General features: G+C 44.1%; 10 protein-coding genes across 21 annotated transcripts in view; 6 read left to right on the top strand and 4 right to left on the bottom strand.

Moving 5' to 3' along the window:
- LOC145348055 (uncharacterized) overlaps positions 1 to 63,331 on the top strand; it is a 75,567-nt gene extending 12,236 nt beyond the window's left edge. The window contains exons 1-4 of one of the 6 annotated variants that reach the window (XM_080196181.1): positions 38,138 to 38,236; positions 57,173 to 57,215; positions 60,567 to 60,767; positions 60,928 to 63,293. In XM_080196181.1, coding sequence (XP_080052307.1) covers positions 61,028 to 61,891 — 864 coding nt within the window. In that variant the 5' untranslated portion in view covers positions 38,138 to 38,236; positions 57,173 to 57,215; positions 60,567 to 60,767; positions 60,928 to 61,027 and the 3' untranslated portion in view covers positions 61,892 to 63,293. Of the gene's footprint in view, positions 1 to 21,919; positions 21,950 to 38,137; positions 38,237 to 57,172; positions 57,216 to 60,566 lie in introns of those variants that run through there. The other 5 variants (XM_080196182.1, XM_080196184.1, XM_080196180.1 and 2 more) reach the window with 5 other exon arrangements.
- On the bottom strand, positions 49,897 to 60,487 carry LOC145348033 (uncharacterized). Its single transcript, XM_080196153.1, has 3 exons — positions 59,000 to 60,487; positions 57,019 to 57,193; positions 49,897 to 55,423 (listed from the first exon to the last, which is right to left on the bottom strand). Exon 3 carries the CDS (start codon positions 54,953 to 54,955, stop codon positions 53,852 to 53,854), a length of 1,104 nt encoding a protein of 367 aa, XP_080052279.1. The 5' UTR covers positions 54,956 to 55,423; positions 57,019 to 57,193; positions 59,000 to 60,487; the 3' UTR covers positions 49,897 to 53,851.
- LOC145348031 (uncharacterized) lies at positions 57,279 to 87,824 on the top strand. Of its 2 annotated transcripts, none has more exons than XM_080196149.1 (2): positions 57,279 to 57,484; positions 85,513 to 87,824. In XM_080196149.1, exon 2 carries the CDS (start codon positions 85,935 to 85,937, stop codon positions 87,060 to 87,062), a length of 1,128 nt encoding a protein of 375 aa, XP_080052275.1. In that variant the 5' UTR covers positions 57,279 to 57,484; positions 85,513 to 85,934; the 3' UTR covers positions 87,063 to 87,824. The 2 variants fall into 2 exon arrangements, with proteins under 2 accessions (XP_080052275.1, XP_080052276.1); XM_080196150.1 differs by lacking the exon at positions 57,279 to 57,484 and adding an exon at positions 65,346 to 65,372.
- Positions 87,825 to 120,111: 32,287 nt separating this feature from the next.
- On the bottom strand, positions 120,112 to 126,433 carry LOC145348049 (uncharacterized). 2 transcript variants are annotated; one of them, XR_013887900.1, is made up of 3 exons: positions 126,375 to 126,433; positions 125,428 to 125,598; positions 120,112 to 120,516 (listed from the first exon to the last, which is right to left on the bottom strand). XR_013887900.1 is itself a non-coding variant. In XM_080196172.1 (2 exons), exon 2 carries the CDS (start codon positions 125,158 to 125,160, stop codon positions 124,225 to 124,227), a length of 936 nt encoding a protein of 311 aa, XP_080052298.1. In that variant the 5' UTR covers positions 125,161 to 125,598; positions 126,375 to 126,433; the 3' UTR covers positions 120,539 to 124,224. The 2 variants fall into 2 exon arrangements, 1 of the variants encoding a protein (XP_080052298.1); XM_080196172.1 differs by lacking the exon at positions 120,112 to 120,516 and having other exon boundaries at positions 120,539 to 125,598.
- A 288-nt stretch (positions 126,434 to 126,721) lies between these two features.
- Positions 126,722 to 147,853, top strand: LOC145348622 (uncharacterized). The gene is given in 6 exon segments (XM_080196793.1): positions 126,722 to 126,809; positions 132,127 to 134,007; positions 134,009 to 134,405; positions 141,058 to 141,088; positions 144,889 to 146,086; positions 146,088 to 147,853. Coding segments are annotated over 5 exon segments (3,255 nt in total). The 5' UTR covers positions 126,722 to 126,809; positions 132,127 to 132,604; the 3' UTR covers positions 146,314 to 147,853.
- LOC145348036 (uncharacterized) lies at positions 140,784 to 192,629 on the top strand. 2 transcript variants are annotated; one of them, XM_080196156.1, is made up of 2 exons: positions 140,784 to 140,823; positions 191,061 to 192,629. In XM_080196156.1, the coding sequence occupies exon 2, from the start codon at positions 191,458 to 191,460 to the stop codon at positions 192,499 to 192,501; it is 1,044 nt and encodes a 347-aa protein (XP_080052282.1). In that variant the 5' UTR covers positions 140,784 to 140,823; positions 191,061 to 191,457; the 3' UTR covers positions 192,502 to 192,629. The 2 variants fall into 2 exon arrangements, with proteins under 2 accessions (XP_080052282.1, XP_080052284.1); XM_080196158.1 differs by lacking the exon at positions 140,784 to 140,823 and adding an exon at positions 189,565 to 189,599.
- LOC145348065 (uncharacterized) lies at positions 169,135 to 172,628 on the top strand. Of its 3 annotated transcripts, none has more exons than XM_080196205.1 (2): positions 169,135 to 169,155; positions 170,281 to 172,628. In XM_080196205.1, exon 2 carries the CDS (start codon positions 170,748 to 170,750, stop codon positions 171,525 to 171,527), a length of 780 nt encoding a protein of 259 aa, XP_080052331.1. In that variant the 5' UTR covers positions 169,135 to 169,155; positions 170,281 to 170,747; the 3' UTR covers positions 171,528 to 172,628. The 3 variants fall into 3 exon arrangements, with proteins under 3 accessions (XP_080052331.1, XP_080052330.1, XP_080052329.1); XM_080196204.1 differs by lacking the exon at positions 169,135 to 169,155 and adding an exon at positions 169,552 to 169,636 and having other exon boundaries at positions 170,284 to 172,628; XM_080196203.1 differs by lacking the exon at positions 169,135 to 169,155 and adding an exon at positions 169,552 to 169,636.
- Positions 192,630 to 199,095: 6,466 nt separating the features above from the next.
- LOC145348019 (uncharacterized) lies at positions 199,096 to 201,196 on the bottom strand. Its single transcript, XM_080196127.1, has one exon. The coding sequence runs from the start codon at positions 201,194 to 201,196 to the stop codon at positions 199,835 to 199,837; it is 1,362 nt and encodes a 453-aa protein (XP_080052253.1). The 3' UTR covers positions 199,096 to 199,834.
- Positions 201,197 to 201,583: 387 nt separating this feature from the next.
- LOC145348621 (uncharacterized) lies at positions 201,584 to 270,418 on the bottom strand. Its single transcript, XM_080196792.1, has 11 exons — positions 270,292 to 270,418; positions 267,831 to 269,326; positions 265,259 to 265,415; positions 264,365 to 265,168; positions 256,352 to 256,571; positions 249,810 to 249,925; positions 237,862 to 238,135; positions 228,665 to 229,232; positions 225,461 to 225,620; positions 220,819 to 222,245; positions 201,584 to 201,651 (listed from the first exon to the last, which is right to left on the bottom strand). Exons 2-10 carry the CDS (start codon positions 268,860 to 268,862, stop codon positions 221,488 to 221,490), a joined length of 4,089 nt encoding a protein of 1,362 aa, XP_080052918.1. The 5' UTR covers positions 268,863 to 269,326; positions 270,292 to 270,418; the 3' UTR covers positions 201,584 to 201,651; positions 220,819 to 221,487.
- On the top strand, positions 244,418 to 249,183 carry LOC145348064 (uncharacterized). Of its 2 annotated transcripts, none has more exons than XM_080196200.1 (2): positions 244,418 to 244,460; positions 245,423 to 249,183. In XM_080196200.1, exon 2 carries the CDS (start codon positions 245,889 to 245,891, stop codon positions 246,672 to 246,674), a length of 786 nt encoding a protein of 261 aa, XP_080052326.1. In that variant the 5' UTR covers positions 244,418 to 244,460; positions 245,423 to 245,888; the 3' UTR covers positions 246,675 to 249,183. The 2 variants fall into 2 exon arrangements, with proteins under 2 accessions (XP_080052326.1, XP_080052327.1); XM_080196201.1 differs by lacking the exon at positions 244,418 to 244,460 and adding an exon at positions 244,680 to 244,729.
- Positions 270,419 to 288,358: the final 17,940 nt, after the last annotated feature.

Here is a 288,358-nt window from a genome sequence, read left to right as displayed (position 1 = left end):
CTGCTTCTAGGGCTATTGTTTTTCCTTCCCTTCTCCATACACCAACCTGGCCTTTCTGTCCCCCTGTTTTTCCCGCTGCTGCTTCTCCTCCTCTGATGTTTGTTCTTGTATCTGTTTCACATCGATGTCTGTACTAACTTGAAATGCTGCCACATCTTCAGTTTGTGTCCATTCCCAATTCTATTCCAACAAATCTTCACAGCACGAAGAAACAGCCCTGCTGTTTCTTCTTTGTGCTGGATTTTCAATCTTTTTATAAGCATGGACTTTTATTATACCTGCTGTTAAGGGGTTGTGGGCTGTTTGGATCAGATCTTTAATCAAATTCTCATGTTGTACATGCCCTCCGTTAGATGTTATAAAACCACATCTGTCCCAAGTTGTCATATAATCACGTATTACTCCAAAAGCATACCAGCTATCTGTATAGGTGTTAATTCAACTTACAACTCTGTTACTTGTGCTGAATTATTCCCTGGAATTTGTTCTCCTGCAATCAATGATCCCTCATCATTTACCACTGCCCATGCAGTGTGGAGTTCACTCTTAACATATTTTGTAGCTTCATCTACATATAGGTTAATTATCTCTCTCCTGCAAGTGATTCTTCTGCTAAACTCTCTCTTACTCCCTCTGTCACTTCCTGTCAAGTGCCTGTCAAGAGATTTGCTTCTCATTTTGAAGGTCTTCATCAAAAACCCCTTTTAACCTCCCAGCTTCTAAGAACTGAACGATTGTGTGACGACTGTGGAGGATTACTTTTCCCATCAGAATAAGTGGCTCAGAAACACTGCCCACATGGCATATGCTAACGCTCTAACACATCAATGCACTGAAACTGAATCTAGTTGGGCGGAGTAATATCCCATTGGTCTTAACCCATCCCTATGCTGTTGGGTTACTATAGCAGCAGGTCTGGTAATCTTTACGCAGGAGATTGTGCTGTAAATCGGAGAAAGTGTACATTTCCTCCTCTCCCCACTCTATCATTTTGTTGCAAGTCCTTCCTCCTTTAATCAAATCCGACAAAGGTTTCACAAATACTGCATAATCTTTCACAATGATTAAAAAGTCCTAGTACTTGTCTTACCCCTTCTACAGTGAGAGGCCTTTGCATACAAAGCATAGCTTTCTTTCAGTTTTGGATTTCACGTCCTCTGGCAGTTCTGCTCAGCTGAATTCCGCAACCCAGAGTCTGCGCAGTGAGGAATGCCAGTATGGAATCAGGATCCCAGCTCACAGTGCCTGACAGGAGATGTAGTTCTGCTGCGCCTAACAGCGGTTGCCACCCAGTATTCGGAAATTGGAATGTGAGGAAGCGTGAGCCCCTAGCGCCTGTCATGTCAGCGGGGCTGAAATCCGAGGTGTGCACCTGTAAATCACAGCCCCAGGAACTAGGAGCGCGGCCGGTTAAACTCCATCTCCAATCCACAATTTGGGGATAAATGGAGAGAAGTTGTTCCCACTTGTGTGGGGGATTTCAACACTAGGGGCCACAAAAATAAGACGGTCAACAATAAATGCAATGACGAATTCTGGAGAAACTGCTTTGCCACAGAATGATTAGAATGTGGAACTTGCTCCTACGAGGAATAGTTGAGACAAATAATTTTGATGTATTTGATGGGAACCAGGTAAGCAGATGACGGAGAAATGAATCGAAGGAACTGCTAATGCGGTGAGATAAAATAGGTAGAGAGAAAGCTCATGTGGAGTATATGCACTGGCAGAAAGCGGATGGGCTGAATGTCTATTTTTGTGCTTTAAAAACCAGAAACAAAAGGGAAATTGCTGGAAGTACTTAGCAGGTCAGGCAGCATCTGTGGAGAGAAACAAAGCTGTTTTAAGGTGAAACTCTCAACTTTTATTAAAGATTGCTCATCTGCCCCTACCACCCCTCCTCACAGCAGCAGACGTTCCGAAATGCTCTTGATTTTGTTTCCTCGTAATTTTTCAGCCTGCAGTCAATCTCCCAAGTCCAGAATGTGAAAAACGCCGCTCACAGTCAAACAATTTAGTCGAGTCAAGTTCGAAGGAGCAAGATATTTTAACGTTCTTGCAAGACCGGGTGTCCAAAAGATAGGCACACTTTACATCGAGTTTAAGCAAGCGTTTTATACTATTTCTACAAGCATATTAATCAATTACACAATACGTTGTTCTCCCCTAATTGGTGGTCCCTGTCCTAATAGTGTGTTGTTGTTCCCCTATTGGCTCATGGTGCCCTAACCACAGGCTGTGCTGTACGTTGGCTCCTGTCCCAAGTCCCCTCTACTCCCCTTCTAACCATATTTTCCTGTTATTGCAAGAGTGCATATTGTAGGGTTGATTCAATATGCTTACTTGATTAGTTCTCATGGGAACTTATCCGTCTTATCAAGAACTGTTAACATGTCCAGTTCAGACCGGCTGTATTCAGTCTTCTGCTAACTTAATCGCTGATGTCCCTACTATCTCAGTGACCTTCATCCCCCTGTAGTTAGAAAATATGCTCAGTTGCAGAAACAACACATCTTGCTTATCATTTGTCTCACAATCTGGACCTTATACATTCTTACAGGATGTGATGTACGTGCCTTACTGCATGCTGCACACCTGGTGTTATCCCTACACAATAGGCAGTTTCTTCACTGTTCTTGACCATAGTTCTGTTAGCATCAGTGAATTTTATATTCTGTGTTTGTGACTAAATCCACAATTGTTCCCATAATGTGGTTTGGCAATGTGCCTGACTATATCCAGTCTACCTGACTTTAGGCTATTTCTCTATGGTGTGCAGATATATGTGTTAACAGCATCTTTACCTGTTGTTCACAATTCCCCCTCCTTTTAGCTTGCTGTTAACACATCCATCGCAAATCCTTACATTTCAAATTCCTGGAGCATCTTTTCCACTGTTTTATCTACTTCGTCATCCAGTTCATTTCCCATTTCCAATAAATTCATTCTCTCCCCATGATCTACCGCGGACATTTTCTTTGTTAGTGTTGTTTCAATCAGCCGTTGGACCAGTCCCCTCACACAGGGGATTATGCAACATCCCACCTTTACCAATACTCCTGCCACTATTATTAAAGAGGTCAGTGCTGACACCACCATTCCTTTCCACTTTCCAAACCAAAACTCCAACCAATCAGTGAATACGTTGTTAACCCCAGAGTTTTCTGCTATTTCTTCTGCTAAGGTTGTTAGTCCTTGTAGGGCTCAGGTTATGGAGCCATCAGGGGCCGTGTCGTTTGGGATGAAGGTACAGCACTTCCCCCCGCAACGTTACACACACTCCTCCTTTTTCTGCTAGCATCATATCCAAGGCCATTCTATTTTCCCACGCCATTCTACTAGTGGCGTCTAGTTGTTCCGCCAACCCCTGGACAGCATCTCTGGTATAGTTAATGAATCTCTGTTGGTTATAATATATATAATTTATCCAATCCACATTCTTATTTACTGTCACCCACCAAAGCAAGGACTCAAATCCGGCTGCGATCTGATTCCTGGCTTTGAATTCATCCGGGACTCCCTGAGACACTCCTATGGGATCCGGGTATATCTTTTCATCAAAAGAAGTTCCTATCGCTGACCTCTTGTTCTTCCTGATCGTTTTGGATCCTTCAAATGCCAGGGTAAATGGTATAGCCAATTGGACAATGGCACATGTACCCTTCCACTGGGGGGGTAGAGTTGGCCTCAGTACCCTTCCTCCATAATACCACCATATATCTGCCCTGGGGATGTTCAATGATGAATAGTTCCCTCCCGTCCCGTTCTCCATAATGCTCCTGACCTCTGAGCATGATTCTAACTCCCCCATACCATGAGTTAACCCTGCCCCTTGTCTGCTCACACATGAAGTGTGATTCACAACGGTAGCGAGAAACTGAGGGGGAGACTTTAAATCCTTTGCTTCCACAGGAGGGAACATTAGGGACAGGGATGTGCAGTTTAGGTTGCCCCATGCTCTCTTCTCTTGATATAGGGTCAACATACACTCCATGCCCCCTTCGTCGCATTTCCATCCCAGAGGGAAGGGTACTATTTGGGCTACCGGCCTCCCAGATGCACAGGCGTAGCAATTGCTCTTATTTAAGCTTTTTACAGTGTATTTGACCCATTCTACCGAGGCATTGGTTTCCTCATATCCAGTCTCTATTTCAAAGGTCTGTCTCGGGTCTTTTTTTGGCCTTGGAGGGAGTGCAGAGGAGGTTTACTAGGCTGATGCCGGAGTTGAGGGGGTTGAGCTATGAGGAGGAGAGGCTGAATAAACTAGGCTTGTACTCGTTAGAGTTTAGAAGAATGAGGGGAGATCTCATTGAGACATATAAGATGATGAATGGGATGGATAGGATAGAGGTGGAGAGACTCTTCCCGCTCAGAAAGGACAGTAGGACTAGGGGGCACAGCCTCAAGATAAAGGGGGGGCGGTTTAGAACGGAGTTGAAGAAGAACTTCTTCACTCAAAGGGTGGTGAATCTCTGGAATTCTCTGCCCGTTGAAGTGGTGGAGGCTACCTCGCTAAATATTTTTAAGACGCGGGTTGATGGGTTTTTGATAAGAGAGGGGATTAAGGGTTATGGGGAGAGGGCGGGGAAGTGGAACTGAGCCAAGACAGATCAGCCATGATCTTATTGAATGGCGGGGCGGGCTCGAGGGGCCAGATGGCCTACTCCTGCTCCTATTTCTTATGTTCTTATTACTTTCACTGCCCCTGGGTCGAGGTGAGGGACCTTCTCCTTTTGGTCGGGTGATTTCAGATTTTTATCTACATATAACCGGAAACAACATTTCAGTTTGCTATCCTTTCCTCCTTCTTTTACTCTGACCCCAAATAGGGCCTGATGCAACTGTTGGTGAAGGATTTCCCCCCCCACCCCTTCCAGTACGCCAGTCTCATTTATCACATAACTTCCCAACTTTTCAGACCATTTGGTCCCTGTTATTATTATATATATGGGATTGCATTTCTTGTCTATGCATTCTGGTCCTGGCCGCATATGCTTCTGGTGGATTGATATTATGGGAGGGAGTTCACCCCGCGGATACTTGCCGTCTGCGTAAAATTGTAAGGATTCAACCAAGTATTTTCGTTGGCTCATCAGATCCCCACATACTACCAGGGAACATAGGTCAGTCTCTACCACTTGTGGTGTAGGGAGATCCAGAACCGTGACTGAGCTCATAGTGTCCCCCCTTTCCATTTCTAACTCATCTGGATCATAACCCATACTTGCAAGAACTCCTTGGGATAAGAGGAAGGAGAGCATTATCAAGATTATCCCTTTCATTCTATCCCTTTCCCGTTACCTTTCAGGGGAGAACTTAATTCAAAACAGTTCTTTTCCCGCATCCACGCCACTACTAAAAATTGATTACTTAGAGTCTTTTAAATTTCAGCTTCAAAGGTTCTCCAGCCAGCTCGACCGCCCACGCATTGGAGTTGTCAGGGGGTTTTACCGGTCCCTTGATTCCAGTGTGATGTATCCACCCCTTCTCAGCAGTCCTGATCGCTGTCTCAGTTGTTAGGAGTGCTTGATATAGTCCCTCCCATTCCGGTTGCAGCTTAGTTTCTTTCCATGACTTTACCAGGACCCAATCTCCTGGTCGGATTGTATGTACCGTGAAGTCGAAGGGTGGAGTCTGCGACAATAATCCTTGTTTCCTAAAGAAGGATTTAGAGGAGGACAGACCCAGTATATATTTCTTTACAAATTGATCATTCATTTCAGGAACTGGTAACTCCCTGGCTGCTCCCATATAAGGCAGTCCAAACATCATTTCATAGGGGGATAAACCCAAATCCTTTCGAGGAGCTGTACGAATACGCAAAAGTGCTATTGGTAAGCACTTGGTCCAAGGCAGTTTTGTTTCTATTATTAGCTTAGATAAATGCTTTTTAAGGGTCTGGTTCATTCGTTCCACCCGTCCAGAGGAGAGTGGATGCCAAGGTATCCAAGAAAATCCCATGATATTCCTAATCCTTTCATTATCCCCTGAAGCACCTTTGATGTAAAATGGCTTCCCTGATCAGAATCTACATTCTCTACCAAACCATATCTAGGCACTATTTGTTCGAGTATAACCTTTGAGACCCCTCCTGAGGTTGCTGAGGCCATTGGGTATGCCTCCACCCATCCAGTCAAGTGATCAACTAGGACCAAGATGTATTTTAACCTTCCCACCAAGGGCAGTTCGGTGAAATCTATCTGGATACTCTGGAACGGTTCCCTTCCTCCCAATGGGGGTTTTCGCAGCGCCTTCTTGTTGATTTTTTTACATATTATGCATCCCCCACAGCTCTGCGTTGCTATAGTATGGATTCCCTTACAACCATATTTTCTCAGTTCTATATCGCACATGGCCTGGGCTCCCCAGTGACTTCCCTGATGTAAGCGGGCCATGATTTCCCTCATTACTTATTTGTTTACCATTTCTCTTCCATCCGGCAGTACCCATTTTCCTTCCTCAGTTTCCCTAGCTCCCATCTCAGTCAGCTCCTCTTTTTCCTTCTCTGTAAAGATTGGATTCCCTCCAGGGGGCATTAGGGGAATAAGGGCCTGCATCCTGATTGGTTGTGGGTTTAGGGCTGCCTCTTTTGCTATTTCATCGGCTAGCCTGTCCACGGACATCTCCTTGATCCCTTGGGATATTAAATGTCCCAAATATAACACCTGTGTCTTTCCTATTTGGACCTTTTCCAGATTTGCCTTTAACCCTTGATCTTCCAAGTGCTTCAAGATCGAGTATAATGCTGTCTAAAGTGAAGTTCCACTTGAGTTTTAGAGGCTATCAAAATATTGTCTACATACTGTAAGATTGTGCTCCCTTTTGAGTTCCAACTGTTCTAGAAGTTACTCATTGTTTGGTGAAATATGGCCAGGCTATTATGGAATCTAGTCCATGTATATTGCTTATCGCCTACTGTGAAGAAAAACTTGTCCTGTCAGTTAAAGTTCAAGGGGATGGACGAGAACTCGTCAGCTATATCTAACACTGTAAATACTTTGTGGGACAATGATAATACCAAAATTTGGCATTTGAACTCCAGGGCTGGAGTTTTCCCAGTGACACTAGGATCTGATGTCTTTCCCTGGTGTGAAGGATTTAAATTGGTCAATGGATTATTTACTGTTCCTCCCCTCGTTACCGGAGCAAGGTTGCAGACCTTCTCCTCAGTATCAAAGTCGCCCCCAGGTGCTGTGAGTTTCATGGTCATACTGCCAGGGTAGGGAGGTAATGTCCCCTTGCAGTAGTCTTCTAACACTTGGTTTTGTTTCTCCAGTTCCCATACCCTGAATTCTAATTCCTTAATCTTTTTTATCCTCACTCCACTTCTTGGTGGAAGTGACTACTTGTTCAATTAGTCCAGCTAACTGATGTATTAACAATACTGCTATTTTCTTTGTTTGGTTTCTCTTTTCTAACTCTCTAATCTGTGATTCTGATGTTTTAATTCTCTCCTTGCCGTCAGCCCATTTTTTTTTTACCCAAGACTGAGATGTGTTCAATTAATCCGGTTTAAACCTGTTTAATTAATTCAAACTAAGAGAATTCCAATTTTCTTAGTTCTGTCCTTTTTTTTCCAATCATTTCCATTGTTGATCTAGCGAGTGAAATGGATCCCACCCCTCTTTCCTCCTCTGTTTAATGAATTTGTTCCTTTCCATTACATACTTGTTTATCAGGGATCCTGGGTCCCCACTGTCCTTGTCCTGCCATAACACCGATAAGTTTATACTCACCACCTGGAGTCCTCTATTCTCTCCTTTCTTACTCTCCCACTCCTAGGTCGCTCTTATCAGAGTCCGGTGATACCTGTCAGGGGTGATCAGTGCCCTTCGTACCACCGCTCACACTCGTGAGCTTACACCCTTAAGCTCACACTATGAAGCCGGCTTTTTCTTCTACTCCGGCGATCACTCAGACAGATTCTTTCTTACTCACATCTGAACATCACATCCCAGGCATCCTTCTCTGGCCTTTACACCCACTTCAAACTCCTGACCTTCGCGTAGGGGGGCTACCCCTCTTAACAACTCGTCTAAGGCTGGGTGTAAAGACAGATGCCTCCTTATCTGTACGTGTTCAGCTCAGACCTCTCACACACTCTCACACTCTTTCATCACAGATGAGCACCTACTGTACTTTGATTCACTCCCTTAAATTCGGTAATCTATTCCGGAGCTCCGGTTGTGGCCATTCAACTGGACCCGTAAACAGATCCCGGGTTTCAGCACCAATTGTTGTAGGTAAAGATACCTCTGAGACTAATTGTGAGTCAAAGTACAGCAGTTTATTTAACAAAAGCCTGATTCAGAAAATCCAAAATAAGATTTATTTTTATCACCTTTAAATATCCCCACTAAATTCAGACCCTTGCACATTCTTACAATTCTAGTACAATAAAACAAAACATTCCACAAGAGCACACAACTGAATGTTATCACTTGGAGCACAGATGCACGAAGAAATACTGAAAGTATTCTAATGTGCGATCTACATGATTAATTATTTCTACAGCTCCGCCTTTGTAACAAACACAGGCAAGTACAAAATCAAATCTACTGTGTGCCTAAATGGTTAACTCTCCTTACAACTTTAAGATGAAATGTAATGCCACCTTTCCCACTTGGCAGAACTCAAATCTCTGTCCGATCCCTATGTAATTTATTAAACTTGAAGCAATTCACTTTGGCTATACCTATTACATCACATGAGGCTCTCGATTACACAGTTACACCCTCTCTCTCTCTTTCTCTGTACCATACAGAGTCAGCCTGCTTGTCTCTTTTTAACCCTTTACTGATGGGAACTCACTGGCCTCTAATAAATTTGACCATGTTTGATTCAGGTGCCTCATGTCATGACAAATCCCTTTCTCCCTCAAACAGTCACATAGTCATGCACAATTCCAAATACATAACCGCTATTAGCGTTCTCCCCGCACCTCAGTAAAAGCCTATGTCAGGGTTACCAGTTCCGCCACTTGTGCTGACATACTTCCCTCTACTCTTCCTGCTCGGACCCATTGTAGGTCCATCCCATTCATGGTGATCCATCTATATACTTCGTGACCCATCCACAAACTCCAGTGCCTCTAGGGGCACCTCCCTTATTCTATTTTCCTCTGCTCCCTCATCTTGTACTAGGTGTTGTTGGACCTCCCCCGCAGCCCCTAAATTAACATCATTGACTGGTAGATTCTGGTTATTCACCAAGGGGCGGTAAGGTGGAGGTAAGTGGTTCAGAACGTCCCATGATGGTGGAGGGGCAGTAAGAGGATCCTTTTCTTTTTCCTTGTTTATTATATCCATGGGATATAATCGATATTCTCCTCCTCCTACCCAGCAACTTGCATAGTCAATTTCTTTCTGGGACGCCGGCTGCTCCTGTCTCACATATATGTTAAGGGTCTAGCAGACCCAATCCTCATCCGAACCGTACTTTGGCCAGAAGACAGACGGACGGACTTTGGATTGGTTCCTTTACCCAAACAAAACAACAATATTTAATCATAGTTTTCTTATGTTTATCCCTAGTACTAGTGTTATAATCTCAATCTTCCAACATCCATCCCAAAGGACTTTCTGGAGGGATGTTCCCTGGGGCTCCACCCTTCTTCCGCGGTTTCCCGGCACCTTTCCCGGGGGACTTTGTCTTACTTCCCCCACTTCCCATAGTTTACCTACCACGACCTGGTCGCCAAGGCAATACTTAAAAGTCAATTTTCTTACCTTGGTCCATGCACGGAGTTGCCCGACCACGACGGTGCCTATCGTCTCCCCCTTACTCGTTCGGAATGACCTTCCTAGGATTCTCAACAGTCCGCTGGCGGAGAGGCCCACCGACGAGTACTTGGGACCGTTCAATGAGGAACGGGACGCCAGGGATGTTAGGATTCCGGACGAGCCCCCAGTTGTGAGAAACACAGCTCACAGTCAAACAATTTAGTCGAGTCAAGTTCCGAAGGAGCAAGATATTTTATTTAACGTTCTTGCAAGACCAGGTGTCCAAAATATAGGCACACTTTACATCGAGTTTAAGCAAGTGTTTTATACTATTTCTACAAGCATATTAATCAATTACACAATACGTTGTTCTCCCCTAATTGGTGGTCCCTGTCCTAATAGTGTGATGTCATTCCCCTATTGGCTCATGGTGCCCTAGCCACAGGCTGTGCTGTACGTTGGCTCATGTCCCAAGTCCCCTCTACTCCCCTTCTAACCATATTTTCCTGTTATTGCAAGAGTGCATATTGTAGGGTTGATTCAATATCCTTACTTAATTAGTTCTCATGGGAACTCATCTGTCTTATCAAGAACTGTTAACATGTCCAGTTCAGACCGGCTGTATTCAGTCTTCTGCTAACTTAATTGTTGATGTCCCTACTATCTCAGTGACCTTCATCCCCCTGTAGTTAGAAAATATGCTCAGTTGCAGAAACAACACATCTTGCTTACCATTTGTTTCACAATCTGGACCTTATACATTCCTACAGGATGTGGTGTACGTGCCTTACTTCACACTGCACATCTGGTGTTATCCCTACACAATAGGCAGTTTCTTCACTGTCCTTGACCATAGTTCTGTTAGCATCAGCAAATTTTATATTCTGTGTTTGTGACTAAAACCACAGTTGTTCCCATAATGTGGTTTGGCAATGTGCCTGACTATATCCAGTCTACCTGACTTTAGGCTATTTCTCTATGATGTGCAGATATATGTGTTAACAGCATCTTTACCTGTTGTTCACAAGAAGAAAATGGATAATGACTCCATCAGTCAGTCCCCAAGTTACTCCCCAAACGCAGTCAATCCCAGAACACCAAGAGACAAAGTTATTCCTCAAGGGAGAGTGTCACTCCTTGATTCAGTCTCACTGTCCAAGTCAGTCATTCCCAGAATCACTCCCCAAGCACCAGCTCCATGGCGTTTCTTGCTATTTTTAATCAAATAGCTCCCATGCCCATCTCTTACATCCCTCACTCCAGTTTTCTTCTCTCCCAGACTACCCCACCCACTGCCTGTCCCACCAATGCTCCCACTTCAATATCCCTCTCTCCTGCGCATGTCACCACTGCATTGGATGCTGTGAAACTGGGTGAACAGCTGCAATAAGTGAGTTTTATTCAGATGGGACAATGACAAGTTTAAATCCCCACCTATTCTGCAAATAGGGAGAAAGCTGATGTGGAGCCTAAACACCAGTAGAAAGCAGATGGACCAAATGGTCTATTTCTGTACTTTAAAAATTAGAAAGTACTCATGATTTAATTTGAAACCTTCACTTTAAGATTGCTCCCTTCCTGGTTAACATCACTTCTGTGCCCCCTTCTCTCACTCTCTGCTCTCGGCAGCATCAGTTCCATGGTCAAAATGTCCTTAATTCTATTTCCTCAGAATTGTTTGGCCTGGAGTCAATCCCCGAGTTACTCCCCAAGCTAGGAATATAGCACTAGCACAATCATTATTTAAGTTACTCCCTGCATGCATGTTAGAGATGAATATAAAATGTGGTAAACATAAAATTATGACTGAAGAAATAGAACTAGGATCTTGTAACTATACAACAGCAAACAGACATAGTTTAAACAACACAGGATGGGGCAAGGATGAGAGGGAATGAATGTTATCTCATGAGAACAAACTAAGCAGGACAGAAACCTACGATTCGGCATATTGCCAACCCACATTATGGAAACAACTGTGGTTTTAATCACTAATACAAGGTATGAAAGTTGCTGAGGCTAGACAGAACTATAGTCAAGGACAGTGAAGAAACTGCCTATTGTGCAGGGAAAACACCAGACGTGCAGTGTGAAGTAAGACATGTACATCACATCGTGTAGGAATGTAAAATGTCCAAATTGTGAAACAAATGGTAAGCAAGATGTGTTGTTACTGCAACAGAGTATATTTTCTAACTACAGGGGGATAAAAGGTCACTGAGATAGTAGGGACATCAGCGATTAAGTTAGCAGAAGACTGGATACAGCCGGTCTGAACTGGACTTGTTAACAGTTCTCCAGGGAACATTGATAAGACGGATGAATCTCATAAGAACTAATCAAGAAAGGACATTGAAACAACCCTACAATATGCACTCTCGCAATAACAGAAAAAGATGGTTAGAGGGGGGCAGAGGGGCTTGGGACATGAGCCAACATACAGCACAACCTGTAGCTAGGGGTACCTTGAGCCAATAGGGGAATGACAACACATAAATGGGATAGGGACCACCAATTAGGGGAGAACAATGTATTGTGTAATTCATTAACATGCTTGTAGAAATAGTATAAAAAGCCTGCTTAAACTCAATGTAAGGTGTGCCTATTTTATTGGACACCTGGTCTTGCAAGAACGTTAAATAAAATATCTTGCTCCTTCGGAACTTGACTCGACTAAATTGTTTGACTGTGAGTTGCGTTTCTCACAATGCAGTCAATTGTAAAACAGAAAGACACCCCAACATTATTCTTTTAAGAGTGAGTGAGATTTCACACTTTCAGTATCACTCCCCAAGTCACTCCCCAAGCACTTGCTCCATCTCCTTTCCAGCTATCTTCAATGTATTCCCATACCCATCTCTTGCAGCCCTCACTCCGAATGCTTCTCTCCCACACACCTCTTCTTAATTCCTCATTGAATATATTATTGACCACCTTATATTTCAGGCCCTAGTTTTGGAACCCCCCCCCAAACAAGCAGAAATATCTTCTGTCCAGTTACCAATTCTGCCAATGCCCCTCTATCCTGAACTCTCTCCTGCGCTGATTCCCACCACTGCATATCATCTTTGTTTTGAATGTTGTGGGTCTTCCTGTTCTGATCTGCTGTCAAACACATCTGAGGCTACACATCCCACCCTGATGTTGTGAATTTGAAAGTCTCCAAGGAAGTCTCCCACACTAGAAATCTCTGCCAAACATTTACCAGGGGAACAGAGACAGCAGTTGCAAGGGATTTATCCAAACACCCCATTTTTGTTTACAAGTTACATAAATAGTTCATAAAGAAAATAATCACATTTGCACAAAATAATTCTTTGTTCTTTCCAGTTTGCCCTAATTTTGTCTGTCCCTACACATACATTGCACATGATATCTGTAAAGTTTTCAGATCTTCACTTCCAATGATATCTCTGCAAACACCTTGGAGCAGATAGGAATGGTTTGAGAAAGATACTTTGTAGTAGAATGTGGTCAGACTGTACCAACACTTTCTCTCTCCCAAACAGATACTGGTTGAAATGCTGACAAGGAAAGACAATATTCAGAAACTCTTTTTCAATCTGTGCATAGCATTTTCAGTTTGTGTTAATGCTCTGAAAGCAAACACAACTGGTTGTCCTTGCTGCGTGAGAGTGGCTCCAAGTCCTATTTCACTGGCATCTCACTGCAGGGCGACTTCATCATTGACATCATAATACTGGTGTTACCACAAGTCGTTTGATGTGAGTGGAAGTTGCTTCTTGTTCTGTGCCCCAGTACCACTGAATATCCTTTGCAGTCAGCTGGTGTAGAGATTCACAGTCTGACAACAGATGACAAGAACTTGGCTCAGTGGTTTGTGGGGTTCAGTAATGTTCCAGATGGTCCAACAACAGTGAAGATTGAACTCATGCCAATAGGGTTTCCACTCCTATGTGAGTGTATTGATGGATAAGGAAATATGTTGACTGTGTGAAAATCTTGTTGCGCATCTCACAACAGCATGCTTACTCTCCACTGTAGATCTGCTGGAGATTCATATCATCAGAGGATTGGGTGAAAACTTTGTCACAAGCATCACACCTCAGAACTTTCTCTTCTACATGAATACTCCCCTGCTCTAGCAGGGTCGAAGAAGGGATATTCCCCTGTGGAACCTCTAATGGAGCAGGAATTTAGATAATTGTGTGAATGAGAATCACAAGGGTCACTTCTGTTTGAATGCATTGGTGTACAAGGAGGGTTCACGACTGCAAGAATGATTTGTCACAAATCTTATATGTGAACGGTTTCTGCCCTGTGTGAATGTATTGGTGTGCACGGAGAGTCGATGACTGTGTGAATGATTTGTCACACATCTCACACATGAATGGTTTTTCCCCTGTGTGAATATGTCGCTGTTCCCGAAGGGTGGATGACTGCGAGAATGATTTGTTGCATACATCACACTTGAATGGCTTCTCCCCGGAGTGAAATCTCAGATGTGTTTGGAGATTGGAGCATTGAGTGAAAGCTGCCTCACAGACAGATTGTTTGCTGGAGCAGACGAGTGAAGGAGCAGAGAGACAGATAAGAAATTACCTGTTAAAAATCTGTTTAAATAAGTTTAAAGCACTTTTGTAGAAGAACTTACCTTGTAGAACTGTTTAAATCATTTAAAAGCATTTTTGCGGGCTTTTTGTGTTTACCACTTTAAGAATTCTAAGGGAGTGGATAGCAGGGAGTTGTGGGGGAGCAGGCTTTAAAACAGCACCAGGTTTAAAAGGAGGCCTGGTGTAGACAGCGGGCAGCGGAGTGAGAGGGAAGCAGAGTGTGCTATTAGGGCTTAGGAACAAAGGGCTTGGCAGAAAAAGGGCCAGGTAAGCTCGTGTTGAAATTTTCAATACTACTACAGTGAATAATGGAGGGGCATGTGATGTGTTGTTTCTGCATGATGTGGGAGCTGGTGGACCCCAGGGTCCTTCCCAGTGACCATGTCTGCAGTAAGTGCAGGTTGCTGGAGGAGCTCCAGCTCAAGGTAGATGAGCTGGCCTCTGAGCTATAGACACTGAGGCTCATCAGGGGGAGGGAAGGTGCCATTGTCAATGGGGTGCAAGTGACATCCACCCCCCCTAGACTGGCTAACTCTAAGGGTCAGGACCAAGAGGGGGCTGCTGAGCAGAGGAAGGAGGGTGGGGAGCGGATGCCTCAGCCTCTCAATCTGCATAACAGGTTTCAGGTTCTTGCTTCCAGTCTGGACGAGAACGAGGGAGGTGAGGCTGGTGAGCAAACTGCACACAGTACAGTGATGCAGATGCAGGACATAGGCAAAGAGAAGGCGAAAAGGAACGTAGTAGTAATTGGGGATAGTGGGGTTAGGGGTATTGACACTGTCCTTTGTCACAATGACAAAGTGCACAGAAGGGTGTGTTGTCTGCTTGGTGCTCGGGTCCGGGATGTCGCATCTGGGCTGCAGAGGAACCTGGAATGGGAGGGTGAGAATCCAGTCGTTGTGGTACATGTGGGTGCCAACGACGTAGGCAAAATGCGAACTGAGGATCTGGGGAGGGAGTATGAAAAGCTGGGAATGGAATTAAAAAGTAGAACCGACAAGGTGGTTACCTCTGGGCTACTGCCTGAACCGAGTGCAGGCGGGCGTAAGGTTGATAAGATTAAGGAAGTGAATGGGTGGCTCAGGGATTGGTGTGGGAGGAATGGGTTTGAATTTATGGGGCATTGGCATCAGTATTGGGGTAGGTGGGACCTGTTCGGGTGGGATGGGGTTGGTCTGAACCGTGCTGGGACCAGAGTCCTGGCGAATCGTGTAAATGGGACTGTAGACAGGGCTTTAAACTAATTGGGGGGGGAGGGTGCGAGGGTAGGTGACATTACGGGGGCTAAAGTTAAGGAGAGGGTACAGGTAAGGGAAGAGGCCGAGGATGTCCCAATAATAAAGGGAGTAGGGGGCATGAGTATGGTTGGTGGCGTTCTGGCAAATAGGGTCCAGGTGAAGGCTGGGATGAAGGCACTTTATCTGAATGCGCAAAGCATTCGGAATGAAGTGGATGAGCTGGTGGCGCAGATCAGCACAAATGGATATGATCTGGTGGCCATTACAGAGACGTGGCTGCAAGGTGACTGGGACTGGGAGCTGAATGTCCAGGGGTATCAAGTGTTTAGGAAGGATAGGCGGGAGGAAAAAGTGGGGGGCGTAGCTCTGCTGATTAAGGATAGCATCAGGGTGGTAGCAAGGGATGATATAGGAACCAATGAGCAGAAAGTGGAATCGTTGTGGGTGGAGATTAGGAACAGCAAAGGGAGGAAGACGCTGGTGGGTGTCGTCTATAGGCCCCCGAATAATGATCTGGAGGTGGGGCGGGCTGTTAACGCACAAATAAGTGCGGCGTGCAGGAATGGAACGGCGATAATTATGGGGGATTTCAATCTACATATTGATTGGTCGACCCATGTTGGACGCGGTGGGCTCGAGGAGGAGTTCTTGGAATGCTGCCGGGATAGTTTTCTTGAACAGTGTGTGTTGGAGCCGACGAGGGAGTGAGCTATCTTGGATCTGGTGTTATGTAATGAGGCAGGAAGAATTAGGGACCTTGTGGTGAAGGATCCTCTTGGGGAGAGTGATCATTGTATGGTGGAGTTTCTGGTGCAGATGGAGGAGGAGAAAGTGGGTTCCCAGACACGCGTCCTTTGTCTGAACAGAGGGGAGTACGGTAGGATGAGAGAAGAATTGGCGAATGTTGACTGGGGGAGTGCGTTGGAAGGTAGGTCTGCTGAGGAGCAGTGGAGGATCTTTAAGGAGATCTTTCTTGGTGCTCAGCAGAAATTTATTCTGATGGTTAAAAAGGACCGTAGGAGGAGAGGTAATAAGCCATGGAAAACTAAGGAGGTGAAGGAAAGTGTTAACTTAAAAGCGGAGGCGTTTAGAGTGGCTAAGAGTAGTGGGGAGAGGTTTAAATGTCAACAAAGATTGACAAAGAAGTTGATAAAGAAGGGTAGGAGAAACTATGAAGCTGGGCTAGCGCTTAATATAAAAAAGGATAGCAAGAGTTTTTATAAATATATAAAAAGAGGCTGGCTAGGGTGAACGTTGGTCCCTTAGAGGATAAGAGGGGGGACTTAGTGGTAGGGGATGGGGAAATGGCTGAGGTCTTGAATAACTTTTTTGTTTCGGTCTTCACGGAGGAGGACGTGAATAATTTGCCGGGTGTTAGCGATGGAAAGGTGGTAGGACTGGAGGGCCTGAATGACATTATTGTTACTAGAGAGGCGGTGCTCGACAGACTGGAGGGACTGATTGTGGACAAGTCCCCAGGACCGGATGGAATGCATCCGAGGGTTCTGAAAGAAATGGCGGAGGTGATAGTGGATGCCTTGGTGGTTATTTTCCAAACGTCGCTGGATTCCGGGGAAGTGCCGGAAGATTGGAAAACGGCTAATGTTACGCCGTTGTTTAAGAAGGGTGGCAGGCAAAAGGCGGGGAATTATAGGCCGGTTAGTTTAACGTCTGTTGTAGGTAAAATGTTAGAATCCATCATCAAGGAGGAAATAGCGAGGCATCTTGAGGGGAATTGCTTGATAGAGCAGACGCAGCACGGTTTCGTTAAGGGGAAGTCATGTCTGACAAATTTATTGGAGTTCTATGAGGATGTGTCTAGGGCAGTGGATAGAGGAGAGCCGGTGGATGTGGTCTTTCTTGATTTTCAGAAGGCGTTTGACAAGGTACCTCACAAGAGGTTATTGCAGAAGGTAAGGGGGCATGGAGTTGGGGGTAGGGTGTTAGCGTGGATAGAGGATTGGTTGTCAAATAGGAGGCAGAGAGTGGGGGTTAATGGGTGCTATTCGGATTGGCGGTTGGTGACTAGTGGAGTGCCCCAGGGGTCGGTGCTGGGGCCTCAGCTATTTACCATTTATATAGATGATCTGGAGGAGGGAACCGAGTGTATGGTGTCGAAATTTGCTGATGACACCAAGATTGGTGGAACGGCAAATTGCGCGGAGGGTGTGGAGAGTTTGCAGAAGGATCTAGATAGGCTGGGCGAATGGGCCAGGAACTGGCAAATGGAATTTAATGTTGGCAAGTGTGAGGTGGTCCACTTTGGTAGGAAGAATGGTAGGAAGGACTATTACTTACGTGGCGAAAAACTGCAGCAGGCGACGGTGCAGAGGGACCTCGGGGTCCTTGTGCATGAGTCGCAAAAACCCAGCCTGCAGGTGCAGCAGGTGGTCAGGAAGGCTAATGGGATGCTGGCCTTCATAACGAGGGGGATTGAATATAAAAGTAGGGAGGTCTTGCTGCAGCTGTATAGGGCATTGGTGAGGCCGCAGCTGGAGTACTGTGTGCAGTTTTGGTTGCCACACTTATGCAAGGATATTTTGGCCTTGGAGGGAGTGCAGAGGAGGTTTACTAGGCTGATACCGGAGTTGAGGGGGTTGAGCTATGAGCAGAGGCTGAATAAACTAGGCTTGTACTCGTTAGAGTTTAGACGAATGAGGGGAGATCTCATTGAGACGTATAAGATGATGAATGGGATGGATAGGATAGAGGTGGAGAGATTCTTCCCGCTCAGAAAGGACAGTAGGACTAGGGGGCACAGCCTCAAGATAAAGGGGGGGCAGTTTAGAATGGAGTTGAGGAGGAACTTCTTCACTCAAAGGGTGGTGAATCTCTGGAATTCTCTGCCCGTTGAAGTGGTGGAGGCTGCCTCGCTAAATATTTTTAAGACGCGGGTTGATGGGTTTTTGATAAGCGAGGGGATTAAGGGTTATGGGGAGAGGGCGGGAATGTGGAACTGAGCCACGACAGATCAGCCATGATCTTACTGAATGGCGGGGCAGGCTCGAAGGGCTAGATGGCCTACTCCTGCTCCTATTTCTTATGTTCTTATTACAACAGTATGAATCCTCTGATGTATCAGCGTCTTGAAGATGTCACAAAATCTTTATTACAAACCTCACAATTGAATTGTTTCTCTTCAACGTAGCAGTCTTGTCCGTAAGTGTCTGGAGAAGGTATGAACCCACCTCACATACCCTCACACTTAAACACTCTCTCATCTGTAGGAATAACTCAGTGGTTCATGAGGCTCAATGAGTGATTGAAGATGTCACCATACTTGGAGTCACTCACACTTGTTCCCAGCCTCACCCTGACTGGCAACCCATAGCTGAACCTTCAGAAAGATTGGTTCTGATGGAAGGTTCCACACCACTGACCAGTTTCAGATCTGATGATATGTCAAAGCTCCCATGATCCGACCAATTTCCAGGTAATGGTTTCGCTGACCAACCTTCTCTGAGTTGACCAATGTTGTGAAGGGACTAAATGTCAGCCCACAGTTGTGCAGTTGTCCCCTGGTGATGGTCAGGATCTGTCTGTAGAGCCTACCCTTTCTGTATTCTCTGGTGCAGTATGGTGCAATCCTTTCTAAAACAGGAAAAGGAAACATGATTTCCTCCATTTTCTCTCCGCTGCAGAAGGTGCGGACTCCACAGTGAGTGACAGTCTGCCATTTCTCTATGAGGGTGATCAGATACAAGTCCTTTGTTTTTTCTTACCTGACTGTCTCAAACCCCATTTCCAGCAGGGACACTGGATCGTGACCAGGAGCAGACAACATGGCTACTTTCTTCCCTCTGCCTATGTAAGAGGGAATTTAGAAAACTCCATTTGTCCTGTAGCCACCCCTGGACCACAGAATGGACTGATACTAAAACACCAAGGGAAATTCCTGATTGACAACATCCACCACGAATCCACCTGTGGCGGTGAATATAGCTGGGACCCAACTGCCAGAGTGGTGCTTTCCCCAGTTTAAGAGATTATACCTCCACTTGACTCGCAGACTGACTGGGTGGTAATTGACTGGGGTGGATTTGGCCTGCTTTTTGTATATAGGACATACTTGGGCCATTTTCCACATTGTTGGTTAGATGCCAGTGTTGTAACTGGAAGAGCTTGGCTATGGGAGTGGCAATTTCTGGAGCACAAGTCTTCAGTACTATTGCCAGAATATTATCAGGGCCCATTACCTTTGCAGTATTCAGTGCCTCCAACCATTTCTTGATACCACATGGAATGAATCAAATTGGCTGGAGATTGGCATCTGAGATGCTGGGAACCACTAGAGGATATTGAGTTGGATCATCCACTCGGCACTTCTGGCTGAAGATTGTTGGGAATACATCAGCCTTATCTTTTGCACTGATGTGCTGGGCTCTTCCATCATTGAGGAATGGGGATATTTAATGGAGCCTCCTCCTCCTCCAGCAAGTTATTTAATTGTCTACCACCATTCACGATTGGATGTGGAAGGACTGCAGAGCTTAGATCTGATCTGTTGGTTGTGAGATTACTTAGCTCTGTTTAGCTCTTGCTGTTTTTGCCATTTAGCATGCATGTAGTCCTGTTTGGTAGCTTCACCAGGTTGACACCTCATTTTTAGGTAAGCCTGATGCTGTGCCTGGCATGCCTTCCTGCACTCTCCATCGAACCAGGGTTGATCCTCTGTCTTGATGGTAATTGTTGTATATAATCAAATGTTGGATGCAATAACAGCAGAAATATGTTTGGGTGCAACAACCAGCAGCTGATATACGAAAAAAAACAAATGGCAGTTCAACTGAATGTTATCTGAGTGTCACCATAGCAGGGGATTGGTGGGGATTTTCAAATAATGGGTGCCCTGAAATTGGATGTCTGGCCAACAGCCCAGAAAAAGGATTAGAGCTCAGGCAGCGATGGCCTGGGACACTCATAGGGGGGAACTTTGCATTGTACGAAATAAGAACAGGGCCAAAGTCAACCCCAGACCCATCCCACTCCATTTGTCCTGTAGCCACCTCTGGACCACAGAATGGACTGATACTAAAACACCAAGGGAAAATCCTGATTGACAACATCCACCACGAATCCACCTGTGGCGGTGGATATAGCTGGGACCCATCTGCCAGAGTGGTGCTTTCCCCAGCTTAAGAGATTATACCTCCACTTGACTCGCAGACTGTTAGGACGGAAGATAGGAATGGATGAAAGACAGGAAAGATCCAAGAGGGAGTTAATCAATGACATGGCCACAGCATACAGTCATGATGTGGGTATGCTGGTGTTGGACTGGCGTAAACACAGTAAAAAGTCTGACAACACCAGGTTTTATTTGATAATAGACTCACAAGCTTTCGGGGTTAGCTCCTTCATGGTACATTGGGGAGACCATGCAGACGCTACGACAACGGATGAATGAACATCGCTCGACAATCACCAGGCAAGACTGTTCCCTTCCTGTTGGCGAACACTTCAGTGGTCACGGGCATTCAGCCTCTGACCTTCGGGTAAGCATTCTCCAAGGCGGCCTTCACGACACACGACAGCGCAGAGTCGCTGAACAGAGACTGATAGCCAAGTGCCGCACACATGAGGACGGTCTCAACAGGGATCTTGGGTTCATGTCGCACTATCTGTAACCCCCGTGACTTGCCTGGGTTTGCAAAACCTCACTTACTGTACTGTCTGGAGACAATACACATCTCTGTAACCTGTGATCAGTGCTCCTTCCACTCACATTGTCAGCCACTCCAGGTCTTGAACAGCAGGTTAGGTGTAAGGATTCGCATTCTAATCAGTAATCTCTAAACTGTCTGTGCTTTATATGCTCTGTCTGAGGCCAGAACTCTCCATTCACCTGACGAAGGGGCTAACCCCGAAAGCTTGTGAGTCTATTATCAAATAAATCGGTTGGACTAAAACCTGGTGTTGTCAGACTTTTTACTGTGTTTACACAGCATACAGGGCAGGGGTAGCAACCATCAACGCCCTTGATTTAGCTGACCTGAACAATAAATTTAGGATTCTGACACAAAAGGTTAATCGGATGTTAAGTTATTTCAATGAGGACAATCGGCAAGATGCTGAAGGGGAACTGACTGGGAACGCAGTCAGCAGCCACATGGTAGCTGTATTAGAAGGACACCGGGTTAAAGTCAAACAGGTTTATTTGGTAGTAAAAGCCACTAGCTTTCGGAGTGCTGCTCCTTCATCAGGTGAGTGGGATTTCAGTTCACAAACAGACACAAACTCAATTTACAAGATAATGGTTGGAATGCAAGGCTTTACAGGTAATCAAGTCTGAAGGGTACAGATAATGTGAGTGGAGAGAGGGTTCAGCCCAGGTTAAAGAGATGTGTATTGTCTCCAGCCAGGACACTTAGTGAGATTTTGCAAGTCCAGGCAAGTTGTGGGGGTTACAGATTGTGTGAAGTGAATCCAAGATCCCGGTTGAGGCCATCCTCATGTGTGCGGAACTTGGCTATCAGTCTATGCTCAGTGACTCTGCACTGTCATGTGTTGTGAAGGCCGCCTTGGAGAACGTTTACCGAAGATCAGAAGCTGAATGCCTGTGACCACTGAAGTGTTCCCCAACAGGAAGAGACACTCTTGTTTGGTGATTGTCCAGCTGTGTTCATTCATCTCTTGTTGTAGCGTCTGCATTGTCTCCCCAATGTACCATGCTTCAGGGCATCCTTTCCTGCGGCGTATCAGGTAGACAATGTTGGCCTAGTTGCAAGTGGATGTACCATGTACCTGGTGGATAGTGTTCTCATGTGAGATGATGGCATCCGTGTCGATGATCCGGCACAGGTTGCAGAGATTGCTGTGGCAGGGTTGTGGTCACTGTTCTCCTGAAGGCTCGGTAGTTTGCTGCGGACATGGTCTGTTTGAGGTTGTTTGAAGGCAAGAAATGGAGGTTTGAGGATGGCCTTGGCGAGATGTTTGTCTTCATCAATGACATGTTGAAGGCTCCGGAAGAGATGTTGTAGCTTCTCTGCTCCGGGGAATTATTGGACAACAAAGAGTACTCTGTCCGCTGTGTCCCATGTTTGTCCTCTAAGGAGGTCGGTGTGGTTTTTCGCTGTGGCGCATCAGAACTGTCAATTGATGAGTCGAGTGCAATACCCTGTTCTTATGAGGTCATCTTTCAGCATCTGAAGGTGTCTGTTGCGATCCTTCTCATCTAAGCAAATCCTGTGAATATGGAGGGCTTGTCCATAGGGGATGGCTTCTTTAATCAAACCAGCAGACAAAGGAGTGGCCATCATCATACTGAACAGAATGAATTACTGCAAAGAAGAGTACCGACAATTGAACAACGAAGAACACTGCAGACAGTTACCCGCAGATCCGACCAAAAAACACACCCGTCAACTTAACAGACTGACCTAGATATTTAATCCAGACCTTCAGAGTACTCTCTGTGCTCTCATCCCATGTACTCCCCGCGTTGGAGATCTCTACTGCCTCCCGAAGATACACAAAGCAAACACACCCGGCCTTCCCATCGTATTAGGCACCCTGTGCGAGAATCTCTCCGGCTACATCGAGGGCATCCTGAAATCCATTGTACAAAGAACCCTCCAGCTTTTGTCATGAGACTACAGACCTCCTACAAAAATTCAGCATACATGGAACAATTGAACCAGGAGCACTTCTAGTCACAATGGATGTCTCTCAGCACTCTACACCAGCATCTCCCACGACGATGGCATTGCTACAACTGCCTCAGTACTCAACACTGCCAACTGCCAATCTCCAGATGCAATTTTACAACTCATCCACTTCATCCTGGACCACAAATTCTTCACCTTCAACAACCAGTTCTTCATCCAGACACACAGAACAGCCATGGGGACCAAATTCGCACATCAGTATGCCAACATCTTCATGTACAGGTTCAAACAAGACCTCTTCACCGCAGAGAACCTTCAACCGATGCTATATACTAGGTACATTTTCTTCCTTTGGACTTCTGGTGAATAGTCGCTGAAACAACTTTATGATGACATCAACAAGTTCCATCCCACCATCAGACTCACCATGGACTATTCTCCAGAATCAGTTGCATTCTTAGAGACACGCATATCTATCAAGGACGGTCACCTCAGCACTTCATTGTACTGCAAGCCCATGGATAACCTCACGATGCTCCACTTCTCCAGCTTCCATCCTAAACATGTTAAAGAAGCCATTCCCTACAGACACACCCTCCATATACACAGGATCTGCTCAGATGAGGAGGATCGCAACAGATACCTCCAGACGCTGAAAGATGCCCTCATAAGAACAGGATATGGCGCTCAACTCATCAATCGACAGTTCCAACGCGCCACAGCGAAAAACCGTACAGACTTCCACAGAAGACAAACATGGGACACGGCAGACTGAGTACCCTTCGTCATCCAGTACTTCACCAGAGCAGAGAAGCTACGACATCTTCTCCGGAGCCTTCAACATGTCATTGTTGAAGAAGAACATCTCGCCAAGGCCATCCCCACACCTCCGCTTCTTGCCTTAATACAATGGCACAAGCTCAAACAGACCATACTCCGCAGTAAACTACCCAGCCTTCAGGAGAACAGTGATCACGATCCTACCACAGCAACTTCTGCAGGATGTGCTGGATCATCGACACAGATGCCACCATCTCATGTGAGAACAGTATCCACTAGGTACATGGTACACACACTTGCAACTTGGCTAATATTGTCTACCAGATACACTGAGGAAAGGATGTCCTGAGTCATGGTACATTGGGGAGACCATGCAGATGCTACAACAACAGATGAATGAACACCACTCGACAATCACCAGCCAAAGGTGTTCTCTTCCTGTTGGAGAACACTTCAGCAGTCACAGGCATTTGGCTTCTGATCTTCAGGTAAGTGTTCTTCAGGGCGGCCTTCATGACACACGACAGTGCAGAGTTGCTAAACGGAGACTGGTAACAAAGTTCCACACACAAGTCCTGGTAGCATCCTAGTAAATCTTTTCTGCACTCTTTCTAGTTTAATAATATCTTTTCTATGATAGGGTGACTAGAACTGTACATAGTATTCCAAGTGTGGCCTTACCAATGTCTTGTACAACTTCAACAAGACATCCCAACTCCTCTTTTCAATGTTCTGACCAATGAAACCAAGCGTGCCAAATCCCTCCTCACTACCCAGTACACCTATGACTCCACTTCAAGGAACTATGAACTTGTACCCTTAGATCTCTTTGTTCTATAACTCTCCCCAACACCCTACCATTAACTGAGTAAGTCCTGCCCTTGTTCGGTTTACCAAAATACATCACCTTGCATTTAGCTAAATTAAACTCCATTTGCCATTCATCAGCTCAATTGATCAAGATCCATTGCAATCCTAGATGACCTTCTTTACTGTCCACTTTGCCACAAATCTTGGTGTCATCTGCAAACTTACTAACCATGGCTCCTAAATTCTCATCCAAATCATTAATATAAATGACAAATAATAGTGGAGCCAACACCGATCGCCAAGGCACACTGATGGTCACAGGTTTCCCCTTTGAAAAACAACCCTATACAACCACCCTCTGTCTTCTATCGTCAAGCCAATTTTGTATCCAATTGGCTACTTCACCCTGAATCCCGTGAGATTTAACCTTATACAAAACTTACCATGTGGTACCTTGTCAAAGTCTTTGCTAAAATCCATGTAGACAACTGGTCTCATCTACCTTCTTGGTTACCCCTTCAAAAAGCTCAGTCAAATTCATGAGACATGATTTTCTACTCACAAAGCCATGCTGACTGTCCCTAATCAGTCCTTGCCTCTCTAAATGCCTGTAGATCCTGTCTCTCTGAATGCCTTCTAACAACTTACCCAATAAAGATGTTAGGCTCACTGGTTTGTAGTTCCCAAACTTTTCCCTGCAGCCATTCTTAAACAAAGGCACAGCATTTGTCACCTTCCAATCTTCAGGCATCTCACCTGGGGCTGCCGATGATTCAAATATCCCTGCTAGGAGACCCGCAATTTCCTCCCTACCTTCCACAACATCCTGGGATACACTTCATCAAGTCCTGGGGATTTTGTGTTATTTTTCAATTCCACAATCCAGTGTAAAATCAAACACTGAAATTCATAGTCCTACTGCAAAGTGTTTGTAACCACTGGCAGCTATCAATCAAGCTTTGAAATGGCAGCTACTTTACTGTGATAAAGGACGATTGTGATGTTTACCATACAACACTAATGTAGTCAATCACTGAAGTTTATGTCAATGAGTACTGGAAAAGGCCATAATTTTTGACACTCCAAACAGGTTGTACAAAGAATTAAAGGTAGGAATTTTAGATGTATTTTGAGCTTGACAGCTCCCTTTGGCACATCATTGTCATATTTCTGACAACTGTTCTTGACAATTCCATGAGATCTCCTTTCCAATAAGTTTATACACTTTCTGTGCTTATTCACACATCTTTTCAATTATCTCAAGGGCAGCTTACTTCCCACAAAGATGTTTGGGGACCAGGTCCAAAGGGATACCTTTCTTCTCCAAAAGGCTACCCTATCTTTTCAAACAAATCACAGAGTTTAGATCTATTCTATGCACCTTTTTCAGACATTTCCCACTCAAAACCATACAAGTTGAGGGAGCTGCTGATTTACATAGGCAGCTGCCTCTGTGAAATGGGAAAATTCCTGGCTCCACAAAAATAGGAGATGCTGTAGAACATAAGAACATAAGAACATAAGAAATAGGAGCAGGAGTAGGCCATCTAGCCCTTCGAGCCTGCCCCGCCATTCAATAAGATCATGGCTGATCTGTTGTGGCTCAGTTCCACATTCCCGCCCTCTCCCCATAACCCTTAATCCCCTCTCTTATCAAGAACCCATCAACCCGCTTCTTAAAAATATTTAGCGAGGCAGCCTCCACCACTTCAACGGGCAGAGAATTCCAGAGATTCACCACCCTTTGAGTGAAGAAGTTCCTCCTCAACTCCGTTCTAAACCGCCTCCCCTTTATCTTGAGGCTGTGCCCCCTAGTCCTACTGTCTTTTTTGAGCGGGAAGAGTCTCTCCACCTCTATCCTATCCATCCCATTCATCATCTTATACGTCTCAATGAGACCTCCCCTCATTCTTCTAAACTCTAACGAGTACAAGCCTAGTTTATTCAGACTCTCCTCATAGCTCAATCCCCTCAACTCCGGTATCAGCCTAGTAAACCTCCTCTGCACTCCCTCCAGGGCCAAAATATCCTTGCGCAGGTGCGGCGCCCAAAACTGCACACAGTACTCCAGCTGCGGCCTCACCAATGCCCTATACAGCTGCAGCAAGACCTCCCTACTTTTATATTCAATCCCCCTCGCTATGAAGGCCAGCATCCCATTCGCCTTCCTGACCACCTGCTGCACCTGCAAGCTGGGTTTTTGCGACTCATGCACAAGGACCCCGAGGTCCCTCTGCACCGTCGCCTGCTGCAGTTTTTCGCCACGTAAGTAATAGTCCTTCCTACCATTCTTCCTACCAAAGTGGACCACCTCACACTTGCCAACATTAAATTCCATTTGCCATTTCCTGGCCCATTCGCCCAGCCTATCTAGATCCTTCTGCAGACTCTCCACACCCTCCGCACAGTTTGCCTTTCCCCCAATCTTGGTGTCATCAGCAAATTTCGACACCCTGCACTCGGTTCCCTCCTCCAGATCATCTATATAAATGGTAAATAGTTGAGGCCCCAGCACCGACACCTGGGGCACCCCACTAGTCACCAACCGCCAATCCGAATAGCACCCATTGACCCCCACTCTCTGCCTCCTATTTGACAACCAATCCTCTATCCACGCTAACACCCTACCCCCAACTCCATGTCCCCTGACCTTCTGCAATAACCTCTTGTGAGGTACCTTGTCAAACGCCTTCTGAAAATCCAGAAAGACCACATCCACCGGCTCTCCTCTATCCACTGCCCTAGACACATCCTCATAGAACTCCAGTAAATTTGTCAGACACGACTTCCCTTTAATGAAACCGTGTTGCGTCCGCCCTATCAAGCAATTCCCTTCAAGATGCCTTGCAATTTCCTCCTTAATGACGGTTTCTAACATTTTACCTACCACAGACGTTAAACTAACCGGCCTATAATTCCCCGCCTTTTGCCTGGCACCCTTCTTAAACAACGGCGTAACATTAGCCGTTTTCCAATCTTCCGGCACTTCCCCGGAATCCAGCGACGTCTGGAAAATAACCACCAAGGCATCCACTATCACCTCCGCCATTTCTTTCAGAACCCTCGGATGCATTCCATCCGGTCCTGGGGACTTGTCCACAATCAGCCCCTCCAGTCTGTCGAGCACCACCTCTCTAGTAACAGTAATGTCATTAAGACCCTCCATTCCTACCACCTTTCCATCGCTAACACCCGGCAAATTATTCACGTCCTCCTCCGTGAAGACAGAAACAAAAAAGTTATTCAAGACCTTCGCCATATCCCCATCCCCTACCACTAGCTCCCCTTTCTCATCCTCTAAAGGACCAACGTTCACCCTAGCCAGCCTCTTCCTTTTTATATATTTATAAAAACTCTTGCTATCCTTTTTTATATTAAGTGCTAGCCCAGCCTCATAGCTTCTCCTACCCTCCTTTATCAACTTCTTTGTCAATCTCTGTTGACATTTAAACCTTTCCCAATCCTCTTCTCGCCCACTACTCTTAGCTACTCTAAATTCCTCCGCTTTTAATTTAACACTTTCCTTCACCTCCTTCGTTATCCACGGCTTATTACCTCTCTTCCTACTGTCCTTTTTAACCATCGGAATAAATTTCTGCTGAGCACCAAGAAAGATCTCCTTAAAGATCCTCCACTGCTCCTCAGCAGACCTACCTTCCAACGCACTCCCCCAGTCCACATTCGCCAATTCTTCTCTCATCCTACCATACTCCCCTCTATTCAAACAAAGGACGCGTGTCCGGGAACCCACTTTCTCCTCCTCCATCTGCACCAGAAACTCCACCATACAATGATCACTCTCTCCAAGAGGATCCTTCACCGCAAGGTCCCTAATTCTACCCGCCTCATTACATAGCACCAGATCCAAGATAGCTCGCTCCCTCGTCGGCTCCAACACACACTGTTCAAGGAAATTATCCCGGCAGCATTCCAAGAACTCCTCCTCGAGCCCACCTCGTCCAACATGGGTCGACCAATCAATATGCAGATTGAAATCTCCCATAACTACTGCCGTCCCATTCCTGCACGCCGCACTTATTTGCATGTTAACAGCCCGCCCCACCTCCAGATCATTATTCGGGGGCCTATAGACGACACCCACCAGCGTCTTCCTCCCTTTGCTGTTCCTAATCTCCACCCACAACGATTCCACGTTCTGCTCTTTGGCTCCGATATCATCCCTTGCTACCACCTTGATACTATCCTTAATCAGCAGAGCTACGCCACCCCCTCTTTCCTCCTGCCTATCCTTCCTGAACACTTGATAGCCCTGTACATTCATCTCCCAGTCCCTGTCACCTTGCAGCCACGTCTCTGTAATGGCCACCAGATCGTATCCATTTGTGTCGATCTGCGCCACCAGCTCATCCACTTTATTCCGAATGCTTCGTGCATTCAGATAAAGCGCTTTCATCCCAGCCTTCACCTGGACCCTATTTGCCGTAACGCCACCAATTGGGACATCCTCGGCCTCTTCCCTTACCTGTACCCTATTCTTAACTTTAGACCTCGTAGCGTCACCTACCCTCGCACCCTCCCCCCCCTAATTAGTTTAAAGCCCTGTCTACAGTCCTCTTTACTCGATTCGCCAACACTCTGGTCCCAGCACGATTCAGACCAACCCCATCCCGCCCGAACAAGTCCCACCTACCCCAATACTGGTGCCAATGCCCCATAAATTCGAACCCATTCCTCCCACACCAATCCCTGAGCCACCCATTCACTTCCTTTATCCTGTCAACCCTACGCCCGTCTGCACTCAGTTCAGGCAGTAGCCCAGAGACGACCACCTTGTCGGTTCTACTTTTTAATTCCATTCCCAGCTTCTCATACTCCCTCCCCAGATCCTCAGTCCGCACTTTGCCTACGTCGCCGGCACCCACATGTACTACAACGACCGGGTTCTCACCCTCCCACTCCAGGTTCCTCTGCAGCCCAGCTGCGACATCCTGTACCCGAGCACCAGGCAGACAACACACCCTTCTGTGCACTTTGTCATTGTGACAAAGGACAGTGTCAATACTCTTCACCCCACTATCTCCAATCACTACTACGTTCCTTTTCCCCTTCTCTTTGCCTATGTCCTGCTGCATCACTGTACCGTGTGCAGTTTGCTCACCAACCTCACCTGCCTCGTCCTCTTCCAGACTGGAAGCAAGAACCTCAAACCTGTTATGCAGATTAAGAGGCTGAGGCCTCCGCTCCTCACCCCCCTTCCTCCTCCTCCCAGCAGCCCCCTTTTGTCCCTGACCCTTAGATTTAGCCAGTCTAGGGGCACCCTCTCTCCCCCTGATGAGCCTCAGTGTCTGTAGCTCAGAGGCCAGCTCATCCACCTTGAGCTGGAGCTCCTCCAGCAACCTGCACTTACTGCAGACATGGTCACTGGGAAGGACCCTGGGGTCTGCCAGTTCCCACATCATACAGAAACCACACATCACATGCCCCTCCATTATTCACTGTAATTTTTTATGGGGAAAAAATTTTTTTCCTTGTTTCTTGCTGTAGTAGTTTTGAAAAATTTTTTTTCCTTGTTTTTTTAAACAAACTCACCTGGCCTTTTTTCCTCCAAGCCCTTTTTGATATTAAGCCCTATTAACTCACTCTGCTTCCCCCTCACTCCGCTGCCCGCTCAGACGCTGCCCGCTGTCTACACCAGGCCTCCTTTTAAACCTGGCGCTGATTTAAAGCAGGCTGGTCCACAACTGCCTTTTCACCACACCCTCAGAATTCTTAAAGCAGTAAATACAATAAATAAACGCTTTAAACAGTTCTACAAAGAGTAAAGTGCTTTAAACTTATTTTAAACAGGTTTTTAACAGGTAAAATCTTAGCTCTCTCTCTCTCAGCTCCAGCAAACAAGTCAGGGTTGTGCGGGGGAACACTTCCAGATTTGGGTCTCTTCTGCCACTGCCCGCACAACAACATCGTGGCAAAGATCCAGAAGGAAAAACAGAAAAATATCCCTCATAATGAATAATGGGGCTGAAGAACAAGGTAGGAGGAAGAGATGTTGGAGGAGGGACCCTAATTCCTTCCACATCTCTCCTGTCACCATATTGTGATCTCTCCTGTACCAGAGGCATATCCAACAGCAGACGTCTCTGCACTGGGCTGCTGCTGACCAGGTGCAGGCGTTACAATCTGAGACAAAATCTATCTCATTTCATTCAATGTTTCATTGCTTCTCTGCAGAAGCTGACAAAGAATCTCATTCTGCTGCTGAAGAATCTCATTGTTTCTTTGCAGATTCTGGTTTTAAATCTCATTTTGACATCTCAGAACCTTATTCTGCTGCTGAAGAATTGCATTGTTTCTTTGTAGATGCTGCTGAAGAATGTCATTGTTTCTTTGCAGATTCTAACATAAGTCTTAAATTCAGTCAGAGTTTGCTGAAGCAAGTCAGAAGTGACCTGATAACTCTCTGTGCTTTGATATAACAGCTCAAGAAGCTTCAGATCATCCTCATGATCTTTGCCAGCAGGCATGGGCCTGATGTTGTTCATGTGCTCTTGGAGGTGGCGGAGCTTCTGTTGCCAAAGCCACAGGTTGCCCACCTCCGGAAAGTTCTGAGCGCCTTTCCCCCACCACAGCAGCGGAGCTTCACAAGCCTCCTCCTTCACACAAACCACAACATTTAATTTCAACTCATCAACAATACCTGCAGACATCTTACCCTCCTAACACTCCTCTCCCTCCTCCACTCAGCTGCCATGCCACATTACTGTAAAGTATCCACCTCTGCCCCTTCCTCATCAGCTCCTGCAGGAATCTTGGACACTGCTGCCAGCTTTCCTCCATCACCATCTGATGTGTCCATAGACACCTGTGTTTCTGTCAGAGGAAAAAAAACCATAATTATTATCTTTATCTCGTAAATTAACTCTCCTCCTGATGGTCTAATCACTCAGATACTGACATCACCTTCACTCAACCCCGTATGTGATCCATTCTTGCTTATCGTTGGGTTGGAGAGGCCAAACAGCTTCCTCATTAACTCCTCCTCTTCATTCAGCTCCTTGATGTACAGAACCTGCCCTCCAGTCAACAAGCGCTCCTCTGCGTTATGGACCAGCATTACCTAAAGGAAGGAATGAAAATGAAAAATAAATTATGACTTTGCTGTGCTGTCTTGTGACACATTTTCTGAATGCTGGAGACAGTTTTCAGCCTCACACAGGGGAACTTCTGATTAAAGATCAATCTTATGACAAAGTCAGAGTCATCTCCCAGCTAACTGCATTTTACAACACCTTGTAAAGTTAGTAAAATAAAACCTTGTGATCTTTCTATATTTTCAACTCAAACAGTAGGACTTGAAGTTTTAGATATTCACATATATACGCACACATACATTTAAGTTACTTTATACCAATCCTGGCAGCATGCATCAAATCATGAAGTTTCTTCCTGCATTGATCCACCATCAACCGCCCACTGCTATTAGCACTGACCACAGTCGCTACTTCCTTCCAAGCAGCAGACTATGCTTTCTTTGGTGGTTTCACCTTTCTACATCCTAGAGTGCAGTTCTGTTTCAATTCTACCTCAGTCAGGAGAATGTTCATTTCTTCATCAGAGAACTTCTGACTTCTTTTTCTCGGCACAATCTTCTGTGCTGCTGTCTTCCATGTGGGAAACCATTTCCAGTGGCAACAAAAACGCTTTATTACTTCATATTCTTATTTTTCCACTTCTGAAATCTTGCTCTCCATCTTGTCTCCAAACTCCCCCCCCCAATTCCCTCTCCCCACCCTAGGCCTACTGCCACGTTCCTCAGGTAGTCCCCTAACAATCTGTACCTTTGTTCTGCTATTCACACATTCTGATCACTTGGATGCTTTCAGCACCTTCTTCAGCCTTTATCATCATTTCTTACATTCCCTTTGTCCAATTACAGCCACCCATCCACCTCTCCATCCTTATAGTATAAGTCTTCTCCAATTTTCCTTCTCTTCAGTTCTGATGAAGGGTCATCCAGACTCAAAATGTTGGCTCTATTATCTCTCCACAGATGCTGTCAGACTTGCTGAGTTTCTCCAGCATTTTCTGTTTCTGTTTCAGATTCCAGCATCTGCAGTATTTTGATTCAGTGGACTAAACTGAGAATTATTAAATCACAAGCAAATAAAAAATAATTATGTTGAAAATCATTAAATAAGTATAACACTAAATGTTTAACAGAAATGGAAAAAATCTGTCACGTGTGAAAGATGATGCAGAAGTTCGAATGAAGTCATCTGTTTAAAACCCAAAGCAGTTTGTTGGTTGCCCTTAAGGAACATTTGCAGTTTCTCCATGGGGGTGTTATTCTCAACATTTTTCTTGGATTTGTCTGGAAACAAAGACCATGTCAGAGGTTCCTCTGGAAGTTCTAAAACTAAGTCAAAGTTCTCTGTGACGTCTGTATCACTCGATCCATGAGGGGACTGATGTCTGCTGCACAGACCATCGACTTGTTTGATCAGTGATGAACGTTCTCCCTGCACCAAGACATCACAAAACGCAAAAGTCCAAGAGGAAGAAGATCAATGTCTCAGCCCTAAAACAGCTCAACTGAAGACAGAAATTTCAGGAGCAGCTGGGAAATCTCCACATATCCAACTCAATTTCCAAACAGTGGATCAAAATAAAGTCAGCAGTACTAAACTCCTGTATCCAAACCATTTGGTTTGAGCATAATCATCACCAGATTGGCTTGATTAATGTGCGCTCAAATATTTGACCTCCTGGAACAAAAACGATCAGCCATCATTGCCTGGCAGAACAACCCAAGGTCACAGCTCAAGAAAGCACCATTTCAACAGCTCAAGTTTGACATCCAAAGACAAATCTGGATGGTAAAGAACATGTGTTGGGAAGAGAAATCCCAAGACATCCAATAATATACTGATCACCATGACATGAAATCACCAGGGTCATCTATAGACTGAGGTCAAATGGGAAAAATCCTGTTCATCACAGAATGGTGTTTCTCTTCTTAAGGACGACAATGCCATCTATTAACACTGGAAATAACATTTTAAACAACTGCTCAACCCAGAATCCACAGTGACAGCTAATACTTCCCAGTCTATCCAACAGTGACTGTGGTAGAATCCATGGGTGAGTCACCATCGATGGGAAAGCTGGAACGAAAAATCAAACAGATGAAAACAACAAAGCCTGCAGCCCCGATGGTATTCCAGCTGAGGGTTTCAAAGCTGGTGCACTTCCGCTCACATCAAGATTTTGTGAACTCATCCTACAGAGTTGGGAGGAAAATGAAATTCAAAAATCAAAGTAACTCATACTGCAGAGTCTATGTAGATAAAGGTTCAACGCAGACAAATGTCAGCTCCCTGTGTGAGCACTGGAGGGTAAACAACACAGACAATTCTCAGTGAAACAGAAGCAGGTGACCCGACTCCAACTCTTCATGACTCTTCAGATAGTGAGGCAATTCATGTCCATATGCAGCAAGACCTGGACAATATTCAGGCTTTGGTTTATAAGTTGCAAGTAGCGTTCAAACCTATGACTATCTTAAATAAGAGAATCTAACCATCATCCCTTGACATTCAATGGCATTACCATAGCTGAATCTCCCACTATCAAAATCCTGGAGGTAACCATTTACCAGAAATTTAACTGTACCAGCTCTATAAATACTGTGACTCCAAGAGCAGGTCGAGGAATCCTGTGGTGACTAACTCACCTCCTCACTCCTAAACCTCAGGCAGTCTTAAGTCTGAAGTAGGTACATCCATGATACCTGGCCAAACATCTTCCCAGCATCTAAAGATAAAATCATGGCCTCCACTCCACTACTGTGCGCATGAATCATGATATTAAGGAGCCTGCAGAGAATGTCTTGAGTTTAGGGAGCAGATCACAAACTCCAAGGTATATTGTGAAGTTAGGCTGGACCCCAAATTTTACTTTTGATTTTGGCATTAGGGTGAGCATAAGGCGTTTTGCTGCAGGTATGATTTAATTGACCCACTAGAAAGCTTTTACCAAAACAAACTTTATTTAAGAACACGGTTAGAATATAACAAAGAATTAGCATAACTTTTATCAATTAAAATACTTAAACATGATAAAGTATAATTCTTAATAGCTATCAATCTCTATTGGTCCAATTCAGCAGTATCGCCCATAGACATAAACCCCTTCTTCAGAACCAGTTAGCACCAAAAGCAGGTATGCTTAACTAGATCTGCCTTTTAAAACATCTGGAAAAAACCCACACTGACACTGGAAGTACGTGCAAACTCCACACTGTCACCCAAGACTGGAATCGAACCGCGGTCCCTGACTCTGTGAGGCAGCAGTGCTAATCATTATGCCAACGATTCCTTCATTTTCTACAATTATGGGAATGTCAGCTCAGCCTGCACAACCTGTGTTCATAATTTAACCCTTTCAGTCCCAAGAGCATTCTGGTGAACCTACACTACACTCCCTCCAAGGCCAATGTATCATTCCTGAGGTACAGTGCACAGAACTAAATACAGTTCTCCAGATAGGGTCTAAACAGAGCTCTGACCAGCTGGAACATAACTTCCACAAGAACACGCTGGTATTGGGGAGAAGTTGTGGGTTATCTTTTCAAGATGATTCTGGAGTATTCAGCAGTATTGGCAGAGGAAAACAGGACCACTACTGTTTAATGTGGTCCAGTCAGATCTGGCAATGGATGGCTGAACTAGTTGTGTACCAGATACACTCAAATCTTCACCTCCTTGGACTTGAGTCGAGAGGTCAACCATGAAGGGAGTAAAGTTAATTTCGGGAACAAAGATGTAAAAGGTAGACATGAGGGTGTTAAACCAGATTGACAGCTACAGAAGCATTGTGGTGAATGGAGGATCGAGGAACAGAAAGTTGGAAATTAGAAAGCGCTGTTAACTAGATGGAGCTGGGGAACCTAATGGCTGCTGAGTGTTGCTCTTTTAGCCCTAACATAAATCCACCGCCATTTACTAACTAAATCACCTCAAAATATTTACTGAGTTATGTTCCAAGTATACAGAACTGTGTTTAGACCCTATCTGGAGAACTGTATTTAGTTCTGTCATTATTCCTCAGGAATGATACATTGGCCTTGGAGGGAGTGTAGTGTAGGTTCACCAGGATGCTCTTGGGACAATGATTAGCACTGCTGCCTCACAGAGTTCTCTTCCTGTTGGGGAACACTTCAGCAGTCACATCTCACACGTGGAAGGCTGTCTCTCCAGTGTGAATAGGTTGGTGGTCATGATGTGGAGATGACGGCGTTGGACTGGGGTAAAACAGAAAGAAATCCCACAACACCAGTTTAAAGTCCAAACGGGTTTATTTGTAGCAAAAGCCGTGGCATGCGGCTTTTGCTACAAATAAACCTGTTTGGACTTTTAACTGGTGTTATGGGATTTCAATATGTTGGTGTACTGACATCCATGAATGGAAGGGTTTATTTGCCCTTATTACACATCTCACTCTTAGAAGGCCTTCTTTCCAGTGTGAATATGTTGGTGTACAGAGGTCCATGAATGGGAGGATTTATTTGCACTATTACACACTTCACAGGTGAATGGTTTCTCCCCAGTTGACTGCGTTGGTGTCACACAAGCGCTGATGACTGTGAATGCTCAGTCACGCAACTCACAACTGACAGGTTCCTCCTTATGTGAACACTCTGGTCTATTAGGAACCTATAAAATGCTGAGAAAACCTTACAACAAAACTCACACTTGAAAGATTTCTCCCGTGTGGATTGTGTGATGAATCTGAATGTCCATAATTTTGTGAAAGCTTTCTCACACATGGAACAGTTTCTGCCCGTGTGAATGCGTTTGTGTCTGTGGGGCTGCCATGCCTTCAAAATTATTTGTTACAAACCTCAAGTGTAAATGATTTCTCTCAAGCATGAGTGCGTTGGTGGTTATGTAAGTTGGATGAGCGTGAGAAATATTTGTCACAGACTCACACTTCACAGTTTATCTACCATGCGACTGCCTTGATGTTACTGGTGATACAACTGAGCCTGTTAAGACCACATCACACTCAAAGAGCCTCTCACCTGTCAGAACAAATCAGTAATTCATGAGGCTCAATGAATGATTGAAGCTCTCACCACATTTGGAACTCATTCACACTTCTTCCCAGCCTCACCCTGACTGATCACTCAGAGCTGAATCTTTTGAAAGGTTGGTTGTGACCTTTTTCAGATCTGATAATATGTCAAAGCTCCCCTGAACTGATCAATTTGCTGGCGATGGTTTCACAAGCCAACCTTCTTTGTATTGAGTAATGCTGCAAAGGGACTCAAATTCTTCTCTCAATTGTTGCAGTTGTTCCTTGGCTGATACTCAGGGTCTATCTGTCTAACCTCTCTGTATTATCTGGTGTAGTATAGTGCAATCCTTCTGTAAAAAATGAAAAGGAGACATGATTTCCTCCAACTGCTGCTCCTCCGATGCTGAAAGGATTTGTGGAGTTACGCTTGACTCTTGTGTTCTGACGAAGGGTCAGCTCTCACGAAGGGTCAGTTTGATGAAGGGTCATCCAGACTCAAAACTTCTCTCTCCACAGGTACTGCCAGACCTGCTGAGATTTTCCAAGGTTTTCTGTTTTTGTTTCAGATTACAACATCTGCAGTATTTTGTTTTACTCTTGTGTAAACTGTGCTGGGGAATTCCTCTTGCTTGGGGGAGTGACTGTGATTCAGAGATTAACTCTAGCGTGACCAACTCTAACAACATAATAAGGTTCACTCTGATGGTCAGTCCTCGGACTGGTGCAGCAAGGGTGAGGAGGTAGGGCAGTGCTTCAACTGTTGAGTATTTCCAGCATTTTTTATTTTGATTCTAGTTTTAAAGCACATAAACAGATCATTCAGCCCATTTGCATTCTCCTGGTGCTTATTCTCCATGAGCTTTCTCTATCTATTCTATCTCTATTGTGTCTCTTGTCAATCCAAGAGACCCACTGGCACCCCTTGTGCATTGCAGTCTGGTCTGCATTCCGTTTAGATAACACCTGTTGTCCAGTCAATGGGACTGCTGTGACTTGTGTGACTTTAACCTCTTCAGTTGTACACAGAGAATCTCCTGCAATGGTGAATCTTCCCACCGCCATCGCTCTGGTTCCTACCAAGGGTCAGTCTCTGCTTTTCAATTCGGTTCAGCCGCTCGTGGCTCGCGCTTCCTCACATTCCAACTCCAGAGCGCTGGGAGCCAACTGCCGCTGCGCGCGACAGAACTGCAACTCCCATCGGGCACCGCGGGCTGGCTCCCCTGATTCCACATTGCCGCTCCTCACTGCGCAGTCTCCATGCAGCATGGGTAATGTAGTTCCCACCGGACTTGCAGCTGTCTTATCCGCACCTGCGCAGAACTGGGAGGCGCTGTGAGGAAAGCCCTGTGTGGGAGAGTGGGAAACCCCAGCAGTAACTGCTGCCGTTCCAGAGGAGACTGGATTGTGATGGAGAATCTGAACAAGCGGGAAAGGAAGGACTGGAAAAGCTCTGGATGATAAAACAGGTAAACTATAGGATAAAACAGGATGTCAGCTTAATAATTAAAACAATAATCAGGATGTAAAGATTGAGAATTAGTAGAGACAGGCAGCTTAAAATGTTGTGTTTGATAGACAAATACATAATTAAAAATTAGTAAGATTATGGGTGGGTGAATTAGGGACCAGAAAGGTGAACACTCTAAGACAGAGAGTGCGGTGGAGATATCAAAAGAGAACCTGTTCCTTCCTGGGGAGAAAATGCTGCTGAAATCATAATGACAGAGGAGGTAATTGAAACACTAGGGTGCTGACCGTTGATAACAAGGAGGTATTAGAAACACTGGCATACTTAATGTTGCTAATGACTAAATGGGACATGCATCTTGGACACAGGGGGAATTATGGAATGGAAATTTCAGAGGTACTAGCCATAAACTTTCAATTTTCTTTAGATATAGGGATGCCAGAGGACGAGAGAAGAGTAAAGAATTAAACAGTAGTTAATGAGTATTGTGAGAAACGCCGCTCACAGTCAAACAATTCAGTCGATGTGAGACAAATGGTAAGCAAGATGTGTTGTTTCTGCAACTGAGCATATTTTCTAACTACAGGGGGATGAAGGGCACTGAGATAGTAGGGACATCAGCAATTAGCAGAAGACTGATTACAGCCGGTCTGAACTGGACATGTTAACAGTTCTTGATAAGACGGATGAGTTCCCATGAGAACTAACCACAGGGAAATGTGGTTAGAAGGGGAGTAGAGGGGACTTGGGACATGAGCCAACGTACAGCACAGCCTGTGGTTAGGGCACCATGAGCCAATAGGGGAACAACAACACACTATTAGGATAGGGACCACCAATTAGGGGAGAACAACGTATTGTGTAATTGATTAATATGCTTGTAGAAATAGTATAAAACGCTTGCTTAAACTCGATGTAAGGTGTGCCTATCTTTTAGACACCCGGTCTTGCAAGAACGTTAAATAAAATATCTTACTCCTTCGGAACTTGACTCGACTGAATTTTTTGACTGTGAGCGGCGTTTCTCACAATTGGGGGCTCGTCCGGAATCCTAACATCCCTGGTGGGGGAATTGCCGGCGACGACTGGGAAGACGCGTCCGGTTCCTCATTGAACGGTCCCAAGTACTCGCCGGTGGGCCTCTCCGCCAGCGGACTGTTGAGAATCCTAGGAAGGTCGTTCCGAACGAGTAAAGGGGAGACGATAGGCACCGTCGTGGTCGGGCAACTCCGCGCACGGACCAAGGTAAGAAAATAGACTTTTAAGTATTGCCTTGGCGACCGGGTCGTGGTAATATAAACCATGGGAGGCGGGGGAAGTAAGACTAAGTCCCCCGGGCAAGGGAAAGGTGCCAGGAAACTGTGGAAGAAGGGTGGGGCCCCAGGGAACATCCCTCCAGAAAGTCCTTTGGGACGGATGTTGGAAGATTGGGATTATGACACTAATACTAGGGATAAAGACAGGAAAACTATGATTAAATATTGCTCTTTTGTTTGGGTAAAAGAGCCGATCTGAAGCCCGTCCGTCTTCTGGCCAAAGTAAGGATCGGACGAGGATTGGGTCTGCCAGACTCTTAATATCTATGTGAGGCAAAAACAACCAGCCTCTCAAAAGGAGATTGATTATGCAACTTGTTGAGTAGGAGGAGGTGAATATCGATTATATCCCATGGATATAATAAACAAGGAAAAAGAAAAGGATCCTCCTACTACCCCTCTGCCATCATGGGATGTTCTAAAACACTTACCCCCACCCTACGCCCCACTAATGAGTAATCCGGATCCACTGGTAAATAATGCAGATTTAGGGACCGTTGGGGGGGGCCCAACAACAACGAGAGCAGGGTAGCCAGGGCAATGGGAGACTGCCAAGGCCGGGGGGTGAGGAGGCCTTAGACGGGAACGAAAAAGACGTGGGTTCAGGTCAGGTAGTAGGACCATCGGCAACTACCTGTAAGTTAGTGAAGGAGGTAGAACAACTGAGAAAGGATGTTGAGAACCTGCCCTTCCCGGAACTGAAAACGACAACCCCCCAGTATCTCCTCCGGGAAGTCCCCATGGGACCAGGGCAGATTGGTTTTGTCAGTGCTCCCCTAACGTCAGGTGAGGTGAGGGCATTCCAGAAGGAGATGAAGGTCCTTGTAGAGGACCCCGTGGGATTGGCCGACCAAATAGACCAGTTCCTGGGACCCAATATTTATACTTGGGCTGAGTTAATGTCTGTAGTGAATATCCTCTTTACTGCGGAAGAAAGAGGTATGATACGGAGGTCAGCTATGAGGATTTGGGAAAAGGAAAACCCCCCGCGGCAGGTATTGTGCTGGCCGAAGAAAAATATCCCAATACTGACCCCCAGTGGAATAGTAATGATGAACAACACCGGAACTGAATGAAAGACCTGAGAAATTTAATAATAAAGGGAACCAGGCCTCAGACCGTTCCAGAGTATCCAGATAGATTTCACTGAACTGCCCTTGGTGGGAAGGTTAAAATACATCTTGGTCCTAGTTGATCACTTGACCGGATGAGTGGAGGCATACCCGATGACCTCAGCAACGTCAGGAGGGGTCTCAAAGGTTATACTCGAACAAATAGTGCCTAGATATGGTTTGGTAGAGAATGTAGATTCTGATCGGGGAAGCCATTTTACATCAAAGGTGCTTCAGGGGATAATGAAAGGATTAGGAACATCATGGGATTTTCTTGGATACCTTGGCATCCACTCTCCTCTGGACGAGTGGAACGAATGAACCAGACCTTTAAAAAGCATTTATCTAAGCTAATAAGAGAAACAAAACTCCCTTGGACCAAGTGCTTACCAATAGCACTTTTGCGTATTCGTACAGCTCCTCGAAAGGATTTGGGTTTATCCCCCTATGAAATGCTGTTTGGACTGCCTTATATGGGAGCAGCTGGGGAGTTACCAGTTCCTGAAATGAATGATCAATTTGTAAAGAAATATATACTGGGTCTGTCCTCCTCTATATCCTCCCTTAGGAAACAAGGATTATTGTCGCAGACTCCACCCCTCGACTTCACGGTACATACAATCCGACCAGGAGATTGGGTCCTGGTAAAGTCATGGAAAGAAACTAAGCTGCAACCGGAATGGGAGGGACCATATCAAGCACTCCTAACAACTGAGACAGCGATCAGGACTGCTGAGAAGGGGTGGACACATCACACTAGAATCAAGGGACCGGTAAAACCCCCATACAACTCCAATGCGTGGGTGGTCGAGCCAGCTGAAGTTTAAAAGACTCTAAGTAACCAATTTTTAGTAGCGGCATGAGCACGGGAAAAGAACTGTTTTAAATTAAATTCTCCCCTGAAAGGTAACGGGAAAGGGATAGAATGAAAGGGATAATCTTGATAATGCTCTCCTTCCTCTTATCCCAAGGAGTCCTTGCAAGTATGGGTTATGATCCGGATGTGTTAGAAAAGGAAAGAGGGGACACTATGCTCGACTGAATTGTTTGACTGTGAGCGGCGTTTCTCACAGTCGAGTCAAGTTCTGAAGGAGTAAGATATTTTGTTTAACGTTCTTGCAAGACCAGGTGTCTAAAAGATAGGCACACCTTACATTGAGTTTAAGCAAGCGTTTTATACTATTTCTACGAGCATATTAATCAATTACACAATACGTTGTTCTCCCCTAATTGGTGGTCCCTATCCTAATAGTGTGATGTCATTCCCCTATTGGCTCATGGTGCCCTAACCACAGCCTGTGCTGTACGTTGGCTCACGTCCCAAGTCCCCTCTACTCCCCTTCTGACCACATTTCCCTGTGATTAGTTCTCATGGGAACTCATCCGTCTTATCAAGAACTGTTAACATGTCCAGTTCAGACCGGCTGTAATCAGTCTTCTGCTAACTTAATCGCTGATGTCCCTACTATCTCAGTGACCTTCATCCCTCTGTAGTTAGAAAATATGCTCAGTTGCAGAAACAACACATCTTGCTTACCATTTGTCTCACAATCCCCCCTTTTCTTTTATATTCTACTGTTGCTTTCTGCACCTAAGAGACTTCAAACTCCTGGAGCGTTTTCTCTACTGTCTTATCTACTTCATCATCCATCTCATTTCCCATTTCCAACAAATTTATCCTTTCCCCTTGGCCTACGACCGACATTTTCTTTGTTAATGTTGTCTCTATGAGCCGCTGGACCAAACCCTGCACGCAAGGGATTATATAACATCCCACTGTCACCAGTATTCCTGCCACTATTATTAAGGAGGTTATTACAGACACCACCATCCCTTTCCCTTTTCCAAACCACGACTCCAACCAATCAGTGAATATGTTATTAACCCCAGAGTTTTCTGCTGTTTCTTCTGCTAAGGTTGTTAGTCCTTGTAGGGCTTGGGTTATGGAGCCATCAGGGGCCGTGTTGTTTGGGATGAAGGTACAGCACTTTCCTCCCAACATTACACACACACCTCCTTTTTCTGCTAGCATCATATCTAACACCATTCTACTAGTGGCGTCTAGTTGTTCCGCCAACCCCTGGACAGCATCTCTGGTATAGTTAATGAATCTCTGTTGGTTATAATAGATATAATTTATCCAATCCACATTCTTATTTACTGTCACCCACCAAAGCAAGGACTCAAATCCAGCCGCGATTTGATTCCTGGCTTTGAATTCATCCGGGACTCCCCGAGGCACTCCTATGGGATCCAGGTATATCTTTTCATCAAAAGAAGTTCCTATCGCTGACCTCTTGTTCTTCCTGATCGTTTTGGATCCTTCAAATGCCAGGGTAAATGGTATAGCCAATTGGACAATTGCACATGTACCCTTCCACTGGGGGCTTAGAGTTGGTCTCAGTACCCTTCCTTCACCATAAATCTGCCCTGGGGATGTTCAATGATGAATAGTTCCCTCCTGTCCCGTTCTCCGTAATGCTCCTGATCTCTAAGCATGATTCTAACTCCCCCATACTATGAGTTAGCCCTGCCCCTTGTCTGTTCACACATGAGGTGTGATTCACAACGGTAGCAAGAAACTGAGGGGGAGTCTTTAAGTTTTTTGCTTCCACGGGAGGGAACATTAGAGACAGGGATGTGCAGTCCAAATTGCCCCATGCTCCTTTTTCTTGATATGGGGCCAACATACGCTCCATGCCCCTTCTGTCGCGTTTCCACCCCAGAGGGAAGGGTACTATTTGGGCTACCAGCCTCCCAGATGCACAGGCATAGCAATTGCTCTTATTTAAGCTTTTTACAGTGTATTTGACCCATTCTACCCAGGCATTGGGCTCCTCATATCCAGTCTCTATTTCAAAGGTCTGTCTCAGGTCTTTTACCTCCATCACTTTTACTGCCCCTGGGTCATAGTGAGGGATGTTCTCCTTTTGGTCAGGTGATTTCAGATTTTTATTTACATAGATCCGGAAACAACATTTCAGTTTGCTATCCTCTCCTTCTTTTACTCTGACTCCAAATATGGCCTGATGCAGCTGGTGGTGAAGGATTCCCCCCACCCCCACCCCTTCCAGTACTCCGGTCTCGTTTATCACATAACTTCCTAACTTTTCGGTCCATTTGGTCCCTTTTATTGTTATATATACGGGATTACATTTCTTGTCTAGGCATTCTGGTCCTGGCCGCATATGTTTCTGATGAAGGAATATTATGGGAGGGAGTTCACCCTGAGGATACTTTCCGTCTGCATAAAATTGTAAGGATTCAACCGAGTATTGTCGTTGGCTCGTCAAATCCCCACATAGTATCAGGGAACATAGGTCAGTCTCTATCACTTGTGGTGTAGGGAGATCCGGAATCGTGACTGAGAACATAGTGTCCCCTCTTTCCTCTTCTAACTCATCCGGATCATAACCCATACTTGCAAGAACTCCTTGGGATAAGAGGAAGGAGAGCATTATCAAGATTATCCCTTTCATTCTATCCCTTTCCCGTTACCTTTCAGGGGAGAATTTAATTTAAAACAGCTCTTTTCCCGTGCTCACGCCGCTACTAAAAATTGGTTACTTAGAGTCTTTTAAACTTCAGCTTCAAAGGTTCTTCAGCCGACTCGACCACCCACGCGTTGGAGTTGTCTGGGGGGTTTTACCCGTCCCTTGATTCTAGTGTGATGTGTCTACCCCTTCTCAGCAGTCCTGACCGCTGTCTCAGTTGTTAGGAGTGCTTGATATAGTCCCTCCCATTCCGGTTGCAGCTTAGTTTCTTTCCATGACTTTACCAGGACCCAATCTCCTGGTTGGATTGTATGTACCTTGAAGTCGAAGGGTGGAGTCTGCGACAATAATCCTTGTTTCCTAAGGGAGGATATAGAGGAGGATAGACCCAGTATATATTTCTTTACAAATTGATCATTCATTTCAGGAACTGGTAACTCCCCAGCTGCTCCCATATAAGGCAGTCCAAACAGCATTTCATAGGGGGATAAACCCAAATCCTTTCGAGGAGCTGTACGAATACGCAAAAGTGCTATTGGTAAGCACTTGGTCCAAGGGAGTTTTGTTTCTCTTATTAGCTTAGATAAATGCTTTTTAAGGGTCTGGTTCATGCATTCCACTCGTCCAGAGGAGAGTGGATGCCAAGGTATCCAAGAAAATCCCATGATATTCCTAATCCTTTCATTATCCCCTGAAGCACCTTTGATGTAAAATGGCTTCCCTGATCAGAATCTACATTCTCTACCAAACCATATCTAGGCACTATTTGTTCGAGTATAACCTTTGAGACCCCTCCTGACGTTGCTGAGGTCATCGGGTATGCCTCCACCCATCCAGTCAAGTGATCAACTAGGACCAAGATGTATTTTAACCTTCCCACCAAGGGCAGTTCGGTGAAATCTATCTGGATACTCTGGAACGGTCTGAGGCCTGGTTCCCTTTCTCCCAATGGGGGTTTTTGCAGCGCCTTCTTACTAACTTTTTTTACATATTATGCATCCCCCACAGCTCTGCGTTGCTATAGTATGGATTCCCTTACAACCATATTTTCTGAGTACTATATCGCACATGGCCTGGGCTCCTCAGTGACTTCCCTGATGTAAGCGGGCCATGATTTCCCTCATTACTTGTTTGTTTACCATTTCTCTTCCATCTGGCAGTACCCATTTTCCTTCCTCAGTTTCCCTCGCTCCCATCTCAGTCAGCTCCTCTTCTACCTTCTCTGTAAAGATTGGATTCACTCCAGGGGGCATTAGGGGAATAAGGGCCTGCATCCTAATTGGTTGTGGGTTTAGGGCTGCTTCTTTTGCTATTTCATCGGCTAGCCTGTTTCCTCTGGCCTCTAAAGTCTCCCCTTTCTGGTGCCCACTGACATGCACGACCGTGATCTCTCGGGGTAGCAATAGTTTGGTTAAAACTTGTTTCACCAGTTCTTCATGCGCTAACTCCTTCCCCCTGCTGTTTATGAGACCCCTTTCCTGCCATATTTTTCCGAAGGTGTGCACTACCCCAAAGGCGTACCTGGAGTCTGTATATATAGTTCCCTCATCCTGTTCCAGCCTTTTGAGGGCCTGATTAAGGGCATACAGTTCGCAGGTCTGTGCCGACCACGTGTTGGATAGTCTGTCGGCTTCAATTACACTATTCTCCTGCCCGTCTATTACTGCATATCCATTATGTCTTTTGCCCTGGATAACTCAAGAGGAACCGTGTATAAAGAGGCAGTGTCCTGCGTGAAGTGGGACGTCCTTTAAATCACTTCGGACCTTCGTTTGATATTCTGTGATATCTAGGCAATTGTGATCTAGGGGTTGGCCCTCCATCTCACTTTTCCACAGGAAAGTTGCTGGGTTAAGGCAGGTATCAGTGGTAAGTACTAGGTCATCCCTTTCTACCAAAATCGCTTCGTACTTCAAAATTCTAGAATCGGTCAACCATCGTCCTGCTTTCTGATTCAGTATTGTCCTAACTTGGTGAGGAGTACTTACAACCAGCGCTCCCCCAAATGTTAGTTTATGACTTTCTTCCGCTAGTAAGGCGGTAGCTGCTACCGCCTGGACACATTCTGGCCATCCTCGGGATACAGGGTCCAGTAATTTAGATAGATATGCTTCCGGTTGCCGTTTGTCCCCCCACTTCTGAGTCAATACCCCTAAAGCTGTACCCTTTTCTGTCGTGGCAAATAAGTGGAAGGGTTTATCCAGAGATGGAAGGGCTAAGACTGGGGCTTGGATTAGGCTCTGTTTCAGGGTTTTTAAAAGTCCCTTCTCCTCTTCTGTCCACTCTAAAACATTTGGTTCTTCTTCTAACAGTTTTAGATAGAGTTGTCTAGTTTTCTGTGCATACCCCTCAATCCACAGTCTACAGTATCCTACCAACCCCAAGAATCTCCTGAGCTCCTTTTTAGTCCGGGGTATACTCAGATCTAGAATTCCTTGTATTCTTTCAGGATCTATTCTTCTCCTTCCCTCACTGATTAGGTGTCCAAGGTATTTAACTTCCTTTTCTACATACTGCGGCTTCTTCTTTGACACCCTGAGTCCCTGTTGTCCCAGAAAATTCAACAAGTTATTTGTGGCTTCTATTACCCTCTCCTTTCCTTCCCCTGTCACTAGTAGGTCGTCTACGTTTTGCAGCAACGTGGTTCCGTCAGGTGTTTTGAATCTTTCCAACACCTGCTCTAAGACTTGGCCGAAAAGGTTTGGGGATTCTGTGAACCCCTGTGGGAGTACTGTCCATCTGAATTGCTGTTTCCTTCCTGTGATAGGATTTTCCCACTCAAAGGCGAATAGGTCTTGACTTTCTTTCGCCAGTGGGCACGCCCAAAAGGCATCCTTTAGGTCCACTACACTGAACCATCCGTGGTCAGGAGGAATCTTGCTCAATAAAGTATAGGGATTGGGGACAACTGGATGACGCGTCCGTACTATCTGGTTCAGGGCCCTTAGGTCCTGTACCAGGCGGTATGTTCCATCAGGCTTCTTTACAGGTAATATGGGGGTATTGTAAGGGGACATGCAGGATTCTAACAGTCCATCCCTAACCAGTCCCTCAATCACTGGCTGTAATCCTTTTTGTCCCTGCAAGGGTATGGGGTATTGCCTGACGCACACCATCCCTCCTCCTTTCTTCAGGTTTATTTTCAGAGGAGGAATTTCTAATCCCCCTCGGTTACCCTCCCCTGCCCAGACTATCGGGTCTATTTGCTGCTCCTGTTCGTCAGTCAATACTGCCATAGTCACCATTAGTTGGTCATTTTCTACCCCGATCACCAAACCCAATTTAATTATCAAATCCCTCCCCAATAAATTGCTATCAATTTCTGGTATATATAGGAGTTGTCCCTCAATTTTCTCAGTCTGATATTTAAGCATAATAGGTTCAAACATGGGAACTGTAAATCCTTCCCCTTTCACCCCTGATACCATCAGTTTCTTGTCCATGAATTTTATGCCTTTTGGTACAAAATTTAGGGAGGATCTGGTGGCTCCCGTGTCCACCAGAAACACTGCATCTTCTTGTTGGGGACCCACCTGCAGATTTATCAAGGGTTCCTGGTGGATCTCCGGGGGTAGGAACCCCTGACCCCCCTAGTCTTCATCCATATTCATGAGAGGGACTACCCTCTCTTCCCTTCGTAATTCAGGGCACTCTCTTTTAAAATGTCCAACTATTCCACAGTGGTAACACCCCGACTGTTGGGTCCTTTGTATTACCCCACCACTTGGTGGCCTGCCACGTCTACCTCCTCGTCCCTTCTTTTCAACATGCTGATACCCTCGATTCTGTTCCCTAGTCATTGGTTCCACCCTCTTCCTCACAATCTCATCTACAGTTGTTACCATTATCTTTGCCTTCTTCTTCTCCGTCTCACCGTCTCTTTTCACAAATACCTTCTGCGCTTCTCTTAACAGTTTGTCCAGTGGCTTCTCACTCCACCCTTCTATTTTCTGAATTTTCTTTTGGATGTCAGGCCAGGCTTTGGTCACAAAGTGGACCTTCAGCAGCCCTTGGGCAACTGGATCGTCAGAATTCATACCCGAGTATTTTCTCATTGTATCTCTCAGTCTTCGTAAAAAGGCCGAGGGAGCCTCTTCCTTTTCCTGTCTTGCTTCAAAGGCCTTGGATAGGTTCTGGAGTTTCGGCACTGCCTCTAATTCCCTTTATTATTAAATTTCTCAGGTCTTTCATTCGGTTTCGATGTTGTTCGTTATTACTGTCCCACTGGGGGTCAGTGTTGGGATATTTTTCTTCAGCCGCCACAACATCTTGCCCCGGGGGACTTTCTCTTTCCCAAATTCGCATAGCTGACCTTCGAATCATCCCTCTTTCTTCCCCAGTAAAGAGGATATTCATTATAGACATTAACTCAGCCCACATATAAATGTTCAGTCCCAGGAACTGATCTATTTGGTCAGCCAAACCCATGGGATCCTCAATAAGGACCTTCATCTCCTTCTGGAATGCCCTCACCTCACCTGACATTAGGGGAGCACTGACAAAACCAATTTGCCCTGGTCCCACGGGGACTTCCTGGAGGGGATACTGAGGGGTTGTCGTTTTTGATTCTAGGAAGGGCATGTTCGCAACATTCTGCTGTAATGCCCGGAGTTCTCTCGGGGTGACTTCTCTCGGAGGCATGGCCGGGGTTTCCTCAACTTTCCCCTGTTCTTCCTCACTGTCCCCGGAGTCTTGTACTGGGTGTTGTTGGACCTCCCCCGCAGCCCCTAAATTAACATTATCGACTGGTGGATTCTGGTTATTCACCAAGGGGGGATAAGGTGGAGGTAAGTGGTTCAGAACGTCCCATGATGATGGAGGGGCAGTAGGAGGATCCTTTTCTTTTTCCTTGTTTATTATATCCATGGGATATAATCGATATTCTCCTCCTCCTACCCAACAACTTGCATAGTCAATTTCTTTCTGGGACGCCGGCTGCTTCTGTCTCACATATATGTTAAGGGTCTAGCAGACCCAATCCTCATCCGAACCGTACTTTGGCCAGAAGACGGACAGACTTTGGATTGGTTCCTTTACCCAAACAAAACAACAATATTTAATCATAGTCTTCTTGTTCTTATCCTTAGTACTAGTATTATAATCCCAATCTTCCAACATCCATCCCAAAGGACTTTCTGGAGGGATGTTCCCTGGGGCCCCACCCTTCTTCCACGGTTTCCCGGCACCTTTCCCTTGCCCGGGGGACTTAGTCTTTCTTCCCCCGCCTCCCATGGTTTATATTACCACGACCCGGTCGCCAAGGCAATACTTAAAAGTCCATTTTCTTACCTTGGTCCGTGCACGGAATTGCCCGACCACGACGGTACCTGTCGTCTCCCCCTTACTCGTTCGGAACGACCTTCCTAGGATTCTCAAACAGTCCGCTGGCGGAGAGGCCCACCGACGAGTACTTGGGACCGTTCAATGAGGAATGGGACGCGTCTTCCCAGTCGTCGCCGGCGACCGTCCCACCAGGGATGTTAGGATCCCGGACGAGCCCCCAGTTGTGAGAAATGCCGCTCACAGTCAAAAAATTCAGTCGAGTCAAGTTCCGAAGGAGTAAGATATTTTATTTAATGTTCTTGCAAGACCGGGTGTCTGAAAGATAGGCACACCTTACATTGAGCTTAAGCAAGCGTTTTATTCTATTTCTACAAGCATATTAATCAATTACACAATACGTTGTTCTCCCCTAATTGGTGGTCCCTACCCTAATAGTGTGTTGTCATTCCCCTATTGGCTCATGGTGCCCTAACCACAGGTTGTGCTGTACGTTGGCTCATGTCCCAAGTCCCCTCTACTCCCCTTCTAATCACATTTCCCTGTGATTAGTTCTCATGGGAACTCATCCGTCTTATCAAGAACTGTTAACATGTCCAATTCAGACTGGCTGTAATCAGTCTTCTGCTAACTTAATTGCTGATGTCCCTACTATCTCAGTGACCTTCATCCCCCTGTAGTTAGGAAATATGCTCAGTTGCAGAAACAACACATCTTGCTTACCATTTGTCTCACAAGTATGACCTCAGTGGTAGGAAAGCTTTTAGACCTGATAATTCATTACAAAATTATCAATCACTTTGCAACTGTGGAATAATTCAGGAAAGCTAGTATTTATTTTTTTAAAGGGGCAAAAAAAGGCAACATTTCCCCAAGTGTGGCATCAGGGACTATTCTCCTTCCATTTGGCTGAGCAATCCTCCAACTTTTCTTTACTACCTCACTGTACAGTTTGCTGGGGGAAACCCACTGCCTTTACACAGCTTCCAAACTGACTGCTGTCTTATTTCTGCCACAAGACTCTGTGAGGGCCACTGGATTAAAACTAGGCAAATATTTCAGCTGTTTTTCAATTGCAAAATTGCAACTGTGCTTGACCTCCACCAGCATCCCTTACATGAAAATTAAAGTTAGTTTTTCTCTGCTTCAGTGCAGGCCTCATGAGCACTAATCTCCTGATGATTCTCTTAATCCCGTGAGATGCAGCCCACATCAAAGCAAAACTGCAACTGTCTTCCATGAGCAAACACCCAGTATTCAATAAAATAAACTTTACCTGACCATTTGATTACATAGCCCATATGAATAAATAACTTACTAATGGATATGATTGTCCTCTCTCCAGACTCCCTGGATCCATGAAGAAATCCCCGTGGAAACTGTTATTTTCAGCATCTTTTCATCTGCAGACATAATTTGGCTCCATTGCAAACTTAAAAATGACCCCCTATTGTTTATTGCTTTCACACCTCTACCCCTGACCTTGTAAGATAAACACAGGTTAGCTTTTTATTATAATAAATTCCAAGCTTGTTTGAATTGATTTACATTAAAGTTATTCCAATTTCTCAAACAGATGCTCCCATTTATTTACAAGTAAAACTTTAATTCCTGAAACTCAAATGTATATTCCAGATTATGTGAATTTTGAATTAGATTTTTGCAACAGCAGCAAAATCTCACAAACAGCAATGCGATCATAACTGAATGATCTGTTTTTGTGGTCCTGGTTGATTTTGCAAATTGATCAGGACATCAGGGATAACTTTTCTCTTCTTCTACAGCAAAGTGTAATGGGATATTTTACATTCATTTCGGAGAGCAGACAGGGCCTTGCTTTAACTCATCTGAAAGATGAAACCTCTGACAGTGCAGCATTTCCTCAGTATTGCACTGGAGTGTCATCCACGTTGCTCCATCTCCTCTTCCTTCAGTCTTATCTCTCCTCTTCATTATTATGTGCTCCTCTTATTTGTTCTAGTTATAAGAGCATTTTAAATAGAAGCATTTCAAGCCTGCTCCACCATTTATCACGATCTTGGGGTTCAGCTCCACTTTCCTGCTCACAACCCTTATCTCTTAATTCCCAATCTCCCTCTAGTTCCTTATCATCATAATTTTCCTTCTCCTCATTGCCCCTTCACTTCCACTATTGTCCTCTTCCTCCTGCTTCTCACTGGGTCATAACACTGGAGGCTATTATAGAATCATAGAATCCTGACAGAACAAATGGCCTCCTTCTGCACTATCAACTCTGCATCAACCCTCTGATAATATCTTACCCACATCTTCTCCCCCACCTTTTCTGTCTGTTGTATGTGTGCTGGAACTCTGAAGGACCAATTCACCCAATGCCACCCCCCTGTATATTGTCCCTGTAGCCCTGCACATTTTTTTATTTCAGATAATGATTCACTTCCCTCTTGAATGTCTGGAATAAACCTGCATCCACCACACTTTCAGACAGTGTATTCCAGATCCCAACCACTTGCTGTGTGAATCTGCTTCCACTGCACCCTAATCTTAACCACTCACTGTGTGAAGAAATGTTTCCTCATGTTGCCATTGTTTTGTTTCCCAATTACCTTAAGTCTGTGTCCTCCAGTCCTCAATCCTTCCACCAATAGGAACAGTTTCTCCCTGTCCAGACCCCTCATGATTTTGAAAACCTCAATCAAATTTCCTCTCAACCTTCTCTTCTCTAAGGAGAACAGTCCCAACTTCTCCAATCTATCTATGTAGCTGAAGTTGCTCATTTCTGGAACCATTTGTGTGAATCTTTTCTGCATCCTTGAATCTTTCCTATAGTTTGGTGCTCAGAACTAAGCACAATATTCTATTTGGGTCTGACCACTGTTTTTTTATGGGTTTAATATAACTTCCTTGTTTTTGTACTCCATACCCTGACTGCTAAAGCCCAGGATGCCAGATGCTTTATTAACCACTTTTTCAACCTGTTCTTCCCCTTCAGTGATTTGTGTATATATACACCCAGGACCCACTGCTCCTGTGCCCACTTTAGAGTTGTTCCCTTCATTTTTATATTGTTTCTCTGCATCCTTTCTACCAAAATGAATCATTTTATACTTCACTGCATTTAAATGTCATTTCTCCACCCATCCTGTCTGTATCCTTTTTAAGTTCTTCATTCTCCTCCTTGCTTCCAAGTCTGGTATTATCTATAATCTGAAATTATGTCCTGTACAGCAAAGTCTCTATCATTAATAGACACCAGGAGGAGCATGGGTTCAAACAATTCCCAGGGACTTTCTGATGGAGTGACAATGGGGCAGCTGGGCTCTTTCCTTTCTTGAGTCACAACCTCCATGGAGACTGATAATTTCCAGTTAATAGTTGAAAGGATGACAGATCAAAATTTCATCTTTTAGCATTTTTATTGTGTCAAATGACCAGAAAATATTATTGACTAAACACTACATTCATTTGCTGGCAACTTATATATTAAAATTTAGAAATGCTTTACTTATCACACACATAGTTACATTTTTATAACAAACAGTTTACAGTTGTTCCTAGTTTCCAAAGGGATTGCTTCATTTTCCTTTCTCAGCCGAGTAACCTCTACTCCCAAAACTACCTTTCACCTTTAGGGTATGCAGTTCATTCTAGCCCCAAGCTTGGCAAATCTTCCAGCCCCTTTTAACTCCACACAAACATGCATTCTGATAGAGTCTCAGCGGTTTACAGCATAGAAACAGGCCCTTTGGCCCGACTCGTCCGTGCCGCCCTTTTTTTTAAACCGCAAAGCTATTGCAATCGCCTGCATTTGGCCCATATCCCTGTATATCCATCTTACCCATTAACTGTCTAAATGCTTTTTAAAAGACAAAATTGTACCCGCCTCTGCCACTACCTCTGGCAGTTTGTTCCAGACAGTCACCACTCTCTGTGTTTAAAAACTTGTCCCTCCGGATCCTTTTGTATCTCTCCCCTCTCACCTTAAACCTATGCCCTCTAGTTTTAGAGTCCACTACCTTTGGGAAAAGATGTTGACTATCTAACTGATCCATGCCCCTCATTATTTTATAGACCTCTATAAGATCACCCTTAAACCTTTTATGCTCCAGGGAAAATAGTCCCAGTCCATCCAGCCTCTCCTTATAACTCAAACCATCAAGTCTCTTTAGCATTCGAGTAAATCTTTTCTGCACTCTTTCTGGTTTAATAATATCCTTTCTATAATAGGATGACCAGATTGTTTTACTTTCATCATTTTCTCTTCTTATGGTACAGTGTGGCTCTGATGATGCTTTAGGAAATTGAAGGTTTTGGTGAAAGGATTGTCACAAATGTTGCATCTGAAACATTTGTCCCTTGCATGAGTTGTCTGGTGTCCCCGGAGGTTCAAAGACACGAAGAGAGGTTTATTGCAAAGCTCACAGCTAAAGCTTTACTCCCTTGCATGGATCCTTTGGTGCAGCAAGAGTTGGGATGACCATGAGAAAGACTTGTTGCATGCCTCGCACTTGAATGGTTTCCCCCCTGTATGAATGTATAGATGAGCGCGGAGAGTCGATTTGGTTGATAGTGATTTGTTGCACACTTTGCAGGTGAACAGCTTCTCCCCAGTGTGAATGCGTTGATGTGCACGGAGGTTTGATGATTGTGTGAATGCTCGGTCACATATCTCACACTTGAAGGGTTTCTCCCCCGTGTGAATTCTCTGGTGCGTCACGAGTTCGGAGCTTTGGGTGAAAGCCATCTCACAAACTTCACACCTGAATGGTTTCTCACCTGTGTGAATCCTCTGGTGTATCAGGAGACTCGAAGATGTCACAAAAGCTTTATCACAAACCTCACACTTGAAGGGTTTCTGCCCTGTGTGGATCATCTGGTGGATCAGGAGGTTCCCTAACTGTGTGAAGGCTTTGTCACACAGCTCACACTTCACTGGTTTCTCCCCAGTGTGAATGCGTTGGTGAACACGGAGGGCTGATGACTGTGCAAATGATTTGCCACATAGTTTGCATATGAATGGTTTCTCCCCAGTGTGAATGTGTCGATGTTCACGGAGACTCCATGGCTTTGTGAATGATTTATTACATGCCTCACAGGTAAACAGCTTCTCACCTGTATGAGTGCGCTGGTGTTTGCGGAGTGATGATGAGTTTGAGAACAATTTGTTACAAACATCGCATGTGAATGGTTTCTCCCCAGTGTGAATGCGTTTGTGAATGCGGAGTTGCGATGAATGCAAGAATGATTTGCCACACACTTCACATGTGAATGGTTTTTCTCCTGTGTGTGTGCGTTGGTGTACAAGGAGGTTCGATGATTGTGAGAACGATTTTCCACACACTTCGCACATAAATGGTTTCTCCCCTGTGTGACTGCGTTGGTGAATCACGAGACTCGATGATTGTGTGAACCTTTTGTTACAAACGTCACACTTGAATGGCTTTTCCCCAGTGTGGATGCGTCGATGGTTCATGAGTGTCGATGACTTAGTGAAGGCTCGGTCACACACCTCACAATTGAACTTTTTCTCTTCCATTTAGCTGTCCTTGTGTTAACAGTTGTGCAACAGATGTGTCATGCATGTTAGGAGATTGCATAAGCCTGTGGAGCCCATCTCGCACTTGACCAGCCTCTCATGGGTCAGTGATTCATGAGGCTCAATGAATGATTAAAGCTCTCGCCACATAAGGTGCCCACTCACACTTCTTCCCAGCCTCACCCTGACTGATCCCTCACGGGTAAACCTTCAGAAAGGTTGGTTATGATGAAAGGTTACATACAACTGACCAGTTTCAGATTTGATGATATGTCAAATCCCGCCCCCCACCGATCTGACTGATTTCCAGATTATGGTTTCACTGCCCAACCTTCCCTGTGAAGAGCAACTCTGTGAAGGAACTGGTGGCCTTCCTGCTGTTGTATAGTTATTCCTTAGGTGATGGTCAGGATCTATTTGCAGAGTCTATCCTCTCTGTATTCTCTGGTGTAGTACAGTGCAATCCTTCTGTAAAACAGGAAAAGGAAACATGATTTCATCCAATTCCCTTTCCTCCTTTGCTAAGGCGATGACTCCTCAGTTACAGCCTCTACCACAGTGAGTGCCAATCTGTTGTTCCCTGTGTGAAGATCAGAGACAAGTACTCTCAGCACCTCAGTAGGATGCTGGGTTTGATCATCCATTCACTATTTCTGACTGAAGACACTTCAATATTGTGTCTGGATTTGAGAGGTCTACCGAGTGTTACTCCAATATGTTGATTGTGGGACTGTTTAATTTTTTTTTAAACCTATTCCTTATGGTGTTTAACTTTCATGTAGCCTCTGTATTACTGTAGAGAAGAGAGAAGGAACAAGGAAGTGGAGGATAAACAGGCAAGAACAAAAAGAGAAAAAGATCATAAATAGGAGAAGCCTATCAAGCCTGCTCTGCCACTGTATAAGATGATGCCTTATCTCCACTTCCAGCCACCACCACCACCAACCATTGATTCCCTTGTTGATCAGAAATCAGCCTGGAATATATTGAGTGACCCCATTACTCTGTTGGGTAGAGAATTCCAGAGTGTAACAATCCCTAACTCATTCTGAAATCTTATTTTTAAACAATGCCTCCTAGTTTTATATTCACCCAAGAAGGAGTGACAGAAGTAGGAGAGAGTATATGAATGCAAGTATCAGTGGAATAGAAGGAGAATTAGACAGGAGGAGAGGGAGAGAGAGAGAGAGTAGGTAAGGGGGGAACAAAGGAAGAGATGATAGAAGGAGAGAGAGTAAATGACTCTACAGAGTAAATTATTGCATTAAATTGAATATAACACTCAGAACAGCAGTAGAGGTGACTGGACTTTTGTGGAATAGCTGCTTCCCCAAGGTACTAAGAGTGATAGATAACATGGCATTAAAGAGAAGAATTACAGAGCTCCCGGAACAGAAAATAATTGCTCCTTCACATTGTGTGTAATGACTGTCTGAGAATAGTCCATGTGAACGTCACTTACACTGGATCATCCCACAATGCTTTCATTGTCAGGAACCTGGACATCACGCCCATAGTCAGGGAAGGTGAGTGACCTGGCGGTCAGTTGATTAGGGACAAGCCCATCTGTGGCTGCTGTCACCATTTCACGTACCACACACTGAGGAGGAAATGTTATTTGTTGGTGCTCATGTCCCTGTGAGGGAATCTCTCCAAATACTTGGGCAACCTTTTCTCTCCTTCTCAGATGTCCCTTTCTTGTGTACCATGTCTCCTTTGCCCCTTTTTCCTATGTTTCCCCTCTCCCATGTCTCTGTATTTTTTGGGTCTATATCCCTCCATTCCTCCCCTCACTCAAGTGTCCCCCTCTCCTGTGCATGTGCTGATCCCACCACTGCACATCATCACTGCCTTGGATGGTGTTGATCTTCCTTTTCTGATCTGCTGTCAAACGCATCCGAGGTTACACATCCCACACTGATGTTGTCAGTTTGAAAGTCTCAGAGGACGAAAAATGCTATTCCCAAACCAGAAATCTCTGTCAAACGTTTACCAGGGGAACTGAGACAGCAGCTGCAATATATGAGGTTTTAAGTGAGATAATGACAAGTTTAAACCCCCACCTGATCTGCTGCTCAAAGTCGCCTCCGTTTCACCGGTCAGTTTCCCAAGCTTCAGGAAACTCCTGTTCCTCCAGAAACATTTGGATTGGCTGTGAGAGACGTCAATCAGAGAGCCCACCCACTCTGACCATTCTCTCCTCTTCCTCTTTCACAGCTGCTTCACTTCCTGTAAGGACTGAAAGCCGAGTCAGGAGATGGTGAGTGAAGGAGCAGAATTTATAATAATTACATTGCATCATATCTACACTAATGTTCAGCCAGTCTGACTATCCTGTGGGGAATCAGGTGTGGAAATGCCCCTTATGCTGTGTGAGAAGATCCAGCTGAGAGACCTGTTTACTCGGTGCTTTGTGCTGAGCTGTTTGATTGGAGCTGTGTGTTGGATATTGAGTGTGTTTATTGGAAGCATTTCCCTTCTGATTTACAGGCTGAGTTTTGTTGATGGGTCATTGCTGAATATGAGAAGGTGAGGTGTAATTATCTGGGAGGTGCAGAGTGATTGAGGATTCTTACTGATTTCGTATTGTTAATTATTATTGTGTGTGTGTTGGCAGCTGGTTATTATCCTTTGGACTGTGAATGGTCAGTCTGTTTGTTTGAAGGGATCTGGATGCTTCCTATATTTTGAAATCCCTCCAAGACTTCACACCACCCTATATTGAATTTTGGAGAGGATGCAGAAGAGATTTACTAGAATTGTTCCAGGATTGAGGGATTACAGTTACTAAATAGAATGGGATTATTTCCCTGAGCACAGTCTGGATTGGTGTAAATTGTGGCATTGTAAATCAGAGGCCCAGGCTAATGCTGTGGGGACCTCAGTGTGAACAGTAAACTTTGAATTCAATAAAAATTTACAGTTAATTATCTGATGATGACTATGAAAACATTGTCAATTGTGCTAGGGTACCAGATCTGAAACCCCAAGGTTTATTGTGAAGCCAGACTTGACCCCAACAATTTTCTATTTTGGCATTAATGTGAGCAGAGGATGTTTCAATCCAGGGGCAATTCTACTGACAAATTAGGGTGCTTTTATCAAAACAAACTTTATTTAATAACACAGTTTAACTATAACAAATTAGTTTAACTTTTAACAATTGAACAATACTTAAACATGGCAAGGTATAATTCTTAACTGCTAATCTATCACTATTAGTTACAATTCAAACAATAATCTATTTATAGACTTAAAACCCTCTTTAAAATTTGTTAGCAAACACAGGCATACTTGCTTTCACTTAGATTAAGACTCATGAAGCTTTCAGCCTCTAGAGAGAGAGAGACAGACAGAGACTCACCTGATAGAGGTTTATAAAATGTTGAGAGGTATAGATAGGGTGGATTCTCAGAGGCTATTTCCCAGGGCTGAAATGGTCGCTACGAGAGGACACAGATTTAAGGTGCTGGGGAGCAGGTACAGAGGAGATGCCGGGGTAAGTTTTTCACTCAGAGGGTGGTGAGTGAATGGAATCGGCTGCCGTCAGTGGTGGTGGTGGAGGCGAACTCGCTGGAGTCTTTTAAGAGACTTCTGGATGAGTACATGGGATTTAATGGGATTGAGAGCTATAGATAGGCCTGGTAGGTATGGATTGGCGCAACTTGTGGGCCGAAGGGCCTGTTTGTGCTGTAGTGTTCTATGTTCTTTTCTCCATCAAGTAGCAACTGCTCTTTGTTTAAAATGCAGATTTTTCCTGCAAGTTTAGCTCCTCTCATTAAACACATGACTCTACGTACCTTGTCTAAAATCCTAACAGCATAAGCAAAAGTCCATTAGCACATTCTGAGCTAAGATCAGCTATTATCTTGCATTCTCAGCATTTGAGCTGCAAGTTTTCCCAGACAAATCAACCCTGTAACAAAACACTGCCTTTTAATACAGCCCCACCTTAAATGTAAAATGTATCAAAATAGCACAATTGTTGTAAAAACCCATCTGGACCATGAATGTCGTTGAGGGAAGGAAATATGCTGTCCTTACCTGATCTGGCCAACATGTGACTCCAGATTCACAGCAATGTGGGCGACTGTTAGATGTCCTCTGAAATTCCCCGGCAAATCACTCAGCATAAGGGTAATTTGAGATGGGCTATAAATGCTGGCCCAGACTGCAAGCCCACATCCTATGAATGAACTTTAAAAAAGCCCAGCACCACAGCAATCTGTCTGTCGTACCTATGGACACATTTATTGAAATATCTTTTAATGTCTTTTAATTTTACCTGAGGGCGTTTTCCTTTCCCAAAAGGCTGAGCTTGGATTTGATAGTTGTGCCAGTGCTGTGGCTGAAAGCTGATATTACCAACAGGAAGGATGGAGCCGTTAATCTAAACTGTACAAATCTCTTCTTTCACCACCCATCTTAAACCGGAAGGTTTTTGGCTCCGCTTCCTCTTTTATCAGCAGCCACTGGGGCATTTCCCAGCTCCTCTGTTTTGGTGTGATCCTGTTTCATTTAATTAGTCCATAGCTAATTAAACTCAAAGGGTTAGTTGATCTGTGCACATTTAAATGTGGAAAAGGAGTCACAACATTGTCATCTTTGTAGTGATATAGTCAAAGGGGGATAGCGAAAGGAAAGTTTACAGGCAGAGGCTCAGAGAAAACAAATATTGTTTCTCATGGTTTCCAGAATCAGTCCAATTCAGTATTCTTTCAGAGGTTGGTGAGCTGAAAACCAGTGCTGGTTTCTAATGTTGTTGACTTTACATATTGAGATAGGTCTGCAGAGGTGAATCAGTCTTGTAGACAATGATACAGAATTTCCAGTAGGAGCTGTATAGATGGGGCTAAATGTCCAATCTGGTTCAGAGCTCCTTGTCTATGATGCTGCAAGTTAGGTGGTAAAATAGCAGACTGAAACTTTGCAGTTCCACAAACTAAGGGGTCATGTCATATGGCTTCCATCTCTCCACCCTAGCTTTGACAAGTGTTGTGTATCCCTCGTTTGGGACCCCAAGATGGTTTATTGTGAGGCCCTTTGTCTTAATTGATGAGTAGACTCCAATTGGACAGCCTGGGTTATGAAATGCAGGTGGCATTTGTATAGGTCTTTTTGTATGTGGTGCACGGGTGGCACAGTGGGTAGCTCTGTTGCCTCACAGCGACAGGGTCTAGGTTTGATTCCATGTGAAGTTTGCACATTCTCCCCATGTCTGCATGGGTTTCTTCTGGGTGCTCCAGTTTCCTCCCACAGTCAAAAGATGTGCAGGTTAGATGGATTAGTCATGCTAAATTGTTTATTAGTGTCCCAAGATATATATTTATATAAGTTAGGGGGAGTAACAGGGTAAAATCTGTGTGGTTATGAGATTGGACCTGGGTAAGACTTGATGGGTAGAATGACCTCCTTCTTCATTGTACGGATTCTATGAAACTGAAATGTGTGACAGTCAAGTCAGGAAAAAGAAAGGACTTGCATCTGATCCCCTGACAGGGGAATAACAGACTGGCACTCACTGTGGAACATTCTCTTAGTGGGGAATCATCACTTTCAGTAAAGAATGAGAGAATTGGAGGAAATCATGTCTCCTTTTCCTGTTTTACAGAAGGATTGCACTGTACTATACCAGAGGATAGACACTGCAGATAGATTCTGATCATCACCCCAGGGATTACTCTGCAACTGTGGACAGATATCCAGTCCCTTCCTCATTGCTCAACACAGAGAAGGTTGGACATTTTTGAAACCATCACCTGGAAATCGGTCTGGCCAGGAGAGCTTTGATGTATCATCAGATCTGAAACTGGTCAGTGGTGTGGAACCTTCTATCAGAAGCAACCTTTCTGAAGGTTTGGCTGTGGGTGATTGGTCAGGGTGAGGCTGGGAAGAAGTGTAAGGGGGCTCCAACTGTGATGAGAGCCTCAGTCATTCATCCAGTCTCATGAATCACTGATTTGTTCCTACAGGTGAGATTACTCAACTGTGAAGAGGGCTACAGAAGCTCATAGGATTTCTTGATACACAAAGTGCATCTTAAACAACCAGAGTTAAGAAAAGGGCAGCCACATGGAAGGGAAACGATTCAAGTGTGATGCTTGTGATAAAGCTTTTGTGACATCTTCGAGCCTTCTGTTACACCAAAGGATTCACACAGGTGAGAAACTTCTCAGATGTGAGGTGTGTGAGGCAGTTTTCACCAATTTTTCCAATCTCTTGAGGCACCAGAGGATTCACACAGGAGAGAGGCCATTCATGTGTGAGGTGTGTTACAAATCATTCTCTCAGTCATCCACGCTCCGCAGTCACCAACGCATTCACACTGGGGAAAAACCTTTCACGTGTGAGGTGTGTGAGAAATCATTTACATGGTCCTCAAACCTTCTCAGCCATCAACGCATTCACACTGGGGAGAAACCATACACGTGCGAGGTGTGTGACAAATCATTCTCACGGTCATCGGAGCTCCGTGTCCACCAACGCGTTCACACCGGGGAGAAACCATTCACGTGTGACGTGTGCAACAAATCATTCTCCGAGTCATCAGCCCTCCGGGAACATCAACGCATTCACACAGGTGAGAAACCGTTCACATGCCAAGTGTGTGATAAATCATTTTCACGATCATCAGACCTCCGTGTTCACCAACGCACCCACACAGGGGAGAGACCATTCACATGCGAGGTGTGTGATGAATCATTTGCTCAGTCATCCACCCTCCGTGTTCACCAGCGCACCCATACAGGGGAGAGACCGTTCAAGTGTGAGGTATGTGACAAAGCTTTCTCACGGTTATCAAAGCTCCTGATCCATCAGAGGATCCACACAGGGGAGAAACCGTTCATGTGTGACGTGTGCTACAAATCATTCTCACAGTCATCGAGTCTCCGCAGACACCAGCGCATTCACGTGATAGTAACCGTTCAAGTGTGATGAGTGTGACATAACCTTCCCAAAAGCTTCTGATTCATCAGAGATCCACATAAGGGAGTAACACTTCAAATTGGAGATTTGTGATAAGGCCTTCTTGACAACTTCAATGTGAAATATTGGTATGAATTCTGTAATGAAACCTTCATAGTTCTGAGTGAACCCACATGGGAACTACCAAACTAAGTTCTTGCCCAGTTTGTCATCAGAGTGCGAGTCTCTACACAAGCTTAGAGCAAAGGAAGTTCAGTGGTATTGGGACACAGCCAAGAAGCAGCTTTCACTCGCATCAAACAGTTAATGACAACAACGTCAGCGCTGAGTTACTGTGATGTTAATGATGAAGTCACCCTGCAGTGAGATGCCAGTGAAACAGAACTTGGAGCAACATCATGTAGCAAGTACAACCAGTTGTGCTTGTATCCAGAGCATTAACACAAACTGAATGATGCTATGCACAGATTGAGAAAGAGTTTCTGGATATTGCCTTTGTGATCATTTCAATCAGTACCTGTTTGGGAGAGAGAAAGTAGTGGTAGAGTCTGACCACAAATCATTTCAAAGCATTTTTCTTAAACCACTTCTATCTACTCCAAAGGAAGTTATTTCGTTTGCAGAGATATTGCTTGGAAGTGAACACCTGAATGTTTTAAAGATTGAGCAGGATTTTCTGGCCACACTCGCCCCAAGACTGGAAAATCTGGCCTGAGGTCAACAGATCTTTGCACGGTCTGCCCCCACCCGCTACGATTACCTTGGCAGGCGGAACAGGAAAAATTCTGCTCTAGGGTTGAGATGTTCCCTTCTTGCCAGTGGAGAGTATTGTTGCAAATGGCACAGGAAAATTTGGAGAGTGACCACAAGTCAACTTTTGACTGCTTTATAAACATTCTCGTCTCACCCACGATGATGTCTGTTGCTGGCAGGATCGGAAAATCACAATCTATGTGTGCAGTGCATCTGTTAGAACATACTAGGAAGAACACACAACTTTTTGTTCATGTATGGTCATTTGGTTTATGGATTCTGTTTCGTGTTCGAGTTTGATTGATGTATTTTTGATTGTGTTAATTGATTCTTTTGATCTTTTGTGATTGGAGTTTGAGGGCTAATTAGACAGAAGCTTCCAGAGAGAAGATTTAGTTTCTGGCAGAGACCAGTGGATGGGTATAGAATCCTGTAATTTATCAGATGTTTTCTTTAAGTAACTTAAATAAACCTCTTTAGATTTTGAACTAGTGTCATCTCTATCTACACTGTTCTGAGATGAATCATGTATCCAGGATATAAAGATATAAAACTGGTGATATGTAACACTGTATCTGGCACAACTTGCAAATGATAATATTTTAATAAAAAATAAGATCTTTAGATAAATACCTTGGTTTATTGTGATCTTGATGTGACCTAATATGACTACATAAAGAAAGGATTAAGGACATTTTATACCACGCATGGGACATTTTAAAAAATTCTGATTTTTCCAAATAGGAATAACACGAGTTTCCTGATGCTTGGGAAACTGCTCGGTAAAACAGAGGTGACTTTGAGCAGCAGATCAGGTGAGGCTTTAAACTTGTAATTGTCCCATCTGAATAAAACCTCACTTACTGCAGCTGCTGTCTCAGTTCCCCTGGTCAATGTTTGACAGAGATTTCTAATGTGGGAATAGCATTCTTCATCCTCGGAGGCTTTCAAACTGACAACATCAGAGTGGGATGTGTAGCCTCGGATGTGTTTGACAGCAGATCAGAAGAGGAAGCTCTGCCGCATCTAAGACAGTGATGATGTGCAGTGGTGAGATCAGCACATGACAGGTGGGAGGGACAAAGGATGGCGGGGAGGAATTTTCTCCAGTTCGCTTCCTCTGTCTCTGAAGGTAGTTTTTAATCTGGTTAGAATTAGATTTTAATGTAAGAAGTCAGGTTTATTAAAATAAAGGAATGAAAGGCAAGCATCTTGATTGAGTTAATTACACAAGGCCAAGGAAGCCATTTTGAGACTAATGATAGTGTCTTCTTGAGCTATTTTGTATTCTGCATTATTGTATCACAACGTTAAGATTAATTCAAAGCCTCAAATAAACCTTGATTGAGTTATATAACTATTATATTGCAAGAGAATAGGATTTAGGAGCATGGTAGGTCAATTAACCTTTTAAACCAGCTCATTTGATAAGATCAAGGCTTTTCTGTCTGTCCCCCATTCTTTATCAAAAATCTATCTAACTCAGCCTTAAATAAACTCAATGACTTGGCCAGTGTTTTCTGGGGAAGAGAATTCCACAGACTAATGACTTCTGGAGAGAAAAATATTCTTCTCCTTTGTCTTAAAGCCGAGCCATTTCATTCTGAACCTGTGCCTCCAAGTTCTAGCCTTCCCCAGAAGAGACCACATCATCCTGTGATCCACCCTATCAAGTCACCTCAGGACCTTAAATGTTTCAATATGATCACCTCTCATTCTTCTAAACTCCAGTGAGCTCAATGTTTCTTCATAAGATAAGCTCTTCATCTGAATACAATATTCAGCTCATGTCACACCCTGAATCAGTCAAAATAACAAAGCATCTGAAAATGACTCAAGATCTTTCTCAGAACATGAAATAAATCTTGTAGGAGTGGAAAGTGAACATATTACATTGCTATTATATCGAGGTATGGTGGGCTGAGGAAACTCAAGTCTGTACAGACTCACCCCCAGGCCCTCACCATACTCAGGATAGTAATCCTCCCAGATAGGAGAGTACAAACATTCCTCATGGTATCAGTCAAACATCTATCACCTGAAGAGGATCTGTGCACAATTCACATCACCAACTAAAGCAGGGTCTGATTCTATCCTATATCCACTCCTTAGAACTGGCTCACTTTATTAATACATACAGATCTAATTCCCAACTCTGTCCTTTGACTCTCCGTTCACTGCAATGCTTCTATAGCACCAATCTGATATAATCACTTCCTCAAAATCCAGCCTCTGGACACTTGTCCCCAAAATTACCTTTATTCTTTACCTTCTCGGTCAATCACCTTGTTCATCAAGTCAAAAGGGACGAAGGTCTGAGTGTTTCTGGTACACAACTAGTTTAGCTATCCATCACCAGATCAGCTAAACCTCTGCACCCTCAGAATAGACAACACTTTCTGAAATGGTGTGGGAACATAAGGTCATGTGACAAGTAGCCATTTTGAAATCTCTTACAGCTACCATGCTTAGAAGCAATGGTGGTCTGGAGATATTGCCAATGGAGAACTAAAGTCCCATCTCACTCTCTCAAATTTGCATACAAGCAGTTGGAAGAGACCTCATCCTGTGAGACACTGCCAGATTGAGAGTGTATAGGAAATTTTGGGGCACAGTAGGAATTAAGTGCGAGGTGAAAGAGTTTGCTTTTTATGTTCTTTGCTTTCTAACTTTTTAATTGTCAGAGTGGACTTGCCCTGCTGCAGGAGTAGATGTTCCCAAGGGAAAGAGCTGATTGGTAAGTAATCAGTAAGTTGTTTTTATTTTCTTGAATTTAAAGCTATATTAAGGAAAGGTAAGAGTCCTAGCTTTTTAAAAAGTAACTTAAATAATTTTGTAATTGGCATGAATTTGATTAAGAGTCTTTTAACCAAAAATGTGAATGGGGAGGTCAATCCATATTCTGCATGGCCTGAAGCTTTTGGGAATTCCTAGGCTTTCCTTGCAGTCTGGTTGACCACATTTGCAGTAAGTGCCACCAGTTTGACAAGCTTTAGAGCTGGGTATTGGAGCTTGAGCTTCGGTTGGAGAAACAGCAGTGCATCTGCAAGGCTGAAAAGTTTGTAGATAGCATGTTTTTAGACGTGGTCACCCCAAAACTTAAGTGCAATCAGAGAAAAAAGGTGATCAGTCAGAAGAAGGGGGCAGGAAAGCCTAGAGTACATCTCGAGAATAATTTTTCTGTGTTGGAAAACTTGAAGTGATGGTTCCTCTGGGTAGTGCAGCCAGAGCAAAGTTCACGAAACTGAGTGGCTTACCCGCATAAGGCGGGGAGGAACAAGAGTGGAAGAGCAATAGCAGCAGGATAGTGAGGGGTGCAGACAGACATTTCTGCACCCACAGATGTGATCCTAATATGGTGTGCTGCCTCCTTGGTATCACAGTCAAGGATGTCACTGAATGGCTGCAGGGCATTCTGAAAGGGAGGGTGAACAGTCAGAGGTCATAATTCACATTGGTGCCAAAAACCATAGGTAAAAAGAGGGATAATGTCCTATAGCAGGAATTTAGGGAGCAAGTGTGCAGATTGAAAAGCGGGACCTCAAACGTAATCTCTGGATTATTACCAGTGTCATGTCCTGGTATATATAAAAGTAGGAAGATAGAGCAGATGAATGTGTGGCTGAAGGGAAAGTGCAGAAGGCCTTCTGAATCATTGGATCTGTTGCAGGGGAAGGTGGAAACCTTCCCCTGCAACAGTCAGACAAGTTGTATCTGAAACAAAATGGGACAGATATCCTTGTGGAGAGATTTGCTAGTGCTATTAGGGATGGACGTTTAAACTAATTTGGCAGGAAGGTGAGATTCAGGGTGGAGTTACAGTAGGGGGTGATATACAGCCAGACATAGAAGAAAAACCAAGTCAGCCTGGAAAGCACTGCAAAGAGAGACATGTTAAGCACAAGAAAATATGGCAAGGCTAGGTGGCATTTATTTTAATGCAAGCAGTCTTATAGGCAGGCTGATGAACTGAGGGCATTGATTAACACATGGGAGTGTGATCCTATTGCTATTGCAGAGACATGGCTGAGGAAGGGACAGCTCATTATACTGGGATATAGAATCTTCAGGCTAGACTGGGTGGGAAGGTTGTAAAAGAGGTGGTGTTGCAATATTGATCAATGAGTTAAATTACTGCAGTGAGGAAGGATGCTATCTTAGCAGACTTTTCATTTGAGGCCATATGGGTGGAACTCAAAAACAGATCTTTGCTTGGAGTATACAACAGGCCCCCAAACAGTCAGGAAGAGACAGAGAGCAAATATGTGGGCAATTCTAAGAAGTGTGAAAATAATAGGATAGTAATAGCAGGGGATTTCAATTTCCCCAATATTAATTGGGATAGGCAAAATGTGAAATGCTTAGAGGGGGAGAATTCATGAAGCAGACCCAGAAGAGCTTTTTGAGCCAGCATGTAGAAAATCCTACAGAGACAGTGTGATATTGAACCTAATTTTAGGGAATAAAGCCAGGCAGGTGACAGAAACCAGTGGGGGAGCATTTTACTGACTGACCATAATTCAGTAAGATTGAAGGTAGTTATGGTAAAGGACAAAGATGGACCAGGTTTGTGAATTGCGGGGGAGATTGAATTTAATAGGGTAAGACAGGATCTGGTCAAAAGGGACTGGGACTTCTCAGAAAATCCACAGATCGGGGGAGTCATTCAGAAAAGAAAGATAGAGAGTACAATGCCAACATCTTCTCGTAAGGGTAAAGAATGACATCAATAAGTCAAGAGAATCCTGGATGTCAAGGGATTTACAGGATTGGATAAGGAAAAAGAGGAAGACTTATGGCAGATTCAGAGAGTTCAAACAGCAGATGCCCTAGAGAAGTATAGAAAGTCCAGGGGAGCACTTGAAAAAGAAATTAGGAGATCAAAGAGGGGTATGAAAAAACCCTGGCGGGCAAAATGGGAAAATTCCAATGTGTTTTCGCAGTATATTTAGGACAAATGGGTAACCAGATAAAGAAGAGGGCCCATTAGGGACCAAAGTGGCAACCACTGTATAAAGGCAAAAGACGTAGGTGAGGAATGAGCTGAGTATCTTGCATCTCTGTTCACCATGAAGAAGAATGATATTTGTGTAGAAAGCAGGGAGATAGACTGTAATAAATTGAACAGGTTAACATTGAAAAGGAAGAGATATTAGTAGTTCTAATAGTCTTAGAAATGGATAAATTTCCAGGCTCAGATGAAATGTATGTTAGGCTGCTATGTGGGGCAAGGGAGGAAATTGTTCTGAAACTAATTTTCAAATTCTGTTTGCCTTAAGGGAGGTGCCAGAGCATTTGGGTACCATCAGTCAGATAAGATAGTTGATGAACAGTGGCAGATATTGAAGGAGATATTCAAATCCTGCCAACCAAAATAAATTCTAGAGAGGAGAAAACGTGTAGGGGAGAGACTTACATGGCTAAGCAAAGAAGTTTTGTTTTTATATTCATTCGTAGGACATGGGCATCACTGACTGGCCAGCATTTATTGCCTATTACTAATTGCCCTTGAAAAGGTAGTAATGAGCTGCCTTCTTGAAATGCTGCAGTCCATGTGCTGTGGGTTGACCCACAATGCTGTTAGGGAGGGAATTCCAGGATTTTGACCCAGCGACTGAAGAAATGGTTATATATTTCTAAGTCAGGATGGTGAGTGAGTTGGAGGTGAACTTGCAGGTGGTGATATCCCCATGTATCTGTTGCCCTTGTCCTTCTAGATGGAAGTGGTCATGGGTTTGGAAGGTATTGTCCAAGGATTTTTGGTGAATTGCAGTGCATCTTGAAGTACACACTGCTGCTATTGAGCATCGCTGGTGGAGGGAGTGGATGTTTGTGGATGTGTTGCCAATAAAGCTGGGCTAGATTTGTCCTGGATGGTGTCAAGCTGGTTGAATGTTGTTGGAACTGCACCATCCAGGCAAGTGGGAAGTATTCCATCACACTCCTGACTTGTGCCTTGTAGACGGTGGACAGGAGGTGAGTTACTTGCCACAGTATTCCCAGCCTCTGAGCTGCTCTTGTAGTCACTGTGTTTATGTGGCAAGTACGGTTGAGTTTCTAGTCAATGGTAACCCCAAAGATTCGGTGATGGTAACACCATTGAATGTCAAGAGGCGATGGTTAGAGTGTCTCTGATCGGTGATGGTCATTGCCTGGCATTTGTGTGGCGTGAATATTACTTGCCACTTAGCACAAACCTGGATGTTGTCCAGACCTCGTTGCATTTGAACATGGACTGCTTCAGTATCTGGGGAATTATGAATGGTGTTGAACATTGTGCAATCATTGGCGAACATCTGCATTTCTAACCGTACGATGAGGAGAAGGTTATTAATGAAGCAGCTGAAGATGGTTAGGCCTTCGAAGATGAGGCTGGGGAGTTAATTGTGGGAATGCAGAAATGACTGAGACACAAATCAATATTTTGCCTCACTTTTCACAAAGGATTTGATTTGATTTTATTATTGTCACATGTATTAACATACTGGGAAAAATATTGTTTTTTGCATGCTATACAGACAAAACATACCGTTCATAGAAAAGGAAGTGAGAGATGCAGAATGTAGCTGCAGTCATAGCTAGGGTATAGAGAAAGATCAACTTTATGCAAGGTAAGTCCATTCAAAAATCTGACAGCAGCTGGGAAGAAGCTGTTCTTGAGTCGGTTGGTATGTGATCTCAGACTTTTGTATCTTTTTCCCGAAGGAAGAAGATGGAAGAGAGAATGTTCAGGGTGCATGGGATCCTTAATTACGCTGGCTGCTTTGCCAAGGCATCAGGAAGTGTAGACAGAATCAATGAATGGGAGGCTGGTTTGTGTGATGGATTGGGCTACATTCATGACCTTTTGTAGTTTCTTGCAGTCTTGGGCAGAGCAGGAGCCATACCAATCTGTGATACTACCACAAAGAATGCTTTCTATGATGTAACTGTAAAAGTTGGTGAGAGTCATAGCTGACATGAGAAATTTCCTTAGTCTTCTGAGAAAGTAGAGGTGTTGGTGGGCTTTTTTAACTATAATGTCAGCATGGAGGGACCAGGACAGGTGGTTGATGATCTGGACATCTAAAAACTTGAAGCTCTCGACCCTTTCTACTTTGTCCCCGCTGATGTAGACAGAGGCATGTTCTCCTTTATGCTTCCTGAAGTCAATGACAATCCCCTTTGTTTTGTTGACATTGAGGGAAAGATTATTGTTGCTACACCAGTTCACCAGATTCTCTCTCATTCCTGTACTCTGTCTCGTCATTGTTTGAGATCTGACCCACCACAACTTGAAAATTGAATTGGGAATTTGGCCACACAGTCATGAGTGTATAAGGACTATAGTAGGGGGCTGAGAACACTGCCTTGTGGGGCACTGGTGTTGAGGATGATCATGGAGGTATTGTTGTTGCTTATCCTTACTGATGTGGTCTGTGAATTAGGAATTCCAAGATCCAGTCGCAAAGGGAGGTGCCAAGGCCCAGGCTAAGGAGTTTGGAGATGAGTTGTAGGAATAATAGTGTTAAAGGCTGAACTGTAGTTAATAAATAGGAGTCTGACAGAGGAGAGCACAAATATTATCTCAATAATAGCAGAAAGTGCAGATGTTATAGAATGGGAGGATTTTAAAACGATCACAGTCACTAGGGATAATGTATTGGGCAAACTATTGGGATTGAAGTCTCACTCCAGAGACTTGAGCACTGAGGCTGACACTCCAGTGCAGTACTAAGGGAGTGCTGCACTATCAGAGGTTTCATCTTTCAGATGTGTTAAACCAAGGCTCTGTCTGTCCTGTCAAGTGAATGTAAAAGATTCCATGACACCACATTGCACAAGACTAGGGGAGTTATCATAGATATTCTGGTCAATGAGGATCTCAATCCATATCACAAAAACAGATTATCTGGTCATTATTTCATTGCTGTTTGTAGGAACTTGCTGTGTGCAAATTGACTGACACGTTTCCTACAATACAAAAGTAACCACACTTTATAAAGTACTTCATTGGCTGTAAAGTTCTTTTGAGCTCTGTGTTCATAAGAGTTAATAGATAAGTATTTCTTTATTAGGAAAACATTATGCTTCTTGTGAACTGTACATTATAAATCCATTGATGGAGAAAGTATACTAACCCATTGTGACACTGACCAATATATTGTGTCCATGACTCTTACTGTAGCCTCCTGACTGTTTGTGAATAGGAACACATCATGCTGACAAATCAGGTAATTTTGGTTAGGTTAAAAAAGTGAATTTATTTTAAATCTATACAGAAGGTTGCTAAAACTGCAGACAAACAACAACACAATATTCAGGTTACACCAAACTTTGATTCAGCCAAAATAACAAAATATTTGAAAGTGACTCAAGTTATTTCCCAGAACATGAAATGAATGTTGGAAGAGTGTAAGGTGAACATATCACACCATTATTACATCGAGGTATGATGAGCTGAGGGAACTCAGCTCTGTAGAGACTCATCCCCACTCCTTCACCATACTTAGGATAGTAGTCCTTCCAGACAGGAGCGTACAAACATTACCCATAGTATTAGTCAAACACAGTAAGATGTCTCACAATATCAGGTTGAAGTCTAACAGATTTATTTGGTAGTAAACGTCACTAGCTTTTCGGAGCGCTGCTCCTTCATCAGGTGAATGGAAGAACCCCCCACTTACCTGACAAAGGAGCAGCGCTCCAAAAGCTAGTAGAGTTTACTACCAAATAAACCTGTTGGACTTTAACCTGGTGTTGTGAGACTTCTTACTGTGTTTACCCCAGTCCAACGCTAGCATCTCCACATCATTAGTCAAACACCTATCACCTGAAGAAATTCATTCACATCACCAACTGAAGCAGGGTCTGATTCTACCCTATACCCACTCCTGAGAACTGGCTAACTTTGCTAACACACATTCATATCAGGGGAAACTCTCTTATAATACTACTGACAGAGGCTTCTTTAAAATTCCTGTGCTTTAGTCTGGCTCCCAATTCTGATCGTCAGAAATAACAGCGAAATTTAGTGACACAGAATACACACAAACATGTAGAGCTGAAGAGATTGAGAGGTTTACAAATCTATTGCAGAGTGGACAGTGACACTGCAGTCATGTGTACCTGTGATGATCAGTTTCGTTTTGGCATGGAAGTGTAGCCAAACGGGCCACCTAAAATGGCGTTTTGTAAAGCACTCTGGGACAATTGGACAAGAAACTAAACTGACAGGCTGCAGTTTAAAGAGAGACAAACAGGCTTCAACCCTGATGAGTGAATAAACAGGATATGGGTCATCTCCAGGATGAAAGGGACTTTACAGTCACACTGGCTTGTTTCATCTCCAGGATGAAAAAGACTTTCTGGTCACACTGGATTGTGTACCAGACATAAGGGCACCGTGATCCCTTATTTAGGAGGAAGGTATGTGACATATGTGCCTCCAACACCTACAGACATGGCCGCTGGGGACACACCCAGAGATCGGTGCGGTAGCACCTGATTGGACTCTTATCGATTGGGGTGATTAAGTCCTGACCGATTGATTGGCAATGGCCAAAAAGGGGTGTGAAACCAAATGGGGTATAAAGAGTGCTGCACAACCAGGAATCTCTCTCTCTCTGACCCCACAAACAAGCTTCAACAATGGTGACCATTGCCAGCAAGAGGAGAGCCACCACACTCGAGAAGGAAGGAAGAAGACGAGCCAGAGTACCACAGCAGACCAAAGGACCAGACTACGCAGATGACTACCGAGACCAGCGCACAGATAAAGGCCAATATCTGCTTGGGTACATGCCAGTCACGCAAAGTTAAGTCAAGGTCTTGTATTGCACTTGAATTCTAGTAGTTTCCTGTAAGATAACTTATTGTTGGTTGGGTGGGTGATTATTGATTGTGTGGGTTTAAATAAATATTGGTTGTACTAACAAGACGTCTACTCGTAGTTATTTGTGCACCGTATAAGGGTTAAAACCGAACCCTAAAACAGGACCGAGGGAAATGCATTTCTCATTGAGATGGTATTTAATATTGACACGCCAGAGAGAAGTTGCTCTTTGATGAGGTGAATAGTCACTGTCAGGTAGACTGTAAGTAGAATGTTTTCGATCTCCCACTTAAGACAGTTACAATCATATTGTCGTGAAACAATTGCAGGATTGTGACGAAGTTTCTTGGACATCCAAATCATTGGAGCACAATCCACAGAGCCTCGTGATTTACTGAGTCAAATGCTTTGGTCAAAGTGATGATTGTAATGAAGTATTCCTGATGTTGTTCTCAACATTTTTCTTGGATTGGTCTGGAAACAAATACCATTTTGGAGGCTCCTCTGAAAGGTCTAAAGACAAGTCAAGATTCTAAGTGATACCTGTGTCACTTGATCCATGTGGGGGACTGATGGACAGATCATGACCTTATTCAATTGGTGATGAACATCCTCCCAGCACCAAGATATCACAAGACTCAAAAGTCCGAGAGAAAGAAGATCAGCGTCTCAGCCCAAAAACAGCCTGATCAAAGAAAAGAATTCCAGGAGCAGCTCATGACCAATCTGAGAAATCTACATACATTCAACTCAATTTCCAAACAATGGCATCAAAAATAAATCTGGGAAGAGAAAGCATGAGAGATCTAACAATATGATGATCATCATGAAATGTGAATCATTATTGAAGTCACCAAGGTCATCTATAGACAGAGATGAGATGGGCAAACTCTCCCCCCTCCCTTGTTCACTGGATGGTATTTCTCTTCTTAAGGATAATAATGCCATGTATTCATTTTGAACAATTCAACCATGAATCCACAATGACAGATGATACCCTCCAGCCTATCCACCCAAGTTCCTGTGATGGAATCCATCGATGGGAGCATTGAAACAAACAATTGAGAAACCACAACGCCTGCAAACTAAATGGTATTTGGTCTTGCTGATGTTCTAGGAGATCTGACAACTGCTTTATTACTGAACTCAAACCAGTAGGATTTCTCCTTTGCGTGAGCACACGATGGACTTGGAGCTACACTAACTGTGTGAAAGTCTTGTCATACATAAACACCTGAACGGTTTCTCACAAGTGTGGATTTGCTGGTGTACCAAGAGTTTCAAAGTAGTCAGAAAAACTTTGTAGTAAATCTCACACTTAACGAGTTACCCCTGTGTGAATCCTCTGGTGTGGAGGTGCTGGTGTTGGACTGGGGTAAGAAGTCTCACAGTACCAGGTTAAAGTCTAACAGTCGAGTATAAAAGTTGGAGTGTTATGGTGAGGTTATATGAGGCATTGGTGAGGCCAGATTTAGAGTACTGTGTACAGTTTTGGTCACCTAGTTACAGGAAAGATGTAAATAAGGTTGAAAGAGTGCAGAGGAGGTTCACAAGGATGTTGCCGGGACTTGAGAAGCTGAGTTACAGAGAGAGATTGAATAGGTTAGGACTTTATTCCCTGGAGCGTTGAAGAATGAGGGGAGATTTGATAGAGGTGTATAAGATTTTGATGGGTATAGATAGAGTGAATGCAAGTAGGCTTTTTCCACTGAGGCCAGGGAAGAAAAAAATCAGAGGGCACGGGTTAAGGGTGAAAGAAAAGTTTAAAGGGAATATTAGGGGGGGCTTCTTCACACAGAGTGGTGGGAGTGTGGAATGAGCTGCCGGATAAAGTGGTAAATGCAGGGTCACTTTTAACACTTAAGAAAAACTTGGACGGGTTCATGGATGAGAAGGGTGTGGAGGGATATGGTTCAAGTGCAGGTCAGTGGGACTAGGCAAAAATGGTTCAGCACAGACAAGAAGGGCCAAAAGGCCTGTTTCTGAGCTATAATTTTTTATGGTTCTATGGTTCTAGGTTTATTTGGCAGCACAAGCTTTCAGAGCTCAGCCCCTTCATCAGGTAAGTGGGAGTTGTGTTCACAAACAGGACATGTATAGAAACAAACTCAAATTACAAGGTAATGGTTGGAATGCAAGTCTTTATAGGTAATCAAGTCTTAAAAGGTACAGACAATGTGAGTGGAGAGAGGGCGAAGCACAGGTTAAAGAGATGTGTATTGTCTCCAGCCTGGATAGTTAATGAGATTTTGCAAGCCCAAACAAGCCGTGGGGATTACAGATAGTATGACATGAACCCAATATCCCAGTTGAGGCCATCCTCATGCATACAGAACTTGGCTATCAGTTTCTGCTCAGCGATTCTGCGTTGTCGTGTGTCACGAAGGACGCTTTGGAGAATGCCTACCCAAAGATTAGAGGCTGAATGACCATAACTGCTGAAGTGTTCCCCGACTGGAAGAGAACACTCCTGCCTGGTGATTGTCGAGCAGTGTTCATTCATCCATGTCGTAGTATCTGCATGGTCTCCCCAATATACTATGCCTTTGGATATCCTTTCCTGCAGCATATCAGGTAGACAACATTGGCCGAGTTGCAAGAGTATGTACCGTGTATCTGATGGATGGTGTTCTCACGTGAGATGATAGCATTTGTGTCAATGATAATATTGCTGGAGACAATATATACCTCTTTAACCTGTGCTTGGCCCTCTCTCCACTCACATTGTCTATACCCTTAAGACTTGTGTTATTGGACAACAAATTTTATGAAATTGGGCACACAAAATGGAAGCAGACTAAAGTTACACTCAGAGTCTCTCCACTAAAAATCTCAGACACCGATCAGTAGGCAAGAGCATGCTTTTAGAATGCAAATGAGGGCTAGCACATAAGGGAAGCTGGACAGGATGGCACCTACAGGAACTAAATCTCCACACCATCAAAATCAGCACTTTTAAAACAGTTAAACAACCCATGGAGCCACCTAAAATTAGCATAGTTAAGGAAACATTCCTGGCCCCTCAAAACCTCTTTTGAGATCAATGGCACACCTATGGTTCAAATCCTGGAGATTCTAGACTATTAATAACCAATCAGACAAAACAATTAACACACACTTAAAACAATTTCCTCAACACTTGGAAACATTGAGACAGGATGGCTAAGATCGAATACTGTAAATAAAGTATTAGCATTTGAATCGCATACTGCACCGAAGTTCAGGTGTAACTATAGCCTGCTGCAAGAGACGGGCAGCGCGCTTTCGGGACAGTCCGATTGTATGTCCTAACTGCGCTTCTCCATCGACGTAAAAGAAAATAAAGCTGTGCCGTTATTGAACTTCACCCTGAGTCCGCAGTGGTCGTTTCGCCCATTCGCGCCAACACTTGATTACCTATAAAGACTTGCATTCCAACCATTATCCTGTAAATTGAGTTTGTGTTCACAAATAGGGCATATATAGATACAACTCCCACTTGCCTGATGAAGGGGGAGTGCTCTGAAAGCTTGTGCTACCAAATAAACTTGTTGGACTTTAACCTGGTGTTGTGAGACTTCTTACTGTGAATCCTCTGATGCAGCTTCAACAAATTTGTGTCACTTTTGTCACACACTACATTTGAATGTCTTTTTCCCTGTGTGTATGTGTTGGTGTATGTGGAGAGTTGATGAGTATGAGAATAGTTTGTCTCATTTGTCAAATGTGTATGGTTTCACCCCTTGTGAATGTGTTGGTGTACACAAAAGTGAGATGAGCGTGAGAATGATTTGTCACACAGGTACAGCTTCTTCCCCATGTGAACACGTCAGCGTTGGTAGAGTCGATGACCAGGAGAATGACTTGTTGCACATCTTGCACCTGAATGATTTCTTCCCTCTATGGATACACCAGTGATTCACTAGGCCTGATGATGGTGCAAAGCCTTCATTACACACCTCACATGTGAACGGTTTCTGTCCAGCGTGGATGGGTTGGTGATTCACAACTGTTGATGAATTTGTGAAGGCTCTAACGTGCAGATGTTTCTTCCTCTGGTGTCTCAGGAGATCAGAGGAGTGTCTGAAAATCTTCCACAAACCTCCCCTGTGTAAGTGCCTTGTTGCATCAGGAGTGTCGATGAATTTGTGAAGGTTTTACCACACGCTTCATATCTGAATGCTGTCTCCCAGAATGAATATGTTGGTGTAGGTGAAATTGAGATGTGAGGGAGGATTTGTCACACACCACTTGTGTGGATGTAAATGGAGAGATGTTAAGCATGAGAATGATTTGGTGCACACCTCGCGTGTAAATAGTTTCTAACTGGTGTGAATGTAACGATGATCCACCAGAGCTGATGATTGTGTAAAGTTCTTGTTACAACACCTCACATTGGAATGGTCTCTCCCCATTGTGAATGCGATGGTGTTGCACAAGGTTCTATAACCATGTGAAGGCTTGGCCTCATATCCTGCATCTGAATGGTTTTCCCCACTGTGTGTAACCTCTTGTCCCTCAGATGATCAGAGGAGTGGGTGAAAAGTTTCTCACAAACCTCATATTTGAAGGGTATCTCCCCTGTTTAGATTCTTTGATGGACCAGGAGGTTTGATGGATTTGTGAAGGATTTGTTACAAACCTCTCATATGAACGGTTTCTCTCCTATGTGAGTGCATCGGTGTTTTCTGAGCTTCGATGACTCTGCGAAAGTTTGATCGCAGACCTCACACCTGAATGGTTTCTCTTCCGTGAAGTTGCCCTTGTGTTACAGGTGATAAAACAGATCTACTTGGAGTCCACCCACACTTCTTCCCAGCCTCACCCTGACTGATCATCCACAGCCAAACCTTCAGTAGTGTTGGTTCTGGGTGTTCTGGTTTCCTCCCACAGTCCAAAAGATGTGCTGGTTAGGTACGTTGGCCATGCTAAGTTCTCCCTCAGTGTACCTGAATAGGTGTTTGAGTGTGGCGACTAGGGGATTTTCACAGTAACTCCATTGCAGCGTTAATGTAAGCCTATTTGTGACACTAATAAATAAACTTTAATGTAAATACAAACACATTTTCTGGGAAGCTCTCTAACAACTGACATATTCTCTGGAAAACAAAACCTAAGTTCCAATTCATTTTATGGGAGATAACTCAAAAATGCTGGGTTTTTTCCTGAAATATGCTGAAGATTGTCTCCAAACCTAACATCCCCCCATGGGACACTTACAAGGCTCTCATAATGGTTGGAAACAACTGTCCTAGTTTGCCATAATAAGGTCCTGGCTCCTGGGGAGTAGCTCTTTCCCAGGGAGTGCTCTGGCCCCAAGGTCCAGCAACAAATTTACTTATGGGGCACTTGGAGAATGGGCTCCTCGTTTGCTGTTGAATTCTTTGACCATGATGTGGAGATGCCAGCATTGACTGGGATAAGCACAGTAAAAGGGCTCACAACACCAGGTTAACGTCCAACAAGTTTATTTGGTAGCACAAGCTTTCAGAGTGTCATTCCTTCTTCAGGTGAGTCTGAAGAAGGAGTGACACTCCGAAAGCTTGTGCTACCAAATAAACCTGAAGGACTTTAACCTGGAGTTCTTTAACCACCAGACTATGGTGTTCTACCTGTGTGGGTTCATGTGGCAAACTATTTACCAAGGGGATGCTGACAGCCTACAATGGACCATGTGGGACATGCAGCACTCACTCTTCCGCTTCTTCGTCTTGAGGCTTTACTTAGCAGAATTTAGTAATTTTGTTTTTTTTTAAAACACAACATCCATCTAAATGACTGTTTTAGATTTCAACGTAAATAACACAACTCTTACTGAAAATCACCATGGAAAGTATTTGTCCCAAAGTCACCCCAGCAACTTTAAATCAGCATGTTCCTCCTCTAAGCGGATGTGTCCAATCAGAGCCTGATGTTGCTCTGCATTGCCTGCTGATAGGCTTTGGCTTATCAGCAAATTGGTGCCCCACAGACACTGGCCAGCAGGAAAACTGCCCTGTGCCTAGTCACGGTGTGTTTCATTGCAAGTCCATCTTTGGTCAAACACATGACCAAAGAGAGAGAGAGAGAGAGGGGCTCAGAGTGAGAACAGGTAAGTCTGTTTTTGTTTCTTTTGTGTGAGCTGGAAGGGCTTTGACTCACAGGGCCGATTCAAAAAAGGTGAGGCAAGGTAAGTTCTGTATTTCTAAAAAGGGCAAGTATGAGTGTGAGGCCAGTATGTTGATGCCAGTGCAATATGTGGGAGGTCCTGGAGGCTCCTGGTCTCCCAGACATCCATATCTGTGCTCGGTGTGTGGAGCTGCAGTCCCTAAGGGACCGGGTTAAGGAACTGGAACTGCAGCTCAAGGACCTTCGTCTCATTAGAGAGAATGAGGAGGTAATTGACAGGAGCTACCGGCAAGTGGTTACACCGGGGCAACGGGAAGAAGGCAAGTGGGTAACGGTTAGGAAGGGGAAAGCTCACATGAAGGAGAGCATGCCGGTGGATGTCCCCCTTCAAAATAAGTACTCCTGTCTGAGTACTGTTGGGGGGAGGGGGGGGACAGCTCACCTGGGGGAGGAAGCAGTGGCTAGGTCTCTGGAGCTGAGCCTGTGAACAACATGTAAAGATGCTGTTAACACATATATCTGCACACCATAGAGAAATAGCCTAAAGTCAGGTAGACTGGATATAGTCAGGCACATTGCCAAACCACATTATGGGAACAACTGTGGTTTTAGTTACAAACACAGAATATAAAATTTGCTGATGCTATAGAACTATGGTCAAGGACAGTGAAGAAACTGCCTATTGTGTAGGGATAACACCAGATGGGCAGCATGCAGTAAGGTACGTACACCACTAGGAATGTATAAGGTTAGATTGTAAGACAAATGGTAAGCAAGATGTGTTGTTTCTGCAGCTGAGCATATTTTCTAACTACAGGGGGATGAAGGTCACTGAGATAGTAGGGACATCAACAATTAAGTTAGCAGAAGACTGATTACAGCCGGTCTGAACTGGACATGTTAACAGTTCTTGATAAGACGGATAAGTTCCCATGAGAACTAATCAAGTAAGGATATTGAAACAACACTCATATATGCACTTTTGCAATAACAAGAAAATGTGGTTAGAAGGGGGGTAGAGGGGCTTGGGACATGAGCCAACGTACAGCACAGCCTGTGGCTAGGGCACCTTGAGCCAACAGGAGAATGACAACACATAAATAGGATAGGGACCACCAATTAGGGGAGAACAACGTATTGTGTAATTGATCAATATGCTTGTAAAAATAGTATAAAACCCTTGTTTAAACTTGATGTGAGGTGTGCCTATTTTTTGGACACCCGGTCTTGCAAGAACGTTAAATAAAATATCTTGCTCCTTCGGAACTTGGCTCGACTAAATTGTTTGACTGTGAGCTGTGTTTCTCACAAGCCTGACTCAGTACTTCAAAAAAGTAAGAAAAAGAGCAGCAAGGCAGTGTTAATAGGGGACTCCATAGTGAGGGGATCAGACAGGCGTTTTTGCGAACGCAGACAGGAGTCGCGGATGGTGATTTGCCTCCCTGGAGCTGGGATCCGGGATGTCTCTGGACGCGTCTCAGACATCCTGAAAGGGGAGGGTGAGGAGCCGGAGCTTGTGGTTCATATAGGTACCGCTGACATAGGCAGGAAGAGGGAAGGGGTCATGAAAAGGGATTATAGGGAATTAGGTAGACAGCTGAGAAAGACGAACGCGAAGGTAGTAATCTCAGGATTGCTGCCTGCGCCGCGGGAGAGTGACAGCAGAAATAGAATGAGGTGGAGGGTGAATGCGTGGCTGAGGGACTGGAGCAGAGGGCAGGGATTCTGGTTCCTGGATTATTGGGACCTCTTTAGGGGCAGGTGTGACCTGTTCAGTAAAGACGGGTGGCACTTGAATCTCAGGGGAACCAATATCTTGGCGGGAAGATTGGCTAGGGCTACTGGGGGGGCTTTAAACTAGGAAGGTTGGGGTGAGGGAATAGAGATGAGGAGACTGAGAGCGAGGAGGTTAGCTCCCAGGTAGAGAAGGACTGTAGACAGTATGAGAGGGAGGTTAGACGGGTAATGGAGAAGGGAAGTGCCCAGACCAAGGGTCTGAGGTGTGTCTATTTTAATGCCAGGAGTGTAGTGAACAAAGTAGATGAGCTTAGGGCGTGGATTGCTGCTTGGGAATGTGATGTGGTGGCCATTACAGAGACTTGGATGTCTCAGGGACAGGACTGGGTACTTCAGGTGCCGGGAGTCAGATGCTTCAGGAAGGATAGGGAGGGGGGCAAAAGAGGTGGTGGTGTGGCACTGTTAATCAGGGACAGTATCATGGCTGCAGAGAAGGTGGATGCCATGGAGGGACTGTCTACGGAGTCTCTGTGGATGGAAGTTAGGAACAGCAAAGGGTCGATAACTTTGCTGGGTGTTTTCTAGAGGCCGCCCAATAGTGACAGGGAAGTTGAGGTGCAGATAGGGAAACAGATCCTAGAGAGATATAGTAATAACAGAGTTGTCGTGATGGGAGACTTTAATTTCCCAAACATCGACTGGAATATCCCTAGGGTAAGGGGTTTGGATGGGGAGGAGTTTGTTAGGTGTGTTCAGGAGGATTTCCTGACACAGCATGTGGATAAGCCTACAAGAGGAGAGGCTGTACTTGAGCTGGTGCTGGCTAATGAACCAGGACAGGTGATGGATCTCTCGGTGGGAGAGCATCTCGGGGATGGACATCATAATTCTATCTCCTTCACGACAGCATTGGAAAGAGATAGGATCAGGCAGGCTAGGAATTTGTTTGTCTGGAGTAAGGGGAAATATGATGACATCAGGCAGACAATTGGACGTGTAAACTGGAAGGAGGTGTTCTTGGGGAAAAGTACTGAAGGAAGGTAGCGGATTTTCAAGGAATGTTTGACTGGAGCTCTGCACGACAACATTCCAATGAGACAAGGAGGTTTTGGTGGGTCGCGGGAGCCGTGGTGCATGAAGGTTGTGGTGAACCTGGTCAGGAAGAAAAGAAAGGCGTATAAAAGGTTCAGAGAGCTAAGAGATGTTAAGGATCTAGAGGAGTATAAGGCTTGTAGAAAGGAGCTTAAAAAGGAAATTAGGAGAGCCAGAAAGGGACACGAGAAGGCCTTGGCGGGTAAAATTAAGGAGAATCCCAAGGCGTTCTACAAATATGTGAAGAGTAAAAGGATGAGAAAAGACGGGATAGGACCTATAAAAGGTGAAGGGGGAAAAGTCTGTGTGGAACTGGAAGAAATGACAGAGGTGCTTAATGAGTACTTTGTCTCGGTATTCACGGTGGAAAGTGATCTGGGAGGTTGTACTACAGGTTTGCGGCAGACTGAAAAGATTGAGTATGTGGATATTAAGAAAGAGGATGTGTTGGAACTTTTAAATTCTATCAAGATAGAATGTCACCGGGACCAGATGGGATGTACCCCAGGTTACTGTGGGAGGTGAGGGAAGTAATTGCAGAGCCCCTGGCGATGATCTTTGCATCGTCAATGGAGACGGGAGAGGTTCCGGAGGATAGTGGAGGTGGTTCCTATTTTCAAGAAAGGGAACAGAGATAGCCTGGGAAATTACTGACCGGTGAGTCTGACCTCAGTGGTTGGTAAGTTGATGGAGAGGATTCTGAGGGACAAGATTTATGAGCATTTAGAATGATCAGGGATAGTCAACACGGCTTTGACAAGGGCAGGTCGTGCCTTATGAGCCTAGTTGAGTTCTTTGAAAATGTGACTGAACACATTGATGAAGGAAGAGCAGTGGACATGGACTTCAGCAAGGCGTTTGATAAGGTCCCCCATGCAAGACTTCTTGAGAAGGTGAGAGGGCATGGGATCCAACAGGCTTTGGCCTTGTGGATCCAGAACTGGTTTGCCTGCAGAAGGCAGAGAGTGGTTGTGGATGGGTCTTTTTCTGCATGGAGGTCAGTCACCAGTGGAGTGTCCCAGGGATCTGTTCTAGGACCCTTGCTGTTTGTCATTTTCATAAATGACCTGGATGAGGAAGTGGAAGGATGGGTTAGTAAGTTCGCCGATGATACGAAGGTTGGTAGTGTTGTGGATAGTCTTGAGGGATGTCAGAAGTTGCAGCGTGACATTGATAGGATGCAAGGCTGGGCGGAGAAGTGGCAGATGGACTTCAATGCGGATAAATGTGTAGTGGTCCATTTTGGCAGGACGAATGGGATGCAGGAGTACAATATCAAGGGTAGGAGTCTTAGCTGGGTTGAAGAGCAGAAGGATCTTGGGGTCTGGGTCCATAGGACTCTTAAATCGGTCTCGCGGGTGGAGGATGTGGTCAAAAAGGCATATGGTGTATTGGCCTTCATTAATTGAGGGATTGAGTTTAGGAGTCGGGAGGTAATGCTGCAACTTTATAGGACCCTTGTCAGACCCCACTTGGAGTACTGTGCGCAGTTCTGGTCGCCCACTACAGGAAGCATGTGGAAGCTATTGAGAGGATGCAGAGGAGATTTACAAGGATGTTGCCTGGATTGGGAGGCATGCCTTATGAGGATAGGTTGAGGGAGCTAGGTCTCTTCTCCCTGGAGGGATGAAGGTTGAGAGGCGACCTGATAGAGGTTTATAAAATGTTGAGAGAAATAGATAGGGTGGATTCTCGGAGGCTATTTCCCAGGGCTGCAGTGGTCGCTACGAGAGGACACAGGTATAAGGTGCTGGGAAGCAAGTACAGAGGAGATGTTAGGGGAAAGTTTTTCACTCAGAGGGTGGTGAGTGAGTGGAATCGGCTGCCGTCGGTGGTGGTAGAGGCGAACTCGCTGGGGTCTTTTAAAAGACTTCTGGATGAGTATATGGGATCTAATGGCATTGGAAGTTACAGATAGTTCTATGGCTTAGTAGGTAAAGATGTGATCGGCGCAACTTGTGGGCCGAAGGGCCTGTATGTGCTGTAGTGTTCTATGTTCTACATCCGAGGCTACACATCCCACCCTGATGTTGTCAGTTTGAAAGCCTCCGAGAATGAAGAATGTTATTCCCACAGTAGAAATCTCTGTCAAATATTTACCAGGGGAACTGAGACAGCAGCTGCAATAAGTGAGGTTTTATTCAGATGGGACAATGACAAGTTTAAATCCCACCTGATCTGCTGCTCAAAGTCGCCTCCGTTTCCCTGGTCAGTTTCCCAAGCTTCAGGAAACTCCTGTTACTCCAGAAATATTTGGATTGGCTGTGAGAGACGTCAATCAGAGAGCCCACCCACTCTGCCCATTCTCTCCTCTTCCTCTTTCACAGCTGCTTCACTTCCTGTAGGGACTGAAAACCAAGTCAGGAGATGGTGAGTGAAGGAGCAGAATTTATAATAATTACATTGCATCATATCCACACTAATGTTCAGGCAGTCTGACTATCCTGTGGGGAATCAGGTGTGGAAATGCCCCTTATGCTGTGTGAGAAGATCCAGCTGAGAGACCTGTTTACTCGGTGCTTTGTGCTGAGCTGTTTGATTGGAGCTGTGTGTTGGATATTGAGTGTGTTTATTGGAAGCATTTCCCTTCTGATTTACAGGCTGAGTTTTGTTGTTGGGTCATTACTGCATATGAGAAGATGAGGTGTAATTATCTAAGAGGGCAGAGTGTCTGAGGATTCTTGCTGATTTCCTATTGTTGAGTTGTGTGTACGTGTCTTGGGAGTTTGTTATTATCCTGTGGACTGAATGGTCTGTTCTGTCTCTGTTTTGGGATATAGATGTTTTCCGTCTTTTCAAATTCCTCCAAGAACTTCCACTGCACTCTGAATTTTGGAGAGAGTACAGAAGAGATTTATTTGAATGGTTCCAAGATTGAGAAATTACAGTTACTTTGATAAACCCAAGAAACTGGGATTGTTTCCTATAGGGCAGAGAAGGCTCAGAGGAGATTTGTTAGAGATATTTAAAATCATGACAAGTTTAGATAGAGTAAATAAAGAGAGACTATTCCCATTGGTAGAGATTTGATAACTATGTGTTACAGATAAAAGGTGATTGGCAAAATAATGAGTGGCAACTTGATGAAAAATGTTTTTACGCAATGTGTGGTTAGGATTTGGAATGGACTGTCTGATACAGCGGTGGAGGCAGATTAAGTAATAACCTTCACTAGGTTCAAACCTGGACTCTAGAGTTTACCCAGTGCTGCTCCTGACATTATCCACTGGTTTGATGATGATCATGGAATGAAGGCTGTGCCAGGCTGTGAGATTGTGGTTAATGCAATCCTGCTGCTGCTGATGGCTCACTGCACCTCATGGATAACCCGTTTTGGGATCTGTCCTTGGTCTACGTCTCCAATGATGATTAACGTGGTGAAGTAATCACTCATTAGCTGGGATGAGAGTGGTAGTTTTCCTTGAATGTGTTTGACCTGAAGCCACGAGACTCTGTGGATTCAATATTGAGAATTTCCCCATTTACCAGTGGGATGGGATATTCACAGGGATGGTTAGGGAGGGACCTGGGATGATCCCAAATTGATAAATTCTGTGACATGACTCTGTACTGAAGTAAGAGTCTGTTTTTTTCTCTGCTTTTTCCATTGCCTCATAGTGCCTGGGAAGATTGGAGTCTGGGTGGAGGAAAGAGAGTAGCCACGTTGTCTGCTCCTGGTCACTATCCAGTGGCTCTGATAGAAACAGAGGGTGTGTGACAGTTATAACTCAGGAGTCAGCTATAAAGGAACAGTGCTTTATTACACTAAATAAAATAAAGCTAAACCACAAGCTTGTGGTGAACACAAACAGATCTCAAGTGGAACAATACTACAATGGACCCAGTTGGGGACTTGCTTTATACAGGGTTTGGTATAAGAGTTGGACCTGGTGAGTTAATTATTAATCCCCAGGAAGCTCATTTTCAAGGAGTCCTACTGGGAGGCCAATCAATGATTTCCCCATGCAAGTCCGGAGGGTTATCACAACTGTCAAGTTAAGAAAAAGAAAGGACTTGCATCTGATTCCCCTCAGAGTGGAATAGCAAATTGGCACTCAATGTGGAACAGTATCTAACTGGGGAGTCAGCTCCTTCAGAAAAGGAGAGGGAGTTGTAAGAAATTATGTTTCCTTTTCCTGTTTTACAGAAGGACTGCACTGTTCCACATCAGAGAATATAGAGAGGATAGACACCGCAGATAGATCCTGACCATCATCCAAGGACAACTGTGGGAAGACATCCAGACCCTTCACAGCATTGCACAACACAGAGAAGGTTGGGCAGTGAAACCATCATCTGGAAATTGGTCCTGTCAGGGCAGCTTTGACATATAATCAGATCTGAAACTGAGGAAGCTTCCATCAGAACCAACCTTTCTGAAAGTTCAGTGTGGGTGAAAGGTCAGCGTGAGGTTGGGAACAATTGTGAGTAAACTCCAAGTGTGGTGAGAGCTTCAGTCATTCATCGAGCCTCATGAACCACTTATTCATTACTTTAGGGAGACGCTACTTGTGTATGGGGTGGGCTCAACAGGATCAGTTGTATCACCTGTAACATAAAGACAACCACATGGAAGAGAAACTGTTGAAGTGTGAATTGTGTGACAAAAACTTTTCATGCTCATCTCAGTTTCGTATCCACCAACGCACACATAGTGGAGAGAAACCATTTACATGTGAGGTTTGCAACAAATCATTCTCGAAGTCATGGCAGCTCCATACACACAAACGCATTCACACAGGGGAGAAGCCGTTCCGCTGTGACACGTGTGAGAAAGCTTTCACACAGTTATCAAAATTACAGGTCCATCAAACTATCCACACAGGGGAGAAACCTTTCAAATGTGAGTTTTGTGATAAAGCTTTCCCAACATCTACTAAGTTCCTGATACACCGGAATATTCACACAGGGGAGAAACCCTTCAGTTGTGAGTTGTGTGACCGAGCCTTTTCACAGTCATCATCACTAGTGCAACACCGACGTGTTCACACAGGGGAGAAACCATTCAAATGTGAAGTGTGTGACAAATCATTCTCTCGTTCATCTTACTTTCGTGATCACCAACGCATTCACACTGAGGAAAAGCCATTCACTTGTGAAGTATGTGAGAAATCATTCTCCCATTCGTCGACTCTCCGAGAACATCAACGCATTCACACTGGGGAGAAACCATTCACCTGCGGAGTGTGCAATGAATCATTCTCCCATTCATCCACACTCCGTGAACATCGACGTAGGCACACTGGGGAGAAACCAGTCACCTGTGAGTTGTGCAATAAATCATTCTCTAGCTCATCTTATTTTCATGCACACCAACGCACTCACACTGGAGAGAAACCATTCACCTGTGAAGTATGTAATAAATCATTCACGCAGTCATCGACTCTCCGTGAACATCAACGTATTCACAGTGGGGAGAAACCATTCACCTGTGAAGTGTGTAAGAAATCATTTTCCCGGCTATCGAATCTCCATAAACACCAACGCACTCACACTGGGGAGAAGCCATTCAAGTGTGAGGTGTGCAATAAGGACTTTACAAGGTTATCAGGCCTGGTGAAGCACTGGCGTATTCACACAGTGGAGAAGAAAACATTCACATGTGATGTGTGTAATGAGGAGTTTGAACAATTATGGGGGATGTTGGATCATCGTCGTATCCACACAGTGGGGAAGCCAAGTGAGGCCTGTGATTGAGTCTTGCACAGTCAGCGACCCTCATGAAACGCTGAGACATCCACACAGGAAAGGATATTTCAATGTGAGATGTCTGAGAAAGACTTCACACAGCATGGATGAGGATTTCAACAGCAGATGGACAAATACGGGGATGGGTGGGAGTGTTGAAATGGGCAATGTTACAGAGGGGGAAGTAGGTGATCTTTGTGATGGAGACGGTATGGGGCTAGAAGCTCAGCTGGAGGTTGAAGCGGATGACAGTGACCAATTGTTGTTGGAGATGAAAATGGAGAGGGCAATCAAGAGGAACTGAAGGAACGTAGTCATCCCTTGAGCGTCTGACACCATTCAATTAGATCATAGCTGATCCGATTCTTAACTCTATCTACCTGCCTTGGCTCTGTAACCCTCAATCCACTTGTCTAATAATAAACCCATTCAATCTCTATTTTGAAATTTTCAATTGACCCCCAGACTCAACAGATTCTTGTGGGGAGCGAGTTCCAGATTTCCAATCTCCTTTTTGTGAAGTGTTTGCGGACATCATCTTTGAACAGCCTAGCTCTAATTGTAATGCTCTGCTCTTTGTTTTTTTTTCTCGGCACTATTCCAACTAAAAACCCAATTCAAATTTGAATCCAATTAATGGTCCCCACATGAGGAACAAAGAAACAAAGAACATTACAGCCCAATACAAGCCCTTCGGCCCTCAGTGTTGTGCCGAGCTATGTCCAATCCCAAGATCAAGCTATCCCCTCCCTATAATTCTGGAGTGCTCCATGTGCCTATCCAATAACCGCTTGAAAGTTTCAAAAGTGGCCGACTCCAGTATCACAGCAGGCAGTCTATTCCACACCCCAACCACTCTCTGAGTAAAAAAATCTACCTCGGATATCCCTCCTATATCTCCTCCTATATCTCCCACCATGAGCCTTATAGTTATGCCCCTAGTAACAGCTACATCCACCTGAGGAAATTGTCTCTGCACGTCCACTCTATCAATCCCTCATCATCTTATAAACCTCTATTAAGTCACCTCTCATCCTCCTCCGCTCCAAAGAAAAAAGCCCCAGCTCCCTCAACCTTTCCTCATAAGACCTATCCTTCAAACCAGACAGCATCCTGGTAAATCTCCTCTGCACTCTCTCCAATGCTTCCACATCCTTCTTATAGTGAGGTGACCAGAACTGAACACAATACTCCAAATGTGGTCTCACCAACGTCCGGTATAGTTGCAGCATAACCCCATGGCTCTTAAACTCAAACCCCCTGTTATTAAACGCTAACACGCTATAAGTCGCATGAGTCACAAAAACCCAGCTTGCAGGTGCAGCAGGTGGTCAGGAAGGCGAATGGGATGCTGGCCTTCATAGCGAGGGGGATTGAATATAAAAGTAGGGAGGTCTTGCTGCAGCTGTATAGGGCATTGGTGAGGCCGCAGCTGGAGTACTGTGTGCAGTTTTGGGCGCCGCACCTGCGCAAGGATATTTTGGCCCTGGAGGGAGTGCAGAGGAGGTTTACTAGGCTGATACCGGAGTTGAGGGGGTTGAGCTATGAGGAGAGGCTGAATAAACTAGGCTTGTACTCGTTAGAGTTTAGAAGAATGAGGGGAGATCTCATTGAGACGTATAAGATTGATGAATGGGATGGATAGGATAGAGGTGGAGAGACTCTTCCCGCTCAAAAAAGACAGTAGGACTAGGGGGCACAGCCTCAAGATAAAGGGGAGGCGGTTTAGAACGGAGTTGAGGAGGAGCTTCTTCACTCAAAGGGTGGTGAATCTCTGGAATTCTCTGCCCGTTGAAGTGGTGGAGGCTGCCTCGCTAAATATTTTTAAGAAGCGGGTTGATGGGTTCTTGATAAGAGAGGGGATTAAGGGTTATGGGGAGAGGGCGGGAAAGTGGAACTGAGCCACAACAGATCAGCCATGATCTTATTGAATGGCGGGGCAGGCTCGAAGGGCTAGATGGCCTACTCCTGCTCCTATTTCTTATGTTCTTATGTTCTTATAAGCCTTCTTCATGGCTTTATCCACTTGAGTGGCAACCTTCAGAGATCTGTGGATATGAACCCCAAGATCACTCTCTTCCTCCACATTCCTTACAACCCTGCCGTTGAATGCCACTGTAATCTGCACTCAAGTTTGTCCTACCAAAATGAATCACTTCACACTTATCAGGGTTAAACTCCATCTGCCATTTTTCTGCCCAGCTTTGCATCCTATCAATGTCTTTTTGCAGCCTGCAAGAGCCCTCCACCTCATCCATTACTCCACCAATCTTGGTGTCATCAGCAAATTTACTAACCCACCCTTCAGCCCCTTCCAAGTCATTAATAAAAATCACAAATAGCAGAGGACCCAGCACTGACCCCTGTGGTACACTGCTGGTAACTGGCCTCCACTCTGAAAATTTTCCCTCCACCACCACCCTCTGTCTTCTATGATACAGCCAGTTACTTATCCAATTGGCCAAATTTCCTTCTATCCCACACCTCCTTATCTTCTTCATGAGCCTACCATGGGGAACCTTATCAAAGTCCTTACTAAAATCCATGTATATGACGTCAATTGCTCCACCTTCATCCACGCACTTAGTTACCTCCTAAAAGAATTCAATCAAATTTGTGAGGCAGGACTTGCCCCTCACGAAACGTGCTGACTGTCCTGGATTAAACTGAATCTTTCCAAATGGTCATAAATCCTATCTTAGGACCTTTTCCATTAACTTACCAACCACCGAAGTAAGACTAACTGGCCTATAATTACCAAGGTCATTCCTATTTCCTTTCTTGAAAAGAGGAACAACACTTGCCACTCTCCAGTCCTCTGGCAATATCCCTGTGGACAGTGAGGACCCAAAGATCAAAGGTAAAGGCTCCGCAAGCTCATCCCTTGAATGCCAAAGTATCCGAGGATGTATCCCATCTGGCCCAGGGGACTTATCGACTGTCAGGTTTTTCAAAATTGCTAATACATCTTCCCTCAGAACATGTACCTCCTCCATCCCATCAGCCTGTATCATGCACTCCTCCTCAAAAACATGGCCCCTCTTCTTAGTGAACACTGAAGTAAAGTATTAATTCAACACCTCATCTACCTCATCTGACTCCATGCACAAGTTCCCACTACTATCCTTGACTGGCCCTAGCCTCAACCTAGTCATCTGAATGTGATTACTGTCACTAGAGAGGTAGTGAACATAGAACACTACAGCACAAACAGGCCCTTCGGCCCACAAGTTGCGCCGATCACATCTATAACTACTAAGCCATGGACCTATCTATAACCCCCAATCCCATTAGATTCCATATACTCATCCAGAAGTCTTTTAAAAGACCCCAGCGAGTTCGCCTCCACCACCACTGACGGCGGCCGATTCCATTCACTCACCACCCTCTGAGTGAAAAACTTACTCCTAACATCTCCTCTGCACTTGCTTCCCTGCACCTTAAATCTGTGTCCTCTCGTAGCGACCATTTCAGCCCGGGGAAATAGCCTCTGAGAATCCACCCTATCTATTCCTCTCAACATCTTATAAACCTCTATCAGGTCGCCTCTCAACCTTCGTCTCTCCAGGGAGAAGAGTCCCAGCTCCCTCAACCTATCTTCATAAGGCATGCCTCCCAATCCAGGCAACATCCTTGTAAATCTCCTCTGTACCCTTTCAATAGCTTCCACGTCCTTCCTATAGTGAGGCGACCAGCACTGCGCACAGTAATCCAAGTGGGGTCTGACAAGGGTCTTATAAAGTTGCAGCATTACCTCCCGACTCCTAAACTCAATCCCTCGATTAATGAAGGCCAGTACACCATACGCCTTCTTGACCACATCCTCCACCTGCGAGGCCGATTTAAGAGTCCTATGGACCCAGACCCCAAGATCCTTCTGCTCTTCAACACAGCTAGTGCGTGATAGACTAATGGGACTGATGGTGGACAAGTCCCCAGGACCAGATGGAATGCATCCCAGGATTCTGAAGGAAATGGCAGAGGTGATAGTAGATGCCTTAGTGATTATTTACCAAACTTCGCTGGATTCCGGGGAAGTGCCAGAAGATTGGAAAATGGCTGATGTTGCGCCGCTCTTTAAAAAAGGTAGCAGGCAAAAGGCAGGGAATTACAGGTTAGTTTAACGTCTGTAGTTGGAAAAATGCTTGAATCCATCATCAAAGAAGAAATAGCGAGGCACCTAGAAAAGAATGGTTTGATAGAGCAGACGCAGCACGGATTCGTTAAGGGGAAGTCGTGTTTGACGAATTTATTGGATTTCTATGAGGATGTGACTAGTGCGGTAGACAGGGGAACCGGTGGATGTGGTGTTTCTCGATTTTCAAAAGGCGTTTGATAAGGTGCCACACAAAAGGTTGCTTCAGAAGGTTAGGGGGCATGGAGTTGGGGGTAAGGTGTTAGCGTGGATAGAGGATTGGTTATCTAATAGGAGGCAGAGAGTTGGTATCAATGGGTGCTATTCTGGTTGGCGGTTGGTGACTAGTGGAGTGCCGCAGGGATCGGTGCTGGGGCCTCAGCTATTCACCATTTATATAGATGATCTGGAGGAGAGGGCTGAGTGTAGTGTAACGAAATTTGCTGATGACACAAAGATGAGTGGAAAAGCAAATTGTGCGGAGGGTGTGGAAAGTCTGCAGAGGGATCTGGATAGGCTGAGCGAGTGGGCGAGGACCTGGCAGATGGAGTACAATGTGAGCAAGTGTGAGGTTATCCACTTTGGCAGGAATAATAGTAGGAGGGATTACCATTTAAAGGGTGAAAAGCTGCAGCATGCTACGGTGCAGAGGGACCTGGGGGTCCTTGTGCATGAGTCGCAAAAACCCAGTCTGCAGGTGCAGCAGGTGATCAAGAAGGCAAATGGGATGCTGGCCTTTATGGCGAGGGGGATAGAATATAAAAGCAGGGAGGTCTTGCTGCAACTGTACAGGGCACTGGTGAGACCGCAGCTGGAGTACTGTGTGCAGTTTTGGTCGCCGCACTTGCGCAAGGATATTTTGGCCTTGGGGGGGGTGCAGAGGAGGTTCAATAGGCTGATACCGGAGATGAGGGGGTTGGACTATGAAGAGAGACTAAATAGACTGGGTCTGTACTCATTGGAGTTTAGAAGGATGAGGGGGGATCTTATAGAGACGTATAAGATAACGAAGGGAATGGATAGGGTAGAGGTAGAGAGATTCTTCCCACTTAGAAAGGATAGCAGGACTAGAGGGCACAGCCTCAAGATAAGGGGGTGCAGTTTAGAACGGAGTTGAGGAGGAACTTCTTCACTCAAAGGGTGGTGAATCTCTGGAATTCTCTGCCCATTGAAGTGGTGGAGGCTACCTCGCTAAATATATTTAAGTCACGGGTAGATAGGTTTTTGACAGACAAGGGAATTAAGGGTTATGGGGAGAAAGTGGGAAAGTGGAACTGAGCCACTTCAGATCAGCCATGATCTTATTGAATGGCAGGGCAGGCTTGAAGGGTTGGATGGCCTACTCCTGCTCCTACTTCTTATGTTCTTATGTTCTTTTATTTCTTACGAAAGAGTAAAAAGCCTTGGGGTTTTCTTTTATCTGATCTGCCGAGGACTTCTCATGCCCTCTCCTAACTCCCCTAAGCCCTTTCTTTAACTCATTCCTAGCTACCTTGTAACACTCAAGCAACCCAACTGAACCTTGTTTTTTCAACCTTACATATGCTTCCTTTTTCCTCTTGACAAGACATTCACCCTCCTTTGTGAACCATGGTTCCCTCACTCGGCCATTTCCTCCCTGCCTGCCAGGGACATACCTATCAAGGACACGCAGTATTTGTTCTTGACAAAGCTCCACTTTTCGTTTGTGACCATACTTGACAGTTTCTGCTCCCATCTTATGCTCCCTAATTCTTGCCTAATCGCATCATAATTACCCGTGCCCCAATTATAAATCTTGCCCTGTCGTGTGACCCTATCCCTCTCCATTGCAATAATGAAGGACACCGAATTGTGGTCACTATCTCCAAAGTGCTCTCCCACAAAGAAATCCAATACTTGGCCGGTTCATTACCCAGTGCCAAGTCCAATGTGGCCCCACCTTTTGTTGGCTTATCCACATATTGTGTCAGGAAACTCTCCTGCACACACTGTACAAAAAGTGTCCCAACCTATAAAGGTTCCAATCAATATTTGGAAAGTTAAAGTCACCCATGATAACTACCCTGTGACCTCCACACCTATCCTTAATCTGCTTTGCCATTTCCTCCTCTAAATCTCTATTACTATTTGAGGGCCTATAGAAAACTAACAACATGACTGATATTACCTCAGTAGGCAGATCGCCCTCGAAATGCCTTTCAGCAGCTGTTAAACTATCCTTGATTAACATTGCTACTCCTCCACCTCTTTTACTGCCTTCCCTAGTCTTACTGAAACATCTATATCCCAAAACTGCCAACAACCATTCCTGTCCCTGTTCTAACCATGTCTCCGCAATGGCCACAACATCATAGTCCCAAGTATCAATCCACACTCCAAGTTCACCGATCTTATTCTTGATGCCCCTTGCATTGAAGTAGATACACTTCAATCCACCATCCTGTCTGCCTGTTCACTCCTGCGACCTTGGTACCTTCCTTAGTACCTCGTGATCCTCAACATTGGCTTTTGGACTACATCTCATTTTCCCAACCCCCTGACAAATTAGTTTAACCCCCACCTCCTGCGAAGAGCAGATGAAAATTTCCCTCCTAGGTTATTAGTGCCCCTCTGGTTCAGGTGCAAACCGTCCTGTTTGTACAGGTCCCACCTTCCCCAGAATGTGCTCAAATTATCCAAGTAATTGAAACCCTCTCTCCTACACCATCCCTGCAGCCACGTTAGTCTGCACTCTTTCCCTGTTCCTCAACTCACTAGCACGTGGTACCGGCAACAAATAAGAGATGACAACATTCTTTGTTCTAGCTTTCAGCTTCTAGCCTAGCTTGCTAAATTCCTGTTATAAATCCCCGTCCTTCTTTCTGCCTACATCATTGGTACCAATGTGCACCACGACCTGCGACTGATCCTCCTCCCACTTAAGGATCTTGAAAACACGGTTCGAGACATCACGGACTCTTGCACCCAGGAGGCAGCATACCATCCGTGAGTCTCTTTTGCTGCTGCAGAACCTCCTATCTGTCCCTCTAACCATCGTGTCCCCAATTACTATTGCTGTCCTGCTCTCCTCTCTTCCCTTCTAAGGCACTGGGATGGACTCAGTGCTTGAAGTCTGGTCACTCTGGCTTACCACTGGTAGGTCATCCCCCTCAACAGTATCCAACACAGAATACTTGTTGCTGAGGGGAACAACCACAGGGGATCCCTGCACTGGCTGCTTCCTCCCAGCCCCTCTTACTGTCACCCATCTATTTTCATTTTTTGGAGTCTCCAAATCCCTGAAGCTCTTATCTATGAATACCTCTGCCTCCTGAATGATGCCAAGTTCATCCAGCTCCAGTTCCCTAACGCGGTTTTTAAGGAGCTGGAGATGGGTGCACTTCCCACAGCTGAATTCAGCAGGGACACTAATGGCATCCCTCACCTCAAACATCTTGCAGGAGGAACATTGCACTGCTTTCACTGCCATTCCCTCTAGATAAAAAGAAAGATCTTGCCTGATTTTCCTCATCCCCTTAGATTAGAGGAATAAGTGAAAAAAGAGAAAAGCTTACTGCTCTCACTTCTAGCCTTTTTTTGTAGATTAGAGGAGGGGGGAGGGGGAGACTCTATAAGTCTAGAGTCTCGGGTTTCCTCTCCATTCAAATTTACTGGGGGGAAAAAACCTTCCCAGGGTCACTGGGGCCTACTTCCGGTTTTACGCTTCCAGTTTAGGAAAAAAACCTCCGAAAAAAGGTAAAAATCCCTCTTACTTTCAAGCTCTCTGTACTGAGTCTCCACTCCAACTGCTCCTCTGCAAGATCCAAGCTGAAAAAACTTCACACCCCATCTTGGGCTTAATCAAACAAGATCCAACTGACTGGAGGAGGCATTGCACCCCCCCCGGGGCCTCATCTAACTCCTCACCTTAGCCAATGACTTTGAAAAATTGCATCGGGTAAAGCCTCGGTTTAACCTCATTGACTACCCCGATCCTTTACTCTACCTCGCTTGGGCAAACCATGAACGTAGGCATCAGTATGTGCCCAATGCAATGGACTAGCCTTGTCCCCTGCTTGATCATGTTTTCACCCTGCCAGATATTCTGGGCTCTCCCAGTGGAGGAAAAGTTTCTCTCTAACTACTCTTTTTGCTAAATTGTCTTAAATATCGCAACTAAATTACTCCTTAATTTTCTACATTTAAGGGAGTGCAAGCTTTGTTTATGCAGCTTTTGCTCACAATTGAATCCTTTTCTGCTGAATCTATGCTGTACTCCTTCCAAGGTCAATATATCCTTCCTGAGGTGCAATGCCTAGGACTGAACATAGTTCTCCAGATAGGGTTGAAACAGAGCCAAGGACACAGTTGGTTTTAGGGAGAAGATATGAGTTATCTTTTCTCTTCGGAGTGGTCCTGCAGTAATGAGCAGTTGACAGGATACAAGACCACTAGTGCTTGAGGTGATACAGTCAGATCTGGCGGTAGATGGCTAAACCAGTTGTACACCAGATGTACTCAAATTTTTATCTCTTGGACTTGAGAATAAAGAGAGAGACCAGGAAGGATGAAAGTAAAGGTAAAGGTAATTTTGGGAACAAGGGATATGGTGGATATGAGGGAACGGTTAACTAGATTGGCTACAGAAGCATTGTGGTGAATGGCAGGTCAAAGGCAGAGACTTGGGAATTAGAATTATGGGCAGCACACTGGTTAGCGCTCCTGCCTCACAGCGCCAAGCACCTGAGTTCAATTCCAGCCTTGGGTGACTTGTGGAGTTTGCACGTTCTATCGTTATCTGCGTGGGTTTCCTTTGGGTGCTCTGGTTTTCTTCCACAGTCCAAAGCTGTGCAAGTTAGGTGGATCAGCCTTGCTAAAATGCCCTATAGAACGTAGAAAACTACAGCACATACAGGCCCTTCGGCCCACAAGTTGCACTGGCTATCTATAACCCTCAATCCTATTAAATCCCATGTACTCATCCAGAAGTCTCTTAAAAGACCCCAACGAGTTCGCCTCCACCACCACCAACAGCAGCCGATTCCACTCACCCCCACCCTCTGAGTGAAAAGTGTCCCAAGATGTGTAGGTTAGATGGATTAGCCATTGTAAATGTGTGAGGCACTGGGAAAGGGCCTGGGTAAGATTCTGTATCAGAGAGTTCATTCTATGATTCAAGAAAGCACTGTCCATCTCAACTGGGTGGTGTGTCTTCCAGGAGTGAAAATTGATTGGTCCATGGACACACATGACCACAAGATGTCTGTAACCATTGGTGGGTTTGTATGATGCAAACAAGCTCCATTCTGTGTCACTGAAGTTCAGTGTAATTTCTGACCATCAGAATTGGGAGCCAGACTAAAGCGCAGGGATTTTAAAGAAACTCTGTGGGATTCTGAGAGAGGTTCCCCTGATGTGAGTGAGAGAAGCTTTCAAGAGCGGATATGGGGTAGAATCAGACCCTGTTTCAGTTGGTGGTGTGAATTATAGACAGATCCTTTTCAGACAATGAGTGTTTGACTAATACCATGGATAATGTTTGTACTTTCCTGTCTGGGAGGACTACTATCCTGAATATGGTGATAGAGTTCTGAAGGGAGGCGGGGGGGGGGGGGGGGGGAGCGGGGGTGGTCAGTCTCTACAGGTCTGAGTTCCCTTAGCCCATCATACCTTGATGTAATAACAGTGTGATATGTTCACGTTATAATCTTCCAAGATTGATTTCATGTTCTGGGAAAGATTTTGAGTTATTTTGGTTAAATAAACGTTTGGTATGAGTTGAGCATTGTTTTATTGCCTGTCTTCTGTTTGACTGATCTTCTGTATTGCAATAAATTCACTTTTTTGCTCAACTCAAATTACCTGATTTGTCAGCATGGTGAGTTCCTATTCACTGAAATACTCAGGAGCCTACAGTAAGAGTCCTGCACACAATATATTGGCCACTGTCACTGTGGGCTGATATACTTTCTCCATTAGTGGGTTTAGAATTTCCAGTTCATAGGAAGCATAATGTTTTCCTGAGAAAGATTTATGTTTATATATCATCTGTTCCCACAAACAAAAATGTGACAACCTCAGTGCTCAATATTCTGCAGTGATATTTGAACCTACAATTTTCTGACTCAGATGAGAGTGCTAACTGAGGCATGGCTGACAATTACTTAATATTTCTGTTGTATTAGATTCAGTTTCTAAGGGGTTAAATCCCAAGGCTGTGTATAGAATGCTTTTCCTGCTGTAAACTGGCAGCCTGAAAGTTTGACCTGATTTAAAGTGATAACTAGTTTGAGCTGCAAGTATTACTGTGTCTGGATTCCTGAAACTGTGAAAGGTGGTAAAGTCCCTGGTATCAGGAGAAGTGAAACTGCTGAAGAAAACTGGGTAGACACCAGGAGTGAGGAACAACCTGCAGACTCGGAGCAAAAATGCAACCATCCTAAATTCCACTGACTCAAATTGAGCCACATTCCAGAAAAACTGTCAACTGTCTGAAAATCCCTATATTCCTCAGTGATACTGGTCAGCAGTGTACCCTCTCAGCACTAGATGCACTGTGACTGGAGGACTCTCTCCCTATTTACTTGGTCAGTAATACATGAGCATCTGAGTGACTGAGGCAGGTGAGTATTGATCCTGACCCAGGTGTGACTAACCTGGGTTAATCCCACATTCCACAACAGTTTAGACGGAACTTGACCCTGTATCTAACCCATGCTGTACCTTCTCTGTGAGTGTCTGATGGGACAGTGTCAACGTGGAGAAGTTATTCATCCCTATTTTAATATAGAGAAGTTATTCCTTCAAGTTCATACCCTAGCATTTTTTAAATGTGATGAGGGTTTCTGTCTCTATCACCCTTTCAGACAGTGAGTTCCAGATACTTGCCACCCTTTGGGTGAAACAAATTACTCCTCAACTCCCTAGTAAGCCACACATTATTAACTTTAAATCTCTGCTCCCTGGTTATTGACCTCTCTCCTCAGGGAAATAAGATTGAAACAATCCTCTCTGTCATTTCCTTCCCTTCTAGCCCAAGTAGACAAATTTCCATTAATGTTCCCTCACCCCACCCCATCACCGCCAGAGCCCTGAACTCACATCTTTCTTTTGTTTCTCTCTTATCTCCCTCCATATTCTCCCGAAGCTCATCTTATCTATGAGACCCACCACCTGTTCCATCGACCTTATTCTCACTAAACTGCTGATCACCTAACTTCTCCAAGGTCCGCATGTTCATGATTATTCACGGTTCTCTCTGTTCAGATATTGTCCTTCTCCCCTTTAAAGCTGCAGTTATCACTCCTTCTCAAAGAAAGTTCTTGCCCCAATTAATGCCCCAACTCCAATCTCCCTTTTCTCTCCAAAATCCTTGAAGGTGTTATCATCTCCCAAATTCCAAATCGTGACATGGGGCCGGGTGAGGGACAGAGTGACAGCTCAGGTAAGGAGTGTGGCATCAGGCAAGGGACAAGAGGCTAGCAGAGAAGTGTTTTGAGGAGTGAAGTGTAACTGTCAATGACACTTCTCCAGTAAGTCAGTCTCCGAGTCATAAAGTCAAGCTTTTCTTCCTTCTCTTCATTTTGCTCTCTTCTGCCCCGCACTCCTTTGTCCCCCTCTCCTCTGCCCCTAACTCCTTCATCTCCTCTGCCCTTCACTCCTGTGCATGTGCTGATCCCACCACTGCACATCATCACTGCCTTGGATGCTGTGGATCCTCCTCTTCTGATCTATTGTCAAATACATTTGAGGCTACACATCTCACATGGGAAGAGAAAATGCTGGAAAATCTCAGCAGTCTGGTAGCATCTGTAAGGAGAGAAAAGAGCTGATATTTTGAGTCCAGATGACCCTTTGCTATAGCTAAAAGGCAGGAGTGGTTAACCCTGTCCTGGCCACGCCACCTACAGCTGGCATTGCAACAGAAGAAGGAGGATGATGAGAAGTTGCTGGATACTGAACAGCTTGAAATGCTGAGTGAACAGGAGCACATGAGTATCTCTGGAAGTAATGCACAACATATGGTGATGCAAAAGTTGCTTCACAAGTAGGAGTCCACAGTCATGGTGTTGCAGAACATGGTGGGTCCCGAGGACATTGATGATGATCTGGAGGGCAAAGTGATGGAGGAATGTGGTAAATTTGGGGCTGTGAATCGTGTGATCATCTACAAGGAAAAGCAGGGTGAGGAGCACGACGCAGAGATGATTGTCAAAATCTTTGTGGAGTTCTGTTTGGCTTCAGTGATGCGCAAAGCCATCCAAGCTCTTAATGGCGCTGGTTTGGAGGATGGAAAGTTATTGCGGAGATATATGACCAGGATCGGTTTGATAACAGTGACCTTTCTGCATGAAATTAGGAACTACAGCTAAAGGAACTCGTGCCATGCCACGGGATTAGATATTCTGGGACCTGATCCAATTCCTCGTGTCTCATATGTACTGATCTGGGAATCTTGAATGGACACAGGTGGATCCAATGCATTTCCACTCATGAAGTGATAAGATGCTATTTTTGCTTACATGTTCTAGTGTGCAGTTGTTCCATTCGGTAGCCAAACTTAGTGGGCAAGAATACAGATTTGTAACAGTGTAAAACAGTCTGGGAGTTCTGATCCATCAACTTGGCAGACTGGGCCTTTTCTTTCTGCTTCGTCTCATTTTTGAGTGCATCACTGGTTAGATGGATTTGCCTGTCCCTAAAGCTTGCAGCTTTTGCTACAAATAAACCTGTTTGGACTTTAAGCTAGTGTTGTGGGATTTCTTTCTGTTTTACCGCAGTCCAACGCCGGATCTCCAGAACATAGATGGATTTGTTCAGCAGCTGATTCAGCAACTGAGATGTAATGTCCCAATTGAAACTAAACCTGTGAATTGAGACTGGGTTCAGAATGGCAGAGGTTTAATCAGGTAACTACTGAAACTGTTACGTTTGGAAGTCCCTGGGGACAGGCTCTGGGGTTTATTCTCTCTAAGTCAGTCCTTGACCTGGCACTAACCTGGCTGCTCAATCCACTCTCCAGAATGGTTAAACTCTGCAACCTTTTTATTTTTAAAAGTGTTAACTGTATTGTAGGAAAATTAAAACCGTTTCCATTTCTAATAAAAAAAAGTTAAAAGGCATAGAAAGTGGGAGATATTTATACTGCAGAGGGAATGAAAGATGACTCATAGCCACAAATACGAGAAAGGCTGCTAATGACAGTTCATAGAGAGAATAGAAGATGTGAATGGCCAAACGGCAGAGAAGCTGAAATCAGAGGGTAAACTGTGACAGATGAAGATGGGGGCGGGGGCGGGGATGGGTGGTGGGGGGAGGGGCGTAGCAGGAGGAAATGGGTGGGAGAGTTTCCCCTGATAAGAGGCTCTCTCCCACCCATCCCTCTCCCCCCACATCTTCATCTTTCACAGTTTACCCTCTGATTTCAGCTTCTCTGTCTTTTGGCCATTCGCACCTTTTATTCTCTCTATGGACTGCCATTAGCAGCCTGTCCCCTTGTTTTTGTGGCTATGACTCATCATTCCTTCCCTCACCCTGCAATATAAATATCTCCCATTTTCTACACCTTTTAAGCTTTGACAAAATGTAATCAAAACATCAGCTCCTTACTCTCCTTACAGATGTCGCCAGACTTGCTGAGATTTTCCAGCATTTTCTCTTTTGGTTTCAGATTCCAGCATCCCCAGTAATTTGCTTTTATTGACATCTGATGTTGTCAGTTTGAAAGTCTCTCAGGAGGAAGACTGCTATTTCCACACTAGAAATCTCTGTCAAACATTTACCAGGGGAACTGAGACAGCAGCTGCAATAAGTAAGATGGGACAATGACAAGTTTAAATCCCCACCTGATCTGTTGCTCAAAGTTGCCTCCTTTTCACTGGTCAGTTTCCTAAGCTTCTGGAAACTCCTGTTACTCCAGAAATATTTGGATTGGGTGTGAGAGATGTCAATTAGAGAACCCACCCACTCTGCCATTCTCTCCTCTTCCTCTTTCACAACTGCTTCATCATAGAAACCCTACAGCACAGAGGCCATTTGGCCCATCAAGTCTGCACCAACCACAATCCCACCCAGGCTCTACCCTCATATCTACCCACTAATCCCTCTAACCTATGCATCTCAGGACAATTTTGGCATGGCCAAGCAACCTAACCCACACATCTTTGGACTGTGGGAGGAAACCAGAGCATCTGGAGGAAACCCACGCAGACACGAGGAGAATGTGCAAACTCCACACAGACAGTGACCCAAGCTGGGAATCGAACCCAGGTCCTTGGAACTGTGAAGCAGCAGTGCTAATCACTGTGCCATCGTGCCACCCACTTCCTGTAGGGACTAAAAACCAAGTGAGGAGATGGTGCGTGAAGGAGCAGAATTTATAATAATTACATTGCATAACATCCACACTAATAATCAGGCAGCCTGACTATCCTGTGGGGAATCAGGTGTGGAAATTCCTCTTATGCTGTGTGAGAAGATCCAGCTGAGAGACCTGTTTACTTGGTGCTTTGTGCTGAGCTGTTTGACTAGAGCTGTGTGTTGGATATTGAGTGTGTTTGTTGGATATTGAGTGTGTTTATTGGAAGCATTTCCCTGCTGATTCACAGGGTGTGTTTGTGTTCCTCAGAAGAAAAATGTGCATTTATATAGAAATTTCTTTTAATACTTTAATCTTTTAATGATTAGTAAATTTGCAGATGACACAAAAATTAGCGAAGTTGCAGATAATGACAAGGTTGTCAAAGGATACAACAGGATGTATATAGATAGATTGCAGATTTGGGCAAAGAACTGGCAGATGGAGTTTAATTGGGACAAGTGCGAGGTGGTGCATTTTGAAAGATCAAATTTGGTGCAAATTATGTAGTAAATGACAGAACCCTAAGGTGCATTGACATACAGAGGGATCTGGGTCTATGGGTCCATGGATCCCTGAAAGTGACAACAAGATGGATAAGGTGGCCAAGAAAGCATACAGCATGCTTGCTTTCATTGGCCGGGACATCGAATATACAAGTTGGCAAGTTATTTTATAGCTGTATAAAACTTTAGTTTGGGCCACATTTGGGATATTGCATGCAGTTCTGGTCATCACACTACCAGAAAGATGTAGGTGCTTTGGAGAGGTTGCAAAGAGGGTTCACCAGGATGTTGCCTGATCTGGAGGGTTTATGTATGATGAATGGTTGGATAAACTCTGATTGTTTTCACTGGAAAGACAGGCTGAGGGGACGACATAATAGAGGTCTACAAAATTATGAGAGATGTAGATACAGCGGATAGGAATAATGGTAGGAAGGACTATTACTTATGTGGCGAAAAACTGCAGCAGGTGACGGTGCAGAGGGACCTCGGGGTCCTTGCACATGAGTCGCAAAAACCCAGCCTGCAGGTGTAGCAGGTGGTCAGGAAGGTTAATGGGGTGCTGGCCTTCATAGCGAGGGGGATTGAATATAAAAGTAGGGAGGTCTTGCTGCAGCTGTATAGGGCATTGGTGAGGTCACAGCTGGAGTACTGTGTGCAGTTTTGGTCGCCGTACTTATGCAAGGATATTTTGGCCTTGGAGGGAGTGCAGAGGAGGTTTACTAGGCTGATACCAGAGTTGAGGGGGTTGAGCTATGAGGAGAGGCTGAATAAACTAGGCTTGTACTTGTTAGAGTTTAGAAGAATGAGGGGAGATCTCATTGGGACATATAAGATGATGAATGGGATGGATAGGATAGAGGTGGAGAGACTCTTCCCGCTCAGAAAGGACAGTAGGACTAGGGGGCACAGCCTCAAGGTAAAGGGGGGACGGTTTAGAATGGAGTTGAGGAGGAACTTCTTCACTCAAAGGGTGGTGAATCTCTGGAATTCTCTGCCTGTTGAGGTGGTGGAGGCTACCTCGCTAAATATTTTTAAGAAGCGGGTTGATGGGTTTTTGCTAAGCGAGGGGATTAAGGGTTATGGGGAGAGGGCGGGAATGTGGAACTGAGCCACGACAGATCAGCCATGATCTTATTGAATGGCGGGGCAGGCTCGAAGGGCTGGATGGCCTACTCCTGCTCCTATTTCTTATGTTCTTATAGTCAGAAGCTTTTTCCTGGGTGGAAGGGTTGACTACAAGTGGGCACAGGTTTATGGTGAGAGGGGAGATGTGTGAAGAAAGTTTTCCACACAGAGGGTGGTGGGTGCCTGGAATGCGCTGCCAGTGGAGATGGTGGAAGCAGGCACATTGACAATGTTCAAAGTGTATCTTGATAGACACATGAATAGGAGGTGAACAGAGGGTTCGAAACTGTACGTCGGCACAGGCTTGATGGGCCACAGGGTCTGTTCCTGTGTTGTATCGTTCTTCAATCTTCGCTTTCTTTGAAGATTTTATCTGAAGGCCACAGCCTTTCCCGAAGCCTGGGTTTGGATTTGACAGTTTTGTTCAGTGCTGTCTGATAGCTGAATTTGGGACGTACATTCTGAGAGTGTACAATAAGAAGTGTCCAGTGTAGTGAGGGAACTGGTGCAGTAAAATGGTACCAACTGTTTCCTAGTGTCTGGTGTAGTGAGAGAACCAGTGCAGTACAACAATATTGATCATTTCCAAGTATTCAGTGTAGTGAGGGAACTCACATTTTAAATAATGGTACAGCATTTGCAGACCTCGAATTCTCTGGAAACCTCACCTGTACCTAGTGAGGATTGGAAAATGATCCTCACAGCATCCGCTATTTCCTCCCTAGCTTCCTTTCAACAGCCTTAGCTACAGCCCATCTACCCTAGTGATTTATCCACCATCAAGGATTCCAATCCCTCCAGTACTTTCTCTCTCACTGTACTTATGTATCTAATATTTCACAATCTTCCTCTTTAACAAGAGTATCTGAATCATCCCTTTTGAGTGAAAAGAGACTAAATATTTACTGAGAACTCTGCCCACATCTTCTGAATCAATCTGTAAGTTACCATGACATCTCTGATAGGCCCTTAGTTATTCTCTTGCTTTAATGTATTGGTAAAATTCCGTTACCCGTCTTACAGAAGGATTGCACCGTACTATACCAGAAGATACAGAGAGGATAGACATCGCAGATAGATCCTGACCAACACCCAAGGAACAACTGCACGACTGTGGGAAGGCATCCAGTCTCTTCACAGCATTGCTCAATACAGAGAAGATTGGACAGTGAAACCATCATTTGGAAATCGGTCAGGTCAATGGAGCTTTGACATATCATCAGATCTGAAACTGGTTAATGGTGTGGAACCTTCCATTAGAACCAGTCTTTTCAGAAGTTCAGCTGTGGGCGATTGATCAGGGTGAGGTTGAGAAAAACCACAGAACCATAGAATCTCTACAGTGCAGAAGGCGGTCATTTGGCCAATTGAGTCCACACTGACTCTCCGTGAGCTCCAAGTGTGGTGAAAACTTCAACCATTCATCAAGCTTCATGAACCACTGACTCATTCCGACAGGTGGGAGGCTTGTTGAGTGCGAGGAGGTGCCACAGAATCATAAAAGCTCTGAAAACACATGGTGCATCTGTTGTACCACCAATAACACAAGGACAGCTATGGATAAATCATTCAAGTGTAAGACGTATGATCAAGTGTTCGCATATCTGTCAAAACTGAAGAATTACCAGCACAATCACACTGGGGAGAAACCGTTCACATGTGAGGTGTGTGACAAATCCTTCCTGCGGTTATCAGCTCTCCACATACACTATGCATTCACACAGAGGAGAAACCATTCACCTGTGGCGTGTGTGACAAATCATTCTCATCGTCAATGGAGCTGCACAAACACCAACGAATGAACATTGAGGAGAAACCATTCACGTGTGAGGTGTGTGAAAAATCATTCCGAGCATCATCCGAACTCCGGACACACAAACGCATTTACACAGGAGAGAAATCATTCAGGTGTTAGGCGTGTGAAAAATCATTCTCATTATCAGGGTATCTCCACAATCACTAACGTATTCACACAGGGGAGAAACCGTTCAAGTGCGAAGTGTGTGACAAATTGTTCTCGACATCGTCAGAGCTCTGCGCACATGAACACACCCACACAGGAGAAAAAGCATTCACGAGTGAGGTCTGCAACAAATCGTTCTTTAAAGACTTCTGGTCCATCAGAGGAGCCACAGAGGGAAGAAACCATTCGGGTGTAAGTTGTGTGACAAATCATTCTCTGAGGCAGGGAGCCTTCGTGCGCATGAATGCACCCACATGGGAGGGAAAGCATTCACGTGAAGTATTTGACAAATCATTCTCACTGTCTGGAGACCTCAGCAAATACAACCACACAGCAGAAACCACTTAGGTCTGAAGTGTGTGACGAATCATTCTCGGTGTCATCAAGCCTCCTGCTCCATCAGAGGAGACGCAGCCTGGAATAACCCTTCAAGTCTGAAGTTTCTGATTAATCTTTTGGGACACCTTTAACACGCCTAGTGCACCAGTAGATTCACACAGGAGAGAAACTCTTTAGGTGCTGACTCACATGGTCAATATCTCTCCTGGAAGTCATCAGCCCAGCAGAGACATTGAATCTGAGCGACAAATGTCAAGCAAGCTACACAATGAGATACAACTCTTCAAATGTTACAGGTAGTTGTGATGAAAGGATGGCCAGAAACCATCAAGCACACCCCTGTTGCTGTAAGAGAGTATTGGGCAGATGACATTTTGTACAAAGGGATTGGTGTCCTTATCCCCCAACAGATGAGAAAAAAGATGCTGAAGCACATTGACAGAAGCTATTAAGAAATCACAAACACTCTGAGTAAGAAAAGTCAAACATGAGTAATGAGATTAAGGACCACATTAGGCAGTGCAATGAACATCAAGCTGAGTAAGATAAAGAGCTGCTCATGACACATGGCATGGGTGAAGCTTGGAGTAGACCTCTTCACTCTCACTAGAACTGATCATCTCATCACAGTCAGCTACTATTCAGACAATTGGGAGTTTGATCAGCTGGTATTAGTGACAACTAGTGAGAGTACAGAATGCCTAAAAACACACTTCAGTCTTTATGGAATTCCTGACATTGTTATGTGACAATGGCCCTCAACTTGTAAGTGAAGAATTTGGACACCTCATAGATTATAGGGAAATTCAGCATTACATATCATCTCCATGCTATCCCCAATTAAATGGTGAAAATTGCCAAAGGATCATCAAAAAATTGACTAGATCCAGTACAAAGCAATCTTAGGGTGGAGAAACAGACCTACTGAATGCATGGCAAGTTGTCCAGTCCAGTAACTAATGTCACACTGCACCCAGACTACTCTTCCAACAGTTGAAAAACTAGTGAAGCCAGAATTTTAACAGGAGTGAGTGACAAGATCAAAGGGAAAAGTCAGAAAGACAAATTTTGCTTTGGTAAAGCTGTGAATTTGTTGCTAGAGCAGAGTTGGAGAGCTGGTCAGATTGAAATCATTCAATACAGTCAACAAGAGCAACCAGATCTATTGTCACAACTGCAGACATCTACGTGCAACTGGAGAAGCTGCAACTTCACAGCCAACAGTTCATGAGGAAGGAAGAAGGGCAACAGGGTACAAGCACAGAATGGAGAGAGTAATTTATTCTCCTCTGCTCTTCACGAGCTATTATTTCTTTCCTCTCTTCCCAATACCCCTCTCTTTCCTACCTCTCCATTCTCCTTATTGCATTGTTTCTCCCTCCCATCCCTTCATTTCCCTTTTCTTCACTGACCTATCCTTTCACTTCTTCCTTTCTGCTACATTCCCTCCTCAATTCTCTCCTCCAGAGCTCTCCTCTTCTTGCCTCTATTGTTACATCTGCTCTCTCTCTTTCATCCGCCAGCATTATGAAGATAAGAATTGGAAGGAAAACTCATCATTTTAAACTATTGTAAATAGTTTTAAACTATTTTAAAATATTTTAAACTATTGATGTAATAACAAATTGTAATTAAACTATTTTAACTATTTCTCCAACTTCTCTGACATACCATAGAACCATAGAAAATTACAGTGCAGAAACAGGCCTTTTGGCCCTTCTTGTTTGTGCCAAACCATTTTTTGCCTAGTCCCACCGACCTGCACTTGAACCATATCCCTCCACATCCCTCTCATCCATGAACCCGTCCAAGTTTTTCTTAAATGTTATAAGTGCCCATAACTGAATTAAACTATTATTTGTGGGTCTGTAGTTTGCTGAAATAATTGCTGGTAACAGCATATAGACCGAAGTCATGAATATGATTGACTGTTGGTACCTGAACACCCAAAAATCCTGAGTGTATTTTGAAGAGCTGCCTCAAACAGGCACAATCAGCAGAAACTTGCTACCCACATTATTACAGTTTGGGGCCGTGGTCATTTCTGTGGTTGGCACCAGCTTCCTGGATGATGTTTAATAAATCAGTCTGAAAGGTCACTATGTTGACATGATTTATATTAAAAATTCTTCATCAGGTCAACTTCAGCCAGATTACACTAATTAAAGCAACAAATTTTTTTACTAAAGAAAATAGTTTTTTAAAGGTGTGACCACTTAAATCCGTTTTATCTCAGGATTATGATCTGATTGGTTTCATGCAGCGTGTCAACTTGGAGAATTTCTGCACTTATTTTTCAATATTCAAAATACTTCAATAAATGGTGATGGTGGGAGTGGGTGGGGGTTTTGTACAGGAAACCCAGACCTCCAGAATTCTTAGTGTGGCCTTGACAACAACTTTAACCATGTTCCTGGAATGACCCACCTGGAGTTGGATATTAAAGATCCATGACACTAGGCTGGAGAAGAGTGAGGAAGTTATTTCCAATATCCTGGCCAATACTGATCCCACAATCAACAGCGTGACAACAGATTAATCATCATTATCACATTGCTATATGTAAGATCTTGTTGTTACTGCAAACCTCTAGTTCATAATATGTTTTAAAAAATAACTTTTAGTTTCAGGAATAAAGTTTTAGCGATCTATAAATAGAAGACTCTCCTTGAGAAATTGGTAATAATTCTGATTCAAGTGCAATTTAAACAAACTTGGAGTTTATTACAGTAAAACTCTAACCTAATCTTACAAATGAAGTGTAGCAATGTGAAATCATTAAATAACAGAAAGTCAACTTTAATTTTATAATGGAGCTAAAAAGTCAAATGATTTAAATGATGACTGTAGTTCCAGATTAAAAGAAGCTGAAAGCAGCCGTGTAAACATTAGGAGCTTCTTCAAGCACCTACTGGGTCAAATTCAGGTGGATTACGCTGATTAAAGCAACAAAGAATTTTACTAAGGAAAATAGTTTTTTTAAAGTGGTGACCAATTGAAACAGTATCAGTATTGTTAATTATATATATGGGCTACAGCAAAGAGTCAGCTAGAATTTTTTTTTAATTTAGCTGTTGTTTGCTCACAGAAGACAGTTGCAGTTTTGCTTTAGTGTAGACAGCACCTGGCTGGATTGCGAGCCAATGGGAGATGGTTGTTCATCAGGCCTGCACTTTAAATAGAGAAAATATTAACCTGCTAATTCACCATCTGGAACACAGGTCATGTTGAGATTTTGTGTGAGAAAAACAGCTGGAGAATTTACCTTGACTGAACCTGGAAGAAAAAAACCTCCAGTGGAGAGCCATATGACAGAAAGCTCTCTGCAGTTAGATCAGTCAGAAATCCAAACATGGAGATGAGACATTCACAGTTGTGATGTATCAAAGAAAAGTTGTATGATCATTCAGTCAACAAACTAATGCAAGAAGATTAGCTGAAACACCGTGGAGGATTAAAGAGAATTTTACACAGCTGTGGCATGCCTTTGGCTAGGTTCCAAAAGCAGTGCATGAAACTTAAAGATTCTTGTAACATACAGGTGAACTTTTAGGGGACTAAGAGGTGGAATTGAGTTCATTGCTTAAGTCATGATAAACTAGTGTTATGTTTATAGTGCTTGCTTTGTTTTTTTTATATCCAATAAAGTTTGATTTTGACTAAAATGTGAAATCTGTTAGTTGATCATTGGCTGTTCACATTTCTCTTCAAATATTAGAACATAGAACATAGAACACTACAGCACAAACAGGCCCTTCGGCCCACGAGTTGCGCCGAACACATCAACACCTACCAATCTATAGACCTATCTATAACCCCCAATCCCATTAAACCCCATATACTCATCCAGAAGTCTTTTAAAAGACCCCAGTGAGTTCGCCTCCACCACCACTGACGGCAGCTGATTCCATTCACTCACCACCCTCTGAGTGAAAAACTTACCCCTAACATCACTTCTGTACTTTCCTCCCCGCACCTTAAATCTGTGTCCTCTCGTAGCGACCATTTCAACCCAGGGAAATAGCCTCTGAGAATCCACCCTATCTATTCCTCTCAACATTTTATAAACTTCTATCAGGTCGCCTCTCAACCTTCGTCTCTCCAGGGAAAAGAGTCCCAGCTCCCTCAACCTAACTTCATAAGGCATGCCTCCCAGTCCAGGCAACATCCTTGTAAATCTCCTCTGTACCCTTTCAATAGCTTCTACGTCTTTCCTATAGTGAGGCGACCAGAACTGCGCACAGTACTCCAAATGAGGCCTGACAAGGGTCTTATAAAGTTGCAGCATTACCTCCCGACTCCTAAACTCAATCCCTCGATTAATGAAGGCCAGTACACCATACGCCTTCTTGACCACCTCCTCCACCTGCGAGGCCGATTTAAGAGTCCTGTGGACCCGGACCCCAAGATCCTTCTGCTCTTCAACACTACTAAGACTCTTGCCCTTGATAGTATACTCGTTCATCCCGTTGGTTCTGCCAAAATGGACGACTACACATTTATACGCGTTAAAGTCCATCTGCCACTTCTCCGCCCAGTCCTGCATCCTATTTATGTCCTGCTGCAACTTTTGACATCCTTCCAGACCATCCACAACACCACCGACCTTCGTGTCATCAGCGAACTTACTTACCCATCCCTCCACTTCCTCATCCAGGTCATTTATGAAAATGATAAACAGCAAGGGTCCTAGAACAGATCCCTGGGGCACTCCACTGGTGACTGACCTCCATTCAGAAAAAGACCCATCCACAACCACTCTCTGCCTTCTGCAGGCAAGCCAGTTCTGGATCCACAAGGCCAAAGGCCCTTGGATCCCATGCCCTCTCACCTTCTCAAGAAGTCTTGCATGGGGGACCTTATCAAACGCCTTGCTGAAGTCCATGTACACCACGTCCACGGCACTTCCTTCGTCAATGTGTTCAGTCACATTATCGAAGAACTCAACGAGGCTCGTAAGGCACGACCTGCCCTTGACAAATCCATGCTGACTATTCCTGATCATGTCAAACCTCTCCAAATGCTCGTAAATCTTGTCCCTCAGAAGCCTCTCCATCAGCTTACCAACCACTGAGGTCAGACTCACCGGTCGGTAATTTCCCGGGCTGTCCCTGTTCCCTTTCTTGAAAATAGGAACTACATCCGCAATCCTCCGGAACCTCTCCCGTCTCCATTGACGACGCAAAGATCATCGCCAGGGGCTCTGCAATCACTTCCCTCGCCTCCCACAGTATCCTGGGGTACATCCCATCTGGTCCCGGCGACTTATCTATCTTGATAGAATTCAAAAGTTCTAACACATCCTCCTCCTTAATATCCACATACTCAATCTTTTCTATCTGCTGCAAATCCGTAGCAAAATCTCCCAGATCAGCTTCCACTGTGAATACTGAGGCAAAGTACTCATTAAGCACCTCTGCCATTTCTTCTGGTTCCACATAGACCTTTCCCCCTTCACCTTTTATAGGGCCTATCCCTTCTCTTCTCATCCTTTTACCTTTCACATATTTATAGAAGGCCTTGGGATTCTCCTTAATCTTACCTACCAAGGTCTTCTCATGACCCCTTCTGGCTCTCCTAATTTCCCTTTTAAACTCCTTTCTACAGTCTTTATACTCCTCAAGATCCTTAACCTCTCCAAGTTCCCTGAACCTTTTGTACACCTTCCTTTTCCTCCTGACTAGGTTCAACACAGCCTTCGTGCACCACGGTTCCCGCGACCTACCAAAACCTCCTTGTCTCATCGGAACGTTGTCATGCAGAGCTCCAGACAAACATTCCTTGAATATCCGCCACCTTCCTTCGGTACTTTTGCTTAAGAACGCCTCCTTCCAGTTTATTTGTCCAAGTAACTTCCTGACTTCTTCGTATCTCCCCTTACTCCAGACAAACACCTTCCTAGCCTGCTTGATCCTATCTCGTTCCAATGCAATTGTGAAGGAGATAGAATTATGGTCACCATTCCCAAGATGCTCTCCTACTGAGAGATCCATCACCTGCCCTGGTTCATTCGCCAGTACCAGGTCAAGTACAGCCTCACCCCTCGTAGGCTTATCCACATACTGTGTCGGGAAACCTTCCTGAACACATCTAACAAACTCCTCCCCATCCAAACCCCTTACCCTAGGGATATTCCAGTCGATGTTTGGGAAATTGAAGTCTCCCATCACGACAACTCTGTTATTAATACATCTCTCCAGAATCTGTTTCCCTATCTGCACTTCAACTTCCCTGTCACTATTGGGCGGCCTATAGAATACACCCAGCAAAGTTTTCGACCCTTTGCTGTTTGTAACTTCCACCCACAGAGACTCTGTAGATAGTCCCTCCACGGCATCCTCTTTCTCTGCAGCCATGACACTGTCCCTGATCAACAGTGCCACTCCACCACCTCTTCTGCCACCCTCCCTGTCCTTCCTGAAGCATCTGAAACCTGGCACCTGAAGTACCCAGTCCTGTCCCTGAGACATCCAAGTCTCCGTAATGGCCACCACATCACATTCCCAAGCAGCAATCCACGCCCTAAGCTCATCTACCTTATTCACTACACTCCTTGCATTAAAATATATACACTTCAGCCCCTCAGTCTGGGCATTTCCCTTCTCCACCCCCTTTCTAACCTCCCTCTCATACCGCCTGCAGTCCTCCCCTACCTGGGAGCTAACCTCCTCCATCCCAATCTCCCCATCACAATTCCCTCCCCCCATCCATTAAGACAATCCAACAGGATTGTTACACTGGGTATAGACTGGCTGCCACTTTTCCTATGTTGCAACACTACACTTTTAAAATGCACTTCATTGAACGCATTTCATTACATTCCAATGTCTGTGTTCATGAAAATAGACATACAAATTCAAGTATTTCTTTTGTAAAGAAGCACACTTCATGTGAACTGGAAATTTAAAAGCCATTGATGGAGAAAGTAGACCAACCCACAGTGACATTGAATATTTTGTGTACAGGACTCTTACTGTATGCTCCTGAGTGTTTCAGTAAATAGGAACACGCTATGCTGATCAATCAGCTGGTCTGGATGAAGTTAAAAACATGAATTCATTTTGAATTATAAGTCTATATATAAGATTGATACAACACAATATTCAGCTTGCATCAAACTTTGAATAAAAGAAAATAACAAAGCATTTGACAATGACTCAAGTGTCATAATTTTCTAGCTGTTCATGCCCCATTGCCACTATAAGCAAGGATGGAGAATAACCAGAGAATACCGCTGTTGTGAAAATTCCAGCCATGTTTTCTCAAAATATGAAATGAATTGGAAGAGTATAAGGTGAACATATCACACTTATTATGCTGAGGTATGATGGGCGGAGGGAACTCAGATCTGTAGAAATTCATCCCCACTCCTTCATCATACTCAGGATAGTAGTCCTCCCAGATAAGAGAGTACAAACATTACCTATGGTATTAGTCGAACACTCGTCACCTGAAGAATATCTGTCTATTCATATTAGCAACTAAAGCAGATCTGATTCTACCCCATATCCACGCTTGAGGTGTCTCATTTTATTAATTCACACACACAGGCACACACATATCTAATTCCCAACTCTGCCCTCAACTCTCCATTCACCACAATGCTCCTGTAGCTATCAATCTGGTTTAACCATGGCCTCATTTTCCAAAATTACCTTGATTCTTTTTGTTCCTGATCGATCGCCTGTTTCTGAAGTCCAAAGGGATTTAAATGTGTCTGGTCCTGGCTAGTATAAGCATCCATTGCCTGATAAGCTGAAACTCGCTGTTTTCAGGATATAGAACCCTTTCTATGTTGTGGTGGGACAAAGGGTCATGTGACCATGTTGAAATCTCTTTCTTACAGCTACCAAGTTCAGAAGCAGTAGTGACCTGGAGATATTGTCAACGAAGCACTAAAGTCTATTTCATTCTCTCAAATTAAAGCGCTACCTGTACAATCTAAAAATCCAGCACAGAGATTGAGAGTTTCCATCAAGGGGAACTTCGGGGAAACAACTGATTTCTGGAAAAGATGGATTACAGATTAAGAAGTGAAATTGTCTGCAGCCTCTGGGATTTTAAAGGAACCTGGAAAATTTACAGCCATGATGCAAAGTAAATAACTGGTAAATCACGATCTTTTCGATTTCAGTATTGACCTTTTAATTTGGCTAAAAATATAACTACCTCCAATATAACTTGGAGAAGTTTTCTTCCTTCTGTTTGTCTGTGTTTGAATGTGGGTCCCAAAAGTTCCAGAAGCATCAGTGTATGTATTTAAGTTATCTCTACCTGAGTGATTTAAAAACAATGGTTATATAAAAGCCTTGAAAATTTCCTTTTATCCTTCTAAATTCTTAACAAAATGGTTATGGTTGGATCTGAAGGGGTCAATTAGGGGAGTCAATTTTGACCCCTCATATGGTTGTCATGAGTCCAACAACTGTGTAAAGGCTTTATTACAAACTCACACTGATGTAAATCCCTGCATAAATCCTCTGGTGTCTCAGGATTCTTACAGCCATCACAAACTTTTTATCATAAACCTCATGCTTGAAGGGTCCCTCCCAACCCCTACGATTGTCTGATCATGGAGGAGGCTCCTTAAATCCATGAAAACTTTATCTCACACCTCACATCTAACCATTCCTCCCAGTCCGAATATGTTGATGTGTGCAGAGGTTCTGGAAGTGTGGTGTTTCCTGAGTTCTGTTGACTGTGAGAATGAATTGTCACATACCATACATGTGAATGGTTTGTCCTCTGTGTGAATGCATTGGTGAACACAGTAAGAAGTCTCACAATACCAGGTTAAAGCCCAACAGGTTTACTTGGTAGCAAATGCCACTAGCTTTTGGAGCACTGCTCCTTCGTCAGGTGAGTGGGAGATCTGTTCACAAACAGGGCATATAAAGACACAAACTCAATTTACAGAATAATGATTGAAATGCGAGTCTTTACAGCTAATCAAGTCTTAAAGGTACAGACAATGTGACTGGAGAGAGCATTGAGCACAAGTTAAAGAGATGTGTATTGTCTCCAGACAGAACAGTTAATGAGATTTTGCAAGTCCAGGCAAGTCATGGGGGTTACAGATAGTGTGACATGAACCCAAAATCCTGGTTGAGGCCGTCCTCCTGTGCGGAACTTGGCTATCAGTCTCTGCTCAGCAACTCTGCGTTGTCGTGTGTCGTGAAGGCTGCCTTGGAGAACGCTTACCCGAAGATCAGAGACCGAATCTTTGAAGTGTTCTCCAACAGGAAGAGAACTGTTGAAACAATCACCAGGCAAGACTGTTCTCTTCCTGTTGGGGAACACTTCAGCAGTCATGAGCATTCAAATGCGGTGGAAAAGGGGGAAGTACCAGTAAAGTTGGGTGTGCAGCTCATTAAGTCAGTTTTTAAATGCATGCAAATGCATTTAAATGGCCGTTGTGCCCGTTTTGGGCATGGTGCAGATGATGGCCATTTTTGGGCCTTGGTAAATGGGGAACTGGCACAGAGGCAGGCACAGATCACACTACTCACCTCACGCCTGACTTTACTGAGTTTCTGCACCCGAAAATGGGCACAACTTGATGGTAAAATTGGGCCCATTGTATTGAAAGGCAAAACAACAGGGTTGCTGTGGTAATAGGCTTTAGCATTTGAATCCAAACATGTTTTAGAATATTAGCCAATCAACTGAAAATAAGCATTTGAATTGCAACATGTTTTGAATGTTAACCAGTCAATTTAAAATAAATATTTCAATCACTTCAGCCTGTCAGATTAGAATCATGATGTTTTGATAAACTAATCCTATTGTGTGAAGTTAGCTTTGTCATAGGAGGTATAAATGCCATCACTCCCAGCTCCAAAGGGCCAGAAGTCACAAGAAAATCACCTGCCAGCAGCCTGCCACAGCTAACAGCAAAACAAAGAGACACAGACAGACAATTATCAGCCAGTGTTAAAGACCATTTTATGTCCTTAAAAAGCCTCATTTTATCTCAGAAGGACTCAAAAACAGAAGCACAGAAGAAAGAAGATTCCAGGAAGACTACAAACCTGACTGACATTTCAGAGTGATTATAATTCTTTGAAAATGTGACTGACCACATTGACGAAGGAAGAGCAGTGGACGTGGTTTACATGGACTTCAGCAAGGCGTTTGATAAGGTCCCCCGTGCAAGACTTCTTGAGAAGGTGAGAGGGCATGGGATCCAACGGACTTTGGCCTTGTGGATCCAGAACTGGCTTGCCTGCAGAAGGCAGAGAGTGGTTGTGGATGGTTCTTTCTCTGCATGGAGGTCGGTCACCAGTGGAGTGCCCCAGGGATCTGTTCTAGGACCCTTGCTGTTTGTCATTTCCATAAATGACCTGGATGAGGAAGTGGAGGGTTGGGTTAGTAAGTTCGCCGATGATACGAAGGTTGGTGGTGTTGTGGATGGTCTGGAGGGATGTCAGAAATTGCAGCGTGACATAGATAGGATGCAAGACTGGGCGGAGAAGTGGCAGATGGACTTCAATGCGGATAAATGTGTAGTGGTCCATTTTGGCAGGACCAACGGGATGCAGGAATACAATATCAAGGGTAGGAGTCTTAGCTGGGTTGAAGAGCAGAAGGATCTTGGGGTCCGGGTCCATAGGACTCTTAAATCGGCCTCGCAGGTGGAGGATGTGGTCAAGAAGGCGTATGGTGTACTGGCCTTCGTTAATCGAGGGATTGAGTTTAGGAGTCGGGAGGTAATGCTGCAACTTTATAAGACCCTTGTCAGACCCCACTTGGAGTACTGTGTGCAGTTCTGGTCGCCTCACTACAGGAATGATGTGGAAGCTATTGAGAGGGTGCAGAGGAGATTTACAAGGATGTTGCCTGGATTGGGAGGCATGCCTTATGAAGATAGGTTGAGGGAGCTAGGTCTCTTCTCCCTGGAGAGACGAAGGTTGAGAGGCGACCTGATAGAGGTTTATAAAATGTTGAGAGGAATAGATAGGGTGGATTCTCGGAGGCAATTTCTCTGAAATGGTCGCTACGAGAGGACACAGGTTTAAGGTGCTGGGAAGCAAGTACAGAGGAGATGTTAGGGGAAAGTTTTTCACTCAGAGGGTGGTGAGTGAGTGGAATCGGCTGCCATTGGTGGTGGTGGTGGTGGAGGCGAACTCGCTGGGGTCTTTTAAAAGACATCTGGATGAGTATATGGGATCTAATGGCATTGGGAGTTACAGATAGTTCTATGGCTTGGTAGGTATAGATGTGATCGGTGCATCTTGTGGGCCGAAGGGCCTGTTTGTGCTGTAGTATTCTGTGCTCCAACTCTCTCTTCCTCTTAATCAGTGTTACAATCTCCCTCGTGAACCAAGGTTCCTTATTCCTATTTACTTTGCCTTTAATCCTGACAGGAACATACAAACTCTGCACTCTCAAAATTTCTCCTTTGAAGGCCTCCCACTTTCCAATATCGCATCCTGTCTAGTTGGCACCTCTATGTACTGATGTAGAAAATTCTCCTGAACACATTTTACAAATCTATCCCCGTCTAAACTTTTAACAGTATGAGTCCCAATCTATATGTGGAAAATTAAAATCCCCTACTATCACAACTTTCTGTTTCTTGCAGTTGTCAGCTATCACTCTGCTGATTTGCTCCTTCAATCCTTGCTGACTATTGGGTGGTCTATAAATACAACCTCATTAATGCAGTCATACCTTTCCTGTTTCTCAGCTCCACCCATAGGGCCTCTGTAGACAAGCTCCCTAATCTATCCTGCCTGAGTACTGCTGTAACATTTTCCCTGACCAACAATGCCACCCCCCCACCTTTTATCCCTCTGCCTCTATCACGCCTGAAACAATGGAACCCTGGAATATTGAACTGCCAGTCCTGCCCCTCCTGTAGCCAAGTTTCACTAATGGCTATAATGTCATATTTCCACGTGTCAATCCATGCCTTCAGCTCATCTGCCTTCCCCACAATACTCCTGGCATTGAAATAGACAGCTCAAAAGATTATTTCCACCACACTCAACCCTTCCATTTGTGATTTTGCTTGAACTAACCTGTCTTTTTACCCCTGCTCCACTATCTGGTCTGGCACTCTGGTTCCCACCCCTCTGCAAATCTAGATTAAACGCTCCCCAATAACACTAGCAAACCTCCCTGCAAGTATATTGGTCCCCTTGTAGTTTAGGTGTAACCCGTCTCTCTTGTACAGGTCCCACCTGCCCCAGAAGATGTCCCAATGATCCAAGAATCGGAAACTCTGCCCCCTACACCAGTTCCTCAGTCACGTGTTCATCCGCCCAAGTATCCTACTCTTACCATCACTGGCACGTAGTACAGGTAGCAATCCTGAGATTACTACCCTCAGCATCCTGCTTTTTAACCTCCTTCCAAGCTCTCTATACTCTCTCTTTAGGACCTCCTCACTCTTCCTACCTATGTCATTGGTACCAATGTGTACCACCACATCTGGCTGATCACCTTCCCACTTTAGAATGCTGTGCACGCGATCAGAGACATCCCTGACGTTGGCACCCAGGAGGCAACAAAACATGCGGGAGTCTCTGTCCCGACCACAGAACCTTGTGTCCGTACCTCTGACCATTTGGTATTAGGATGATGGTCATCTTGTTGAAGGAACATAGAACATTACAACGCAGTACAGGCCCTTGTACTTTCCTGTGAGTGTTTGGAACAAGCTGCCAGAGGTATTAGTAGAGGCTGGTACAATTTTGTCTTTTAAAAAGCTGTGATATAACTAGAAAGAATGCTTTCTATGGCACATCTGTAAAAGTGGTGAGACTCATAGCTGACATGCCAAATTTCATAGAAGATAGAACAGTACAGCACAGTACAGGCCCCTTGGCCCTCAATGTTGTGCTGAGCTATGTCCAAACCCAAGATCAAACTATCCCACTCTTTATCATTCTGCTCTGCTCCATGTGCCTAGTTTGTCCTATCAAAATGAATCACCTCGCACTTATCAGGGTTAAACTTTATCTGCCACTTTTCGGCCCAGCTCTGCATCCTATCACTGTCTCTTTGCAGCCTACAAGCGCCCTCCACTATATCACCAATCTTGGTGTCATCAGCAAATTTACTAACCCACCCTTCAGCCCCCTCTTCCAAGTCATTGATAAAAATCACAAATAACAGAGACCCAGCACTGATCCCTGAGGTCATCCTATGGGTAATTATAGGCCGGTGAGCTTGACGTCCGTGGTAGGGAAATTGTTGGAGAAGATCCTTAGAGATAGGATATATGCGCATTTAGAACTGAATAATCTCATTAGCGATAAACAGCATGGTTTTGTACGAGGGAGATCATGCCTCACAGATTTGGTTGAGTTTTTTGAGGAGGTGACAAAAACAGTTGACGAGGGAAGGGCATTTGATGTCTATATGGATTTTAGTAAGGCGTTTGACAGGGTCCCTCATGGCAGGCTGGTGCAAAAGGTTAAATCTCATGGGATAAAAGGTGAGCTGGCTAGATGGGTGGAGAGCTGGCCTGGCCATAGAAGACGGAGGGTAGCGGTGGAGGGGTCTTTTTCCGGTTGGAGGTCTGTGACTAGTGGTGTTCCGCAGGGCTCTGTACTGGGACCTCTGTTGTTTGTGATATATATTTGACAGGTATAGATCGGGTGGATTCTCAGAGGCTTTTCCCCAGGCTGAAATGATTGCTATGAGAGGACACAGGTTTAAGGTGCTGGGGAGTAGGTACAGAGGAGATGTCAGGGGTAAGTTTTTCACTCAGAGGGTGGTGGGTGAGTGGAATCGGCTGCCAGCGGTGGTGGTGGAGGCGGATTCAATAGGGTCTTTTAAGAGACTTCTGGATGAGTACGTGGGATTTAATAGGATTGAGGGTTGTAGGTAAGCCTAGTAGGTATATGATCGGCACAACTTGTGGGCCGAAGGGCCTGTTTGTGCTGTCGTTTTTCTATGTTGTATAATTGATGCATTTTGGTAGGACAAACTTGAATGCGGACTACAGGGTCAACGGCAGGGTTCTGAGAAATGTGGAGGAACAGAGAGATCTTGGGATTCATATCCACAAATCTCTGAAGGTTGTCACTCAAGTGGATAGAGCTGTGAAGAAAGCTTATAGTGCATTAGCATTTATTAACAGGGGGTTTGAGTTTAAGACCCGTGGGGTTATGCTGCAACTACACCGCACATTGGTGAGACCACATTTGGAATATTCTGTTCAGTTCTGGTCACCTCACTGTAAGAAGGATGTGGAAGCATCGGAGAGAGTGCTGAGGAGATTTACCAGGATGCTCCCTGGTTTGGAGGGTAGGTCGTATGAGGAAAGGTTGAAGGAGCTGGGGTTTTTCTCTTTAGAGCAGAGGAGGATGAGAGGCGACTTAGTAGAGGTTTATAAGATGATGAGGGGGACAGATAGAATGGACGTGCAGAGACTATTTCCTCGAGTGGATGTAGCTGTTACTAGGGGACATAACTATAAGGTTCATGGTGGGAGATATAGGAGGGATGTCCAAGGTAGATTCTTCACTCAGAGTGGTTGGGGTGTGGAATGCACTGCCTGCTGTGATAGTGGAGTCGGGCACTTTAGGAACTTTCAAGCAGTTATTGGATAGACACATGGAGCACACCAGAATGATAGGGAGTGGGATAGATTAATCTTGGATTTGGACATAGCTCGGCACAACATCGAGGGCCGAAGGGCCTGTACTGTGCTGTTCTATGTTCTGTAAAAATTCTATTTTTAAAAAAATTGTTTTTTAAGTGGGAATTCTGATTATCTAAACAGCATTCCATTAGAATAGTATTTTATTCAGTTTGTTAATAGTTTAGTTAACCTGTTTACTGTTGGTTAGAAAATAAAGCATTATTTGTTTCTTTCAAAGAGAGTCTTGGGTAGTTATTTTTGATTTAAGCACTAAAAATTGCTGTTGGCAGATTGTACCATTTCTCACATACTTTTTAAAAGTTTATGAAAGGGAGATACTTATCTTTGAGTGGTTGAGTATTAGTTGTCAGAGAGAAGATTACCTTCCCCTTCATAACACCAATATATTGTGTAGCTCCTGAGTGTTTCAGTGAATAGGAACACACCATGATGACAAAACAGGTGGTTTGAGTTAAAGCTAGAAGAACATGAATTTATTGTCAATTATAAATCTATAGAGAACATTGATAAAACTCATAAAACAGACAACAACACAAAATTTAGTTTACACCAAACTGAAAATGACCCAAGCACTTTCCCATGAACCTGAGAAGAGTGTAAAGTGAACATATATTATTATTACACTGAGGTATGATGGGCCGAGGGAACTCAAGTTTGTAGAGACTCTTCCTCCCTCCTTCACCATACTCAGGATAGTAGTCCTCCCAGACAGGAGAGTACAAACATTACCCATGGTGTTAATCAAATACCCATCACCTGAAGAGGATCTGTCTATGATTCACATCACCAACTAAAGCAGGTCTGATTCTACCCCATACGCACTCCTGTGAGCTGGCTCACTTTACTAACACACACTCATACCAGGAAAAACTCTTTCAGAATATTACAGACCAAAGTTTCTTTAAAATCCCTAGGCCTTATTCTAGCTCCTAATTCCGATGGGTTAAAAACACAAGATAGAACTTGTTTCCATCTTACAATCCCCACCGATGGTTACAGGGACCCAGTGATAACATAGAAAATGAAGGTGTAATCTATTTGAGGTGAATAAGATGACTAAATGAGTTGATAAAGTGGCTAGACAGAAACTATTCTACATTTTCCCAAAGGTAGGGGACTCTAAAACTACAGGTTTAAGATGAAAGGGGAGAGATACAAAGGTGTCCAGAGGGACAATGTTTTCATGGTGGTGAGTGTCTGGCACAAGCTGCCAGAGGTAGTAGTAGAGGCGAGTACAATTTTGTCTTTTTAAAAGTTTAGATAGTTACATGGGTATGATGGGTATAGAGGGATATGGGCAAAGTGCAGGCGATTGGAATTAGTTTAGGGTTTTTTAAAAAAAAGGGCAGCATGGGCAAGTTGGGCCAAAGGACCTGTTTCCATGCTGTAAACCTCTATGACTCTATGATGGGAGAGTCCAGAACAGGTTAAGTTGCTTGGCCATGATAAATTGTCCCATAGTGTCATGGGGATTAGGAAGGTAAATAGGTGGAATTATGGGGATGGGACCTGGGTAGGATTGTTGTTGTTGCAGGCCCCAATAGGCCAAATGGCCTCCTTCTGCACTGTAGATTTTATGATTCTAAGGGGACAGCGCATTAAAATTAGAGCTAGGCTGTTCAGGAGTGATGTCAGCAAACACTTCTTCACAAAAAGGGGATTGGAAATCTGGAACTCTCTCCCCACAAAAATCTGTTGAGTCTAGGGGTCAAATTAAAATTTCAAAACTTGTTTATAAGTCAAGGGATGACTCCAGTTTCTACTTTCATTAAATTCCTCTTGAATGTCCTCTCCACTCTCATCTCCAATAATTCATCAGTGTCATCCTCTTCACCCTCCAGTTGAGCTTCCAACCCCATACCCTCTCCATTACAAAGATCATCTATTTTCACTTTCAACATTGCCCATTTCCAACACCTCCACTCACCCCCGCTTTAGTCTATCTGCTGTTGAAATCCTCATCCATGCTGTTGTTGATTCTACACCAGATTGGCCCATCCCAATGTTCTCCTGTCCAGCTTCCCATCTACCACCCTCCAGAAACTTCAGGTCACCTAAAACTCTGCAGTCGCTATTCTAACTCACATACATTTCATCCCTGTGCTCACTGACCTACACTGCTTCCCAGTTCCCCACTGACTCCGATTTAAAATTCTTATGCTCAAGTACAAACTGCTCCATAGTCTCACCTCCTCCCTATCTTTGTCACCTCTAACCCCATTTCCCTCTGAGATCTCTGCATTCCTCCAATTCTGGGCTTTAGTGCATCCCCCACTTCCTTCACTTCACTATTGACAACTGTGTTTTTAGCCACCCAGGCTCCATACTTATGAATTCCCTCCTTAATCTCTCTGCTTTTTATTTCTCACCCCTCCTTTAAGGCCACTCCTGAAATCCAACCTCTTTGAACATATTTTTGGCCATTGCCTCCTAATATTCCCTTATTTGTCTCAAAGTTAATTGTACTCTGATTACGTTTCTATGAAACACTTTGGGATATTTGTCTGTATTAAAGCACTCTATAAATACAAGTTGTTGTCCTCGCAGATTCCCCTCAATCCTCAAGGTACTGACCTGGAGTACTGACTGTGGACATTGATTGGCCTCTAGTGCTCTGCTTGAGTGGCCATTCAGAATGTGTAAACCCAGACAGTGAATGCTGTGAGACAATGGAAGCTGTCACAGCTGAGACACATCCTGCCCTCCCCCGACTTCCCAGCTGGTCTTACTGATGAGGAACAGGATTCCTGGCTAATTTTCCCCTCCATAGTCCAGAGATACTGAGGCCAATTGAAATAGCTCCATTACTATCCCAGGAATGCTTGTGCTGATAGATCAGAAGCTAAAGCCTTTCTAACCACAGAATATCTGATTGCCTCCTTGGTCAGCGTGACTTGCACCCAACACTGCACTGAAAAGGATACTTAGTTTGTACAGGAGCTTCTATACATATTGATGTCTTCTTTTGGTGACAAATGGCGATCTGGTCAAAGATTAAACTGACTTTCTTGAAACAATTAGGCAGATGGTGGGAGAGGTTGGAAAGTGACACTGCTGAGACACACAGTACTTCGGAAGGACAGCTCCCCTGTGTGAGCACAGGAAGGTAAACACAGAACACTCTCAGTGTAAGGAAAGCAGGTGAGCTGGCCTCAAGTCCCTGTGGAGACGCTGATGTTTGGTGAGAGAGGAGTGGGTGAAACAATCCTGACACTCGTCACATTGGAAGGGTTTGTCTCCCGTGTGGGTTTCCAGGAGGTCTGACAGCCGTTTGTGATTATAGAACTCACAGCAACAGGGCCTCTCCCTGTGTGAATTTGTTGATGGACAAGGAGACACACTGACTATGTGAAAACACTGTCACCCATGTCACGTCTGAAAGGTTCCTCTCCAGTGTGGATCAGCAGGTGCTTTAGAAGATCTTGTCACAAACATCACACAGAATGGTTTCTTCTGTGTGAATTCTGTGATTTCCCAGGAATGCAATAATGCAAAAACTTTCCTACAAACCTCAAATTTGACATGTGACTCTGCTGCATGGGTTGTCTGATGTTGTAGAAGGCTCGATATCTGTATGAAGGTTTTTTCCACAGGTCTCACATGTGAACAGATTCTTCCCTGGGTGAATGCTCTGATGATTGTGCAAGGCCCTCATTACAAAACTTACACCTAAATACTTTCTCCTGTGTGAATCCTTTATGCATCAGAAGCCTCTAGATGAGGCGAAAATTTTATCACAAGCCTGACATTTGAAGGGTTTCTCCTATGTATTGTCTGAACTCTTGTGACGCTTAATAGACGTGTGAATGTAGTTTGAAAGCTCAGTCACATAGCTCACAATGGTTTCTCGCTGTATGAATGCTCTGGTGGATCAGGAAGCATGTTGATCATGTAAAGCATTTGTCACATACTTCACACATTAAGAAGTCTCACAACACCAGGTTAAAATCCAACAGGTTTATTTGGAACACAAGCTTTTGGAGTACTATGTTGGACTTTAACTTGGTGTTGTGAGACTTCTTACTGTGCCCACTCCTGTCCAATGCCGGCATCTTCACATCATGACTTCACACTTCAACACTGTGTCCTCAATGTGAATGTGACAGGGTTTCATTACTGTTGTTTGTAGTGTGAAGTCTCAGTCACACACCTTCCGTTTGAATGGTTAGTCAACTGTGTGAATGCGGCGGTGATTTAACAGACCTGATAATTGTGTATAGCCCTCATTACAAACCTCACATTTAAATGGCTTCTCCCCAGTGTGGATGCGTTGATGAACACGGAGGTTTGATGAATCCGAGAATGATTTGTCACACACCTCACACTTGAACGGCTTCTCCCCAGTATGGATGCGTTGATGTACACGGAGGTTTGATGAGTCCGAGAATGACTTGTCACACATCTCACATTTGAATGGCTTCTCCCCAGTGTGAACACGTTGGTGTTGCAAAAGCATCGTTGACCGTGTGAAGGCTCGGTCACACATCTCACATTTAAAGGGTTTCTCCCCTGTGTGAATCCACTGGTGAGTCAGCAAGTCAGAGGATTGGGTGAATGCCTTATCACAAACATCACATCTGAAGGGTTTCTCCCCAGTGTGAAACCTCTGGTGTATCAGGAGATTTGTTGATGTTGCGAAAACTTTATTGCAAATCTCACAGTTGAAGGGTTTTTCCCCAGTGTGGGTCCTCTGATGGATCTGGAGGCTTGATAACAGTCTGAATGATTTTGCACACACCCCACATCGGAATGGCTTTTCCCCTGTGTGAATGCGTTGGTGTCCACGGAGATTTGTTAAATGTGAGAATGATTTGTCGCACACCTCACAGGTAAATGGTTTCTCCCCTGTATGAATGCGTTGGTGTGCACGGAGGTTTGATGACTGTGTGAATGATTTCTCACACACGTTGCACACAAATGGTTTTGTCCCAGTGTGAATGCGTCGGTGTGCATGGAGATTTGTTAAATGTGAGAATGATTTGTTGCACACCTCGCAGGTAAATGGTTTCTCCCCTGTATGAATGCGATGGTGTTGCAAAAGTGTTGAGGACTGTGTGAACGTGAGATCACACGTCTCACACTTGAATGGTTTGCTTGCCATGTAGTTGTGGCAGTATTTTAGCTGATCTTCTGAGTCTGTGGAGGCCCCTCACACTTAAACAGGCTCTCACCTGTTAGAATGAGAAAATTAGTTCATGAAGCTTGATGAATGATTGAAGCTTGCACCACACTCGGTACCCTCTAACAATCTGCCCAGTCTAACTCAGATCAATCATTGCAACCAAACCTTAGAACAGGTTGGTTCTGTTGGAAATTTCCACATTACTGACGAGTTATTGATCTCATGATATATCAAAGCTCCCCTGACCTGATTGATTTCCAGGTGATGGTTTCACTGCCAAACTTTCTGTGTTGAGCAATGCTGAAAAGGGACTCAATCTCTTTCCACAGTTATACAGTCGTTCCTGGGTTGATTATCAATATCTATTAGTGGTGTCTATCCTGTCTGTATTCTCTGGTGTAGTACGGTGCAATCCTTCTGTAAAACAGGAAAAGGAAACATAATTTCCTCCAACTCTCTCTTCTCCTTTGCTGAAAGGTCTGAATCCTCAGTTGAGACAGTTCCACAGTGGATGCCAATCTGCTATTTCCCTGTGTGGGGAACTAGACCCAAATCCTTTTTTTTCTCAATATCATGTCACTGGCCCTGTGTTTCACTCAGACATCTTCCCAGGCACCATGATATCAATGGAAAAGACACAAAAACAGAAAATGCTATAAAATCACAGTAGGTCTGATAGCATCTGTGGAGAGAAAATACAGCCAATGTTTCGAGTCTAGGTGACGCTTTGTCAGAGCTCAAATGGAAAAGATAGTTGACCAGAATGTAAAATGGGCTGTCAATTTAGAACAGCTCAAGTTGTGTTGGTGAAGACTAGTTTTACCCTGAGTCAATAAGTTTAAATATAACAAAACACTCAGCAGAGATATTAATTTAGTGGAGAGTTTGAAATTTCTCCCATTGTTTTCCAAAATTAGTTGAAGAAATCACAATGGGAAGGAAGTGCTGGAAGCTTAGGAAAATATTGCTTCACTGCAGCTGATTGGACGGTTCTGGTTTATCCTGGGAAATTAGACACACTGCACTCACTCAGACTACACATCCCAAATTCAGACACAGTAGTGGGCAAAACTATCAAATCCAAACCCAGGCTTCTGCGAAAGACCGAGGCCTTCAGATAAAATCTTTAAAGAAGGCATTAAAAGACATTTCAATAAATGTGTCTCTATACCTCCCAGATAATTACACCTCACCTTCTCATATTCAGCAATGACCCATCAACAAAACTCAGCCTGTAAATCAGAAGGGAAATACTTCCAATAAACACACTCAATATCCAACACACAGCTCCAATCAAACAGCTCAGCGCTCTGATTGACGGCTCCAACAGCCAATCAAGAGGAAAGAAAAGTTGGCCCCGCCCGTTTCGACATGCCAATAATCACAGGAGGGGCGGGGCTTCACAGACTCCGATCTCCTGAGCTTGCGCAGTGAGCGACGGCCGTTTCGGAGGAGGGGCAGGCGAGGGACGGGGGGAGAGAATCAAAGGGGCAGCCCGCGGTGCCTGATGGGAGGTGTAGTTCTGCCGCGCACAGCGGCAGTTGGCTCCCAGCGTTCGTGAGTTGGAATGTGAGGAAGCGCGAGCCCCGAGCGGCTGAACCGAATTGAAAAGCAGAGACTGACCCTTGGTAGGAACCAGAGCGATGGCGGTGGGAAGATTCACCATTGCAGGAGATTCCCTGTATATAAAACTGAAGAGGGTAAAGTCACACAAGTCGCAGTAGTCCTACTGATTGGGCAACGCAGAAGAGTTTTAGAAGTGATCTGAGGAGAAACGTTTCCCCCCGGGGGGCGGTGAGAATCTGGAACTCACCAACTGAAAGAGTGGTGGAGACGGGAACCTCACAACATTTCATAAACATTTAGATGATCACTTAGAAGACCAGAGCTAGGGAACAGGTGTAGGAAAATGAGATTAGTGTGGATTGGTGTTTGATGGCGGGCACAGACATGATGGGCCGAAGGACCTCTTTCTGTGCTGTAAACCTCTTTGACTCAAGGAATCTGCTGATGGGGTGAGAGAAAATAGATGGAGAGAAAGTTCATGTGGAGCTTCTCACTGGTGGAAAATTATTGGGTCGAATAGTTTTTTCTGTCCTTCAAAACTGGACTCAAAACAAAAACTACTGGAAATACTCAGCAGATCAGGCAGCATCTGTGAACAGAAAGATAAATTTTCAGCTCAACATAACATTTCATTAGAAACTAGTTTGGATGTTGAGCAGCTCCACTGTCAGACAATAAACTGCCCTTTCTCACTGACATAGCCATGGCCATTCTCACCAGTACCCCCCTGGCCCTGTTGTTAAACTGTACTACTTTTATATCCACCGAGTTGGTCAATCTGGAATCAATCTCCAGGGAGAAGCATAGTGGTTAGCACTGCTGCCTCACAGCGCCAGGGACCCAGGTTCGATTCCTGGCTCGGGTCACTTTCTATGTGGAATTTGCACATTCTCCCTGTGTCTGTGTAGGTTTCCTCTGGGTGCCTCGGTTTCCTCTCCACCAATTCTTCCCCCTCTCTCCACCCCTCGCTCCATTCCCTCTCCAAACCCCCCACCCACCTCCCCCCCCATCATCCCTGACATCCTTTTCTCCTGTCCCCCTCCGGTTCTCATTCCTCTCTCCACCCCCCCCTTCCCATTCATGTGCTAATCCCATTGTTGCCTTCGCTGCTGTGAGCCTCTTCTGATCGACTATCAAACACATCTGATGATACGCATCCCCACACTATTGTTGTCAGTCTGACAGCCTCTGAGGATGAAGAATGTTATTCCCACAGTAGAAATCTCTGTCAAACATTTACCGGGGAACTGAGACAGCAGCTGCAATAAGTGAGGTTTTATTCAGATGGGACAATGACAAGTTTAAATCTCCACGTGATCTGCTGCTCAAAGTCTCCTCCGTTTCCCTGGTCAGTTTCCCAAACTTCAGGAAACTCCTGTTACTCCAGAAATATTTGGATTGGCTGTGAGAGACGTCAATCAGAGAGCCCACCCACTCTGCCCATTCTCTCTTCTTCCTCTTTCACAGCTGCTTCACTTCCTGTAGGGACTGAAAACCAAGTCAGGAGATGGTGAGTGAAGGAGCAGAATTTATAATAATTACATTGCATCATATCCACACTAATGTTCAGGCAGTCTGACTATCCTGTGGGGAATCAGGTGTGGAAATGCCCCTTATGCTGTGTGAGAAGATCCAGCTGAGAGACCTGTTTACTTGGTGCTTTATGCTGAGCTGTTTGATTGGAGCTGTGTGTTGGATATTGAGCGTGTTCATTGGAAGATTATTTTTTCTGATTTACAGGATATGTTTGTGTTCCTCAAAAAGAAATGTGTGCAGTTATATAGAGCGTTTTATGATCACCAGTGTCCCAAAGTTATTTAAAGCCAATGAAGTAGTTTTGAAGTGTGGTTCACCCCTTAACTTTTAACAAGACTGAACACCCTACTGGACAGTTACAATTTATGTTTCAGTCTGTAGGACCACTGATGTATTGATTTTTCTGGTCTGCTGGGGCGGTTTAGTTCTGTTTATTATCTGAAATTCCTGGTGTTTAGCCTACATGTAGCCCATTGTATTATTGTCACTGGATTCAAAGATTGTTTTTTATTTGATTTATTATTGTCACATGTATTAGTATACAATGAAAAGTATTGTTTCTTGTGTGCTATAAAGACAAAGCATACCACATGTGGAGAATGAAAGGAAAGAGCGCAGAATGTAGTGTTACATCATAGCTTGGGTGTAGAGAAAGATCAACTTAATGCAAGGTAGGCCCATTCAAAAGTCTGATGGCAGCAGGGAAGAAGCTGTTCTTGATCTATTTGGTATGTGTCCTGAGACTTCTGTATCTTTTCCCAGTGGAAGAAGGTGGAAGAGAGTATGTCAGAGGTGCATAGGGTCCTTAATTTTGCTGGCTACTTTTCTGAGGCAGCAGGAAGTGTAGACAGAGTCAGTGGGTGAGAAGCTGATTTGAGTGATGGATTGGGCTTTGTTCACAACAGTTCGTAATTTCTTGCAGTCTTGGACAGAGCTGTGATACAACTGGAAAGAATGCTTTCTACAGTGCATCTGTAAAAGTTGGTGGGAGTTGCAGTGGATATGCCAAATTTCCTTCATCTTCTGAGAAAGAAGAAGCTGTGTGGGCTTTCTTGACTATGGACTCTGAAGTTAACAAAGACTCTAAAGTTTACCCAATGCTGCTTCTGACATGTCTATCTACTGGTTTGATGATAATCATGGAATGACATTGTGATGGAATACAATCCTGCTGCTGCTCATGGCTCACTGCACCTCACAGATACCTAGTTTTCAGATCTGTCCTTGGTCTACTTCCCCAGTGATGGTTAACATGGTGACACACTCACTCATCAGCTGGAAAGGGAGAGGTAGTTTTCCTTAAACTTGTTTGACCTGAAGCCATGAGACTCAATGCAGTTATTGTTATTGATTCTATTCCAAAATGTATTCAATTCTGTTTCACAGCAGGGAGTGGTTGAAGTGAATAACATAGATACCTTTCAAGGAAACTACAAAAGTACACAAGGGTGAAAGGAACAGGAGGATGTACTGATAGGGTGAGATGAAGAGGGGTGAGAGGAGGCTTGTGTGAAGCATGAGCACCAGCATGGACCAACTGGGCTGAATGGTCTGTTTCTGTGCTGTATTTCTATGTATGTAACATTCTATGGTTAGATTTGAAATCACAATCTCTGGATTCTTAATCTAACACCATAGCAATTCAACTTTTATTGAATTGACTTTTAATACATTATTTAAAGATTTTACCTGAAGGCCTTGGCTTTCTCAGCCTGGACTTAGATTTGATAGTTTTGCCCAGTGCTGTGCCTGATAGCTGAATTTGGGACGTGCATTCTGAATGAGTGCAGTGTACCTAATTCTCCTGGATAAACCAGGACCCTTCAATCAGCCACACTGAAGCAATATTTTCCTTAGCTTCCAGCATTTCTTGCCCAGTGTATTTACTTCAAATAAAACAATGGGAAAATCTTCAAAATCTCTATTTAATTAACATTTCTCCTCAGTTGTTTTTAAACACATGCTCTAAGAGTAAAATTGGTCTTCATCAGTACAACTTGAGTTCATAGTGAATTGAAAGCCCGTTTTACACTCTGCTTGACTATATTTTCTATTGCTGACATGGTGCCTGGGAAGATGGGATTTAGGGTGGAGGAAAGAAAGAAGTCACTTTGTCTGCTCCTGGTCTTGAAGGGGTAACCAAGAAGGTAGATGAGGGCAGTGCAGTCGACATCGTCTACATGGACTTTAACAAGGCCTTTGACAAGATATCACATGGTAGATTATTGCATAAGGTTAAATCTCACGGGATCCAAGAAAAGGTAGCCAATTGGATACCAAATTAGCTTGACGACAGCAGACAAAAGGTGGCCATCGAAGGTTGTTTTTCAAACTGGAGGCCTGTGACCAGGGTCCACTGTTATTTGTTATTTATACTAATGATTTGGATGAGAATTTAGGGGACATGGTTAGTAAGTTTGTAGATGACACAAGATTGGTGACATAGTGGACAGTGAAGAAGGTTATCTAGGATTGCAATGGGATCATGATCAATTGACCAGTGGGCCGATGAATGGCAGATACATTTTAATATAGATAAATATTATCTATAATATGGGCGGCACGGTAGCACAGTGGTTAGCACTGCTGCTTCACAGCTCCAGGGACCTGGGTTCGATTCCTGGCTCGGGTCACTGTCTGTGTGGAGTTTGCACGTTCTCCTTGTATCTGTGTGAGTTTCCTCCGGGTGCTCCAGTTTCCTCCCACAGTCCAAAGATGTGCGGGTTAGGTTGATTGGCCATGCTAAAATTGCCCCTTAGTGTCCTAAGATGCTTAGATTAGAGGGATTAGCGGGTAATAATATGTAGGGATATGGGAGTAGGGCCTGGGTGGGATTGTGGTCGGTGCAGACTCGATGGGCCAAATGGCCTCTTCACTGTAGGGTTCTATGATTCTAATGTGAGGTGATGTGTTTTGGTAAATTGAACAAGGGCAGAACTTACTCAGTTAATGGGAGGGCATTGGGGAGAGTTATAGAACAAAGAGATCTAAGGGTACAGGTGCATAGTTCCTTGAAGTGGAGTCACAGGTGAACAGGGTGGCTTGTTTGGTCAGAACAATGAACACAGGAGTTGGGACATCTTGTCAAAGTTGTACAAGACATTGGTAAGGCCACACCTTGACTACTGTGTACAGTTCTGTTCACCCTGTTACTAGAAAGGATATTATTAAGCTAGAAGGAGTGCAGAAAAGATTTACTAGGATGCTACCAGAACTTGATGGTTTGAGTTATAAGGAGAGGCTGGATAGACTGGCACTTTTTTCCCTGGCGCATAGGAAGCTCAGGGTGATCTTATAGAAGTCTATAAAATAATGAGGGACATCGATACCGTAGTTAGTCAACATCTTTTCCCAAAGGCAGGGCAATCTAAAACTAAAGGCATAGGTTTAAGCTGAGAGAGAAGCAATATAAACGAGTCCAGGGGGGCAATTTTTTTGCAGAGAGGGTGGTGGCTGTCTGAATGAGCTGCAGAGGCAGTAGTAGAGGCGGGTACAATTTTGTCTTTTAAAAAGCATTCAGACAGTTACATGGGTAAGATGGGTATAGAGGGATATGTGCCAAACATAGGCAATTGAGACTAGCTTAGAGGTTAAAAAAAAAGGGGCCTATTTCCTTGCTGTAAACCTCTATGACTCTATGGTCATTCTCCAGTGTACCTGCTGGAAACAGAAGGTGTGTGACAGACAAGTGAGGAAGAAGAAAGCCCATGCATCCAATCCCTCACACAGAGGAATAGCAGACTGGTACTCACTATGGAACAGTTTCTAACTGAGGAGTCAGCTCTTTCAGCATTGGAGGAGAAGGAGTTGGAGGAAATCATGTTTCCTTTTCCTGTTTTACAGAAGGATTGCACTGTGCTACACCAGAGAATATAGAGAGAATAGACACCGCAGATAGATTCTGACCATCACCCAAGGAACAACTGCACTGCTGTGGGAAGACATCTAGTCCCTTCACATCATTGCTCAACACAGAGAAGGTTGGGCAGTGAAATCATCATCAGGAAATCAGTTGGGTTAGGGGAGTATTGACATACCATCAGATCTGAAACTGGTCAGCGGTGTGAAACCTTCCATCAGAACCAAACTTTCCGAAGGTTTGGCTATGGGTGATCTATAAGGGTAGCCCTGGAAAGAAGTGTAAGTGGGTTCCACATGTGGTGAGAGTTTCAGTCATTCATTGAGACTCTTGAACCACTGACTCATTCCTACATGTGAGAAGCTGCTTGAGCGTGATGTGTAAGAGGGCTCCACAGGCTCACTGGATCTTCTAACACACAAGGTGCATCTGTTATCCCATCTATAACACGAGGATAGCCACATGGATGAGAAACCATTCAAGTGTGAGGTGTGTGATAAAACGTTCACAAATTCAACATCCTTCCTGATACACCAGAGGATTCATACTGGGGAAAAACCCTTCAAATGTGAAGTGTGCAACCAAGTCTTCACACAGTCATCAACACTCGTGAATCACCGACGCATTCACACCGGGGAGAAGCCATTTAAATGTGAGGTGTGTAACAGAAGCTTCACACAATCATCTGGCCTGGTGAATCACCGGCGCATTCACACAGGAGAGAAACCATTCAAGTGTGAAGTTTGTAACAAATCATTTGCACATTCATCTCCCTTCCGAAGGCATCAACGCATCCACAGTGGGGAGAAACCATTCAAGTGTGAGTTGTGTGACAAAGCATTCACAGACTCATGGACACTCCTGAATCACCAACACACCCACACTGGAGAGAGACCATTCCAGTGTGAGGTGTGTAACAAGAGCTTCGCGCAGTTATCGAGCCTAGTGAATCACAGGAACAGTCATACAGGAGCAAAACCGTTCAAGTGCGAGGTGTGTGACAAATCATTCTCACACTTGTCACACTTCAGCATACACCAACGTATTCACACAGGAGAGAAACCATTCACTTGTGAAATGTGTAACAAAAACTTTGCACGATTATCACACCTGGTATATCATCGCCGCCTTCACACAGGAGAAAAACCATTCAAGTGTGAGGTGTGCGACAAATCATTTTCACATTCATCTCATCTCCGTGCACACCAGCGCATACACACGGGTGAGAAGCCATTCCTCTGTGAGGTGTGTGACAAGAGTTTTGCACGATTATCAATCCTGGTGTATCACAGGCGCACTCACACAGGGGAGAAGCCTTTCATGTGTGAGGCATGTAACAAGGGCTTTGCACGATTATCGGACCTTGTTAATCACCAGCGCAGTCACACAGGAGAGAAACCGTTTAATTGTGAGGTGTGCGACAAATCATTCTCGCAATCATCGAACCTTCGTGCACACCAACGCACTCATACACGCGAGAAGCTGTTCAGGTGTGAGGTTTGCGACAAATCATTCTCAAAATCAGGGAACCTCCATATGCACCAGCTTGTGCACACTGGGGAGAAACCCTTCAAATGTGAGGTTTGTAATAAAGCTTTTGTGACATCTTCAACTCTCCTGATACATCAGAGGATTCACACAGGGGAGAAGCCCTTCAGATGTGAAATTTGTGAAAAGGCTTTCACCCAATCCTCTGATCTCTTGAAGCACCAGAGGATTCACACAGGGAAGAAACCCTTCAAGTGTGATGATTGTGCGAAGGCTTTCGCTCACTCCTCTGCTTTCCTGAAGCACCAGAGGATCCACAGTGGAGAGAAACCTTTCAGACATGAGGTGTGCAACCAAGCCTTTGCACAGTCATCAACAGTTGAAACACCAACACATTCATATGGAGCAGAAGCCATTCAAGTGTGAGGTGTGTGACAAAGTCTCCCAAAGCTGTCAAATATCCTCCTCTATTAGTCAATCCACAAAGCGTGAGATATCCATGGCAGCTTTTATGATGTCTTTGGCTTTACTGGAAGACCAGAGGATTCACTCAGAGGAACAAATCTTTAGGTTCCTTGTTTGTGTCAAGGCTTTTACTGATGAATGCAATCTCCTGAAGCAGCAACAGATTCACACTCATGCAAAACCATTCAGGTGTAAGGTAAAGTTTTCACAGTCAGCGTATCGCCTGGTCTGGTCCATCATCACACTCACAGGTAGAAACCCAATCTTTGTGGGTTCTGTAATAAAGCTTTTACCCAGTTGTCACACCTCCTAGAACATCAATGAACTCAATGGGAAATAAACCCTTCCAGTATGGGATATGACAGTATTGTTTCACCACCTCCTCCACTCTCTCAAAACAACATCTCCACGTGGACTTTGACCTGGCTCACCTGCTTCCCTTACACTGAGAGTTGTCTGTGTTTACCCTCCAGTGCTTACACAGGGCAACTGTCCTTCCAAGGTACTGTCTGTCTACAACCTCTCCCCCAGCAGTGGTTAGCACTGCTGCCTCAAAGCACCAGGTTCAATTCTGTGTGTGGAGTTTGCATGTTCTCACCGCGTCTGTGTGAGTTTCCTCTGGGTGCTCAAGTTTCCTCCTAAGTCCAAAAGATGTGAAATTTAAATGGACTAGCTATTCTAAATTGTCCTTCAGTGTCTCCAGATGTGTAAGTTTGGGGGTTTAATGGGGTAAATATGTGCAGTTACGGGGATAAGGTCTGGGTATGTTGCTCTGTCGGAGAGTCGGTGCAGACCCGATGGTTAGAATGGTCTCCTTCTATTCTGTCGGGATTCAGTGATTCTAAATCTCAATCAGCTCAATCATTTCAAGAAGGCCAATTTAACCAGATATCCAGTAGTAGACATCAATATGTATAGCAGCTCCTGGATAGTCTCAACATCCTTTCAATGCAGTGCCAGGTACAAGACACTCACTGACTCTCACTCTGACCAAAGAGGCAATCAGATACTCAACGGTTAGGAAGGTTTCAGCTTCTGATCTATCAGCACAAGTACCTGGGGGAGGAGCCATTCCTGGGGTAGTTATGGAGGGACTTCAATTAGTCTCAGCATCTGGTCTATTGAGGGGGAGAATTATCCAGGAATCCTGTTGCTCATTAGTAAGGCCAGCAGGGAAGTCAGGGGGAGGGCAGGGTGTGTCTTGGCTGTGACAATTTTCATTATCTCACAACATTCACTGTGAGTCTACATGTGCTCAATGGTCACTCGTGGTGTCTGTGGCTGTGGCTGTACTCCCCAAATTGACTATTACTCTCAGAACAAAATATTCGTTGTGAGGTGAAGTATAGTCATTATTCCTGCACAACCTGCCTTCTCATCACTTCCTGACATCTTATTTGAAAACACTAGTTTTAATTTTAATGCTTAGTCCCTGTGCTGGCAAAATGAGCCACATCTTGGGACTAGGCAGGGGCAGAATTGGATCTGATTTAGTTGATGATTTTAAAATACTTTGTTATTTTGATTAATTCAAAATTTGGTGTAGGCTGTATATTGTATAGTTTGATAAAACAGCAGACAATCTTCTGCATGGATTTATAACTCACAATAAATTCTCTTTTTTAGTTGACCCAAAGCATCTGATTTATCAGCATGGTGATTTCCCATTCACTGAAACTCTCAGGAGCCTACAGTAAGAGTCCTGTACACAATATATTGGTCACTGTCACTGTAGACATCGATGAATTTTATAATTTCCAGTTCACGTGAAGTAGAACATTTCCCTAAGAAAGATGGACTTGTGTATCTATATCAACTTTCATGAACTGAGGCTGTTGAAAATACAGGTGATGAAGTGTTTTTGAAGTGTACTCACTGGAAACGTGGCAGTTAATTAATTCACAGCAAGTCCTATAAGTGTGATAATGACCAGATAATCTGTTTTTCTGATGTTTATTGTGGGATCCATAGTTGGGATTTTTTACATTCACCTGAGATAGCAGGTGGGGACTTCTTTTAACAGATCTGAAAAATGGTACCTCTGACAGTACAGCACTCCCTCACTGCTGCATTGGAATTTCATCTCAATGCTCAAGTCTCTGGAACGAGACTTGAATCCACGACCTTCTGACTCGAGAGACGACAGTGCTAACTAAGCCATGGCCAGCAATAACTTGTAATATTTCTGTTGTATTAGATTCATTTTCTAAGGGGTTAAGTCTCAAGACTGTGTACAGAATATTTTGCCCCCTGTAAACTGGCAGCCGGAAGTTTGATTTGTATTAAAATGGTAACTAGTTTAAGCTGTAGATGTCAGTGTTGTCTCTGAGTCTGCGTTCCTATTTTTGTTTTATTTTATGAATACAAATTCCGAAGCCAAGTGAAAGGATCCTCACTTGGTGAGTTTACAGTGATTAGTCTGTAGACACTCCTCGATAATGTGCAGCATTGTTTGTGTGTCTTCACAAGTGCATAAGAGTTTGTACTGAGGCCCCATTAGTGGAGGTTGTCTGCAGAGGAGCCTTGCCCTGTCCTGAACCTGTTTAGCAAAGACCACTCTCACTGAAGTAGTTCAAAGCGATTTGGCAGATTTGTCACAAGGAATTTATTAGCGACTCCCGTGTTTCCCTTTCCTTGATTCAAAGGATGTCTGCTGGCTGATCCAATTCAGGAAGGTTGTTCCACTTGGGGCACTGAGAAGGAAGGTGGGCAGTAGGTGGGTTGAAAAGATCATCATGGACTGAGTAAATGATGGGCAGTACAGAGGATTTCAAATAGCTTGTGGGTTATAGTCAGTTGTGGGTTGTGAGGGGAGTGATGTTTGTGAGGACTGAAAGCCACGGGAGAGAAGGTGAGTGGAGGACTGCCGTTATGATGCACATTGTGTTCATTTGAGTCTCAGCAAGATGTGTATGAAAGATGTCCTTCACAGGTACTCAGTACTCGCTGTGCGAGTGCTGAGATCCCGAGTGTTGTGGCAGCAGCTCCCTACATAGATCCAACAAGTTTACTGATTGCTTCTGGTTTGATCTTTGCTATTTCCTTCAAATTAAAAACAATGTCCGTGGCATGTAGATGTTACTGCCTAGAGTAATATTTATTCCCCATCCCTGATTGCCCTTGAGAAGGTAGTGGTGAGCCGCCTTGTTGATCATGAGGTGTAGGTACACCTACAGTTAGGGAATGATTTCCAGGATTTTTGACCCAGCAACATTGATGGAACAGTGATAAGTTTCCAAGTCAGAATGGTGTGTGACTTGGGGGAGAGTTTGCGGATTCCCATGTTTGGCCATATTTGAGGCAGCTCTTCAAATTTTGGTTTTTGGGTGTTCAGGCAGCAACAGTCAGTCATATTCATGATTCCAGTCTAGATGCTGTGGCCAACGATTAGCAAACTAGACCGACAGAAAATAGTTTATTTCAGCTGTATTAATTAAAATAGAATTAATTAAAGAAGAATTAATTAAAATACTTTAATAGAGTCATCATGACATTATAACTTCAATAATACTGTGTGGAGTTTCTGCTTTGTTTCTTTCTTTTATGATAGTTAAAATAGTGAACTTTTTCTCTATCCCTCTCGATAATGATGGAGAAGGGGAGAGAGAGCGAGAGAGGAAGAGGAGGAAAGATAATGATACATAAGAGGAGAAAGATTGACAAAGTGGAGAGATGGATAGCGATGAGAAAGAAGAGGAGAGTAAATGACTTTATCAAATTGAATACAACAGAGAGTAGCAGCAGAGGTCACTGGAGGTTTATAGAATAGCTGCTTCCCCAAGGTGTTGGAGGGATTGATAACACTCACTCGGTATTGAAGGTTACCTGAGGTGACTCATGAAGCTTCCTGAGCAGAAAACAATTCCCCTCCATCATGTGTGTAATGAACATCTGAGCATGTCACTCTCACTGGATCATCCCACAATGCTTTCATTGTCAGAGACTCAGACATCAGACCCATATTTAGGGAAGGTGAGTGACCTGATTAGGGACAAAGTCCATCCTTTCCTCCTGTCACCCTATTAAAGAAAGGATACTATTAAACTAGAAGGAGTGCAGAAAAGATTTACTAAGATGATAATGGGACTTGATGTTTGAGTTATAAGGAGAGGCTGGATAGACTGGGACGTTTTTCTCTGGAGCATAGGGGGCTGAGGGATGATCTTATCAAGGTCTATAAAATAATGAGGGGGCTTAGATCAGCTAGATATCGTTTCACAAAGGTAAGGTCAGAGAGGAGAGATACAGAAGTGTCCAGAGGGGCAATTTTTTCACACAGAGGGTGATGAGTGTCTGGAACAAGCTGCAGGAGGTAGTCGTAGAGGCGGGTACAATTTTGTCTTTTAAAAAGCATTTAGACAGTTACATGGGTAAGATGGGTATAGAAGGATATGGGCCAAATGCGGGCAATTGGGACTAGTTTTGAGGTTTTAAAAAAAGGGCAGCATGGACAAGTTGGGTTGAAGGGCCTGTTTCCATGCTGTAAATTTCTATGACTCTATGTAGCTGATGTTACTACTGTTAATGGCATGTGAGGAGGGTTTCTTTTGAGAATCATAGGATCTCTGCAGTGCAGGTGGCCATTTAGCACATCACATCTGTACAGGCAACAATCCCAGTCAGGTTCTATCCCCACATATTTACGCTGCTTTCCTGGCACTAAGGGGCAATTCAGTAATCAACCTAACTCTCACATCTTTGGAATGTGTGCGGAAATCCAGAGGAAACTCATAGATACTGGGAGAATGTGTAAATGACATACAGACAGTCATGCAAGGTCAGAATTGAACCTAGGTCCCAGGCGCTGTGAGGCAGCAGTGCCACCACATTGTTTATTGGTACCTGTGACATCACCAAATGAAGGAGCAGCTTGTGATTTCAAATAAACCTGTTGGACTATAACCTGGTCTATGTGTACTCTCATCTTGTCCACCCCAGTCCAAAACTGGCATCTCCATATCACATTGTTTATTGACACCCGTGCCTCTCTGAGGGACACTCTCCAAACATTCGGACAGGTGTTACTCCCTTCCCCCACCCAAGGTGTCCCTCTCTCCTGTGTCCCCTCGCTCTCTTTTACCTGTTTCTCCTGTCTTCATCTCCCTCCTATACTCTCTCCTGTACATCTGTTAATCTCACCACTGCACTTTGTCACTGCCTTGGATGCTATACGTCTTTCTCTTCTGATCCGCAGTTAAATACATTTGCGGCTACATCCCATATTAATGTTGTCAGTTTGAAAACCTCCAAGGACGAACAAGAACTACTCCCACACTAGAACTCTCTGTCAAACATTAACAAGAGGGAGCTGAGACAGCAGCTGCAATAAGTGAAGTTTTATTTAGATGGAAGAACGACAAGTTTAAATCCCCACCTGATCTGCTGCTCAAAGTGTCCTCCGTTTCACTGGTCAGTTTCTCAAGCTTCAGGAAGAAGTCTCCCAGCAGCAGGTTAAAGTCCAAAAGGTTTATTTGGAATCACAAGCTTTCGGATCGCTGCCCTTCATCTGTTGACTCACCTGATGAAGGAACAGCGCTCTGAAAGCTCATGATTCTAAATAAGCCTGTTGGACTTTAACATGGTGTTGTGAGACTTCTTTCTAATGCCCACACCAGGACTTTGACGGGCTTAAAGTTGTAACCTAACTCCTAGTTGTTGACCTTTAGTGCTAATTAACTTAAAGTGCAACTACGCTTGAAAAATGTTAACCTGTGTGAAATTGAGGTATATTGCAGACTAAATATAGGATGAACTTTGATGATATTGCCAGCATTTCCACCTCAAAGCTCCGGGAACCTCCGTTTCCTCCAGAAATATTTGGATTGGCTGTGGGAGACGTCAATCAGAGAGCCCACCCATTTTCTCTCTTCCACAGCTGCTTCACTTCCTGTAGGGACTAAAAACCAAGTCAGGAGATGGTGAGTGAAGGAGCAGAATTTATAATAATTACATTGCATAATATCCACACCAATGTTCAGGCAGTCTGACTATCCTGTGGGGAATCAGGTGTGGAAATGCCCCTTATGCTGTGTGAGAAGATCCAGCTGAGAGACCTGTTTACTCGGTGCTTTGTGCTGAGCTGTTTGATTGGAGCTGTGTGTTGGATGTTGAGTGTGTTTATTGGAAGCATCTCTCTTGTGATTTGCAGGCTGATAGATTATTCGTGCATGAGAAGGTGAGGTGTAATTAGCTGGGAGGCGCTGAGACACATTTATTGAAATATCTTTGTTAAAGATTTTACCCAAAAGCCTGGGGTTGGAATTGATAGTTTTGCCCAGTGCTGTGTCTGATAGCTGAATTTGGGATGTGCGGTCTGAGCGAGTGCAGTGTATCTAATTTCCCAGGATAAACCAGAACCCTTCAGTCAGCTACACTGAAACAATATTGTTCTGCTGGAAGCACTTCCTGCCTAATGTGTTTTCTTCAAATAAGATGAATACTATTCCCACACTAGAAATCTGTCATTTATCAGTGGTAATTGAGACCGCAACTGCAGTCAATGGGATTTTATTCAGATGGAACAATCGTAAGTTTAAATCCCCACCTGATCTGCTGCTCAAAGTCGCCTCCGTTTCACTGGTCAGTTTCCCAAGCTTCAGGAAACGCCTGTTACTCCAGAAATATTAGGATTGACTGTGAGAGACGTCAATCAGAGAGCCCGTTCTCTCCTCTTCCTCTTTCATAGCTGCTTCACTTCCTGTAGGGACTGAAAACCAAGTCAGGAGATGGTAAGTGAAGGAGTAGAATTTATAATAATTACATTGCATCATATCCACACTAATGTTTAGGCAGTCTGACTATCCTGTGGGGAATCAGGTGTGGAAATGTCCCTTATGCTGTGTGAGAAGATCCAGCTGGGAGACCTATTTGCTCGGTGCTTTGATTGGAGCTATGTGTTGGCTATGGAGTGTGTTTATTAGAATCATTTCGCTTCTGATCTACAGGCTGATTTTTGTTGCTAGGTCATTGCTGAATATGAGAAGCTTGGTATGGGTAAGGATTGGGGTAGACAGTGCTAATCACCCGGGTTGTCCTCAATGGCCAAGTTGCCTGTTCATCTGTGTACAGTTTTGGTCTCCTTGAGAAAGGATATACTGGCATTGGGAGAGGCGCAGAGGAGCTTCACTAGGTTGATTCTGGAGTTGAGAGGACTGCTTTATGAGGTGATATACTGAGCAGCCTGGGACTATAGTCATTGAAATTTAGAAGAATGGGAATGGGGAGGGGGGTGTTATCTTCAAGAAACATAAAATTTTGAAGGCAGAAACAACAAGGTTGTTTTTACTGGCAGATAGAACTGAAGGCAAGACTGAAACAATAATGAAACTGGAGACAATACACTTCTCTTTAACCTGTGCTTAACCCTTTCTCCACTCACGTTGTCTGTACCTTTTAAGACTTGATAACCTGTAAAGACTTGCATTCCAACCATTATTGTGTAAATTGAGTTTGTCTTTATATGCCCTCTTTGTGAATAGAACTTCCACCTGATGAAGGGGTAGTGCTCCAAAAGCTAGTGGCTTGTACTACCAAATAAACCTGTTGGACTTTAACCTAGTGTTGTGAGACTTCTTACAATGAAACTAGAACCAGGGGCATAACTTCAAAGTAAAGGGGAGCAGATTGAGGAGGAACATCTTCACCCAAAGTTTTGTGAATCTGTGGAATTCCTGCCCAATGAAGCAATTGAGGCTACCTCACTGTTTTTAAGGCAAAGATAAATTTTTGAACAGTAAAGGAATTTAAAGGTTATGGTGATCTAACAGGTAAGTGAAGCTGAGTCTGTGAAAAGATCAGCCATGATCTTATTGATTGGAGGAGCAGGCTCTAGGTGCCAGGTGGCCTCCTCCTAGTTCTTATGTTCTAATGATGGTCATTGTCAAAAGCAGCCAATTGGATGTAGATATTGTCCTGATTGACAGGATAATTGGCTAATTGTTCTTGATTGGAATAGCAGCCAGTGAGTGGGAGGTGTCAGATTGATCAGTCACTTCTGTCATGCTGAGTTTGTGCAGTTCTGATTGGATGATTTTGCTGCTGCTCGAAGCTGATTGGAGACAAAGTCAGGAAGCGAGGCCCCAGTGTCTGTTTAGTTCACCCTCGCAATCCCCTTCCCTGGTCTGCCCTTGGTCAATGAGGATATATACTGCCTGTGTTAAGTTTACCCTCTCAATCCTCTTCCCCACCTCTCTACCCAATCCCCCCTCAGTCAGGGAGAGAGTCCCCTAGTGTTTCTGTTTAGTTTACCCTCACAAGACCACTCTCTTCACATCACCTTTAGGAGAGTATGTGTTGGGGTATATGTCAGTACACATACAAAATTGCTCATTGAAACAAACCTGACTTGTCCCCTTTTTCCCACCCCGCTTGCATGTAAATTCCTGCAAGTCCAGGTCAGTGAGCACCTGAGACAAACATACTGTCAGCATTAGTTAAATCCAACTGTGATGTGGAAATAATGATATCGGACTAGGATGGGCACAGTAAGAAGTCTCAACACCAGGTTAAAGTCCAACAGGTTTATTAAGTATCACGAGCTTTCAGAGCTCTGCTTCATCAGGTGGGCGATACCTGATGAAGGAGCAGCACTCAAAGTTCATCATACCAAACAAACCTGTTGCTTTAACCTGATGTTGTGAAATCCAACTGGTTAGCTCAGTCCTGGTCCCCTTCTGGGGATTTTCACAATAACTTAATTGTAGTGTTAATGTCAGCCTACATGTGAGACTAATAATAAATAAACTTCTTCTGTGTGACCAGGACATGGGGCCCTGACTGTCTGTCTCTCTCTTTTTCTCTATCTGTCTGTTTGCCCAGTTGTTCTTTGTTAGCAAGAAGATAATAAAGATTTTACCAGTTACTTAACTAGTGGTTTTTAAGTGGTCATTTCTATTCATGACTTTTTTAAAAAATAAATCAACTTTGGCAATGTCTCAGGTTGTTGGTGTTTCCTTCATAATGTTTTATTGAGACATATGTTTAATGTTGTTCCAGACTAGATCTCAGGCAGCTCCTGCTGGTGGTCTGGCTGAAGGGAAATGAGACTTACTGGAAATCGAATGACTTTTTGGAGAGCTGGTGAAAAGAGTTATTTTTGCTCCAACAGAAATGGGAGGTGTTTGGAAATGTTCAGCATGTCTGGTGTATTTATACTGAGAGACAGAGGTCAATGAGTCCTTGTCAGAATGAGTTCAGGTCATAGACCTGAAGCATTGGCTCTGTTTCTCTCTGCACAGATGTTCCTGGCTGTTGAGTATTTCCAGCATTGTACAGTACTTTCATGTTATATATTCCATGTTGGGCATTCAAAGTGTGGATAGTCTCAATTTAAAATGAGAAAATATTGATCACTCAATGCAAAATATATTTTTTCTGTCATTAAGGCTCACTTGTTTGGACAGAAATGGCTTACAGATTCATAGAAACCTTAGAGCAGAAAGAGGCCATTCAGCCCATAGAGCCTGCACCAAGAACAATCCCTCACATGTCTCATCCTTGTAACCACACATTTACCCTGCTAATCCCTCTAACCTACGTATCTTGGGACACTAAGGGGCAATTTAGCAAGGCCATAGCACCTAATCCACACATCTTTGGACTGAGGAGAAACCAGAGTACCCAGAGGAAACCCATGCAGACATGGGGAGAATGGGCAAACTCCACACAGATAGTGACCCAAGCCAGGAATTGAATCCGGGTCCCTGGAACCTTGAAGCAGCAGTGCTGACCACTGTGACACCATGCTGTCCCTCGTTATTACAGGTGAACTGTTATTGCTATTTTACAAGGTTTTGTAATGTTTAAACTTGGAAGTGAAACCAGGAATATGTTAGTTCAGATATTTAACCTGCTCATGGGATTGTGATGCTTGTGGGGCTGAAGTCTTTTGGACGTTGCTGTCTGGATATTGCATACGGCCATAAAGAGATGATTGTTTAGTATGAATGACCACATTGTGTGGAATTATCTGACAGGCTGTGGTTATAATGAGTATCACAGCAAAACTGAGCTTTCAATGGACTTCATAAATAGATGTACAAAAGTTTTTCAAATGTTATTTGAAACAGTTTGATCCAACTGTGACTGTAGTTCGCAATTCTGGGTGCCTGACATATGTGAGGGTTAAAGGGCCTAACGATCTTGAAGATAAGGGAATTATAAACAGCAGAAGCACTAGGGCTCAAAGTGTACCTAAATCACTGCAGTGATTCAAGAAGGCAGCTCACCACCACATTCTGAAAGGATAATTAAGGATGAGGAGCAAATGTTGGCCTAGCCAGCAACACCCACATCCTGTGAAAGCATAAATAAAAAAACTGAGCCGTCAGTCCCTTCAGCCGAGGAGTTGGAGGAAATCATGTTTCCTTTTTCTGTTTTACAGAAGGATTGCACCATACTACACCAAAGAATACAGAGGATAGACACCGCAGATACAGCCTAACCATCACCCAAGAAACAACTGCACAATGGTGGGAAGACATCCAGTCCCTTCACAGCACTGCTCAACATAGAGAAGGTTGGACAGTGAAACCATCATCTGGAAATCAGTCGGATCAGGGGAACTTTGACATATCATCAGATCTGAAGCTGGTCAGTAGTGTGGAACCTTCCCTCAGAGCCAACCTTTTTTTGAAGGTTCAGCTATGGATGATTAATCAGGGTAAGATGAACTCTAGTAGGCTCCAAGTGTGGTGAGAGCTTCAATCATTCCACTGAGTCATTCCAACTGTTCAAGTGTAAGGAGGGCTCCATAGGCTGATGAGACCTCTTAAAGCACACAAGGTGCAACAACTAACACAAGGAAAGCTTCATGGAAGAGAAACCATTCAAATGTGTGGTTTGTGACCGAGCCTTCACTTACCCATCAACGTTCATGAATCACCAACGCATTCATACTGGGGAGAAACCTTTCATTTGTGTGGTGTGTAACAAGGGCTTTGCACAGTTATCAGGCCTGGTGAATCACCGGCTCATTCACACAGGAAAAAAACCATTCAAATGTGAGGTGTGCCACAAATCGTTCTCGCAGTCATCAACTCTCCTTATGCACCAACACATTCACACAGGCGAGAAACCATTCACATGCAAGATTTGTATCAAATCATTTTCACGATCATCTCAACTCCGTGTACACCAAAATATTCACAGAGGGGATAAACCATTCACATGTGAAGTTTGTGATAAAAGATTCTCTGACCCATCAAATCTCCGCAGACATCAACACATACACACAGGGGAGAAACCGTTCGCCTGTGAGGTGTGTGATAAATCATTCTTGGTGTTATCAGATCTCCGCAGACACCAATTCATTCACACGGGGGAAAAACCGTTCACCTGTGAGGTGTGTAACAAATCATTCTCACGGTCAGCAAGCCTCCGCATACACCGACGCATCCACACAGAGGAGAAACTGTTCAAGTGCAACTTGTGTGATAAATCATTCTCTGACTCATCAAACCTGGGCGCACACCACTGCACTCATATAGGGGAAAAACTGTTCAAGTGCAACTTGTGTGATAAATCATTCTCTGACTCATCAAGACTCCTGCTCCATCAGAGGACTCACACTCAGGAGAAACTATTCAAGTGTGAGGTTTGTGACAAATCATTCACTGCATCATCAAGGCTCCATGTACACCAACGCATTCATACTGGGGAGAAACCATTCACGTGTGATGTGTGCAACAAATCATTCTCAAGGTCTTGGAACCTCCAGGTCCATCAGAGGAATCATACAGGGGAGAAACCCTTCAAGTGTGAAGTTTGTGATCAAGCTTTTCCAATATCTACATGGCTGCTGAGACACCAACACATTCACACAGGGGAAAAATTCTTCCGGTGCGACGTGTGCAACAAAGCATTCTCACGGTCATCAAACCTCCGTGCACACCAACGCATTCATACAGGGGAGAAACCATTCGCGTGCGAGATGTGTAACAAATCATTCTCACGGTCATGGAACCTCAAGGTCCATCAGAGGAATCACACCGGATGAATCCTTCAAGTGCAAGGTTTGCAATGAAGCTTTCATTTCTTTGACATTCCTGTGAAACCAGAAGATTCACACGGGAGAAACTATTCAGGTGTGTGAAGTTTGAGAGCAGGTTTTAACCCACTCCTCTGATCTCCTGAGGCACCAGAGGATCAACACAGAAAATCCTTCTCATGAGATATTTGATCAAACGTTTACAGGGTCATCAATGCTCGTGCAATATTGATGTAGTCACACGGGAGAAACCTTTGTGTGAGATGTGTAATAAGGGCTTTACAGTTGTCACAGCTTGTGAATCACAGTGCATTAAGATTAGGGAGAACCTTGACCTCCTGGATCATTAGTGAACCCACATGGCAGACACACCCTTCCAGTGTGACATGAGCCTGGACTATTTCACTTGCTCCTCTCTTGCCAAACATCATTATAGCCACAAGTACTTGCAGTCTCCTCACCTTCCCTTACACTGAGTTTTCTGTGTTTACCCTCCAGTGCTCACAGTTTTTGTGATGGTGAGAAGGAATAATGGTGACACCGACCAATTGTTGTTGATGAGAGGTGGAGAGGGCAAACGAGGGAATTTAAGGAATGTGAAAATTGGAGTTATCCTTTGACATTATACAATTTAGATCATGGCTGATCTGTATCTTAATTTTATTTACCTGGCTTGGCTCTGTAACCCTGAATCTCCTTGTCTTAAAAAATAAACCTATCAATCTCAGTTTAGAAATTTTCAATTAACCCCCAGAATTGGCAGATTTTTGTGAGGAGCAAGTTCCAGATTTCCATTCCCCTTTTTGTGAAGAAGTGTTTGCTGACATTAGCCTGAGCAGCCTAGCTCTAATTTTAACACTGTCCCCTTGTTCTGAATACTCAGATGTTCAGGTTAGGTGAACTGGCTGTGCTAAATTCTCCCTCTGTGTACCCGAACATAGAGGATTTTCACAGTAACTTCATTAGAGACTGTGAATGTAAGCCTACTTGTGACCAATAAATAAACTTTTCCACCAGAGGAATAGTTTCTCTCTCATTATTCTCTCAACTTGTTTCATCACCTCAATTAAATACCAATTAAATTTTATCTCCACAGTAAAATTTTCTACATTAAAGGACCACAAGTTGAATCTGTATGCCTGTCCTCAGTTTAACCCTTACAAACAATCTATGCTGCACTCTCCTTAGAGGTCAATATATCCTTCCTGAACATAGGATCTAAACAGAGCTCTACAGCTGGAACACAATTTCCCCAAGGACGCAGTTAGTTTTGGGGAGGAGAAGCTTTGGATTATCTTTTCTCTTCAAGATGGTCCTGGAGTAATGAGCAGTTTTGACAAAGGAAAGCAGGACTATAGGTGCTTGATGTGGTCCAATCAGATCTGGCAATGGATGGCTGAACCAGATACGCTCAGATCTTCACTCTTTGGACTTGAGAAGTAGGGAAATCAACTAAGAAGGGAGTAAAGGATTTTCTGGGAACAAGGTCATAGAGGTGAGATGAGGCAGGGGCTATATCAGATCAATGTATACGGAAACACTGTCTATAAACCTGAGGCCTTTCATATCTCGATGTAATAATGGTATGATATATTCACCTTGCACTCTTCCAAGATTCATTTCATGTTCTGGGAAAAATCTGGAGTCATTTTCAATTTTTTTTTTAAATTTTGGTCAATTTTGAGATTGGTGTTAAGTGAATATTTTGTCTGCAGTTTTATCAATGTTCAGTATAGATATGATTCAATAAATTAACTTTAACTGAACTCAAATTACCTGATTTGTCAGCATGGTTTGTTCCTATTCATTGAAACACTCAAGCTTATGGTGAGTTCTGTACATCGTATATTGTCAGTGTCACTGTGGGCTGGTATACCTTCTCCATCACTGGGTTTAATATTTCCAGTTCATGAGAAACCTAATGTTTCCTTAACAAAGAAGGATTTGCTGAGAGTTGCCTCAAGTCATGTCAGCTTTATCAATGTAATCTGGTTGAAATTGACAAGATCCAGAATTTTAACCTGAGTTAAGTGAAACGTGAATTAATATTCTTGCTGCAGCTGTATAGGGCATTGGTGAGGCCACAGCTGGAGTACTGTGTGCAGTTTTGGGCGCCGCACCTGCGCAAAGATATTTTGGCCTTGGAGGGAGTGCAGAGGAGGTTTACTAGGCTGATACTGGAGTTGAGGGGGTTGAGCTATGAGGAAAGGCTGAATAAACTGGGCTTGTACTCAGAGTTTAGAAGAATGAGGGGAGATCTCATTTGAGACGTATAAGATGATGAATGGGATGGATAGGATAGAGGTGGAAAGACTCTTCCCGCTCAAAAAAGACAGTAGGACTAGGGGGCACAGCCTCAAGATAAAGGGGGGGCGTTTTAGAATGGAGTTGAGGAGGAACTTCTTCACTCAAAGGGTGGTGAATCTCTGGAATTCTCTGCCCGTTGAAGTGGTGGAGGCTGCTTCGCTAAATATTTTTAAGAAGCGGGTTGATGGGTTTTTGATAAGAGAGGGGATTAAGGGTTATGGGGAGAGGGCGGGAAAGTGGAACTGAGCCACGACAGATCAGCCATGATCTTATTGAATGGCGGGGCAGGCTCGAAGGGCCAGATGGCCTACTCCTGCTCCTATTTCTTATGTTCTTAAAATTAACCGTTTGTTTCAGTTGTATTACGTGAATAGGAAAAATAATTTAACATAATTACATTATTATCTCAACAGTATTGTGTGGAGTTTCTGGGTTTTGTTTAAATTGATAGTTTAAAATGGTAAATGTTTTATTGCTTTCACCTTTATAATCTGGAGGAGGAAGGAGAGAGAGAAGAGGGCAAAAGGGGAGTTTAGACAAATGAAAGAGAGAAGGAGATCAGAGAGAGATGGGAGAAGAGAAAGCTGAAAATGATAGCATTAATCCATCTGAGGGTCAACTAAGTGCCCAATGGACATGATTCTGGAGCACTAACAAAGCTGTGAAGCCCAAGTGTGTACACATATAGTGCCAACCTGTTACATTCAATATATCCTTAAAGCACTGATGGACAACCTAGCCTAGTGAGTTGGCTACATGAGTGGCCCTCCATCTCATTGGGCTGCAAGTTTTAAATGGGAATAAGATTAAATACATTTAATGCAGGCCAAATATTGCATTATATTACAGAAAATGCTTAATCATTTATATATTGATTTGAACTATCAATTTCAAATGGTTAATAACAAAATAAGTAATTACACTTTTGACTGAGAGCTTGAGCTGCTTCTGCATCAGTGTGCAATTAACATGCACCCACCTCACTTTACTTGCCCTTGCTTTACATGATGAGACAGAGTACAGAAAAGAGATAAAATATGGTGAACTGGGGTGATGACAATAAAATGTCAGCAAAACTTCAGGAAGTGTAATAGTGTCTATGTCAACAAGGATGAAGTGGAAATGATCGAGAGCTTCAAGTTTCTAGATGTCCAAATCACCAACAATCTGTCCTGGTCCATCCACACCCAAGCTTTAGTTAACAAAACTTCTACTTTCTCAGGAGGCTAAGAAAATTTGGCACATCCGCAATGACTCTCACCAACTTTTACTGATACAACCAGAAAGGATGCTTTCTAAGGTGCATCATGGCTTGGTATGGACTACAAAAAACTACAAAGGGTTATGAATGAAGCCCAGTCCACTATGCAAACCAGCCTCCCACTCATTTAATCTGTCCGCTGCCTCGGAAAAGCAGCCAATGTAATCAAGGACATATGCACGCCGGATGTACTCTTTCCACCTTCTTCCATCAGGGAAAAGGATACAAAAGTCTGAGGTCATGTACTAACCGACTTGAGAACAGCTTCTTCTTTGCTGCTGTCAGTCTTTTGAATGGACCTACCTTGCATTAAGTTGATCTTTCTCTACACCCTAGCTACGATTGTAACACTACATTCGGCACCTTCTTCTCTGTATATCATGTCTGTATAGTGTGCAAGAAACCATACTTGTCTGTTAGTATACAGTGAAGTGACAATAATAAAATCAAATCCTTACTCATACCAGTAGGGAAATAAACTACACAGACTGAAATCAGTGGAATATGGCAACCCTTCGTGTGGACAGTGGTCAACAAAATGTCTCATGGGCCACACTCAGAACCCAGATGGACTGCATGAGTGTCCAGGCCAGAAGTTGCTCACCACTGCCTTAAAGCCTTTGCCCCACTACAAGCAGCACCATGGCTCTGTCATCCCAGAGTTTATGATGTGGAGATGCTAGCGTTGGACTGGGATAAACACAGTAAGAAGTCTCACAACACCTGGTTAAAGTCCAACAGGTTTATTTGGTGGTACAAGCTACTAGCTTTTGGAGTGCAGCTCCTTCATCAGGTAAGTGGGAGTTCTGTTCAAAAACAGGGCATATAAAGACACAAACTCAATTTACAAAATAATGGTTAGAATGTGAATCTTTAAGACTTGATTACCTGTAAAGGTACAGACAATGTGAGTGGAGAGTGGGTTAAGCACAGGTTAAAGAGATATGTGTCTCCAGCCACGACAGTCAGTGAGATTTTGCAAGCCGAGGCAAGTTGTGGGGATTACAGTTACTGTGACGTGAACCCAAGGTCCCGATTGATCTTGGAATTTGGCTATCAGTCTCTGCTCAGCGACTCTGCGTTGTCGTGTGTTATGAAGGCCACCTTGGAGAACAGGGGGCCTGGGCCAACATCATCTGAGGCAAGGAATGGGAATTCAGCCCCAGCCCATACAGACAGTCTATTCCATAATGGAGAGAAAATTATCAAGAGAATGGTAAGAGGAGCATCTTTCTGGGCTCATTGAAACAACTCCAGAATTGTGCCCGAAGGAGGAATGAGGAGAGAGCGGAAGACAAAATTGGAAATATGAAAGGGGAGAGGAGGAGTGTGAGAAAGATATGTGAAAGAAGGAGGGGGAGAAAATGGTCACACAGGGTAAAAGAGAGTGTGACTTTTTAGCAATCAAAGAAACTTCTGATCTACTGTCAAATATGTCCGAGGCTACACATCCCACACTGTCAGTTTGAAAGCCTCTGAGGATGAAGAATGTTATTTCTACACTAGAAATCTGTCAAGCATTTACCAGGGGAACTGAGACAGCAGCTGCAATAAGTGAGGTTTTATTCAGATGGGACAATAACAAGTTTAAATCCCCACCTGATCTGCTGCTCAAAGTTGCCTCCCTTTCACCGGTCAGTTTCCCAAGTTTCTGGAAACTCCTGTTACTCCAGAAATATTTGGTTTGGCTGTGAGAGACGTCAATTAGAGAGCCCACTCACTCTGCCCATTCTCTCCTCTTCCTCTTTCACAGCTACTTCACCTCCTGTAGGGACTGAAAACCAAGTGAGGAGATGGTGAGTGAAGGAGTAGAATTTATAATAATTACATTGCATAATATCCACACTAATATCTGGCTATCATAAGAACATAAGAACATAAGAAATAGGAGCAGGAGTAGGCCATCTGGCCCTTCGAGCCTGCCCCGCCATTCAATAAGATCATGGCTGATCTGTCGTGGCTCAGTTCCACTTTCCCGCCCTCTCCCCATAACCCTTAATCCCCTCTCTTATCAAAAACCCATCAACCCGCTTCTTAAAAATATTTAGCGAGGCAGCCTCCACCACTTCAACGGGCAGAGAATTCCAGAGATTCACCACCCTTTGAGTGAAGAAGTTCCTCCTCAACTCCGTTCTGAACTGCCCCCCCTTTATCTTGAGGCTGTGCCCCCTAGTCCTACTGTCTTTTTTGAGCGGGAAGAGTCTTTCCACCTCTATCCTATCCATCCCATTCATCATCTTATACGTCTCAATGAGATCTCCCCTCATTCTTCTAAACTCTAACGAGTACAAGCCTAGTTTATTCAGCCTCTCCTCATAGCTCAACCCCCTCAACTCCGGTATCAGCCTAGTAAACCTCCTCTGCACTCCCTCCAAGGCCAAAATATCCTTGCGCAGGTGCGGCGCCCAAAACTGCACACAGTACTCCAGCTGCGGCCTCACCAATGCCCTATACAGCTGCAGCAAGACCTCCCTACTCTTATATTCAATCCCCCTCGCTATGAAGGCCAGCATCCCATTCGCCTTCCTGACCACCTGCTGCACCTGCAGGCTGGGTTTTTGCGACTCATGCACAAGGACCCCGAGGTCCCTCTGCACCGTCGCCTGCTGCAGTTTTTCGCCACGTAAGTAATAGTCCTTCCTACCATTCTTCCTACCAAAGTGGACCACCTCACACTTGCCAACATTAAATTCCATTTGCCATTTCCTGGCCCATTCGCCCAGCCTATCTAGATCCTTCTGCAGACTCTCCACACCCTCCGCACAATTTGCCTTTCCCCCAATCTTGGTGTCATCAGCAAATTTCGACACCCTACACTCGGTTCCCTCCTCCAGATCATCTATATAAATGGTAAATAGCTGAGGCCCCAGCACCGACCCCTGGGGCACCCCACTAGTCACCAACCGCCAATCCGAATAGCACCCATTGACCCCCACTCTCTGCCTCCTATTTGACAACCAATCCTCTATCCACGCTAACACCCTACCCCCAACTCCATGTCCTCTGACCTTCTGCAGTAACCTCTTGTGAGGTACCTTATCAAACGCCTTCTGAAAATCCAGAAAGACCACATCCACCGGCTCTCCTCTATCCACCGCCCTAGACACATCCTCATAGAACTCCAGTAAATTGGTCAGACACGACTTCCCTTTAATGAAACCGTGTTGCGTCTGCCCTATCAAGCAATTCCCTTCAAGATGCCTCGCAATTTCCTCCTTAATGACGGATTCTAACATTTTACCTACCACAGACGTTAAACTAACCGGCCTGTAATTCCCCGCCTTTTGCCTGGCACCCTTCTTAAACAACGGCGTAACATTAGCCGTTTTCCAATCCTCCGGCACTTCCCCGGAATCCAGCGACGTCTGGAAAATAACCACCAAGGCATCCACTATCACCTCCGCCATTTCTTTCAGAACCCTCGGATGCATTCCATCCGGTCCTGGGGACTTGTCCACAATCAGCCCCTCCAGTCTGTCGAGCACCACCTCTCTAGTAACAGTAATGTCATTAAGACCCTCCAGTCCTACCACCTTTCCATCGCTAACACCCGGCAAATTATTCACGTCCTCCTCCGTGAAGACAGAAACAAAAAAGTTATTCAAGACCTTAGCCATATCCCCATCCCCTACCACTAGGTCCCCTTTCTCATCCGCTAAGGGACCAACGTTCACCCTAGCCAGCCTCTTCCTTTTTATATATTTATAAAAACTCTTGCTATCCTTTTTTATATTAAGTGCTAGCCCAGCTTCATAGCTTCTTCTACCCTCCTTTATCAACTTTTTTGTCAATCTTTGTTGACATTTAAACCTTTCCCAATCCTCTTCTCGCCCACTGCTCTTAGCTACTCTAAATTCCTCCGCTTTTAATTTAACACTTTCCTTCACCTCCTTCGTTATCCACGGCTTATTACCTCTCTTCCTACTGTCCTTTTTAACCATCGGAATAAATTTCTGCTGAGCACCAAGAAAGATCTCCTTAAAGATCCTCCACTGCTCCTCAGCAGACCTACCTTCCAACGCGCTCCCCCAGTCCACATTCGCCAATTCTTCTCTCATCCTACCATACTCCCCTCTATTCAAACAAAGGACACGTGTCCGGGAACCCACTTTCTCCTCCTCCATCTGCAACAGAAACTCCACCATACAATGATCACTCTCTCCAAGAGGATCCTTCACCTCAAGGTCCCTAATTCTACCCGCCTCATTACATAGCACCAGATCCAAGATAGCTCGCTCCCTCGTCGGCTCCAACACACACTGTTCCAGGAAACTATCCCGGCAGCATTCCAAGAACTCCTCCTCGAGCCCACCTCGTCCAACATGGGTCGACCAATCAATATGCAGATTGAAATCCCCCATAACTACTGCCGTCCCATTCCTGCACGCCGCACTTATTTGCGCGTTAACAGCCCGCCCCACCTCCAGATCATTATTCGGGGGCCTATAGACGACACCCACCAGCGTCTTCCTCCCTTTGCTGTTCCTAATCTCCACCCACAACGATTCCACTTTCTGCTCTTTGGCTCCGATATCATCCCTTGCTACCACCTTGATGCTGTCCTTAATCAGCAGAGCTACGCCACCCCCTCTTTCCTCCTGCCTATCCTTCCTAAACACTTGATAGCCCTGTACATTCATCTCCCAGTCCCTGTCACCTTGCAGCCACGTCTCTGTAATGGCCACCAGATCGTATCCATTTGTGTCGATCTGCGCCACCAGCTCATCCACTTTATTCCGAATGCTTCGTGCATTCAGATAAAGCACTTTCATCCCAGCCTTCTTCTGGACCCTATTTGCCGTAACGCCACCACTTGGGACATCCTCAGCCTCTTCCCTTACCTGTACCCTATCCTTAACTGTAGACCTCCTAACATCACCTACCCTCGCACCCTCCCCCCCCCTAATTAGTTTAAAGCCCTGTCTACAGTTCTCTTTACTCGATTCGCCAGCACTCTGGTCCCAGCACGATTCAGACCAACCCCATCCCGCCCGAACAAGTCCCACCTACCCCAATACTGGTGCCAATGCCCCATAAATTCGATCCCATTCCTCCCACACCAATCTCTGAGCCACCCATTCACTTCCTTTATCCTGTCAACCCTACGCCCGTCTGCACTCGGTTCAGGCAGTAGCCCAGAGAAGACCACCTTGTCGGTTCTACTTTTTAATTCCATTCCCAGCTTCTCATACTCCCTCCCCAGATCCTCAGTCCGCACTTTGCCTACGTCGCTGGCACCCACATGTACCACCACAACTGGGTTCTCACCCTCCCACTCCAGATTCCTCTGCAGCCCAGCTGCGACATCCTGTACCCGAGCACCAGGCAGACAACACACCCTTCTGTGCACTTTGTCATTGTGACAAAGGACAGTGTCAATACTCTTCACCCCACTATCTCCAATCACTACTACGTTCCTTTTCCCCTTCTCTTTGCCTATGTCCTGCTGCATCACTGTACCGTGTGCAGTTTGCTCACCAACCTCACCTGCCTCGTCCTCTTCCAGACTGGAAGCAAGAACCTCAAACCTGTTATGCAGATTAAGAGGCTGAGGCCTCCGCTCCTCACCCCCCTTCCTCCTCCCAGCAGCCCCCTTTTGTTCCTGACCCTTAGATTTAGACAGTCTAGGGGGGGTGGATGTCACTTGCACCCCATTGACAATGACACCCTCTCTCCCCCTGATGAGCCTCAGTGTCTGTAGCTCAGAGGCCAGCTCATCCACCTTGAGCTGGAGCTCCTCCAGCAACCTGCACTTACTGCAGACATGGCCACTGGGAAGGACCCTGGGGTCCACCAGTTCCCACATCATACAGGAACCGCACATCACATGCCCCTCCATTATTCAATATAATTTGTTGTGGGAAAAAAATATTTTCCTTGTTTTTTGCTGTAGTAGTTTTGAAAAAAAAAATTTTTTTTTTTTTCCTTGTTCTTTCAACCTGGCCTTTTTACCTTCCAGCCCTTTTTGATATTAAGCCCTAATAGCTCACTCTGCTGCCCTCTCACTCCGCTGCCCTCTCACTCCGCTGCCCGCTATCTACACCAGGCCTCCTTTTAAACTTGGCGCTGATTTAAAGCTGATGGGCCACAACTGCCTGATAATCACTCCCTCACAATTCTTAAAGCAGTAAATACAATAAGTAAATGCTTTAAACAGTTCTACAAAGAACAAAGTGCTTTAAACTTATTTTAAACAGGTTTTTAACAGGTAAAGTCTTAGCTTTCTCTCTGATGCTCCTTCCTCGTCTGCTCCAGCAAACAATGTAAGGCTTCACCGTGTGGACACTTGATAATTAAAGCTGATGGGCCACAACTGCCTGATAATCACTCCCTCACAATTCTTAAAGCAGTAAATACAATAAGTAAATGCTTTAAACAGTTCTACAAAGAACAAAGTGCTTTAAACTTATTTTAAACAGGTTTTTAACAGGTAAAGTCTTAGCTTTCTCTCTGATGCTCCTTTCCCTATCCTGTGGGGAATTCACAGGCTGAGTTTTGTTGGTGGGTTATATAAAACAGTGAGGTGTAATTATCTGGAAGGGGTAGAAACACATTTGAAATGTCTTTTAATGTCATATTTAAAGATTTTACCTGAAGGCCTCAGCCTTTCTGAAAAACGTGGGCTTGGATTTGATAGTTTTGTCCAGTAGCTGAATTGGGATATGCCATCTGAGTGAGTGCAGTGTATCTGGTTTCCCAGGATAATCCAGAACCCTTCAGCCAGTTATACTGAAACAATAGTTTGCATGAGATGTGGGAAACTAAGGAAAGTGTATTTGTTTCAAATAATTTGGGAAAACAAGGAGAGAAATTTCAAAATCTCCATTGAATTAACATTTCTCCTGAGTGTTTGATATTAAACGCATGCTCTAAGGATAAGACTGGTCTTCACCAGCACGACTCAAGCTTATAGTGAATTAATAGCCTGTTTTACACTCTGCCTGACTGTCTTTTCTACTGTCCTGACAGTGCCTGGGAAGCTGGGTGTCTGGGTTGAGGAAAGCAAATAACCATGTTGTCTGCTCCTGTTCACTATTCAATATCCCTGCTGGAAACAGAGGGTGTGTGACTCAAGTGAGGGGGAAAAAAAGGACTTGTATCTGATCCCTACATAGGGGAATAGCAGATTGGCACTCACTGTGAACTAGTCGCTAACTGAGGAGTCAGCTCTATCAGCAAAGGAGAGGAGTGGGTTGGAGGAAGTTATGTCTCCTTTCCCTTTTTTTACAGAAGGATTACAACTTACTACACCAGAGAATATAGAGAGGATAAATAGCGCAGATAGATTCTGACCATCACCCAAGGAACAGCTCTGAAAACACAAGCTGTCCCTTCACAGCATTGCTCAACACAGAAAAGGTTGGGCAGTGAACTGTGTTGGGTTGGGGGAGCTTTGACATATTGTCAGATCTAAAACTGGTCAGTGGTGTGGAACCTTTCATCAGAACCAATCTTTCCGAAGGTTTGGCTGTAGGTGATGGGTCAGGGTGAGGCTGGAAAGAAGTGTGAGTGAGCTCCAAGTGTGGTGAGAGCTTCAGTCATTCGTCAAGCCTCATAAACCACTGACTCATTTCTACAGGTGAGCAGCCATTCAAGAGTAAGGCCGTATCAGGGACTCCACACATTCCAGTTACTGTTTGCACAAGGGCAGCTACATGGAAGGGTACAATTCAGGATGTGATATTTTGACAAATGTTTTGAGATGTTTATGATGCTCCTGAGGCACCAGATTCACACGAGAGAAACCCTTCAGGTGCGAGATGTGTAACAAATCATTCTCAACATCATCGCACCTCCATCAACACCAATGCATTCACACCTGGGAGAAACCCGTCTAATGTGATTTTTGTCAGAAATCTTTCAACCAATTCTCCCACCTTCTATCACACCAGAGGAATCATACAGGAGAGAAACCTGCATGCGAGGTGTGTAACATGTCATTCTCTTGGTCAATAGTCTGACGTAAACACCAATGCATTCACACAGGAGAGGAAACCATTGACATGAGGTATGTGACTAATCATTCTTGCAGTCATCACATCTCCACAGTCACCAATGCATTCACATGGGAGAAACCCTTCACGCATGAGGTGTGTGACAAATCATTCTCAAAAATCATTGGTGCTGTTGGACTATCAATGTGTTCACGTGGCAGAAATCGTTTCTAGGCAAGTTATGTGACAAATTATCCTTGGACTTCTAGGCTTCCATCCACACTGACAGATTCACATATATGGTATGTGACAAGTCATTCCATGAGTCACTTTCCCTCTGCGCACAACATGTTCACACAGGAGATAAACTATTCATAAGAATGATATGTAATAAGTCATTCTCTGATTAATCAGCCCTCCACAATCACACTGGTGAGAAATCATTCATATGCAAGTTGTGCGACAAATCATTCTCACAGGCATGAGACCTCCAGACACCAGTGCACCGTAGTTCACCTGCTTCCCATACCCTGAGAGTTGTCTGTGTTGTTTACTCTCCAGTGCTCACACAGGGGAGCTGTCCTTCCAAAGCATTGTCTGTCTCAGCAGTGTCTGCCTCCAACCTTTCCCACCATCAGTCCAACTGTTTCAAAAAGGTCCATTTAATCTTTGATCAGATTGCCAAACATCACCAAAAGAAAATATCAACATGTATAGAATCTGCTGCTTCTGCACAAGTTTTCCTACATTGGACAAGATCTAAATATTAGATATATATATATATGTATGTATGTATGTTAATTTTTGGAACTTTAAATCATAGCTTTTGAGTTGAAAATAATGACAAGATTTATTTTTTACCAATTAAATGAGGCGTTGTAAAATACAGTTGTCTGGGAGATGGTCTGACTTTGTCATAAGATTGATCTCTAATCAGTAATCCCCTGGGTGTAGGCTGAAAGCTGTATCAAACAGTCCAAAAATGTGTCACAAGACATCGCAGAAAAGTCTGAATCATGATTTATTTTCCATTTTCATTTTTTCCTTTAGGTAAAGCTGGCCCATAACACCCAGGAATGCTCGTTGACTGGACGGCAGATTCTAGGGGGCCTCTCCAAACCCACAATAACCAATGCTGGCAAATCAGATATGGAGATGAGCAAAAGTGGTCAACAACTAAGTGTTTAAACTATCAGGTGGAAAATTAATTTATGTGACAAAAAATAATAATTGTGCTTTTCTTCCTGTGACATACATCAGATGATGATGGAGAGTTGGTAGCAACATCCGAAATTCCTGAAAGGGCTGATGAGAAAGGGACAGAGGTGACTATCTCACAGCAATGTGCAAGGCAGCTGTAGCGGAGGAAGGAGAGGAGTGTCAGGAAAGTGAAATGTCTGATTTGGAGGATAGTATTGATGTATTCAAGTTAAATATTGTGGTTTGTATGAAAGAGGAGATGTGTGGTACTCTGGCTGCTGTAATGGAGAGAGGGTGCTTAGAACTTACCGGAGGTGAGCAACCTGCGTCTTTAGGAGCAGAAGCTCCGCCGTCTCCATGACACACAGACAACATCAGGCTCATGCTGCTGGTGAAGAAAATGAAGATGATCCTGCATGCTTTGATCAGGAACAGATTCAAAGTACAGAGAGTTATCAGGCCAATTTTAACTTCAACAAACTTTGACTGAATTTAAAACGGATGTTAACCAGAAACTGCAAAGAAATAAGGAAATTCTTCAGCAACATCTACAAAGAAACAAGGAAATTCTTCAACATCTACACAGAAACAATGTAATTCTTCAGCAGCATTCTACCAAGAAACATTGAGTTTCTTCAGCAGAATGAGGTTTTTGTCAGCTTCTGCAAAGAAGCAATGAAACTTTGAGATGAGGCATATTCTGTCTCAGGTTGTAGCGCCTGCACCTTCTGGCTAGCAGCAGCCCAGTACATAGACATTACTACTGAACACGCCTCTGACACAGAAGTCACATCACAAGGATAGAGGAGATGCAGAAGGAATTAGGATCCTTCCCTCCAACACTGTCACCTCTACCTCATTCTCTTCCCTCCTGTTTTATAATGAGGGATTTTTTTCTTTTTGGTCTGGATTTTTGCCACGATAGAGAGCCTCTCCATCATGACGAAAAAAGCAGAAAATGTTTAAATCCAGAAGTGCCACCCTCTGTTCACTGCATCTTCCATTTTCCTGGGGTCAAGAGTGGATCGAGTTGAGATTTGCACATTTCACAGTGGCAGCTGCCTCCACTCATTTATATAACAGGGATAGTTTTCATAAGAACATAAGAAATAGGAGCAGGAGTAGGCCATCTAGCCCTTCGAGCCTGCCCCGCCATTCAATAAGATCATGGCTGATCTGTCGTGGCTCAGTTCCACTTTCCCGCCCTCTCCCCATAACCCTTAATCCCCTTGCCTATCAAAAACCTGTCTACCCGCGTCTTAAATATATTTAGCGAGGCAGCCTCCACTACTTCAACAGGCAGAGAATTCCAGAGATTCACCACCCTTTGAGTGAAGAAGTTCCTCCTCAACTCCGTTCCAAACTGCCCCCCCCCCCTTTATCTTGAGGCCCTCTAGTCCTACTGTTCTTTGAGTCGGAAGAGCCTCTCCACCTCTATCCTGTCCATCCCATTCATCATCTTATATGTCTCAATGAGATCTCCCCTCATTCTTCTAAACTCTAACGAGTACAAGCCTAGTTTATTCAGCCTCTTTAAGGAATTTATATTTGTGTAGGTAAACATTAAAAATAAGATCAAGCTTTAGCTGGATTTAGTTTAATTTTTCTGTGCTTGGAAAGGAAAAGGGAATAGTTAGAATTCACACTGGACAAAGGTATTTGTATGTGTGTGAGTTGGTTTCAGTTCCAGATAGAATTCTGTTATGTTTAGAGAGCTACAGCATGAAGAATAAATATGGTTGCTAAGCAAATAGAGGCCTTTGCAGAGAGAGAGAGAGAGGGAAGGCTTCCTTTGTTCTTTAGTTTTTGCTAAAAGCCAGGGAAAGAACATCTCTCTTAGCTTTTCTATAAGAAAAGCCATACAATGAAGTAATGGTTAAGACATGGTTAAGTGCCAGAAAACTAAAAAGCAGCTAGTTATGGAAACTAGAGAACTTAATTGTTTCCACTAGTCTGAAGTTAAAGGTATGAAGAGGAATGGGGAACAGAAGAGGGTACTGTTCACTTAAGTCACAAAACTGAGAAGGAATCAGTTGGGGAGACTGCTACATAAGTGTTTCTAAAGCAATCGTAAATTTTGGAATGTCTATCATCTGGGAAACAATTTTTAAAATAATTGGGAAAAAAAATTGGTTGAATATTGGAATTCGTGTAATAGTGGAAGACAATCGAGGCAAAGAAATGCTGAAGTGGTTGGTACAAAATCTTGGAGTGGATTCACAGGCTGGAATTTGCCCGCTGTTCACACCAGTGGGTTTTGGGCCCTCCACAGTGAGTGGAGATTTAGCTGAGCTACCCAGTAATACTGTGCAGCAACAGCGAGGCTTGAACAGCTAGAAAGTTCTGGCCAGTGTTAATAGTGGAGTGGAAGCCTTGTGGAAAAGTGTAATTTGTAAAAGCTGGGCTGGATTCAAAATGCAAACCCAAGTGAATGTAACAAGAGAAGATTTTAAAGCTTATTTTAGGAGCAGAGTTTGGAAACTCTCAAATGACGGTCATCTGGGGGGATTCTGAGGAGAAACCCACAGCCAGTAACTTTTTGTTGATGAGACCTTAACTTCAAATGTACTTTGTCAACTGTATTAATCTTAAAACCTGTGTGTGATTGCTAAGCTAAAGGAGGAGTCTTATATTATTATCCATTTTTCATGTGTAACAAAGAAAAATCTGGTTGTTAAATCTAATCAGCAGTCCTGTGACTCTGTTCCTCCACATTTGATTTTTAAAAAGTAAAAGTTACAGTCTTTTGAGCCAGGGTTCCATTCTGGGATCTTCCTGTCCAATTTTAACATCGTTGTTGACGTGATAAAATCACATTGTAACATGTGGTTTTAGTGTGAAAGTCTGAAATCCAACGTGTAGATATAACTCATTAGGAGCTGGTCTGAACACCATGGATTTGTTTGGATAGATAGGGTTCCCTCATGGAAAGGAAAGGTCTCTGGTTATGGTCCTCAGACACCTTTGTGGCAGACAAGATGCCCATTGGGAAAAGTAAGATGTCCTTTGAGATTACTAAAAATGAATGTGTGAGGAAAGTGCATAAACTTGAACTGAGAGATCCTTGAAACTCAGCAACGGTTGCCAGAAGTGCCAAGATGAAATGTTAAGGGATCTGTCACAGTCAAAAGACATTTAAAATTCCTGCCTTAAATTCTTGCAAGAAACTGTTTGGAATGTTAAAATGACTGCCTTTCACCCTGTCTTGACATCTGCCTCAGGCACTGACTGGGTTCGTTCTGCATGTCAGATTTCACAACCATCCATTATCACAGGTGATAATTTCAGTTTAATTTACAGCTCCAAGTGGTTATGGACACTAAGAAGTGGAATTATGGATTTCATTCTTTGTTTTTATAGGGGATTATGCAATTGAATAGATAGCATAATTGAAGACGATTACATGAAGTAAATTTTTTTAATGAATAAATGTTCGAAAAAAATAAAGGCTCCAACAGACATTTGGAATTTATTTTTATAAAACCTCAGAATGGATCCTGAAGTCTACCCGTTGTGGCCAATGAGAGAGTTGGCATTGATTTAAGGGCAATAGGTGGTGGGTAGGGTTGGTTTGAGTTGCAACTAATTGGTATAGGGACCATAAAGGGCTATCTGGACTGGGTGGGCACGTGGCAGAGGTTAGCATGGAGAGTATGGGGGGGGGGGTCATGAAATTTTTAAATGTTTGCTCATGGGATGTCGGCATCACAAGCTGGGCCAGCATTTATTGCCCATACCTAAGCACAGTGACGAGTCAACGACATTGTTGTGGAGCAAGAATCACATTTAGGTCAGACCAGGTAAGGGTGACAGGTTTATTTCCATAAGAACATAAAAACATAAGAAATAGGAGCAGGAGTAGGCCATCTGGCCCTTCGAGCCTGCCCCGCCGTTCAATAAGATCATGGCTGATCTGTCGTGGCTCAGTTCCACTTTCCCGCCCTCTCCCCATAACCCTTAATCCCCTCGCTTATCAAAAACCCATCAACCCGCGTCTTAAAAATATTTAGCAAGGCAGCCTCCACCACTTCAACGGGCAGAGAATGCCAGAGATTCACCACCCTTTGAGTGAAGAAGTTCCTCCTCAACTCCATTCTAAAACGCCCCCCCTTTATCTTGAGGCTGTACCCCCTAGTCCTACTGTCTTTTTTGAGCGGGAAGAGTCTTTCCACCTCTATCCTATCCATCCCATTCATCATCTTATACGTCTCAATGAGATCTCCCCTCATTCTTCTAAACTCTAACGAGTACAAGCCTAGTTTATTCAGTCTCTCCTCATAGCTCAACCCCCTCAACTCTGGTATCAGCCTAGTAAACCTCCTCTGCACTCCCTCCAAGGCCAAAATATCTTTGCGCAGGTGCGGCGCCCAAAACTGCACACAGTACTCCAGCTGCGGCCTCACCAATGCCCTATACAGCTGCAGCAAGACCTCCCTACTTTTATATTCAATCCCCCTCGCTATGAAGGCCAGCATCCCATTAGCCTTCCTGACCACCTGCTGCACCTGCAAGCTGGGTTTTTGCGACTCATGCACAAGGACCCCGAGGTCCCTCTGCACCGTCGCCTGCTGCAGTTTTTCGCCACGTAAGTAATAGTCCTTCCTACCATTCTTCCTACCAAAGTGGACCACCTCACACTTGCCAACATTAAATTCCATTTGCCATTTCCTGGCCCATTCGCCCAGCCTATCTAGATCCTTCTGCAGACTCTCCACACCCTCCGCACAATTTGCCGTTCCCCCAATCTTGGTGTCATCAGCAAATTTCGACACCCTACACTCGGTTCCCTCCTCCAGATCATCTATATAAATGGTAAAAAGCTGAGGCCCCAGCACCGACCCCTGGGGCACTCCACTAGTCACCATCCGCCAATCCGAATAGCACCCGTTGACCCCCACTCTCTGCCTCCTATTTGACAACCAATCCTCTATCCACGCTAACACCCTACCCCCAACTCCATGTCCCCTTACCTTCTGCAATAACCTCTTATGAGGTACTTCGTCAAACGCCTTCTGAAAATCGAGAAAGACCACATCCACCGGCTCTCCTCTATCCACCGCCCTAGACACATCCTCATAGAACTCCAGTAAATTTGTCAGACACGACTTCCCTTTAATGAAACCGTGCTGCGTCTGCTCTATCAAGCAATTCCCTTCAAGATGCCTCGCAATTTCCTCCTTAATGACGGATTCTAACATTTTACCTACAACAGACGTTAAACTAACCGGCCTATAATTCCCCGCCTTTTGCCTGGCACCCTTTTTAAACAACGGCGTAACATTAGCCGTTTTCCAATCTTCCGGCACTTCCCGGAATCCAGCGACGTCTGGAAAATAACCACCAAGGCATCCACTATAACCGCCGCCATTTCTTTCAAAACCCTCGGATGCATTCCATCTGGTCCTGGGGACTTGTCCACAATCAGCCCCCTCCAGTCTGTCGAGCACCGCCTCTCTAGTAACAGTAATGTCATTAAGACCCTCCAGTCCTACCACCTTTCCATCGCTAACACCCGGCAAATTATTCACATCCTCCTCCGTGAAGACAGAAACAAAAAAGTTATTCAATACCTTAGCCATATCCCCATCCCCTACCACTAGGTCCCCTTTTTTATCCTCTAAACGACCAACGTTCACCCTAGCCAGCCTCTTCCTTTTTATATATTTATAAAAACTCTTGCTATCCTTTTTTATATTAAGTGCTAGCCCAGCTTCATAGTTTCTCCTACCCTCCTTTATCAACTTCTTTGTCAATCTTTGTTGACATTTAAACCTCTCCCAATCCTCGCCCACTACTCTAAATTCCTCCGCTTTTAATTTAACACTTTCCTTCACCTCCTTCGTTATCCACGGCTTATTACCTCTCCTCCTACGGTCCTTTTTGACCATCGGAATAAATTTCTGCTGAGCACCAAGAAAGATCTCCTTGAAGATCCACCACTGCTCCTCAGCAGACCCTCCCTCCAACGCGCTCCCCCAGTCAACATTCGCCAATTCTTCTCTCATCCTACCGTACTCCCCTCTATTCAAACAAAGGACGCGTGTCCGGGAACCCACTTTCTCCTCCTCCATCTGCAACAGAAACTCCACCATACAATGATCACTCTCTCCAAGAGGATCCTCACCGCAAGGTCCCTAATTCTACCCGCCTCATTACATAGCACCAGATCCAAGATAGCTCGCTCCCTCGTCGGCTCCAACACACACTGTTCAAGGAAATTATCCTGGCAGCATTCCAAGAACTCCTCCTCGAGCCCACCGCGTCCAACATGGGTCGACCAATCAATATGCAGATTGAAATCCCCCATAACTACGGCCGTCCCATTCCTACACGCTGCATTTATTTGCGCGTTAACAGCCCGCCCCACCTCCAGATCATTATTCGGGGGCCTATAGACGACACCCACCAGCGTCTTCCTCCCTTTGCTGTTCCTAATCTCCACCCACAACGATTCCACTTTCTGCTCTTTGGCTCCAATATCATCCCTTGCTACCACCTTAATGCTATCCTTAATCAGCAGAGCTACGCCACCCCCTCTTTCCTCCTGCCTATCCTTCCTAAACACTTGATACCCTTGGACATTCAGCTCCCAGTCCCTGTCACCTTGCAGCCACGTCTCTGTAATGGCCACCAGATCATATCCATTTGTGCTGATCTGCGCCTCCAGCTCATCCACTATATTCCGAATGCTTCATGCATTCAGATAAAGCACCTTCATCCCAGCCTTTACCTGGACCCTATTTGCCGTAACGCCACCAACCATACTCACACCCCCTACTCCCTCTATTATTGGGACATCCTCGGCCTCTTCCCTTACCTGTACCCTATCCTTAACTTTAGACCTCGTAACGTCACCTACCCTCGCACCCTCCCCCCCCCAATTAGTTTATTTCCCTGAATGATACTAATGAATCAGATGGGTTTTTATGACAATTGACAATGGTTTCATGGTCATCATTAGATTTTTAATTCCGGATTTCCATTGAATTCAAATTTCACCATCTGCCATGGCGGGATTTGAAACCAGGTCTCACAGCCTTACCCTGTGTCTCTGGATAAATAGTTGCTTGACAATGCCAGTATGCTACTTCCTGAAATTCACAGGATGTTGGAGGGTATGAGGGGCCATGGGATTGGCTGGGGCATTGTTTAGCATGGTTGGGATGTGTGAGGGGCGATAGCTAACTTAAGTTTTTTAAACTTCAAATCAATGCCAGTTCTCTGACACGTGCTTTCCACCCAGCTCCCCACCTCACTCATTCCAGGGTCACCCAGCCTGACTCCCAGGGTATTCCACCACCTGGAATGAATATCCCAACTTCCAGGCCAGGGTTTGCTCCAAACAAACAGCTCAGCACTAAGGACCGAATAAACAGGTCTCTCAGCTGGATCTTCTCACAGAGCATAAGGGCATTTCCACACCTGATTCCCCACAGGATAGTCAGACTGCCTGAACATTAGGGAGAATGTTATGGGATGTAATTCATAGGGATCGTGATCTATCACTTACTGAGTATTCATTCTTGAACGATTGTGGATGTTACAACGTGCCATGCCTAAAAAAAAACTGCTCCTTCATTGGCAGACAGTTGACAGAGATTTCTAGTATGGGAATAGCATTATTCATTCTTGGAAGTTATTAAACTGACAACATTAGTGTGGGATATGTTTGACAACAAATCAGAACAGAATGCTCCACAGGCAGTGATGCTGTGGTATCAGCATATGCACAGTAGGAAACGGACAGGTTGGAGGAAGCAAGAGAGAGAGAAACAGTGAGATAGACACAGCAGAGAGGGAAATAAGACAAGGACCCAGAGTTTGGTGTGAGATGGGCTTGTTGTGGTCGTGCGCACCACGTGTTCATGTCTGGCACCTGCCCTGTCTAGGGTCAAATCCTGTGAAGGTTCAGATTGTAGTCAAGGTGTCTATGTCGATATTCATGATGTGAAGATGACGGCGTTGCACTGGGGTAAATACAGTAAGCAGTGTCACAACACCAGGTTAAAGTCCAGCAGTTTATTTGGTAGCACAAGCCCCAAGGGAGTGCTGCCCCTTCATCAAGTGAGTGGGATTTCAGTTCAGAAACAAGGCATATAAAGACACAAAATTAATCTACAAAATAATGGTGGGAATGCAAGTCTTTACAGGTCATTAAGTCAGTGTGACAGACAGTGTGAGTGGAGAGAGGGTGAAGTACAGGTTAAAGAGCTGTGTATTGTCTCCAGTCAGGACAGTTAGTGAGATTTTGCAAGCCCAGGTAAGTCGTGTGGGTCACAGTGTGACATGAACCCAAGCTCCGGGTTGAGGCCGTCCTTATGTGGCAGGTTAGTCCGGAGTTTAATCCAGATAAATGTGAGGTGATGCATTTTGGCCGGGATAATGTAGGGGGGAGTTATATGATAAAGGATAAGCCTATAAGGAGTACAGAAACACAGCGGGACCTGGGGGTGCAAGTGCACAAGTCTTTGAAGGTGGCAGTACAAGTGGAGAAGGTTGTGAAGAAAGCTTATGGTATGTTAGCCTTTATAAGAAGGGGTATAGAGTATAAGAGCTGGAGTGCTCTTAGGCTGATTGGAAGTAATAAATTGTCCCTAAATTAGTTTTCCCTCAATGTGGAATGCCATAAGCATAGATAAGGGTCATGGGTGGAGGGGGGACTGGTAATGTTAAAATGGCGGCGTGGGCTCGTTGGGCCGAAGGGCCTGTTTCCCAGGCTGTTTTTATTCTTTGTTTATTTGTACGGAACTTGGCTATCAGTCTCTGCTCAGCGATTCTGCATTGTTGTGTGTTGTGAAGGCTGCCTTGGGGAACGCTTACCTCAAGATCAGAATACCCGTGGCTGCTGAAGTGTCCCCCAACAGGAAGAGAACACTCTTGCCTGGTGATTGTCAAGTGGTTTCATTCATCCATTGTCGTAGCGTCTGCATGGTCTCCCCAATGTACCATGCCTCGGGACATCCTTTCCTGCAGCTTATCAGGTAGACAACGTTGGCCAAGTGTATGTACCGTGTACCTGATAGATGGTGTTCTCAGGTGAGATGATGGCATCCGTGTCGATGATTTGACACGTCTTGCAGAGGTTGCTGTGATAGGATTGTTCTTCTGCCTCAAACTACCCAGCCTTCAGGAGAACAGTGACCACGACATCACACAACCCTGCCACAGCAACCTCTGAAAGACATACCAGATCATCGACACGGATGCCATCAACTCACGTGAGAACACCATCCACCAGGTACATGGTTAATACTCTTGCAACTCAGCCAACATTGTCTACCTGATACACTGCAGGAAAGGATGTCCCGAGGCATGGTACATTGGGGAGATCATTAAGACGCTACAATAACAGATAAATGAACACCGCCCAACAATCACCAGGCAGGAGTGTTCTCTTCCTGTTGGGGACACTTCAGCGGTCACGGGCATTCAGCCTCTGATCTTCAGGTAAATGTTCTCCAAGGCAGCCTTCACGACACATGACAGCGCGGAGTCACTGAGCAGAGACTAATAGTCAAGTTCTGCACACACGAGGACGGCCTCAACAGGGATCTTGGGATCATGTCACACTATCTGTAACCCCCACAACTTGCCTGGGTTTGCAAAATCTCTCTAACTGTCCTGGCGGGAGATAATACACATCTCTAACCAGTGCTTAACCCTCTCTCCACTCATCATCTGTACCTTTAAGACTTGATTATCTGTAAAGACTTGCATTCCAACCATTATTTTTAAATTGAGTTTGTGTCTTTATATGCCCTGTTTGTGAACTGAAATCCCACTCACCTGATGAAGGGGCAGCGTTCGGAAAGCTAGTGGCTTGTGCTATCAAATAAACGTGTTGGACTTTAACCTGGTGTTGTGAAACTTCTTACTGTATCGATATTCCCATGGCTCCAATTGCAGAGGCTAAACCTTCACTGAATCCATTCACCTCTCCCAGGACAGTCCACTGGTGGGGGTGGGGTGGGATGGGGGAATATGTGTTGAAGGATATGTTGCTGCAGCAGCGAGCGAGGCAATTCTTGATCTGAGCATTCCAGCATTTTTCGTTTTGATTCTAGTTTTTGAAGCACAGAAATAGAACATTCGGCCCATCAGCTTTCTACGTGAACTTACTCCTTATCTATTGTTGATTGTGTCTTTACTAGTTGGACATCGATATCCATCTGCACCTTGTTCACTGTCTGCACTCGGGTCAGGAAACATTTCTGGAGAGAGAAGCAATCTCTGTAGCCTTTGACATGGCCAACCACACTATACTGTCGTCCACTCAGTAGGACTTGTGTGACTTTACCCTCTTCAGTTGTACACAGAGAATCTCCTGCAATGGTGAATCTTCCCACCGCCATCGCTCTGGTTCCGACCAAGGGTCAGTCTCTGCTTTTCAATTCGGTTCAGCCGCTCGGGGCTCGCGCTTCCTCACATTCCAACTCCCGAACGCTGGGAGCCAACCGCCGCTACGTGCGGCAGAACTACAACTCCCATCAGGCACCGCGGACTGCCCCCCCCGATGCTATACTGCCGCTCCTCACTGCGCAGGCCCAAAGGACACATGGCGTATGGTTAATGTAGTTCCAACAGGGTGAGAGGCTGGAAAGCGGCTGCGCAGAACTGGGCGGAGCACGGAGCCAATGAGACCCCGCCCCCTCTAATGTGCTGAGTAGTGATAGATGTGGTGGTTGTGACCGGGGTTACGGTTCTTTCTCTGATTGGCTGTGAGAGCCGTCAATCAGGGCGCTGAGCTGTTTGATTGGAGCTGTGTGTTGGATATTGAGTGTGTTTATTGGAAGCATTTCCCTTCTGATTTACAGGCTGAGTTTTGTTGATGGGTCATTGCTGAATATGAGAAGGTGAGGCCCAATCATCTGGGAGGGGCAGTGAAATGTCTTTTAATGCCTTCTTTAAAGAATTTACCTGAAGGCCTTGGCCTTTTGCAAAAGCCTGGGCTTGGATTTGATACTTTTGCCTGTGTTGTGTCTGATAGCTGAATTTGTGATGTGCAGTCTGAGTGAGTGCAGTGTATCTAATTTCCCAGGGTAAACCAGAACCCTTCAATCAGTTACACTGAAGCAATATTTTCCTTACCTTCCAGCACTTTCTGTCCAGTATGTTTTCTTCAAATAATTTGGGGAAAAAAAAGGAGAAATTTCAAATCTCTTTTGAATTAACATTTCTCCTGAATGTTTTTATATTAAAGACATACTCTTAGGGTAAAATTGGTCTTCACCAGCACAAACTAATAGCCAATTTTACCATCTGGCTATCTTTTCCATTCCCCTCATGGTGCCTGGGAAGATGGGGGTCTGGGTGGAAGAAATAAAGTAACCATGTTGTCTGCTTCTGGTCACTATCCAGTGTTCCTGCTGGCAATGGAGTGTGTGACAGTCAAGTGAGGATCCACACAGGGGGATAACAGTCTCTTGACATGTCAGCCCCTTCAGTAAAGGAGGGAAGGCAGTTGGAGGAAATCATGTTTTCTTTTCCTGTTTTACAGAAGGATTGCAATGTACTACACTAGAGAATACAGAGAGGATAAACACCAGAGATACATCCTGACCATCAATCAAGGAACACCTGCACAACTGTGGGAAAACATCCTGTCACTTTGCAGCGTTGCTCAACAGAGAGAAAGTTGGGCAGTGAAATCATTATCTGGAAATTGGGAAGGTGATGGGAGCTTTGACATATCATTGGATTTGAAACTAATCAGTGGTATGGAACCTTCCATCAGAACCAACTGAAGGTTTGGCTGTGGGCAATCAGTCAGGCTGAGACTGGGTAGAAATATGAATAGGCTCCATGTTTGTTGAGAGCGTTATTCATTCATTGAACCTCATAAACCACTGACTCATTCCTAAAAGTAAGAGGCCAGTCGTGTATGTAGCGTGTGAAGCGGAAGCCACTGATTGAATAGGTCTGCTCACCTATAAGGTGATGTACAACTGTTGACACGGGAGCCACATGGAAGAGAAACCATTCAATGGTGAGACCTCTAGCAGACCCTTCATAAGGTTGAAGACCTTCCTCATGCACCAGAGAATTCACACAGGGAAGAAACCATTCAGATGTGAGGTTTGTGAGAAAGCTTTCACCCAATCCTCTGATCTCCTGAGACACCACATGATTCACACGGGTGAGAAGCCGTTCAAGTGTGAGGTGTGTGACCGAGCTTTTACCCAGTCATCCACCCTTGTTAAACACCGACGGATTCACACAGGGGAGAAGCTGTTTAAGTGTGAGATTTGTAAAGAGAGTTTTACACAGTTATTGGGCCTGGTGAAACATCAGCGCATTCACACTGGAGAGAAACCTTTCAAGTGTGAGCTGTGTGACCGATCCTTCACCCAATCATCAACGCTTGTGAATCATCGACGCATTCACTCTGGGGAGAAGCCATTTCAATGTGAGGTGTGTAATAGAAGTTTTACACAATCATCAGGCCTGGTGAATCACCGGCGTATTCACACAGGAGAGAAACCATTCACGTGCGAGGTTTGTGACAAATCATTTTCTTATTCATCTCCCTTCCGAAGACATCAACGCATCCACAGTGAGGAGAAACCTTTCAAGTGTGAGTTGTGTGGCAAAGCATTCACAGACTCATGGACTCTTCTCAATCACCAACACATCCACACCAAGGAGAAACCATTCCGGTGTAAGGTGTGTAACAAGTGCTTTGCAAAATCATCAAATCTGGTGAATCACAGCCGTGTCCATACAGGCAAGAAACCATTCAAGTGAGAGGTCAGCGACAATTCTTTCTTACACGTATCTCCCTTCAGTATACGTGAACGTATTCACATAGGAAATATATCATTCAAGTAGGAGATGTGTGACAAAGCCTTTACATATTCATCTCCCTCCAGCAGGCTTAAACATATTTGCACAGGGGAGAAACCATTAAACTGTGATGACCCAGGTCTCTTTGGGAAATTTTGATTTACAAAGGGATCTCGGTGTCCTTGCACACTAGTTACTGAAAGCAAGCATTCATGTGGAATGAGCTATTGGGAAGGCTATTGGCCTTCAGTGAAAGAGAATTTACTTGCTTTGGTGAGACCACACCTGGAATATTATGTGCAAATGTGGTCTCCTTAGCTAAAAAAAGGAGTGGAGCAAAGTTCCACTAGTTTCCAGGGATGGCAGATTGTATGAGGAGAGATGGTGTGGATTCTGCCTCTATTCACAGGAGTTTAAAAGAATGACAGGGATGAATGAACATCGCAGGACAGTCACCAGGCAAGACTGTTCCCTTCCTGTTGGCAAACACTTCAGCAGTCATGGGCATTCGGTCTCTGATCTTCGGGTAAGTATTCTCCAAGGTGGCCTTCACAACACACGACAGCGCAGAGACTGATAGCCAAGTTCCGCACACATGAGTACGACCTCAACCAGGATCTTGGGTTCATGTCACACTATCTGTAACCTCCATGACTTGCCTGGGCTTGTAAAATCTCACTTACTGTCCTGTCTGGAGTCAATACACACCTCTTTAACCTATGTTAATGCTATCGCCACTCACATTGTGAGACTTGAATAGCAGGTTAGCTGTAAAGACTTGCATTCAAATCAGTATTCTGTAAACTGTGCCCTTCTTTGATCAGAACCTTCCACACACCTGACGACGGAACACCGTTTCCGAAAGCTTGTAAGATTACTATCAAATAAATTGGTTGGACTCTAACCTGGTGTTGTGAGACTTCTTACTGTGTTTACCCCAGTCCAACGCCGGCATCTCTACATCATGATTGCCGGTAGGAGACAGAGGGTGGCAGTAAAGGGGTGTTTTTCAGACTGGAGGTCTGTGACCAGCATGTACTGCATTGATCGGTGCTGGGTTCACTGTTGTTTATCACTTATGTAAATGATTTGGATGAGAATATAGGAGGCATGGTTAATAAGTTTGCAGATGACACCAAAATTGGTGGTGTAGTGGATAGTGAAGAAGGTTAAAGTTTAAAGTTTATTTATTCATCACAGGTAGGCTTACGTTCACACTGCAATGAAGTTACTGTGAAAATCCCCTAGTTGCCACACTCCAGCACCTGTTTGGACACACAGAGAGAATTTAGCACGGCCAATGCACCTAACCTGCACATCTTTGGACTGTGGGAGGAAACCAGAGCACCCAGAGGAAACTCACGCAGACACAGGGAGAACATGCAAGCTCCACGCAGACAGTGACCCAAGCTGGGAATCGAACCCGGGTCCCTGGCACTGCGACGCAGCAGTGCTAACCATTGTGCCACCATGCAGACTACAACGGGATCTTGATCAACTGGGCCAGTGGGCGGAGGAATGGCTTGTGGAGTATAATTCAGATAAATACAATGCATAAATGCATGTTGGGAAGACAAACCAGGGCAGGACTTACATAGTTCATGGTAGTGCCCTAGGGAGTGTTGTTGAGCAGAGAGACCGAGGGGTGCAAGTACATATTTCCCTGAAAGTGGCAGCACAAGTAGACAGGCAGGTGAAGAAGGTATTTGGCACACTTGCCTTCATCAGTCAGAGCACTGAGTACAGGAATTGGGACGTTATGTTACAACTGTATAAGATATTGGTAAGGCCACCTTTGGAGTACTACATACAATTCCGATTGCCTTGCTATATGAAGGATTTGTTAAACTAAAAGGGTGCAAAAAAGATTTACAAGGATATTACTGGAAGGTTTGAATTATAAGGAGCGGCTCAATAGACTGTGACATTTTCCCCTGGAGCATAGGAGGATGAATAGTATCCTTTTGAGGTTTATAAAATTATGAAGGGCATAGATAAGGTGAAAAGCCAAAGTTCTTTCCCCAGGATAGGGGAGTCCAAAACTAGAGGGCATAGGTTTAAGGTGAGAAGGAAAAGATTTAAAAAGGACTTGATTTAAAAGGGGGGCAACCTTTTCACACTTCTGTGTTGAATTTAAAATACAGATGGGGCGTGAGAAGGTAACATCCAATACCAGTGTCTTGTGCTTAAACAAAAGAGATTCTAAAGGAATAAGGAAGGCATTGGCTAAGGTAGGCTGGGAACAAAAACTTTATGGTGGGACAATTGAGGAACAGTGAAGGACTTTCAAAGCGATCTTTCACAGTGCTCAGCAAAAGTATATACCAGTGATAAGGACTGTAGAAAAAGAGATAAACAGCTATGGATATCTAAGAAAATTATGGAGGGTATTAAATTGAAAGAAAATGCATACAAAGTGGCAAAGGTTAGTGGGAATCTAGAGGATTGGGAAATTTTTAAAGGTCAACAGAAAGCCATGAAAGAAGCTGTAAAAGAAAGATGGATTATGAGATTAAACTAGCTCAGAACATAAAAACAGATAGCAAACGTTTCTACAAATATATAAAACGAACAAGAGTGGCAAAAGCAAACATTGATCCTTTAAAGGATGAGAAGGGGGATGTAATAACTGGAAATGAGAAAATTGCTGAGGCATTGAACAAGTATTTTATGTTTGTCTTCACAGTGGAAAACACAAATAACATGCTAAAAATTGACGACAGGAAGGCTGTGGCAGGTGAGGACCTAGAAACTATCGGAAAGGGGTAGTGTTGGGCAAGTTAATGGGGCTAAAAGTAGGCAAGTTAATGGGGCTAGCACCCTGGTCCTGATGGAATGCATCCCAGGGTGCTAAAAGAGATGGCAGGAGAAATAGCAATGCACTAGTGTAATTTATCAAAATTCACTGGACTCTGGGGTGGTTCCCACAGATTGGAAAACAGCAAATGTGACACCACTGTTTAAAAAGGAGGTAGACAAAAGGCGGGTAACTATTGGCTGGTTAGCTTAACTTCTGTAGTAGGGAAGATGCTTGAATCTATCATCAAGGAAGAAATAGCAAGACATCTGGATATAAATTGTCCCATTGGTAAGACACAGCATGGGTTCATGAAGGGAAGGTCATGTTTGACTAATTTGGTGGAATTCTTTGAGAATATTACATATGTAGTGGACAATGGGGAACCTGTGGATATGGTGTATCTGGATTTCCAGAAGGCATTTGACAAGATGCCGCACCAAAGACTGCTACAAAAGATAAAGATGCACAATATTACAGCAAAATAGACTATGATTTAAGTGGTAAAAAACTGCAGTATGCTGCTGTGCAGAGGGACCTGGTGTCCTTGTGCAAGAATCACAAGGAGTTGGTTTGCATGTATAGCAGGCAATTAAGGAGGCAAATGGAATTTTGTCCTTCATTGCTAGAGGGATGGAATTTAAAAATGGCAACGTCATGCTGTAGCTGTATAAGGTGCTGGTGAGGCCACACCTGGAGTATTATGTACAGTTGTGGTCTCCTTACTTGAGAAAGGATATACTGGCACTGGAGGGGGTGCAGAGGAGATTCATTAGGTTGACTCCAAAGTTGAGAGAGTTGGCTTATGAGGAGAGACTGAGTAGACTGAGGCTATAACTCATTGGAATTCCGAAGAATGAGGGGAGATCTTATAGAAACAAAAAAGGTTGTGAAGGGAATTGATAAGATTGAAGCAGGGAAGTTGTTTCCACTGGTAGGTGAAACTAGAATTAGGGGATATGGCCTCAAAATAAGGGGAAGCAAATTTAGGATTGAGTTGAGGAGGAATTTCTTCACATAAAGGGTTGTGAATCTGTGAAATTCCTTGCCCAGAAAAGCAGTTGAGGCTACCTCATTGAACGTTTTTAAGGCAAGGACAGATAAATTTTTGAACAGTAAAGCAATTAAGGGTTATGGTGAGCGGGCGGGTAAGTGGAGCTGAGTCCACAAAAGGACTAGCCATGATCTTATTGAATGGCGGAGCAGGCTTGAGGGGCTAGATAGCCTACCCCTGCTCCTAGTTCTTATGTTCTTCACACAGAGGTGGTGCATATATGGAATGGTAGGGGCAGGTACAATGACAACGTTTAAAATACACATGGACAGTTACATGGATAGGAAAGATTTAGAGGGATATGGGCCAAATACAGGCAAATGGGACTAGTTCAGTTTAGGAAACCTGGTCGGCATGAATGAGTTGGGCTGAAGGGCCTGTTTCCATGCTGTTTATCTATAACTCTATGAATAATGCTGACCGTGAAACCATTAGTGATTGTAGTGTGAAACCATCCGGTTCGCATTGAGGGAAGGAAATATGACAAACTTACCTGGTCTAGCCCACGTGACTTCACATCCACAGCAATGTGGTTGACTCTTAAATATCCTTGAAGTGGCCTAACAAACCATGACAAAGTTACAAAGCAATGAAACATGGCAGACCACTGGACATCAACCTCAACAATGAAAATAACAATGGCAATTCCAATTAGGAACCTCGACCTTACCAACATCTAGGAAATTGTGGCCATATTGGGAGAGGTGTCCAACAGACTTGTCATGCTGCAACTATACTCACTGAATAATACCCAACTTACAACATCCCAGACACTACCATCACCCTCACTATTTCCTGTCCCAACAGCAGAGCAGACTCACAGGAGGTCATAGGCAGTGGGATACAGTCAGGTGGGAGTTACCTGAGCCCTCAACTGTGCCTCTGAACCTATGAAGTTTTATGGCATCAAATCAATTATGAGCAAGGAAATCTGCTGGTTACAAGCAACCGAAGGCACTCCCCATCACCACCACCCCCCCTCACCCCACCCAAACCCTCCACTGATTAATCAGTGCTTCCTCCATGTTGAACACCAATTGGAGGAAACAGTGATGATATTGAGGGTACACAGTGTACTCTGGGTGGGAATTATAATCTAGTCCTGTAACCCATCATACTAACCCTGCTAATCCCCCGACACTAAGAGCAATTTAGCATGGCCAATCAACCTAACGTCTTTGGACTGTGGGAGGAAACTGGAGCACCTGGAGAAAACCCACCTAGACATGGGGAGAACGTATAAACTCCACAAAACAGTGACCCGAGGCTGGAATTGAGGCACAATGAGGCAGCAGGCCTAACCACTCTGCTGTGCCACCCCTAATGTAAATTTCCAGCTCTGAAAGGGGGAACGGTACCACCACTAACTGACTGGATGAATCACGAAGGATATAGCTGATAGACTAGGGCAGGTGGTGAGGGAACCAAAAAGAGGGAAGAAGTGACATGCCCTCATTCTTAGCAATCTCCCTGTCGCAAATGCATTGTCCACATCAGAATGGGTAGTAACCACCACACAGCCTTTGTGGAAACAAAGTCCTGTTTTCACATTGAAGATACTCTCCATCCTGTTGTTTGGTACTATCATTGTGCTGAATGAGATAGATTTCAAACAATTCAGCAACTCAAAACTGGAGTTTGGATCACAATTCTGGAGCACAAGTCTCCAGTACTATTACTGGAATATTTCCTGATATCATGTGGAGTGAAACAAAATGGCTGAAGACTGGCATTTGTGTTGACTGGCATATGTTGATGGGGACATATAGACCAGACCAAGTTGGATCAGGTACAGGTATATTGGCTTCAGGTATAGTGCTGGAAGACTGGAGGATAGCAAATGTTGTCCCCTTGTTCAAGAAGGGGAGTAGAGACCATCCTGGGAATTATAGACCAGTGAGCCTTACTTCTGTTGTGGGCAAAGTTTTGGAAAGGATTATAAGGGATAGGATTTATAATCATCTAGAGGGAAATAAATTGATTAGGGATAGTCAACATGGTTTTGTGAAGGGTAGGTCGTGCCTCACAAACCTTATCGAGTTTTTTGAAAAGGTGACCAAAGAGGTGGATAAGGGTAAGGCAGTTGACGTAGTGTATATGGATTTTAGCAAAGTGTTTGACAAGGTTCCCCATGGTAGGCTATTGCAGAAAATGCAGATGCATGGGATTGAGGGTGATTTAGCAGTTTGGATCAGGCATTGGCTAGCTGATAGAAGACAGAGGGTGGTGGTTGATGGGAAATATTCAACCTGGAGTTCAGTTACAAGTGGTGTACCTCAGGGATCTGTTTTGGGGCCACTGCTGTTTGTCATTTTTATAAATGACCTAGATGAGTGTGGAAGGATAGATTAGTATATTTGCTGACGACACCAAAGTTGGAGGAGTTGTAGACAGTGAGGATGGATGTTACAGTTTGCAGAGGGACATAGATAAGCTGCAGAGCTGGGCCGAGAGGTGGCAGATGGAGTTTAATATGAAAAAGTGTGAGGTGATTCACTTTGGTAAGAATAACAGGAGTACAAAATAAAGGGCTAATGGAAGGACTCTTAGTAGTGTTGACAAGCAGAGAGATCTCGGGGTACATGTGCATAGCTCCCTGAAAGTTGGCACCCAGGTTGATAAGGTTGTTAAGAAGGCGTATGGTGTGTTAGCTTTTATTGGTCGAGGGATTGAATTTTGGAGCCGTGAGGTCATGTTACAACTGTACAAAACTCTGGTGCGTTGTCCGACAAGGGGCACACACATGATGGGTCGTACTTGGGCTGCTCTTGAATGTTCGAGAGTAGCCTAGTGCTTCATGTCGTTAGTGTGTGCTTAAACTGGACCAGATGCTGGGCAACACGACAGGTCAGTGACTATCACTGTTGGCTGTGCAGACACATGGATTTGGGCCAGTGTCTGTGGGAGTTTGCACATTCTCCCCGTGCTTGCGTGGGTTTTGTCCAGGTGCTCTGGTTTCCTCCCACACCCCAAAGATGTGCTATTAGGCTGATTGGAGGTAATATCTTAGTTTCCCTCAATGTGGAATGCCATAAACAATAGATAAGGGTCATAGGTGGAGGGGGGGGACTGGTAATGTTAAAATGGCGGCGCGGGCTCGTTGGGCCAAAGGGCCTGTTTCCTGGGCTGTTTTTGTTCTTTGCTACACACCTGACACACAAATGGTCTTACCCCTGTGTGAATATGTTGATGTATGCGGAGATTCGATGAATTTGTGAATGATCTGTTACATACCTCACCTGTGAATAGCTTTTCCCCTGTGTGTGTTGGTATGTGCGGAGGTTCCATAACTGTGAGAATGATTTGTTACACAGCTCACATGCGAGTGGTTTCTTCCCTGTATAAATACATCAATGTGTGCGGAGGTTTGATGGATTTGCGAATGATTTATCACACACCTCACATGTGAATGGTTTTTCTCCTGTGTGAACAGGCCAGTGATCTTCCAGGCCTGATGATTGTGCAAAGCTCTTGTTACACACCTCACATTTGAATAACTTCTCCCCAGTGTGGCTGCATTGGTGAACCACGAGCTTTCTTTGGCTCTCTCACAAACCTCACACATGAATTGTTTCTCCTCCATTAAGCTGCCCTCGTGTTAACAATGGTCTCTACACTGCAACCTTGTGTGTTAGGAGACCATATGAGCAATGCTGTGATGGGACTGGATGTCTTCCCACAGTTGTGCAGTTGTTCCTTGGCTGATGGTCAGGATCTATCCACAGTGTCTATCCTCTCTGTATTCTCTGGTGTAGTAAGGTGCAATCTCTCTGTAAAACAGAAAAAGGAAACATGATTTCCTCCAACTCCCTCTCCTCCTCTTCTGAAGGGACTGACTCCTCAATTTTTTATTTATTCTTTCATGGGATGTGGGCATCGTTGCGTAGAGAGCATTTAGTGACCATCCCTTTCTGCACATTAGAAGGTGGTAGTGAGATGATTTCATAAACTGCTGCAGTTCATGTAGTGTTGGTACACTCGTAGTGCTCTGAACAACTAAGTTATATAATGTTGACCCAGTGAGAGTGAAGGATATAGCTCCAAGTCAGGATCTTGTGAGCTTCCGAGGGGAAAAAGATAGGCGTTGACATGTTCTTTTAGATGGTAGAGCTTGAGGGTTTGGCAGGTTCTTAGAAACCTTACTGCAGCCCATTTTGTAGGTGGTGCCCACAGCTGCCAATGTGCTTCACTGATGGAGGGACTGGATATTCAGGATGGTGGATGGAATGCCAATCAAGCAGGTGGCCTTGTCCTGGATGGTGTGGAATTTCTTGCATAATGTTGGAATTGCATTCATCCAGGGAAGCAGAGACTATTCCATCACACTCCTGACCTTATGGATGTGGGCAGGTTTTGGGTATGGGGAGGTGATTTACTTCCCGCAGAATTTCCAACCTTTAATTAGCTTTTGTCACTACACTATTTACATTGCTAGTCCGGTTCAGATTTTGATTAATGGGAACCACCAGAATCTTGTTCGTGGGGGATTCAGCAATCCCACAACCAGCTAATAAGATTTGAGCTCTGCAGTTTTGCCACATCCAAGCTAACAATTAAATAACTAACTGGAGGAGGTGCTGCAAAATATCCCCATTCTCAATGATGGAGGAATCCAGCACATCAGTGCAAAAGGCCAGGCTGAAACATTTGCAACAACCTTTAGCTAGAAATGCTGAATGGGATGATAGAACATAGAACATTACAGCGCAGTACAGGCCCTTCGGCCCTCGATGTTGCGCCGACCAGTGGAACCAATCTAATGACCCTCTAACCTAAACTATTCCAATGTTATCCATATGCCTATCCACTGACCATTTGAACGCCCTTAAAGTTGGCGAGTCCACAACTGCTGCAGGCAGGGTATTCCACGACCTTACTACCCTCTGAATAAAGAACCTACCTCTGACATCCATCCTATAATTGCCACCCCTTAATTTAAAGCTATGTTCCCTCGTGTTAGCCATCACCATCCGAGGTAAAAGGCTCTCACTGTCCACCCTATCCAATCCTTTGATCATCTTGTATGCCTCAACAGGTCACCTCATAACCTTCTTCTCTCCAATGAAAATAACCTCAAGTCCCTCAGCCTTTCCTCATTAGACCTTCCCACCATAGCAGGCAACATCCTGATAAAGCTCCTCTGCACCCTTTCCAATGCCTCCACATCTTTCTTATAATGTGGCGACCAGAACTGTATGCAATACTCCAATATTGCTTAAAACCTGTGAATTAAAAGAGAAAAATATTATCATACCATATCCTTTTACATTACCAGGGACGTCCCAATGCTAATGAACCTTATTTAAAACAATCTCCTATATCCTCCCATCTCCAACCCACTCATGTGCCTGTCTAAGTTACTCTTAACTCCAGCGTGCCTGCCTCCACCACCTTACTTGGCAGAGCATTCCATACCCCAACAACCCTCTGTGTGAAAAACCTCCCCCTAATATCCGTGTTATACCTCTCCCCCCTCACCTTAAGCCCGTGGCCCCTCGTACTGTGCGTCTCTAACATGGGAAATAGCTTACCTCTGTTTATCTATACCCTTCATAATCTTATATACCTCTATTAAATCCTCCCTCAGTCGCCGTCTTTCAAGGGAAAACGGCCCAGATTTGCTCAATCTTTCCTCATAACCCAGTCCTTCCATACCAGGCAACTTCCTGGTAAACCTCCTCTGCACTCTCTCCAGAGTCTCCACGTCCTTCCGGTAGTAAGGCGACCAGAACTGGACACAGTACTCTAAATGCGGCCTAACCAATGTTCTATACAACTGCAACATTAGACTCCAGCTCTTATACTCTATACCCCTTCCTATAAAGGCTAACATACCATAGGCTTTCTTCACAACCTTCTCCACCTTCAAAGACTTGTGCACTTGCACCCCCAGGTCTCGCTGCGTTTCTATACTTTTTATAGGCTTACCATTTATCATATAACTCTCCCCTACATTATTCCGGCCAAAATGCATCACCTCACATTTATCCAGATTAAACTCCATTTGCCATATATCTGCCCAGTATACTAGCCTATCAATATCCTGTTGTATTGCCAGACACTGCTCCTCACTGCCCGCCAATCCAGCCATCTTAGTGTCATCTGCAAATTTGCTGATCACACCACTTACTCCCTCTTCCAAGTCATTTATATATACTACAAAGAGAAGAGGTCCCAGTACTGAGCCCTGCGGCACACCACTAGTGACAGATCTCCAGCTAGAAAAGGACCCTTCCACTACTACTCTCTGTCTCCTCTTAGCAAGCCAGTTCTCAACCCATCTAGATACCTGGCCTTGTATCCCATGAGCCTTAATCTTTTCTACCAACCTACCATGAGGGACTTTGTCAAACGCCTTACTGAAATCCATATAGACAACATCAACGGCTCGTCGTTCTTGTTGGCATCAACTCTCTGTATACACATACGTATTCATTCATGGGAAAGGCCGTTTATATGCAAGGTGACAAATCATTCTTGGATTTATCGAGTCTCCACAAACACCAATGCATTCATACAGGAGAAAAACTGTTCATGTGATGTGTGTGACAAATCATTTACAACTTCATCAAACTTCCGCAAATACCAACAATTCACATAGGAGTAAAACCATTCACATGCAAACGTGTGACAAATCCTTTTTGTTGTCATCGTGTCTCCATGCGCTCCAAATCATTCTTGGAGTCATCGACTCTACACAAACGCTAACGCACTCATACAGGGGAAAGACCATTTACATGTGAGGTGTGCAAGAAATCATTCCCAAAGTCATCAACCGTCTGCACACATCAACGTATTCACATAGCCACAAAACCATTCACGTGTGAGCTGTGTGCCAAATCATGCTATCATCAGGCCTCCTCATATACCAACGCATTCACATAGGGGAAAAACCATTCATTTGTGAGGTTTGTGACAAATTATTCATGCTGTCATCAGGGCTCCTCGTGCACCAATGTATTCACACAGGGGAGAAACCATTCATGTGAGGTGTGTGACAAATCATTCTCGGTATCAGGGAATCTCCGCATAGATCAATGCATTCACACAGGGGAGAAACTTGTGTAGTCTGTCACAAAGCATTTATAAGGTCACTGCATCTCCGCACACACCAATGTATTCACACTGGGGAGAAACCATTCACATGCAAGGTGTGCATGAAATCAATTTCACAGTCATTGAACCTCTGCGCACACAAATGCATCTGCTCTGGGGAGAAACCATTCATATGTGAGGTGTGTGACAAATCTTTCTCACAGTTATCGACTCTACAGACATCAGTACATTCACATAGAGAGAAACTATTCAAGTGCAAGATGTGTAACAAATCATTCTAGTCATCATCGAACTCCTCTTACACCAACACATTCACACTGGAGAAACCATTCAAGTGTGAGGTGTGTGACAAATTATTCACTACTTCATCGACTCTCCACAGACACCAAAACATTCACATGAAGGAGAAACAATTCAAGTGTGTGGTGTGTGATAAATCATTCTCTGCATTATCAAGTCTCCATGTGCACCAGAATTTTCATAGGGGGAGAAGACATTCACATGCGAGGTGTGCAAAGCATTTTTAAGGTTATCAACCTGTCAGCTCTATCAGTGGATCCATATAGGGGAATAACCGTTTAAGTCAGAGGTTTGTGATAATGCTTTGATGTCTCTTTTGACTATCCTGAGACGGCAGAAGTATCATACAGAGAAAATACTCCACAGATGCGATGTTTGTTTGAGAGTTTTCACCAAATCCTGATTTTTCTGAAGCATCAGCAGATTCTCACTGAAGCACAGAGAAACCATTCAGGTGTGAGGTGTGGAACAAGACTTTCACACAGAGTGCATCAACACATTTACACAGGAGAAACCCTATCGATGTGAGTTGTTCAACCTCTTGAAACAACAGTAAATTCATATGTGGACAACCAGTCATCAGAGTGTGATTCTCTACACAAATTCACTGCAGAGGATGATTGATGGTATTGGGACACAGAACAAGAAGCAACTTTCACTTACATCAAACAATAAGTGACAACACCAGTGCTGAGTGAAAGTTGCTTCTTGTTGGTGAAGACATCTGCGGTGAGATGCCAGTGAAACAGGGCTTGGAGCAATCCTTGTGCAGCAAGGACAAGCAATTGTGTTTGTATCCAAAACATTAACACAAACTGAATGATGCAGTGCACAGGTTGAGAAACAGTGCCTGGATATTCTTTGCTTTTGATCATTTCAACCAGTACCTGTTTGGGAAAGAGAAAGTGATGGTAGAACCTGACCACAAGCCATTTCAACACATTCTTCTCCATCCGCTTCTATCTGCTCTGAAGTGTTCACAAAGGATGTCACTTCATTTTCAGAGATATCATTTGAAAATGAAGACCTGAACATTTTAAAAGTTATTTGTGCAATGTACGTGTAGGGACAAACAAAATAGGAGCAGACTGGAAAGAACAGAGTATTTTGATTCAAATGTGATTTTTTTTATGGACTGTTTATGGCAATAAATTGCAAACAAGAACAGGATCTGTAGGATCAGAATCCCCTCCAACTGAAGTTTTATTAAAATAAAACCCCGAAAGCTTCATGAACATAAATACTGCAAACAATCCAAACCGCAACACAGAAACAGGCTGTACTGTCAGGGTTAATCTACAAAGCATGTCAATACTGAAACCAGGACAATACTATGAAAAGACATCAGGATATAATCATTTCAAAGACACAAAACAGTGGCCATCAGACAATTCCATTTAAAGAAACTGGGAGATCATCAGAGCTGATGACCCCAGACAATAGCCATTGCACTAAAAACACAGTGAAGGAGAACTGGACTGTATCATAGATATGGGAGGCAGAGACATCACACCTGAATAGGATCCACTGTTTCGGATGTGGAAACAACATCATGATGAATGGGTTCGTCTGGACCAAGGTTAAAGAGACTAAAAAGGTGATCAACATTTTAGCTTCCAAACAGAATATCTCCAGGAAATATGCTTTAATATTTTCAATAACGTTTTGTAATAAAAAGACCAAGACCATTGGGTCTGGCACTGTCATTCTCAGATTTATCAAATCTCTGCAAAGAGCAACACTTTCACACAAGTTCAGATCAACCTGATCCACAGACCTACAGCTCACAGCAGAATGACCAACCATGTGGGGAGTTGTAAGTGATGTGAGGAAGAATAGGGCTGAGGTTTAAGGATAGTTTTAAGAGAAGCAACTAAATCCTGAGGTTTGAGTTGAACTGGTAAAAGTTTGAGAAATGTGGGGTTTTACCTGTGATTTTTTTCAGTGAAGAATTTTATTGACAAGCTGTAGTTTTGCGTGTTGTGTGGCATCATTACAGCAGCTTGGGGGTGATCTTTTTTAATAAATACACTTCTGATTGAGCCTAAAACTCTGGGTTTGTGTACATTTGTCCCTTATGAAATCCTAAGGTGAAGAACTGACAGTAAGCGTAAACAGGAGCGCACACCTCTTACAGGGGTACATCTCATTGTACGTGGTATTCACGAAGATCACATCCTAGCTGATGCTCCAGAGTGATTCCAGTCACAGCTCCAGATCCTAAACGTGGATTTTGTAGGAGACACCAGGAGACACTTCCTGCACACATCGTCACCCTGGACACCGGAAGTGTCCCTGACTTCCCACACTGTGCAGGAAGAGCATTCAACATGGCTGCCCTGCCATGACTTAGCCTTAAAATATTCGCTTTATTGTTACTTCCTCTAGTTTAAGGAATATTAAGTATACATTAGGGACTTTAGTTATTATACTTTAAATTTCCACTTTAAAGACCGGACAATAGAAATACTTACTACGGCTGCCACTCCTCTCATGCTGGCTCTCAGTTCTGCTGTGTTCTCAGGCCAGGTTCTCCTCACTCTTTAAAGTTACTGCTTCTCTCAGAGTTGCCTGCTGTCCCACTTGGGTCACAGACATGTTCCTGTCGTTATTTAAGGCCACTGCTCCTCTTGCACTATCAAATGACAAAACCAAAACAAAGAAGCACTTCTTTGTCTTCCTTCCCCAACTCATTAATCACCTAACACCCAGCACTATATTCTAAGTCACACTCAGTTGAAAGTTTTTGGGGAGTCAGGAGGCCAGTTACTCTATGCAGAATTTCCAGCCTCTGACCTTTTTTACAGTAATCATATGGCTGCTGCAGTTCAGTTTCTGGCCCAATGATAACATTCAGTATGTTAATAATGGGGGATTCAGCAATGGCAATGCCATTAAATGTTGGACGAGATAGTTGGATTCTTGCTTTTTGGAGATGGTCATTTCCCAGCACTTGTCCGGCACAAATGCTATTTCACAACACCAGGTTAAAGTCCAACAGGTTTATTTTTTGCAAACGCCACTAGCTTTCAGAACTGGCTGTTCTTTCGTCAGGTGAGTGGGAGTTCTGATCATAAACAGGGCCTATAAAGACACAGAATAATGATTGGAATGTGAGTCTTTACAGCTAATCAAGTCTTAAAGGTACAGGATGGCCTCAACTGGAATCTTGATTTGACTTGATTAGCTGTAAAGCTGTATCTCAGCCACACTCTATTTCCAAGTCTTCATCACTTTTCTGATCTTAAAACACATAATGGTAGGTAAGTCCCCAGGACCTGATCATGTGTATCCCAGAACATTGTATTAAGCTGGGGAAGAAATTGCAGGGCCTCTAGTCGAGATAGTTGTATCATTGATGGCCACAGGTGAGGTACTGGACGACTGGAAGGAAGCAAATGGAGGGCATTCTGAGACAAACGATCTACATGCATTTGAAAGGCAAGAACTGATAAGGGATTGTCAGCATAGATTTGTGTGGGGAAAATTGTGTCTTAAAAATTTGATAGAATTTTTTGTAGGAGTGACCAAGGCAATAGATGAGTGCAGTGTGGTAGATGTTATCTACATAGATGTTAGCAAGGCCTTCAACAAAATACCACATGATAGACTGGTCAGTAAGGTTCGATCACATGGGATCCAGGGAGAACTAGCCCGCTGGACATAAAATTGGCCTGCCGGTAGGAGACAGAGGGTGGTGGTAGAGGTTTGTTTTTCAGACTGGAGGCCTGTGACCAGCATTGTGCCGCAGGGATTGGGTGTTGGGTCCACTGTTGTTCATCATTTATATAATGATTTTGATGAGAATATAGGAGGCATGGTTAGTAAGTTTGTGGATGATACCAAAATTGGTGGTGTAGTGAATAGTGAAGCTGGTTATCCAAGACTAAAATGGGATCTTGATCATCTGAGCCAGTGGGCCGAGGAATGGCAGATGGAGATTAATTCAAATCAATGCGAGGTGTTGCATTTTGGTAAGACAAATCAGGGCAGGACGTACTCAGTTAATGGTAAGGCCCTGGGGAATGTTGTCGAACAGGGAGACTTAAGGGTGAAGGTACATAGTTCCTTGAAAGTGGCATCACAGGTAGACAGGGTGGTGAAGAAGGCATTTGGACACTTACCTTCATCAGACAGAGCATTGAGTACAGCAGTTGGGATGTTATGTTACAACTGTGCAAGACCACATTACAACTGTAAGGCCACACTTGGAGTACTGCATACAATTCTGGTCACCCTGCTATAGGAAGGATATTATTAAATGGAAAGAGTGCAAAAAAGATTTACAAGGATGTTACTGGGACTGGAAGGTTTGAATTATAAGAAGCAAATCATGAGGGGCATAGAAAAAGTGAAAAGCCAAGGTCTTTTCCCCAGGGTAGAGGAATCCAAAACTGGTGTGCATAGGTTTAAGGTGCAAGGGGAAAGATTTAAAAAGGACCTGAGGGACAACCTTCTCACACAGAGGGTGGTGCGTAATTGAAATGAGGTGGTAGAGATGGGTACAATTACAACATTTGGACAGGTACATGGATGGGAACCGTTGAGAGGGATATGGGCCAAACACTGGCAACTAGCAGTTTAGGAAAGCTGGTCAGTTTGGATGGGTTAGGCCAAAGGTTCTGTTTCCATGCTGTATTTCTCTGTGATCCCTAATTCACTCACCCATAATCTTATTAATTTTACAATTTATTTGTCTATCAAACACACCATTTTTTAGCTGCCTGTCTCTACTGATCCTCTCTCTTTACATTCTGATTATCAGCTGAATTATTAAGGTGACATCCTGCTTTATCCTATAGTCTACCTGTTTTATCATCCAGGGAGTTCTGCCTTTTCCAGTCCTTCCTTTCCCGCTTGTTCAGATTCTCCATCACAATCCAGTCTCCTCTGGAAAGGCAGCAGCTGCTGCTGCTGGGGTTTCCCACTCTCCCACACAGGGCAGGTACGGATCAGACAGATTGTCACACGGTGTGAACTACATAACCCATGCTGCATTGTGTCCCCGGGCCTGCGCAGTGAGGAGCGGCAGTATGGAACGGGGAGGGGAGAGAGCCCGCCCGCCCGCGGTGCCTGATGGGAGTTGTAGTTCTGTCGCGCGCAACGGCGGTTGGCTCCCACTGTTCTTACCACATCCCCCTCGCCCCCCTCCCCCTCCCTAACCCTCATCTCCCTCACCCATCCAAATCCCTTCTTCGCCCCACCATCCCCCTCCTTCACCCCATCACCCCTCCTTCACCCCACCATCACCCTTCCATCACCCCTCTCCCTCACCCACCCATCCTCCTCCCTCACCGCATCCCCACCCCCACCCTCACCCCCCATTCCCCACCCCCACCCCCCATTCCCCACCCCATCTCTCATCCCTCTCCCTCACCCCCCTCCCCACCTTCACCCCACCATGCCCCTCCTTCGTCCCCCCATTCCCCTCTCATCCCCATTTCTCTCCCTCCCCTCACCCCATCTCCCATCTCCTCCCTTCCCCGAAGTGGATGATGTGACTATATTCTCTATGTGTTTTCTGTGACCGGAGAGCGACTGTTTTCTCTAGACTATGGAATAAATGTATAAAAGTTTGATTCTCCTAGTTTTGAACAAATCTCCCTTACTGATGCTAAAGGACCTTTCATTCTTTAAGCTCCTGCCCCAGATAAGATTGAAGCTGTACGGTGGCATGGTCCTCAAATCATTTCTCTGCCTTTAGAGGCTTTCATCAGATGGTTTTGCAAAGAAGCAACATGTGCATGACAAATACGTGGAGGCCAAGGAACTAGAGCGATGGCAGAGGGCAGACTCACCATTGCAGGAGATTCTCTGTATTCAACTGTAGAGGAAAGAGTCATATAAGTCACAGCAGTCCCACTGAATGGACAACGCAGGAATAGTGTGGTCGGCCATGTCACCGGCTGCAGAGAGGTTGCTTGTATCCTAACCTGAGTGCAGACCAGGGCGCAATGCACAGATGAGTATCAGTGACCATCTTGGATTGATAAAAGACACAATGAAGATAGATGAGATAGGGAGAAAGCTCATGGAGAATGAGCACCAGTAGAAGACTAATGGGCCAAATGGTCTGTTTCTGTGCTTTAAGAATTCGAATCAAAATTTAAAATGTTGGAAATACTCTGCAGGTCAGGCACAGCCTCATTTCTCACCCTCACTGTGGCACCCTAAGAACAGAGACTTAAAGTGAACCTTATTGTCTTGTGTGAGATTTGAACACCTGCAGTCAATCTCTAAGTCACAGTCACTACTCAGAATTCCCCAAGCACAATTTACACCATGTCACAGTGTAAACTCAACAAGTGCCAGAGCCACTCCCCAAGCATTAGCTCAAACCCCTTACCCACTCTCTTCAGTTCCACCCTCTCATGTCCCTCTTTCCTATCCATGTACTGATTCCACCACATTGCATCATCACTGCCTTGGATGCTGTGAGTCTTCCTCTTCCGATCTTCCTTTTCTGAGGCTGCACATCCCACACTGATGTCAGTATAGAAACCTCTCAGGATGAAGAATGCTATTCCCACACTAGAAATTTCTGTCAAACATTTACCAGGGAACTGAGACAGCAGCTGCAATAAATGAGGTTTTATTCAGATGGGACAATGACAAGTTTAAATCCCCACCTGATCTGCTGCTCAAAGTCTCCTCCGTTTCCCTGGTCAGTTTCCCAAACTTCAGGAAACTCCTGTTACTCCAGAAATATTGTGATTGGCTGTGAGAGACGTCAATCAGAGAGCCCACCCACTCTGCCCATTCTCTCCTCTTCCTCTTTCACAGCTGCTTCACTTCCTGTAGGGACTGAAAACCGAGTCAGGAGATGGTGAGTGAAGGAGCAGAATTTATAATAATTACATTGCATCATATCCACACTAATGTTCAGGCAGCCTGACTATCCTGTGGGGAATCAGGTGTGGAAATGCCCCTTATGCTGTGTGAGAAGATCCAGCTGAGAGACCTGTTTACTCGGTGCTTTGTGCTGAGCTGTTTGATTGGAGCTGTGTGTTGGATATTGAGTGTGTTCATTGGAAGCATTTCCCTTCTGATTTACAGGCTGAGTTTTGTTGATGGGTCATTACTGAATATAAGAAGGTGAGGTGTAATTATCTGGGAGGGCAGAGTGTCAGAAGACTTTTACTGATGTCCTATTGTTGAGTTGAGTGTGTGTGATTCTGCTGTGGACCCTTAATGGTCAGTTATCTTTTTTCTTTTTTTTAAATCTCTCAAAGACCTCCCACCCTCAATCTCTGAATTTTGGGCAGGGCACAAAAGAGTTTTACTAAAATAGTTCCAGGATTGAGGGATTACCAGAAAGACCAGAGAAGCTGGGATTGTTTCCTTTCGAGCAAAGAAGGCTAAGAGAAGATTTATTAGAGATATTTACAATCATGAAAGATTTAGCCAGAGTAAATAAAGAGAAACTGTTCCCATTGGCAGAGGGTCGAGTTTACATTAAAAGAACAATGACAAAAGAATTAGAGGTGACTTGAGAAAAAATGTTTTTATACAATGCGTGGTTAGGATTTGGAATGTACTGTCTGATAGGGTGGTGGACGTAGATTCAATAATAACCTTCACCAGAATCAAAACCTGGACTCTATAATAAACCCATTGCTGCTCCTGATAAGTCTGTACTGGTTTGGTGATAATCTTGGAGCAAGAGCTGTGCTGGGCTGTGAGATTGTGGTGAATACAATCCTGCTGCTGCTGATGGTTCACTGCACTTCATGGATAACCCATCTTGGGATCTGTCCTTAGTCTACTTCTCCAGTGATGATTGACATGGTGAAATACTCAGCTGTGAGGGGAGTGGTACTTTTCCTTGAACTTGTTTGACCTGAAGCCATGAGACTTCATGGAGTCACTATTGAGGACTTCCCTACCTGCCAGTGGATGGGGCATTCCCAGGGATGGTGATGGTGAAGTCTGGGATATTTCCAAATTGATATGATTCAGTGACCTGGATGCAAAATAACTTGGTATTGTGTTGTGCACATGCATAGCAGCTGACTGTCTGTTTCACTGCACTCATGATTCCTGAGAAGATGGGGGTTTAGATGGAGAAAAGACCGTAGCCACATTGTCAGCTCCTGGTCACTAGTGGCCTTGCTGGAAACAGAGGTGTGTTACAGTTGAGTGAGGGAAAAGAAAGGACTTGTGTCTGATTCCTCACATGGGGATAGCAGACTAGCACTCTGTGGAATACTCTCTAATTGAGGAATCAGGCCCTTCAACAAAGAAGAAGGAGTTGGAGGAAATCATGTTTCCTTTTTCTGTTTTACAGAAGGATTGCACCAATACACCAGAAAATACAGAGAGGATGGACACTGCAGATAGATCCTGACTATCACCCAAGGAACAATTGCACAACTGTGGGAAGACATTCAGTCCCTTCACAATATTGCTGAACACAGAGAAGGTTGGCAGTGAAACTATCATCTGGAAATCGGTTGGGTCGGGGGAGCTATCACTAAACCTTCCATCAGAACCAAGCCTTCTGAAGGTTTAGATGTGGGTGATAAGTTAGGGTGAGGCTGGAAGGAAGTGTGAGTGAGTTTCAAGTGTGGTAACAGCTTCAATCCTCATGAACCACCGATTAATTCCTACAGATGAGAGGTTGTTTGTGTGTGATGTGGGCTCAGCAGGCTCAGTTGTATCACCTGTGACACAAAGACAGCCACATGGAAGATAAACTGTTGAACTGTGAATTGTGTGACAAATATTTTTCATGCTCATCTCAGTTTCGTAACCACCAGCGCACTCACACTGGAGAGAAATTATTTAGGTGTGAGGTTTGCAACAAATCATTCTCAAAGTCGTGGCAGTTCCACAGACACAATCGCATTCACACAGGGGAGAAGGCATTCCGCTGTGATGTGTGTGAGAAAGCTTTCACAAAATTATGGAACCTCCAGGTCCATCAGACAATCCATACAGGGAAGAAACCTTTCAAGTGTGAGTTTTGTGATAAATCTTTCCCAACATCTTATAGGTTCCTGATACACCAGAGCGTTCATACAGGGGAGAAACCCTTCAGTTGTGAGTTATGTGGCCGAGCCTTCACAGAGTCATCAGGGCTTTCACGACACCGACGGACTCACACTGGGGAGAAACCATTCACCTGTGAAGTATGTAATAAATCATTCTCCAGCTCATCTGACTTTCATGCACACCAACGCACTCACACTGGAGAGAAACCATTCACCTGTGAAGTGTGTGACAAATCATTCTCTAGCTCATCTAACTTTCATGCGCACCAACGAATTCACACTGGGGAGAAAGGATTCAGTTGTGAAGTGTGTGACAAATCATTCTCTAGCTCATCTTATTTTCATGCACACCAACGCACTCACACTGGAGAGAAACCATTCACCTGTGAAGCATGTAATAAATCATTTTCCCATTCATCGGCCCTCCGTGTGCACCAACGCATTCATACCGGGGAGAAACCATTCACTTGTGAAGTGTGTAAGAAATCATTCACCCAGTCATGGACCCTCCATGTACACCAGCGCATTCACACAGGAGAGAAGCCGTTCAAGTGTGAGGTGTGCAATAAGAGCTTCACACAATTGCCAGGCTTGGTGAGTCACCAACGCATTCACACTGGGCAGAAGAAAACATTCATGTGTGAGTTGTGCAACAAGAACTTTGAACAATTATGGGTGATGTTGGATCACCGTCGCGTTCACACAGCAGAAAAGCCAAGTGAGGCCTGTGACTGAGTCTCACACAGTCAGTAACACTCATGAAACATTGAGACCTCTACACAGGAGGATGTTTCAGACTGAGGTATCTGAGAAAGACTTCACATAGTCAGCATTGATGAGGATTTCAACATCAGACGGATTACTGCGGGGATGGGTGGGGGTGTTGGAAATGGGCAAGTTACAGAGGGGAAATGATGGAGGGGGTATGGGGTCAGAAGCTCAGCTGGAGGTTGAGGCCGACAATTGTTGTTGGAGATGAGAGTGGAGCGGGCAATCAAGAGAAATTTAAGGAATATGGGAACTGGAGTCATCCTTTGAGCTTTGATCTGTAGCTTAACTCTATCTATCTGCCTTGTCTAAAACTAAACCTATCAAACTTAGTTGTGAAATGTTCATTTACCATCCTGCCGCCATGTCAACAGATTTTTGTGGGGAGAGTGTTCCAGATTTCCAGTCCCCTTTTTGTGAAGAAATGTTTGTTGACATCATCACAGAATAGCCTCACTCTAATTTTAATGGTCTGTCCCCTTGTTCTGGACTCTCCCACCAGAGGAATAGTTTCTCTCTAACTGCTCTTATCAACGCTTTTAACCAGCATAAACACCTCAATTAAATCATCCCTTAATTTTCTACATTCAGTCTGTACAATCTGTCCCATAATTTAACTTGTTTAACCCCAGGAACATTCTGATGAATCTATGCTGCACTCCCTCCAAAGTACAGTGCTCAGAACTGAACACAGTTCGCCAGATAGGGCTAAACAGAGCTCTGTCCAGTTGGAACATAACTTCCCAAGGACACAATTGGTTTTGGAGAGGAGATGTTGTGAGTTTTCTTTTTTCTCCTGTCCTGGAGTACTGAAATTTTTTTTTACGTATGCACTTTGTTTTGTTTATTCAGAAATGCCAGGAAGTTTTTAGCCAGTTTTTATAACCGCTGATGGTGGGAACAGTTAGATTGAGGGAGTAGACCGATCTTAGCTGACTGTAGCCAAGTGCGATTTTAATTGTGTTTTGTCCCAAATGGCAGACAAGCTTTCAGCATCAGCAAACCCCTGGTCCAAGATGAGCAATTCATTGAGAGTTCATGTCATGGAAACTGGGCTAATAGACACATGGCAGCACCTGTACCCAAGTAGCAAAGACTTTATTATACTCCAACAGGTATTGTTCATACTCTCACACTATTTCTTCACAATAATTCAGAAGCTCGTGGAATAATTGACAGCGACATCTTACCAATAACGCTTCTCTGATCATGGGCCATAGCTGTGACTTGGGTTCTGGGAGAAAAATCTCCCTCAAAGAGATGGCGTTTGAATCGCTCATAAGTGATAAAGAATTTGTTGAATTTGTAAGAAAACAATTACAACTCTATCTAGGACTCAATGCAGCACGGGATACCTCAGCCCGGACCCTATGGGACTGCACAAAGGTGTATTTAAGAGGTTGTATCATCTGATTTTCTTGTGCCAAAAGGAAGAAAAAAGAATTAAAATATTAAATTAGAGCAGAACATTGAAAATTTGGAACAGCAACACAAAAAGCACTCATCAGCTTTTGATGCTGTCCCTCACAAATGCTCTCAGAGCTTTTGATAGTTTGCTTTCAGATCAAGTTGAAAGGTGTTTATGATTTGTAAAACAGAGAACAGGTAACAAGGTGAGCCATTTGTTGATACTTCAATTAAGAAAACAGCAATCATTACAATAGTGCATGATATATATCATACATCTCCAAACTTGTGGCCTAGGCCTCGGCTCCTCCCTCTGCAACTGGATCCTGAACTTCCTAACCACAGACCACAATCAATAAGAATAGGCAACAACACCTCCTCCACGATCATCCTCAACACCGGTGCACCACAAGGTTGTGTTCTCAGCCCCCTGCTCCTTATACACCTATGACTGTGTGCCAAATTGCCCTCCAAATAAATTTTCAAGTTTGCTGATGACACCACTGTAGTGGTTTGGATCTCAAACAATGATGAACAGAGTACAGGAATGAGATAGAGAATCTTGTGAACTGGTGCAGCAACAACAACCTCTCCCTCAACGTCAATAAAATGAAGGGGATTGGCATCGACTTCAGGAAGCATAGCGGAGAACATGCCCCTGTCTATATCAATGGGAATGAAGTAGAAATGGTCAAAATCTTCAAGTTTTTAGGTATCCAGATCACCAACAACCTGTCCTGGGCCCCCCCGCCATGCCGATGGTATAGTTAAGAAAACCCACCAACACCTCTCAAAACCCTAAGGAAATTTTGCATGTTAGCTATGACTCTCACCAACTTTTACAGATGCATCATAGAAAGAATTATTTTTGATTGTATCACAGCTTGGTATGATCTGCCCAAGACCACAAGAAACTACATAAGGTCATGAATATAGCCCAATCCATCAGGAAAACCAGCCTCCCATCCATTGACTCCGTCTACACTCAAACCACTTTGAGGTTGTTGCGGCAAAGCAGCCAGCATAATTATGCATGCACCCTGGATGTTCACTTTGCCACCTCCTTCTGTCGGGAAAATGATACAAAAGATACCAACTAACTCAAGAACAGCTTCTTCCCTGCTACCATCAGACCTTTGAATGGACCTACCTTGCATTAAGTTGATTTTCCTCTACACCCAAGCTATGGCTGTAACACTACATTCTGCATTTGTGTTTCCTTCTCTCTGAACGGCATGCTTTGTATAGCATGCGAGGAAATAATACATTTCACTGTATACTAATTCATGTGATAATAAATCAAATGAAAATCAAATCAAATATTGTTCCAAAACTTAAGTCACAAGACACCATATCACACCAGAGAAAACTTCTGCTTTTGTGGACTTCTATAGGAAATTGTACAAGGATTCTGATGCCTGTAGGGATAGGGGAAAAATTAATGACTTTCTGAAAAACATCAACATATTGAGCTTGTCAGAAAATAGTGCTAAGGAATTGGACAAATCTATCACCAATTTGGAAACTAATGAGGGTTTCGCATATATTTACTAGTTATTTTTCAATGATACTCTATTAAGGGAGCAACTTTAATACGATAATAGTTAATACAGTTTTCATCAATAGTTTCTTGTTTATCAGCTATATGAACACCAATTTGTATGTGTAACTTGTTTCTCTAAACCAAAAGTGCTTTTGTAAAGTTTAATATTTGTCAACAGCACTGATGATTAATATGATGTACAATTCTAACTCTTTTACTATTTTAAACTTTTATTTCTGTGTGCTGAATGAAAATAAAAATGAATGTGGATCTCTGTAACCATCAGTGAGTTTGTATAATAGAAAGAGTTCCATCCTGTATCACTAAAGTTCAGCGCCATTTCTTACCATCAGAATTGGGAGCCAGACTAAAGCACAGAAATTTTAAAGAAACTTCTGTTTGTAATATTGTGAGAGAATTTCTCCTGATTTGAGTGTGTGTTAGTAAAATGAGGCAGTTCTCAGGAGTGGGTATGAGATAGAATCAGACCCTGCTTTAGTTAGTGACGTGAATTATAGACACATCCTCTTCAGGTGATGGGTGTTTGGCTAATCCCATGGGTAATATTTGTATTCTTCTGTCTGGCAGGACTACTATCCTGAGTATGGTGAGGGAATGGGGTGAATCTCTACAAACCTGAGTTCCCTCAGCCCATCATATCTCGATGTAACAATGGTGTGGTATGTTTGCCTTACAGTTTTCCAAGATTCATTTCATGTTATGGGAAAGATCTTGAATCATTTTCAAATGCTTTGTTGTTTTGGTTGATGTTATGTATAAACTATGCTGTTATTTGCTGTTTTATCAATCTTCTGTATAGATTTATAACTCTCAATTAATTCATTTTTTAATTGAATTCAAACTACCTGATTTATCAGCATAGTTTGTTTCTATTCAATGAAACATTCAATGTTACCGCGCGCTGATATACTTTCTCTATCAATAAAAGCAAAATACTATGGATGCTGGGATCTGAAACAAAAATAGAAAATTTGGAAAAAGATTTTCCAGCACTTTATTTTTGATACTTTCTCCGTCAATGGTTTGATGACACTGTGCTTCTAAGAAATGTATTTTTATCATATTTCTTATGAGGTGTATGTTTAATATTCAGCTGTTTTACCTGATGTTGATCTGTTTATGAACCAGGCAGCTCCATAATGAGAATGCAGGAGAATAATTTATCCTAGATAATGGGCTGTTTGTTTTAATTTGAGCTAATGCATTTTTGTTGTTTTTTTTCCCCTGAGATTTCAGAGTAGGGTTTTATTAGGTTGATTGACAGAAGGAGGATTGTGAAGGGGAGAAGCTAAGTTTCCAGAAAAAAGCAGGCAGTTTCTGCTTGGGTCCATAAGGAGTAAGCAATGTCCCTCTCTCTCTCTCTGGAGTCTGCTCTTTGAGTGTCAGAAAACAGGCGTCCCTCTGTACCTCTCTCCAGGGCTGTTCAAAGGCTTGAAGACTGGCAGCTTACATACCAGCACATAAGCCTGCATTGTTTGCTAACTGTTTCTTGAAGAGCAGTTTACATCTCTGAGAAATATTGCTTAAATTGAAACTAACAGAGATAGATTAGCAGTTAAGAATTGTATCTTGTCATGTTTAAGTATTTCAATTGGTAAAAGTTAAGCTAATTAATTTGTTGTATTTCAACTGTCTTGTTAATTAAAGTTCATTTTGCTAAAAGCTTCCTATTGTGTCGATAGAATCACACCTGGAGTGAACATCTTATCTTCGCACTAAAAAACAAAGAACAAAACAGCCCGGGAAACAGGCCCTTCAGCCCAACGAGCCCACGCCGCCATTTTAACACCACCAGACCCCCCCTCTACCCATGACCCTTATCTATTGTTTTTTTTAATGCCAAAATAAATAGTTGTGCTCCAGTCTAACTTCATAAAATGCTTATGGTTTCTGATCTGGTCCCTAACAATGGATTTAGAATTTCCAATTCATAGGAAACATAACATTTCTGTAAGAAAGAAAGATTTGCATTTTGCTGTCAACTTCCACCAACTCAGGATATCTGAAAGCATTTTACAGTCAATGAAGTGCTTTCTGCAGCATAGTGACTGTTGTAATTTATGAAACTGACTGCAATATTTGTGCATAGCAAGATCCAACAAACAGCTATGCAATAATGACCAGATAATCAGTTTTGGTGATGTTGATTGTGAGAGCTATGTTGACCAGCACATCAAGAATAACTCCTCTGCTCATCTGCAATGTATTATTATAGGATCTTTTACATTTATCTGGTGGTAACATGGCCTTGATTTAACTCATGCGAAAAATGGTACCTCTGACAGTGCAGCACTCTCTTAGTGCTGCACTGGAGTGTCAGATTCAGGTCTCTGGAGTAAGACTTGCTAAATAAGCCACAGCTGATAATCCCCTGAGAAACTATCAGTTAAGTCCCCGAGGCTGTGTACAGAATGCATTTCCACCTGTAAACTGGCAGCCTGAAAGTGGGAACTAGTTCAAGCTGCGGCTGTCAGTGTTGGCTTTGCGGTTAGGTTCCTGAAGCTATGAAAGGTGGTAAAGTCCCTGGTGTCAGGAGAAGTGAAACTGATGGAGAAGAAGGGTAGAGTCCAAGAGTTAGAAACAACCTATGGATTCAGTACTGATAGAGGATCCCCACATCAAGTAGAAACCCCAAACGTCCTAAATACCACTGACTCAATGGCAGCGTACCATCACAGCACTTGATGTGTTGTTTTTGAAGAATCCTCCACTATTCTGTGGCTAGTGGACCAGGGTTGTGTTATCCCATCACGAGGTATGCTGTGTTTAGAGAACTCCACTGTTCTCTAGCCAGTGGATTGGGAGAACATGTCCACACCATTAGATTTGTTGTGTTTATCCAATATTAAGCTGAAAAGCAACATGAGGTTAGGAGAATGCTGAAGGGCAGAGTGACAGGTCAGGCAAGGGGTGTAATGTCAGGTGAGTGTAGAGAGGTCAGCAGCTTTGATGAGGAAGTCAATCTCCAGGTCAAATTCCCTCCTCTGACAAGTCACAGGTTCAGACCCCATGTCCTGTGCCCCTCTCTCTTGTAGCTCATTCTCTCCCAGGTCCCTCCCTTCTGTGATTCTCTCTCCTGTCCATGTGCTGAACATAACCTACTGCATGTAAATGCTGCTTTGGATACTGTGGGTCTTCATTTTCTGATCTGCTGTTAGACACATCTGAGGCTACACATCCCACACTGATGTTGTCAGTTTGAAAGTCTCTGAAGATGAAGAATGTTATTCCCACACTAGCAATCTCTGTCAAACATTTACTAGGGGGAACTGAGTTTGCAATAAGTGAGGTTTTATTCAGATAACAAGTTTAAATCCCCACATGATCTGTTGCTCAAAGTCATCTCCGTTTCACTGGTCCGTTTCCCAAACTTGAGGAAATTCATGTTACTCCAGAACTATTTGGATTATTTGAATTTTAAACAACGTTCCGTGATGTGTAAAATGGTTACTGCCTCAAACCTTTACTTACAAATGATGACATCAGAGGCGACATTAATATGAAATGCACAGTGTGTAAAGGGATTTACCCAAACATCCCCCTTTTTATTTACAAGTTACATAAATAGCCCATAAAGAAAACGATCACACTTGAAGAAAAAAAAATGTTCTTTTTAATCTTTTCAAATTTTGTCTGGCCCTATACACACATTGCACATATAATCAGTTCTTAATTTCCAGATGATATCTCTGGAAATGAAGTAACGTCATTTGAAACCACTTTGGAGCAGATAGAAGTGGTTTGAGAAAGATGCTTTGAAGTGAGTTGTGGTCAGTGTCTACCATCACTTTCTCTCTCAGATACTGGCTGAAATGCTCACAAGCAAAGACAATATCCAGGCACCCTTTCTCAATCTGGGCATAGCATCATTCAGTTTGTGTTAATGATCTGGGTACAAACACAGCTGGTTGTCCTTGCTGCATGAGGGTTGCTCCCACGTCCTGTTTCACTGGCATCTCACTGCAGGGTGACTTCATCATTAATATAGTTCCTCGGAATTGGCATTGTTGTCACTAGTTGTTTGGGGTGAGTGAAAGCTGCTGCTTGTTCTGTGCCCCAATCCATTGCAGTGAAATTGTGTAGAGATTCACACTCTGATAACAAATTGGGCAAAAACTTGTTTGTTAGTTCCAGTGTGGGTTCACTCATGTTCCAGGATGTTGAACAACTGGGTGAAGGATGTCAGACAGAACTTTCAACGATATCTCACATTAAATATCAAAAAAGCTTTATCACAAAGCTCACACCATGATTATTGTCTTGTGTGAATCCTCTGATGGAACTGGAGTTTGAATGATTGTAAAAATGATAAATTACACACCTTGCACTTCAATGGTTCCCCTCTGTGTGAATCATCTGGTGTCTCAGGAGAACAGAGGAGCGAGTGAATGCCTTGTTACAAACCTCACAGCGGAAGGGTTTCTCTCCTGTGTGAATCCTCTGGTGTATCAGTAGGGCTGAGGACATCACAAAAGCTTTATCACACATCTCGCATGTAAACGGTTTCTCCCCTGTGTGTGTGCGTTGGTGGCTGCGAAGACTCGATGACTGTGAGAATGATTTGTCACACACATTGCACGTGAACGGTTTCTCCCCTGTGTGGACCCTCTGATGCACCTGGAGTTTCGGTAACTGCCTGAAAGCTTTGTCACACATCCCACACTTGAACGGTCTCACCCCACTGTGAATGCTTCGGTGGACACGAAGCTCCGTTGACCGTGAGAATGATTTGTCACACACCTCACATGTGAATGGTTTTTCCCCTGTATGAATGCGTTGGTGGTTGTGGAGGCTCGGTGACTGCGTGAAGGTTTTCCCACATGTCTTACATTCGAATGGTCTCTCTCCGGTGTGAACACGTTTGTGAACAGAGAGGTTCCGAGACCGTGAGAATGACTTGTCACATGTGTCACATTTAAACCGTTTCTCCCCTGTATGGACTGTCTGATGGAACAGCAGTTTTGATAAGTGTGAGAATGATTTGTTACACACCTCACACTTGAATGGTTTCACCCCTGTGTGAATCTGTCTGTGGACACGGAGATTTGAAGATTGTGAGAATGACTTATTGCAAACCTCACACTTGAATGGTTTCTCCCCAGTGTGAATGCGTTGGTGTGTGCGAAGGGCTGATGATTCCAAGAACGATTTGTCACACACCTCGCATGTGAAAGGTTTCGCCCTGGTGTCAATGCACCGGTATGCACAAATGTCTGATGACCGTGAGAATAATTTCTCACTCACTTTGCCAGTGAATTGTTTCTCCTTGGTGTGAATTCGTTGATGGTTCAGGAGATGTGATGACTGCATAAATGATTTGTCACACACCTCACAGGTGAATGGTCTCTCCCCTGTGTGAACACGTTGGTGTACACGCAAGGCAGAAGACCACGAGAAAGACTTGTGACACACCTCACATGTGAATGGTCTCTCCCCTTGGTGAACGCGTTGGTGCGTGCAGAGGTTTGATGACCTTGAGAAGGATTTCTTGCATACTTTGCATGTGAATGGTTTCTCACCAGTGTGAATTCTCCGGTGTTCCAGGAGATGCGATGACTGAGAGAATGATTTGTCACACACCTCACACATAAATCGCTTCCCTCCTGTGTGAATCTTCTGGTGTCTCAGGAACTTTGTGGTGTTGATGAAAGATTTATCACACACCGCACATTTGAATTGTTTCACTTCCATATGGCTGTACTTGTCTCCCTTGTCTTAACTCTGGTTGTTAAAGGTGCACCTTTTGTGTTAGATCATATGAGCCTCAGGAATCCTCCTCTCACACCTGATAGTGGAACAATCCCTCACCTGTAGGAAAAAGTCAGTGGCTCATGAGGCTTGATTAATGATTAACTAGGAGCCCACTCACTTCTTCACAGCCTCATCTTGACCAACTATCCACAGTCAAACAAAGATTGGTTTGTTCTGATGGAAATTTCCACATCACTGACCCGTTTCAGATCTGTTGATATATCAAAGCTCTCCTGACCAATTTTGAGATGATAGTTTCACTGCCCAATCTTCTCTGTGTTGAGCAATGTTGTGAAGGAACTGGATGCTTTCCCAAAATTGTGCAGTTGTTCCTTGGGTGATGGTCTGGATGTATCTGTGGTGTCTATCCTCTATTGTATCATGGTGCAATCCTTCTGTAAAACAGGAAAAGGAAACATCATTTCCTCCAACTCTCCTTTATTTCTGAAGGAGCTAACTCCTCATTTAGAGACTGGCCCACAGAGATACTAATCTATTTTGTTAATTCAGTATAGATTTTGAAATTTCACCTTTGTTTTCCAAATAATTTCAAGAAAACACACTGGACAAGAAGTGATAGAAGCTACGGAAAATATTGCTTCAGTGTAGCTGATTGAAGAGCTCTGATTTTTCCAGGGAAATTGGAGACCCGGGGGTAATCTGTGTGTGAAGCCACAGGACACTGGAAGGGTGTTAAATGAATACTTCTTATTGGTTTTCACTCAGGAAAAGGAGAGCATAGGTACAGAATTCAGGAAAGGGGACTGTAAGCAACTTGCACAGTTTGACATAGGAAGTGAGGAGGTATTGTAGGCTCTGACGAGCTTCAAAATTGACAAATCCATAGGCCCAGATGAATTGCATCCCAGACTGCTGTAGGAGATAAGGCAGGAAATTGCAGGAGCTCTAACACAAAATTTTAATTCCTCTTGTGGCCATGGGAAAATACAGTAAGAAGTCTCACAACACCAGGTTAAAGTCCAACCAGTTTATTTGATATTAATCCCACAAGCTTTCGGAAATGGTATTCCTTTGTCAGGTGTGTGGAAGGTTCTGATCCGAACACCTGACGAAGGAACACCGTTTCTGAAAACTTGTGGGATTACTATCAAATAATGTGGTTGGACTTTAACCTGGTGTTGTGAGACTTCTTATTGTGTTTACCCCAGTCCAATGCTGGCATCCAGAGAACTGGAAGATGGCTAATGTGGTTCCACTTTTCAAAAAGGATGGTAGAGATGAACCATGAAATTACAGAGCATGAGTCTCACATCAGTGGTAGGAGAACATTCTGAAGGAGAGAATTAATCTACACTTGGAAAAGCATGGGTTAATCAGAGATAATGAACATGGCTTCTTTAGAGGGAGGTCATGCCAAATTAATTCGAGGGAATTTTTCGAAAATGTAACCAAGTGTGTGGATGAGGGAAGTGTAGCCAATACAGTTTATACGCATTTTAGCAAAGTCTTTGACATAGTCCCACACGGGAGACTGATTGAGAAGGCTGAAGCACGGGAATTCAGGAAAACCTAGCCAGATGGAACTGAAACTGGCTTAGTAACAGGAAAGAAAGGTTGGTGGTAGAAGGCTGTTTGAGTGACTGGAGGCTGGTGTCCCATTGTGTGCCACAAGGATCAGGTTATTGTTTGTTATACACATAAATGATATAGATGGTAAAGTGGGGGCAATGATAAGGAAGTTTACTGATGACACCAAGATTGGTAGGATGTTTAATAGTGAAGAAGCACATAGGTTGGTCAGATGGGCAGAGCAGTGGCAGATGGTATTTAACCTGAAGTGGAAGGTGATGTATTTTGGAAGAAGTAACAAGACAATGAATATTTAATAATACTAGGAGGCTCAGAAGCACAGATGGATCGTGAGGTACTTATTCACAGATCCCTGAAGGCTACAGAGCAGGGAATAGGATAGTTAAGAAGGCACATGGGAAGTTGGTTTTATCAGTCACAGCACAGAATATAAGAGGAAGGAGGTAATGTTGGAATTGTACAGAATGTTGGTTAGGCCACAGGTGGAGTACTGTGTGCAGTTCTGGTCCCTTTACAATACGAAGGATGTGACTGCACCAGAGAGGTTACAAAGAAGGCTCACCAGGATGTTGCATTTGGGTAATAAGAGAGGCTGGATAGGCTTGGATTGTTTTCTCTAGAGCAGAGAAGGCTGAGGAGGGTGCAAGATAAAGGTGTATAAGATAATGAGGGGTATTGACAGGGTGAATCAGAAGCAGTTGTTCCATTAGTTGAGGGGTCAGTCACGAGGACGCATAGTTTTAGGGTGAGGGGCAGGAGATTCATAGCATGTTTTAGAAAAAATGTTCAGAGGGTGGTGTGAGTCTGGAATGGTGATGGAGGTCAGAAACCTTAGAAGCTTTAAAAAATATTTGGATGAGCACTTGAAATATAATTCAAGGATATGAAACTTGTGCTGTAAATGGGATAAGCGGGACTTTAGTGGTAGTTATTGCTGAAAGGCATTTTCTGTACCGTACAACTGATTTTATTAGATAAACTGCACTCACACTACACATCCCCAATTCAGCTATCAAACACAGCACGGGACAAAACTATGAAATTCAAACCCAAGCTTGTACAAACAGATGAGGCCTTCAGGTAAAATATTTAAAGAAGGCATTAAAAGGCATTTGAATAAATGTGTCTCTGCACCACCCAGATAATTACATCTCACCTTCTCATATTTGGTAATGACCCATCAACAAAACTCAGTCTGGAGCAAACAACGCTGCTACTTTCTTTCCCCCATCCAGACCCCCATCTTCCCAGAGACACAAAGTCAATGTTTAAGACAGTTAGGCATGGTATACAACAGACTATTAATTCACTGAGCTTGAGTCAGGCCGCTGAAGATCAGTTTTAACCTCAGAACGTGTTTAAAATAAACAGTCTGGAAAAACGTTAACTCAGTGGAGATTTGGACATTTCTGCCCTTGTTTTCCAAAATTATTTGAGGGAAGTGCTAGAGATAAGGAAAATATTGCTTCAGTGTAGCTGAAGGGTTCTGGTTTACCCTGGGGAATTAGATACAGTGCACTCACTCAGAATGCACATCCTAAATTCAGCTATCAGACACAGCACTGGGCAAAACTGTCAAATCCAAGCCCAGGCTTTTGGGAAAGTCGAGGCCTTCACGTAAAATATTTAAAGACATTAAAAGACATTTCAATAAGTGTGTCTCTGCCCCTCCCAGATAATTATACCTCACCTTCTCATATTCAGCAATGACCCATCAACAAAACTCAGCCTGTAAATCAGAAGGGAAATGCTTCCAATAAACACACTCAATATCCAACACACAGCTCCAATCAAACAGCTCAGCACAAAGCACCGAGTAAACAGGTCTCTCAGCTGGATCTTCTCACACAGCATAAGGGACATTTCCACACCTGATTCCCCACAGGATAGTCAGACTGCCTGAACATTAGTGTGGATATGATGCAATGTAATTATTATAAATTCTGCTCCTTCACTCACCATCTCCTGACTTGGTTTTCAGTCCCTACAGGAAGTGAAGCAGCTGTGAAAGAGGAAGAGGAGAGAATGGGCAGAGTGGGTGGGCTCTCTGATTGACGTCTCTCACAGCCAATCACAATATTTCTGGAGTAACAGGAGTTTCCTGAAGTTTGGGAAACTGACCAGGGAAACGGAGGAGACTTTGAGCAGCAGATCAGGTGGGGATTTAAACTTGTCATTGTCCCATCTGAATAAAACCTCACTTATTACAGCTGCTGTCTCAGTTCCCCGGTAAATGTTTGACAGAAATTTCTAGTGTGGGAATAACATTCTTCATCCTCGGAGGCTTTCAAACTGACAACATCAGAGTGGGATGTGTAACTTGGATATGTTTGACAGCAAGTCAGAAGAGGAAGACTCACAGCATCCAAGGCAGTGATGATGTGCAGAGGTGGGATCCGTTCCTGAACAGGAGAGAGGGCCACAGGAGGAAGAAGGACACTACAAAGGGAGAGCATGCGATGGTGGAACTGAAAAAAGATTGGTGAGGAGTTTGAGCCAATGCTTGGGGAGTGGCTCTGGGACTTGTTTACACTGTGACATGGTGTAAATTGTGACATGGTGTAAATTGTGCTTGGGGAATTCCTCTTGCTTGAGTAAGTGACTGTGACTCAGAGATTGACTGCAGGTGTTCAAATCTCACACAAGACAATAAGGTTCACTTTGACTATCGGTGCTCGGGGTGCTACTGTGAGGGTGAGGAATTGAAGCTGTGCCTGACCTGCTGAGTATTTCCAACATTTTTAATTTTGATTCCAGTTTTTAAAACACAGAATCAGACCATTTGGCCCATCAGCTTTCTACTGGTGCCCATTCTCCATGAGCTTTCTCCCTATCTCATCTATCTTCAATTGTGTCTCTTACCAATCCAAGATGGTCATGTGCACTGCGCCCTGGTCTACCTCAGTTTAGACAACTCAGTGGGTCTGCTGTGACTTGTGACTCTCCTGCAATGGTGAATCTTCCCACCGCCATCGCTCTGGTTCCTACCAAGGGTCAGTCACTGCTTTTCAATTTGGTTCAGCCGCTTGAGGCTCGCGCTTCCTCACATTCCAACTCCCGAACGCTGGGAGCCAACTGCCACTGTGCATGGCAGAACTACAACTCCCAGCAGGCACCACGGGCTGGCTCTCCCCCGATTCCATACTGCCACTCCTCACTGCGCAGGCCTGGGGATCACACACAGCATAGGTAATGTAGTCCCTGAAATGCAAGTGAATTGCTAAGAAAACCCACCTCCTCTCTGTGAATGGGCAGTCTGTGTGATTGACATGTCACTGATGGACAGATCTTGATACACCTCTGTGGCTGATTGATATCTCTCACAGTCAATCAAAAGTCCCAGTCAGAAGTCTCACAACACAAGGTGCAAGTTCAACAGACTTATTTGGCAGTACGAACTTTCGGAGCGTTGCCCCTCCATCAGGTGAGTGTAGGATTTGTTTCACAAACGGCGCATATATAGACATAAACTCAATTACAAGATAATGGTTGGAATGTAAGTCTTAACAGGTAATCAAGTCTTTACAGGTGCAGACAATGTGAATGGAGAGAGGGTTAAACATAGGTTAAAGAGGTGTGAATTGTCTTCTGCCAGGACAGTTAGTGAGACTTTGCAAATCCAGACAAGTCATTAGGGGTTACAGATAAGAACATAAGAAATAGGAGCAGGAGTAGGCCATCTAGCCCTTCGAGCCTGCCCCGCCATTCAATAAGATCATGGCTGATCTGAAGTGGCTCAGTTCCACTTTCCCGCTTTCTCCCCATAACCCTTAATTCCCTTGTCTGTCAAAAACCTATCTACCTGTGACTTAAATATATTTAGTGAGGTAGCCTCCACCACTTCAACGGGCAGAGAATTCCAGAGATTCACCACCCTTTGAGTGAAGAAGTTCCTCCTCAACTCCGTTCTAAACTGCGCGCCCCCCCCCGCTTATCTTGAGGCTGTGCCCTCTAGTCCTGCTGTCCTTTCAGAGCGGGAAGAATCTCTCTACCTCTACCCTATGCATCCCTTTCATTATCTTATACGTCTCTATAAGATCCCCCCTCATCCTTCTAAACTCCAACGAGTACAGACCCAGTCTATTTAATCTCTCTTCATAGTCTAACCCCCTCATCTCCGGTATCAGCCTAGTGAACCTCCTCTGCACTCCCTCCAAGGCCAAAATATCCTTGTGCAAGTGTGGCGACCAAAACTGCACACAGTACTCCAGCAGCGGCCTCACCAGTGCCCTGTACAGTTGCAGCAAGATTTCCCTGCTTTTATATTCTATCCCCCTTGCTATAAAGCCAGCATCCCATTCGCCTTCTTGATCACCTGCTGCACCTGCAGACTGGGTTTTTGCGACTCATGCACAAGGACCCCCAGGTCCCTCTGCACCGTAGCATGCTGCAGCTTTTCGCCCTTTAAATAGTAATCCCTCCTACTATTATTTCTGCCAAAGTGGATAACCTCACACTTGCTAACATTATACTCCATCTGCCAGGTCCTTGCCCACTCGCTCAGCCTATCCAGATCCTTCTGCAGACTTTCCACACCCTCTGCACAATTTGCTTTTCCACTCATCTTCGTGTCATCAGCAAATTTTGTCAGCCTACACTCAGCCCCCTCCTCCAGATCATCTATATAAATGGTAAATAGCTGAGGCCCCAGCACCGATCCCTGCAGCACTCCACTAGTCACCAACCGCCAATCAGAATAGCACCCATTGATACCAACTCTCTGCCTCCTATTAGACAGCCAATCCTCTATCCACGCTAACACCTTACTTAACACCAACTCCATGCCCCCTAACCTTCTGAAGCAACCTTTTGTGCGGCACCTTATCAAACGCCTTTTAAAAATTGAGAAACACCACATCCACCGGTTCCCCTCTCTACCGCACTAGTCACATCCTCATAGAAATCCAATAAATTCGTCAAACACAACTTCCCCTTAACGAATCCGTGCTGTGTCTGCTCTATCAAACCATTCTTTTCTAGGTGCCTCGCTATTTCTTCTTTGATGACGGATTCAAGCATTTTTCCAACTACAGACGTTAAACTAACCGCCCTATAATTCCCTGCCTTTTGCCTGCTACCTTTTTTAAACAGCGGCGTAACATTAGCCTTTTTCCAATCTTCCGGCACTTCCCCGGAATCCAGCGAAGTTTGGTAAATAATCACTAAGGCATCTACTATCACCTCTGCCATTTCCTTCAGAACCCTGGGATGCACTCCATCTGGTCCTGGGGACTTGTCCACCATCAGTCCTGTTAGTCTATCAAGCACTACCTCTCCAGTGACAGTAATCGCATTCAGGCCCTCAACTCCTACCATCCTTCTATCCTTAATATTCGGATAGCGTGACATGAATCCAAGATCCCAGTTGAGACTGTCCTCATATGTGCGGAGCTTTGGCTATCAGTTTCTGCTTAGCGATTCTGAGATGTGTGTCGTGAAGGTTGCCTTGGAGAATGCTTATCTGACGATCAGAGACTGAGTGTCCTTGGCTGCTGAAGAAAGGGGACACTCTTGCTTGGTGATTGTCGAGCGGTGTCCATTCATCCGTTGTTATAGCATCTGCCTGATCTCGCCAATGTACCATCCCTCCAGACATAAGAACATAAGAACTAGGAGCAGGAGTAGACCATCTGGCCCCTTGAGCCTGCCCGGCCATTCAGTAAGATCATGGCTGATCTTTTTGCCACTCACCATAACCCTTAATTCATTTACTGTGCAAAAATCTTTGCCTTAGAAACATTCAATGGGGTAGCCTCAATGTTTCACTGGGCAGGGAATTCCACAGATTCACAGCTCTTTGTGTGAAGAAGTTCCTCCTCAACTCAGTCCTAAATCTATTCCCTTATTTTGAGGCCATGCCCCCTAGTTATAATTTCACCCACCCATGGAAACAAGTTCCCTGCTTCTATCTTAGCTATTCTCTTCATAATCTTAGATATTTCCATAAGATCTCCCCTCATTCTTCTGAATTCCAATGAGTATAGCCACAGTGTGCTCAGTCTCTCCTCATAAGCCTATCCTCTCAATTTTGGAATCAATCTAATGAATCTCCTCTGTACCCCCTCCTGTGCCAGTTTATCTCTTCCCAAGTAAGGAGACCAAAACTGTACACAGAATTCTAGATGTGGCCTCACAGGCACCTTATACAGCTGCAACATAACCTCGTGGTTTTTAAACTCCATCCCTCTAGCAATGAAGGACAAAATTCAATTTGCCTTCTTAATTACCTGCTGCAACTGCAAATCAACTCCTTGAGATTCCTGCACAAGGACACCCAAATAATAGTCCATTTTGCTGTTACTCCTGCCTAAATGGATGACCTCATATTTACCAACATTGTACTCCATCTGCCAGACCCTTGCTCACTCACTTAGATTATCTATATCCCTCTGCAGACTTTCAGTCTCCTCTGCACACTTTGCTCTTCCACTCATCTTAGTGTCATCTGCGTCCTCATGTGTGCAGAACAGTTTCTGCTCAACAATTCTGTGTTGTGTGTCATGAAGGCTGCCTTGAAGAAAGTTTACTCAGCTATCAGAAACTGAGTGCCCTTGACTGCTGAAGTATTCCCCGACAGAAGGGGACACTCCTGCCTGGCGATTGTTGAGCGGTGTCTATTCATCCATTGTCGTAGTGTCTGCATGGCCTCGCTAATGTACCATGCCTCAGGACACCTTTGCAGCATATCATGTAGACAATGTACCGTGTGCCTGGTAGATGGTAGATGATCCAGCACATCTTGCAGAGGTTGCTGTGGCAGGGTTGTGTGGTGTCGTGGTCACTGTTCTCTTAAAGGCTGGGTAGTTTGCAGTTTACAATGGTCTTTTTGAAATTGTGTGGTCGTTTGAAGGCAAGCAGTGGAGGTGTGGGGATGGCTTTGGCAAGATGTTTATCTTCGTCGATAAAATGTTGAAGGCTCCAGAGAAGATGTTGTAGCTTTTCCGCTCTGGGGAAGTACTGGACGACGAAGGGTACTCTGCTGTGTCCCTTGTTGTCTTCTGAGGAGATCTGTGTTGTTTTTCGCTATGGCGCTTTGGATCGATAAGTTGAGCACCGTATCCTGTTCTTACAAGGGCATCTTTCAGCGTCTGGAGGTGTCGTGATCCTCCTCATCTGAGCAGGTCCTGTATATATGGAGGGCTTGTCTGTAAGGGATGGCTTCTTTCTGATGGAAGCTGGAGAAGTGGAGGATCGTGAGGTTATCCGTGGCCTTGCAATACAGTGAGGTGCTGAGGTGACCATCCTTGATGGAGATGCGTATGTCAAAGAATGCAACCGATTCTGGAGAGTAGTCCATGGTGAGTCTGATGGTGGGATGGAACTTGTTGATGTCATCATTTAGTTGTTTCTGTGATTGTTCGCCATGAGTCCAAAGGAAGAAAATGTCATCAATGTACCTAGTCTATAGCCTAGGTTGAAGGTCCTGTGCGGTGAAAAAAACTTGTTTGAACCTGTGGATGAAGATGTTGGCATATCGAGGTACGAATTTGGTCCCCATGGATGTTCCATGTGTTTGGATGAAGAACTGGTTGTTGAAGGTGAAGACATTGTGGTCCAGGATGAAGCGAATGAGTTGTACAATTGTGTCTGGAAATTGGCAGTTGTCAGTGTTGAGAACTGAGGTAGTTGCAGCAATACTGTCGTTGTGGGGGATGCAGGTGTAGAGTGTTGAGACATCCATTGTGACGAAGAGTGTTCCTGATTCAACTGCTCCGTGGTGCTGAGTTTCTGGAAGAAGTTCGTAGTACGATAGGTTTCAGGATGCCCTTGACGTAGCCAGACAGGTTCTCACAATGGGTCCCACTGTCTGATACAATGGCTGGATGTGTTGGCCTTCTGTATCTTCAAGAGAGAGTAGAGATCTCCAACGCGAGGAGTATGTGGGATGAGAGCACGGAGGGTGCTCTGAAGGTCTGGATCAAAGGTCTTGATCAGTCTGAGATGATGGGTGTATCCTTTGGTCAGATCTGCAGGTAACTGTCTGTAGTGTTCCTTGTTGTTCAGTTGTCGGTACACTTCTTTGCAGTAATCCGTTCTGTTCAGTTTGATAGTATGACTTCTTCGTCTGCTGCTTTGATGACAATATTGTGGTTGATCTTGAGAGGACAGATGGTATTGCTTTGTGCTTGGGTGACATTCAGGGCTGTCTTGTGAGTGTGGCTGATGAATTGGGCATTAATCCCACACTGCCTAATTTTTCCTTCCTCCAGTCCACAGCAACTGTACTTCCGGTGGAAACATTGACCTGCCAAATTGTTCAGGTCTGAATGGATCTGTGTGCCAAAGCTTTGGAGAGCAGCTCAGAGTTAACTATATAATGAGCACCCTGGATTCACATGTAGATCAGATAAGGCAGTTGTTGCAGGTTCCCTTCCAACGAAACAGAGTGGCTAAAGTAAACATTGATCCTTTAGAGGATTAGAAGGGGACATTACAACTGGAAATGAGAAATGGCTGAGGCATTTTGTGTCAGTCTTCACAGTGGAAGACACAAATAACATGCCAAAAATTGATGACAGGAAGGCTATGGCAGGTGAGAACCCAGAAACTACTATTATCACGAAAGAGGTAGTGTTGGGCAAGTTAATGGGGCTAGAGGTAAACAAGTCTCCTCATCCTGATGGAATACACCCCAGGGCATTAAAAGAGATGGCAGGAGAAATAGCAAATGCACTTGTGATAATTTACCAAATTTCGCTGGACTCTGGTGTAGTTCCTGCAGATTGGAAAATAGCAAACGTGACGCCACTGTTTAAAAAAGGAGGTAGACAAAAGCTGGAAAACTGTAGGCTGGTTAGCTTAACTTCTGTAGTAGGGAAAATGCTTAAATCTATCATCAAGGAAGAAATAGCAAGACACCTGGATGTAAATTGTCCCATTGGTAAGACGCAGCATGGGTTCATGAAAGGAAGGTCATGTTTGAGTAATTTGGTGGAACTCTTTGAGAATATTACATGTGCAGTGGACAATGGGGAACCTGTGGATGAGGGGTATCTGGATTTCCAGAAGGCATTTGACAAGGTGCCACACCAAAGACTGCTACATAAGATAAAGGTGCATGGTGTTACGAGTAATTTATTAGCATGGTTGGAGGATTGGTTAACTAATAGAAATCAAAAAGTGGAGGTAAATGTGTATTTTTCTGGTTGACAATCAGTGACTAATGGTGTGCCCCAGGGATTAGTGTTGGGACTGCAATTGTTTACGATTTGCATAGATGATTTGGAGCTGGGGACCAAGTGTAGTGTGTCAGAATTCGCAGATGACGCTAAGTTGAGTGACAGAGCAAAGTATGCAGAGGGTACTGAAAGTCGGCAAAGGGATATAGATAGTGTAAGTGAGTGAGCAAAAGTCTAGCAAATGGAGTACAATGTTGGTAAATGTGAGGTATCCATTTTGGTAGGAATAACAGCAAAATGGACTATTATTTAAATGATAAAAAATTGCAACATGCTGCTGTGCAGAGGGACTGGGTGTCTCTGTGCAAGAATCACAAGGAATTTATTTGCAGGCGCAGCAGGTAATTAAGAAGGCAAATGGAATTTTGTCCTTTATTGCTAGAGGGATGGAGTTTAAAAACAGCGAGGTTATGTTGCAACTGCCTGTGAGGCCACATCTGGAGTACTGTGTACAATTTTGGTCTCCTTACTTGAGAAAGGATATACTCGCACTGGAGAGGGTACAGAGGAGGTTCATTAGGTTGATTCTGGAATTGAGAGGATTGGCTCATGAGGAGAGACTGAGTATCCTGGGATTATACTGATTGGAATTCAGAAGAATGAGGGGAGATCTTATAGAAACATATGAGATTATGAAGAGAATAAATAAGATAAAGCAGGGAAATTGTTTCCATGGGTGGGTGAATCTAGAACTAGGGAGATGGCCTCAAAATAAAGGGGAGCAGATTTAGGACTGAGTTGAAGGGGAACTTCTTCACACAAAGAGTTACGAATCTGAGGAATTCCCTGCCCAGTGAAACAGTTGAGGCTACCTCATTGAATGTTCTTAAGGCAAGGATAGATGCATTTTTGCACAGTAAATTAATTAAGGGTTCTGATAAGCAGGCGGGTAAACAGAGCTGAGTCCACAAAAAGATCAGCCTTGATCTTATTGAATGGCAGAGCAGGCTCGCGGGGCCAGATGGTCTACTCCTGCTCCTAGTTCTTCTGTTCTTATCAAGGACAAAATTTGGGGTTTTGTTAGGGTCACCTAAAAGTGATTATGCATTTATTTTGATTCTACTTCACAATTCCAAATGTTATTAAATTCTTGTTCCTGTTTTACAGAAGGATTGCATTGTACTACACCAGAGAATACAGAGAGGATAGAGACCTACAGATAAATCCTGACCATCACCCAAGGAACAACTGCATAGCTGTGGGAAGACATGTAGTCCCTTCACAACATTGCTCAACACAGAGAAGGTTGCGTAGTGAAACCATCATCTGGAAATCAGTCTGGGCAGGAGAGCTTTGACACATCATTTGAAATGAAACTAGTTAGTGGTGTGGAACCTTCCACCAGAATCAACCTTTCCTTAGGATCAGCTGTGGGTGATCAGTCAGGGTGAGGCTGGGAGAAAGTGAGTGGACTCCAAGTGTGGTGAGAGCTTCAATCAGTTGTCGAGACTCATGACCCACTGACTCAGTCCTATAGGTGAGAGGCTGTTCAAGTGTGAGCAAGGCTTTACAGGCTCATTTGATTTGACAGTCAAGTTACAACCATTGTCCCACCTGTAACATAAGGGCAACCACATGGAAGAGAAAACATTCAAGTGTGAGGTCTGCGATCATGCCTTCACATTGTCATCTAGCTTATGAAACACCAAAGCCTACAAATTAGGGGATAAGCTGTTGAAGTGTGATGTGTATGAGAAATCATTCTCTCGATCATCACACCTCCATATACACAAACGCATTCAAGCAGGGGAGAAATCATTTACATGTTAGGGATGTGACAAATCATTCACAGTGTCATCAGCTCTCCACAGACACCAGCACATTCACACAGGAGAGAAACCATTCAGATGTGAGATTTGTGAGATGACTTTCACTCAGTCACATGATCTTCTGATGCACCATAGGATCCACACAGGGGAGAAACCTTTTGCATGCGAGGTGTGCGATAAAGCATTCACATGGGTGTCCTCCTTCCGCAGGCACCAATATTTTCACACAGGAGAGAAAGCATTCAAATGTGATGTGTGTGATAAATCATTCTCTTAGTCATCAATGCAAACACATGGAGGAGAAATCATTCATCTGCAAGATGTGCAACAGATCATTCTCAGACCCATGAACCCTTTGTGCACACCAGTGCAATCATACAGCAAAGAAATCATTCCAGTGCAAAGTGTGTGACAAATCATTCACGCAGTTGCTGAACAAGTGCATTCACACTGGGGAGAAACCATTTATGTGCAAGGTGTGTGACAAATCATTCGAGGTTATCATGACTCATGAACCATTGATACCCAGGAATCGTCCGTGAGAAGATTCACACCAGAGAGAAACCATTCTGATGCCAGATATGTGACAAATCATTGTGTGTCATCAACCCTCTGCAGACACCAATTCACGCACACAGGAGAGAGAAATCATTCAGGTGTGAGGTTTGTGAGAAAGCTTTCTCCTATTCCTCCAATCTCCTCATCCACCAGGGGATTCACACAGACAAGAAACCTTTCTTATGCAACGTATGCAGGAAATCATTCTCATGGTCATCTTCTCTCCACAGACATCAACCTACTCACACTGGGGAGAAACTTTGATGTGTGACATTTGTGACAAATCATTCCTGATGTCATCGAACCTCCTGCTCCATCAGAGGAGCCGCACAAGGGAGTACTCTTCAAGTGAGATGCTTGTGATGAAACCTTTGTGACATATTTGACCATCTCACCCACCAGGAATATAAGAGGATTCACATGGAAAAAGCTCTTCAAGTGTGATGCGTGTAGCAAGTTTTTCACACAGTCAGCACATCCCCTGTTCCGCCAGGTCTCTCACACAGGAGAAATTCTATCAGTGTGAATTCAGGAATAAAGCCTTCACATGGTTGTCGGACCTCCTGGAACATCAGTGAACCCATGCGGGATAAAAAACTCTACCAGTGTGACAAGTGTAAGGATTATTTCACCGTTACCTCTCTTGCCAAACGCCAACAACTCCACACAGATTTGGAGTCGGCTCACCTGCTTCCCTTATTCAGAGTTGTCTGTATTGTTTACCCTCCAGTGATCACACAGGGAAGCTGTCCTTCCAAAGCATCGTCTGTCTCAGCAGTCTCCAACCTCTCTCACCGTCAGTTCAATTGTTTCAAGAAGGTAAATTTAACCTTTGGCCAGATCGCTAAACATCACTAGAAGAGGACATCAATATAGACAGAAGCTGTTGCTTATTCACAGATGTCACTGTGTCTCTGGGAGCATTTCCTCAGCCACAGGAAGTAGGTGATTCAGGAGAATGTGTGTCAGGATTTTTCTTGCTCTGGACGTGAGGGAAGGAAATATCTCAGTTTCCACAGCATCAATTATATCCCTTCTTGAAGGTAATTACAATTGTCACATTCCTGAAATCAGGGAAGTTCTTTTTCCTCCCAAATCTATTAGATGAGTTCATGGATTCTTGATGTGAGAAGTCCACCAGCTTTGAAGTTGTCAACTGGAATATCATTGGGGCCTCAAGGCTTTATTGTTTATTTGTTGCAACTCTCCCATCAATGGTGACTCACACGTGGATTCTGCCAGATGCTGGGGGATAGACTGAAGCGTAACAGCTGTCACTGCAGATTAATGGTTGAGTTATTCAAAATGTTCTTTCCAGCTCTAACATATGGCATTGTCATCCTCAAGCACAAAAACACCAACCTGTGAACACGGGAGTTTTGGGCATTTGAACTTGGTCTATTGATGGCCGTGGTGACTTCAACCTCAGAATTTCTCTTGCCAATACATGTTTTTTCGTGTTCCACCACACACAATCTATAGTTGTTGATGACTGCAATATCGTTGTCCACTCTGCAACCATCTCTTGATCTCTTCAATTCTTTGTGTGTTTGCATGATGGAAATGAGCTACATTCTGTGTCAGTAAAGTTGTGTCATTTCTGACCATTGGAATTGGGAGCCAGCCTAAAGCACAGGGATTTTAAAGAAGCTTCTGTCTGCAGTATTCTGAGAGTTTCACTGATGTGTGAATAGTGAGCCAACTCTAGGAGTGGCTATGGGGTAGAATCAGAGAATATTCATTGCTGAAGATGAAAGGGGAAGTGTAATTATCTGGGAGGGGTAGAGGCACATTTATGAAACGTGTTTCAATATTTTCTTTAAACATTTTACCAGGAGTCCTCGGCTGTTCCCATGAGCTTAGGCTTTGATTTGATAGTCCAATCCAGTGCTGTGACTGATAGCTGAATTTGGGATGCGCAGTTCGAGTGCAGTGTAACTAATTTCCCAGGATAAACCAGTACCCTTCAATCAGCTACACTGAAGCTAATTCTAACACTTCCTGCCCAGTGTAATTCCTTCAAATAATTTTTGAAAACAATAGGATAAATTTCTAAATCTTAATTGCATTAACATTTTTTCTGAGTGTTTTTATATCAAACACTACTGTGACAATACTGTGCCTTTAAGAAATGTATGTGTGTCATGTTTCTTGTGAAGGAAATGTTTTAAACTTCAGCTCAGATTATGATGCTGCTTTGTCTGTTCCAGGCAGCCCCGCCTGCTGAGTATGCAGAAGAAGAATTGCTCCTAGTTATTGGGATATTTGTATTAATCTTAGTTAATGCAGTTTTGAGGTTTTTTTTGGGGGGGGTTCCCTGGGGTTTCAAATGACAAGAGCATGTCATTTGCTAATTGGAGGGGCTAGGCTTACAGAGGGAAAAAGCAGACAGTTTCTGTTTGGATTTGCAAGCAGCAGCAGCTCCTCTCTGTAAAGAAAATACGCATCTCTCTGCAGTAGTGTTAAAAGGCCTAAGGACTGGCAACCCAAGTAAACCAATATATTTTTGCTAACTAATTCTGAAGAGTTGTTTAAGGCAATGGGAAATATTGCTTAAATTGGAAATAACAGAGATAGAATGAATTATAATTTATAATGTTTAAGTACTTCAATTGGTAAAAGTTACACTAATTCTTTTAGTTATAGTTAAACTGCATTAAAGTTTATTGTAATTAAAGCTTCCCAGTGGGTCAATAGAATCAGAGCTCGAGTGAAACACCTTATCCTCACACTAATGTGAAAAGTCAAGTGAGGAAAAAGGAAGGACTTGTATCTGATCCCCAACACAGGGGAACGGCTGGCGCTCGTTATGACACAGTCTCCAACTGAGGAATCAGCCCCTTCAGCAAAGGACGGGGGGAAGGAGTTGGAAGAAATCATGTTTCCTTTCCTGTTTTAAAGAAGGATTGCGTTATACTAAGAGAATACAAATAGACGCCGCAGTTAAATCCTAACCATCACCCCAGAAACAACTGTGGGAAGACATCCAGTCTCTTCACAGCATTGCTGAACAGAGAAGGTTGGACAGTGAAACCATCATCTAGAAATTGATCGGGTCACAGAGCTTTGACATATCATCAGATCTGAAACTGGTCAGTGACATGGAACCTTCCATCAGCACCAAATTTCTGAAGGTTCAACTGTGAGTGATCAGTCAGGGTGAGGCTGGGAAGAAGTGTGAATGGACTCCAAATGAGAGCTTCAATCATTCATTGAGCCTCACGAACTACTGACTCATTCCTACAACTGAGAGGCTGTTCAAATGTGAGCTGTGTTGGCGACTCTGCAGGTTCATAAGATTTTCTAAGGCACATTCGTTACAAATACTGTTAGCACAAGAACAGCCACTTGGAAGGGAAATGATTCAGGTGTGATGTTTATTGAGGGGGGGGCGGGGGGCATTCAAGTGTGATGTTTGTGAGAACTCCTCACAATTATTGACCCTTCATCAACACTAGCAAGTTTATACAGACATGCAACCCTTCAGATCTGGGGCCCTCACTTACCTTCAGAGAGAGGAAAGTACTGGACTTGCCTGGGACACTCTTCTGGGAGCGATGGATATAGGGAGCACAAGGCTTGGGGCCCCTTACTTGCCTTTGGGGAGTGGAGAGTATCAGACCTGCGAGGGATGCTGTTCTGGGAGCGGACAATAAAGGGAGTGTGAAGCTTGGGGATTCACTTAGCTTTGGGGAATGGAGGGTACCGGGCCTGATAGAAACAGCTACCAAACAGTGCACTCAGTTTGAAAAATCCGAGAGTGATTTCACAGGAAAGCGGTAAGCTGACTGCTTGGTGAGTCTTTAAATGGCTGAAACTTAAACAATTAAACAAGATAATTAGCAGGTAATTAAGGCGGCAAATGGAATTTTGTTCTTCATTGCTAGAGGAATGGAGTTTAAAAACAGCAAGGTTCTGTTGCAGCCGTATAAGGTGTCAGGGAGGCCATACCTGGAGTACTGTGCATAGTCTTGGTCTCCTTATTTGGAAAGGATATACTGGCACTGGAGGGGTGCAGAAGAAATTCACTACGTTGATTCCAGAATTGAGAGGGTTGGCTTCTGCGGAGAGACTGAGTAGACTAGGGCTACGGTCATTGGAATTCAGAAGAATGAGGGGAGATCTTATGAAGGGAATAAATAAGATAGAAGCAGGGAAGTTGTTTCCACTGGCAGGTGAAACTAGGACTAGGGGGCATGGCCTCAAAATAAGGGGGAGCAGATTTAGGACTGAATTGAGGAGGAACTTCTTCACACAAAGGGTTGTGAATCTGTGGAATTCCCTGCCCAGTGCAGCAGTTGAGGCTACCTCACAATGTTTTTAAGGCAAGGATAGATACATTTTTGAACAGTAAAGGAATTAAGGGTTATGGTGAGTGAGCAGATAAGTGGAGTAAGTCTGTTAAAAGATCAGCCATGATCTTATTGAATGGTGGAGCAAGCTCAAGATGCCAGATGGCCTACTCTTGCTTCTATTCTTATGTTCTTTAAAGTAACAGTTAAGGAATAAAGCTAGAATCATAGAAGGCAGCGTGCTAACCACTGTGCCATCATGCTGCCCCTAACACAAAACAAGATAGCATTAGGAAGATAAAGGAGTCAAGAAAAAATAAATCTTAAGAGCAGAACCAGGTGATTAAAAGACTAAGAAAGACTAGCATACAAGATTACACATCTCCTCAGGAAATCTAAACAGCTATTTGGATGAGTAGCTAGGTAGATACTTACTGCTACTATTGCTTGTAATTATTAAGATATTGTTTTGTGATTCATTGTAAGAAATATATTCTGTAATAACTAGAGTAGAGAAGAAGGATCCTAGATGATTTTCATTCTAGGGCGATGGAGTACACAGGAATGAGTGCAGATGATGCTGGATGAGGTGATGGCTGGGTAGATAGCCTGCCTCAGAACCGGCACTGTATTAAAGTTTAAAAAAAAATTAAACAGTTGCCATCTTAGTAATGATACTGTGTTGTTGACATATTTTATGTTTAATGGGAATGTTTTAAGATTCAGCTTTAAAAAAAACAGGCAATCAGTATTTCTGGAGGGAATACAACTCAATGCTGGGAAAGCAGGATAATTACTCCTTTTAGGCATGTAGTGTTTATTTGGGAGAGAGCCTGTGTGTTTCTGTTTAGAGATGAAAAGGTCCCTTGGGATTTTTTGATTAAAGGAATGGAAGCTGGGATTTTTGATTAAAGGTACAGGGTCATGTGTTGATGTGGTGAATGGGAGGAGCTAAATCTCTACAGGGTTTTTGGGCTGATTTAGTTTCAGTTTAGAGTTCAGTTGCTGGCTAGAAATGCGTAAAGACAGAAGTCTGCTCGCTCTCTGTCCACAGTCTCTCTGACAGCTTCAGGATTTCCTGTACTAATTTATAGCAGGTACGCCTAGGTTTGTTAACTAGTTCAAGTGGCATTTTATTTTATCGGAGGAATGTTGCTTATTTGGAACTAAAATAGTGATAAATTGAAGTTAAGAGTTGTTTATTTTCATGTTTAAAGATTGTTCAACTGTTCAGTTAAACTTCTTCATGTTGTGTTATGAATAAAGCTTGTTTTGATGAAAGATCACCAATCTGTCAGTGAAATTACTGCTGGAGCAAAGCATCCTTTCCTCACATTCATACCAAAATGGAAAAATTGTGGGGTCTAGTTTGGCTTTATACTATACCTTGGGGTCCTGGTTGGGATCTGCACACACTCCCCACATTCCATCCATGCCAACCAAAGCTGCTCCACTAGCCCCCCCCCACCTCCCCAGCTCTTTATACCCTCTGTGTCATCCAATCCTCCCCTGCCCATGATCCACCCGTACTTTCCATATCAACTTATGCATCCAACAAATCCCATGGCTCCTCATACCCTCCACACTAACCTCTGTCCCCTGCCCTTTCTACGTCGTCGTCTATAACCTCAATGACAACTTTGTGATAACTTAAAACCAACCCATGCCCTCCACCCATACCAGCTCACCCAGTATCCACAATGGGCAGATCTCAGGACTCATGCCAAGGTTAACTAAAATGAAGTTCCAAATGTCTGTTGCAGACTTTATTTTTTAAACCATTAATTTATTTTAAAAAACACTCACATTCTTTATTACAAAGTTATCATTCAATTGCATACTTCTGTCTTTAAAAAAAAGAAATTCATAGTCCCACTTTAAGTGTCCATAACCCACTTGGATCTGTGAATCAAAATATGGTAGGACACCCTACTGTGCTAATGAATGGTTGTGAACTGTAATATGCAACATTAATCCAGTCAATCACTGAGGCTTATGTCAACAGACAGAATGAAAGGCAATAATTTTTAACACTGCAGCTTCTTCAGAGTTAAAGGTTTAAATGCCTGGATGGCTTGACAGCTTTCCTTAACAGTTCATCTTGACATTTCTGCCAAATGTTTTTGACATTTCTTTGAACTCAGTTCTAATCAGTTTATGTACTTTCCATGCATATTCATTTCTACTTTCAATAACCTTACCAGGCAACTTACCTCCCACAAAAGGTGTCTTGGGGATCATAATCCTCTACAAAAGTGGCACAGTGGTTAGCACTGCTGTCTTACAGTGCCAGCACCCAAGTTCGATTCCTGCTTGAGCCCTGTCTGTGCAAAGTCTGTACGTTGTCTCAGTATTTGTGTGGGTTTCCTCCCATAGTCGGAAAGACATGCTGGGTTAGGTGCATTGGCCATGCTAAATTCTCCCTCAGTGTTCCCAAACAGGTGCTCGAGTGTGGCGACTTGGGGATTTTCACAGTAACTTCATTGCAGTTTTAACGTAAGCCTACTTGTGACACTACTAAACAAACTTTTTGAAACTTTCTTTCGAAAGAAGTCCACACAGTTCTGATCTGATCCTACTGGGTCCAATCTATACAAGTTGAGTTTAAGACACTTCACACTCAAAACTACATGAGGGGAGGGCAGCTGCTGATTTTTATCAACAGTGACCTCTGAAATGTGCAAATCCTGATCTGGCCCATTCCTGATTTCACGAAAATGGAAGATGCTGTGATGTGGGCGGGTGGGTGGTGTGTGTGAGGGCTCATCTGCCATTGTCCTCACAATAGACAGGCTCTCTGTCAATGCAAAAATCCATGTGGAAAAATATCCCTCAGGAGGGAGAGATAATGGAGTGAAGGAGATAGTGTTGGAGGGAGAAACCTAATCTCTTCTGTGTCTCTCCCATTCCTGTGATGTTATCTCTCCCGAGTCAGAGGCATGTCCAGTGGTAGATGTCTCTGCACTGTCCTGCTGCTGGCCAGAAGGTGCAGGTGCTACAATCTGAGACAGAATCTGTCTCATTTCATTCAACATTTCATTGCTTCTTTGCAGAAGATGACAAAGGAACTCATTCTGATGCTGAAGAATCTCATTGTTTCTTTGTAGATGATGCTGAAGAATTTCATTGTTTCTTTGCAGATTCTGGTTAACATCCGTCTTAAATTCAGTCAAAGTTTGCTGAAGCATGTTAGAAGTGGCCTGATAATTCTCCATACTTTGAACCTGATCTTGATTTAAGCATGCAAGAGGTTTCAGATCATTTTCATTTACTTCACCAGCAGCACGGGTCTGATGCTGTCCATGTGCTCGTGGAGATGGCAGAGCTTCTGCTCCCAAAGTTGCAGGTTCCTCAAGTCTGGAAAGTTCTGAGTACCCTCCCTTCACCACAGCAGCCAGAGCATCACAGGCCTCCTCCTCCACACAAGCCACAATATTTAACTTTAACTCATCAATATCATCCCTCAAATCAGACATCTCACCCTCCTGACAATCCTCTCCCTCCTCCACTGCAGCTGCCATGCCATATTGCTGTAAGATATTCACCTCCGTCCCTTCCTCATCAGTCCTTTCAGGAGTCCTGGACGTTGCTGCCAACTCTTCTCCATTATTATCTGATGTGTCGATGGACACCTGTGTATCTATCAGAGGAAGAAAAATCACAATTATTAAATTTTGTTACATAAATTAACTTTTCTCCTGATGGGTTTTTCAGTAACATGAAACGCTTCAATGAGGCAATTGATGCAACTGAAAAAAAGTGGATGTGCCTAATTGGCAGAACTGATTGCTCATATTATGGTTATGGTCTTACTAGAGAGATTTGCAACATACAATTGAAATTCAAATCAGAACAATATAGAAAGTTAAGCAAATTGCAACTTACTGGATTAGTGGGAAACCTGAGCTGCTCATGTACACACAGCTGGGCAAGAATTGATGAGAGGGCCACAACTCGGATAGCATCCACCCCAACAGCAATCATAGCGGATGATCGATAGGAAGATAATGGGAATGGCGGGGGGTGGGGGGGGGGGGGGGGGTGCTTGGGGTGAATCTTCTTATGGGTCCAGAGACCCATGAAGTCGGCCTCTTGCACACTTGCCTGTTAGCAGTCCATGCAGTGGACTCTGCACTGATAACTTCCCAACAAGAGAAAAAGTGCAGTGAGGGCGGAAAGAAACTCTTAGAACTGGAATCTCAATTTGCCACTGGGCAAGTGTGCTGCCTAGTCTTGTGGAAAAGGTGCCCATGGTCTTGTGCTACTCCCAACCCCCATCCCCCAATTCCCCCCCATATTCTTTTCTAAATTCACCAGTTTTTTTAGGTTGTATTTTTCTTGTTTAAGGTTATGCGCTTTTTGGTTAACTCATTGCTATCCATATTCATTTTGGAAGGGAGAACAAAAGAATAGAGTATTATTCAAATGGAGAAAAACTGCAGAAAACTGAAACAAAGAGACTTGGGATAGTTATGCTTGAAGCACAAAAAGCTAGCACACAGGTGATCAGGAAGGCTAGTAAAATGTTAGTCCTTATTTCAACAAGGTTGGAATATATGAAACAACATGGCAATCCATGGTAGAATGTGGTCTGGATGTAAATCTAGTTTAAAAAGTTTAAAGATTATAGCAAAGAATGATCATGAAAGTGATGGTGTCAGATGAGATGGATATGTTGTCTGGTGTATTGCAGAGATTTGCACTTGATTGTTATATGACTAGAATGTAGTAAGCGATTGAGGTGGTAGAGATCAGTGACCAGCTCCTGGCTGAGGTGGCAGGAGAAGTATTCTCTGAAGACCCTAGATTGATATGCCCTTCAATTAAGAGTCCTCCTCCTCACTCTACAAACAGCTTCCCTTCTTTGTTGCCTGTGTCCCAGGTCCCTGCCATGCTGCAGCCAAATAAGAATTGCAATAAAGCCCCTGTTGGATGAACAGGATTTCTGCTGATTGGTCTTCAACGAGCTCTGCATCCTTCGCAGAAGTCCAGTAATATTTCCTTCCGACTCCAACCTCTTATCAGAACTCCTCCACAAGACCATTGGATGTAAGAACAGGAGTAGAGCATTCATCTTCTTGAGCCTGTTCTGCCATTCAATAGAATCACGGTTGATCTAACGTTCCTTACGTCCACCTTCCTGCACTTTCCCTGTAACATCTGATTTCCTTACTGAACAAGAATGTATCCATCTCAGTCTTAAATATACACAAGGACTCTGCCCCCCCAACAGCCCTCTGTCGAAAGAAGTTCTAAACACTCTGAACTCTCATCTTAGTCTTACATTGGAGCTGCTTTATTCTGAGACTGTGCCCTCTGCTCCCAGAATCTCCCATGAGGCAAAACATCCTCTCAGCAGTTACCCTGTCAAGCCCCTTAAGAATCCTATGCTTTTCAGCGAGATCACCTCTCATTCTTCTAAATACCAATGAACATAATCTCAATTTGTTTAACCTTTCCTAATAAAATAACCCCTTTGTGGATCATCTTAGTGAACCTTCTTTGCACTGTCTCCAATGAAATAATACCATTCCTTACATAAGGGGATCAAAACTGCTCACAGTACTCCAGATGTGATTTCCCTAATCTTTTACTCCAACCCCCTTGAAATATGGGCCAACATTCCATTAGCCTACCTGATTACCTCCTGTACCTGTGTGTTAGCTTTCTGTGTTATGTGCATAAGTATCCTCAAGTTCCTTCATGCTTTCTGCAGTTTTTCTCCATTTAAACAATACTTTGTTCTTTTGTTCTCCCTTCCAAAGTAGACAACTTCACATTTTCCCACAATAATCTCCACTTCCCAACTTTTTGTCCGTTTACTGAACATATCAATATCTCTTTGTAAACTGTTTGTAGCCCTCTTGCCTTTTCATCTACTTTTGTGTCATCTGCAAATTTGACTACAGTACATTTGCTTCCTTCCTCCGAGTCATTAATATATTATAAACAGTTGCAGCCCCAGCATGGATCCTTGTGGAACCCCACCGGTCGCCAACCTGAAAAATAACCCTTTATCCCCACTCATGGTTTCCTGCCCATTAGCCAATTCTCTATCCGTGCCAATATCCTATCTCCAACACCGTAGCCTACTATCTTATGACTTCACCTTTTCCTTCTGGAAATCCATATATAACACATCGACTGGTTCCTCTCTATTCAGGCTCACCGAGATTTTCTCGAATAACTAATAAATTAGTCAGACACTATTTCCCTTTCATGAAACCATGCTGACTCTGCTGGATTAGATTTTCCAAATGTGCTGCTATAACTTCCTGAATAATTGATTCCAACATTTTTCCAACAACAGATGTTAAGCCTATATGCTTTTTGCCTCCCTCCTCTTTTGAATAGGTGTAACATTGGTAGTTTTCCAATCCTGTACTACAAAATTGGAGGAGTTCACAAGGAAGTTAAACACAGCTGTTTCCAACCCAAGTTTCTCACTCTGAACCTGAATATTAAATTCTATCACATTGTGATCACTACTTCCTTGGGTATCTTTTACCATGAGGTCACTGAATAAACCTGCTTCATTACCCATTTCTTGGTTGGCTTCATGGCATATTACTGCAGGAAACTATCCCGAACGCATTCTATAAATTCAACGTCACAGCTACTCTTAACGCCAACAACAGTGGAAAGTAAGAGCACGTCACCTGAAATGTGCTAATGCTTTTATACTCCCTCCACACTGCTCCCCGACACCCACCACCCACCCCCGAGGTCCCAGTCCCAGGTTTTATTCTGTATCTTTCTCAGGGTCCTGCAGTGTGCACTGTTTAAAACCCACAGCAGACCACAGCACAACAGATATTTTGCAGTATGGTTCAAACACTCAGCTGCTGCCATCACCTTCACTCATCCCTGAATCTGATCCGCCGCCATTGGTTATTGTGGGGTTAGAGAGGCCAAACAGCTTCCTCGTGAACTCCTCCAATTTTGTCAGCTCCCTGCTGTACAGAACCTGCCCTCCAGTCAACGAGCGCTCCTTTATGTTAGGGACCAGTTTTACCTAAAGGAAGAAATTAAAATAAATCATGGTCCAGACTTTGCTGTGCTGTCATGTGACACATTTTCCGAGTGCTGGGGACAGCTTTCAGCCTGCACCCAGGTGACTTCTGATTAAAGATCAATCTTATGACAAAGTCAGAGTCACCTCCAAAACAACCACACTTTAAAAAAGCTCACAAAATTAGTTTTAAAAATGTGTTCTCTATTCTCAATTCAAAAACCTTTTAAAACTTCAAAATTTAACATATATGTTACATTCAAATAATGCCCTCTTGTACACCAAAGAAAGTTGTGCACAAGCAGGAGCTTATTTACGTATTAATGTCTTCTTTTGGTGATCTGGTTAAAGATTAAATTGATCTTCTTCAAATGAGTGGACTGATGGTGGGAGAGGTTGGAGACACTGGAGGGTAAACAACACTGTCAACTCTCAGTGTAACGGAAGCAGGTGAGCTGCAGTTTGAATGCGCTGGTGTCTATGGAGGTCTGATGACCATGAGAATGATTTGTCACATACCCTACACAAGGTGTGGCACAGCGGTAGCATTGCTTCCTCACATCCTCGGCACACTAACAGCAAGTGCCACTTTGTTTTGAGGTTCTACCTGTCCCCAGTGTTGCGAAGGATGGGTCTGGCCACACTGCCGCGGAACGCTCTGAGTAGTTGGACTGTCCCGCAGCACCTGTCCTTCGTGGAGGAATTTTTCCGGAAACACTCCTTTGACCATGGCTGAGACGTCGGCTGAGGGGGGATCTAATAGAGGTTTATAAGATTATGAAGGGGATAGATAGAGTAAATGGTGGTAAGCTTTTTCCGCTATTAGAAATGGATAGAACGAGGGGTCATGGGCTTAGGGTGAGGGGGGCTAGGTATAAGACAAATATTAGAGGGCAGTTTTTCACGCAAAGGGTAGTGGGGGTGTGGAATGCACTGCCGAGTAAGGTGGTGGAAGCAGGCACGCTAGGGTTGTTTAAGAGTCACTTAGACAGCCACATGAGCAGTCTACATATAGGGGGATATAGCAGGCCTTACTAAACATTGTAGGCTTGGGATTCCGTTTTTGCCTCAGGGCTGTTACAGTCTTTGCCTGTTTAATAATGAATTTTTTGTCTCCACAGGCATTTAAGTCCACCTTGTTCACCAGCAAGGGGCATGCATGCGGCAGGTTGTAGTGGGCTGCTCTTGGATGTTGCTTCGGGAGTTGCCTATTGCTTCATGTCGTTAGTGTGCTTAAACTGGACCATCTCGAGGGCAACATGACAGCTCAGAGACTATCTCTGTTGCTGTGCGGACACATGGATTTGGGCCTGTGTCTGTGGGAGTTTGCGCGTTCTCCCCGTGGTTGCGTGGGTTTCCTCCGGGTGCTCCGGTTTCCTCCCACATCCCAAAGATACGCTTTTAGGCTGATTGATTGGGTAACAAATTGTCCCTATATTGGACCTCCCTGATCCTCGCACATTAGGCGTAGACTAAAATCATGAATAGGTCACTGAGACAATAGGACGGCGGCGCGGGCTCGTTGGGCCGAAGGGCCTGTTTCCCGTGCTGCGTTGTTCTTTGTTCGTACCACACGGCGATTAAGCAGTGGTCAGCGCGTGACGTCCTTGGGGCCCTGAGAGAAAAGGAGACGGCGGATCCTGTCGGAAGGTTCCCTGAGCAGACTGTCAGTGTCATCTGGCAGAACGCCTCATCACCAGAACTGACAAACAAGCACCAAGATCTGGCTTGGCTGGTGGTGAGAAGGGCACTCCCCGTCAGATCCTTTATGCACGCTCGAGGTCTCAACATCACCGCACGCTGCCCTCGAAGCGGCTGCGGGGCTGATGAGACGGTCGCTCACCTCCTTGTGGAATGTGCCTTTGCAAAGAAGGTCTGGAGTGAGATGCAGTGGTATTTGTCGAGGTTCGTCCCCAACAGCTCGGTGACGCAGGACTCTGTGCTCTACGGGCTGTTTCCGAGACAAATATCAACTGCTGCTGGAAGGTCATCAACTCGGTGAAGGATGCACTTTGGTCCGCCCGAAACTTGCTGACCTTCCAGCTGAAAGAACTGTCCTCGACCGAGTGTTGCACACTGGCACATTCCGAGGTCCAGGACTACGTGCTGAGGGACGTGCTGAAGCTTGGGGCAGCTGCCGCAAAGGCACAGTGGGGAAAGGCCACACTGTAAGGCCTTTTAACAGAGGCAGACCGAGGGCCCGGGAACTGCAGAACACCCTCGACCTGCGGAGCTGTGTGCCAATCTGAGCACTAACGGCACACAGTAATTTTATTGAGGCATGTACAAAGTTTTAGGTATTGAAATGTAATCATTGTAATCAGCATTGCTTCCTCACAGCTTGGGTTACTGTCTGTGTGGAACCTGTACATTCTCCCAGTGTCGGTGGGTTTCCTCCGGGTGCTCCGGTTTCCTTCCCCCCGTCCGAAAGAAGTGTGGGTTAGGTGAATTGGCCATCTAAGTTCTACCTCAGTGTAGCTTAACAGGTGCCAGAGTGTGGTGACTAGGGGATTTTCACAGTGATTTCATTGCAGTTTTAATGTAAACCTACTTGTAACACTAACAAATAAACTTAGAAACTTAAATTTACTGATTTCTCACCAGCATAGAGGGCTGATTAATCTGAGAATGATTTGTTATATACCAAACTTGTGAATGATTTGTCTTTTGCAAAAGGGAAGGTGATTCAGGGAGGTGTTACATATCATACATGTAAATATGTCAGTGTATGCAATAAGCTAAAATTTAAAGTTTATTTATTTATTTGTCGCATGTAGGGCTTACATTAACACCACATGAAGTTACTGAAATTCCCCTAGTTACCACACTCCACTGCCTGTTCGGGTCAATGCACCTAGCCAGCATGTCTTTCAGAAAACTGGAGCACCCATAGGAAACCTGTGCAAACACGGGGAGAATGTGCAAACTCCACAGTGGAGTGACCCAAGCTAGGAATCGAACCGGGTCCCTGGTGCTGTAAGACAGCAGTGCTATCCACTGTGCCACCACGTCGCCCCTAATGAGTCCAAGATAAATTTGTCACATACCTTGCATGGGAAGGGTTTCTCCTCTGTGTGAATGTGCTGGTGTTTACGGAGGTGCGATGACCGTGAGAATGATTTGTCACACACCTTGCATGTGAAGGGTTTCTCTCCTGTGTGAGTGCGTCGGTGTCTGTGGAGGTGCGATAACTGCGAGAATGATTTGTCACACACATCACATGGGAAGGGTTTCTCTCCTGTGTGAGTACGTCGGTGACTGTGGAGACTCGATGACTGCGAGAATGATTTGTCACAAAATTCGCATGTGAATGGTTTCTCCCCTGTGTGAATCCGTCGATGTCTCCCAAGGTCTGATGAGCCCAAGAACGATTTGTCACATATATCACACTTAAATGGTTTCTCTCCTCTATGAGTCCTCTGGTGCAATAAAAGTTGGCAGGAAAGAGCGAAAGCCTTCTCGCAAACATCACACCTGAAAGGCTTCTCCCCTGTGTGAATCATCTGGTGCCTCAGAAGTGTTGTAGACGTCACAAAACCTTTATCACAAACATGACACTTGAATCGTTTCCCTTCCATGAGACTGTTATACCAACAATGGGTGTAACAAATGCAACTTAGAAGATCTTATGAGCCTTGGAATCCTTCTCACACTGCAACAATCTCTCTCCGATCAGCATGAGTCAACAATTCATGAAGCTTGATGAATGATTGAAGCTCTCACCACAATTGGAGCTCATTCACACTTCTTCCCAGCCTCATCTTGACTGATCACCCACAACGAACCTTCAGAAAGCTTGACTTGATGGAAGGTTCCACCACTGACCAGTTTCAGATCTGATGATATGTCAAAGCTTTCCTGACGTGGCCAATTTCCAGATGATGATTTCACTGCCCAATCTTCTCTGTATTGAGCAATACTGTGAAGGGACTGGATGTCTTCCCACAGTTGTACAGTTGTTTCTTGGGTGATGGCCGGGATCTGCCTCTCTATATTCTCTGGTATAGTACGATGCAATCCTTCTGTAAAACAGGAAATGGAAACATAAGTGCCTGTAACTCCCTGTCCTCCTCTGATGAAGGAGCTGACTCCTCAGTCACTGTTTGAGTGAGTGCCTGTCTGTTATTCCCCTGGGAATCAGGTACATGTTATTTTCCTCACTTGACTGTCACACACCCTCTTCCATCTAGACCTCCAGGCACAGAGGACAATGGAAATGATAACATAAGAAATAGGAGCAGGAGTAGGCCATCTAGCCCCTTGAGCCTGCCCCGCCATTCAATAAGATCATGGCTGATCTGAAGTGGCTCAGTTCCACTTTCCCGCTTTCTCCCCATAACCCTTAATCCCCTTGCCTACCAAAAACCTATCTACCCGTGTCTTAAATATATTTAGTGAGGTAGCCTCCACCACTTCAACGGGCAGAGAATTCCAAAGATTCACCACCCTTTGAGTGAAGAAGTTCCTCCTCAACTCCGTTCTAAACTGCATCCCCCTTATCTTGAGGCTGTGTCCTCTAGTCCTGCTGTCCTTTCTGAGCAGGAAGAACCTCTCAACCTCTACCCTATCCATCCCCTTCATCATCTTGCACGTCTCAATAAGATCCCCCCTCATCCTTCTAAACTCCAACGAGTACAAGCCCAATCTATTCAGCCTCTCTTCATAGTTCAACCCCCTCAACTCCGGTATCAGCCTAGTGAACCTCCTCTGCACACCCTCCAAAGCCAAAATATCCTTGCGCAAGTGCGGCGACCAAAACTGCACACAGTACTCCAGCTGCGGCCTCACCAGAGCCCTGTACAGTTGCAGCAAGACCTCCCTACTTTTATATTCAATCCCCCTCGCTATGAAGGCCAGCATCCCATTTGCCTTCCTGATCACCTGCTGCACCTGTAGGCTGGGTTTTTCGACTCATGCACAAGGACCCCCAGGTCCCTCTGCACCGTAGCATGCTGCAGCTTTTCGCCCTGTAAATAGTAATCCCTCCTACTATTATTCCTGCCAAAGTGGATAACCTCACACTTGCCAACATTGTATTCCATCTGCCAGGTCCTCACCCACTCGCTTAGCCTATCTAGATCCCTCTGCAGACTTTCTACACCCTCTATACAATTTGCTTTTCCACTCATCTTTGTGTCATCAGCAAATTTTGGCACCCTACACTCAGCTCCCTCCTCCAGATCTTCTATATAAATGGTAAATAGCTGAGGCCCCAGCACCGATCCCTGGGGCACTCCACTAGTCACCAACCGCCAATCCGAATAGCACCCATTGACACCTACTCTCTGCCTCCTATTAGACAGCCAATCCTCTATCCACGCTAACACCTTACTCCCAACTCCATGCCCCCTAATCTTCTGTAACAACCTTTTATGCGGCACCTTATCAAATGCCTTCTGAAAATCGAGAAACACCACATCCACCGGTTCCCCTCCGTCCACCACACTCGTCACCTCCTCATAGAATTCCAATAAATTCATCAGACACGACTTCCCCTTGACGAATCCGTGCTGCGTCTGCTCTATCAAACAATTCTTTTCAAGGTGCCTCGCTATTTCTTCTTTGATGACGGATTCAAGCATTTTTCCTACAACAGACGTTAAACTAACCGGCCTATAATTCCCTGCCTTCTGCCTGCTACCCTTTTTAAACAGCGGCATAACATTAGCCGTTTTCCAATCTTCCGGCACTTCCCCAGAATCCAGCGAGGTTTGGAAAATAATCACTAAGGCATCCACTATCACATCTGCCATTTCCTTCAGAACCCTGGGATGCATTCCATCCGGTCCTGGGGACTTGTCCACCATCAGTCCCGCTAGTCTATCGAGCACTACCTCTCTAGTGACAGTGATCGCATTCAGGCCCTCAACTCCTACCATCCTTCTATCTTTAATACCCGGCAAACTATTCGCGTCCTCCTCTGTGAAGACTGAGGCAAAAAACTTATTTAAGGCCTCAGCCATTTCCTCATCCCCCACTACTAAATCTCCCCTCTCATCCTCTAAGGGTCCAACATTCACTCTAGCCAGCCTCCTCCTCTTTATATATTTATAAAAACTCTTACTATCCCTTTTTACATTTAGTGCTAGTTTAGCTTCATAGTCTATCCTTCCTTTCTTTATCAACTTCTTTGTCATTCTTTGTTGATTTTTAAACCTCTCCCAATCCTCTACTCGCCCACTACTTTTAGCCACTCTAAACACATCAGCTTTTAATTTAATACTCTCCTTTATTTCCTTTGTTAACCACGGCTGATTATCCCTTCTCCTACGATCCTTCTTTACCATTGGAATAAATTTCTGCTGCGCACCAAGAAAGATCTCCTTAAAGATCCTCCACCGTTCCTCAGCAGTCCTACCAACCAATCTGCACCCCCAATCTACATTTGCCAATTCCTCTCTCATCCTGTCGTACTCCCCTCTGTTCAAACATAGGACACAGGTCCGGAACCCTACTTTCTCATCCTCCACCTGCATCAAAAACTCAACCATACAATGATCGCTCTTCCCAAGAGGATCCCTCACAAGGTCCCTAACTCTACCTGCCTCATTACATAACACCAGATTTAAGATAGCTCGCTCCCTCATCGGCTCCAGCACACATTGTTCAAGGAAACTATCCTGGCAACATTCCAAGAACTCTTCCTCAAGCCAACTGTGTCCAACATGGGTCAACCAATCAATATGTAGACTGAAATCCCCCATAATTATCGCCGTTCCATTTCTGCATGCATCATTTATTTGGGTGTTTATAGCCCACCCCACCTCCAGGTCATTATTTGGGGGCCTATAGACCACACCCACCAGCATCTTCCTCCCATTGCTGTTCCTTATCTCCACCCACAACGATTCCACGTTCTGCTCTTTGGCGCCAATATCTTCCCTTACTACCACCCTGATACTATCCCTAACCAGCAGAGCTACCCCTCCCCCTTTTTCCTCCCTTCTATCCTTCCTAAACACTTGATACCCCTGGACATTCAGCTCCCAGTCCCTGTCACCCTGCAACCACGTTTCCGTAATGGCCACCAGATCATATCCATTTGTGTTGATCTACGCCACCAGTTCATTCACTTTGTTCCGAATGCTTCGTGCATTCAGATAAAGTGTCTTTATCCCAGCCTTTATCTTGACCCTATTTGAAGGAACGCTACCAACCTTTCTCATGCCCCCTACTCCCTTTATTATTGGGACATCCTTGACCTCTTCCTGTACCTGTACCCTCTCTTTTACTGTAGACACTGTAATTTCGTCTACCCTTGCACCCTCCCCCCCACAATTAGTTTAAAGCCCTATCTACAGTCCTAGTTATACGATTTGCCAGGACTCTGGTCCCAGCACGGTTCAGACCAACACCATCCCATCTAAACAGGTCCCACCTGCCCCAATACTGGTGCCATTGCCCAATAAATTCAAACCCATTCCTCCCACACCAATCCCTGAGCCACACATTCATCTCTTTAATCCTAACTACCCTACGCCCATCTGCACGCAGTTCAGATAGTAATCCAGAGATAACCACCTTGTTGGTTCTGCTTTTTAATTCCATTCCCAGCTTTTCATACTCCCTCTCCAGTTCCTTAGTCTCCAATTTGCCTATGTCGTTGGCACCCATATGTACCACAACGACTGGATTCTCACCCTCCCACTCCAGGTTCCTCTGCAGCCCAGATGAGACATAAGATAGTCAGGTGAAGTGTAAAATGGGCTATCAATTCACAATGAGCTTGTGTTGTACTGGCAAAGCTCAATTAAACCCTTTGAGTATGTGTTTAACATGGGGAAATGTTAATTCAATGGAATTTTGAAAAATTTCCACTTTTTCCCCAAATTATTTGAAGAAGACCCACTGGGCAGGAAGCGCCAGAAGCTAAGGAAAATATTGCTTCAGTGTAGCCAATGAGAAGACTCTATTTATCCTGGGAAATTAGATACAAAATACTCGCTCAGATGGCACATCCCAAATTCAGCTCTCATACACAGCACTAGGGGAAACTATCAAACCCAAACCCAGGCTTTTGGGAAAGGGCGAGACCTTAAAGTAAAATCTTTAAAGAAGGCATTAAAAGAATTTCAATAAATGTGCTAATTACACCTCACCTCATATTCAGTAATGACCCATCAACAAAACTCAGCCTGTAAATCAGAAGGGAAATGCTTCCAATAAACACACTCAATATCCAACACACAGCTCCAATCAAACAGCTCAGCACAAAGCACCGAGTAAACAGGTCTCTCAGCTGGATCTTCTCACACAGCATAAGGGGCATTTCCACACCTGATTCCCCACAGGATAGTCAGACTGCCTGAACATTAGTGTGGATATGATGCAATGTAATTATTATAAATTCTGCTCCTTCACTCACCATCTCCTGACTCGGTTTTCAGTCCCTACAGGAAGTGAAGCAGCTGTGAAAGAGGAAGAGGAGAGAATGGGCAGAGTGGGTGGGCTCTCTGATTGACGTCTCTCACAGCCAATCACAATATTTCTGGAGTAACAGGAGTTTCCTGAAGTTTGGGAAACTGACCAGGGAAACGGAGGCGACTTTGAGCAGCAGATCAGGTGGAGATTTAAACTTGTCATTGTCCCATCGGAATAAAACCTCACTTATTGCAGCTGCTGTCTCAGTTCCCCGGTAAATGTTTGAGAGATGTGGGAATAATGTTCTTCATCTTCTGTTGCTTTCGAAGTGACAACATCAGTGTGGGATCTGTAGCCTCGGATGTGTTTGACAGCAGATCAGAAGAGGAAAGTAGTGATGACGATCAGCATATGGACAGGCGAGTGGGACACGACAGTGAAGGACACAAGAGAGGGGAAAGTGACCCAGTCACTGGGAAGTGTCTCTATTCCTGGGAGAATGACTTGTTGACTCAGGGAGTGTGCTGGGTCTCATAGTGTGAGTAGGTGCTCCATGCTTTTTGATATGTTATAGCCCTAACCTGCCCAGGGTCATCTGCTCTGGAGGTTCAGCTTCCTTCAATTCCAATTTCTGAGACTCATTGAGCCCTTCTGGTTATTCTCCTGGGATGTCCCAGTCTATTTTCCCCGGGTTATGGTGGCCACAAGGCCACTGGAAGTAGGGTGGGGGGTGGGGGAGATTCATCAATAGATCTCCCAGTGGTCTTTGTAGAGAACAAGTTGCCCTCTTGAGCAAGCTGTGGCTTGCCCAATGGGAAATGATCAGTGGGGGTATTTAATCCTGTAACCTGACTTGGACCATAGTTGCAGGTCCTGAGGTGGAAACTACTTGACTGGAAGCTGAGGCTTTGGTGCACAATAAAGGGGGTTGATGACAAGAAATGCACCTCTCCTGGGATTTCCTGGTCCAATCATAGGAACACAAAGATTGGAGCAGGAGGAGGCCATTTGGCCCTTCAAGCCTGTTCTGCCATTTATTAAGATCATGGCTGATCATCCAACTCAATAGCCTAATCCTGCTTTTTCCCTTATAACCTTTGATCTCATTTGCTCCAGCTGCTATATCCAGCCGCCGCTTGAATGCATTCAATGTTTTGGCATCAACTACTTTCTGTGGTAATGAATTCCACAGGCTCACCACTCTTTGGGTGGAGAAATATCTCCCCACGTCCATCCTAAATGGCCTACCCTGAATCGTGATGTGGGAATGCCGGCGTTGGACTGGCGTAAACCCTCAGACCCCTGGTTTTGGACTTCCCCACCATTGGGAACATCCTGCCTGCATCTATCCTGTCTAGACCTGTTAGAATTGTATAAGTCTCTTTGCAATCGCCCCTCATTCGTCTGAACTCCAGCGAAAGCAATCCTAACCTAGTCAATCTCTCCTCATACATCAGTCCTGTCATCCCTGGAATCAGCCTGGTAGATCTTCGCTGCACTCCCTCGAGAGCAAGAACATTCTTCCTCAGAAAAGGAGACCAAAGCTGCACACAAAGCCTCATCAAGGCCCTGTATAGTTGCAACAACACATCCCTGCTCCTGTATTTGAAACCTCTTGCAATAAGGCCAACGTGCCATTTGCCTCCTTTACTGCCTGCTGTACCTGCATGCTTATCTTCAATGACTGGTGCACAAGGACACCCAGATCCTGCTGCCCGCTCCCCTCTCCCAATTTACAGCCATTCAGGTAGTAATCTGCCTTCTTGTTTTTGCTTCCAAAGTGAATAACCTCACACTTATCCAAATCATACTGCATCTGCCATTGATTAGCCCACTCACCCAACCTGTCCTGATCATTCTGAAGGACCTCTGCATCCTCATCACAGTTCATCCTCCCACCCAACTTGGTATCATCTACAAACTTTGAGATGTTACATTTTGTTCCCTCATTCAAATCATTGATATATATTGTGAATAGCTGGGGCCCCAGCACTGATCCCTGTGGCACCCCACTAGTTACTGATTGCCAATTTGAAAAGCACTCATTAATTCCTACTCTTTGTTTCCTCTCTGTCAACCAGTTTTCTATCCATCTTAATACACTTCCTCCATCCCATGTGCTTTAATCTTGCACAATAATTTCTTGTGTGGGACTTTGTCAAACACTTTCTGAAAGTCCAAATATATTACATCTACTGGTTTCCCCCTTGTCAACTCTAGTTACATCTTCAAAGAATTCCAACAGATTTGTCAAGCATGACTTCCCCTTCATAAATCCATACTAACTCTGTCTAATCCTGTCACTGCTTTCTAAATGCTCTGCTCTCGCCTCTCAAGAGATATCCCAGTTCATTCTCTTCTCCTGGGATGTCCCAGTTTCAGGCAGTTGGTGCCTGAACGTCCAAAAACCCTGAATGTAATTTGAAGAGCTGCCACAAAAAAATGCAATTGACAGAAACTCACCACTCTCATTATTCCCATCTGGGGCCATGGTCATTTCTGTCCTTGATTCTAGCTTCCTGGTTGATGTTAAATAAACCAGTTTTAGATATCACAAAACTTCCAATTTACACTTTATATCTAACTTAATTAAAGCTGATAAAACCAACACAAACTTCTCAAGGGATTTCTCAAAAGCAAACTTTTTAAAAAATTATATGTAACCAATTGAAGCATTTTTATTTAAGGGTGGTACATTGTAATCTGATTGACCTCGTGATCATTGTAGTGTGTAAACATCTGCAGGGTAATTTCTTCACTCATTTTACAACATAGACATTTCGTGAAATCCCTGCAGTGCAGAAGGAGGCAATTCAACCCATCAAGCCTGCACCGATAATAATTTCACCCAGATCCTATTCCCGTAAGCCAGTCTCCCAAGCCTGAAGAAGAACCCATGGCGCTGATGCTTTAGTGTTTGTTGTGGGGAAATTTCAAGAGGTGGCCAATTCGTGTCTTAAAACTAAGACAATTCAAAATTTGCAAAGCAAGTTATCTCTGCAAAAGACATAACAAATTTATTTAACATGAAACTTGAAAACAATACAATACAAACGTACAGCTGACCAGAGTCTTCATGAAGGGTTAAACAGCTCTATGGACAGAGTTACAGAACCTCTCCGGAAGATCTGAGTTATGAGATCAAATACAGAACAGTCATACTTTTTCATAATCAATAATTCCACCTTCTATTAGCTATGAATCAATTTCCATTCAACAGTTATGCATCAATACAAATCTCTGTCAAATATCTTGGCCAATTGTAAAATACTTAATAGCATGGCGTTACCTTATTCGTCCAATTGATTCCAGATGTATTCTCCCCTATTGGCATTAACTAACTCCCTGTTGCTAGGGAACGGCAGACGCTAGGTAAGGTCAGATGGATGTTCCCACCTGCTCACTGCCAAGTTGAATAGATATGTTTTCCAGTGGCCACGTTCATATCTATTTTAATGCGTTCCTTTTGGGAATGTCGCCCGATAAGACTTGCTGACTGACCTGTTAGTTTTAAACTGTTGAATTCAATCACAGTGCCTTTCGGTAACCTAGCTTGACCAAAGTGAACAATGCATTTGAAATATGTTTAAAGTGTCAGTACATATGTTTTTAAAATCATAACTAAAATCAAAATCACAACATAACTAACTGAACAACTAAAAATAACTAAAATTAAACTCAAAGCCTGGCTTTGACAAAGGTTCGTCTGGACTTGAAACGTCAGCTCTTTTCTCTCCTTACAGATGCTGCCAGACCTGCTGAGATTTTCCAGCATTTTCTCTTTTGGTTTCACATTCGAGCATCTGCAGTAATTTGCAGCGCCCCGCCCAGGTCTGTGCAGCCAGTTTTCAGACAGCCTCTCACACAGTGAGAACTACATTACCCGTACTGCCTGTGTCCCCAGGCCTGCGCAGTGAGGAGTGGCGGTATTGATTCGGGGGGGAGGGGGGGCGTGGAACCAGCCTGCGATGCCTGATGGGAGTTGTAGTTCTGCTGCATGCAGCGGCCGTTGGCTCCCAGCGTTCGGGAGTTGGAATGTGAGGAAGCGCGAGCCCTGAGCGGCTGAACCGAATTGAAAAGCAGAGACTGACCCTTGGTAGGAACCAGAGCGATGGCGGTGGGAAGATTCACCATTGCAGGAGATTCTCTGTGTACAACTGAAGAGGAAAAAGTCACACAAGTCACAGTAGTACCACTGACTGGATAACACAGAAGAGTTGCAGGAGGAGGAGAGTGTGGTCGGGCATGTCAAAGGCTGCAGAGAGGTTGCTTCACTCTCCACAGATGTTTCCTGACCTGAGGATTTCCAGCATTTTCTGAATCTCTATCAGATTTCCAGCATTCACGGGATTTTGCCCCCTTGGTTTCAATGGAGGACATTCAAGGAGTAGCGCCAGGTGTACCTAAAGATGATGTGTCAACCTGGAGAGGCTACAACACAGGACTATTCATGTGCCAAACAGCAAGTAATAGACAGATCTAAGTGATCCCTCAATCAACGATCAGATCCAAGCTCTACAGTCCTGCTACATCCGGTTGTGAATGATGGTGGACAATTAAACAACTCACTGGAAGAGGAGGCTCCAAAAATATCCCCATCCTCAGTGCAAAAAATAAGACTGAAGCTTTCGCAATAATCTTCAGCAGAAGTGCTGAGTGGATGATCCTCCAGTGGTCCCCAGCATCTCAGATGCCAGTCTCCAGCCAATTCGATTTGTGCCATATGATATCAAGAAACAATTGGAGGCACTGGATACTACAAAGGCTCTGAACAGGCTAGGAAAGTGGGAAAGGAAGTGGCAGATGGAATACAATGTGAAAAAGTGTGAGATTATGCACTTTGGAAGGAGAAATGGAGGCATTGACTATTTTCTAAATGGGGAAATACTTAGGACATCAGAAGCACAAAGGGACTTGGGAGTCCATGTCCAAGATTCTCTTCAGGTTAATGTGCAGGTTCAGTCAGCAGTTAGGAAGGCAAATGCAATGTTAGCATTCATGTTGAGAGGGCTAGAATACAATACATGTACTTCTGAGGCTGTATAAGGCTCTGATCAAACCGCATTTGGAGTATTGTGAGCAGTTTTGGGCTCCACATCTAAGGAAGAATGCGTTGGCCTTGGAAAGGGACCAGAGGGGGTTCACAAGAATGATCCCTAGAATGAAGAGCTTGTCGTATGAGGAACGGTTAAGGGCTCTGGGTCTGTACTCATTGGAGTTTAGAAGGATGAGGAGGGATCTTATTGAAAGTTACACGATACTGCGAGGCTTGGATAGAATGAATGTGGAGAGGATGTTTCCACTAGTAGGAAAAACTGGAACTAGAGGGCACATCCTCATGATAAAGGGACTTGAAAACAGAGATAAGGAGAAATTTCTTCAGCTAGAGAGTGGTGAATCCATGGAACTCTTTGCTGCAGAAGGCTGTGGAGGCCGGGTCATTGAGTGTCTTTAACACAGAGATAGATAGAATCTTGATTAATTAGGGGATCAGGGGTTGTGGGTAAAAGGCAGGAGAATGGGGATGAGAAAAATATCAGCCATGATTGAATGGCAGAGCAGACTCGATGGACGGAGTGGCCTTGTTCTGCTCCTATGTCTTACGGTCCATGGTTTTATAGTTTATTGTTGTTATTTATTAGTGTCACAAATAGGCTTACATTAACACTGCAATGAAGGAAAATCCCTTAGTTGCCACACTCCGGCGCTTGTTTGGGTACACTGAGGGAGAATTTAGTATGGCCAGTGCACTGAATCAGCGCGTCTTTCGGACAGTGGAAGGAAACCGAGCACCCGGAAGAAATCTACGCAGACACTTGGAGAATGTGCAGACTCTGCACAGACAGTGACCCAAGCTGGGAATCGAACCCAGGCTCCTGATCGTCTGATGCAACAATGCTAACCACAGTTAAAAAATTGGCATCTACCTGACAATCCGGAAAATTGCCTAGCTATGTCTTGTACACAAAAACAGGATAAATCTAACTTGGCCAATTATCACCCCATCACTTTATTCTCAATTATCAGTAAAGTGATTGAAGAGGTCATCAACAATGCTGTCAAGCACCTGCTCAGCAATAACCTGCTCAGTGATGCCCAGTTTGGGTTTCACCCTGGTAAGCATTCTCCAAGGCGGCCTTCACGACACACGACAGCGCAGAGTTGCTGAGCAGAGACTGATAGCCAAGTTCCACACACATGAGGACGGTCTCAACAGGGATCTTGGGTTCATGTCGCACTATCTGTAACCCCCGTGACTTGCCTGGGTTTGTAAAACCTCACTTACTGTACTGTCTGGAGACAATTTACATCTCTTTAACCTGTGATCAGTGCTCCTTCCACTCACATTGTCAGCCACTTTAGGACTTGAACAGCAGGTTAGGTGTAAAGATTTGCATTCTAATCAGTAATCTCTAAACTGTGTGTGCTTTATATGCTCTGTCTGAGGCCAGAACTCTCCATTCACCTGAAGAAGAGAGAAATCGCAAAAGCTAGTGAATTTACTATCAAATAAATCGGTTGGACTTAAACCTGGTGTTGTCAGACTTTTTACTGTGTTTACCCCAGTCCAACGCCAGCATATCCACATCTTGACAGCATTTCTCAACACAGAGAGGATTGGACAGAGGAACCATCAGCCAGAAATCTGTCATGTCAGGAGAGCATATCATCAGATCTGAAACTGGTCAGTGGTGTGGAACCTCTCATCGAAAGCAACGTTTTCAAAGGTTCAGCTGTCAGCGAGGCCAGGAATAAGTGTGAGTGGACTCCAAGTGTGCTGACAGCTTCAATCATCCATCAAGCCTCATAAACCATTGACTCATTCTGACTATGAGAAAGGTTGTTCAAATATGAGGTGTGTGGGGAGGGCTCACAGGCACACAAAATCTCCTAACACACAAGGTCCTTCTGTTCACCCACCCGAAACACACAGATACCCGCATGGAAGAGAAGTCATTCTCAAATTAAATGATGAAGTAATGTTATCAAAACTTGTGAAACATCGACACATTCACTTTGGTGAGCCATCCAAGTGTGAAGTGAGTAACAAGGGGACGGCACAGTGGTTAGCACTACTGCCTCACAGCTCCAGGGATATGGGTTCAATTCTGGCCTTGGGTGACTCTGTGAGGAGTTTGCACATTCTCTCTGTGTCTGCATGGGTTTCCACCAGGTTCTCCGGCTTCCTCCCTTAGACCAAAAGATGTGTGGATTAGGTTGATTGGCATGCTAAATTGCGCCTTAGTGTCAGGGAGATTGGCAGGGTAAATAAGTGGGGTTTTGGGAATAGGGCCTAGTTGGAATTATTGTCAGTGCAGCTTCAATGACCCCTCTCTGCACTGTGGGGATTCTATGATTCTATGACCTAAAGGCTTTGTAGAATCGTCTACCCTATTGACACATTGGCATGTTCACACCGGAGAGAAGCCATTCATGTGCGAGATGTGCAACAAATCATTGTCACAGTCATTCCCTGTACATGTACATCAATGCATTCACACAAAGAGTAAGCATTCACATGCGAAGGGAGACAAATTTCACAGTCATCCTCAAACCTTCTCAAATACTGACACATTCACAAAGTCGAGAAACCATTCAAGTGCGAGGTGTGCAAGAAATCGTTTTCAAGTTCATCAAACCGCCATGTACATCAATACATTCACACAGGGAACAACTTGTTCACCTGTGAGGTGTGTGGAAAATCATGCTTTTGGTCATCAGACCTCTGTCCACACCAATAGGTTCACACAGAAAATAGAACATAGAACATTACAGCGCAGAACAGGCCCTTCGGCCCACGATGTTGCGCCGACCAGTTACAAAAACAATGACCCACTAGCCTATACCAATCCCTTTTCGTCCATAAACCTATCCAGAGATCTCTTAAACGCCCCCAAACTAGACGCATTTACAACTGCAGCAGGCAGGGCATTCCAATCCCTCACCACCCGCTGGGTCAAGAACCTACCCCTGACATCCGTCCTGTAGCTACCCCCCCTTAATTTAAAGCCATGCCCCCTCGTGCTAGCTTTCTCCATCCGAGGAAAAAGGCTATCACTATCCACCCTATCTAAACCTCTAATCATCTTATATGTTTCAATAAGATCCCCTCTTAGCCGCCTTCTTTCCAACGAAAACAACCCTAGATCCCTCAGTCTCTCCTCACTGTTCACGTGCAATGTGTGTGATAAATCATTTGTACAGTTATTGAACCTCCCTTTGCACCAACGCATTCACACAAAGGGGAAACCATTCACATGCGAGGTTTGAAATAAATCGTTCTCATGCTCATCAACCCTCTGACTGCACCAACAGATTCACACAGAGGAGAAGATGTTCACGTGAGGTATGCAATGAATTGTTCTCATGTTCTTTGAAGCTCTGCCTACACCAATATATTCACATTGGACAGACGCCAGTCAAGTGTGAGATATGTGACAAATAATTCTCGAGGTCATTGTACCTCCTGCTCCATCAGAAAATCGACACTACGAATGAATCTTCAGGGATGAAGTTTGTGAAAAGCTTTCCCAATTTTTCCAACTCTCATGGGACACCAGAGGACTTACACGAGGAGAAACCATGACAGTTCTCCCTCAGTACTGCACTGGAGTATCAGCTCAATCAAGACTCTGAAGTGAAACTTGTACCTGATTCTGATTTGGAGAAAAGAGTGTTATCTAAGCCACTGTTGACAATAGTTTATAATATGTTGTACGAGATTCAGTTTCTAAGGGGTTAAGTCCCAAGGCTGTGCACAGTATGAAAGGGGAGGGATAGGAAGGAGTGGTAATATAGGAGGAGAGTAAATGACTTCATTAAATTGAATACTACACTCAGACAGCACCAGCAGATGTCACTGGAGTTTTATGGAATAACTGCTTCCCAAGTGTTGGAGGGATTGATAACTTGGAATTGAAGGTCACCTGAGGAGACTGCTTTTCCCCTTGTAAACTGGCAGGCTGTAGGTTTGATTTGTTTCGAAGTGATGACTAGTGTTTTTTTTTAATCCAAACATCACAGGAGAATAACAGGAAGGGTTGAATAAATCTTAGAACTGGAGCTGACAGAAAATGAACCCCCACAGCCGGCAACCCCTAAAAAGGATAGGGCTGTAAGGTAGGAAACTATGGGCCGTCTACTCACACAATGAGCCTCAAAACACTCCCTGAATCACCAAGTCACTCTCCCAGGAATAGAGACACTCCCCGATCACTGGGTCAATTTCCCCTCTCTGGATTTCACCACCCCCACCCCCCCACTCCTGTGTCCCTCTCTCCTGTCCATGTGCTGATCCTGCCACTGCTCATCATCACTGCCTTGGGTGTTATGGGTCTTCCTCTTCTGATCTGCTGTCAAACACATCCCAGGCTACACATCCCACCTGATGTCAGTTTGAAAGCTTCCGAGGATGAAGAATGTTATTCCCACACTAGAAATCTCTGTCAAACATTTACCGGGGAACTGAGACAGCAGCTGTAATAAGTGAGGTTTTATTCAGAATGTGAGCAATAGGTAAAGATGTTGTTAACACATATATTTGTGGAGCATAGAGAAATAGCTTGAAGTTAAATAGATTGGATATAGTTAGGCATATTGATAACCCACTTTATGGAAACAACTGTGAGTTTAGTCACAAACATAGGACATGAGGTTCGATGCTGCTAACACAGCAATAATTAGGGATAATAAAAAGACTGCCTGTAATGTAGAGATAACATCAGAGATGTGATGTGCAGTGAAGCATACACCACATCCTGCAGGAATGTAAGAGGCCCACGTTATAAAAAGCAAATGGTCTGCAAGATGTGTTGTTTATACAACTAAACATAAAAGGGGGAAGGGGTCACTGAGATAGTCGGGACAGCAGTGATTAAGTTGGCAAAGGATTGATTACTGCCAATCTGAACTGGACATGTAACAGTATTGGATAAGATGGATGAGTTTGCTAATGCACTCTTGTGATAACAGGAGACATTGTTAGATGGGGAGTAGAGGTGATAGGAACTTAGGGCACCTCGAGCCAATAGGAGAATGTCAACACATAGATGGGACAGGGACCACCAATTAGGAGAGAACATCACATTGCAAAGCCATTACAATGCTTGTAAAAAAGGTATAAAATGTGCTGCAAATCTATGTGAGGTGTGCCTATTTCGCTAGACACCCGGTCTTGCAAGAACGTCAAATAAAATCTTGCTCCTTCAGAACTTGACTTGACTAAATTGTTTAACTGTGAGCTGTGTTTCTCACAAGATGGGACAATGACAAGTTTAAATCCCACCTGATCTGCTGCTCAAAATCTCCTCCGTTTCCCTGGTCAGTTTCCCAAACTTCAGGAAGCTCCTATTACTCCAGAAATATTGTGATTGGCTGTGAGAGACGTCAATCAGAGAGCCCACCCACTCTGCCCATTCTCTCCTCTTCCTCTTTCACAGCTGCTTCACTTCCTGTAGGGACTGAAAACCAAGTCAGGAGATGGTGAGTGAAGGAGCAGAATTTATAATAATTACATTGCATCATATCCACACTAATGTTCAGGCAGTCTGACTATCCTGTGGGGAATCAGGTGTGGAAATGCCCCTTATGCTGTGTGAGAAGATCCAGCTGAGAGACCTGTTTACTCGGAGCTTTGTGCTGAGCTGTTTGATTGGAGCTGTGTGTTGGATATTGAGTGTGTTTATTGGAAGCATTTCCCTTCTGATTTACAGGCTGAGTTTTGTTGATGGGTCATTGCTGAATATGAGAAGGTGAGGTGTAATTATCTGGGAGGGGCAGAGACACATTTATTGAAATGTCTTTTAATGTCTTTGGTAAAGATTTTGCCTGAAGGCCTCGGCCTTTCCCAAAAGCCTGGGCTTGGATTTGATAGTTTTGCTCAGTGCTGTGTCTGATAGCTATGTTTGAGATGTGTAACCTGAGTGAGTGCAGTGTATCTAATTTTCCAGAATAAACTAGAAACCTTCAGTCAGTTACACTGAAACAATATTGTCCTGCTAGAAGCACTTCCTGCCTAGTGTGTTTTCTTTAAATAGCTTGGGAAAATAAGGGAGGAATTTCAAAATTTGGAGTAAATTTCTCGAGTCTTTTTATGTTAAACATGTACTCAAAGGGTAAAACAGGTCCTTGCCAACACAACTTGAGGCCATAGTGAATTGATAGTCTATTTTACACTTGGCCAGACTCTTCTCCATTGCCCTCCTGATGCCTGGGAAAATGAAAAAAGTAGCCATGTTGTCGGAACCTGGTCACACTCCAGTGTCCCTGGGAAACAGTGGGTGTGTGACAGTCAAATGAGGAAAAAAAATGGACTTGTACCTGATCCTCCACACAGGAACAACAGATTGGCACTCACTGTGGAACTGAATCTAACTAAGATATCAGCCCCTTCAGCAGAGGAGTGAGATTTGGAGGAAATCACGTTTTTTTTTCCTGTTTTACAGAAGGATTGCATCATACTACACCAGAGAATACAGAGAGGATAGACACTGCAGACATTCTGACAAGGAACAACTGCACAACTGTGGGAAGACATCCAGTCCATTCACAGCATTGCTCAACATAGAGAAGGTTGGACAGTGAAACCATTATCTGGAACTCGGTTGGGTCAGGGGAGTTTTGACACATCATCAGATCTGAAACTGGTCAGTGGTCTGGAACCTTCCATCAGAACCAACCTTTTCTGAAGGTTTGATTGTTATTGATTGGTCGGGCTGAGGTTGGGAAGAAGTGTGAGTGTACAAGAAGTGTGAGTGTACACCAAGTGTGGTGAGAGCTTCAAACGTTCACTGAGCCTCGTGAACCACTGACTCATTCCTAAAGGTGAGAGGCTGTCCAAGAGGGAAGTGTGTGAGGAAGGAGCCACACCAATTGTTCAGCTGTATCAGCTGTAACCACAGGGACTGCCACATGGAAAAGAAATTATTCAAGTGTGAGTTGTGTGACAAATCATTCTTGCGCTCACCCCACTTTCGTAACCACCAACGCACTCATACTGGAGAGAAACCATTTACGTGTGAGGTTTGCAACAAATCATTCTCACAGTCATCACAACTCCACAGACACAAACGCATTCACACAGGGGAGAAGCCATTCCGCTGTGACGTGTGTGAGAAATCTTTTACACAGTTATCGACCCTCCAGGTCCATCAGACAATCCACACAGGCGAGAAACCCTTCAAGTGTGAGTTTTGTGATAAAGCTTTCCCAATATCAACAGACTTCCTAATACACCAGAGCATTCACACAGGGGAGAATCCATTCAAGTGTGAGATTTGTGACCGACCCTTTACACGTTCATCAGCACTTGCACAACATCGACGCATTCACACTGGGGAGAAACCATTCACCTGTGAAGTTTGTAAGAAATCATTCACCCAGTCATCAGCCCTCCGTGAACATCAACGTATTCACACTGGAGAGAAACCATTCACCTGTAAAGTGTGTAAGAAATCATTCTCCCGGTCATCTCATCTCCGTGAACACCAACGCATTCACACTGGGGAGAAGCCGTTCAAGTGTGAGGTGTGTAATAAGAACTTTACAGGGTTATCCGGCCTGGTGAAGCATTGGCGCATTCACACAGGGGAGAAGAAAACATTCACGTGTGATGTGTGTAATAAGAAGTTTGAACAATTGTGGAGCATGTTGGATCACCGTCGCATTCATACAGCAGGAAAGCCAAGTGAGGTGTGATAGTCTCACAGTCAGTAACAGGTCACCTGGTGACACAGTGGTTAGCGCTGCTGCCTCACAGCGCCAGGGACCTGGGTTCGATTCCAGCTTTGGGTGACTGTGCAAAATCCACACACAGGTTCTCCCCATGTCGACATGTGTTTCCTCTGGGTGCTCTGGTTTCCTCCACAGTCCAAAGATGTGCAGATTAAGTGAATTGGCTATGCTAAATTGCCCTTTAATGTCCAAAGATATGTAAATTAGGTAGATTAACCATGATAGATGCACTGGGTTATGGGAATAGGTGGCGCAGACTCGATGGGCTGAATGGCCTCTTTCTTCACTATAGGGATTCTATGAGCCATGCTTATGAAACACTGACACATCCATACTGAGGAAAAAATGTTTCAGTGTGAGGTATCTGACGAAGACATCAGTCAGGATGAGGATATTTACAACAGATAGACTAATGAGGGCATGTTGAAATGAGTGATTTTACAGAGAGGGATGTGGGTGATCTTTATGATGGAGAGGGTATGGGGTCAGAAGCTCAGCTGGAGGTTGAAGAGGATAACACTGATCAATTATTGGAGATAAGAGTGGAGAGGACAGTCGAGAGGAATTTAAGAAATGAAGGAACTGGAGTTACCCCTTGACCCTGAATAAATACCATTCATTTAGATCATGATTGATCCGTATCTCAACTCTATCTACCTGCCTTCACTCTGTAATCTTTAATCCCTTTGTCTAACAATAAAACTGTCAATGTGTTCAAAATTTAAATTTTAACCCCCAGATTCAAATGCTTTTTGTGGGGAGTTCCAGATTTCCAATCCCTTTTGTGAAGAAGTGTTTGCTGACGTCATCCTGAACAGCCTGGCTTTAATTTTAATGCTCTGTCCTCATGTTCTGGGCTGTCCCACCAGAGGAATAGTTTCTCTCCAACTACTCTTATCAACTCGTTTAATGATCTTAAACACCTCAATTAGATTAATCCTTCATTTTCTGCATTCAAGGGAATGAAAGCTTCGTCTGTTCAACTGTCCCCATAACTTACCTCTTTTAGCTCCTGGAACATTTTGGTGAATCTACGCTGAATTCCCTCCCTCAGTGCCAGAGGACCCGGTTTGATTCCCAGCTTGGGATACTATCTGTGTGGAGTCTGTACATTCTCCCCATATCTGCGTGCGTTTCCTCTGGGTGCTCCAGTTTCCTCCCACAGTCCGAAAGACGTGCTAAGTTCTCCCTCAGTGTACCTGAACAGACGCATTGAGTGTGGTGACTAGAGATTTTCACAGTAACTTCATTGCAGTGTTAATGTAAGCCTACTTGTGACACTAATAAATAAACAGTAACTTAAACCAAGGCCAGTATCACCTTCCTGAGGTGCGGTGCTGAGAACTGAACACAGTTCTCCAGAAACAGTCAAACAGAGCTCTGTAAAGCTGGAACATAATTTCCACAAGGACACAGTTGGTTTTGGGATGGAGAAGTTGTGGGTTATCTTTTCTCTTCAGGATGGTCCTGGGGTAATGAGCAGTTTTGACTGAGGAAAACAGGACCACTATTGCTAGATATGATCCAGTCAGATCTGGCGATGGATGGCTAAACCAGTTCTGTACCAGATGTATTCAAATCTTCACCCTTTGGACTTGCGTGACAGGGAGATCGACCACAAAGGAAGTAAAAGTATTTTGGGAACAAGGTGGAGAAGGGAATTATTAAATCAGATTAACAACTGCAGAAGCATTGTGATGGAGGGTCAAAGGGCAGAGAGTTGGGAATTAGAAAGCATGACCAACTCACCCGGGGAAGTGACTTCTAGGAATGGAAACTGGTCCATGGACCCACATGACCACCGGATCTCTATATCCATTGGTGGGTTTGTACAAAGGAAACAAGCTCCATCCTGTGTCACTAAAGTTCGGCATCATTTCTGATCAGCGGAATTTGGAACCAGACTAAAGCGCAGGGATTTTAAAGAAACTTCTGTCTGCAGTATTCTGAGAGTTTCCCCTGATGTGATTGTGTGTTAGTAAAGTGAGACAGTTCTCAGGAGTGGGTATTGAGTAGAATCAGACCCTGCTTTAATTAGTGATGTGAATTATAGACAGATCATTTTTAAGTGATGGATGTTTGAATAATACCATGGATAATGTTTGTACTCTCCTGTCTGGGAGGACTACTGTCCGAAGTATGGTGAGGGAGTGGGGGTGAGTCTATACAGACCTGAGTTCCCTCAGTCCTTCAGACTTTGAAATAGTAACAATGTAGTGTGTTCACTGTACACTCTTCCAAGCTTCAGTTCATGTTCTGGAAAGATCTTAAATCATTTTCAAATGCTTTTTCACTTTGCTTGATTCCAAATTTGATGTATACTGAATATTGTTTTATGTCTGTTGCTTTATCAATCTTCTGCGCAGATTTATAACTCTCAATAAATTCATGTGTTTCAGCTTAACTAAAAGTACCTGATTTGTAAGCATGATGTGATCTTATTCAGTGAAACATTCAGGAGCCTATAATGTATTCAGTGCACAATATATCAGCAAATGTCACTCCGGGCTGGCATACTGTCTTTATCAATGGGTTTATAATTTCCAGTTCACAGGAAGTAGAGTGTTTCCTTAGATAAGGAAGATTTGAATTTATATGTTCACTTTCATGAACACAAGGTGTCAGCATCTTACAGCGAATGTAATGAATTTTGAAGTGTAGTCTGTGTTGCAATATAAGAAACATGGGCAGCAAATCTGTGCAGTGGATCATCCTGTTACCTTTTGTAAAGAAAATTGAATACCCAATTATTAATCAACAGATTTTATGTTTTTAATGAAACTTTATTGTACACCAAAGTATTAATCAAAGCAAGCACTATGAATTTAACATCAGTTTATCTTTTTATATATGCCATTAATTCAGTTCTGTATCTTATTCCCCCAAAGAGCTATCTTATACATAACAAGAAACTTTAAGGTTTGTTCACTTATTTTAGCACCTCGCTAAAGGCATGCCACAGTCCTCAGAAAATCTTTTAATTCTCCTCGGTGTTCCAACTAATCTCCTTGTAGTGTTGCTCAACCAACAAGATTTCTTTGATACCTTACTACTCTGAATATCTGAGCTCCGTGTTTGGGATTCTGGAAGAAAACTAACTGCATGTGCACAGCTTCTCAGCTAACTGCTCATTGCTTTCTACCACAAGGTTCTGTGAGGACCACTGTAGATTTGTTATAGTAGCTTCGAACTCGGCAAATCTTCCAGCAGTTTTTCTGTAACAAAATCTCAACTTGTGCTCATGCCAGGCTCAAGTTCCACATGGTGAACAATAAGGTTAGTATTTTGTTTGCTTAAAGCACAAGCCTGATGAACAATCATCTCCCTCTTTGACACACTCAATCCAGTGAGACGCTCTCTGTACCAAAGCAAAAGCGCAATAGCCTTCTGTGAACAAACATGCAGCTAAATTAAACAAATGAACCTTCTACCCAACTCTTTGATTCCGTAACCCATCTGAATAATTAACCATGACATCGGAAATACCTTCCTCTCTCCATAGTGTTATGGTATCTTTTATGTCCAACTCCAGATGGATTATTCTAGGAACATGGGTTAAAGTTGTTATCAAGGCCGCACTAAGAATTCTGGAGACTCTGGGCTTCCTGTACAAACATTCCATCTTCTCCCACTATCACCATTTATCAAACCAGTTGGAATGTTGGAAAATGAGTGCAGAATTCTCTATGTTCACACACTGCATGAACATTAAACAAATCAGATCACAATCCTCAGATAAAGCTTTCAATTGGTCACAGCCTAATAAAAACATTTTCTTCAGTAAAATTTCTTGTGCTTTAATCAGCATAATCTGGTTTAATTTGACCTATCAGGAATTTTAAATGCAAATTATTATTATGGTGAAATAAACCTTTGTACTGTTTAACACTGGTTTATTAAATGTCATGATGTAGAGATGCTGGTGTTGGACTGGGGAAAACACAGAAGTCTCACAACACCAGGTTAAAGTCCAACAACTTTATTTGGAAGCAAACACCACTAGCTTTTGGGGCTTTGCCCCTTCATCAAGTGAGTGGGGAGTTCTGATCACAAACAGAACATATAAAGGCACACGCTCAGTTTACAGAATACTGATCAGCTGTAAAGACTTGCTTTCTAGTCAAGTCTTAAAGATGCAGACAATGTGAGCAGAGACAGCATTTAGCATCGGTCAAAGAGATGTGTGTTGTCTCCAGGCAGGACAGCAAGTGAGATGTTGCAAGCCCAGGCAAGTTATGGGGGTTACATGAACCCAAGATCCCGGTTGAGGCCATTCTCACGTGTGCGGAACTTGGCTATTAGTTTCTGCTCAGTGACTCTGCGCTGTTGTATGTCGTGAAGGCTGCCTTGGAGAACATTTACCTGAAGATCAGAGATCAAATGCCTGTGACCGCTGAAGTGTTCGGCGACAGGAAGAGAACAGTTTTGCCTGGTGATTGTCATCCACTGTCATAGTGTCTGCACAGTCTCTCCAATGTACCATGCCATGGGACATCTTTTCCTGCAGTGTATCAGGTCGACAATGTTGGTCAAGTTGCAAGAGTATGTACTGTATACCTGGTGGATGGTGTTCTCATGTGAGATGCTGGCATCCATGCCGATGATCTGGCATGTCTTGCAGAGGTTGCTGTGGCAGGGTTGTGTAGTGTCGTGGTCACTGTTCTCCTGAAGGCTAGGTCGTTTGCTGTGGACAATGGGCTGTTTGAGGTTGTGCGGCTATTTGAAGGCAGGAAGTGGGGGTGTGGGGATGGCCTTCGTGAGATGTTTGTCTTCATCGATAACATGTTGAAGACTCCGTAGGTGTCATAGCTTCTCTGCTCTGAGGAAGTACTGGATGGCGAAGGGTACTCTGTCCACCGTGTCCCATGTTTGTCTTCTGAGGAGGTCAGTGCAGTTTTTCGCCCTGGCGCATTGGAATTGTCGATCACTGAGTCGAGTGCCATATTCTGTTCTATGAAGGCATCTTTCAGCATTTGGAGATGTCTGTTGCGATCCTCCTCATCTGAGTAGATACTGTGCATACGGAGAGCTTGTCCATAGGGGATGGTTTCTTTAAAGTGTTTAGGTGGAAGCTGGAGAAGTGGAGCATTGTGAGGTTATCCGTGGGCTTGTGGAACAGTGAGGGGCTGAGGTGACCGTCCTTAATGGAGATGCATGTGTCCAAGAATGCAACCGATTCCGGAGAATAGTCCATGGTGAGTCTGATGGTGGGATGGAACTTGTTGATGTCACCATATAGTTGTTTCAGTGATTGTTCACCATGAGTCCAAAGGAAGAAAACGTCATCGATGTATCCAGTATATAGCATTAGTTGAAGGTCCTGTGTGGTGAAGAAGTCTTGTTCGAGACTGCGGATCAAGATGTTGGCATATTGAGGTGCGAATTTGGTCCCCTTGCCTGTTCCGTGTGTCTGGATGAAGAACTGGTTGTTGAAGGTGAAGACATTGTGGTCCAGGATGAAGCGGATGAGTTGTAAAATTGCATCTGGAAACTGGCAGTTGTCGACGTCGAGTACTGAGGCAGTTGCAGCAATGCCATCATCGTGGGGGATGCTGGTGTAGAGTGCCGAGACATCCATTGTGATGAGGAGTGCTCCTGGTTCAACTGCTCCATGTGTGCTGAGTTTCTGTCGGAAGTCCGTAGTGTCGCAACAAAAACTGGAGGTTCTTTGAAGAATGGGTTTCAGGATGCGCTCGATGTAGCCGGAGAGGTTTTTTTCACAGGGTCCCACTGCCTGATGGGACGGCTGGGTGTGTTTGCCTTGTGTATCTTTGGGAGGCAGTAGAGATCTCCAACGCGGGGAGATACCCTGTTTGTGATCAGAACTCCCCATTCACCTGGTGAAGGGGCAAAGCCCCGAAAGCTAGTGGTGTTTGCTACCAAATAAACCTGTTGAACTTTAAACCTGGTGTTGTGAGACTTCTTACTGTTATTAAATATCACCCAGGAAACTGGTACCAACTACAGAAATGACCTCAGCCCCAGATGGGAAAAATGTGGCTAGCAAGTTTCTGCTGATTGCGCCTGTTTGAGGCAGCTTTTCAAATTTTGTTTTTTGGGTGTTCAGGCACCAACACTCAGTCATATTCATGATTCCAGTCTACAAGCTGTTACCAGCAATTGTTTCAGCAAAATAAAGGCTCACAATACTCTCTTACAACAACAGGTGTGTCCTTGATGGTTTCAGGCCACCCTTTCATCACAATTCGTGTAACATCTTAAGAGTCGTATCTCATTGTGTAGTTGCTTGATCTGAGCAAGATGCTTGTCTGTCAGATTCAATGTCTCTGCTGGGATAATGATTCCAGAGCATGTTGTGCTGTTGCTTCTTATTGCATCTGGAATATTTCACACTCTGTACCAGCATCATCACTTCTTTCAAAGAGAACTGGAGCGAAGGTGACCCAGTTCCAAGTCCATGTGGAGATGTGGATGTTTGCTGAGAGAGGAGGAGTAGGTGAAATAATCCTGGCATATGTCACTGGAAGGGTTTGTCTTCCATGTGGATTCTCTGATGTTCCAGTAGGTCCGACAACTGTGTGAAGTCTTTATTACAGAACTCACACTGATAGGGGTTCTCCCATTATATGTTGATGGACAAGGAGATACACTGACTGTGTGAAAGCCTTGTCGCACGCCTCACCACTGAATCGCTTCTCTGTGTGAATCTGCTGGGGCTTCTGGAGCTCAAAGAATTGGCGAAAACCTTGGCACAAACATCACACCTGAAGAATTTCTCCCCTATGTGATGTCTCCCATCTGATGTCTTGGAGGATCAAAATAATCATCAAATTTTCAACAGAAACCTCACACTTCAAGGGTTACTCCGTTTGCATGAAGCCTCTAATGGACAAGCAACTTACATGACCTCGAGAATGATTTGTTGCATACATTGCATGTGGAAGTTTTCTACCCAGTGTGAATGCAGTGGGGTACATGGAGGCTCAATGGCAGCCAACATAATTTGTCACACAGTTCACATTTAAATGGATTTTCCCCCATGTGAGTCCTCTGGTGAAAGTGTGCAAATGATATGTATACATTGTGTGTTTTTATGTTTCAGAAGAATGTTTAACAAGTTCAGGTTTTTTCTACAGATAGTAAATATGTCTGGAAGGAACTCAGCACAGATTCTGGGAAAGCTGAATAATTACTTATTTTAGCCTTGTAAGAGATTATGTTAAGTTGAGCTAATAGACTTTTGTTTACTTAAATTCCTTTGGGATTTCAGATTAGAGTGATTGACAGGGTCATGTGATGTTGTGGCTTATGTGGAGTCCTGGATCTGTAGTAGAAGTAAACAGGCTTTGTAGAAAGGGTTTGATGATTGGCTGTTCTGGTTGAAGTTCGGGAAATTCTGCAGAGTTCTGAAAGCTCTATATCTCTTTGAAAACTCAAGGCTGTCTACACTTATAGCAAGTATATTTGTGATTGATAACTATATTTAAAGTGGGGTTTTTGTCTATAAGAAAAGTGTTGGTTATTTTGAACTGAAACAGTGATAAATCAGAGTTCGTTCTTTTCATGTAATCTCTTCCAAGTTGAACAGGTAAAGGATTAAACTGCTTCATTTTCTTAGAGTTCTACTTAAACTGTGTTGTGAATAAAGCCTGTTTTGAGAAAGATCCCTAATTTGTCAGTGGAATTACTCAGAATGAAGTACCTTTCCTCACATTTATCCCAAAATAGAAAAATTGTTGGGCCCAGTCTGACTTCATAATAAACCTTGGGGTTGTGGTCCAGGACTTAACAAAAATTGGGGGTTCTTAGCAGATTAAACAGTGCAATTCCTTGTTTTGTTTAGGATATTGAACTTAAACGTGTTTAGGAGCTGGTGGTTTCTTTCAGATATTGCATTTGGTTAGTTTAAATAGGGAATGCGTTGTGAGAATGGCTCTTTCAGTGGCTAAGGATTTCCTGGGCGTGGAAGCGGTCACTCAGTGTTTACAAGGGGCGATTCAAACAAAGCTTTTGGAGCTGGCACACAAGCTACAGTTGACTGCTTTCCTCACCCCTTCACATACATAGAGATAATTTCACTGATAGCTCAGCATTTACGTTTGCCAGAGACACAGTGTAAGGCATTGGAATTGGCTAAAATTGAATTACAAATGAAATAGTTGTAACAAGAAAAATAATTGAAACAGCTGCAACAGGCTAAAGAAATGAAACAGTTTGAATTGGAGGCAAATGAAAGAGAATGGTAAGCGAGAGGGGAAGAGGCAATGGCAATGGACAAAGAAAAAGAAGAGAGACATTTGAACTTTAGGGCCTGAAAACTTCAACTTACAAATATGGAAGGGATAAGGAACCTTAGATGTTTTCATTATAATAAAGTTGGACAAAGTCGCAGTGCTTGTGGCTCAAGACAAGTACTGGCAGACAGACAGGTTAAAAGAAGACAAGCCTGTGGGGTTTCTTAATTTGGCAAAGGAAGAGGTGGGACATGGCAGTGGTTGTTTAATAAGCGGATCTCAGATCTTTTTAAAGATTCTATTTGTGTTAATAAGATTTACTCGTGCATCAAGATATGTAGTTCAGAGTATTGCCAGAAAAGGTACTAAGTAATATGTGGAATGTGCAGGAATAAAAGATAAATTACCATTTTCAGGAGTACAGTTTATCCTGGGTAATGGTATAGCTGGATGACAGGTGGGAGCGATGCCTACTGGTTGAAAAGCCAGTGGTAAGTCAAACAACTGAGGAGTTGTAGGAAGCATAGCTGGGATTATTCCTGACTCTGTATAAAATCACAAAGTCACAGGCTGAGACAGGAGGAGGAAAAATCAAAGCGTAAAGATAATGAAGCTGAAATTCAGTTATCAGAAACAAACTTTCACCAGATAGTTGATTTTAAAAAAAAGACGTGGAAGATGAAGTGGATATATTTAGTTCAGGAAAGCTAGCAGAATTATCCAGTGAAATTAGATATACTACATTCACTCAGACTGCGCATCCCAAATTCAGCTATCAGAGACAGCACTGGGCAAAACTATCAAATGTGGAGATGCCAGCGTTGGACTGAGGTAAACACAGAAGTCTCACAACACCAGGTTAATGTCCAACAGGTTTATTTGATAGTAAACCCACAAGCTTTCGGGGTTTGCCCCTTCGTCAGGTGAGTGGAGAGTTTGGGTCTCTGACGGAGCATATAACAGCACACACAGTTTACAGAATACTGATTATTTGAATAGCAGGTTAGCTATAATCAATATTCCGTAAACTGTGTGTGCTGTTATACGTTCCGTCAGAGACCAGAACTCTCCACTCACCTGACGAAGGGGCAAACCCCGAAAGCTTGTGGGTTTACTATCAAACAAACCTGTTGGACATTAACCTGGTGTTGTGAGAGTTCTTACTGCCAAAACTATTAAACCCAAGCCCAAACATCTGGGAAAAGCCGAGGCCTTCAGGTAAAATCTTTAAAGAAGACATTTCAATAAATATATCTCTGTCTCTCCCAGATAATTACACCTCACCTTCTCATATTCAGCAATGACCCATCAACAAAACTCAGCCTGTAAATCAGAAGGGAAATGCTTCCAATAAACACACTCAATATCCAACACACAGCTCCAATCAAACAGCTCAGCGCTCTGATTGACGGGTCTGTCAGCCAATCGGAAGATAGGTTACTTTACAATCCTGCCCACAGCCGCCGGTTCAGTCTCTCTCGCGTCTGGTTTCGCGCAAACGCTGTGAGGACACATTGATCAATGTGTCCCCGGGCCTGCGCAGTGAGGAGCGGCAATGAGCGCCAGCCCGCGGTGCCTGATGGGAGTTGTAGTTCTGCCGCGTGCAGCGGCTGTTGGCTGCCAGCGTTCGGGAGTTGGAATGTGAGGAAGCGCGAGCCCCGAGCGGCTGAACCGAATTGAAAAGCAGAGACTGACCCTTGGTAGGAACCAGAGCGATGGCGGTGGGAAGATTCACCATTGCAGGAGAACTGAAGAGGGTAAAGTCACACAGCTCCCATTGACTAGACAACACAGGAGAGTTGCAGGAGGATAGTGTGGTTGGCCATGTCAAAGGTTGTAGAGAGGTTGCTTCCTCTCTCCCAATAGATGTTTCCTGACCTGAGCATTTCCGGCATTTTCTGAGTCTCTGTCAGACTTCCAGCATTCGCAGCATTTTGTCCTAATGCATTCCAAGATCTATCTGTGTGCACTTTAGGGAAGTGTAGACTATGGGCTGATTTGATAGAGCTTTGAAAATAACAACAGTTTATCTTCATGACTTAATGTAGACAAATTATTTCATTGACGAGATTAGGGAGGACCAAAGGTCATACTTACAAGTTGTGCAAGGGCAGAACTACAGATTCACCGATCATGAGAAGTGTCAAGACAGTTCAACAATGATATTTTATATATTTTTTTTAAAAAATCACACAATAACACTGAGGTCCATTTCTGGAGGAATACGATTGAAACTTGTCGAGAACCTTGTTCAGACCACACTTGGGGAGCTGTGCACAATTCAGATCAACATATTGAAAAAGGACAAAAAGATACTAGAGAAGGTGCAAAAAAATTTGGTAAGGATGACATTGAGAATTGAGAAGTAATAACTTAGGAAAGACTGAACAGGCTAGCACTCTTTTCCCTAGGAAATGAAGGCTGGGTGGGGGGGGGCACATAATCGAAAATTTTAAAATGATGAATTGTAAAATGAAGAATTTGGGGTAAGTGGAGAGAGGATGTACCCACTTGTATGGGTACAAATAGGGGAACACAGTAAAAAGTCTGACAACACCAGGTTTTAGTCCAACCTATTTATTTGATAATGTACTCGCAAGCTTTCGGGTTAGCCCCTTTGTCAGGTGAATGGAGAGTTCTGGCCTCAGACAGAGCATATAAAGCACAGACAGCTTAGAGATTACTGATTAGAATGCGAATCCTTACACCTGACCTAAACTGTGATCAGTGCTCCTTCCACTCACATTATCAGCCACTTCAGGTCTTGAACAGCAGGTTAGGTGTAAGGATTCGCATTCTAATCAGTAATCTCTAAACTGTCTGTGCTTTATATGCTCTGTCTGAGGCCAGAACTCTCCATTCACCTGACGAAAGGGCTAATCCGAAAGCTTGCGAGTATATTATCAAATAAATAGGTTGGACTAAAACCTGGTGTTGTCAGACTTTTTACTGTGTTTACGCCAGTCCAACGCCGGCATACCCACATTACAAATAGGGGGCCAGAAAGTTAAAATGGTCAGTTATAAATCCATTGAGGAATTCAAGAGAAACTTCTTCCTCATGAGAATGATTAGAATGTGGAACCTGCTCCCACAGGGAATGGTTGAGGTAAATAGTTTTGGTGTATTTGATGGGAAGCCAGGTACAGTGCCCAGGTTCCATTCAGCGTTGTAACTGTCTTTGTGGTGTTTGCATGTTCTACCTGTGTCTGTGTGGGTTTCATCAGGGTGCTCCAATTTCTCCCACAGTCCAACTATTAGGTGGATTGACCATGCTAAATTGCCCCTTAGCGTCCCAAGATGTGTAGGTTAGACGTATTAGATAGATGTAGGGTTACAGGATTGGGTGGGGGAGAGGACCTCGGTAAGATACTCTGTCAGAGTATCAGTCTTGATGGGCTGAAAGATCTCCTTTAGCACTGTAGGGATTCTATTCTATAAGTTTATGAGGGAGATTGGAATAGAAAGATCTGCTGATAGGGTGAGATTAAATTTGGAGGGACAAAGCACATATAGCAAAAGTACTGGGCCAAACGGTGCTGATGGGGTGAGATAAAAGGTTGTTTTGCTAACATAGTTTTAGTGTTTTATTCCATTACCCCACTGCCACTGGCAGTTTAGGCAGCAGCCAGGGACAAAGATAGTGCAGCTCAAATAATTACAGTTATATTTCAAGCAACATTGTTTAATTCCTAATTGAATTCGAGAGGGGAGTCAGGTATTTGTTTATCAGAAATGGGATTTTGTGAATGTGTGAGAGAGAGATTGTTCAGCACGAAAGATTTATATTGATTCAAACTGTGAAAATGCCTCTTGAAACACCAAGTTTCTGACTTGTACCCTGACTATAACTTCAATATGACAAGAATTGTGGCAGAATCATTGACATATTGACCTTTCATTGCTGCTTCTTTCAGTCTAATGTGTTGTACAGTAACTCTCACTCCACTCAGTCTATTGATCTCCAGCAGTTTCAGTATCTATTACTCAGAATAGTCCTGTAAAAATTTCACTTCTTCCTTCAGATTGTTTACAAATCAAACCAATCCCAGATGCTGTAATTCAGACTTTCTTTGTGGCATTTTGTTTTGACTGCGAGCAACAAAAGTGCAGTTTGCAGAAGTGGAGGATGATTCCTGTGAAATGGAACTTGCCCCCTCAATAAGTGCTTAGCTACTTCTCCTCCTGCACCTAGTAGTGTTCCCAAAGTAAGAGTTTTCCTGGAATAGGTCACTCCCCTGTCACCCAAGGCTTATAGCTGGAGGAGTACCACTCCACACAAAGCATGGCTGACCAGGAGTCTTTCCCACTCATACTGCCAGCTATTCAGTTGTCACTCAACCTGTTTTGGCCGCATTATGAATGCCCCTTCCTTGGCCATGAACTCCTGAGGTGGATCTTGAATCCAGAGCTTCTGCCTCAGAGGCAGCAGTGCACCACAAGATCACTTCAATCGGTGCTTCGTAGGTTGGACCTATCATTAATGACTTCACAATGCCTCCAAGACCATGTACGTGAGCTGCCTCTTTCTTGTCTCATTTTAAAAGCAGTGAATGTCACACCATCAATCCATGACAAATTAAAGCAATATATTTATTAATATGTAAGATTTTAGACAGAAGCAGAAAACCACTGCCAGAAACTAATAGTACTAAACATAGAAAATAGGTGCAGAAGTAAGCCATTCGGCCCTTCGAGTCTCCACCATCATTCAATATGGTCATGGCTGATCATGCACTTTCAGCATCCCACTCCTGTTTTCTCTCCATACCCCTTGATCCCTTTAGCTGCAGGGGCCACATTCCAGCTCCCTCTTTAACATATCAAATGGACTGACCCCCAACAGCTTTCTGTGGTAGAGAATTCCACAGGTTCACAACCCTGAGTGAAGAAGTTCTTCCTCATCTCGGTCCTGAATGGTGTACCCATTATTCTTAGGCTCTGACCCCTAGTTCTGCACTTCTCAACACCATGAAGATTCTTCCTGCGTCTAACCTGCCCTGTCCCATCTGGATTTTATATGTTTCAATGAGATCCCCTCTCATTCTTCTAAACTCTAGTGAATACAGTGGCACAATGGTTAGCATTGCTGCCTCACAGGTTCAATTTCGACCTCAGGTCACTGTTTGTGTGTGGAATTTGCACTTCCTGTTCTGCATGGGTGTCCTCCAGGTGCTCCAGTTTCCTCTCACAGTCCAAAGATGTTTGGGATAGGTCGATTGTCCATGGTAAATTGACCTTTAGTGTCAAAGGGATTAGCAGGGTAAATGTGTGGGGTTATGGAAATAGGATCTGGGTGGGATTGTGGTTGGTGCAGACTCGATGGGGCTGAATGGCCTTCCTCTGTATTGTAGTGATTCTATGAAACAAGCCCAGTCGATCCAGTCTCTTTTCATATGTCAGTCCTGCCGTTCCAGGAATCAGTCTGGTGAACCTTCGCTGGACTCCCTCAGTAGCAAGAATGTATTCCTTCAGACGAGGAGATCAAACTGCACACAGTATTCAAGGTGTGGCCTCACCAAAGCCCTGTATAACTGCAGCAAGACATCCTTACTCCTATACTCAAATCCTCTTGTTATGAAGGTCAGCATGCCATCAGCTTTTTCACCGTTTGCTGTAACTGCATACCAATCCTCAGTCACTCTTCCACTATGACACCCAGGTCACATTGCACTTCCCCTTTTCCTAAACTGCCACATTCAGATAATCTTCCTCCCTGTTTTTGCCACCAAAGTGGATAGCTCACATTTATACACATTATATTGCATTTGCTACTCAGCCAGCCTGTCCAAGTCACCCTGCAGCCTCTTAGCAATCTCTTCAGAGCACACACTGCCACCCAGCTTAGTGTCATCCGCAAATTTGGAGATATTACATTCAATTCCTTCATCCAAATCATTAATGTATATTGTGAATAGCTGGGGTCCCAGCACTGAACCCTGCAGTACCCTACTAGTCACTGCCTGCCATGTTTATTCCCATTCTCTGCTTTCTGTCTGCTAACCAGTTCTCTATCCACCTCAATAAATTTCCCCAATATCATGAGCTTTAATTTTGCTTATTAATATCTTGTGTGGGACCTTGTCAAAAGCCTTTTGAAAGTCCAGATACACAACATTCACTGGTTCCACCTTGTCCACTCTACTGGTCATGTCCTCAAAAAAATTCCAGAAGATTTGACAAGCATGATTTCTCTTTGGTGAATCCATGCTGACAGACAGATCCTGTCACCACTTTCCAAATGCTTAGCTATTACATCCTTGATAATTGACACCAGCATTTTCCCCACCATCGATGTCAGGCTAACTGGTCTATAATTCCCTGTTTATTCTCTCCTTTTTTAAAACTGTGGTTACATTATCTACTTCCAATCCACTGAGAACTCTTCCAGAGTCTATAGAATGCTGAAAAATGATCATAATGTGTCCATTATTTCTAGGGCCACTTCCTTGAGTACTCTGGGATGCAGAGCAAGAGGCCCTGGGAAACTTATTGACTTTTAATCCCAGCAATTTCCCCAACACAATTTCTTGACTAATAAGGATTTTCTTCAATTCCTTCTTCATGCTAGACTCTCCGTCGTCTAGTATTTTTTAAAACTTGTTCGTGGGATGTGGGTGGCGCTGCCTGGGCAGCATTTATTGTCCATCCCTAATTGCCCTTGAACTGAATGGCTTGTTAGGCCATTTCAGAGGACCTTTAAGTGTCAACCACATTGTTGAGGGTCTGGAGTGACATATAGCCCAGACCGGGTAAGGATGGCAGAGCTCCTTTCCTAAAGGACATTAGTGAACATTTCTGGAAGGTTATTTGTGTCCTCCTTAGTGAAGACAGATCCAAAGTATTTGTTCGCTGGTCTGCCATCTCTTAATTGCTCATTATGAATTCACCTGATCTAACAGTAAGGGACCTACATTTGTCTTCACCAGTCTTTTTCTCTTCACATACCTATAGAAGATTTTGTAATCAGTTTTTATATTTCCTGCAAGCCTACTCTCATACTATATTTTTCCCTTCCAAATTAAACCTTTGATCTCCTCTGCTGGATTTTAACTTTCTCACTGTCTTCAAGTTCGCTGCTTTTTCTTGCCAATTTATATGCCTCCTCTTTGGTTTTAACACAGTATTTATAAAACAGAATCTGGAAGGTGATGTATGTGCATGGTGATATAATTGACATGTGTGCATGGGGTATTGGCAGGCTGGACAGCGTGGAGTGACATAATTGGATTTCTGCTCATTTGCAGATCTGTGGTGTGAGTGGATGGGTATCAGTAACCATCTTGTATTGGCAAGAAATACGGTGTGAGAAAATAGGTAGGGAGAGCATAAGCAAAATAAAAAGCAGATGGGCCAAAAGGATTGTTTCTGTGCCTTAAAAACTAGAATCAAAACAAAAATGCTGAAAATATTCAGTAGGTCAGGTAATAGCCCACCCTCTCTCTCACCACTTGACATCCCTGTCTCTATTGCCGCCTATGCCACCCCTACATATCATCCCTGCTGAGATCTCACAATCTAATGTCCTTTATTATTTCCTTAGAGTTGGCCACTTTTGATTCAATCTTTGACTGACTGTCACCTCCCAAGTAAGAGAAACTCCCCGAGTCACGGTATTTCTCCGCATGTCCCAGAGCAACAGTCACTTCCCAAGCACTGATTCATTCTCCTCTCTGCTTCTCCCTCCCATTGCTCCCTCTCTTCTGTGCATGTGTTGATACCACCACTGCATATCATCACTGCCTTGGATGTGATGGATCTTCTGATCTGCTGTCAATCATATCTGAAGCTGAACACCCCACACCAATGTCAGTTTGAAAGCCTCCAAGGATGAAGAATTCTATTCCCAAACTAGAAATCTCTGTCAAACTTTTACCAGGGAAGGAGCAGTTTGTTAGAAATGGTACCCTGTCATATCCACACTTATTCAGGCATGAATATTCAGTGAGTGATGGATCAAGATTCCTATGAATTACATCCCATAATATCCACACTAATGCTCAGGCAGTCTGACTATCCTGTGGGGAATCAAGTGTGGAAATGTCCCTTATACTGATTGGGAAGATCCAGCTGAGAGACCTGTTTACTCGGTGCTTAGTGCTGAGCTGTTTGACTAGATAAAACCCAACCCGGGAGAAAGGGCCTGGAAGTTGGGGTATTCGTTCCAGGGTTGAGGAGAACCCTGGGAATAAGGCCTGTCATGAATGTAGATCCAATACAGGGTGAAGAGACAGACTGGGTGGAAGGCCTGTCTCGGAGCACTATATCGATGTTTAAAAAAGAGAAACATAAAAAAGCTATCACCCGTCACACAGTCCCCACATCCCACCAATGCCCCAATCCCTCTGCCGCATGGCCCCTCGTACCCTCTGTTTTCCTATGCATCCTGACCGTGACTACCCCCTCCATGCCAATTTATGCATCAAATTATTCCCTTAGCTCCTCATACTTTCCATGCCAACCTTTGTCCCCTACCCAGTCCACATGGCCCTTTATATCATCTATGCCAAATTTTTGCTAATTCAACTGACCCTAGCCCCCCACCTATTGCCCTTACACCACCTGTACCAGCTCACCCAGTATCCACAATGGCCAGTCCTCAAGATCCATGCTGAGGTTAAATAAAATGAATTTACAAGTGTCTGCAACGTACTTTATTTATTAAACCAGTAAAAAAAACTAATTACTGCATTTATATTCCTTTTAACAAACATATCATTCAATTGCATAATCCTGTCTATAAAAAAAATTGAGGTTTACAGTCCCACTTCGTGTCCATAACCACATGTAGCTGTCAATCAAAATGATATGGCATGCACCCTACTGTGATAATGGATGTTATGAAATGTGTCATGCAACATTAATCCAGTCAATCCCTGAGATTTATGTCAACAGACAGAGCAAACAGGTAATAATTTTCAACACTGCAGTTAAAGGCAGGAGGTTTAAATGCCTGGATAGCTTGACAGTTCATCATGACACTTGTGACAATTGTTTTCAACAGTTCCTTGCACTCTCAGTTCCAATGCGTTTATCTACTTTTCATTCATATTCATTTCTACTTTTAGTAATCTCAAAGGGGAGCTTACCTCCCACAAAGATATCTGGGGAACATATCCTCTACAAAATGATACACTAGCTGTCCAAACAAATCTGGGGAGTTCAGACCTTCTCCTACTGGACCTAATCTGCACAAGCTGGGTTTCAGATACCTCTCACCCAAAACTACACAAGTGGAAACAGCAGATGATTTCTATGTGCGTGCAAATCCGATCCTGCCCCTTCCTAATTCCACAAAAATGGAGGTGGTATGATTGTGGCGAGCAAGGCAGGATTCGGCTTATTGTACCATAATCCTCCTGATAGAGAGGCTCTCCAACATGACAAAAATTCTTCAGGATGGCGCAATAATGGGTTTGAGGAAGTAGTGTTGAACGGAAGGACTCTTAATTCCTTCTGTGTCTCCCCCATTCCCGTAATGTGACCTCTCCTGTGTCAAAGGCATGTCCAGTAGATGTTTCTGCACTGGGCTGCAGCTGGCCAGGAGATGCTGGTGCTACAATCTGAGACAAAATCTGCCTCATTTCATTCAAAGTTTCATTGCTTCTTTGTAGAATCTGACAAAGAATCTCATTCTGCTGCTGAAGAACCTTGTTGTTTCTTTGTAGATACTGGTTTTGAATCTCGTTCTGCTGTCTCAGAACCTCATTCTGCTGCTGAAGAATCTCATTGTTTCTTTGTAGATGATGCTGAAGAATTTCATTGTTTCTTTGCAGATTCTGGTTAACATCTGTCTTAAATTCAGTCAAAGTTTGCTGTAGCAAATTACAAGTGGACTGATAACTCTCCGCACTTTGAACATGTTCTTGACGTAAGCGGTGAAGCGGTTTCAGATCATCTTCTTTCTCTTCACCACCAGCATGGACCTGATGTCGTGGACTCGGCAGAGCTCCTGCGCCCAAAGCCACAGGTTCCTCACCTCCAGTAGGTCCTGAGCGCCCTCCCTCCACCACAGCAGTCAGGTCATCACAGGCCTCCTCCTTCACACAAACCACAATATTTAACTTTGACTCATCAACACCACACTCCAAATCAGACATCTTACCCTCCTGACTCTCCTCTCCTTCCTCCAATGCAGTTGCCATGCCACATTGCTGCGAGGTGTACACGTCTGTCCCTTCCTTATCGGCCCTTTCAAGAATCTTGGATGTTGCTGCCAACTCTCCTCCATCACTGTTTGATGTGTCCATGGACACCTGTGTATCTGTCAGAGGAAGAAAATCACAATTATTATCTTTTGTCAAATAAATTAACTCGTCTCCTGATGGTTTAAACACTCAGTTGCTGACATCACCTTCGTTCATCCCCATATCTGATCGGCCATTGGTTATCGTGGGGTTGGACGGGCTAAACAGCTTCCTCGTGAAATCCTGCTGTTCCGGCAGCTCCTTGCTGTTCGGAACCCATCCTTCAGTGAACAAGCGCTCCTGGGTGTTATGGGCCTGCTTTACCTAAAGGAAGAAATGAAAATGAAAAATAAATCGTGGTCCAGACTTTGCTGTGCTGTCCTATGACACATTTTCTGAGTGCTAGAAACAGCTTTCAGCCTTCAGAATCTCCAAGAAAGAGACTTATACCCTGGCAGATTCTACTCTCCAACTTCCGAGAGGGGAAAAGAAAAGTACTCCTCTCTCTCAACTCAAAAGCAGTATCTAAGCTTGAATATTCTGTGTAAGCATAGTTGTACAGTCACTTGACCATATCTGTCAATTATCCAAATTAAACCTCACTCTGAAAAGTCTCAGGGGAACCAAGAACAGCATTAGTTCAGATTAAGCAGTTGTGCTCCTGCAGCAACAATAGTACAGGATGCTGATTGTAGACGGAATGGCTCCGATAAAATGGAAGGGATTGCTAGAAACATCCTGCACAGAAACATGTCAAATACATTTGTCAAAGGCACAGTATTATTTAACAATACACTTTAACTATATCAAAAGTGAATTAGCATAGCTTTTACCAATTGAAATATATAACCATGACAAGGTATAATTCTTAACTGCTAGCTATCTCTATTAGTTTCAATTTAAACAATGTTCCTCATAGATGTAAACTCCACTTCAGAATCAATTAGCAAAAACACACAGCCTTACATGAGTTGCCAGTCCTCAAGCCTTTCAACACTTCTGGACAGAGATACAGGGAGAGAGCTGTCTTCTGATTCTCAGACAGCAGCTCCAGAGAAAGACCTGTCTTCAAACAACAGAACTCCAAAGAGAAAGAGAGGAAAAACACCCTTTACCTTTTGCAGACCTCTGGAGAAGGAGCTGCTGTTCCTTTCAAATTCAAGCAGAAACTGCCTGCTTTTCTCTCTGTAAGTCTAGCTCCACACACTCTCGTGACTCTCTCTTATAAACCTAATCAAACCCTACTTAAACACCAAGTGAAAACCCTGATCACAGAAAATTGCATCAACTCAGATTAAAACACACACCTCAGTAACTAGGAGCAAATATCCTTCTGCATGCTCAGCATTTGGGTTGCCAGGTGCAAACAAATTGCCGCCATTGAAACAGTTGAATCTTAATATCTATTTCACAAGAAACTTGGCACAAATACATTTCTTAAAGGCACAGTATCGTCACACCAAATTGACAAATATCACCAAAAGATATCAATATACAAAGAAGCTCCTGCTTATGCATATGTTTCCTTATGATGGACAGGACAGCAAATCTGAATGCTAAATATATATGTTAAATTTTGAAATTTTAAGTCTTGGTTTTTGAGAATAGAGAAATAATACAAATTTTTAAAACTAATTTTATAAGATGTTGTAAAATGCAGTTGTCTTGGAGATGGTTCTGACTTTGTCATAAGATTGGTCTCGAATCAGAAATCCCCCTGGATGCAGGCTGAAAGCTGTTTCCAGCACTCGGAAAATGTGTTACAAGACAGGAAAGTCTGGACCATGATTTATTTTTCAGATCTGAAGGATCTGAGAGTTGCTGTTTTGGAAGCTACAGAGAGGTATCCCTTTCTGTCTCTACACTCTGGAAGCTGGGAACTGCAACAGACTAGGTTTACTTCTCTGAAGTTTTGCTGTTTTGAGGATATATCCTTGTCTGAAAACTGATCTTTGGATCTCTGTCCAGAAGTATTAAAAACCTGGAAATCTTTCATGACGCGAGCATCTTTGGTTTCTGTGCTAACTGGCTCTACAGAAAGTATTTGCTTATGGGGTATTGCTTTAAATTGGAAGAACAGAGATAGCTAGCTGTTAAGGATTAGTATTTTCATAGGTAAAGGTTATGTTAATCATATTTGTTATATTTGAATTGTGTTTTTAAATAAAATGTGTTTTTATAAAAATTTCCAAGTGGATCACTTGAATCATACCTGGTGTGAAGCACCTTATGCTCACCCTAATGCCAAAATCAAATGCAAAATTTGGGGTCTAGGCTAACTGCATAACATACTTTGGAGTTCATAAACTGGTCCCTAATATGGATCAAAGGTTAAATTGACCTTTGAGAAACCATTGGACTGATGGTGGGAGAGGTTGGAGACAGACAGTGGTTTGGAAGGACAGCTCTCCTCTGTGAGCACTGGAGGCTAAACAACACAGAAAACTCTCAGTGTAAAGGAAGCAGGTGAGCCACTGTGTGAATGCGCTGGTGTCTCTGGAGATCTGATAATGGTGAGAATGATTTGTCGCACACCTCGCATATGAACGGTTTCTCACCAGTGTACAGAGGGCTGATTAGTCTGAGAATGATTTGTTACATACCATACATGTGAATGGTTTGTCTCCTGTATGAACGTGTTGTTGTCTGCAGAGGGAAGGTAACTCGGGGATTGATTTATCACATACAATGACAGTGTATGTAAGAAGCCAATGAGTCCAAGGATAATTTGTCACATACCTTAAATGGTAAGGGTTTCTCCCCTGTGTGAACGCGCTGGTGCCTGTGAAGGTTCAATGGCCGTGAGAATGATTTGTTACACACCTCGCATGTGAAGGGTTTCTCTCCTGTGTGAATCCTCTGGTGTGATAGAAGGTGGGAGGATTGGTAAAAAGCTTTCTTACAAAAATCACATTTGAAGGGTTTCTCCCCTGTATGAACGCGTTGATGCTGAAGAAGGGTCGATGACTTTGAGAATGATTTGTCACACACCTCACACGTGAAGGGTTTCTCCCCTGTGTGAACGCGTCGGTGATGACGGAGGGTTGATGACTTTGAAAATGACTTATCACACATTTTGCACGTGAAGGGTTTCTCCCCTGTGTGAAGATGTTTGTGTTCACTGAGGCTTGATGAGCGTGTGAATGATTTGTCACACACCTCACATGTGAAGGGTTTCTCACCTGTGTGAACACGCTGGTGTATGTGAAGGTACGATGACCGTGAGAATGATTTGTCACACACTTTGCACGTTAAGGGTTTCTCCACTGTGTGAGTGTGTTGGTTTTTACGGTAGCCTATTGACCAGGAGAATGATCTGTTACGCACCTCGCATGCAGGTTTCTCTCCTGTGTGATTCCTCTGGTGTGACAGAAGATTGGAAGATTGGTTGAAAGCTTTCTGACAAAAATCACATTTGAAGGGTTTCTCCCCTGTGTGAATGCGTTGGTGCTGACGGAGAGTCGATGACTTTGAGAATGATTTATCACACACCTCGCACGTGAAGGGTTTCTCCCCTGTGTGAAGACGTTTGTGTTCACTCAGGCTTGATGACCGTGTGAATGATTTGTTACACACCTCACACGTAAAGGGTTTCTCGCCTGTGTGAATGAGTTGGTGTCGTTGGAGGATCGATGATTGTGAGAAGGATTTCTCACAAAAATCACACCTGAATGGTTTTTCCCCTGTGTGAATCATCTGGTGCCTCAGAAGCTTTGCAGAATTCACAAAAGCTTTATCACAAACATCACACCTGTATCGTTTCCATTCCATGTGGCTGCCCTTGTGGTAACAGAATTTGTAACAAATGCTCCTTAGAAGATCTTATGAACCTGTGAGTCCTCCTTACATACCACACACTTGAACAGCCTCTCACCTGTAGGAATAAGTCAGTGTTTGTGAGGCTCGATGAATGACTTAAATCCACACCACACTTGGAGTTCACTTCTTCCCAGCCTCACTGTGACTGATCATCCACAGGTGAACCTTAAGAAAAGTTGGTTCTGATGGATGGTACCACACCACTGACCAGTTTCAGGTCTGACGACACGTCAAAGCTCCCTGAGCGGGCCAATTTCCAGATGATGGTTTCACTGTCCAACCTTCTCTGTGTTGAGCAATGCTGTGAGGGTCTGGATGTCTTGCACATTTGTGCAATTGTTCCTTGTGTAATAGTCAGGATCTATCTGCAGTGTCTATTCTTTCTATATTCTCTGGTTTAGTACAGTGCAATTCTTCTGTAAAACAGTAAAAAAAAAACATGATTTTCTACAACTCCCTCTCTGCGTTTGCTGAAGGGACTGACTGCTTAGTTAAAGACTGTTCCACAGTGAGTGCCAATCTTATTCCCCTACGTGGGGATCAGATTTCCTCACTTGTCTGTCACAAACCTTCTGCTTCCAGCAAAGACACTGGATAATGACCAGGAGCAGACAATGTGGTTATTTTCTTCCCTCTGCCCAGATCCCATCATCCCAGTTGCCATAAGGCCAATAGAAAAGATAATCGGTGGTGAGTAAAATGGGCTATCAGTTCACTGGTGAAGATCAGCTTTACCTTTAGAGTATGTGTTTAAAATAAAAAAAACACTCAGGGGAAATGTTAATTCAATGTTGATTTTGAAATATCTGTCCTTGTTTTCCCAAATTATTTGAAAAAAAACACACTGGGCAGGAAGTGCTGAAAGCAAGGGAAAATATTGCTTCAGTGTAGCTGACTGAAGGATTCTGGTTTATCCTGGGAAATTAGATGTACTGCACAAATACAGCCTGCACGTCCCAAATTCAGCTATCAGATACAGCACTGGGCAAAACTATCAAATGCAAGTTCAGGCTTTTGGGAAAGGCCGAAACCTTCAGGTAAAATCTTTAAAGAAGATATTAAAAGACATTTCAATAAACGTGTCCCTGCCCCTCCCAGATAATTATACCTCATTCTCTACATTCAGTAATGACCCATCAACAAAACTCAGCCTGTAAATCAGAAGGGAAATACTTCCAATGAACACACTCAATATCCAACACACAGCTCCAATCAAACAGCTCAGCACAAAGCACCGAGTAAACAGGTCTCTCAGCTGGATCTTCTCACACAGCATAAGGAGCATTTTCACACCTGATTCCCCACAGGATAGTCAGACTGCCTGAACATTAGTGTGGATATGATGCAATGTAATTATTATAAATTCTGCTCCTTCACTCACCATCTCCTGACTTGGTTTTCAGTCCCTACAGGAAGTGAAGCAGCTGTGAAAGAGGAAGAGGAGAGAATGGGCAGAGTGGGTGGGCTCTCTGATTGACGTCTCTCACAGCCAATCACAATATTTCTGGAGTAACAGGAGTTTCCTGAAGTTTGGGAAACTGACCAGGGAAACGGAGGAGACTTTGAGCAGCAGATCAGGTGGGATTTAAACTTGTCATTGTCCCATCTGAATAAAACCTCACTTATTACAGCTGCGGTAAATGTTTGACAGATTTCTAGTGTGGGAATAACATTCTTCATCCTCAGAGCCTTTCAAATTGACGTCATCAGTGTGGGATGTGTAGCCTCGGATGTGTTTGACAGCAGCTTGGAAGAGGAAGATCCACAGTATCCAAGGCAGTGATGATGTGCAGTGGTGGGACTAGCACCTGGACAGTGGCGAGGGACGCAGGTGGAGTGGAGAGACACGGACATAGGAGATTTTGAGGTGGTTTGGGGAGAGACATGGATACAGAAGAGAAAGGGGTAAGCAGGGTGGAACTGAAAAGATAATGGGTGAGGAGTTTAAGTTTGGCATGTGTTTTGATGATCACGGATCATCGATAAATCTACCCGTGGGTTTTGTGGAGTACAAGCTGCCTTATTGAGTGAGCAGAACCTCATCCAATGGAAAGCAGCTGGCGGTGGTTTTTAGGCCTGTACATTTACTCGGACTGCTTTATAGGTTCTGAGGCGAACACTACCAGACCGTAAGCTGCAGGAGTGGCCTTTTCCTTTGATGCACAATAAAGGGTATTAGTGATGGGAAACTGCCATTTGGCTGAATTACTGCAGTAGTGATGAGGAAAAAAGTTGTTTTTGTTCTGCATCTTTCCCTCCAGACAATCTCCAAATGTCAAGATTTTCTCCAGTAAGAAAGTTCCATTATGCCTGTTCTTGAGGAAACTTGAGCTCGAGGAGACCATGGGAAGACGGGGCCCAATACACTAAGCACATACGCTACGTCTATGCTGACAACCTTGAAGGAGATGAAAAGCAAAAAATGATATTGCTAACAGCATGCGGATCCCTGACTTTCATTATAAGAAATCTGACCAATTAGATGCCCTGATTCAAAAAATTTTAATAAACTGGTAGATCTTGTAAAAAAAACCTTCTACTACTAGGTAAATAAATCCCCGAGACTTGATGAACTGTCTGTATAAGCTGTGTATGTTTATTGATGTCTTTTTTTTACATCCACAGGTGATTCGGTCTGCCTTGTTGGCCGACAAGGGACATACACGTGGTGGGTTGTGCAAGGACTGCTCTTGGATGTTGCTTCGAGAGCTGCCTAGTGCTTCACATCGTTAGTGTATGCTTAAACTGGACCAACTGACGGGCAACACGACAGCTCAGTGACTATCCCTGTTTGCTGTGCAGATACATGGACCTGGGTCGGATCTCCGACTTGGGTCGGTGTCTGTGGGAGTTTGCACATTCTCCCCGTGCTTGCGTGGGTTTTCCCCAGGTGCTCCAGTTTCCTCCCACACCCCAAAAACGTGCTTCTAGGCTGACTGGTGTTAACAAATTGTCCCTAAATTAGACCTCCCCAAATCTGGCGTAGAGAAAAGTTTTATGTAGAAGAAGGTAGCTGAGGCATTCACTGAATGTTATAATGGTGGCGTGGGCTTGTTGGGCCAAAGGGCCTGTTTCCTGTGCTGTGTTGTTCTTTAAACGCCTGTAGATCCTGTCTCTCAAAATACCCACTACGGATGTCAGGCTCACTGGTCTGTAGTTCCCAGGCTTTTCCCTGCAGCCTTTCTTAAAGAAAGTCACAACATTTGCCACCCTCCAATCTTCAAGTATCTCACCTGTGACTATCAGCGATTGAAATATCTCTGCTAGGGGACCTGCAATTTCCTCCCTAGCCATCCACAGTGTCCTGGGATAACTGAAAAGATAATGGGTGAGGAGTTTAAGTTTGGCATGTGTTATGATAATCACGGATCATCAATAAATCTACTCATGGGTTTTGTGGAGGACGAGCTGCCTTATTGAGCAAGACGTTTGATAAAGTACCACATGGTAGGTTGTTGCATAAGGTTAAATCTCAAGGGATCTAGGGTGAGGTAGCTAAATGTATACAAAATTAGATTGATGACAGAAGAGAGATAGTGGTTGTAGAGGATTGCTTTTCAAACTGGAGGCTGTGACCAGCAGTGTGCCTCAGGGATCCACTGTTATTTATCATTTATGTCAATGATTTAGATGAGAATTTAGTAGGCATGGTTAGTAAGTTTGCAGATGGCACCAAGATTGGTGGCATAGTGGACAGTGAAGAAGGTTATCTAGGGTGGCAATGGGATCTTGATCAACTGGACCAGTGGGCTGATGAATGGCAGATGGAATTTTATTAAGATAAATGCAAGGTGATGCATTTTGGTCAATCGAACCAAGGCAGGACTTACTCAGTTAATGGTAGGTTTTGGTTATAGAACAAAGGGATCTAGGGGTACAGGTGCATAGCTCCTTGAAAGTGGAGTCACAGGTGGACAGAGGTGAAGAAGGCATTCGGCATGCTTTGTTTCATTAGTCAGAACACTGAATACAGGAGTTGGGTTGCCTTGTTGAAGTTGTACAAGACATTGGTATGGCCACACTTGGAATGCTGTGTACAGTTCTGGTCACCCTATTATAGAAAGGATATTATTAAACTAGGAAGAGTGGCTACCAGGACTTGATGGTTTGAGTTATAAGGAGAGACTGGATAGACTGGGACTTTTTTCTCTGGAGCATAGGAAGCTTGGAGTGATCTTCGAGGTCTATAAAATAATGAAGAGCATAGATCAGCTAGATAGTCAATATCTTTTCCCAAAGGGAGTCTAAACTAGAGGGCATAGGTTTAAGGTGAAGGGGAGAGATACAAAAGGGTCCAGAGGGGCAACTGTTTCACATAGAGGGTGGTGAGTGTCTAGAACAAGCTGCCAGAGGTTGTAGTAGAAGCGGGTAGAGGATTTTTTTTTAAAAAGCGTTTAGACAATTACATGGGTAAAATGGGTATAGAGGGATTGTAGGCCACATGCAGGCAATTGGGATTAGCTTAGTGGTTTAAAAAAAAGGGTGACATTGACAAGTTGGGCCAAAGAGCCTGTTTCCATGCTGTAAACCTCTGTGACCTGAAACTCACGGTAATTCTCTGGTGCTTTTGCTTTAACATGGCTGGAAGAACCCTTGGGGAACCTGTCATATAGTTCTTGGCTAGGAGGTGAAAATTATCTGAACCCTGCAAATTTGGACCTCTGAATGAATTATTGTTGGATAGACTGGTAAATAGCATAAATCGTCTTGTCATCCAAAACAAGCTATTAGTGAACTCAACTTGGACTTTAAAAAAACCATTGAGACACATGCACGATTGCACAGTGGTTAGCACAGCACCAAAGACCTGGGTTCAATTCCATTCTCAGGTCATTGTCTGTGGGGAGTATGCACATTCTCCCCGTCTGCGTGGGTTTCCTTCGTTTACTCCAGTTTTCTCCCACGGTCCAAAGATGTGCGGGTTAGGTTGATTGGCCATGCTAAATTATCCCTTGTGTCAGAGGATTAGCAGGGTAAATACGTGGGGTTATTGGAATAGGGCTTGGGTGGGGTTGTGGTTGGCGCAGACTTGATGGGCCAAATGGTCTCCTTCTGCATTGTAGGGATTCTATGATTCTAGGGGAGAAAGGGCCAAGGCAGGGTGTCGAAAAATGAGCTCAGGAGCTCGTAAGACATTGGGCAGCTATGTCTTCCACCTAGGAGAAGGGAGCTCATGAAACCAGTCCTCAATGGAGAACACTTGTGTCAATCAGGTAGCAGTGCTGATTCCAAGAATATTATAGAACATACGTCAGATGGGAGTAGTTGACAGATTTTTTTTAATGTTTATATCCAATCCAATCAAAGTCTCAGCAAGTGAGATTTCCAGAGTCAAGCTGATAAGACAGGCATCCCACCTCCAGTCTTGGGCTTGATCTATGTAATCCAAGTTGCTTGGAATAGGCATTGCACCTCCTCCAAGGCTTGATCTCATTTGCATCTTAGCCAAAAGGCCGAGATGCCGCATTAAAAAACTGCTCAAATGAAGCCTCAGTGTAACCTCATGACTTCAACCAAGTGCAGGATGCCAAAACTACACTTGATGTTAGCCAAAAGGCCAAGGTGTAATTGACAGATTACTGTAGGCATTGTCAAAGGACACAGCCATGGCAATGTTTCAGGAGCAAGGAAAACACATGCTACCTGCTGTGGGAAGCCGTTGTTTTATTTTACCTTTCTTTAGGTCTAACATTTGTATAATATTTTCTCCAGTATATTTTTATTAACATTTTCATGCAGGATAAATTCTAATGAAGCTTCAGGTTTCTCACAGGATAAACCCTGAAAGTTTCATTTGTGCTGGATCATGTTACAATATGTCTTCTTGTTATGTCTTCAGCGTGTGAATCAGCTACCTTAGCAGAGCTTTACCTTGTGAATGCATGATTGGAAGTTAGAACCAGTTAGATGTGTTTAATTAATCAATGAATATAAATGGCATTTCTCTGGAGTAATGAATAATAATACTGTGCAAGAACAATAGAAAGGCAGAGATGCGAAGAGAAACATCGGCAACATCTTGACTGTAAGACAGAGAGAGAGAGGGTGAACAAAACTGAAAATCTGGTGTATATTTTGAATGAACTCCTAATAAACTCTTATAATTTTCCATGAGGTATCAGTGAATTCTTGAACCTAACACTAGGAACCTGAGCATAAAATGCAGGTATCTCCTCTTCCAGAGACAGAGACACTACCACTGAATTGTACTATTAAATGAAGGTTTCCCCAATTATTGTGGAATTACTGATAAATGGCTTTCCCTTAAAGATGGAGGTGGACATTGGAGCCACAGTCTCCGTTATAAGGTAGATCATAGAACATAGAAAAACTACAGCACAAACAGGCCCTTCAGCCCACAAGTTGCGCCGATGATATCCATACCTACTAGGCTTACCTATAACTCTCAATTCTATTAAGTTCCATGTATTCATCCAGAAGTCTCTTGAAAGACCCTATCAAATTTGCCTCCACCACCACCGACGGCAGCCGATTCCACTCATCCACCACCCTCTGAGTGAAAAACTTACCCCTGATATCTCCTCTGTACCTACTCCCCAGCACCTGAAACCTGTGTCCTCTTGTAGCAACCATTCCAGCCCTTGGAAAAAGCTCTGAGAATCCACCCGATCTATAGCTCTCAACATCTTATACACTTCTATCAGATCACCTCTCATCCTTCGTCTCTCTAAGGAGAAAAGACCGAGCTCCCTCAGTCTATCCTCATAAGGTATGCCACCCAATCCAGGCAAGATCCTCGTAAATCTCCTCTGCACCCTTTCAATACTTCCACATCCTTCCTGTAATGAAGTGACCAGAACTGAGCACAGTACTCCAAGAGAGGCCTGACTAGGGTCTTATAAAGCTGCAACATTATCTCCCGACTCCGAAACTCAGACCCTCGATTGATGAAGGCCAGTACACCATATGCCTTCTTAACCACATGCTCTACCTGGACCCGGACCCCAAGGTCCTTCTGATCCTCTACACTGCTAAGAGTCTTACCCTTGATAATATACTCCTTCATCCCATTTGACCTGCCAAAATGGACCACTCCACGTTTATCTGCGTTGAAGTCCATCTGCCACTTCTATGCCCAGCGTGGCATCCTATCTATGTCACACTGCAACCTCTGACACTCCTCCAAACTATCCACAACACCACTGGGCATCCAACTCCTGAGGTTGGAAGATACGAAGGTCAGGAAACTGAACTAAGGTGCCTTGAAAATGTGGGTATAATAAAGCCTCTGCAGTTGGGAGAATGGACCACACCTTTGATCCCTGCTCTTAAGTCTGACAAATCAATTTGTCTTTGTGGGGATAATAAACTTATGGTTAATCAAGTCTCAAACTCAATAGGTATGCTATACCTATTGATATGTCTGTCAATTTCTCAGATGGCAAGATGAGCCATACCTATCGTCAGCTTAAAATGGATGAGTTTTGCAAATATGTGACAATCAACATACATAAGGGTCTCTACGAGAGTACCCATTTATCTGCCAGGGTCTTATCAGTGTGTGCCATCTTTTAAAAAATTATGCAATACACCCTTCAAGGGCTATCCAAGTAGCAGTATACTTAAATAATGTCTTCGTTATAGGGGTTTCAGAATAGGAACACTTGACCAATCTATAAGAAGTGTTGCAGCAGATGTTCAGAGCGGGAGTTTGCTTGAAGAGGGAGAAATGTGTTTTCCAGGTGGTCAAAGGTTACTTAGGCTACTGAGTAGATGGTAAGGCGTTACATTCAGTCGAGGATAAAGGTCTTCAAGAAGCACCAGCCTCAAGGAACACCATAGAGTTAAAATCTTTCCTGGGATTAATCAATTATTACCTAAAATGTATCCTGAATTTGGCTTCTAGGCTATCCCATTTGCACACTCTACTATGAAAATACCACAATGGTCTTGGGAAGCTCTGTAGGCAAAGGTTTTTCTAAAGTTAAACATCAGTTACTATCATCCAACTTACTGCCCCATTTTGACCCTAAGAAAGAACTTTAACCTGTGATCCTTGCCCATATAGAGTCGGTGCAATGCTGTCACATCGCTGGAAAGAAGGGATGGAGAAGTGCATTGGGTGCGCCTTCAGGAACCTTTTGGATGCAGAGGGAAGATAATCTCAAATTGAGAAGGAAGGATTGGCAGTTGTATTTGGTATGAAGTACTTCCATCAATAAGTCTATGGCTGACTTTATTTTGTAGTTACCAACCATAAGCCTGTACTGGGCCTCTTCAAAGAGGATAAAACAACATCCCTATCAGCTCCACTCAGATACTACACCAGGCCTTGAAACCGACAGCCTACAATTATATTTTGGAATACTACCCTGAGATCTGGATATTAATCCGGACACACTGAGTTTCCTTTCTTTAGGTTGTGATGGCCCTGAACTTTTTTTGAGACTTTGCCAGTGTCAACAAGGAGGATTGAAATCTGGACCCAAAAAGGTCCAACCTTATCCACCATAAGACACACAATCTTACATGGTGGATTCCAAGAACAACCCTCCAAAGAAATGAAATCCTAGCTCACTAAGAAAGCTGAACTTAGTATTGAAGATGGGATCAGTCTTTGGGGGTTCTGAGTAATTGTTCCATTCCCAGGATGACATCCAAAATTAATGGAATTACATTAAGTCCACCCAGGAGTATCATAAATGAAGATGCTGGTCAGTAGTTACATCTGGTGGCCCAATCTTGATTCCAACCTCACAGACTTGGTAGAACTATGTGATCTGTGCCATGAAAATTAAAAACTCACACCCTCAGCCTCCCTATACTCATGGGTGCACGTACATGTGGCCTTAACATGTCCCTTTATGTGTTGCATTTTTTAAACATGGTGGACATACATTCCAAGTGGCTGGAGGTACATTCCTGGGCTCCACCATGATCGAGAAATTACAGCAAGGCTTCAGCATACACTGAATTCTGGAAGTCCTGGTTTCCGATAACAGCACGGCATTCACCAGTGGTGATTTCCAGAACTTCCTGCTTTCCAATGGTATTCAATGTGTCTGGACTGCACCTTATCACCTGTTGTCAAATGAACTGGCAGAATGGGTGGTTCAACCCTTTAAAAATGGTATGAAGAAACCAGCAGCATCCATTGACACTAAACTGACATGATTTTTGTTTGAATACAGCGCCACACCGTACATAACAAGGTGTTGCTCCAGCAGAGCTACTGGGTGGGAAGATGGCTTTGTACCAGATTGAGCCTTTCATTTCCATACTTGGCGGGGAAGGTGAAGTCCCAGCAGGAAAACCAAAAAAAGAAACTTTGATTACATAAAGACAGAAAAACTTTTGCAACAGGTGATTTGGTACATGAAAGGAACTCTGGGAAAGGTCCCAGATAAGTCCCTGGGATCATTATGGAGAAACAGGACCAGTATCTTAGAAAGTTAAAGCTTGGGGTAAAACCCTAAAGAGGCACTTAGACCACCTCAGGCCCAGAGAGTCCTTGCCCGAGCTGCTCCTGGCACCAGCCATAGAGATAGCTGCTGCCAGCCCTCAACTTGAAGCTGACTCCACGTTGGCTCCTTTGGATAGCAGGGGCATGGACTTGGAGATGGAGGCTGGAGAAATGGGCCTCCAAGCTGAAGTGGAACCCAAGGAGAAACCAAGGTTGCTTCCTCCAAATAAGAAGGTCCCATGTTTGGTTTCCAACACCCGATATGGCCATGCCTTCGACGAACCACTGCCTAGGTGCCAAGTGACAGAAAGGATCTCCTAGCAGTGGGGTGCTGAGGCAGCCTCAGGCCTAAAAGGGGAAGGATGTTACAACGACCACAATTGCCATGAGGGATCATCAGTAGATCTACCAAAGGTTTCAAGGAGTATGAGTTGTCTTATTGAGTGAGCGGAGGCTTATCCAATGGGAAGCAGCCAGCAGGTGTTTTGAAGCCTGTAGTTGTGGGTCCCGGGGTGAAGACTATCTGACTGTAAGCGGTCTTTTCCTTTGGTGAACAATGAATGGTGTTGGTGACAGGAAATTGCCGTTTGGCTGAGTTACTACAGGGAGTAACTCTGTTACTAAGGGAGTCATTCTGGGGCTTGTGGGGTTACATTTTGACTCGATGTAAACTGTGCTTGGGAGTTCCTTTTGGTGAGGGACTGCAACTTCACCAACTCTAACAAAATACAATAAGATTCCTTTTCATCGTCAGACCTGGGAGTGCTGCAGCAAGGATCAGGTGATGAGGCAGTGAACCATAGAATCCTACAGTGCAGAAAAAGGCCCTTTGGCCCATCAAGTCTGCACTGACCACAATCCCACCCAGGCCCTACCCCCATATCCCTATATATTTTACCCATAATCCCTCTAACCTAAGTACCTCAGGACACTAAGGGGCAATTTTAGCATGGCCAATCAACCTAACCTGCACATCTTTGAAACCGGAGCACCCGGAGGAAACCCACACAGACTCGAGGAGAACATGCAAACTCCACACAGACAGTGACCCGAGCTGGGAATCGAACCCAGGTCCCTGGAGCTGTGAAGCAGCAGTGCTAACCACTGTGCTACCATGCCTGACCTCCTAAGTATTTCCAGCCCTTTTTACTTCGACTTTAGTCTCTAAAGCACAGAAACAGACAATTCAACCCATCAGCTTTCTACTGGTGCTCATGCTCCACAAGTTTTTTCCCTATCTATTCTATCTCGACCGTATCTCTTATCAATGATCAAGTGATCATTGAGAGCCATCCGTGCACTGCACTGTGGTCTACACTCAGTTAGACAACATCTGTTGTCCAGTGGGACTGCAGTGACTTGTGCGAATTTTTCCTCTTCAGTTGCATACAGAGAATCTCCCGCAATGATGAATCTTCCCACCGCCATTGCTCCCACCAAGGATTGTTCCTTGGCCTCCGCTAATTTCTCACCCACATGATGCCCCTTTGCAAAATCATCTGATGACAGGATGTCAGATTCACAGGGGTTCTCTTACAACCTATCCCACTTTCAGTCGAGTGATAAAGAAATGCCACTCACCACAAGACTGAACAGAAAACTAACAGTAAAGAATGCACAAGAGCTTCAAGGGGGAGAGAAATAATTTGGGGATGGGGGGGTGAGGAGGGAGGAAAGATAGGGGGTTGAGGGATGGGAAAAGGAGCTGAGGGAGTGGGGTGTGAGGGAGGGGGATAAGGTATGAGGAGATTATAGGAGGGTGTGAGAGAGGGGAAAGGGGATTGAGGGAGGGGGTGGGAGGGTGCAAAGGAGGCAGGTGTGGGGTGTGAGGGGTTATTGGGGGGTGTAAGGGAGGGAGGGGTATGAGGGAGGATGGAGGTTGTGAGAGGGGGGATGGGAGGTTGTGAGGAAGGTGGTGGATGGGAGTGTGAGGAAGGGGATAAAAGGTTTGGAAGGGAGGGGCAGTGGGGATTGTGAGGGAGGGGATGGGGTGTGAGGGAGGGGGGGAAGTGGGGGTTGTGAGGGAGGGGGAATGGGGGTTGGAGGTTGAGGCTCTCCCCAATTCTTTACTACCGCTTCTCACTGCGCAGGCTTTGGGTAGTCATTCAAGATAGGTAATGTAGTTCCCACCAAGTGAGTGTCAGTCTTGAAAATGGCTGCACAGAGCCAGAAGGGAACTGTGAGGAAAGTCAGGATGGGAAAGTGGTTAGCCACTCCCTTTCCAGAGGAGACTGATTGTGATGGAGAATCTGAACAAGTGGGAAAGGAAGGACTGGAAAAGACAGAACTGCTTGGATGATAAAACAGGTAGAATAGAGGATAAAGCAGGATGTCAGCTTAATAATTCAAATAATATCAAGCTGTAAACAGAGCGGATGAATAGAGACTGACAGCTAAATAATGGGAATGTTTATACAGATAAATAGGTAAAAATTCATAAGATTATGGGTGGGTAAATTACAAAGCAGAAAAGTGAACATTCATACACAGAGTGTGGTGGAGATATTATAAGAGAACCTGGTCCTTACTCAGGGAGAAGATGCAACTGAAATCATACTTACAGAGGAGATAATTGAAACACTGGATGTGCTCAAAATGAATAAAGAGGAGATATTAGAAACACTGGCATGCTTGAAGTCACTAAATCACCGGGACCAATACCACTGAGGGACATCTGGAGCCGAAGGGCCTGTTTCCCGGGCTGTTTTTGTTCTTTGTTGTTCTTTCAACCTTCCAACTTCCAACCTTCCTTCGATATAGGGGTTTTGCCAGAGGACTGGAGAATTGCAGTAGGCTTGTTAAAAAATATAAAATAAGCAGTAAAAACAGGTTGATGAATTTAACCTTGCTGGTGGGAAAGATTCCAGATTGATAATCCAGCACAAAATTAGGAATCTGTTTGTGGATGTAATTAAAGAAAGGCAGCATTTAATTTTCAAAGGCCAAAAAAAAACAACTTTTACCTGAATGTGGCATCAAGGAACCTTAGCAAAATTAATGTAAATGGCAATCAGGGAAAACTCCCCACTGGCTGGAACAATACCGAACACAACGGGAAATGGTTGGAGGTCTGGCATCTCAGCTCCAGGACATCACTGCAGGAGTTCCTGAGGGTAGCGTTCTAGGCCCAATCATCTTCAACTGCTTCATCAATGATCTTCCTTCCATCTTAAGATCAGAAGTGGGAAATTTTTTTTTAGTTCTTTCACAACTGCCCAGATACTGAAGCAATCTGTGTCCATATGCAGCAAGACCCGGAAAAAAATTCAAACCTGGGCTGATAAATGGCAAATAGCATTTGTGCCACACAATATGACCATCTCCAACATCTAAGAATCCAACTATCCCCTCCCAACATTTAATGGCATTTCCATTGCTGAATTCTCCACTATCATCATTTTGGAGATTACCATTGACCAAAAACTGAACTGCAGTAGATATATGAATATGATTTAAAAAAAAGGATGTGAATTCTGCAGTGCGTAACTGGCCTCCTGACTCTCCAAAGCCTGTCAACCCTAGTGTACCTTAGATTAGATTGCTGGGAGTTGGGAAGGAAGGGGAAGAGGTGCTCCTTATTTTTGGTTTTGTCATTTGATAGCATGAGAGGACTAGCGGCATAAAGAATCACAGGATCCAGGTCTCAGACCCGAACAGGACAGCAGGTGATCGTGAGAGAAGCAATGATCTTAAAGAGTGAGGGGAACCTGGCTTGAGACAAGAGCAGAACTGGCAGCCAGCACGAGAGGAGCAGCAACCTTGGTAAACAGGACCTGGTAAGTATTTTGACTGTCCTGTCCAATCTTTAAAATGAAAATTGTATTTTAATTCAGATTAAGTAGTGTTTAAAGTATAATAAATAAGGTTTCTCGTGTGTACTTAACATTCCTTAAACGAGCGGCAGTAAAAGTAAAGGGAGCAATTTGTGGCAAAGTCATGGCCGGGCAGCTTGGCCATGTTGAATGCTCCTCCCGTGCGGTGTGGGAAGTCAGGGGCACTTCTAGTGTCCAGGGTGACAATGTGTGCAGGAAATGTCTCCTGGTGCAGCTATTCAAAATCCAATTTAGGATCTAGAGCAACAACTCGTCACTGTGGAGCATCTGCATGAGATCTTCATGGATAATGAGGTGGGCACGCCTGTAGGAGGTGTACGCTCCTGTTTGTCCTTAGTGTCAGTTCTTGACTTTGTGTTTTTATAAGGGACAAACTTATACAAATACAGAGGTTTAGATTCAACCAGAACTGTGTTTATTAAAAAAAAACTCCCAATGCCCCAATCTGAGAACTCTAAACTAGTGTAATGATGCCACACAACATTCACAATTTTGGCATGTTAATAAGATCCTTCACTGAAAAACCACTGATCAAACCACACATTTCTGCTCAAACCTTAACCAGTTCAAATCAAACTCCCTCAGGATTTAGTTGCTACTCTTAAACTATTCTTAAACCTCAGCCACACTCTCCCTCACATCTGGCCATTACTTACAACTCCCAATGTGGTTGCTTGTTCTGGTGTGAACTGTAAGTCCATGAATCAGATTGACCTTTCCTGACTCTCTTTAGTGACTTTAGTGATAAACCCTAAGGTCATAGCCTTTTTATTACAAAACATTATTGAAAATATCAAAGCAACTTCCTGGAGACTTTCTGTTTGGACAGTAAGCGCTTAGCACCGTTTTAGTCTCTTTAACCTGGCTCCTGCCTTGGTCCAGACAAACCCATTCATCACAATGTTGTTTTCACAACTGAGACAATGGACCCCATTCATTGATATGTTGATATGTCTGTGATAAAGTCCATGTCACCTTAACTGTTGTCGGTGTTATTTGTGTAATGGCTATCATCTGGGGTCATCAGCTCTGATGGTCTCCCAGTTTCATTAATGGGATTGTCTAATGGCCATTGTTTTGTTTCTTTGAGATGATAATATCCTGATGTCTTTTCACAGTATCAACTTGGTTTTGGTTTTGACATGCTTTGTCAATTAACAGCTGACTGTACAGCACCTGTGTACAGAGGTTTGGCCTCTTTATTTGCCGTGTTTATGTCCATAAAGTTTTCTAGGTTTTATATTTAGTAAAAGTCCGGGTGAAGGGAACTCCAATCTTACAAATCCTCTTTTTTTGTTTGCACTTTACTCCCCATAAACAGTCCAGAAAGAAAATAATCGCACTTAAACAAAAACTCTTTTTTTCCAGTCTGTTGCTATTTTGTTTGACTCTACGTATACATTGCATTTAAAGTGTGCAGGTCTTCACTTCCAAGTAATCTCTCTGCAAATGAAATCACGTCCTTTGTAAACACTTTGGAGCAGTTAGAAGCAGTTTGAGAAATATGCTTTGAAGTAGAATATAGTCAGACTCTCTCTCTCCCAAACAGGTTGAAATGCTCACAAGCAAAGAATATCCAGGCACTCTTTCTTACTCTGTCCATAGCATTGTTCAGTTTAATAGTAGGAAGGAATATTATTTAAATGGTGAAAAGTTGCAGCATGCTGCTGTGCAGAGGGACCTGGGAGTCCTTGTGCACGAATTGCAAAAACTCAGTCTGCAGGTGCAACAGGTGATCAAGAAGCAAAAGGAATGTTGGCCTTTATAGCGAGGGGGATAGAATATTGCAGCAGGGAGGTCTTGCTGCAACAGTACAAGGCACTGGTGAGGCCGCAACTGGAGTACTGTGTGCAGTTTTGGTCCCCTTATTTGCAAAAGGATATATTGGCCTTGAAGGGAGTACAGAGAAGGTTCACCAGGCTGACACTGGAGATAAGGGGATTAGCTTATGAGGAGAGATTGAATAGACTGGGCCTGTACTCATTGGAGTTTAGAAGGCTGAGGGGGGATCTTATAGAGACTTATAAGATGATGAAGGGGCTAGATAGGGTGGAGGTGGAGAGATTCTTTCTGCTTAGAAAGGAAACCAGAACTAGAGGGCACAGCCTCAAAATAAGGGTGGGGCAGTTTAGAACAGAGTTGAGGAGGAGCATCTTCACTCAAAGGGTGATGAATCTCTGGAATTCTCTGCCCATTGAAGTGGTGGAGGCTACCTCGTTGAATATTTTTAAGTCACGGGTAGATAGATTTCTGATAGACAAGGGAATTAAGGGTTATGGGGAGCAGGCGGGAAAGTGGAACTGATCCACTTCAGATCAGCCATGATCTTATTGAATGACGAGGCAGGCTCGAAGGGCTAGATGGCTTACTCCTGCTCCTATTTCTTATGTTCTTATGTTTGTTTTAATACTCTGGATACAAACATAATTGGTTGTCCTTGCTGCATGAATGTTGGTCCAAGTCCTGTTTCACTGGGATCTCACTGCAGGGTGATTTCATCATTGACATCATACTACCTCAACACTGGTGTTGTTGTCACTAGTTGTTGATGTGAGTGAAAGCTGCTTCTTGATTTGTGTCCCAATGCCACTGAACTTCCTCTGCAGTGAAATTGTGTAGAGAATCACACACGGAAATGGTAGCCCACATGTGGATTCCAGGAGGTCCAAAAATTATGAAGACTTGTTTACAGAACTCACACCAATATGATTTCTTCCGTGTGAATGTGTTGATGGACCAGGAGATAAACACCTCATACCGGAATGATTTCTCACCAGTGAGACTCAGCTGGTGCTTCAGAAAAATCAGAGGATTTGGTGAAAACTCACACGAACATCGCATCTGTGGAATATTTTCCCTGTGTGAATCCTTTGCTGTTTCAGGAGACATCATCAAAACATTATCAGAAACCTCTTACTTAGAACAAAGAATGAAGAACAAAAATCAGCCCAGGAAACAGGCCCTTCGGCCCAACAAGCCCGCGCCGCCATCTCAACACCACCAGTCCCCCTCTCCACCCGCGATCCCTGTCTAATGTTTTATGGCCATCCAGATTGAGGGAATCTGATTTAGGGACAATTTATTCCTGCCAATCTGCCTAGCAGCACATCTTTGGGGTGTGGGAGGAAACCGGAGTGCCCGGAGAAAACCCACGCAAGCATGGGGAGAATGCGCAAACTCCCACAGACACCAGCCCAAATCCATGTGTCTGAACAGCAAACAGCGATAGTCACTGAGCTGTCGTCTTGCCCAGTATCTTGTCCAGTTTAGGCACACACTAACGACATGAAGCACTAGGCCAATTTCAAACAACCAAGAGCAGCCCCAGTACGACCCATCGCGTGTATGCCCCTCATTGGACACGAGGCGGACCGACTTAAAACCTGTGAATGAAAAGAGAAAAAACATTATTATCATATGATAACCATTTACATTACCAGGGACGCCCCAATGCTAATGACCCTTATTTAAAACAATCTCCTATATCCACCCATCTCCAACCCAGTCATGTGCCTGTCTAAGTTACTTTTAAAGGACTCTAGCGTGCTTGCCTCCACCACCTTACTTGGCAGAGCATTCCATACCCCCACTACCCTCTGTGTGAAAAACCTCCCTCTAATATCTGTGTTGTACCTCTCCCCCCTCACCTTAAGTCCATGGCCCCTTGTCCTACGTGTCTCTATCATAGGAAATAGCTTACCTCTGTTTACTCTATCTATACCCTTCATAATCTTATATACTTCTATTAGATCCCCCCTCAGTCGGCGTCTTTCAAGGGAAAAGAGCCCCAGCTTCTTCAATCTTTCCTCATACCCCAGTCCTTCCATACCAGGCAACATCCTGATAAACCTCCTCTGCGCTCTCTCCAGAGTCTCCACGTCCTTCCGGTAGTAAGGTGACCAGAACTGGACGCAGTACTCCAAATGCGGCCTAACCAACGTTCTGTACAACTGCAACATTAGACTCCAGCTCTTATATTCTATACCCCTTCCTATAAAGGCTAACATACCATAGGCTTTCTTCACCACACTCTCCACTTGCACTGCCACCTTCAAAGACTTGTGCACTTGCACCCCCAGGTCTCGCTGCGATTCTATAGTTACTTAAATAGTTACTCCCCGATGTGGATCCACTGATGGAGCTGGAGAGTTGATAACCTTAAAAATGCTTTGCACTGTTCACATGTGAATGACTTTTCCCCTGATGAAAGCTTTGGTGCACATGGAGACTTGATTGTGCAGAAAATGATTTATCACATATCACACATCTAAATGGTTTCTCTCCTGTGTGAGTGCTTTGGTGTGTGCAGAAGTTCGATGACTGCGAGAATGATTTCATGCACACCTTGCACGTGAATGGTTTCTCCCCACTGTGAATACGTTGGTGTGTGTGGAGATACAGTGATTTCATAAATGCTTTGTGACAGACCACACATGTAAATGGTTTCTCCCGTGTAAATGCGTTGATGTATACAGAGGTTCCCCGATACCGAGAACGATTTGTCACACACCTCACGTGAATGGTTTCTTCTGTGTGAATGCATTGGTGCACGAGAAGTCCCGATGACAGCATGAATGATTTGTCACAAACCTCAAAAGTAAATGGTTTCTCCCGTGTGAATGCATTGGTGTACGAGGAGGCCCGATGATAGCATGATTGATTTGCCGCACACCTCACATGTGAATGACTTCTCTTCTGTGCAGATATGTTGGTGTGCGCGGAGGTGTGTCGAAACTCTGAACGACTTGTTACACGCCTCACATGTAAATGGTTTCTCCCCTCTATGACTGCATTGGTGTGCACGGAGAGTCGATGACTCTGAGAATGATTTGTCACACATTTTATAGGTGAATGGATTTTCCTCTTTGTGAATATGTTGGTGTTTGCAGAGAGTAGACAAATCTGAGAATGATTTGTCACATATTTTACAGGTGAATGGATTTTCCTCTTTGTGAATATGTTGGTGCTTGCAGAGAGTAGACAAATCTGAGAATGATTTGTCACATATTTTGCACATGAATGGTCTCTCCCCAACGTGAATGCTTTGATGCACATGGAGACTCGATGACAACAAAAACGACTTGTCACACGTTTCGCACGTGAATGGTTTTACTCCTGTGTTTGTGAAGATTTCCTGATAACGAGAATGTTTTGTCACCCACCTCACATGTAAATGGTTTTTCCCCTGTGTGAGTGCGTTGGTGTCTGTGGAGAGTTGATAAAGCCACAAATGATTTGTTACATGTCTCGCACCTGAATGGCTGCTCCCGTGTGAATACGTTGGTGTATACAGAATGTCGATAACAATGAGAAAGATTTGCCACACACCTGACATGTGAATTAGTTTTACCCCGTGTGACTGTGTTGATGTTTGCGGAGATTTAATGGATTTGTGAACAATTTGTTGCATACCTCACATGAGAATTGTTTTTCCCCCTATGTGGGTGTGTTGGTGTGTGTGGAGGTTTGATAACCATGAGAATAATTTGTTACGTACCTCACATGTGAATGCTTTTATCCCTGTGTGAATGTGTCAGTGTTAGTGGAGGTTAGTGATGGATTTGTGAACGATTTGTTGCACACCTTGCACGTGAATGGTTTTTCTCCTGTGAACATAAGAACATAAGAAATAGGACCAGGAGTAGGCCATCTAGCCCTTCGAGCCTGCCCCGCCATTCAATAAGATCATGGCTGATCTGTTGTGGCTCAATTCCACATTCCCGCCCTCTCCCCATAACCCTTAATCCCCTCTCTTATCAAAAACCCATGGGAATGGGCCAGTGATTTATCAGGTTTGATAACTGTGCAAAGCTCTTGTTACACACCTCACATGTGAATGGTTTTTCCTCTGTATGAATGTGTTCATGTTTGCGGAGGTTTGATGGATTTGCGCATGATTTTTCGCACATCTCACATGTGAATGGTTTTTCTCCTGTGTGAAGGTCAGTGATCTTCCAGGCCTGATGACTGTGCAAAGCCCTTGTTATACACACCATATTTGAACAGCTTCTCCCCAGTGTGACTGCGTCAGTGAACCATGAGCTTTTTTTGGTGTGTGAAGGCTTGGTCACACTTTAACTGTTTCACCTCCATGAAGCTAGTATTAATGGTTGTACAACAACTTGTTAGGATATCGTATGAACTCGTGGAGCCCTCCTCACACACGTACAGTTTCTTATCTATAGCAATCA

The sequence above is a fragment of the Carcharhinus amblyrhynchos genome, chromosome 9 (genome assembly GCF_965287045.1).
Source record: "Carcharhinus amblyrhynchos chromosome 9, sCarAmb.v2.hapA, whole genome shotgun sequence".
NCBI classification, from domain to species: domain Eukaryota; kingdom Metazoa; phylum Chordata; class Chondrichthyes; order Carcharhiniformes; family Carcharhinidae; genus Carcharhinus; species Carcharhinus amblyrhynchos.
This window is presented reverse-complemented; position numbering and strand designations above follow the sequence as displayed.

Coding starts and splice junctions, on each gene's coding strand:
- LOC145348019 (XM_080196127.1), bottom strand. CDS start 201,196: ATGGAAGTGAAACAATTCAAATGTGCGGTGTGTGATAAATCTTTCATC.
- LOC145348031 (XM_080196149.1), top strand. CDS start 85,935: ATGGAAGAGAAACTGTTGAAGTGTGAATTGTGTGACAAAAACTTTTCA.
- LOC145348033 (XM_080196153.1), bottom strand. CDS start 54,955: ATGGAAGAGAAAAAGTTCAATTGTGAGGTGTGTGACCGAGCCTTCACT.
- LOC145348036 (XM_080196156.1), top strand. CDS start 191,458: ATGGAAGATAAACTGTTGAACTGTGAATTGTGTGACAAATATTTTTCA.
- LOC145348064 (XM_080196200.1), top strand. CDS start 245,889: ATGGAAAAGAAATTATTCAAGTGTGAGTTGTGTGACAAATCATTCTTG.
- LOC145348621 (XM_080196792.1), bottom strand. CDS start 268,862: ATGGAATGGAAACGATACAGGTGTGATGTTTGTGATAAAGCTTTTGTG. Junction 256,572..264,364: donor ATTACGGGAATGGGGGAGAC/ACAGAAGGAATT, acceptor AATTCGGTTCAG/CCGCTCGGGGCTCGCGCTTC. Junction 249,926..256,351: donor CGGCGGCTGTGGGCAGGATT/GTAAAGTAACCT, acceptor ATTTTGTTACAG/AAAAACTGCTGGAAGATTTG.
- LOC145348049 (XM_080196172.1), bottom strand. CDS start 125,160: ATGGCAAGCAAACCATTCAAGTGTGAGACGTGTGATCTCACGTTCACA.
- LOC145348065 (XM_080196205.1), top strand. CDS start 170,748: ATGGAAGAGAAACCATTCAATGGTGAGACCTCTAGCAGACCCTTCATA.